Below are 218,730 nucleotides of genomic sequence, written 5' to 3' on the forward strand. Positions count from 1 at the left end.
CCATCTATACATGTTGCAAACTTCAAAGAATTATGTACCTGACCTGCTTGGTCTCTAGGATTAGAGATTCATCTGCAATCTGTTCCTGTTCCTATCTCTTCTGTTCTTATAGACCATGCTATAAAAAAAAATCAAAAAGAGCAATTAACTTTCTGCTGGCCCTCTATTCACAAAATGATAACTTTAGTTGCAGTTTGAAGAGCAATTTATATTTGTGTAATCCTAGTGCACATCACACATGTCCAGCCATATATGTATTAAAATCAGCATGAGTCTTTTATTAAATGAAAATTACAACATGAACTTTCATTTGACTATACTTAGCTGTTGCATTTTCATCTTAATCTAGCTGACAGTCTAAAATAATTTCAATAATGTAACTATCCCCATAATACTAGCACTCATATACATGGAGCCCCGCCTTTACAAATGTGTGACTTACAAATGTTCGTAATTAGGAACACAATTCCATACAGGAGTGTAATTTTAAAGACTCAAACATTTAGGAACATATCCTGTATTTATGACTAACTTTTATATTCTCCTGCATTACTTTCCAACTTGTGCACAAAACAACCTGCGAATAGACTCAAGAATTAAGCCCATTCACAACCTGGGGAATGCCTCTATAAAAATACAGCAATTTGCTGTGTTATCTTTTCCTACAAACCACTGAATATGAGTGAGTCTGCTCCACCTTTATCATGTTGTGCACCAGATGCCAAACAATGTCTATCCTGGAGGCATTGATGGCATTATATTATAATCCCCAATCTTTCCAGCTTTCTTGCAAGATACCTGAAGAATGCTCATTAATGGTCATCTCATTCTGCAGTTGCTTTGTTGTACTTGCTCTTCTTGGTCTCAGTATTAATGAGTCAGGCTGAAGTTGAAATGTTCCCTATGAGCCTTCCTGTTTCTTCAAAATGTAGGGGCACAGAGGACAGCTTTATGAAGGGTAATGACCCCTACCCTGTGAAGTGAGCATTTGTAGCATAATCATGTAATGCTGCTTATTGCCCACTGCACAATGGAAACCTTTATTGTTCATTGAGACCATGACCTTGTTGGGAATAAAAGCTAAATTGGCGCATCAAAATGTCTGCTTTTGGGTACTTTGCGATGTGGAAAATTACAGTGCCCTTTTTTATCCGCTGTCAGTTTTCAAGGGGAAGTGATATGATATGTCCTGCTGAATAGTTGGTCATGGGCCTACTTGATGCATCTCTGCACTAATAAGATGTTGATGGTGTATCCAATGGAAGCTAGATTTTGACCTACTTGGGGAACTTTGTCTGTCAGCCAGCCACCAACTAGCAAATGGTGTAGATGCCATTTTCTCCAAAGGAACGTGGCAATAGGCCATTTAGCCTCACAGGTCTGCCCTGCATTAAATTAGATCATGACAGATCAGAACCTCCAGTTTGACTGCCTCAGCTCCATTGGCATTGATACCTTTAGCTAACAAAAATGTATCACAGCCTTGAATGCTGCAAATGACTCTACATCAATAGCTATTTGGAAAAGATGCTCCCTCCATATCATCATCCAATTCAAACCTTCCCTCAGTGCATCTGCTGCTGAAACACTCATCCATGCATTTCTGATGAAGAGTCTAGGCCCGAAACGTCAGCTTTTGTGCTCCTGAGATGCTGCTTGGCCTGCTGTGTTCATCCAGCTCCACACTTTGTTATCTTGGATTCTCCAGCATCTGCAGTTCCCATTATCTCTCATCCATGCATTTGTTACCTTTAGACTTGATTATTTCAACTCTCTCCTGGTTAACCTCCCAACTCTCAAATTTATAAACTTGAGCTCATCCAAAATTTGCCCCAGGGCCCAGTATTTGGCAATCTACGTTGACTTCTGGTCCAGCAACAAAATTCTCAACATTTTTTTATCCTTCCAGGGTTTTGCTTCTCCTTGTATTTGTAACTTTTGGAATCTGTGCATTGCTTATTTCAATCACTCCACAATTTTTTGCCAAGCTTCTTCAACCCAGGCCCAAGTTCTGAAACTTCCTCTCTAAACCTTGCCACTTCACTTTCATCTTTTAAAAGGCTCTTTGAAACGTTCACCTTTGAAAAATCTTTAGCCCATCTGCCCTAGTATCTTGTATCTCTACCAGGTCAGGACAGAGCTCCCAGGTTGCCCTGACCTTAGCATAGGGAGCGCCAATTCTCAAAAGAGGGTCAGTAATGAAGGCACCTCTGCCTGAGGTCCCAGCAGGATAACCTAGCCGGCTTCCCCTGCACTTGAAACTGCCAGCTTCAATATAGAAGCTGGCACAGGAAGCAGCTCTAAAGCGATCATTGAGCAGCCCTAAATAGTTAGGGAAGAACAGCCTATGACTCACCCACTCCCATTATTGTAGGAAAACAGTGGGAAGGCCTCCCATGGAATTTTATGGGCCATCCTCACCTTCAGATATACCAGAGGGAGTTCAGAAAATTCCACTCAGGTCTTCCTTTAAAAAAAATTGTACACCTACAACATTCTTGGCCTTCAAACGTTTTATACAGGCATATGGCTGAACACATTACATTCCCTAGGAAAATTAAACTGTACTGTTAATATTTAACTTCTGTTGACTTCCTCTGAGGTAACTACTTTATTTTTAATTAATGTTTTCACATTCAAGGCAAGAATACAGTACTTTAGGTTGCCTAAGCAACTCTTACCAACTTCTATTGTTGCACCATGGAAAGCATTTTGTCCAGATGTGTCACAGCTTGGTATTGCAATTGCTCCACCCAGGACCAAAAGAAACTACAGAGATTGGTGAACACAGCCAACTTCATCATGTGAGCCAGCCTTCCATCCATTGACTCCGCCTATACTTCTCACTACCTCGGAAAGACAGCCAACATAGTCAAAAACACCTTCCACCCCAGTAATATTCTCTTACAACCTCTTCCATCAGGTAGAGGATACAAAAGCTTGAACACACAAACCAACAGATTCAAGAACAGCTTCTTCCTGGCTGTTTTTTGACTTCTGAATGTACTTCTCAAATCTTAAATGAAGTGTTGATTTCTCTGTTTGTGCACTTTCTCTGCTGCGATAACATTGTATTCCTTGTTCTGTTCTATTACCTCATGTACTTTGTATGGTATGATCTGCCTGAACTGCACGTAAAACAAAACTTTTCACTGTGCCTAGGTACATGTGACAATAATAAATCAAATCAAAAACTATCTTACAGATTGAACAGGGATTCTACAAACAGGGTTCCCACCCTGGTCTCAGAGCCCAACTCCTGTGTTCTAGTGTCAAACCTGCGATCCATTCAAGATCAAATCCAATCTGGTCTAATCTTCCACAGGAGGTAAAAATATTTCTGAAACCTTTCAAAGGATGCACTCTGAAATTTGTCCTTGATTTTCTGTTTGAACTTGATATTTGCGATATCAAGCAATATTAAAAATTCGCATTAATCAGATCTAACTGTTTCCCATCGATCCATTGGCACTGTATTCATTTTGTTATGATAAGGGACAGAACAACATGCTGTATGCAACCTATTTGCCAAAGCTATCTATAGGCTGAGCCAATAAAGGTCAAGAAAGTTTCAGGTTTGAACCTCAATCTTTTCTGAATTAATCAGGATAGTAGCTGGATCAGTATAATTTATATAAATGGCCATGCATTAGGGAAAGATAAGTCGACTAACATTCCTAGTTCTGAGTGCTACATGATTCTTTATTCATTTTGAGATGCGGTTGTCGCTGGCTAAGCAGCATTTATCGCCCATCCCTAATTGCCCAGAAGGCAGTTCAGTTGCTGTGGGTCTGGAGTTGCATGTAGGCCAGAGTAGGTGAGGATGGCATTTTCCTTCTCTAAAGGACATTAGTGAACCAGATGGGTTTTTCTGACAATCAACAAGGAATTCATGGTCTTCATTAGATTCTTATTTCCAGATGGTTTATTGAGTTCAACTTCCATCATCTGCCATGGCGGGATTCGAATCCGGGTCCCCTGAACATTATCTGAATCTCTGGATTAATTGTCAAATGATTATTCTTGGTAGAAATGCAACAGGAAGAACAACAATCATGGATAAGAAAAGGCTCGGCTGTAACGTTAAGTAGTGTCACAACTTTCATTGCAGAGTGTCATGCACAAATAATGAATTAATATCATTTGGATAATGTAGTTATCCACCACTACAGAACTGCAAGCTATCAAGAAGTTTGCACCAAAGGGAAATTTGAGGGGAAGGGAAAAGAAAACTCGGAAAGGTGGAGAAACATTTGCCCCCTTGGTGGTATAATGAGCAACATGGCTGTCAAAGGTCATGTTGTTATTACATCATTTGCAGAATTCTTCTGAAATCTTTTAATGCTTTAATGCACTCATGCATTACAAATATTTCTGATTGGGATTGAGTTGCTTTTTTAACTTATTTTGAATTAAAACATAAGTAATATGTCATTACTGAAATATTAATAACCCTATATCTCAGATGTTTGTGAGAGTCGGTGCATAGTTACAATATAAAATATACAATATATTAGTGAAAAAAAAGCTAAGGTAGATTTAAGGCAAGGGGAAGAAGGTTCAGAAGAGATGTGAGGAAAATCTTTTTCACCCAGAGAATGGTGGGGATCTGGAACTCTCTGCTTTTAAGGGTGGTAGGGACTTGTAATTTAAGAAATATTTAAATACGCACCTGTGCTATCAAGGCAAACAAGGCTATGGGCCAAGTGCTGGAAAATGAAATTAGAATAGTTAGGTGGTTATTTTTCATTGGTGTAATATGATGGGCAGAAGGACCTTTAGCTGTGCTGTGGACTTTTCTGAATCTATGACGAGTCTGATAAAAGCTGACAATCACAAATAGCTCATAACACAAGAATAAGCTGTGTTTCCTATGTTATATAAGTGACAATGCTTCATTGGCCATAAAGGGCTTTGGGGCATTCTGAGATTGCGAAAGGCTCTATATAAATGGAAGACTATTTTCCTTTAGAGCTAATAGTTACACAAGCTTTATAACTTAAATTATTTAAGCTCAAGATAAGGATAAGATATATGTGTTGTATTGAAAGAAACTAGTTATAAGTACACAAAAGCCTGAGGGGGAAGCCCTTACGCTGAAGGCACAAAATTGTGCCACATTATCTGTTGGAGATTTCAGGTTAAGCTTTCTTGGAAAACATAAATGTTTTAAAATGAAAAATAGGAGATTCTGGAAAATTTAAATTATTGATATACTGCACAACTAAAAGGGAAAATAGAAGAGATGCGAGGAGGTAAACCTTGGCTATCAGGCTAGGAACAGGGAATAGACAATGTATTATGTATCTTGCAATTAATATTCCAATGTAAATAAAAATTATGTCACAAATAATCAATTTGACTTTGTCTCTGTCTTTACAAAAACATCAGTTTTTAAGGTACCAGAGCTCACAACCTTATTTTCTGTATGTAGATTTGTTCACCAAATGGCAATGTACAAACCAACACGGCAGCTCCTAAGATGCTGCTTGGCCTGCTGTGTTCATCCAGCTCAACACTTTGTTATTACCACAGCTTCTTCTGTTCAGGAATCAATTCCTCCACGTGTTTCTCAATTATATGTTCACTGAATTGATATATGAATAATTCAAATTGATACCTAAAATTTCATTGAAACGAGTTGAATTTTGTAAGGTAATTTCTTTTTCATTTGTTCAAGTGGTCTCAGTTTTACTGATATTTATTTCCCATCGCTAAAGGTTGGTGAACAGTCCCCTGGACCTACTGCAGGCTGGCTGGTGCAGGCACAAGTAGTTCCAGATTTTTCACCCAGTGACAAAAGAAGTGGTGAAATGTTTCCATGGCAGGATGGTGTGTGACTTTAACAAGATTAGTGCATGGTAGTTTTACTTCAGAAGGTTGAATTTGGAAGGTGCTGGCAAACGTGCCAAGTGCTGGCTCCTTTATGAACGGTCCCCATTGACAACACCAACTTGGCATTTAGATGTAACAATTGAGGTACCAATAACAGCCATATTCTCAAAACTAAGTAGGTACTGTCATAAAGCTACATAAACCACTTTCATGAGCATGACTAAAAAACAATGCAGGGAGTGATACTGTCCCCAAATAACAATGACCGCTTTGTTTGACAGCTGCAAGTCAGATTATATAGTGAAAGGAAAGAATGTGCTCCACGTTGGACGGAGAGATTTTGGCAAAGAATTGCTAACTACGTGTCAGGTTTTGGAATGTTTTCTAACAACACTGCCAGTTTGATTGGAGGTTGGTAAGGCTGATAAGTGCACCAAAAGCAAGCAACTGGCAACTCAGCTCAGGATTTTAATTTGTGATCTCTGATGAAGGGTCTAGGCCCGAAACGTCAGCTTTTGTGGTCCTGAGATGCTGCTCGGCCTGCTGTGTTCATCCAGCTTCACACTTTGTTATCAAGATTTTAATTTGTTGTTTGACTTGCTGATTCAATTTTGGCCCTTTTATGTCAGGAATTGGTTTTTCCTAAATGGATACCCTCATTTCCAACACATTGCCTTGGGATCACTGATCCTGCTGTGGCTTACATTGCTTTGGGTCACAGAAGGAGTGCCTTTATCCCTGGACCAAGATGCTTGGGTTTGAGTCCCACCTCCACCAGAGGTGTCTCTGAACAGGTTGATAAGAAAATAGCTTTTTCCTTCTACTTTACATCACGGCTATACTACACCTCAAGATGTACTTTTTGACTCAATTTTGTTCAATGTTACCAAGTTAGAAAAAGTTTAATCAATAATAACTGAATTGAAAAATATAACAAAACAGTTTGTTTTTAATTTACTTGCAGGATGTAGTCATCCTTAGTTGCCTTTAAGATTAGAATTTTGAATATTTTTCATATTCCCAACAGTCATCCTCAACTGACAACGAGTGCAGCTCCTCGATTAGCAATTGCTCTCCCCATTGCAATGCTAAATTATGCATAGCACCCCAGGCTGTGATAATCCTGAACACCCTGTGGGGAACATTATACAAAGCTCCATTGGACCAGTCAAGGTGACCAACGTGTATTTTCAGCAAGCCAATGGTCTGCTCTCTTACTGCCCTGGTCCTCCCTATGCTGCTTTGTAACTCTCCTTTGTAAGTCAGTGGATATGGTGCACCAGTATCATCATCCATTCCAAGGATGTAGTTTTTGTCATCGATGAGTGAATCACGTACTTGGGAAAGAACCACAAATAGCTCCAGGCGATGAAAGCTATGAAATGTATTGGAGTCATGAGAGTTTCCAGGGAAATGAGCACTGATCTGCATAGTTAGCTTACTGTGGTCTTTGACTAGTATGATGTTTAGTTAGCCAAACCTCTTGGAATTCATAAATGCAGCTGGCTGTTCCGAGGTAGCTGTAGTGGCCACATGAGTATGATTACCCTGTGTTATTTGGGAACCATGTAATAGCTATAAAACCCATCGATGTTACTGCTTAGGTATCAGCATCGATTGTGAAGTGAGTGAATTCATTGGCCCTCTTTAATTGGATGTGGGTCACCTCCCTTACGGATCTCTGTGTTGTAGCTGGGGACGTGTTACCTATGACCTTTGGATTGATCCACTTTGTTTCAGTGTGGCGCTTATGAGACCTGCACTTGCTGGGTAGCTGAAGATACAAAAATAAACTCTCTGGAATGTTGGGTATTGGTATACATTTCATATTCTTCCTTGAGAAAATCTCTTGCCCTGCACTATAGCACTATAGGTGGCTTTCTTTCTCGGATTTGAAAGAAACTAGAAATGTTCTTTTTTTTGACAAAAGTATACATATTTGTTTTTAGTCCCTACACCTGTGTGTGAAAAAAAATTAAAGCTCAGAAGGAGGCTGTTTAGTAAATCATGTCTGAGTTTTATCTGACGATAGATTGGATAGGGTGGGGCTCTTTCCTTAAGAGTGGAGATTTAATTGAAATTATGATAACCCCAGATAGAAGAGTTAGGAAAACCTTTTGTGCTGAGCAGACAGGTACATAATCAGGTGGCATAGATTTAAAGTGAGTAATTGAAGAGTTAGAGACGTATAAACTCTCTGTCTCTCTCTCTCTCCCCCTCACACATGCACATATAGAGTTTGCGGGGGGTGGGGGCATGGAAGGCCCTGCCTGAAAGGATTACGGAAGCAGAAACTCCCATTGTATTCACCAAAACTAAACATTTTGTCGTCCTGCTGTGTGAATACCAATGCAAATATAAAAACATATGGTGATACGTCCTTTTCAGCCTTTATAAAGGATAGTATAACATTGCTATTACAACCTACATTGAAAGGTTTTCAAGTGACTACATAAAACAGACAGAGATAACAAGGATCAGAGAAAATGGGAACTGCAGATGCTGGAGATTCCAAGATAATAAAATGTGAGGCTGGATGAACACAGCAGGCCAAGCAGCATCTCAGGAGCACAAAAGCTGACGTTTCGGGCCTAGACCCTTCATCAGAGAGGGGGATGGGGTGAGGGAACTGGAATAAATAGGGAGAGAGGGGGAGGCGGACCGAAGATGGAGAGTAAAGAAGATAGGTGGAGAGGAGAGTATAGGTGGGGAGGTAGGGAGGGGATAGGTCAGTCCAGGGAAGACGGACAGGTCAAGGAGGTGGGATGAGGTTAGTAGGTGTGGAGCTGGATGAACGCAGCAGGCCAAGCAGCGTCAGAGGAGCAGGAAGGCTCCGGACCCGACACATCAGCTTTCCTGCTCCTGTGACGCTGCTTGGCCTGCTGCGTCCATCCAGCTCCACACCTTGTTATCTCAGATTCTCCAGCATCCGCAGTTCACACTACCCCTGGATAAAACAGACCGTGTTGCAAATTCCTACCGACGACCAAACATTGGGAGATCGTTAACGCATGCGTAGATGTGTAGTGGCGGCGTGCCGGGCATTGCGCAGGCGCGGATGGGTGTCAGTGCCGTGGGACGATGATCGGGGAGCAGGGGGATGGAGAGTCTGTGGGTACCAGCGCCGGAAATAAACGGTGTAGAAATAAGCAACAGGCTGGGAAGGATGTGGCAGTAAGTAAGAGTTTGTCTTGATTCGGGGTTAGAGTGAGGAAGGCCTTCATTTCACATCAGTACGGAGCTGCAGCGAAGATGGTCCAGGGCCTGGTTCCCCGCCGCCGCTTTTGCCTTAACACATTGCACCAACAGAGTTGTGCATTTATGTAACACCCCTGGACGGTAGCCTGAAATGAGCACCCTGCACTGTTGAAACTTGCTTTTAAGGTCGGCAAACTGATGTGGCTGCCAGAATCAGTGGAGTGAAGGCCAATCCCGAAGCATGGGATATCATAAAAATAAAAAATGCTGGAGGCATTCAGCAGGTCAGGCAGCATTTTGTGGGGAGTTAACATTTTAAATTGTGACCTAAAGCGTTAGAAACATGGCGTTCTTCTGTTTTTTCCTTCTCTACAGTTGCCTGCCAGACCTGAGTATTTCCAACCTTTTCTGATCATAGAATCCCTACAGTGTGGAAACAGACCCTTCATCGCAACATGTCCACACCAATCCTCAGAGCATTCCCACCCAGATCCATCCCCCTATAACACACCTAATCTACACATCCCTGAACACCACAGGCAATTTAGCATGGCCAGTCCACCTAACCTGCATATCTCTGGACTGTGGGAGGAAAGTGGAGCACCCGGAAGAAACCCATGCAGACACAGGGAGAATGTGCAAACTCTACACACAGTCACCCAAGGGTGGAATTGAATCCGGATCCCTGGTGCTCTAAGGCAGCAGTGCTAACCACTGAGTCACCGTGCTTTTAGTTCAGAATTCCAGTATCTGCAATATTTTACTTTAACATGAGATGTAAAACTGAAAGATGTGAGATTAGGGAGTATCCAAGATAACAAAGTGTGGAGCTGGATGAACACAGCAGGCCAAGCAGCATCTCAGTAGCACAAAAGCTGACATTTCGGGCCTAGACCCTTCATCAGAGAGGGGGAAGTGGACCGAAGATGGAGAGAAAAGAAGATAGGTGGAGAGGAGAGTATAGGTGGGGAGGTGGGGAGGTTGGGAGGGGATAGATCAGTCCAGGGAAGACGGACAGATCAAAGAGGTGGGATGAGGTTAGTAGGTAGGAAATCGAGGTGCGGCTTGAGATGGGAGGAAGGTGAGAGGAAGAACAGGTTAGGGAGGCAGAGACAGGCTGGGCTGGTTTTGGGATGCATTGGGGGGAGGGGATGAGCTGGGCTGGTTGTGTGATTCAGTTGGGGGAGGAGACGAACTGGGCTGGTGGTGGGGGAAGGGGAGATTTTGAAGCTGGTGAAGTCCACATTGATACCATTGGGCTGCAGGGTTTAACCAGCCCAGCTCTTCCCCTCCCCCCACTGCATCCCAAAACCAGCCCAGCCTGTCTCTGCCTCCCTAACCTGTTCTTCCTCTCACCCATCCCTTCCTCCCATCTCAAGCCGCACCTCCATTTCCTACCTACTAACCTCATCCCACCTCCTTGACCTGTCCGTCTTCCCTGGACTGACCTATCCCCTCCCTACCTCCCCACCTAAACTCTCCTCTCCACCTATCTTGTTTTCTCTCCATCCTTGGTCTGCCTCCCCCTCTCTCCCTATTTATTCCAGAACCCTCTCTCCATCCCCTTCTCTGATGAAGGGTCTAGGCCTGAAACGTCAGCTTTTGTGCTCCTGAGATGCTGCTTGGCCTGCTGTGTTCATCCAGCTCCACACTTTGTTATCTTGGATTCTCCAGCATCTGCAGTTCCCATTATCTCTGAGATTAGGGAGTACTTGCGGATGATGAGAAGTTTCACTTGTATGGAAGCTCTCGGTTCATGTCCTGTGTGAGGATTTGTTGGCCACTTGTTTCCTGCAGTTTGGGGCACAATACAACATTTCAATTGATAATCAGCTTATTAATCCTTCCAACTCTTCTCAACTGTTCTCTAAATGGAAATGTGGCATGAAGGTACTAAAAATGTCTTGCAGAACATCTTTCATAACCTCAGGACAGCCCCAGGACATTTGTCATTGGAGTACTGTTGAAGTAGAACAGTGGAAATGGAGAAACTTGCCTTTAAAGTAATTATAATGTATTACTTGAATAAAACTGAAATACTCTGGTTGCTAAAAATCTGAAACACAGAGTGTTGGATGAACTCAACAGGTTTATCAACATTCGTGGAGAGACAAACAGCTAACGTTTTGAGTTTGGTATGACTCTTCTTCAGAAAGATGCTGTCAGACCTCCTTAGTTTCTCCAGTGTTCTGGTTGTTCAAGCACAATACTTGTATTTAGTATTTTAAGTGGTGCAATGAAGCATCCGTGTTGAAAATTTTATTGAAATGCAGGAAATTCTCAACACCAATTAGGCGGTTATTGTTACAAATATCTGAAGAGTATTTCTTCAGTATCTTCATTCCAACCTAGTAGATCCAACAGAAAACTGAATCCAGTGTAGTTTGTGTTATTCTCCTGATTCTCCTATTTGTTTTCTTTAAATTAAATCCCATAAATCCCCTTTGAATCTCTGGATGCCATCTGTCGTTCTCCGCTTGAGGGAGCAGCTGTACAGCTATATCTCTGATCTGTGCTTGTAATGGTCTGTAATTGCAGCTAGTGATCAGACTGGCTCTGTTGACTACTAAAAAAAACCCACATTTACTTTTTTTTTACAGTGATCCAGGTGAGTTTAAAAACATCAATTTATGAAAGGTTCCCTACTGAAATTCAACTCATTGCATGCATTCTTCCATGATTACACAGTATTGAATAAAAGATTCATTTAAACAAGAGGGAGATAGGAACATTAGAAGTTATACAGCCAAAGAAAGTTAAAAAAATCCAGTTCAGGAAGTGTGCCTGTTTATGTTTTATTTTGAAAAGAAATAACGATGACTGAAAAAAACTACAGTGGACGCTGCAGTGTGGAACTTCCATTTAGTGAAAAGATTGAAATGCAGCTACATTACTTGGTACAATAGCTACTTAACCAAGATTCTATTTAAATTTAAAATTCAGCATAAGTGACATCAAACTACATAGAAATAATGCTTTACTGCTAATCTATAATTTGAAAGTGATTTAGATAAATTTTAATGTACCATAGGACTCCCAAGTCTGCTAATTCCAGTTTTTAAAACTGCTGGTGCAGCTAGTGATGCCCATATCCCATGAATGAATTAAAAAGAAACTCTTCGTTTTCTCTATCGTTTCCCATTGATTTAATTTGCATCTAATGGGAGTAATAAGCTAATTCTGTCTTGTTATTAACAGTGGCTTTTGATTCCCCTTTGTATTTTCTCAACCTTCTTCAGTTTTGCTGTCCCTGAAATGTAGATGCTCACTTGCTGGGCAGTGCTAATGCCCTATCTTTGAAATCATTAAAGTATAACTTTTTTTTGAAAAAAATCAAACATAAAAAGAACATGAAGTTAAGTGCAAAGTCCCTTTTTTGTAAAGTGTTGTCATCCAATACAGTACAGAAATATTACATATTTACATTTACATTGTTTTCTTTTGAACTTGTTTGCAGGTCCAGGGTACAAATGACAGCAGTATTGTTAGCAAGTGTTCAATGGCCAGTTTAGGCTACTTCAATGATGGCTTTCTGAAGGGATTTGTAAATAAAACCACCAGAAGAGCTCCACTTATCAATCGGTATGTTATGAATGCAGTTATTTGGTTGTGTTCTGAAAATCATTCTTGAATTTGATACATCTTGCATGTTGAAGGGAGATCACTTTGAATTATGTGTTTCAGTATTGTCACCTTACTTAAATCATGGGGAATTTTGTTAATTTCTGTGCTTTTGAAAAGCATTGACTTATGTTGGATGTAGTTCCTTGAGAACCATACCTCATTCAAGTGGCCAGTGCTAAATTGTGAGCTTAGCTGATGAGAGCACTAGTAGGTTATTCTTGCGATAGACAAAGTGATCAGAATTATGCCCTATTCTTCTGCCCCTAATCCCAGGATGAGATCGTGAAAAGGAAACCATAGATGGCCCCCCACCCCACCTTGCCAAATTCCATTGCAGAATTGCTGAAAGCACATGTACATTCCACGTGCAAGATCTAATAAGTCAAATATCAGGGTGATTGCTCAAAGTGTCAGCATATTTACATTGGCACCAGGTTACTGCTGCCATCTTATCAGGACGGTCTTCCTGAAAGTGAAGAGAGTCATCTTGTATGCGAAGGACTGCGGCTGCTGATGATTAGACAGTACGCTTCTTCTCCCTCGTACTAAATTTCCTCCACTAGTGGAATTATTTTATATCTACTCTCTCAATTCCTTTCAAAATCTTAAAAGCTTAAATCAGATCACCTCTAAGCAGGTTATATTCGGAGAATGCCAGCCTAGTTTACGTAATCTCTTCTGTTAATCTAACAATGCAATCCTGGTAGTTTACAGTTAAATTTCACTGTACTCCTTCCAGGGTCAATAGATTGTTTCCAAAGTACAGTGCCTGAAACTAAACATAATATTTCAGGAGTGGTCTGATCAGGGCTTTATATAGTTGTAGCAAAACTTCTTCCTTCTTATGTTTTGGCCTTATACTTTAAAGGTTACTATTTGATCAACCTTTCAAATTATTTTCCAGATCTAACCAGTACATTGTAATGATCTAGGTACATGGACCCCTAAATTTCTTTAATCCCCTCATTTCTCTAATTTTTTACCATTTTAATTACTATAATTTTGTTGCAGTGATATAAAATGTGGGCTATTGACTTTCAAGTTCCATTGCACTATTTAATATTAATGGGACATTCATGGCCTGAATTTATTTTGAAAATGGACCAAAAAAACTGACTTAAAATGACCACATCTGAGCATACAAGTTTCAGGAAACCAGCGTGGATTAGACAACAGACAGCAAAGATGAATTAATGTTTTATCCAAGGGCAATGTAATCAGCCAGCAAACCCCCACTGGGGTGGTATGAAAAGCCTGTATCTCCTACTTGCTTTACACTTCTGAGTGTGTTCATATGTCAGAGATGGACCCTCATCTAAGAGAGACAATGAAACAAACAAATAAGCTGGCATTTCAAGAATCTGATTTTAGCAGTGAGGAAAATAAACTAGCTGAAACTATTTTTTTAAACCTTCCTCGAAACTGGGCTATCTTTTATACATATTTGTGTGGGCTCATGTGATTTTACAGAGGGCACATGTTTGATGTGACATATTATTATTTTCCTCAGGTTAGCCAGTAACAACATTGTTCTTTGTTTCAAGAAAATCTCCTCATTGTTTCCGGTGAAAGCAGTTCATTGTATTTAGGTTGAGTACACATGTTGCCATGTTCTAAAAAGATTTGAATCTTTATTGTGATTTAAGTGTTAAAGTTGAAAAGAAGAGACTTGATTCATACTCTTTATGTGGTTATAGCATTATAGACTGACCTAGTAAAATGTAGACGGCAGAGGGAGAAAGAATGTACACACTGAGATTATGTAAGGTATGCAGTACAGAAACAGGCTATTTAACCCAACCAATCTGTGTTGGTGTTTTTATTCAACTCAAGCGTCCTCCCATCATTCTTTATTTGAATTTACCCTAATAATGGTTTATCGTGTTCTCTCCCTCAATGCTTGTTTAATTTCACCTTAAATACACTTATACTATTTATCTCAATTACTTGTGACGGCTGCACAATTTTTGGAATATAAACTGGGTAAAATGGAAATTTGGACACTATGCTTGCAGAAAATGTAATGAGTGTTTCTTTTTTCCACAACTTGAAGGTCAAGAATGGAACTGTGGTGTTCATTTACTGGTCACACAAAGTCATGTAACTTTTGGAGAAGCTACATTTGGTAGTGTTAAGAAACAAGGTTGCACCAGATGCCTTTGGTTTGAAAAGCAGCCTAGCAACAGCCTTTTGAATTTTTAAGTTGCAGCATGTCTTAGATATGAGAAAATAGTTGCATGCATACCTCCTGAAAGTCTTTAAGAAAAGATACGTCTATCACTTTCTCACCCTCTGAGAGTGGAAAGCATTGGCAATCACTCTGAAAATAAGAACTTCTAACTGAAGCAAAGCCAAAGTACATTTGACCGGCTACTGAATTGAGGATCTTCTGTAGTCATCACCAACTCGTAACATCAATGATCCAAAGGAACTGTGAGAAAACCACCTTTATGGTTTAGACTCTTGATCCATTGTACTTGTTAATTTTTGATTGTTTTTCACCCATAGTATTTTTGCAGAGCTGTCATTCTTTGACTTATTTGTGTGCGTGCACATTTGGTTTAATAAGATATTTTTGCACTTTTGCACACTAGAAATGAATGAATGAATTTAGTCCTTAATAAGTTTTGCCATTTGTTGAAGAGTAAATTTGTTTAAAATAAGGTAAATACATTTACTTTGTTCATTTTATTAACAAAACATAGACGTCAAAGTCAAACAAATGAACTGTTTTAGTGATTCAGTTGGCAATTACTTATTTATGTAGAATATGTGAATTGTGTGGAATAGTGTGGCTTGATTACCGGCATGCTGTTCCTATCAGAATCATGTTGTATTTGGTAATAAGTTCAATATTTTTACCAATCTTTTGGGAAAGTCTTCATGACTGTTGTACATTCATGAGTTTTGGTTATGTTCTTCCTCATAATAGAAAACATTCTATCTATTTTTGTCTAAGCCTCCAATAACTTTGACAATCTTTACTGGTGACTCCCAATTATTTTTGAGAGAAACCCAAGTCGCTCAATCCTTTAGTGGCGTATTGACCTAGGTACTACTGCTGTGATCCTTGTAAATCTTCACTGCATGCTTTCTGGACTCTGTATTCTTTGTATGTCTGCTGATCCAAACTTTAGACGGTACTCTTAAGTGTGGCCTAATCAAAGTTCAGTACAGGTTTGGCATAACATACTTACTTTTCAGTTCAAGCCTAATGCTTGGCTTCTTTGTTAAATAGCCTTACTAACTTGAGCTTGATGTATTTTATGTTCTTGAGATTCCTTTGTTGCTTTATCTAATTTTGCACTTTCGAAGTAGTATCAATTACTATTATTACTAACAAGTTGGAGATTTTTTTCAAATTCTAGCCGGCACTACAGTGAATTGTGGGGAGGGTATTGGTAGATTTTGAAAAGAAATAAAGAGGCCAGTGTAATAACTTCATGTGACTCGATTTAGTGGTAGGTGTGCACTTTGGAGAGAGTGACCATAATTCCATTATGTTTAGTTTAGCGATAGAAAGGGATAGGAACATGCCACAGGGCAAGAGTTATAGATGGGGGAAGGGCAATTCTAATGTGATTAGGCAAGACTTAGGAGGCATAGAATGGGTTAGCAAAACGCAGGGGATGGGGACAATCGAAATGTGGAGCTGGTTTAAGGAACAGATATTGCGTGTCCTTGATAGGTATGTCCCTGTCAGGCAGGGAGGAAGCGATAAGGTAAAGGAACCGTGGTTTACTAAAGAAATTATATCTCTTGTTAAGTGGAAGAGGAAGGCTTATGTGACGATGAGACATGATGGTTCAGATGAGGTGATGGAGAGTACAGATTAGCTAGGAAGGAATTAAAGAGAGAGTTAAGAGCAAGGAGGGGACATGAGCAGACATTAGCAGGTAGAATAAAGGAGAACCCTAAAGCTTTCTATAGGTATGTGAGAAATAAGAGGATGACGAGGGTAGGAATAGGGCCAGTCAAAGACAGAAGTGGGAAGTTGTGTGTGGACCCTGTGGAGATCGGAGAGGTGCTAAATGATTATTTCTCATCTGTTTTCACTGAGGAACAGGAGAATATTGTCGAGGAGACGACTGAGTTACGGGCTCCTAGAATTGAAAGGATTAAGGTTAGTAAGGAGGAGTTGTTATCAATTCTAGAAGGTGTGAAGGTCGATAAATCCCCTAGGATTTATCCGAGGATTCTCTGGGAAGCTAGGGAGGAGGTGGCGGAGCCTTAGGCCTTGATCTTTGAGTCCTCATTGTCTACAGATTTAGTACCAGAGGACTGGAGGATTGCAAATGTTGTGCCCTTGTTCAAGAAGGGCAGTAGGGATGACCCAGGTAATTATAGACCTGTGAGCCTTGTGTCTGTTGTAGGAAATTATTTGGAAAGGATTATAACAGATAGGATTTATAATCATCTAGCAAGCAACAATTTGATTGGAGATAGTCAGCATGGATTCGTCAAGGGCAGGTCGTCTCTCACACACTTCATTGAGTTTTTTGAGAAGGTGACCAAGCATGTGGATGAGGGTAGGGCAGTTGACTTGATTTACATAGACTTCAATAAAGCCTTTGATAAGGTTCCACATGGTAGGCTATTTGAGAAAATACAGAGGCACAGGATTGAGGGAGATATAGCAGTTTGGATTAGAAACTGGCTTTCTGTAAGAAGGCAACGAGTGGTGGTTGATAGAAAATATTCAGCCTGGAGTCAGATCACTAGTGGTGTGCCTCAAGGATCTGTTTTGGGACCACTGCTGTTTTGTCATTTTTATAAATGACTTGGACGCAGGCATTGGTGGATGGGTTAGTAAGTTTGCAGATGACACTAAAGTCGGTGGAGTGGCGGACAGTGTGGAAGAATGTTGCAGGTTGCAGGGAGACTTGGATAAACTGCAGAATTGGGCTGAAAGGTGGCAAACGGAGTTCAGTGCTGAAAAATGTGAGGTGAGTTACTTTGGGAAGAATAATAGGAAGGCAGAATACTGGGTCAATGGAAAGATTCTTGGTAGTGTAGATGTGCAGAGGGATCTTGGTGTCCATGTACATAGATCGCTGAAAGTTGCCACCCAGGTTGATAGTGCTGTTAAGAAGGCTTACAGTGTGTTAGGTTTTATTGGTAGAGGGATTGAGTTCCGGAGCCATGATGTCATGCTGCAGCTGTACAAAACGCTAGTGCAGCCTCATTTGGAATATTGCGTGCAGTTCTGGTCGCCCCATTACAGGAAGGATGTGGAAGCGTTGGAGAAGGTGCAGAGGAGATTTACCAGGATGTTGCCTGGTCTGGTGCGCAGGCCCTGTGAAGAAAGGCTGAGGGACTTGGGTCTGTTCTCATTGGAGACAAGGAGGCTAAGAGGAAATTTAATAGAGACATTCAAGATGATCGGAGGATTAGATAGGGTGGACAGTGAGAGTCTTTTTCCGAGCATGATGACTTCAGCTTGTACAAGGGGCCATAGCTACAAATTGAGGGGTGATAGATTTAAGACAGATGTCAGAGGCAGGTTCTTTACTCAGACAGTGGTAAGGGCGTGGAACGCCCTGGCTGCCAATGTAGTTAACAGCCTCATTAGGGGCATTAAAACAGTCCTTGGATAGGCATATGGATGATGATGGGATAGTGTAGGGGGAGGGGCTTAGATTAGTTCACAGGTCGGCGCAACATAGAGGGCCGAAGGGCCTGTTCTGCACTGTATTGTTCTATGTTCTATGATAGATTAATTTAATGCTGAAAAGGGAGAAATGGTACATTTTAGTAGGAAGAATGAGGAGAGGCAAAATATTATAATTCTAAAGTAAGTGCAGTTACAAAGAGACCTGGTTGGTATGTGTGCACAAATCATTGGAGGTGGCAGGGCAAGTCGAGAAAGTTATTTTTAAAAAGTGCATCAGGACTCTGGGCTTTATGCATAGAAGCCAGAAGCACAAAAACACAGAATTAGCTTGTTTGAAACTAGTTCAGCTTCAGCTGGAGTATTATATTTAATTCTGGGTACCACATTTTAAGAAGGGTGCAGGCTTAAGAGACCATGCATTAAAATGTCAGATGAAGAGTACAGGGATGAGCGACTTAAATGATGTGAATAGACTAGAAAAATTTGACTGTTGTCCTCAGAGAAGATTAGTTTGGGAGGAAATTTGACAGTGTTCAAAATCGTGAGGATCCTAGACAGGAAGCAGGGAGGAACTAGGTCAATTCACAGGAGGGGAGGGGAGCGAACACCAATGTTAGTTGATTATAAAAGAACCAGTAGCAACAAGACAGAAACACTTTTAAACAGCAAATTGTTGGATTCTGGAACATATTACTTGAATAAATGGTGGAGGCCGTTCAATTGTAGGTTTCAAAAGGAAGTAAGACAAGTATCTGAAAAACGTTGAGGACTGTAGGAAAAACATGGGAAAGTGGGTCTAGTTAAATTGGCCTTGCAGTGACTAGTAGATCAAAATTGGCCTATTGGTCTGTTTTTGTGCTATGAGTCCACAAATAATCCGGACGTTATAGAAGTAGCTATAAACTAAGACTCTTAAAAATTTTATCAGAATAATGGAGCCAATTAACAGATACTAAATGGAATTAAGATTACTTGAGTGTCGAAATAACAATGGCTGTGACACTGAATTTATTCAAAGGGTCTGTTTTGTCTGTTAAAACAGTGGAATCCATTGCAAATACTGCAACATCATGTAGATTTCTGAAAGTTGTGACCTAAAAGAGAAATGTTTTGTGCCTTCCAGTCAATGAATTATGATGACATACTTACTAATTTTAGGGAGTTTTATTTTCAGTGTAGACTAAGAATGCTATCCAAAGTCTTTGAAATTGATGAACATGAATGATTTAATCACTGAATTGTAATTTGTTAGAAATGTTGTAGTTTGGAATAGCCTGAGATTTGCACTAAAATCAATAGGCATCTAATTTTATTTTGTTCCTCTCTGAAGTGGTTACTACGTGAGGGCAAAGGCAGTGGATTATAGTCTGCATTGTTTCTTGCAAAAGACAGCCAGTTACTCACAGAGACAGGTGAGAATGTTGGGAATTTTGCCTTGCTCTGCTCCTATCATTTTGTATATGAAAATAATTATTGACTGTATTAAGCTTCCCTGAGTGTGTGTGATTTCCCCTCCCTTCCTATGAAGAATGTTCAGTTGGTCAATCAAATCAGCCAGTCAAGATTGGGAACTTGTGAGGAAGCACCACAAACACAAATTTGTATTTTGTCACTGTGCGTAGTGCTTCATTAGCTTTGAATACAAAGCCTACCTGTGCACTCATGTTTTAACTGTTAAGTCTTGCGCTGAGTCTAAACTGAGTTTCTTCTAAATATTTTGAAATCTGTTGTCTGGGCTGCGAGTACTTAGAACATAGAATATTACAGCACAGTACAGGCCCTTCAGCCCTCGATTGTAAATATATAATCAAGAACATACTTGAATATTTGTGTTCTGGCTGTAAAAGAAAGTACATTAAAGCTTAATACTTTTGCTTAGTATATATTTCTGTTTCCACAGATCCTTTCACTTGGAGCTGGGTTTGATTCCTTATACTTTCGGTTAAAGGCAAGTGGGGAGCTGGAAAATGTCATTGTGTATGAGGTGGATTTTCCAGATGTTGTTCAGCGGAAAGCCACTCTGATTAAAAATAAGCAGGAATTCATGGAGCTCATAGGCTGCATGAATGAAATTAAACCAGCCCAAATGGGTATGTTTTTTATGAAGTACATGCTTCATTGAAAATGCTGCCTGACTTTTGCAAGGCTTTTGACAGTGATATAATGGGCAAATGATTTCAAGCACTCCTGCAAATTAAGATTTTAGTCTGATGTCTGTCTCAATTGTGCATTGCCAAATTTAATGTTGCTGAAAACTATTAACATATTTTAGAAATAATATTAAATATAGGTTTCTGTATGGACCGTGAATGTTCATTTTTATATTCTTTAAATACTGGTTGCTACTTGTAAGTACCACAAACAAACTAACAAGCATATATATAGATTATGAATGCATGATTCTCAAATTACAGAACATTACAAATCTCATTCTGATTGAGTGCCTTTCTAATGATGGTTACATTTCATTTTTGAAATCGCAGATAATTTGTATCTTTGTGGTTTGGATTACAAATTGCTTGGCATTGACATGACTGAAATAGTGGACTTAGATAACCTACTGATGGAGACTGGCCTAAATCCTGCTTGTCCGACCCTGTTGCTATCAGAAGTTGTATTGACGTATATGAGAGATGCAAGGTAACAAGAATCAATTTTCAGGATTGATTGATTGAGCTTGTTAATGTCTGGGTACTGAGAATAGCTGTGGATCTGTTCCAACTTCTTCAGTGACAGCCAAGTAAATCTAGGTTGACAGTACTCCTTACAAGTTTCAAATAAGAAGGAATAATTATTGGTTGCTTCATAGTTGCAATATTTAAGAATTAAAGTTGGGTTTACAGCCTGGAGATTGTCAGCGTTTCTAAGTTTAAAGCCATAGCTGACATTGTTGAAGAATGTTGGTTTGTTCAGGCATTCTGGATAATTTGGGGCACGGAGAAAACCTGCTGTGGGAATAGATCGAACTTACTTTAATTTGCGGTTACTAGTTAGTAATCAAGGCTCTGCTTTGACACTGCACAAGATGTACTCTCAGGCTGCCACTTCTTACTCTTCTGACTGAAAGTAATGATCTGAATGCCATGGAGAAGGAATTTTTCTTAAATAAGTAAAGACCTATTCTTAAGGTGCAAAAGTCTAAAATTTTAAACTATTTAAAAGCACTGCAAGAGTTTAATGTTTAAGTGACTGTTGAAAGGTTAGCTTCAAACTGGTGTACATCGCCAGTTAATCTGATAGATCTTTAAGTATCATAGATGGGGTATAGTAAAGATCATCTGTTATTCTGGAGGAGAGCAGAAGAATTGCTTTCCCGACCATCAAATAATGTCCCTAGTATCCCTCAGCGCAATATAATTAACAGTTCAGAATCCTGGCTTTGGGAAGTTAGCTAATTGTGAACAAAATCCTAAATTTTTTTCTTAGAAATTGAGCTATATTTCGAGTAACCAAGAGATTGATACTTTAAGTAATGAATCCCATGTTTTCTGATTAGTTTGTGACAATGTGAAACTTTTGTCTAGTTCTTCAGCTGTAATCCATTGGGCGGCGAACAGATTTTCATCAGCAATATTTGTTGTCTACGAACAGATACGACCAGATGACCCCTTTGGTCAGGTTATGCAACAGCATTTTACACATTTGAACTCCACTCTGCATGCACTTACTCAATTTCCTGGAAAGGAAGCTCAACGGAAACGTTTTTTAAGTGAGGTCAGTTGAATATCACAGATATTTTGTGTGTTACAATCTTGTGATAAGCTCAAAGACCAGCCCAGCCACAGTGACCTCCTCTGTGCTTCTTCACTCTATGGTTCTAAAATATTATTTTTCTACCATAGCCTGTGGTTAAAATAAATGCTTTTATATCATTTCTTTAAATGATCTCCCAGATGCATTATCCTTGCTTCTTTCATATATGGTGTGAATAGATCCTTTATTGCACAAGCTCCCAATATCCAATGTCTCTTCAAATGGAGGCCACATACTCAGGAGGAACAGATGTTTCAGTCACCATGAGCAAATTTTAAAACATTTAACTGACAAATGTATTTTATCTATAATCCTTACTCTTCCAGGGCTGGGAGGAATGTCATTGTATTGACATGAACGAGTTTTACACTGGATTTATTCCAGAACAGGAGAAGCGAAGGATTGAAATGTTAGAACCCTTTGATGAGTATGAGGTAAATTTAACATACTTCAATTCATGTAACTAAGTAGTGGGACTTTAAAATAATACATGGGAAATTTATTCCAAAGTTAAATTTGACAGAGGCATAAAATCAAAATAGTATGGATGGTTGAAATCAGAAACAAACACAGAATGTTCGAGACACTCAGTAGATCTGGTACCATCTGTGGGAAGACAAAAAAATAATGTTTCAAATCTAATATGACTTCTTCAGAACAGTTCTGAAGAAGAATCATATTGGATTCAAAATTTTAACCCTGTTTCTACAGATGCTACCGTATCTGCTCAGTTCCTCCAGCATGTTTTGTTTGTTTGAGAAAGGCATCAAACAGTTTCAAAGGCAACATTTTTTCTTCAGTTTTATTTTAAAATGCTGGACAAAGTTCTCTTTTACCCATAATGGGAAATTAGGCAGATGACAGAAGATCTGTGCTGTTAGTTGCCCTGGCTTTAAATCATTTACAGTACTTAGTAATTAACTTAAGTAAGTACATTTATTATTAAGAGTGCAATTTAACATTCTGATTGTTAACCCTTAATAATTAAAGAAAATATTCCCTCACTTCATAAAATTGTCTCATTTCATAATATTTCAAATTCATAAATATTTATGTTCAATTGAGAAATGTTTCCTACTTTCTTTCCGTCCTGACCCCTATTTTCATTTTTCACAAAGGAATGGCATTTGAAGTGTTCTCACTATTTAATTCTGAGTGCATCAAAGGGAGACCTGAAAACATGTCTGTCGTTCCATCCTCCTCCAGGTAAGATCAAAACAAAGGAAGCTGAACACGGTTATTGGGCTTTGGGAACCCACATACGTTTTAGTAGTCTGTCAGACAATGTTACCAAAGTGATCTGAAGCCAGGGAGTTACTGAAATTTTGCCTGGTGTCTTCTAACTAAATTGGCCCGTCATAAGCATTTTATTCCCAAACCTTTTTGGTTGTATACCCCTATTCAGATTTACCTACTTGTTGAATGACCCAAAATGCAGCATTTTTTAAAACTATCCCTCAAATGGCCAACATTATAAGTTGTAACTACACAGTATGTTAATAATAATTCCTTAGGTGCCATTAAAGTGATGGGTGAGCTAGGAATAAGCTTTTGAGTGAGAGAGACTAAATCTAAAGACATCGCTTAAGAATAAGAGGCCTCTCTATTAATATTGATGAGAATTCTTTTCTCTCAAAGGGTCTTTTGAATGCGGCATTCCATATGCTAAATGTAGAAGACTTAGTTTTCAAATTAATTCAATGATGATTGAGCTGGAGTTTCGATAGGCAAGGGAGTTAACAGTTTTTTGGTACAGATAGAAAAAAAAAGCTGAAATCATAACCAGTTCAATCAAGATCTTGAGGAGTGGTAAACAGGTTTAAATGGCCAATTGGCCTATTTCTGATTATACAGTTCTTTGAGGGAGAAGTATATTAATAATCAAACAAAACAAAGAATCACAATCAGCAGCCCCCATTTCGATCCCATTTTTGCCATGCTCACACAGCAACCTGTCTTCTTCAACCCCACCAACTCGTTGAAATAGAGTTCTGAAGAAGCGCCACTATACCCAAAATGTTAACCCTGCTTTCTGTGTACAGATTCTTCCAGATTTGCTAAGTTATTTCCGGCAATTTCTGTTCTTGTTTCCCCCAGCTCAGTTACTGGCTCAGAAGCACCTCCACTTAATGCATCCTCCATGGAGTCGCCCAGTCAACAACCCTGCTTCCAGACTCCCTTATCCCCAACGCACCCATTTATCCTTTATAAATCGGTTCCACCAAGAGTGATGATGTTGACCGAGCAGGCCGTGTCCACGAGCAGTTCACCGGTCTGGAGAGCAAGGAGCTTGCTTTCCCACTCCAACAATGATTGGCTAATAGCTGCTGCTCTTGCTCCACTCCCTGACTGTGTTCAAGCTAATCTGTCACCACTGACCTGTTCCTCCAACCAGAAGTGATTAGCATGGAACAGGAAAAGAAATTATCATTGGAGGAGCATGGGGTGGGTGAATAGCAACATGTTCGGTTGTGCTCATGAGCCTTTGAGACGGTTTGAGAGCCTCAAACATCCAAAGGGGAAGGTGGGGTCAGAAAAACAATCACACCTCCGTAAATTGCTATTACATAATTAAGAGAAAAATGTCCTTAGAGACATCTGCCGTATCCCCAGAATTACAGGTACCCTGCTTAAAACCATTGCCTGAAGCTATTGTGTGCCACCACCGGAAAGGAAAGCTGGGAATATTTGCAACTAAATTGGTTACAAACTAGAAAAAGCTTGACATATCATAAAAATTCTTCTTAACCATTTTAACTACATGTAACTAGCAGACATACAAAACTAGCTGGGTTATAAATAGCAGTCAGGAAATTAGTGTTTTTGGCTCTTGATATAAGTGATGAACTTCCTTCCTCAAAACTTTTAACTTAGAACATTTTGTTAACAGCACCAGCATCTGTACCAGCTATAATAAGGTCCAACAGAACCTGTGCTAAAGTGCTTATGTAAAGTTATCATCATTGAAATTGTTGTAAAGTCATGCAGAAGCTATAATTTCTTGTCAATGGATTTGGGAAGGTTGTTTATTATAAATTTTGTCTCACTTGATTACCAGCCACACGCTTTCCGCTCCGTTACGACTGTGGTTTGTTTGTTGTGGACTGGCTGATTAGCTTCATTTGTGTTCTAGAATGGATAATCAAATACTTGTATCTCTTCTCAAGTTATGTTTTTGTTTGCAATATTGTCTTTAGTTCCTCTTGAGCACTTTATCCATTTTCTTTTATTACCACATGGAATCAGTCATCCATATGTTGCCTTTTTTTAATATTGTCTGAATTCTGGCAACTTAGCATTTTTTTTAAATTTGTTAAGCTTGCGCTACCTTTACTTTTGAATTGAACTTAATTGGCTTTTAGCTTTTCTGAATTATTGCTTCTCCTATACGTTACTTTACCAGTTCTATTTTCAGAAATTGATTTGCTGCAGGGAGGAAATAAGTTTGTCTTTCTTGGTCTCTTTCACTCCCAACACCTCCTCCCCCCCCCCCCCCCCCAACATCCCACCCACTGACTTTACACCATTTATACAATTATATAACATTAATTTGTACCAGCAACCATACTTTAATCACTGCCAGCTCCGGTAGAAATTTGGTGTTGCAAGTTACAAATCTGCCAGCGTTGACAATGGTAACAAATAATGGGTTGGATTTTTATATTGCAAGAAATAAGCACCACACATGTAGCAATGCCAGTAACATCAATTGCCATGTTTTAGTTCGAAATTCTACAGGGAAAACATCCATGTCAGGTCGTTGATCCTCCATTTGTCTTATAATAAGAATGCCTCAGTCTTTTGTTTCCTGCCAGCTTTCTTTAAATTTCACTCAAGCCACATCTCAGTCTGATTTTTCTTTCCTTTCCGTTTCTTGTGCTCAATTCCTCATCCAGTTGTTTAAAACGAGGCCTGTGTTTCCAGTGTCCATCTGTGGCTGTCTTTCTCTAACTGTGGTGAACAGCCCCAAGCAGATCTGTTTTCCTTCGGTTTTCGCATTAAATTGATGTGTTTGCTTTGCTGCATGCATGTGCAAAAAAACTGTGTCATTAGGTTTACTTATGAACACAGTCAAGAATAGGAAATCAATTTCAAATTGTTGAGAAATGTAGAGCTTGGAGATGTGTTTATCCTAGACCACTGCGTGCAGTGGAAGTGCTGTCTCTTATAAATACTGCTGTTTTTAAAAACTAATTGTATACTTTCTCTTTACAGATTTCCATGCCATTAAACTAGATACTTTTGATCCACTGTGGATCTGTGTATCTCCATGTGAGATTGAATCAGAGAATCCTCTTTTAAGGAGATTTGCCCATTGTTCATCACTTATTGCCCCAAATATAGTCCTTATTAGTGGAGGATTTGGCAGCAGAGCTGGCCATCATGGACGCCTCAGGGGTGCAACACTAATGACTAAAAGTGGACCAGTTTGGAAATGTAGCTTTGTTGGCAATGAGGGATCAATCCATCTATTGAGTAAGTTTAAAAATAGCTCTAGAAATATTCAGTACCTTGAAAACAAACTTTGAATTTCTGCTTTGGATGCTGTGGCACATTTGGGATTGTCACAATAAAAGATTAAGCTGCTTGAAGCAATAATAATTCCTTTTACCCTGCTTTCAATCTGCTAAATGTTGCAATAGCATTGCTGTTCTATGTTTTGTATATCTGTTCCTTTTTTCTTCTGAAAGTGGTAGGTAATGTTGGAGATAACAAGGTGTGGAGCTGGATGAACACAGCAGGCCGAGCAGGAAAGCTGACGTCTCGGGCCTAGACCCTTCATCAGAAAAAATGTTGGAGTACAGCTTCACAGATACTGACAAACTATTGTGCTTTGTCTTAGTGCCTTCGCTTGTGAAGTTAGACAATGTGTGTCAACAGCTATTAAATTAAGCGATGCGTTTACAACTCGAGTCAATCATATTCTAGTTGGATGCCTGCATGCATGTCCACCCAGCTGCCAATATTGGACAGTGATCTGGAGAACATGTTATTTTATATATATTCTATTTTTAGCATCTCAAGAACCAATTCAGTACTACTATGAATGTTAATTTAGAACAATCAATATATTTCATAATTATAATATGAATTTGGAAGACACCAGTCTGTCAAACATTCAGCATGAGATAGAGTGTGAAAGCAGCTTGTCTATTCCATTTTTTCAGTCATAGATATTGTATAGACTAGATAGGATAGATACAGAAAAGATGTTTCCCCTTGGAATATCAGCTTAACATTTAAAAGCAGAGACTCATATTTAGAATAAGAGGCAGCTATTTAGTGACTGAAATACATCAGTTATGCATCACCCAGAGAGTGATGAGCCTTTGCAGTTCTTTACCCCAAAGGGCTATCACCCTCATTTGAGTATGTTCAAGACAGATGGATAGATTTCCAGATAGTAATGACATCGAGACACATGGAGATAATTTTCCCATTCTGTGTTGAGGTCGACGATTGGCCATGATTTAGAATAGCAGAACAGGCTTCTGCGTGTCTGAAAGGCCTACACTTGCTCCTGTGCTTCCTATGTGACAGGGTATTGGATGATGAGGTTTGGGGAGGGGATGTGGATCCAGAGGAAATGTCCAATTTCTTGGGGCACATGTTGGTTTTGTTTTTAAATAACTACTACTTTTATGCTAAGTGTTCTGATATTCTTATGTGTGCCTAAATGTTTACTTTTGAATATGTTATTTGACCATGCTATAATTTGGTAAGTTTATCCAGTTAATAAATGAGCATGATAATGCACTTAGGCCCTGGTTTCAGTACCCAGTCTATGCCCAGTTACTTGTTCAGTGAATAGTTGGCATCAGATGTCAATCCTGATAGCTATCCATTGCTCCTTACTAGAATTGTGTGTGTGTATGTCAATTGAGAACTTGATTGGGATTAACTGTGATGCTCCTTGCTGTTGAGAGATTGACAACAATGTCAAAACTAAACCATTTAAGCCATAAACCGTGTCAACTAAGCAGTCAATTAAATTAGAATGGAGTAGAAGACAAAGTAAAAGAAAGAATCCTTATTCCTGTGCATTAAATCTGTTTTATTACAAATATCTCATTGAAACAGCATGTCGGGGCAGAGTCCTTGTGTATGTTTAAGGCTGAGATAGCTAGATCCATGGTCAGTAGTGGAACCAAGGGTTATGGGGAAAGAGCAGGAAAACAGGCGTGAAGAATTTCAGATCAGTCATTGTCCTATTGAATGGCAGAACAGGCTCGAGGGGCAAATGGCCTTCTCCTGCTCCTGTTTCTTGTGGTCTCAGCCAGAGGAGAACAGCTTTTAGTAATGTTTTAATTAAAAGCAAACAACGTTGGACACTGGAATTTGGCATCTCTCCACAGATGCTGTCAGACCTGGTGAGTTTTTCCAGCACTTTGTTTTTATTTCTGTAATATTTTGTCGTCCTGCATTTTACAAATTGCTGACAAAAATCAGAAGAGATGGGAATAAAATAACAGAAACAAGTTTAGTTCTTGTATGTGAATTTATTAGCTTGCACTGAAATCTATTTAAGACTTGGAGCTCTGAGAAAACCTCTTTGGGAATGTTAACTGTATGCTCATTAGATCTGTAATCTATTGTACTTGATTAATTAAGCGTAAAATTTTTTGTTCATGTTTTAGCTGAACGAATGTTTCACAGCATGACATCTTTTTGTGACAGTTGCTGTGTAATCTTTGGTGGCCGCACATCCCCACTAAAGCCAGTCACCAGTGTCCTTTTGTTGAAATGTGAAGTTGGCGATGGTACCATCTCCAGCATCAGCTTGTCAGTAAAAGAGATAGAATGCATTGGCACTGCACCATCACCACGCTGGCGACACACAGCAACAGAAGTGATTTATAAAGGTAAGAGAAAAGACTCCAGAACAAAATTTTGTGCAAACGTTTCCATTTGAGGTTGGTTGGTTCGCCGAGCTGGTTTGTTGTTCCGCAGACGTTTCGTTACCGTGCTTGGTAACATCCTCGGTGCTCAGCTTACCAAGCACAGTAACGACATGTCTGTGGAGCAACAAACCAGTTCGGCGAGCCAACCAACCTCTACACCCTCAACCCGAGCTACAAATCTATTCCAAAACCTTAGAAGCGTTTCCATTAATTGCAAAGCAAGGTGAAATTATAATAAAGGATTAATCAAAATAATTTCCTGCTTTTTATTTAGAATTTCTAGCATTGTAACTACAAACTAGCAAACCGAGAAGCAAAAATGGAACGGAAATGCCAATTTTGACTGTAGGAATTTAATTACAACTTTGTTTTGGTTATTTGATATCTGCATGGACAGAATCATGACATTATGTAAAATTTATCTGTGTCAGATGGTGTGGAAGAGGTGTAAATTTAATGGGAGTTATTCAGCTATAAAACTAATGTTAATCAATTCTAAGAAACATTGGAGTGGTATCTGGCTCAGTAGTTAGCACTGCTGCCTCCTGGCACTGGGGAGCTGGGTTCGATTCCAGCGTTGGGTGACGGTCTGTGTGGAGTTTGTACATCCTCCCTGTGTCTCCATGGGTCTTTTCCCCACAGTCTAAAAATGTGCATTTTAGGTCATTTGACCATGGTGAACTGCCTATAGTATCCAGGAAGGTGTAGGCTAGGTGAATTAGCCACAGGTGATGCAGTGTTACAGGGGTAGGGTAGGGTGGTGGGTCTGGCTGGGATGTTGTTCAGAGGGTTGGGGTGGACTTGATGGCCCAATTGGCCTGCTTTCACATTGTAGGGATTCGGTGATTTCAACATCAAATTAAATTCAGATTTGTTTTCTGTTTTCCAACGAAATGCAATGAATTGACGTGTGATTTGTATTTTGTCGCTGTTTCACTTTTGTTAAACCATATGTGCCAGAGCACAAACAGTGCAATTGCTTGATCTGTTAATGGCTGTGGTTCCTTTCCATAAACTATGTTAATCCTCTTCAATCCATCCAAAATATGGACCAAAATGTTAATTTTTTCAGAACTTGCCATAAATTCACCACCTGTCGTATATACTGTGTCAATGGATTTTGGGCTCACTCTCCTGAAGGTTTACTAGTTTGCTACTGGTGTTACCATATGGCCTGTAAATTCTGCTTTGACTTTTAGTTTGTGACAGCATTTTGAAAATAATGTAACAGTAAAGCAGGTGTGGAGTTAGGCACTTCACTGTCATGCTGTCCTTGGCCTACTGGACTTTCCAGAGAGGCTCAACATAAGCTTCAAGAACAGCACCTCCTGGATGTGAGTTTGCTCACTGAGCTGGAAGCTTAGTTTTCAGACGTTTCCTCACCATTCTAGGTAACGTCATCAGTGAGCCTCCAACGAAGCGCTGGTGTTATGTCCCGCTTTCTATTTATCTGGTTAGCTTCGTCGGAGGCTCACTGATGATGTTACCTAGAATGGTGACGCAGCGTCTGAAAACTAACCTTCCAGCTCAGCGAGCAAACTCACATCCAGAACCTCAACCTGAGCTAAAAATCTTCTCAAAACCCGCTAACAGCACCTCCTTTTTAACCAGATATTCTACAGCCTTCCAACTCTGCATTAAGTTCAGTAGTTACATGTGGTAAACCCTTCCCCTTTTGTTTCCTTGTCTTTGCTTCGTTCACTGTTTTTCACTTAGCACACCTGGATTCAGCACGTCATTTATTTCATTCTTGCATCATCTCCATTGCATTTGGCCCTGGACAGCTAACTTTTCAATCATTCCATCCCTTCTGTCTTCCACCCTATCACACACCTTCCCCTTGTCCTTGTTCCACACTCTGTTGTTCAGACCCTGTTATATTCCTAACTTCTCTCAGTTCTGATACGAGACCACAGACCTGAAACATAACTTCATTTCTCCCTCAACACAGATACTGCCTAACCTGCTGAGGTTTTATTTTTCATTCTTTGTTGTTATTTCAGATTTCCAGCATTCGTACTGTTCTGTTGTTAGATATGTACATTATTTAGAACCACTATGTTTTATAACTAACTGGAGATCATTACTCTCTCTTATGAAAGGTCAGAGATATCTGTTCATTTATGGTGGTCGCTCTCCCAAAGAAATGGTGCTAAATGATTGGCATTTCCTGAACCTGGAAGACTACAGCTGGGCAGATGTAAGTGAAATTATAGTTGTTTAAAACTTTCTTAGTGTGGTGCACCTTATTTGCCTGTTTTGTGATACCTGCTTTCAGGAAAGAGTGTCCATCTTTCAAACATTTTTTCATGTTCCCTTAATTGATCGTGTTGTGTGTACCAAACACTAGCCGTGATTAAGCTTTCCCTGCTTCTAATAACCCTCTGTGTCAAGACCTTTCAGCTAACGCCTCATTCTGATTTTGAGAATTATTAAGTTGATGATACTCTTTACTGACTTGGTAGTTAGAGAAATTCTATTTTTCCTGCTGTTTCGGTCAATGTTTTTCATTGTATTAAGAGGTTCCCCTCCACCTTCTGTGCTCCAGTGGAAATAATCCCAGTATCTCAAATCTCTCCTGACCGTCATTTCCTATGCTTTTGCTCATTGTAGTAATTCTTAATTTTTGTCGTCAATATCACCAAGAATATAAGCAGGCAAAGAAATAATGACAATATCAAGGAGACAATTAAAATTAGGTTTATTGTCACGTGCATTCAAGTACAAAAGTACAGGGGTACATTGAAAAGCTTACGATGTCGCCCTGCACGGTGCCATCTTAGGTACATTGTACCTAGGTACAAATCTTAGATATGATACAGAGGAATACAGAAAACTAATTACAATACCTTACCGTTATTCATAGAAGAAGTCCGAAAAATAAAATGCTTCAAATAAGTGAATGCTTCAAAGTTCTTTGTGAAAATGTTCGCAGTCTTAAGATGAAATTGGGAAACTTGTTAAGATCTTTGCGGAACAGGCAAACCAAATTAATGAGAATCAAAGGTTCAATATTCAACAGAGATGCATGTTATTTTGCTGATAAAGGAAAAAATGCAATGGAATATGAAACCCTACACATGAAGGAGAAATTGATTATAGTTGAGTTAGGTATATCTATTACAAGGAAGGAGATGGTGGAAACCGTGTGCATATGGTTGAAGGGCAAGAAATTAGCCATGATACATTACACAAGAATGCATTGTTACATGAACATTAGCATTGAGGAATTTATATGAGGGAAGCTGCTATTGGATATTAATTGATATTAACTAATAGTGAGTAGATATTAGAGCAAGTCAGATTGAGAAAATATTTAGGCATGGGTGACATAATATAGTGACATATCATTAAATGAATGTGTAAGGACACCCAGCCACAACAGGCCAGTAGGGTAAGTATCTACTGGGGGTACAATATAAGACATTTTGAAAGAAGAGATAATAAAACGTCGATGGTATGCTGAATGTTCCACAAACGTCCATTTAAAACATTAAAATTAACTGAGAAAAGTTGCTGTTCAAAATCCTAAAATTATGTCTTGCAGCCCCAATCTTAATTAAATGGCGTACGTCCTTTTCTTCCCTTTGCAGATTCCAGTTATTGGGCCTACTCCAGAAAGTCGCCATTCCCACAGTGCCTGTTCATGGAAAGGTGGTGTACTGATTGCTGGAGGATTAGGGGCAACACAGATCCCTTTAGCATCGGTCTTCCATCTTAGACCAACCCAGTCTGGATTTTTTTGGAACAGGATAGAAGTAACAGGTTCTTTCATTCCACGGTACACATCAAAACTGATATGTAATTTTCTCTGTAATTTTTTTCTCTGTACCCAGCACAATCCTGCATTGATGCAACCCAACATGATGAATATTAATCTTTGGGTCACTTACGTTACTTACACTTAAGTGATCCAGGAAGGTACTATGGCTCGCCTGCTCACTGCCAACCACATTAGTTGTCCCAAAGTTTTTAAATTTTGACAGACAATTTAGTCAAGAATACCGTAAAATTTTGGTGCTGATTATACTTTATTCATTAGCTGTTTAGATCCTGGAGAAATTTCAGGTTTATTTGGTTATGTGCATTAAAATGATGATTAATATTTTGCTTTTTTTTTAACTTAAGCACAATTTACTATCTTCAAATTGTGGAATAGATACAAGCTTGTTAAATAACAGTACGGTTAAATCCAGAGTGAACAGTCTCTACTGCAAAGTTGTAAAGGTTCTTATACTTGTAAAAACATTCATCATTAATCAGCTATATTCTGTACAAAAAAAAAGGTTGTGCAGTAACCCTTCACGTTAAATGCTGTATTGTAGCCAGGGAAATCTTTTAAAAATTGTATGAGTACACAAAGGCCTGGTTTTAATTCAAAGGTTTTGATAGATAGGTGGGTGAGAGGTAGATTGGGCTATTTTCATTTCCAGGCTTCATTAATGCACTCTCTGTACGGAATTAAGAAATTAGTCAAGAGAAGCAGCTGTATTCTGGATAATAGGAAGGACTGTGCCAGTTTTGGAAGGAACTCGTCCATATTTGATCATTTGCAATTACTTTACAGATACTCTCACACAGCCCATATTCTTGATGATAAACTTTTTTTACTGGGAGGAGTGACAATCTACTCTGATTCAATCCCTGAAGTGACTCTTATTGACCTAAAGACAGGACAAAGTCTTGATTACCACATTAACACAGTAAGTAATAACTTTCAAGAATGTATCAGAAAACAAAATACATTTGGTTTACAAGTTTACTTTTACAGCCCTTTTGCACATTTTGGTAGCAATGGTTTGTAAGCAAATTTCACTTGACAGCTGACCAGTTGCGTTCCAACTACAAATAAGCTTGTTCCGTAAGTCTGAAGACAGGTCATTGATCCCACATAAATGGAAACAGAGTCATAATGGCACAGAAGGAGATGATTTGGCCCGAGAAGTCCATTCTGGCTATCTGTAGAGCACCCTAGTCCTTCACTTTTTCTCTGCTTTTCTCTATCACAAATACCAGGCAATGACCACCTCCAATAAGAGACAATCTAACCATCATCTCCTGACATTCAATGGCATTACCATCACCAAATTCCCCACCATCAGTATCCTGGGGGTTACCATTGACCAAAAGCTCAACTGAACTTGCCATATAGATACAATGGCTACAAGCGCAGGTCAGAGGCTAGGAAAAGCTCCCCTGGGCCTGTCCACCATCTAAAAGGCACGATTCAGGAGTTCAATGGAATACTCCACACTTTGCTTAATAGGCACAGCTCTAACAACACTCAACAAGCCTGACACCATCCAGCTCAAAGTAGCCCACTCGTTTGGCAGCACATCCACTCCCTCCCCGCTGATGCTCAGTGGCAGCAGTAACGTTCTGTCTACAACATGCACTGCAGAAATTCAGCAAAGATCCTTGGACAGCACTTTCCAAACTTATGACCACTTGCAACATTGGCAGCAGATACATGGGAACGCCACCACCTGCAAGTTTATTCTAAGCCATTCAAGGTCCTGACTTGGAAATATATTACTGTTCCTTCCCTGACGCTGGGTCAAAATTCTGGTTTCTCTTCTGAACGGCATTGTGGGTGTGCCTACAGCACGTGGACTATAGCAGTTCAAGAAGGCACCTCAACACCAGCTTATCAAGGGCAACTAGGGACAGGCAATTAATGTTATCGTAACCTGCGACACACATGTCCCACAAGTGAATATAAACAATTTCCTATGCTTCTGCAAGATTATCTCCCTCTAGTGCCTATCCAGTTTTCTTTTGGAATAATTATTTGCCTTTGTTTCTGCCACTCTTGTGAGCAACAAGCCTTAGATCATAGACACTCACTGCTTAGTTCTTCCTTACATTCCTTGTATTGGCAGTTTTTACAAGAGAAGTTGCATTTCAATCAAAAAAACATTACTATTGCTCAATGGAAAAGCTTTAAAAGTTTGTGCAAAGTCACTCCAAGATGATTTCCATCTGCAAGGATGACTTCATCCATTGAGGTTGGGTGGGACTGAGTGAATATGACTGAAACATTTTGGATTTCTGCACCTAATTGTTTATGTGCAGATGCCCAGAATCTCAATCAGATTCAGAAAGTACTGACATTGAATTTGCCATCATTACAACAGCTAAATCCAAGGTCATTGTGGGCTTTTAATTTGGTGCTTAATTTAGAAGCTTTTATTGTTTAAAGCTCAAAAATGAAGTTTCTTATCCTGAGATTTAAGAGTATTGACAACATAAGGTGAGAGGACAACTTTATAAAGAGAACTCTGTTTTCTAGAATGTATCATTTTTGAATGTACAAGCTGTCTCTATATTGTGAACGGGTTCCCTGGAGCCCATTCTCAAATCAGTTTGTCTGCAAGTCAGAAAACAATGCAGGACAATATAAAGGAGTCATTCGTAAGTACAGGAAATGTTTTTATGTTGGGTCATTAAAATTACACCCCATATAAGAAAGTGTTTGTAAGTAAGCATTTGTTATTTGGACATTCGTAAATCAGGGACCCCTGTAAAATCACATCAGAATTAATTATCAGCTGGATAAATAGAAAAACTGTGTATTCAGGTGTGTCTGAAAGTTTTTTAAAAATTCTTTAACACTTTTTTTCTAATCAACCTGTTAAACGATGTTACTAAACACATCTGGAGCAGATGGAGGTTGAACCTCTCCCCCACCCTGCCACTCGCTGGTCCAAGGTGTGGACACTCCCACTGTGCCACAGGAGGGTCCTTTTGTTCTAGTTTTCCGTAAGCACAATAATGTGGATCGGCTGATTTTTTTTTAAAATTGAGATACAGTTGTGATTAAGTTGCTTTTTAGAAATATGAATAGTCTATACAAAATGTTAGTTTTTTGAGTTAACAGATAAATGCTAGCAAATCTTCCATGTTATTTCTTATGGTGTGTTAGATGGTACACTGTTTTGGCATTCCCATGACTTTATAAACATCTTTCTCATAAAAAGTGTCACCATGTACTTGACTTGGAATGAAAGGCAAGTGCAGTAATTTTCACTTATAGTTCCCATAGGAACCAGTGTTAAAACTGTTAGGTTCAGTGAGGCGTTCCTTATCAAAAAAAATTGAAACATTATGCCCTTGAATTTAAGATGTTTTGTATCATTAAATTCTGACATTAGTAAATGAAATGCCGTGCCACCTCCTCATGAACAGTCTTGCTTCCCAAGCTATCTATGCTCTGATCCTGCTGTTTACTACAGACCCTTCCTTCTCGTCAACACTCTGAATTGTGGCCTCTCCTCACTAATTGCCTCTTAAGTTCTGAATGTTTACCTCTTCTCAACCCACCTTTTCACTACTGCTTTCACTTGAACATGTGGTTCCATTCAGGATTAAGGTTCAATTTGATCCTCTTCAAGCTTGAGCTCCGGTGCGATGGAGGTGCAAGTTCTGATGGTTCAGAATCACTAGGGCTTTTACAGTCCTTTCATTTTCTAATGCTCCTGCTGATTTCTCTCCTAACCTGAATCCTTGCTGTGAGCAAAGACTAGGGGGGAAAAGCAACTTTGAAAGCCATTTAAATCATACAGTGATTCTAAATGCTGCAGCACTTCCTAACTATCAGAACATGCGCTTTGACAATATACGAGTTCCAGCTCTGGATCAGATCTGAATCTTGAACAGGAACATATATCCAGGAGAGGGAAGCAGTAAGAGGTGGGTAATGGACTGGAGAAGAGTTCGCAGCTTGAACATTGGGGAGTAGAGGAGTTACAGGTTAGGTTGACAGGGTACAACTTTAAAAATAATTTTGTGGCACTCAATGGGAATATAGGCCTCATTAAAATACTGACGTTAAAGTGAAACTTCACTAAACAGGACAACTTTAAATGAGACTTACTGTAAATTTAAAAACATACTCTCACATTGTAGAGGTTTAAAAGGACCACTTATTTATTGAGATTATTATTTAGATAATGTATAGTATAATCAGAAGGATTCTAAAATCTGTGTTGGTTTGTACAGCATAAGTGCTGAAAGCCCCAAACAGAAAGGAAAGAGAGGTATGTATAATAGATGTAGGGAATTGTTCAGGGAATTAGGAATTAGAGGAGATACTGGTGTTCAAAGGCAACGGGGAGCACAAAACCAATTCAATAGGTTCAATCCCTAGGGGTGGGCAGTGGGTAGATCCAAATCCAACATAGATGAGAGCTGGATCAGAGAGCCTCACTCTGACAGCCAGAAGTTTATATTAGACTTTCCATTATAAATGTTGAGTACAAATCTGGGCAAAGGTATTACTCAAGACGTAGAGGTAATATGAGGTGAAACTATGTAGATTCTTAGAATCCCTACAGTGTGGAAACAGGCCCTTTGGCCCAACAAATCCACACAGACCCACAGAGCATCCCACCCAAACCGATTCCCCTATAAAGCACCTAATCTGCATGGCCAGTCCACCTAACCTGCATATCTCTGGACTGTGGGTGAGAACTAGACCACCCGGAGGAAACCCACGCAGACATGGGGAGAATGTGCAAACTCTGCACAGACAGTCACCCAAGGGTGGGATTGAACCTGAGTGCCATCCGCTGTGTGGCAGCAGTGCTAACCAATGAGCCACCATGCCACCCAAGGGGAAAAAGTCCCAGCCTTTCTGTGCAAAGTTTTCATTATGATGTAGATTCTGAGACAGATTGTTAATTATTTCCTCCTTGTTTGCAGAACCTTGTGAAGTGGCCTGTAATGTTGCACAATCACAGTAGTGTGCTGTTGGTGAAGGAACGCCAAGTGTTGGTTGTAGGAGGAGGAGGGAATTGTTTCTCGTTTGGAACTCACCTGAATCACCAACCAGTTCTACTGCAGCTTCCCGAGATCAAATGAACCTATGCATTTAGCGATACAAAACACAGAGTACGATCAGAGAAGCTTCATTTGTGAAATATGATCTCACTCAGTGATTTCTGATGCTGAGAACCCATCAGCTGCTCTGTTGAATTTGTTGAAAGTTTCATGTAAAATATTGTGAGCTTAAACGCCTGTGATCTTGGTCATTATCTGCAAAATGTATATTGTTTCAATTTTGGCATTGTTTTTGTATATTTTTTTCCATTTTAAATGATCAATGCAAATTTTAAATATAAAAAATAGTTTTTGGTTAGCACTGAAAATGGTGTAAATTATGATTAGCAAGTGAATTTCCCATAATTTGATTAATTACTCCCAGGAGAACTAACTGTGATGTGAGCACTTACTCTGCTGCTCTCAGGATGATGAAAGAATGCATCAATAGTTGCCTCAGTTTGCAGGTAATTTAAAAGTAACTTTTGCCTAGTAACCTCAGCAGGCAAAAAGGCAAGAGGATTCAGGATTGTGGGAATCAAGTTTGTTTGAAAACTATGCAAAAAATAATTCCCTATCTGTTTTGTAGTCATTTCCCTATTCTAAGAAATGTTTCTGAACAAAATTGAACCTTTCCGGTTTTATCTGTGTGTAACAAATGAATGAGCTCAGTACGCCTATCAAGGGCATAGGTGCACATTGCAAGCCGAGGTATTTAGTAGATCGAATGTCTTTTTGAATCTCATTGCACAATTAGACTCAGTAAATCAAGATAACTCTTTCTTTTATACATGAAATAAATCAGTATTATTTAAGAAAGCATTAGTCTTGGAGACTATACAGCACATTCGGGGTTACTGTTCCTTTGCTGTTCATCACAGTGCAAGTAAAAATTTACCTTCGGGAAATCATCTTACTGTATGAATTTTATCTTTCTGACCTCTACCTCAAAGTCAGGTGGAAATCCTGATTAGTCTGTAGATTCACTAACATTAAAAATAAGTAGTTATATTTAAAATATTTTCATAGCTGAAGTGAACGTTTTACATCCTTATATGGTGGTCTCAAGGGTTGGTCACTGGCACAAGTATAGTGGTACCTTAAGTTCATGAAAATGTTTGAAAGAATGTACTATACGAATTACAGTGCTTCTCAAGTTAACTGTAGTGGATCTATTTCCGGAAAGTGTACCTTTTAAAATCCAAATATTTTTCTAGGATTTATTATTTTGTACTCCTCCATAATGCTTGTACTTACCCATCATTGTTGATTCCTAGTTTGTTCTAAAATGTTGGCCAATTTGTAAATATTATGTGCACTCTACTGGGGGCAGTTTCACATCAAAGCCAGATATTAAATTCATTTTCTTAGACATTTTTGTGGACATCTAATCAATAATTGCATGTTTTCTGATGATGTTAGAGATAAATTGACATTTTTAAGGACAGGCTTTGACACCAGCAGCTAGTGATAAGATTCACAGAGCAATCTTCTGTGCTCCAAGGGAACACGTTGACTTGTAAAGATCTGTGTAATTGGGGATATGTTGAAAAAGCCTCATGGCAACACCCTCACTGCAAACATAGGCACTGTTTGACTACATCACCTTTCAAGGAAGGGGTCAGAAGGATGTTTGCATGATTGGAGTTGAGAACTGCTGCACCGACCATCACCTAATCCAGTCTGCTGTCTCCATCAGCATTGTCTAAAAATGGCAACAAAAGGCCCACCTCAGGAAATTCAACATCAGTGGACTGAAGGAAGTTTCTGAAGACTCACACAATCAGTGACTCTCAGAATCCTGATGACACTCAATGAATAGTAACCATAAAATACTCAGAGAACCTGGCTTGACTGTAAGTTCATCATAATACAGCAACTTACCAACAGTTATGACTGACATGGATTCTTCAACACAGTTGAGACAATCTACTGTTCCAGAACTCACTGACCTACCCAGTGAGAGCTAAGAATGGAGTAACACTCATCACAGACAAAAAGGTAGTGTGCACTCAGTGGAAGGAGCACTTCAAGAATCTCCTCAACCAAGGCTTGGTCTTCATTATTAGTGCCATCAACCACATCCCGCAGCAAGCTACCTGTCACCATCACGGTACAGCCCAACACACTTTAAGGTTAAAAAGATGATCTGACAGCTAGGAACCAAGGCCACCAGCACAGAAGGATTTCCTGCTGAATTGCAACTTGTACATGACATCATTTTCCTAATCTGTAGATTGAGAGTATGCCGAAGATCTCAAGTATCATAACCATCTTTACGAAAGGAGATGAGACTGATTGCAGTATCGACAGAGAAGTATTGTTGCTATCCATTGCAAATGATGTCTATGCATTAATCCTTCTCAATTGCCTTCTCCGACTGACTGAAGAGCTCCTACCAGAGTGTCAATGCAAATTCCACTCCATCCCACCAATGGGCATAGTGGACATGATTGTCACTGCAAGACTTTTTGTTTAAGAAAAGTGCACCTCCTTTGACCTCTCAAGCTTTTGACTCTCATCTGAAATTGACTATGGAGTATCCTGTTCAAATTTAGCTGCCTGCAGAAACTCATCACAATCCTTTGCCTCCAGACTGTAAAAAGATGATATCCTGTCTCTCATTGCAGAAAAATAGCAAATAATTGGAAGATAGGCAAGCAGAGAGTGAGAACAGCTAGCTATGAGCTGCTGCTTCTGACTGGTGACTGAAAGGCTGAACGATTAATATGCTAACTACCATGTGCCGGCAGCGTAGAATTGAAAGGACTTGAAAAGTAGATGATGACTGGAGAGCAGAAGCATTCTTAAGAGGCAAAGGAACACCTGATTGCATCCAGTGAACCAGTGCTATTTGACTGTTTCGTTAAAAAATGTTCTGCACCCATGACATCTTTTTTTGTTTGTGTCTGTCTGCATGTACGTTTAAGGGTTTACAAAGGGGTAAAGTTTAAGTTGAGCAATAGTTAATAACTTGTTTTTGTTTACTTGTGGTTAGAAATGATTTATTTGTAATATGTAGTTTCTTGTTAAGTACAGAAACCTAGCTGTGTTTTCAAGACCTGAGGTAATCAGGCAGGAAAGTTTGGGACTCAAAGTAATTTGATTAAATCTTTAACTTTTGTGACAACCCCTGGAGCAGTGGGGCTCGAGTATCAGTAAGTTTGTCAAAATGAATTGAGAGCTTCTAGTTACAAGTTGCTTAGTTCCAGGTAATAAATTCCATTGGCAGAGAAACATGCAATGAAGCTTTTTCCAGATTGTTAGAATGATTCAAATCAGACTACCTAGTAAGCATGTAATTTATTCTTAACAAAACAAAAAGGCACGGAACCTAATTCAGGGAAAACACTTTTTAATTTGAGTCAATGTATTAGTTCCATACTTTGTTTTTTGATTTTAGTAAACTCCATCATCGCTATTGCAGGTTGTGATCCGAGTGCTGCTTCAATAGGCACTTATCTAATAGCTGGAATTACATGCATTTTTAAGAGTCACAATATCAGTATATTGGTTTAGTTGTGCTCCAAAGAATGAACACTTATGGACAGAGTTTCCATTTGTTTATACAAGCTATTTCAGTATAATTATGAAATTTTTAACATCTGTTGCATCACAAAGCACTAACCCCTGGTTTTCTATATCGTTCATGCTGTCTCAAAGTTCAGTTTGCCTGCATTAGGACCTTGCCTCAATCAAGCCTCCTTCTAAATTAAAAGTGAGCGATCCTGCCAGATGCATTGGGTCAGGAAGGATCTTCGCATAGCACTTATTTTCTCAGGCACAGCAATATTGCTTAGCATTTAAATTTTTTTTTCATACCAATCCAATACAACATTTACTAAGAAAGTAAGTAGGTACACATGAATAAAAAATAATTTGATCTGGCATTTAAAAGCCATTTCCAGTCATTTTTAATTATGTTTACTCTGATAGAGAAGAGAACTTTTTAGTATATTCATTGAAATGTGATCATCAGAGGCAATGCTAGAACTGAGTTGATGCTAGTGAGCTTATTTTGTGCGTTTGGCTAAACTGGGTTCAATTTATAAAGGAATGCCAGCAAATAGAAAAGAAAATCTTATGCTGGTTTGCAGAAAATTTTGCATTTGTGATAATACAAATAATTTCTAACGGAAATTTGAGTTGTAACTGAACCAGTGCAATTCCAAGCACATTTTGAGCAGAATTTCCCAGTTATACCCACACTGAAAACTTGACTTTTTATGTTCAGCAAATTTTCCTCTAAGATTGACATCTAATGTATTATTTTACTGCTAATTAAAAATTCTTTACAGTCAAATCAATAAATTGAAACTTGCAAAAAAAAATCAGTATGCTGCTTCTTTAGTTACGCAATGATTCGATGGAAGGACTGCACTGTTGAGGTGGTTGCTCCCCAGTCCGCAGCTTTCTGATACACACCCTTCTCAAGAAGATATTGCCTTCCACGATAATTTGGAAGTTCATAGAAAACCCAGGCACCCTCCAAGACACTGCAGGAGTCAACATCTCGAATGTGGAATTGTTCAAAGACAGATGGACAGTCGTCTGTATATTCTATAGTCTGTGTTTCATAATCGCCCTTATTGCAGATTCTGATCTTGTAATTGCCTGTGTCTGTCTGTAAAACACAAAGCAAGTATCATGTATACAATAACTCAGTTTATTCTCATTATACTAAGTTTCCCCTTTCTCTCTTTAAGGCTTGGTTATAACCCTCTCGCCCCTGCCCAAGTTCAGTTTTTATATAACTGTAGGTTATGTCAATTGGTTATCGAGCATGAAGGGCATTATAGCACAACTGATCTTATTCTTACCTATCATCCACATGTTCCCAGCATATCAGGGCAGCATGCAGTTAGCACTGCTGCCTCACAGCGCCAGGCATTCAGGTTCAATTCCACCCTTGGGTGACTGTCTGTGTAGACTTTGCAAATTCTCCTTATGCCTGCGTAGGTTTCATCTGGGTGCACTGGTTTCCTCCCCCAAGCCAAAGATGTGCAGGTTAGGTGAGTTGTCTGTGCTAAATTGCCTATAGTGTCCAGGTGGAAATGCAGCAATAGGGTAGGGGGTGGGTGCTGTTGGGAGGATCAGTGTGGATTCAATGGGTCGAATGGCCTGCTTGCACACTGTAGGGATTCTATGATCCATGTGATTCTATAGGAATCAACAGCAAAAATCAGTTGACTTCATCCTTATCCAAAACACTGAGGTGTGCTGTAGTACCTCCCCTGTTGCTCTGGCTCATTTAGAGGTCAATACAAACTGAAATTGTACCAGAATCTTATTGGTCTGTATTGTGCATTAGTGCATCACCTGGTGTAGCAAAGCTGCATTTCCAAAATCATTGGTCCATATTTCCTAGTCTCTATTGTAAGGTACAAATCTCCCAAGGTATATGTTGGGATTTCATGGAAGTTTGAACTGTTGCACAGTTCCCCTGCTTTGCAGGCTCCTCAAAAAAGTCTCTAACTTAGTTGGAGTAAGAGACTTTTGACTATTCGATCATGCATATCTGGCTAGTTACCCAGAAAGTGGTAGAAAAATCTTAGCCCATCTCCTGGATTACTATATTGCTAACTCCTTCAAAACACCAGCATCCCCTCATCTCACCCCTTGGCCTGCTTACTACCCCAATCCGTATCACTTGCCTACCACTTACACACCAGTACATTCATTTGCCTGCTTTCTTACCCATTTAATCAACACACAGAAGTTTTGGGACCTTTAGAACCTGGCCAGAAAACAGCAGCTAGTGCCATAAAAGTGACTGAGCTTCTATACAAATTCCCTTGGGTACTCTGAGGATTCCCATGCTGAGGTAGCGCTCAGAAATTTGCCCAGAAGAATCGTTAAGTGTTTTCTTTCTGGGATTCCAACACTGATCAGAAGAATTGGGCAATTATCTACTAAATAAAAAATTATAGAAAGAGTGAACATCTTGGGTCAATTTCCATAGATGATGCCAGCCCAATTGATTGTCTCAAGCAACATCAGTTTGTATTTCAGATTTTCAGCGTTCACCGCATTTTATTCATCTACTACCTGTAATTTTAGGTAAAATTTGCTGCACCACAAACAGCATGAATCCAAATCAATTTTCCTTTTGCTTTGATCAGCTGTTAAACCTTATCTCAATGTACAAGTTGGTTGAGCCTGGAAACATTTTCTGTTGAATTATATATTAAATACATCCCCCATTAAGTACGTTAAAAATATTTGAGTTAATGTTCTTTGAAATGGCATGATCTTGTCTATTTGTAGATAAACATTATTTGTGTTTTTAAAGATTAAAAATTAATGGGCATAATATTCAATTCTTGTACATGAGAAAAAGCAAATGTAACCAATATCGCAGTATTCCAGAGCCCAGTTTAGTTACATAATTGTTCAGTTAATGTGCAGTGAATGCAGTATTTGAGTTTATGACATACATTTATGGCAGTGGGCTAATTGAAATATAATTCAAATATTTAGCAGTTGTACAGAAATAAACAGACTTACTAGTTGGATTTTGTGGCATGAGGCTATACGATCATTGAAACCCATCCAGCTTTTGTAGTCAGGATATTCTCTCTTGGTAAGAACATACAAGTATCCTGTGAAATTTGGTTTCTCATACACTGCCCAGGCCCCATCCTCAATTTTGATCGAGTTACAACGGGCTATGGAGGTGTGAAAATCTGAGCAATCACTGTCATGTTCATGATGATGACCCTGAAAGTTCTTCTCTTCAAAGAAAGTGATCTATACGTATGGATTAAAAAAAAATTGAACTTGTTATTTAAGATGATTATTTTTTCACTTGCAGTTCCATGTTTAGCAACAGTAATTCAAAAAAAGAATCTTTTATAATTTCTATTAACATATCATGCCTAACTAAAAGATAGGCAAGTGTCTGAAAGTCACAATATTTTATCTTTATTGTACATAATTATTAAAATTCTAAGATTTTACAGAATTTGATTTAGAAAGTTACTACTTTTATATTTATTCTTAATGAAAATGACCTGGAAACAAGAGTTCAGAAATACCATTTCTTTTTCATCAGCCTGCCCAGACTTGCTCTAACACACCTCTGGAGCAGAAGGGCCTTGAACCTGGCACTCCAGGCTCATGGGTAGGGATGCTACAACTGAAGATGGAGCACTCTGAGATCAACAAGGATGATTTATTATAGAATCATATAATGCAGAAGACTCTTCAGTCTCCTCCTCTGGTTCCAAATATCACAGGAGATAATCTTGAGCCAACTTATTCACTCCATGTGATGTAAAGAAGTGGATGAAGACTTTGGATAGGGCGCAAGCTGTGGTCCCTGATGGCATCCCAGAAATAGTACTGAAGCCTTGTGCAAACTAGCTACATCTGGCATAAATTTCTGGTATTGCTACAAAATAAATTTTGACCCAAAAATGTGGAAAATTGCCCAGGTATGTCCAATGCACACAAAACAACTAATTACTGCCCAATTAATTTACTATAGATCATCAGCAAAGTGATGAAAGAGATCATTGACCATTCTATTAAGGTGCACTTATTCAAGAATAACCTGCTCATTGATAGCCAGCTTGGGCTCCATCAGTGCTACTTAGCGTCTGACATTATTACACTCTTGGTCCAAGCATGGACAAAATAACTGAACCAAAGGGAAGTGAGGTTGACTGCCCTTCACATTAATGCAGCATTTGAGTGTGGCATCAAGAAGTTCTAGTGAACTGGAAGGTTAGTTTTGAGACGTTTCGTCACCATTCTAGGTAACATCATCAGTGAGCCTCCGACGAAGCGCTGGTGTTATGTCCTGCTTTCTATTTATCTGGTTAGGTTTCCTTGGGTTGGTGTTGTCATTTCCTGTTCTTTTTCTCAGGGGCTGGTAGATTGGCTCCAAATCAATGTGTTTGTTGATGGAGTTCCGGTTGGAATGCCATGCTTCTAGGAATTCTCATGCGTGTCTCTGTTTGGCTTGTCCTAGGATGGATGTGTTGTCCCAATCAAAGTGGTGTCCTTCCTCATCTGTGTGTAAGGATACGAGTGATAGTGGGTCATGTCGCTTTGTGGCTATTTGATGTTCATGTATTCTGGTGGTTAGCTTTCTGCCAGTTTGTCCAATGTAGCGTTTGTCACAGTTCTTGCAAGGTATTTTGTAGATGACGTTTGTTTTGGTTGTTGTCTGTATAGGGTCTTTTAAGTTCATTAGCTGCTGTTTTGGTGTGTTGGTGGGTTTGTGGGCTACCCTGATGCCAAGAGGTCCGAGTAGTCTGGCAGTCATTTCGGAAATGTCTTTGATGTAGGGGAGAGTGGTTATGGTTTCTGAGCCCGTTTTGTCTGTTTGATTGGGTTTATTGCTGAGGAATTGGCAGACTGTGTACATAGGGTACCCATTCTTTTTGAATACACTGTTTAGGTGATTTTCTTCTGCTCGTAGTTCCTCTGTGCTGCATTATTCCAACGAGCCACCACACACTGCAGCACAGAGGAATTACGAAGAGCAGAAGAAAATCACCTATACAGTGTATTCAAAAAGAATGGGTACCCTATGAACACAGTTTGCCGATTCCTCAGCAACAAACCCAAACAAACAGACAAAACGGGCTCAGAAACCATAACCACTCTCCCCTACATCAAAGACATTTCCGAAATGACTGCCAGACTACTCGGACCTCTTGGCATCAGGGTAGCCCACAAACCCACCAACACACTAAAACAGCAGCTAATGAACTTAAAAGACCCTATACAGACAACAAACAAAACAAACGTCGTCTACAAAATATCTTGCAAGAACTGTGACAAACACTACATTGGACAAACTGGCAGAAAGCTAGCCACCAGGATACATGAACATCAACTAGCCACAAAACGACATGACCCACTATCACTAGTATCCTTACATACAGATGAGGAAGGACACCACTTTGATTGGGACAACACATCCATCCTAGGACAAGCCAAACAGAGACACGCACGAGAATTCCTAGAAGCATGGCATTCCAACCGGAACTCCATCAACAAACACATTGATTTGGAGCCCATCTACCATCCTCTGAGAAAAAGAACAGGAAATGACATCACCAATGCAGGAAATGACATCATCAACCCAAGGAAACCTAACCAGATAAATAGAAAGTGGGACATAACACCAGTGCTTCACCGGAGGCTCACTGATGATGTTACCTAGAATGGTGACGAAACGTCTGAAAACTAACCTTCCAGCTCAGCGAGCAAACTTACATCCAGACCCTCAACCTGAGCTACAAATCTTCTCAAAACTCGCTAGTTCTAGTGAAATTGGTGTAAATGAGAATCAAGGAGACAACTCTCCACTGATTTGGAGTCATACGTAGCTCAAAGGAAGATGACTATGGTTATCAGAGATCAATCATCTCAGCCACAGGACACTTCAGCAGGATTTCCTCAGGGTGGCATCCTGGGCTCAACTATCACTAGTTGCTTCATCCTTGACCTTCTTCATCATTGACTTTTTCTCCATTTTAATTACGCAGTAGTCATCTTTCATGTCTCCTCAAATACAGAAATGGTCAATGGCCAATTGCAGCAAGATCTGAACAACATCCAAGTTTGGACTAAGAAGTGGCACATAAGTTTCAAACTATGTCTGTCTCCAACAAGAGTAAATCAAACCAGCAATTCTTGATATTTAAGAACATCCTTGAGGATTACCATTGACCAGAAATGGAGCTAGACTGGCAACATAAGCACTCTGGCTACAGGAGCGGGTCAGAAGCTTGGAATTCTGCAGTGCTTCATTTACCTCCTGCCTCCTCAAAGCCTGTTCACCATCCACAAGGCACAAGTCAGGAGTGTGATAGACTAGTTTCCACTTGCCTGCATGAGTGAAGTTGAAACACTCAAGATCAACACGGTTCAGAACAAAACAGCCCACTTGGTTTGGTACTCCATCTGACACCTTCAACATTCATTGATGCACAATGGCAGCCGTGTATACCAGCTACACAATTCACTAAAAGTGATTACCTCTACCACCTAGAAGGACAACAGATACAACGGGAACACCACCACCACCAAGGCACACACCATTCTGACCGACATTCCCTCTAAGCTGTTTGACTATACAGCCGCTGGGAAGCTCCAAATAAATCATTGATGAATGGCTTCTACTTCCAGAAACCATTGCCATGCATGGAGCTCAGGTCTGCAACAGCTACAAAAAAGCTACAGGGACCATTGATCTAACATTTGGAACTATATTGTCATTTCTTCACTGCCACTGCGTCAATATCCTGGAGTTCCATCCCTAACAGCATTGTGGGTGTCTCTATTCCATCATATGGACTGCAGCTGTTCAAGAAGGCAGCTCACCACCCCTTTCTCCAGGGCAATTGGGAAAAAGCAAACAAAAACTGGCTCAGCCAACTATACCAACATCCCATGACTGAATTCAAATACACGATACACGGTTCATCCTGCCTGAAATAATTATTCAATCAGTACCACTGCCCTCCTCTATCCCTGTAGCCCTAAAGAATTTTTTTTTCAAATGTTGATCCACGGCACTTTTGAAGTTTATCGTTGAATCAACTTCTACCAGCTTTAGAGGCACAGAGTTCTAGATCATAGGTTCAGAGTGATATCCATGACTAGTGTTTTTCCCAGGTCTTTCCCGGTTCAGCATAATCATTTGAAGTTTGTGATGAACCTGCTTTCACCCTTTCAGGAATGCTTTCTAGATCATCACTTGAGGTTTATAAGTATCTTTCCTTATGTTGCCTCTCATTCCTTTGCTAATTTGTAGAGCGGCACGGTGGCTCAGTGGTTAGCACTGCTGCCTCACAGCGCTAGGGACCCGGGTTTGATACCACCCTCGGGTAACAGTCTGTGTGGAGTTTGCACATTCTCCCCATGTTTCTGCCGGGTGCCCCAGTTTCCTCCCACAGTCCAAAGATGTGCAGGCCAGGTGGATTGGCCGTGCTAAATTGCCCATAGTGTTCAGGGATGTGTAGATTAGGGGAATGGGTCTGGGTGGGATGCTTTCAGTGTCAGTGTGGACTTGTTGGCCCAAAGGGTTTGTTTCCACACTGTAGGGATTCTATGATGATTTCTATGATTTTATTGCATCCATGACCTCTGGACACTGATTTTACTGACACTGGAAACAATTTCTCCTGAGTTATTGTTTCTCAAACCTTGAAGGCTTTGGAAACAGATCTTCTCTAAACCTTTTCTGCTTTTAGGAAAACAACATCATTGAAGTCTCTATTAGTCCTTAGTATCATTCTAGTAAATGACTTCTGAGCATTTCCAAGGCCTTGACATTCTTCCGAAAGTGCATGGTCCAGAATTGGCCACGTTTCTGGAGTTACGGCAAATCTAATGTTTTGTAAGTGTTTAATGTAATATCTTTCAAATTCTAGATCCTTGTTTATAAAGTTTTGGATCTTGTGTAACAGCCTTTCAATTTATCCTGTCACTTTCGCAGACCTGTGTATTCACATCCCAGGGTCACTCCTTTCTGAATCTACTTTAAAATACAATCATTTAGATTAAATTACCCCACCTCATTCTTGTTTCCCAAAGGAATCACTTCTTTATGTTAAATTCTATTAGACAGGTGAAATATGTAGGCACATGGCAATGACTTTCTGAATTCTGTTCCTGCATCACTGCCTGCTGTAGTTCTGAGTTACATGCAATCTGAGAAATTTTAGTAGATGCCTGTACATCCAGTTCTAGCCCCTGGAGGATATGACTGCATATGCTTCCTTCCAGCTTGAAAAACATCCATCCTTTCACTGCTGCTCTCTGAGACAAGTGTGTGTCCATGCAGGCATTCTACTCACATCAGCTTCAATACTGCTAACAAGCCTAGTATGTGGTACCTTACCATTTCATTACAACTTGGCATGTGAAAAAAAAACATGAAAAAGAATAGTTTCAGATAATCTAGCATCTCCATAGAACCAAATTCACCATTCCTGATGCAATTCTGATAAATCTCTGCAATTCAAGACCTTAACATCATTTCTGACATGTGGTAGATACGAGACTCTCACTGAGGTCTATCCGGTGACTAATGCCAACAGTCCCTTGGTTTTGTATTCTATATTTCTAACTGTAGCCAAGAGTCCTTATTATCTCATCCAGTCACCTTAACTATTTTGTTTGCATGTTTGTATTAAATGAAAATGAAGACTTGGATTCATCATCAGGGAATCCAGACGTGCTTTTCAGCCAGATTAAATACTTTTAACATAGAGCGCTGTTAATGCTAATATAAGAAACACAGCAGAAAGGTTACACACAAGCTCCCACAAACAGCAATGTAATGATGAATAGATTTATTCCAAAGGAGAATATTATTGGATTCAAAACATTAATTTTGCCCTCCTTTCCACAGAGATTGACAGAGATGCCGAGTTCCTCCAGCACTTTTCATTTCAGATCTCGGGGTATCCAACATACTTTTGTTATCAGGACTCAAATGCCTGTTTTATTGATCATAATTGAGTGGTAAATTTTAGCCAGCAAGCTGAAAATGTGACATGGGACCTTTTATAGATACCCAATGAAAGGGAAGAGTTGTCATTTTAAAATAAAATTCTATCTTGAAAGATAAAGTAAAATGTAAAATCCAATACTGATTCCCAAAGGTTCAACAGAGGAAAGTGTAGATTTGGGGTTATTAAAGAGCTGCTTCTCTGCTTTCCCCCTTCAATTTTATTTCTCCATCTCCTCTGCAGGCATTCACTCTTGCTTGGCTGCACAGGAGTGAACTGCAGCAAGATAAAGCTTTCAACCTTTGTCGGCCTGATTCACACTGCAGAGTGCAAGAAAGAAATTAAAGAAAAAGATATTTTTGGAACAGAGACAGTAGGAACTATTTTTGAAGATTTCTGAAGAAGGGTCGAGGCCCAAATTGTCAGCTTTCCTGCTCCTCTGATGCTGTTTACCCTGCTGTGTTCATCCAGCTCTACACCTTGTTATCTCTGATATTTTTGGAACAACTGGTTTAGTCACTTGGGAGCTAGTCCTGGCTCAATATTGTACAGCAATCTTACCAAGTAGTTTAGAAATCACAAAGAATAAGACCACAAGAGACATAGGCTGTAAAATTAGAGAGGAATCAGAACTACCAATACCAATCCTTATTTAACTTTTTGGATCCTGAGATCAAAGCAAAGGTTGCTACTCCTACTTACCATTTCTCATGCGAATGGCAGCAAGCTGACCTGAATTTGAGGGACATCCCACTGAACCCAATCCTTTTCTCCCCAGCAAGCATTCTTTCTGACAAGTTAGTAGACTCAATACAGTCATAACTGCCCCACTTGTCTGTGCATTTGGGGATGAAACCTGAATGGTTGTCTTTTTTTAGTGCCAATCAAATACTGGATAACGTGTGTACCAATAGGTTTCATTCTTACTCAAATCCCATTGAAAAATCTTAGTTCGCTATCGTAGGGAACATTCCAACAAACCTGTCAGCATGTTTCGAACACTGCTTTAACTGTCAGCAAGCTCAATTTGTCTTGGGACAAAGAAAAGTAAAGTAATTAGTGCTGCTCATCTCATGCTGTGCTTGGGGATTCCACAGCTTTTAGGACTCAGTATTGAGTTCAATCATTTTAGAATCTGAACACCTTCCTCTATGTCCTTTATCCACACCAACATGGGTGGGCCTGTTATGACATGGGCTGTATTCAGTAAAACCAACCCATCTGTACCTACTTATTGCCCCCATTATCAGCTTTCCTTTCTCCCTCACTTATCCTTTCCCACTACTTTTCCTGTCTTTATCTCTCTCTCTCTCTGGATTTCATCCCCACCTATTGGCTCACTCCTTTTCCCACTCCATGTTTGCAGCATATATACCACCTTTTCCTAGCTACTAATTATTCTGAAGAAGGGTCACTGAACCCAAAACTTTAACTGTTTTCTCTCCAATGATACTGCCAGACCTGCTGAGTTTCTCCAGCAATTTCTGGGTTTTTTTGTTTCAGTTTTCCAGCATCCGTAGTCTTTTGTTTTCTTCAGTTTTGTTACCTGATTATGCTTTGGCTGAGGGGTGACAGCTTTGAAAACAGTTTGTCAGAATCACAGCATTATTACAGTTCAGGAGGCCATTCAGCCCACGATCTCAGTCAGCCCTCTGCGTAAGCAGACTGTTTAATGCCATTCTCCTGCCTTCTCACCATTATCTTTTGCATTATTCTTTTTCAAATAACCATAAAATTCCTCTTTATGTCTATCGATCGAACCTGCCTGCTCCACAGTCTAGGCAGTGCATTGCACACACTCACCATTTCTTGTATAGAAAAAGATTTTCCTCCATATTTGTTTTATTCATTTACTAAAATGCTTTAAATATCCACCCCTTTGTGTTCACCAGGGGGATCATTCTGTCCCTATTTACTCTGTTCAGCCCCCTCTTGATTTGAATAAATCATATCAGATGTTTCTATCGGTACCTGATAGCACTGATATATCAAAAAGGCATTTAAACACTGAGTAATTTATGATTAATAACCTAAGCAAAAATAAACAGGCAAAAACATTGTTCAGTATTACTTACTTTCCCCATTTTGGATGTCCCTGTCTAATCGCTGTGGCTATGGAAATCATGGACACTGCTTTTATACACTGCTGCATTTACAGGATATCACCCTTTTGTCATGGAAATGAGATCAAAATATTGAGTCAGTCATTTCAAATCCAGCAAACTTTCTAGAAAATCTGATGGGATAATAAAATAACTAGAGCGTGAATTTCCCTTAACACTTTATTCTGAACATTGGACTATTGTTGTGGACAAATTTACCAGCTTTGCTGAATCAGTCAAATAAAAGCATGTGGACAATCAGGGATGAAAAAAATTAGAGTAATTTGTTTCAATCAAGCTGCTGATCAAAAACAAAGCTCTGAACAGATGCCTTGGTAACTCATCAGTAAAAATTCCATCAATGAAACTCTCAGTTTCAACTTGTTGATCTGTGGGGAGTTACTTGTCTTCAGCAGACAAAAGAATTGGCCTTGGAGACCAGGGCAGTGAGGGTAGGGTTCAGTTTCTTTAACTGCATTCTATTGTTTGTTTTATTTACCACTGGGACATTGTAAAGACAATCTATTGATCACTGAAGTATCCTGATAAATAACCTTAACAAGTTCTATCTATTCTTCCCCCAAATGGGACAGGGTCAAGCTTAGCAGTGCCAGAACAAGAACCTTGTGAAATGCTGAAAGACAGTGGAATTTTATTTTGTAAGAAAGTCAACATCTTCAAGAAAGGGTGAAAAAACAGAACACAGTGCAGAACAAATAACAACTTTTGTCAGGTTAGTTCTTACATTACGCTGCAGCTAATGATCAAAAATAGATTCGTGCCTATTTTTATTTTACAGATCCTTATTTAGTTTTCAAATTTTATGACAGTGCTCCGTTGACAAAGGCTTGAAGTAACTGTGTTACATCTGTCTGTTTTAAAAAGATTCTTAAGAATTAACTTGCCTTAACCAAATTCTTGTGACTGATGTGTTTTAGGTGGGGTATTATTAAACATTAAATATGTTCACCAAGAAACAAGAGGTTCCTAGTCATGAAATATACCCAATTTGGTGGTCAAAGAGCATTCTCCTCTAAATGTTAACTTGAGTTCATTCTTTCAATGTTTCGAGGTATGCCTTTCTCTTTAACGCCCTTTATTCATCTGCCCATTTGGGAGAATGTATGTACCTGCTAATGTTCCATTCTCCTGCCTATTCCTAATACAACCAATTTAGGCAATGGATAAACGATAACATTTCAGTATTGCTCGATCAAATGGAAGAACTTAGATTTTACTTAATGTAGGCAGTGAACTGGGGATCGGGTGGAAGAGGAAAGCAGTTGTATTTCAAATGAAGGTGGACTGATTGGATATACACCATTTTATCACTCCAGCCTGTTACTACATTGCACAACATTTCTCTGCCTTCAAAACTCATTGTGAATTCCCTCTGTCACATATTTCTATTGGCCAAAGTCCATGTGTGTTGATTGCTGCAACAATATTTCATGGGTGTCTGCCAGGAAACTATATATAAAAAAAAGCTCTGTAACCTCTCTACAGAGTAACTGGCATTGATTCCACCTTTTGCAATTCAGAATCTAAACACATCTCCCAGGATTTTGTGTACACTACATGAGAGCATGTCCACACTCATAACCCATCAGCAGTCAATTTACAGTAAGTGTGACGTTATCCACTTTGGTAGCAAAAACAGGAAGGTAGATTACTACCTGAATAGTGATAGATTGGGAAAGGGGGGAAGGTGCAATGAGATCCGAGTGTCGTAGTATATCAATTGCTGAAAGTAAGCATGCAGTCGCAGCAGGTGGTGAAGGCAGCAAATGGTGTGCTGGCCTTCACAGCAAATGATTCAAGTACAGGAGCAGTAAAACCTTGTTGCATTTGCACAGGGCCTTGGTGAGAGTACATCTGGAGTATACTGTGCAGTTTTAATCCATTTATTTGAGGTAGGATGCACTGCTTGGGAGACAGCGCAATGAAGGTTTACCAGACTTATTCCTGGCATGGCAGGAGTGATATCTGGATTTATATATCTGCAGGGAGATGCCAATTGAAGGCAAACACTTCCCTCTAGTGAAACATTTAGTAGACAGAACTCTTTGGACTGTGGCTTTACTTAGCTAACCAATACCACTTGCAGAAATATGAGAAAATTTTAAGTTCTCAGGAAGATGGAGATAGCTTAAAATCAAAAAAACAAAATTACAAAGTATTAACTCCACAATTTAAAAAAAAATTCCACCTTTCCTAAAGTAGAAGTTTTAAAAAAATGAACAAAAATATTATTAATCCTAAAACCATGTTTAATTTAATGCACAAGGGGGCAGCACAGTTGCTCAGCGGTTAGCACTGCAGGCTCACAGCACCAGGGACCCGGGTTCAATTCCCACCTCGGACAACTGTGCGGAGTTTGCACATTTTCCCCACGTCTGCGTGGGTTTCCTCCAGGTGCTCTAGTTTCCTCCCACAGTCCAAAGAGTGCAGATTAGGTGGATTGACCATGCTAAATTGCCTGTAGCGTTCAGGGGTGTGTGGGTTACAGGGGGATGGGTCTGGGTGGGATGCTTCAAAAAGGGGGGTGTGACTTGTTGGGCCAAAGGGCCTGTTTCCACACTGTAGGGAATCTAATCTAATCTAACAAACCAGAGGAACACAATGCAGTTGGGATTCAACATTTTAGTTGTTAATTGGTTGAAAAGATAAATTTATTATCCAATTAGTATTAAAGGATATATTATTTTTCATTTTTGTATTTGAGTATTTACAGAATGTTACTCATCAAGGGCAATACAAATATTCCCAAAAGTAGTAAAATTACTGCAACAAATCAACTGTATTAGTTTAAGACTTACACAAAATGGATGTAATGTCTAATTCAAGATAACTGAACAAATTTGATTTTCAAAACCCTTAATTTCAAAGATGCTCCCCTGTTGGACCAGCAACTTCAAATCACTCCGTGTAGTAACAGAGGCTGGAGTGATAAATCATCTGGGATCTTAAATCACTTGGACTTAAAAAAAAAACAGAAAGCAGAACTGAACGTTTTTATTTGGCCACAAAAACACTTTTTTTAAGAAGCGATTCACTTGTGGGATGTGGGCATTGCTGGTTCAGCCAACATTTATTGCCCATTCTTCGTTGCCCTTGAGAATGTTAAAAAAATTAAGGAAATACATCTCAAAATTTATTAAAGATCCCAATTGTGTTAGGAACACAGTTAAAGCTTTTGAAACTGCCAGCAGAAGTGAGGAAGAGATGGTTTTGGTGGGGAAAGGGGTTGGTGATGGTGGAAGATAGGGGAAGAAGAGACACACAGAGATTTCTAATGAACAGGGATTATTTCTCTATCTCTTTGGCTTTAAAGCTACATCCACAGTGAGAGGTCAAGCACCTTGTATGGAAAATGAATTTTCATTAGAGCCAACGGTAAAACCATACTGTATGAATGATTTTGTTTTAAAAGACTGTATAAATTGCCATTACATTGGTGCGAAGAACAGAAGTGAAATGTATCCTGAACAAAATCTAATTATAAGACAATCCTAGTTGGCCTTGTTACAAAGTTTAATGTAAAGCTATTTGAAATACAGTAATGGCACTAATATCTCAAATGTGTGCCATAAATTTCTTGTAAAACATCTTTGTGAAAAGTGTAGTTTAACCACAATTGAATGACAAAGACTCACAAAAAAGTACATCTGAAAGACATGCAATAACAGGAGATCGCATTTGGTTCAACTATAGTAATAAGTATAATTCCCAAAACAACTTAAGCATCAACAGGTAGTCTGTTTTGAGAGAGGAGGAGCTGGGATGAGACTGTCGAGTTGCTGACGATGTCCGGTTTGATCAAGCCATTCACAGAACTCTTGCTCCACTATGTTTTGAAACAGCTTGCGTTGTTCCCTGGAAGATAGCAGTCAAAACGTCAGCAAAATTCTGAAAACATTTTAAACCTTCAATCAGAATAAATCCTTTAGCCAGAAAAGAAGAACCTGTTCAGTTTCTGCAAGTTCAGCAACTGATCAACAAGAAAATCCCTTGTTCTATCGCTTTTGCCCACCTTAAAATTTGAAATTTTATGTGAATCAAAACTAAAGTTGTGCTGTGAGTGATAATGGGAACTGCAGATGCTGGAGAATCCAAGATAATAAAATGTGAGGCTGGATGAACACAGCAGGCCCAGCAGCATCTCAGGAGCACAAAAGCTGACGTTTCGGGCCTAGACCCTTCATCAGAGAGGGGGATGGGGTGAGGGTTCTGGAATAAATAGGGAGAGGGGGAGGCGGACCGAAGATGGAGAGAAAAGAAGATAGGTGGAGAGAAGAGTATAGGTGGGGAGGTAGGGAGGGAATAGGTCAGTCCAGGGAAGACGGACAGGTCAAGGAGGTGGGATGAGGTTAGTAGGTAGGAGATGGAGGTGCGGCTTGGGCTGGGAGGAAGGGATGGGTGAGAGGAAGAACAGGTTAGGGAGGCAGAGACAGGTTGGACTGGTTTTGGGATGCAGTGGGGGGAGGGGACGAACTGGGCTGGTTTTGGGATGCGGTGGGGAAGGGGAGATTTTGAAGCTGGTGAGGTCCACATTGATACCATTGGGCTGCAGGGTTCCCAAGCGGAATATGAGTTGCTGTTCCTGCAACCTTCGGGTGGCATCATTGTGGCACTGCAGGAGGCCCATGATGGACATGTACTACTGTGTGGCACCATCTTCAGAGATTATGTACTTTATAGCTGCCTTCCACCATGAAAAAAATAAAAAGTTAGAATGCATTTTCCAATCACTTAAAACAAATTCATGCTATTTTCTTGTAGGAATATAATTTGTTTACACTCTCGAATTTAATTTATTTTTTATTGTTGACGCAGGTGGATGTATACTTAACATCCTCCAAAACATAACATTCCAGAAACTCAATAATTTGCCACCTTCCCTATCATGTTGTGCAATGCAGTAGACATACAAAGCTCCATTGTCAGCATCCAAGTCCAAATGGTCCAAATACCTCCCATTACAAATTTTATTGTGCAGTTCCTTGCCCTGTTAACACAGCGCTTCTTTGGAAGGAATACAAGAATAGAAGAATTTGATGCTTCATACAACTAGACAGATAAACTACAGAATGGTTACCCGAGAATGATTACTAGGCAGAAAAACTTTTTGAAGGGCTTGGAGGCTAGAACAATGACAATAGCATTTGAAGTTCTGATGTTCTATATTTATCTCAAAACATCCATTATTCACATAAAAATTGTTGAGAGGTGATGTAATTACTTTATAGGTGTTCCAGTGTGGAAAACAATTCTGACCATTTTTGAGGTGGATATTTATACAAAAAGATTAGACAACTGACTCTACAAGTTGAGAAGCTACAATTTACAGGACTGTCTGTAATTAGTATATAGATTCTAGTGGACAACCTACCTAACTTGGTAATATATATGTATAGTTTAAATTTTAAAATGAATCTTTACTACAGGAGATTTACCATAAATGACACTAGTGAATCTGGGACCATTCCAGGGAGACGGGCTTGCCAGTCAACAGGTGATATTTTACTATAAGGCCCATGATCATTTATCAATTTCAGGTAAAATAGAAGTGGGAAAGCATACGAACATTCTCTCTTCTTTTGTTCATGACAATAAGGCAACAATAACATCTTTCCTCATCCCAAATGAAACTGGGTTATTCCCTCCAGGTCAAGGGAGACTCTGAAATAGATTTCAGTGTGACATTGCCACTATGGATATTCTGATCCTTGTCAGAACTGAAAGGGATAAGAGTATCATAAGGTGAAGTGAACAAATAACCCCCTGTGTCTTTTACCAAGCTACACTGATTTGTAGGTTTTAGTTCAATAGCATTTCGCAGTGAAATAGCTGATCTCAGCTGGAATGACAGGTTAGGTATTACAAACAGCCTCATTGTCCCTAGGTGACCAGGGAGGACAAAAAACAAACATCAGTGAGGATCAACTCTTGACTGCAAGTATGAACACCAAGCCAGAATATGGGTTCGTTCAGGTGACTCCACAGACAAAATATTTGCAAAGATTACTGTCATTGATTCACATATGCAAAACAGTTGTCTAAACAACAATAAGGAGCACTCAGCATATATAATATCATACCCCACAAGGTAAATGCCTTCAAGGGAGATGGTAGAAAGCAGTAACCTCAGCATTTTCAGTGTAAATTTACTAACTTGCTAAGTCCAGCCTCCTTAATAGTCTTCTGCCAATTCTGAATCTTCTGCTCTCTCTGTCTTACAGCCTTTTCATATTGTGGTGGTAGTCCTCCCGGGATTTCCATTGTATCACCCTCGATTTCAAACGGGATCACAAACAGATGAAATTCTCTGGGGGATAGCAACTGATAGACAGGCATTTCATTGTTGTCCACACCAATACATAATGGTTTATTCCAGTAATTGGGGATCGTGGCTATCCCTGTTTTTGCCATGTGATCCTCCAACAATGGATAGTAAGTATGGTACGGAGCAAATGTTAAGCTCATGTTTCCAGACATGATTAGAGGATTGGTGGGTGTGAGACAGTGAAAAGTACATGAAGATGATGATGAGACTGAAAGTCTGTGGCAGATAGCTATTACTTTCACGTCATCGCAGCTATGGATGTGGATGGTTGTTTGAACAGGACCGAGAACAAAGGTTGTATTTCGGCACTTCTCAATACTGACAGACCTGCAATGAGAAAGCAAATTACATAAAGAAAATAGAGATGTACAAAAATTCTTTATATGTATTTACTTATTCAAACTAGATTTTCTTCTTCCCTTACTAAAGATCTGAAACCCTGCTTTAATGCACCACTTTTTGTCTTGAGTTTGAGCAATCCAAGACCCTTACCAATGATCAGTCAGTTAAAATGTATGCATTCCTGAGAGAAAATGTTTGGACTCCACTATGTGTCTCCACCAGTCAAACCAGGTATCAGTGAGTCAGAATGAGGGGAATCACAAGGACAGGCACAAACCTAAAATGTGCGATTTCAAGCCACAACATGTTCGTACTTCAATTCAGTGTACCGTGCAGCTTATTCACCTTAGATACCTGGAGAGTCTTCCCTGACTATCGCAGAGGGAAACCATATATCCTTGTCCTTCTCAAGCTGTCTCTAGTATTTACCTAAACGCACAACCCTCTTTTCTGCTATTATCTACCTGGGTTCAAGTGCTCTTGTCTGATTCTATTTTTATCCATCTCGTGGCAGCCAGAGTATCAGTTACAATAGTTTCACTTCCTGCTCTATCATTTGCCCTCTCCTATAATTTATATATGTGCTGCCCCTCCGCTTCAAAGCTGTAGCAATAGTTTGACATACAAACTGTCAAAATCAGCTCTATGTACTATCAGTTTTCCCGATGACTGAAATGTTGCTAAATTAGTGGACTGTTACGATGAAACTACAAGCAGAAATGTCCTTCAATTATATGTCAGATAAACTGTCTCCATGACCACTCCAAATTCTATTCTTTATTTATCAACACCATTCTTCTCTCTAACAACTGTCCAAGACCGAGTCACACTGTTTGCAAACTTGATGTCAAAGGTGACCCCGAATCGAGCTTCTGATCACATTCGTGCCATCGCTCGGACTGCTTATTACCACATCCATAACAGTAGCTGACTTTGTTTCTGCCATAACTCGCCGGCTACAAAAGTCCTCACTCATGCCTTAGTTACACCTAGGCTTGAATATTCCACTACAATCTTGACTGATCCTTCATTCTTTTGCATTGTGAGCATGTTAACCAAGATTGTACTACTCATTTTAACTTGCAAAAGTCTTATTTATCTATCAAACCTGATCTCAATGTCACACAATGTCTTGATTTTAAGATTCTCAACCTCTTTTCTCAATCCCTCTGTGGCCTTGCCCTTCCTATCTCTGTAATCTCCTCCAAGACCACAACCCTCTGGGATGTGTGCTTACCAAACTCTGACCTCTTGAGCAGTTCCAAACTTAACTACTGGGGGAAGTATGTTCAGTTCCTAACATTTGAAGCTCAGGAATTTCCCATCTACCTTATTTCCACCTATACAACACTCATTGTCATCTGCCCAGCAATGCCATGTGACTCAGTGCCACAGTCTTTTATGTTTTATGCTGCTCTATTGAACGTGTCAGAGCATTTTAATACATTAAGGGTGCTACAGAAATAGAAACTATTGCTTTTTAAGAGACAGTCTACTTAAAGTCAATACTTTTTGGGAACACAAAGTTCTCCCTACTGTGAAGGAGTGACATAATTGCCTGAAGACAAGCACATAGCATAGTGATTTCATTTTGCACAATCTAGATCATTCAAACCTTACTGAAAAACCTGAAGAAAATCTAGATTTTCCACACAGAAATAAACATATATTGATATTATAAATAAAACTATTAATTGTCAGCTTTATTTTTCAGTTTAAAACTAATATCAAGTCCTCATTTTTTCCTCCGTAAATGTAAATCTCACCTGAAAGGAGATAAGAGATATATATAGCAGTCATTGCAGCGATGAATTTTAATGTGAGCTCCAACTAGATGATCCGAGCTCTTAGCCAGGGTTTGCTTGTACACTTGTGTCATTACCACCACCTTGTGGCCTTTAGGTGCTGTATAAATATTGCATGCAATCTTTGCCCTTTTTGTCGTACCTTCAACTAAGAAACAGAGAAAATAGTTCAGTAATATTGTCTACATTGTTACAAGTCTGAATATCAAATATAGGTGGCTGGCTGGAGCAAACCCATGAGAGCAGAGTCATCAGCACAATCTAAATTACAGATCTAAGAATTAAGTCTACCCTAAATGAGTTGAAATGTAACAGAAAAAAACTTATAAATTTAAACTTGTTTCAGAAATTGTGTAGTTATAAGTTACTCCAGTTAGTTTGAGCATCAGATCTTCACTAAAAGTTGTACAATTTTGAGTTATCAAAGTCAACAATATGTTGATTCCAGGTTAATTTAGTTATCACCACTGAAGTAAGAAAGATTATGAATGATTATGATGACAATGATTATGAACCTGGCAACCCAAATACAGAGACACTTCTTTGAAATAGAAATTCATTCTCAGGATATGGACTTCACTCACTAAGCTTGCATTTGTTGCTAATCTACAATCTCCCTTTAGGAGGTGCCGGTGAACAATGGTAGTTGAAGGTACTCCCACAGTCCTGTCAAGTAGGCAACTGACTCAGCAACAATGAAAGAGAGGCTAATTTTATCTAAGTTAAAATGGTGTGCGACTTGAAACTGATGGTGTTAAATACTTGCTACCTTTGTCCATCTAAAAAGTAGGTCACAGGTTTGGGATGTGCAACTTGTTGGCCTTTCATTAAATGTAGAAGTTCCGTCTGCTGTGTCTAGAGTGGGCGCATAAACCAGAGGAGGGCAAGGATACAAAGAGAACACAACTGCAGGATGGTTTGAAGAGGATGGATCAAACTTTGGAGATGTGAGGGAAACTGCCAGAGGAGTGCAGGGCTGCAAGAAGGGAGGAGAAGTCTAATAAATGAGTTAGTGAAAACGTACCCCAAAAACCAAATAGTAAACCTTGAAAAAAAAGTCTCTTTCTAAAGAATCCCTTTAAAAACCGGGGATGGACAAAGTCACACGACACCAGGTTATAGTCCAACAAGTTTATTTAAGATCTCAAGCTTTCAGATCATAGCCCCTTCGTCAGCTGAAGTGAGAGAGAAGCACACAGAATTTATGGGCAGAGAGATCAAAAGATCTTACAAATGATGTGACTGCAGTGTCGAATAATAAGTCCTGCAGGTGATCCAAAGTGTCAGACGGTGTGAGTAAAGTGTCAACAGCTGAATAACCAGCGAAGGGTAATCTGATTAAATGAGGCAGAGGGATAATTACAAAAAATTAAAACTAAAGTGGTGCTGGAGACAAACCAAACAACTAAATAATAATGCTAAGTGATACCTTTATTCAGAGTGGCAGCTTTTCCTTCAGAGTTGAAAAAAAAACTACTACCATGTTAATACGTAAGGCATCTTAACATTTGCGAAAACAATTATGACTATATTTTCTTCCGAATCTAAAATATTATTGTTTTCAAACCTGCTGGATACCCAAGTAAGTTCTAGTGATATGCATTTTGGCAGCTTTTGGCATTGTTCAAATTATGTTTCATAGGTCAACGACTCAAAAGGACCCAATCTTAAGTGAATTAATTTGGATTAAGTTAAGAGTAACACAGGTAAAATTGGACTTTAACAATTCAAAAAGGTAAATTATATATCATTAGCTTAAATTGTTGAAATGTATTAATTGAGTCAATTTGCTCAACAGAAGACCTATCACCGTGAACTAAAGTCAGAGGGGTGGGAAAAGAAATGCAGTGCTTAATTGATCTACTTTAGACATCCCTCATAATAATGTCTTTTCTCCACCCCACAGATTGTACAGCTGGTCTGTTTTTGAAAGACCAGGAAGCCTGTCATTATATACTATATTGGACAATGGAACGACTGGGAATCACAGATGTTAATTATCACCTTAAATGTTACTTCCAATTTTCAGAGATGTTAAAGAGTGCTTTTGGGGAGAGGACAGAGAGTGTACCCATTAAGCCAAAGTAGTTAAAAAAAAAATCACTTTGGACAGCTTCCCACAAACTTGTTTAAACCATCAGCAAATTCTTGAGAATGATTTATTGTTTTCACTTCCTTAGTATGATGGTGTATATTAATGAGAGGGGGACAGGGAATAAAAAGAGTAGAAAAATGGAAAAACAAATCCTGCCAGCCTTGACAATATGGGAAGTGTTTTCAGGAAAATGTAGCAAAAGTCTTGTGGTAATATTTGAATGGAATGACTATTTTTATGAGCCAGTGAGAAAGTGTATGAAATGCTACCTGAACTTCAGGAAAAAGAACAGAATCAACACATCGTATTCAGGTCCTACATGCCAACACCCACGACAAGTTGTTTTGCAGAGAGTTCCTTGTCATAAATATTTGTGCTGACTTGAAGTAATTGAAACTCAGATTTCAATGAGTTCTACAGCTTTTGCTTTCAAGTCTAATCCAGTTAAATTACCTTGCTGCGCCCATGCCAGTTTCTTCCCTTTTCGAAAGCAGACTGCAGTGCCAAATGGATTTGGTCCCAGCACGCTTCTCAACCAGCTCTGTAGTTTATGGAAACAGAACATCTTGGAAAGTCTGGAGTAGCCAGATGTGGCTAGAATTGGTTGCCAGAGAGCCAGTTCGTGTACAGGATAAATTACTTCATTCTGACCAACACTTCCTTCAATGAGAAAGTTCAATGCTTTAACTGCTTCTATAGATATCATACTGTCATGGGTTGTGTGGTATGAAGCAGTGAGTTGTTCAGGGTCTAGGAGAAGCTCCAACAACTCTGACAAGTGGTTCAGAACAAATGCCAGATGGTTGTGGTCATCCATATTCTGGAACGTACAAAGACAAAATGTCAATTTTCAACAATTTATTATGAAACATTCAGTACTGGATTATTTATATCCCATAAAATATTTGAGTAAAATAGTAACAATGGAAATTATCCCTGGCTGCAACTGAGAAAACATTTCAAGGCATAATCAAGTAACTTGGTACAGATCAATTTATGTTTGAACTTAAAAATTGGGTGTAAAGGTTGATGGAACAAACAAAAACATTTTTTCAAGAAGATTAATTTTTTTCAGAACAATTACCATACAGAATAGAACAAAGTGACTAACAGGCCAGTGGCACCTGACCTGAAAGAATCTGTCTGACTTTAGGAAACGTTGAAAAATGACAGCATTTCCAAACACAGATATTCTCCACCTCAATGACTGGAAAAACAACTCAAATCTATTGTTTCTATGTACACCAATGAATGTTTGACAAATCATGATATCATGCGCCAAAATTAGGCTTCACTTTGTGACGGCAGATTAGGAACTAAAACTGGCCATAAGACAGAAGACAAAGGGTACTTTTAAATACCCAGGGTTTCTAATCAAATTTTATCATAAGCAGGGTGTACAAAGTGTCTTGCTACATCGTCCTTTTGCTTCGTTTAAGTACTCATCAGAAATCTGAAGGAGTACACTGTGTTTATAATTATTGTATTACCAAACAGAAATTGCTGAAAAACTCAAGCAGGTCTAGCAGCATGTGTGAAGAGAAAGCAAAGTTAATGTTTCAGCTCCAGTGAGCCTTCATCAGAATGCCATAATTGCCAAATGTAGTGACACCAAGTTGTACAGAAAAATCTAGAAAAAGGATAAGAAAAAACTTGTATAGACTGGCATATATTTTTGTAAACAGTTTTCAATATAAGCTAATAACTTCACGTTTGGTTAAGTGCACTTAATTGGGAGCACAGAATAGAACATGGGTGGGTGTGAGTTAAAATGGGGGAAAAGGTGTGACAGTGGGTACTCATTGCTCCATCAAATCTTCTCAGGCAAACAGTCTTGGTTTGGCTTGGGTGAGCCACTTGTAGATAAATAGAATAGGAAATCAATAGTGTAGTGGCATTGTTGATGGTCTCGTAATCCGGATACCGAGGTAATGTTCTGGGGACCCAGGTTCAAATCCCACTATGACAGATGGTGCAATAATAAAACGGAATTAAAAGTCTAATGATGACAACTGTCGATACTGTAAAAACCCATCTAGCAATGATTTACAGGTCTGGCCTACATGTGACTCCAGACCCACAACAATGTGGGTGGCTCTTAACTGGCCTCTGAAATCATCCAGTAAACCACTTAAAAGAAATCACACTGAAGCCACTAAAATATATCAAAAAGGAATTAAACCAGACAAACTACCTGGAAACGACAGCAAACTCAGCCCTATTAAATCTACGTAGTCTTCCCTACAAACATTTGGGGTTAGTCGCAGACTAGTCAAACAATAGTTTGACACTGAACTACTCATGGAATCATACGATACAGATAATGTCCCAAATAACACCATTGCCATCCCTGTCCCACCAGGAATACAGACTGAACAGAGGTGGTGGCACAATGGCAAACACACAAAGGGGAGAGTTGCTCTGGGAATCTTCAACATTGACTCCAAGCCTCATGATATATCAAAGCATCAGGCTGAATATCATGTATGACCCCCTGCAGCTGATGAATCACTGTTTCTCCATGTTGAATGCCACTCGGAGGAAACACCAAGGGACAGGGGTGGCAAAATGAACTCTGGGTGGGGAACTTCAATGTCCACTAACAGGAGTGGGTCAGCAACAGCACTGCTAACAGAGCTTGTCAAGTCCTAAAGCACAGTTGCTTGACTTGGTCCATGGTCAGTGGCAAAGGAGCAAATAAGACAGAAAAAACATATCTGACGTTCATCCTATCCTCACCAATCTGCCTGTTGCAAGTGCATCGGCCCATGGCATATTAGTAAGAAACGAACTATGAGTAACCACCACACGGTCCTTGTGGAGACAAAATCCCATCTTTACAATGAGGATTCCATCCATTTGGTGTAAAGCACTGTCAATGTGCAAAAATAGGAGAAACTTTCAACTGATCTAGGAACTCAAGATAGGGTATCTGAGGCACTGTAGGCCATTAGCAGCAGCAAAATTGTTGTCAAACACAATCTGCTACCTCATGGCTCAATAGACCCCCATTCTACCATTACCATTAAGCCAGGCAATCAACCCTGATTTAGTAAAGTTGAAAGAAGCAACACTAAGCATTCCCAAAAATGAGGCACCAACCTGTCAAAGCTACAACACAGGACGGCTGGCATGTCAGACAGCAAGAAACAGTGAGGGCTAAATGATTCCAGAACCAACTGATCAGATTCAAGCTCTGGAGCCCTGAAACATTCAGTTGTGAATGATGGTGGAAACTTAAGCAACTCACTGGAGGAGAAAGGTCCATATATATCCCCATCTTCAAGATGGGAAGTCAACCAATTAGTGCAAAAGATAATACTTAAGTATCTACAACAAACTTCAACAAGAAGTGCCAAGCAGATAATCAATTACAGCTCCTCTGGAGATTGCCTGTCTTCAGCCAATTTCAAGACACCACGAAACTGCTGAAGACACTGAGAACTATAGAGGCTATGGGCCCCATCAGCCTATTGCAACAATAGTACTGAAGACATGCCCCTCGTCAATCTGTTTCAGTACAGCAACAAACTTGTCAACTACTAGACAAATGTGGATAATTGGGCAGCCCATGAGTTCTACACAAAAAAAAAGGTCACTTGGCCAATGGTCACCCCATTTGTCCGTTCCACCATTCATAAAAAGTGATGGATGGGATCATCAACCGTGCTATCAAGCAGTATTCCTCGGCAATAACTTCTCATTCATGTTCAGACTGGGTTCAGCCAGGTGCATTCTTCTCGTGGCCTCATTAAAGCTTTGGATCAAAGACAGGCAAAAGAGCTTAAATCCAGAGGTGAGGATAGTGTGATTGCTCTCAACATCAAGACTGCATTTACCTACGTGGAATCAGCCAGCCCTAGCAAAACCAAGAATCAATGGGAACCAGGATGAAAACTGTCAACTGACTGGAATCATACCTAGCATCAAAGGAAGAAGGTTCTGGTTGCTGGAGGTTAGCCTTCTCAGCTCTAGGACATTTCTGCAGGAGTTCCTCAGAGTGAGATCATAAGCCCAGCCATCTTCAACTGCTTCATCGATGACCTTCCTTCCATCATAAGGTCAGAACTGGAGACGTTTGCTAACGATTGCATATCGTTCAGCACTGTTCACGACTCCTCAAATATTGTAACATTCTATCTCCGATTACAAGACTTGGATAACATCCAGGTTTGGGCAAATAAGTGCCAAGTAACATTTGTGCCAAACAATGCCAGAGCATGAGCATCTCTAAGAACAGAGAATCTAACCATCGCCCTTTGACATTTAATGATATTCTCATAACTGAATCCCCCACTATCAAGGTTCTACATTAACCAGAAACTGATTAGCCATATAAATGCATTGGCTACAAGAGTATGCCAGAGACTAGGCTTCCTGCAGCAGTTAACTGCTCTCCACAAAGCGTACCTATCAAGTGCAAAACACAAGTCTGGAGTGGATGCCTGGATGCCAATTTGTCTGGATGAGTGAAGCTCCAACGACACTTGGGAAGCTTTACACCATTCAGGACAAAGCAGCCCAGACAATTAGCTGACATCCACAAAACATTCACTCCATCCACTACCAGCACACAGGAGCAGCAGTGTGTACTACCTCCAAGATGCCCCACAGGATTTCAGCAAGGTATCTTGGACAGGACCTATGACTACTACCATCTAGAAGGACAAGGGCATGTTGACTTGGAAATATTCTATTTTCCATTCTTTCAGTGACTCCAGGTCAAAATCCTGGAACTTCCTCCCTGATAGCATTGTGGGTGTCCAATAAATGGACTGCAGCAGTTCAAAAAGGCCTTACACCATCTTTTCATGGTCAACTAGGGAAGGCAATAAATGCTGGCTTTCAGCCAGCAACACCCACATCTCATGAATGAATAAAAGTAAAATTAGGACTATCATTATGGGTTTTACAAGAATTTTCCTTCATTTAGGGTGTGTGTCCAGATTTTGTAAGATTGAGTAATATTTCCAACAATTAAAAATATTTACTTGATTTATCAAGCAGGGAACTAAATTACATTTTGTTGAGCACGTTAGTTGTAAACACTTTGTGTAAGGAAGAAAGTAATTTGTCCCAAATAAAAACTAAGGTCACTGGTTTATGGTTTTGTGGTTACTTTTATGGCTTAGGTTAACAAATATGAAAGAAATTTTGAAGTTTATGTAACTTTTACTCAAAGACACAACTGTGTTTTAAAATGTTTACTGAAAACAAAAGTGCTGGAAATCACAACAGGCAAGCAGCATTCATGCAGAGAAAGCAGGCTAACATTTTGAGTCTAAAATGATGACTAAAATGTTTAATTTTGTAACTTAGGAAGTATGCAACAGGTCTATGTACGTTACACTGGTATGGTTATTTGAAGCTTCAATTTGTTTTAGGTATCTATGATTGTTGTGGAGTCACATGCAGTTCTTCTAGTTAAAGGATATTGATAGGTTTTGAAGAATATTCTGAGATATGCGTTGGGATATCTAGTACGACAGTAAATCACTGGGAGTTGGCACTACATGCTCTAGGCTGGGTCAAAATCCTGGAATTCACTCCCTAATGGCATTGTGGATCAAACCAAAGCAAGTAGACTGCAGCCGTTCAAGAAGTCAGCTTACCACCACCTTCTCAAGGGCAACTAGGATGAACAATAAATGCTGGCCAGCCATCGACGTTCTCATCCCATGAACAAATAAAAAAGGCAAATATATACATTGTTCTACTGGTGTGACCTTATCCTGCTGAAATTTTATGGAGTTAGTAAGCTAGGAGAAGGAAAATCATCTTACAAAGTGATCAGCATGTCAAAGAATGAATCAGATGATAGTAAGAAGTAATGTCACCAAAATTAACATTACTTTTAAAGAAACTAACGAGGAATTGGGCAGATTTATTTGCCAAATCAAAAGTGACAGTGCTACACTAATAAGTTAATGAAAATTTGGGGTATCTCTGATCATAAACAAGAGAAGAGGCCGACCAGGATTAACAGACTGTGCTTCTGATGTGTACAACATACAAGGAAACACTGAAGACAGGAGAGAAACTTCAATCAATAGAACAGAACCTGTGTTTAGTCAACCAGTACAACCAACTGGATCAACTGAAAACCACTGCTTTTATCAAGTATTATTTCTTTTGTACGCATTACAATAAACTTAATAAAATTATTTAAAAATTTGGAAATCTGCACCTGAAATGGGAATTAGAACTAATCAGGGCAAGCAAATGTTAATATTGAGCTTGAGAGAACCAATCTATAATCGTAACTGACATAGTTCTTAAAGTTTAAAATGAACCTCAATATCTTTCATTCTGGCTCACCCACTCCACGAAGAATATTCTGACCCTTAAGAACCATAGATACTTATAGCAGAGGGAGGTAATTAGGTCCAGGCAGTGCAACAAGTCCAAACTCCAACCTAAAAACACTGAGTTATAAACAAAGTCTTAATGCAACAGATAGGCATTCATTAGTGAAATGTGGCAATTAAAGCAGTCTGATCCAGGTATTTGGAAGCTTATAAAGATCAATGAGTTGATTGAGATAGTTAGGATAAGGCCCACCACATGAATGGAGGAACCATGGAAGAAACCATGTCTGGAAATTTTTTGTTCTCAGAATAACTAAGTCAATGGAACAGGATTTGAGATTGAATTTTAGAGTTGTTATGGTGGAATGAGGTGAACTTCTAGAAAAACAGGCAGCTGCAGCATGAAGGAAGCAAGAGTAGATTGTTTTGGATAATAATTAACAAGGCTGGGACCCAGAAAATAAAGATTTTTTGATGAGAAAATTTGAATCATCTGGAGGAAGTGATACAGGCAAACATCGTGGGCCTTATGACTATCTTTTATATGCAACAAAAATGGAGGTTAAAGCTCAAAACCACTAATTAAATTGTATTTATGAAGATTTAAAAGAATACATCTTAAACTTGCACAACACAACTCATTCAAATTCATGTTTTAATAAGCAAGAAACTGACTTAATCCTAAATAGAGATTTTACAATACACAAAAATGTTAACTTTTGAATTTAACAATTCATAAAGTTAACAGTGAACTGCAAGAATGTATCTAGACTGGCACTGATAGGAAATATCCCCAATAAACTGGCACGTTCCATTTGTGAAAAATACAGAATTTATATCCATGATCTTAACTTTTTTTCCATGCAATTTTAAAAACTCCACTGTAATTATTTAGAAATTAGTTTTGAGATAGGGGAGTGCAGAACTGGTATACTTATTTTATGCTCATCAACTAAAAGTTCAAGTTAAATAAAGTGAATTATACTGCGTAGAAGCAGCAAAGTACTTCAGATGCTGGAATCTGTAGTGAAAACAACAAATGCTGGAAGATCATAGCAGGTCAGTCAGCATCCATGCAGAGACGGCAAGCTAATGTTTCAAGTCTGGATGACTCGTCATCAGAATGAAGTGTGGAGAGGGCAGCATTCATGCAATGGGGTGGTGGTATACTGCGCTGGGAGGGAAAAGATTTTGGTAGTAAATCATTCATGACCTCATCACCTCAGGGGACCTCCCACCCACAGCCTCCAACCTCACTGTTCCCCAAACCCGCACGGCCCGTTTCTATCTCCTTCCCAAAATCCACAAACCTGCCTGCCCTGGTCGACCCATTGTCTCAGCCTGTTCCTGCCCCACCAAACTCATCTCCACCTATCTGGACTCCATTTTCTCCCCTTTGGTCCAGGAACTCCCTACCTACATCCGTGACACCACCCATGCCCTCCACCTCCTCCAGGACTTCCAATTCCCTGGCCCCCAACACCTCATTTTCACCATGGACGTCCAGTCCCTATACACCTGTATTCCACATGCAGAGGGCCTCAAGGCCCTCCGCTTCTTCCTGTCCTGCAGGCCCGACCAGTCCTCCTCCACCGACACCCTCATCCGCCTAGCCGAACTCGTCCTCACCCTCAACAACTTCTCTTTCGATTCCTCCCACTTCCTACAGACTAAGGGGTTGGCCATGGGCACCCACATGGGTCCCAGCTATGCCTGCCTCTTTGTAGGTTACGTGGAACAGTCCCTCTTCCACACCTACACAGGCCCCAAACCCCACCTCTTCCTCCGTTACATTGATGACTGTATCGACGCCACCTCTTGCTCCCCAGAGGAGCTCGAACAGTTCATCCAATTCAACACCTTCCACCCCAACCTTCAGTTCACCTGGGCCATCTCCAACACATCCCTCACCTTCCTGGACCTCTCAGTCTCCACCTCAGGCAACCAGCTTGTAACTGATGTCCATTTCAAGCCCACCAACTCCCACAGCTACCTAGAATACACCTCCTCCCACCCACCCTCCTGCAAAAATTACATACCCTATTCCCAATTCCTCCGCCTCCGCCGCATCTGCTCCCACGATGACGGATTCCACTCCCGCACATCCCAGATGTCCAAGTTCTTCAAGGACCGCAACTTTCCCCCCCCACAGTGCTCGAGAATGCCCTTGACTGCATCTCCCGCAACACATCCCTCACACTCCGCCCCCGCCACAACCGCCCCAAGAGGATCCCCCTCGTTCTCACACACCACCCCGCCAACCTCCAGATACAACGCATCATCCTCCGACACTTCCGCCATCTACAATCCGACCCCACCACCCAAGACATTTTTCCATCCCCACCCTTGTCTGCTTTCCGGAGAGACCGCTCTCTCCGTGACTCCCTTGTTTGCTCCACACTGCCCTCCAACTCCACCACACCCGGCACCTTTCCCTGCAACTGCAGGAAATGCTACATTTGCCCCCACGCCTCCTCCCTCACCCCTATCCCAGGCCCCAAGATGACTTTCCATATTAAGCAGAGGTTCACCTGCACATCTGCCAATGTGGTATACTGCATCCACTGTACCCGGTGTGGCTTCCTCTACATTGGGGAAACCAAGCGGAGGCTTGGGGACTGCTTTGCAGAACACCTCCGCTCGGTTCGCAATAAACAACTGCACCTCCCAGTCGCAAACCATTTCCACACCCCCTCCCATTCTTTAGATGGCATGTCCATCATGGGCCTCCTGCAGTGCCACAATGATGCCACCCCAAGGTTGCAAGAACAGCAACTCATATTCCGCTTGGGAACCCTGCAGCCCAAAGGTATCGATGTGGACTTCACCAGCTTCAAAATCTCCCCTTCCTCCACCGCATCCCAAAACCAGCCCAGTTCGCCCCTCCCCCCACTGCACCACACAACCAGCCCAGCTCTTCCCCTCCACCCACTGCATCCCAAACCCAGTCCAACCTGTCTCTGCCTCCCTAACCTGTTCTTCCTCTCACCCATCCCTTCCTCCCACCCCAAGCCGCACCTCCATCTCCTACCTACTACCCTCATCCCACCTCCTTGACCTGTCCGTCTTCCCTGGACTGACCTACCCCCTCCCAACCTCCCCACCTATACTCTCCTCTCCACCTATATAATAAAATGTGAGGCTGGATGAACACAGCAGGCCAAGCAGCATCTCAGGAGCACAAAAGCTGACGTTTCGGGCCTAGACCCTTCATCTGATGAAGGGTCTAGGCCCGAAACGTCAGCTTTTGTGCTCCTGAGATGCTGCTTGGCCTGCTGTGTTCATCCAGCCTCACATTTTATTATCTTGGAATCTCCAGCATCTGCAGTTCCCATTATCTCTCTCCTCTCCACCTATCTTCTTTTCTCTCCATCTTCGGTCCGCCTCCCCCTCTCTCCCTATTTATTCCAGAACCCTCACCCCATCCCCCTCTCTGATGAAGGGTCTAGGCCCGAAACGTCAGCTTTTGTGCTCCTGGGATGCTGCTGGGCCTGCTGTGTTCATCCAGCCTCACATTTTATTATCTTGGATTCTCCAGCATCGGCAGTTCCCATTATCAAAGATTTTCAGATTAAGTGATCAGAATGTGAGAACAGCATAACAATGGTGTGTCTAACTGCTAGACTTGAAAGAAGACAGTCCCACTGGGGTGGGAGCAGGGGAGAGAGGACATGGTGACAGAGAACGTAACAAGTAAAGATAAAAGACAAGGAAGAAATAGGAATTTGCTTGCAATTTGATGGTGTTGAACTTAATCTTAAGTCTGGAAGGCTGTAAAGTGCTTAGTCTGAGGGTGAGTTGTTGTTCTTCCAACTTGCATTGTGGCTCGCTGGAGCACAGGAGCACGTCAAAGACAGAAAAGTGGGCATGCGATCAGGACGCTGTGTTGAAATGACTGACTACAGGGAATGTCGGGGTCATGCTTGTGCACAGACCAGAGCACTGAATAGCTAATTAAAAATTAGTACAATTAATTAAAGCAGTTTCCTTGTTTGTGTACTTTCTTTTCATTAGTCAGGCAGCATTTTATTCATCATACAAAAACCTACCTTGTTCTGAGAATTAGATTTTCCATCCAGATCAGGTGATGGACACCTGGGACTTGGCCATTCCTCTCCAATCAAGGATGTTCGAAGAGAAACTTTGTTCAGCTGCTGTACGTACAGAAACAGCAGGAATTGCAGCGTGTCTACTGACAGCTGGGAGGTTAAAAAAAGGCTAAATTTAAATTAGCGTTTGTTTAAAAATTGCAGAATATATAAATGCCCCCATGAAGTATCTCACCGAAATACAATACATAAAATTTAAGGCGATCTTTTTAATAACTTCACAATAAAACCTATTTAATTGTTATTAATAATTCTAATGAATTAACATTGAGGCCTTGTCAAAAACATATTGCTGATTTCATTTCTTTTTCATTTTAAAGCTACCATCATTAAAAGATCCATTGTAAAAGCCTTCTCTTCAATCAAGATACATGTCTGGATAGCCTCAAGAAGATATATCCTTAATTTTTCCTGAATTTCCTCAAACCTAGTGAAAAGGATATCATCTGACTTCCCAGATTTCTTTATTACCCCTATTTAGTCTTGTGCCTAAAATACTTATCCAGTTCTATGCAGACCAGGCGTTTCTCATACACCAACTTTAATCTGTGTTAAGTACAAAAATCCGGTTACTGTGGAAGGAGGAAGCAGTTATATGCAAAGGTTAGCTAGGGATATTGTATTTCAATATAGCAGATTTATTGTAAATTACAGTTTTTTTAAAAAATGCTGGTAGAATGATTACAGTTAATCTTTGATCACTAGCTTTGTACTTTATTTAAGAATTCAGTTAGAAGGGAATTAAAAGAGATGAAAGAAGATTATATTTTACAAACCCATCTGTATATCTACAATGGAAAAACTACTTGAAATTTACAGTGCTAATTAAACTGAACAATTTTCAAGTGCAATTTTTCAATAAGACCTGGAGGGACTCTCACTTATCAAGTGAAACTTGTGTGAACTTGACTGTCACTGTGCCATCCTTTCATTATAGTTCTTTAGCTAACATGGCAGCAGACTTAATCATAAATATGTCTAGCATCAGAATCTTTGGTCCTCCTCCAATGGACACCAAATACAGTTTGGCTTTTTTTCCGCATTGGGATACATGTTTCCATAGCTAACTTCTCAGATTCACTATTCCATTTTCTGCCCAAGACTGAATGAAGGCAACTTAAATTTGACAAAAAGTCATGGCAGATATTGAATTTGAATTCCTTGCCACAGCTTGGAGTCAAAATTCTTAAATTAGGGGTGTTTAGTCATTGCTATTTCATTTAAATATTTTGTTTTGTTTCATAAAAGGTAACGTCAACTGCATACAGAATAAATGACGAAGAATTAATAAGGCTGCTTCCTAAATAAATATACCTGATGATTTCAGAGATCATGAAGGATCTATAATAGATTTGCACTAATAACTGTCAATCTAATATAGAAGTGAAGTCACTCACTCGGTTCCTTTTTAACAAGGCACATCCACAATTTAGGGTCTACATGGAGATAGTTATGTGTCAGCATACCTCAGCAGTGCTCTTAGTTGTTTATAATCACTACTCAAATTTCATAAAGCCAGCCAGTAGTATATTGCAGGAAATTTTTAAGTGATACTTACATTTTTCTATTGCATAGTAAAATGATGTATTCACCAAAATTAAAGTCAATACCTTATTTTTCAGTTTGTCAATTTCCTCTTCCGACCTGCAATGAGATACTGCCTCAGCCCACTCCAGCCTCTCCTCTGAACTTCTCTCTAAAAGGCTGTCAAATGTTTCAAAATACAGCCAAGCCAAATATTCAGCCAGTTGCAACTTTCCACAAGCAATGTGCCTCCACATAGGCCAAGAAAGTCTGGGATAACCACCATCTCCTCCCTTTGTTCGAACATATGTTGCCATTTTTCGAAGATAGTGCATACTGAATTTTGAAGGAGGTGGGATCTGCAATACCCCAACAATGAAGGTTTCATATTTGACCCAAAGACAAACACTTGACTGCTCCATTTCTGCAGAAAAGAAAATACTTTACTTCAGAGTTGGTTTAGTTACAGCAATAGAAGCCAGAAATGATTTTCATCCCAAGAGTCACTCTAGTGTATTGCTAATGCTGATTTCAATCAGTTGCATCGGATTGAATTGGCTGAAGTAAATTCCTGTTTTAGTGTTCCTCCTCCATGTTGGTCAGCGACTGGCACCCCAATTTGCCTTCACCAACAAGATTTCATTTTAAGGTTGTTTTGAATCGGGTGACTTGACTGGCAATATGTATCTGTCTCTTCTACTCCTTTACCCCTCTTCTCAATGTTAACGCTCCAGTTCCCGGATAGTGATGCTCCCTGACTCTTTCTCTTGATGTCAACACTCTGACTTGGTTAATTCCCACAAGTTAAAGCTGCTCATTTTGCCTTGCACTGTTTATGTCCAGAGCCCTCACACTAAATTTTCAGGAGAAGGAAGTCATGAGTGGTAGAGGCGGGGAATTAGGTTCATGAAGAGGAAGGTTCCACAGCAGCTGGAAGGATTGGAGAAAGAGAGGAATTAAGATAAAGGAGAAAAGCGTTGGCAAAAGGGAGTATCATGGAGCAGGACATTTGGAAAGCAGAGGTTGGGCAAGAAGAATGGATGATGAACAGAAGAAGCAACAAAGGGGAGGTAATTAATAAGTTAGGATATTTCTTGTATTTTTTACATTTTCAAGTTACGTTACGTTGCTAAATTGTTATTGGTATTTCAACAGGATTTGTTAAAAATTACTTTTCCTGATGCAAAAGGTCCTGTAGAAACTAACTGCAGCTTTTACACCAGTTTTAATGGGCAAGACCAACTTGATTAAAGTTGTTTGAATAAAGTTGAACTTTTTCAGGAACATGATAACATCATCAAGTGAGGACTTACTGTCTGCAATTTTAATTTTCACCACCTTTTCTATTACCAAATTTATTCTATTTTTCTGTTTCAATGAAGAATAATCCCACAAGAACAGTCAAAAATAGTTTACTTTGAAGAATCTTTTCAGCTATGTGGAGATTATTTATCTGAAAGAAAACATAAATATTAATTAAAATGAAACTACCATCTCAAATGTGATTCCAATAAATAGTTTGACGATACTCAAAAGTTTGCTCATTGAAAACATATTCACACTCTCCTAGTGAAGAAAAATTATGTTTGTGAATCAAATATGAAGTCATATGAACACTGCACAGAGGGAAAAAAAAAGAGTTGGAGGAAATGTACTGTAGAAACTAAAATGATCCCCAACAACCACCAAAAGAAAAAAATTAAAGTAATTCACTAGTTTTCTTATTATTGTGTCTTGCACCTCTGTAATGCAAAACCCTTCAGGTATACTGAATCTCTACAGTGTTCATATCAGTAACATTGAGCCCAGATTTTAATCATTATTAGAATGATAAATAACATTGAAATTGCAGTGCTTGGATCAGCCTTTGTGCCTCCCTGGTCTCCTACTGGAGTTGCACTCAGACAGCTAAACTAACGAAATTGCGACATTGATATAAAAGGTACAAACTAAAGTTTAGAAGGAGATTGCATACAGATTTTGTTTCCTTGGAGGTGCTAAATTTTAAACTGTAGTCAGGATTAATCCAATAAATTTGTTAAAGGTGTTCCACTATGACTCCAGGTTATATTAACTTCTCTGTACTTCGGTACCTAGGTATTGGAGAGATTCAGAGACAACCTGTAAATATTAAATCAGCATGCTTTTTAAGCAGAGAATCTCAAAACCAAGATTAACGTAAAATTTGATTCCAGCCTCAGGCGACTGTCTGAGTGGAGTTTGCACATTCTCCCCGTGTCTGCGTGGGTTTCTTCCGGGTGCTCTTGTTTCCTCCCATAGTCCAAAGATGTGCAGGTTAGGTAGATTGGCCGTGCTAAATTGCCCATAGTGTTCGGGGGGGTGTGGGTTATAGGGGAATAGGTCTGGGTGGGATGCTTCAAAACAAAGCTACATAGATTAGGTGACAGCTTACTTCAGTCTTAAAAAGGTTGGAGATTGTAGGAAGGAGGAAAAAAAAGTGAAAAAGGGCTTCAACAGATTAGAGGATCAAAAGAGTTAAATAAGAAATAATTTGCAGGGATTATGGAAGCATTGTAGATAGTTAAGTGGGTTTACATTATTTAAGGCTAGAGTACCATTTCATAAATGAAAGTTCAAATCCATCCACAGCAACTGGGGAATTTAAATTATTTGACATTTGCCATCTTGAGTTCAAATGCAGGTAGCTTTGCATAGTGCTTTGGCCCAGTTTCTCTGGCTAAACATACAATTCTTCTAGCATAATACAACCTTCTTACTGTAGTTCACTGTTTATTGAAGTGGCAGCTGTCATAAGGGAGGTGCTGCTCAGGAACAGGCTCTCTGTTATCAAAGTTTAAGGTACAGTTGGTGGCTAGGGTGTCAATGTGGCCAGGCTCTATGTACTGGACAGCAGAGGAGTGGGCTGAACAGCACCAGTGCAATTGGATGTTACAGCATCAACTAACAACCACTACGCATCCAAAGCCTGTGATACTTGAGGAACTCATGGGGGTGGGGCGTCAAAGTGGCTGGAGTGTCTGGTGAGCTTCCAGGTGCACTGATTCCTTTTTGTTTGGAATTTGACATTGGCACCTGAAACCAAAACCTCCCTTGGGATCCTGCATCACACAATTTACCTTTTTATCTTTCAAAACAACAGTGTTTTCCTGTATGGGCTGCTGCACAATTTCCACTTCCTTTTTAGAGATAACAAAGTGTCGAGCTGGATGAACACAGCAGGCCAAGCAGCATCTTAGGAGCAGGAAGGCTGATGTTTTGGGCCTAGATCCTTCAGTAGATAAAATGATGAAAGGTCTAGGCCCGAAACGTCAGCCTTCCTGCTCCTATAATGCTGCTTGGCCTGCTGTGTTCATCCAGCTCTACACCTTGTTATCTTGGATTCTCCAGCATCTGCAGTTCCTATTATGTCCTGGAATAAGTTTTTACCTTCTGGCAACAGAAATACCCAGTGGACAGCTTTTTTATAAGGAAATCCTCTTCTTTCCATCAGGGATATGGGATGGAGAGTGTTACCTGCAGTAGTATCAAGCAATTTAAATTTAAAGTAGATTTACAGGCCACATTTAGCTTTTGTGACTTGGGGGAATAAATTTTTTATGTTTTTGTTTGGAATAACTTTTGTTTTTTTTAAAAAAGGGGTTGCTTTTAATTTTCTGGTTGCACTTCTGCCCAATGCTCCTGATTTATGGGCACCCTGAGAGGAGGAGGGGTGGACAGATCAAAGCACCTCCTTGTGGGATAGCTGCTCGGCATGGCCAAAGTGGACATCAACAGACTTAGCCAGCAGGCTTTGGACGGGGTGGCGGCTCTTTGCTGGTATCTGCCCCTTTTCTGAGGTCCACCAGCTCAATGAGGCCTTTAGGGGCCAGCAACCACGTTTTGATTTCGCTCTTACAAGTTTCCCTTAACCTTTTGTATTTCAGAGGCTATCTGTTATAAATCAACGTTTGTTTATTTAAAAGTGGAGATGGGGTAAGAGAAAAACAAGTCGTTTTCAAATATGCAGATTTAGCGAGAAGAAAGGGATGAACGTGACTATATACACATGCAGTTCAGATGCAAAAGGGAAAGATAATTATTAAGAAAGCAAATACAAAACAACAGTTGGACACCGTGTTTCCTGCTAGCAGCGAAGCAGTTTCCTTCCTCTCAGCACAGCCCTCCTGGGTCAGGGAAGAGGAATCTATCCGGCCCCTCAGTCACTGCAATCCCTACATGAGTCAGACCATTAACACGGCGCTCCTTACCAGGCCCGCGGAGTGTCCGGAGCTGGAGCTGGAGCTGGGCCCAGCCAGGCGGCGCCTGTCCCTGCAGTCTCCGCCGCCGCTCGCAGTGTGCAGCTCCTAGCCCGAGACACGACGGTGGGCGGCGGAACGGAGGGCTTCGGCCCACCAGAGGCAGGCGTGGCGGTAGCAGCAGCATCCTGAGGCCGTACTGCTACTTGCAACAAGCCTGTTGCATATCATCGCAGTTACAAACGGATAGGACTAACAGAGACTTTATCTCATACACAGACCGAACTACGCACATTTACAATAAGTACACCCCGGAATATCTACAAGGCGATGCAATTCTGTCCACACCTGGCCATTTCGCTATTTGGGGACTTTAAACAAATATGTTTTTGTTTGAGCTTTGGTCTTGGTTTCAACGCAACCAAGTTTCAGTTGTCTTACTCTAGCTTGTCTCGGTCACATTCCTGTAGTCGATCCGCCCGAGTCTTAACCAAGTCTTACTGGACGACAATAAGCAGGACTTTGCATTTTCAGTGTGTACACAACCTCTAGGTACTTGAAATAAGCACTTGAAAATGCTTTTAAACGGAGCAGTTTAGGCGGCATCTGCGAAGATGGAGAGACAGTGAACGTTTTCTGATACAGGACCATTCGTCGGAGCTGAAAAAAGTTAAAAATGTTCTACCTTATATTGATCCTTCTAGCTCGTAGGCTGTTCCACAAAACCTGAACCGTTAATTCTATTTCCCAGCATTTTTCTTCTTTTCTGTCTCTATATATCCACATTGCAGTATTCTGCTTCTTTTCGATTGCTTGGTACTAACATTAGATCCAAAAGGTTGTAGTGACCCTTCGTCCAGCGCTCAAACCACTCACGTGGGGCACAAAAATCTGGAACCTTATACCGGCTCCCAAAATAAAATGTTTTATCAGTAAACAGAAAATGCTAGAAATACTGAACCTCTCTGGTTGCATCAGGTGGAAAGAAAACAAAGTTAATATTTTAGATCAGCTATCCTTAAATTTCTGACAAATGCTGCCTAATCTGCAGAGTATTTTCAGCTGTTTTTTCAGTTTCCAGCAACAATATTTTACTTCTGTTTCATGAATTAACCTATGGCAATTTTACCTTCCCATGTTTCAGTATGCCTGCTTCACTAACTCTTGTTGAGAGAGTGGTCGAGGAAATTAGATATGAAAATGTAAATTATAAACATCTCCAGCATAAAAATTTCTTCCTTTCCTGACTTAGTCGATTATTTGAAGGGATGCACAAGAGATATCTCCATAGTGATACACACAACTTAGATAAAAAGGAGAGCCTGCAAAATACTGAAAATTTGATACAGAACCTGGAATTCTGCTGATAGGTTTATAAATCAAGAGTCAATTCTGATGAAGACACATAATTGAAATGTCATAACTTGTTTTCCTAATATATTTGTAGTGCTGTTTCCTCTAAATGCCTAGGTTCTGAGTTCAAGTTACACTCCAGGGCTTGAGCACAAAAATCAAGACTGAAATTTCCCGTACAAAACTGCAGAAGCATTGTACTGTTCGAAACAGTATGTCTTGTGGATATGGTGGTAAACCGAGGTCCCATCTGCCTGTTTTGTTGAATGTAAAATATCCCTTGAAACTAATTCAATGAAGAACAGGTGTATTATCCCTGGAGGCCTGGCTAACATATATCCCTCATAGACATTTTAAAAAATAAGCATAATTTGGTCACTATCCCACTGCTGTTTTTAAATTTAGATTTTATTGTCACATATACTCAGGTACAGTAGTACAATGAAAAATGTAAAAAGTCACCATTCTCTAGTGCCATCTTAGTATAAAGAGAGGAGGAAAAACACAAACAGAAATAAAAGAAACAGGCAAAACAAAAGGAAATGTCTAGATCACTCCCCCACCTCCACCATCAGTTCTTGCTCCCAGAAAAACAGTCACAAAGTCCATCCCTCAGTCTGCAAGTACTTAGATGCTCCAAGTCCCCACACATCACTGCAGCCAGAATGCCACCGCCTCTACTGTCAGATACCTGGGCCCAGCCACGTCCTGGAGCCCCACCACCGCCACTAGAACCGTGTCAGCACTGTTCGGCACCATCTTACTTCCACTAACATCGCCACCACGAGTCCGAGCTGGGTCAATCTTGGCAGTGCTGCCACTGCTGAAGCTCCCAGGTTTCCAAACGGGGCTCAAACTCCAAGTTGGGCACAGCACACTAAAGTGGCCAGTGCCTCATTCTAGCTTATGTTGCTGCCGCTTGTGGGAGTTTTCTGAGTGCAAATTGATTGCAATGTTTCCTAAATTACAGAAGTGACAGTACTTCATAGGTACTTAATGGGCTTCAAATTGCTTTGTGATATCAGGAAGTCTCAAAAATTGCCTTATAAATACAAGTCTTTTATTTCACAATAGTCAGATTTTTTCTCCTTATGAGTCTTAATTGATCCAAATCACAATCCTACAGGCAAAATGGATTGTGGATTATTTTGAAGTTTCATAATTTATTTTATGAATCCAAGATCTTTGAATACATTTATGTAAAAGCAAAATCCATCTGGTAAGGAACAAAAACTTACATTAATATTATAGCTTAGTAAAATTTCCTAAGATATTTCACCAGGTTGTACTAAGAAAACTAAATGGAGGTGACCAAGAGGAGATGCTTTTGAAGATGGAGAAAAGGTAGCAAGGCAGTTTAGAGATGCTATATATAATTGCAGACATCAAACAATAAGTTTATTTAGAATCACAGAACATGTCCACCAAAGATGACCATCTGTATCATCTTATTATTGCCAACGCACACAATTTTACTCAAAATTAGAATCTTACTCGTCCTCAAATAATTATTCAATCTTCTCTCAAAACACTTATCCACTAACGGTATTTTCCATTTTCCGGGAAGAATCCTAAACACTTCTTGGACAGCACTGTGATGCAACTAAGCTTTTGAAATAAAAAAAACTGACACAGGACTGTACATTTTCTAACGCAATAACACTTCATCATTTAACTTTAACTCAGTCTTACATGTTTCAACTTTAAAAACCTAACACGAAGCAATTTTTTAAAAAAGGCGAAAATATAAATGAGATTTTCCACCTTGTTTATTTTTAGTTCCGTTTTTGACTTATTAGAATTCTGTGCATAATTTCCTGCACGAACACACACACACAACTATACCCCCGTGCCCTCCTCTTCCTCTGCCCAACCCCTTTCCCGGTACGATAGCAAACGAATGAGAAGGTCTAGCAGTTGGAGTACGAGCTTGGACTCCGCCCCTCCTGAAAGCGTCAGGCATGAGGAAGCGGCGATGCTGTTAGGTTGCCTCTGCCGGTAGTTGCCGCTAACCAGCTCGTAGAGAGTAACGTGGGCAGCGGAGCCAAAACAACAAAAAAAAGAACAAGGAAGGGAAGGAGGAAAAGTGTGCAGCATGGCGGCGGGTGTGCGCTCTGTGTGTATTGTGCTGCTGTGTCTGAGCGGGGAGGTTCTGACAGGGTAAGTGAGAGGGAGAGATCTCCAGCTCAGGTTCCTGCAGCTCTTCCTATCTACCTTCACTTCACTGAATGAATATCATGGGTATTAACGCGTTAGAGTGACCCCCCGGTGTGATCATCGGGTGGGAACTTGTTCAGTTTTTTAACAAACAAAATTTTGCCAAGTGCGTTGTTCATCAGTCACTGAAAGGGCTGTAAGGTCTTATTTCAGTTGTGTGTATTTTCTTCATATCTCGTGTTTTTTTTTTGTTTGTGTCTGAGGACAGCCGGGATTTCTACAAGATTCTGGGGGTATCTAAAAGCGCCTCGGTGAAGGATATCAAGAAGGCTTATCGCAAACTGGCACTGCAGTTGCACCCCGACAGAAACCCCGACGATCCGGCAGCGCAGGCTAAGTTCCAGGATTTGGGGGCTGCTTATGAGGTACTGAGTAGGGGCAATGTAGGCTGAGTGTGTGTGCAATACCAGTGTAATGGTATGAGGGAGGGTTACCCGTCAGGTACATTTCGGCCTTTCCTTGTGAAGTCTCAGTCACTTCTTTTTACTTCTGAGTTATAGTGATGACAAATCTGGGAGACTGTGTGGCTTCAGCTCATTGGCTATTGGTGAAGGGGTGAGAGGTCACACTATAATCCAAGCCTGCTGGAGCAGCTGCTGTAAGATTCTCAATTTACATATTGTTTCAGTTACACATTTGCAGATCTCGTACACTTTTTAGTTTAACGTCTTTAAAACTGCATGTCCTGAAACAATACGACTATCAGTGTTTCTCCTAATAATACTTATTGTCTATTTTATACGCATGTCGTGTTTATGAATGGTAGGACACTTGTAGTGCATTTAATAGTTGAGGGCCTCCAAGTATGTTTAACTGACTAAAGCTATTTATGAAGCTTAAGCTTTTGTGCAAAGATTGTTCACTGACCTTCTGCCTAAATCTTAACACCCTCGGAGCAACAATTTATGTGAACTTCTTCCAAATTTCAGGAAGAAAGGCCTACCGTGATCACAGAATATCCCAATATTCTTTAAACAAATGAAGTTCTGTATTCCTTGATCTTGTTGGGGCCTCTTCTATAGTCTGGAAACTGAACATCACTTAGGTAACTTCTGCTAACAGTCCTCTGCTTTTGTCTGAAGATGTAATCTTGAACTCCCAATTTCTTGCTACTTCAGTTCTTTCTCCAAGTTTAACATCTATCTTTAGCTTTCTGTTTTTTTAATTAAGCTCATGAACTGTCTTTCTAAAATAATGGAATGGTTATAGCATAGAAAGAGGTCATTTGGTCTGTCATGTCAGCTGGCCTTCCAAAGGAGCACTTCATCTAGAGCCACTACTGTCTTTTTCGTGTAGTGCTGTAACATTTTCTTTTCTGGATAATGATCTAATTCCCTCCTGACAGTCAAAATTCACCCTACTTTTGCCACTCTCGGGCAGTGCATACCAGATCCTAACCTGTGTGAATGTTTCTCCTTGTGTTGCTATTGTTTCTTTTGCCAAATATCTTAAATCTGTTTTGTCTGGTTCTTGATCATTGCATTGTTGTTTTGTCCCTATCTGAACTCTGAAATTTTGGATAACTGTATTAATCTCCTCTTCAAGGAGGAAGACCTTCAGTCTGCCTTGTGTAACGGAAGTTTCTCATCCCTGGAGGCATTTTTTCTGCATCCCCTCTAATCTCTTCACTGGAAAATATGGTGCCCAGAAATAGATGTAATAGTCCAGATGAGGCTGAGCCAGTATTTGTAGAGGTTTAATAAAATTTATTGCTTGTTGACTTTACGACCATTAATGAAACCTAGGATGTCCCATCCTTTATTCGTTGTTCACTTGATGTGCCTTGCCATGTTAGGAATTTTCTTACATATTGACTTGGTCCCTCTGCTCCTGGTCTCTTTTTCAAAATTTGCATCTTTTACTTTGTATTGTTTCTCTGCTGCCTTCATGCTAAATTAATCATTTCACCCACTTCTGCATTATATTTCTCCTTTCTGACCATTTCACTATGCATATGACTTTGCTATCCTACACCATCTGCTTCATTGTTCACAATGGTTCCAAGCTTTGTCACTTGCAAATTTGGAAGTTTTACCCTATACAGGTTAGTAATTTGTCAGGTACTGTCGGTGTCCTAACAAATTCTTGGGGAAGTCATTCTTAAGTGGTCATCCTGTCTGAAAACAAACATTCAGCTGTTGTTTCCTGTCACAGTCAATTCTGGACCCATGTAGCTACTGTCCCTTTCATTCCATGAGTTCTAACTTTGATCATGGGTTAATGTGTGGCACTTTAACAAATATATTTTGGAAGTTGATAGACGCTATAAAAACAGCATTATCTTCACCACTATGATACCACTCAAACTCCTATCAAGTTGGTTAAACATGATTTACCTTTAACAAATCCACATTGGATTTCCTTAATTAACCTGTATTTACTTAAGTGACTAATAATTTTATCCAGCATTATCACCTCAGTTTTACCAGCACAGATTAAATTGACTGGCATGGAGTTGCTGGACTAGGCAATTTTCAACCCTCTGGCTATTACATTGAATTAATGTTTCACAACTTTGTACAGATGCCATTTGGCAGCCACAGTTAATGAGTGTGCTGACATTTTCAGGACTGGGGGAAGGAGCAAGTTAATATTTGGGGTAGGATTTAACCACCCTTGGTGTCCATTATCTTTTTCCCCCCTTAGTAGAGTCACAGGAACCTGCGTGATCTTGCTTTTTATTCATGGCTCCTTTTAATTTTTAGTTATTTGCACATTCTTTGTTTCTTGTATGTGTCTTTTTGATTTTGCTAATGCCTGCTTTGCGTCACAATCATCTCACCTGCCATTGATTATAATCTGCTATTCTGCAACCAAGTATTTCAACGACTCACTTTTTAAAAATTCTTTCTTCCTTTCCCTCATGAATAAATTACAGAAAATAATTTTTACAGTTCTGATGAAGTACTGATTTTTGCCTGCAGATACGTCAACTGCTGAGTGTGTTCAGTTTATCTTTGTTTTGTTGTAAGCTTCCTGCAGCCTGTTCAACTGGGATCACCCTACCCATTGTGGCATTAATTTGTAGGATTATCTGGAGTTGTGGTAAGGAGTCAGAACCAGTGACAAGGTGGTCTTCCAGGTTTTGTTAGTGACTCAGTCTGAAACTAACCTGATCACATTGAACGTTTCTGATTTTTAAATACTGGGCTACTAATTCTGGATCAATTTTGTTCCAAATTACTCTGTCTCAACCCAGAGAAACCTTTTTGTCCATGCAACATATAATTAATCATCCCTAGAGGACTACTTTGAAGGATGTATGTGAAGCAGGCTTGTATTGTAAAAACCAATTCTGATTGCATTGTACCTTTCTAATTTTATGTATCTTAACATCTACAAATTGGATCACGTCATGTCCTTAAATAGGGAACAACTTTTTATTGAATTCAGGCCAACATTTTTTTAAAAGTTATTATTTTCCTCTTTTTGCTACAGTTTAATTTGTATTAGTCTCATAGTTAGGGGAGTATTTTTAAAACTAGCACCTTTCTGTTTTCTTGAGGTAGAAACTTAAAACAAAAACCTTGCATTTTTGCTTTCAGAGAAAATCTTGCACAATCTTGTTGTCAATCACCTTGCCTGAATTTGGCATACCTCCTGTAAAGATTGAAACTGGAGAGAATGAAAGAGAATTCAAATTTCTTCGTAGCTCACTCAGATATCTAACTTGAATATGTATCACCTGAGTCTTTGCTAAGTAATACCTGGGACATGTTTTAAAGCTGGCAAACCAGAATGTCCATTGCCCACATTTTCTGTGTTTATTAGGAGCACGATTAAGATAAGAGTATTAACTTGAAAGTACCAGCTTCAATTTCAAATTCCCAATTGAAATGGCAAGAATAATTCTAAATCCTGTTATTTGATTTGATGTGCTATTTCATCCCGTAAAAAAAAAAGTGTTCTCCCCCCCCCCCCCTTGCCACACCCAATCATGAATAACTTTATTTTAGTACAGTTGAGGTTTTGTGATTATCATGTTCTCCATCAAAGCCTTTCAGAGTTGACATCAAAAGTTCAGCTTTTAATCAGTATTTGGGGTATAATAAATGAGAAACATGGCACAGATTGGAAGACAGAACTCTCCCTTTTCCACAGATGTGTTAACACAATTTGAACTTGCATGTGAACAAAGAAGTTGGAATTGTCTCTTCCTGTGCGCGCCCCAAGAAGTTTTCACACTTGAAAACAGATTCCAATAGAGTCAAACAGCACAGAAACAGTCCCTTTGGTCCAACTCATCTGCGCCACTGGACATTCCATATTAACCGAATCTGAATGGCCAACATTCGGCCCATACCCCTTGAAACACTTCCTATTTGTGTACCCATCCAGATGCCTTTTAAATGTTGTAATTGTACCAGCCTCTGTCACTTCCTCTGGCATCTCATTCCATACACACTTCATGCTCTGCCTGAAAAAAGTTAGCCCTCAGGGCCTTTTAAAATCTTTCCCCTCTCACCTTAAATCTATGCCCTCTAGCTTTGGATTCCCTAACCCTGGGGGGGTCGGGGGGGGGGGGGGGGGGGGGGGGAAACACACTTTCGCTATTCACCCCATCCATGCCCTGCGTGGTTTTATAGACCTCTATAAGGTCACCCCTCAGCCTGTGACACTCCAGGGGGAACTAAAGCCCCAGTCTATTCAGCCTGTCACTATAGCTCAAACTTTCCAGTCCCAGCAACATCTTGTAAATCTTTTCTGCACACTTGCTCAAGTTTAACAACATCCTTCCTATAGAATGGTGACCAGAATTATACACGCCCCCCCCCACGCCCGTATTCTAAAAGTGACCTTACCATTGTCCTATGCAGCCTCAATGTTCTGACCAATGAAGGCAAGTGTGCCAAATGCTGCCTTCGCCACTCTGTCTACCTGTGGTGAACTTTGAAAGAACTATGCACCTGCATGCCCTATGTCTCTTTGTTCGGCAACATTCCCAGGGCCCTACCATTAATTGCTATGCCCTGCCCTGGTGTGCCTTACCAAAGTGCAACACCCTTACAGTTATCTAAATTATCTCCATGTGCTGCTGCTTGGCCCATCTGATCAAGGTCCTGTTGTCCCCTGAAATAATATTCACTGTCCATTACACCACCAATTTTGGTGTTCCCTGCAAACTTTGTAACCATGTGCCCTATATTCACATCCAAATCATTTGTATAAATGACAAAAAAAAATGGACCCAGCGCCGATCCTTGTGGCACACTGCTGGTCACAGGCCTCCAGTCGGAAAAGCAACCCTCTACCATGATGCTCTGTTTCCTGCCTTCGAGCCAATTTAGTATTCAATTGGCTAGCTCCCCTGGATCCTATGTGATCTGAACTTACTAACAATCTACGATGTGGAACTTCTGGGAAATTTCTTGATGACATACGATATAGGGAAAGTTAAGTTCACTTCACAGGTCCATCTGTCCCTTTTTGGGCAGAGGAGTTTGGATACTGTGGAGAGGTGTCAGTAATTGCACAATGGAATGCCTCATATTTGACTAAAATCTACACTAGGTTGGGCTTGTAGAGTGTAGATTGCACTGAGTTAGCTATGGCTCAGTTGGTGATGCTCTCAACTCTGAATCACAAGGTTCCATGTTAAAGTTCCATTCCAGTGTCTGAGCAGAAAAAAAAATCTATGCTCACTCCAGGACTGTATGGAGACAATGCTGCACTGATCAGAGATGCTGTCCATCAGGTGAGACAGTAAACTGACCTCCTTTCTCTGGCTGATCTCGCAACACTTACTTTTAAAATAAGAGTAGGGAAGGTCATCTAGTGTCTTTGGCAATATTTATCTGTCAATCAATAGACAGATTAGAGTTTTCATTTTTATCATGGTGCTGTTTGTGGGAGTTTCGCTGTGTTCAAGTTGGCTGCCACATTTCCTACAACAGTGACTACACTTCCAAAGTATTACATCAGTTGTAAAGTGCTTGCAGAGACTTAATGATTTTGAAAGATACTATATAAAGCAAGACTTCCTTTATTATCGTGGACTTCTGCAACTGCAGAACAAAATTTTGAAAAGGTATTTTCTGTAATGTGTTCTGCCATAAAAGTGGGATGTTGAAAATCTATCTGCCTTGATTTGAAGCCTTTTTAAACTTCATCTTGAATTTTTCAGAATTTGGTTCTATGGCTTTGGATAGTGCTAAATGGATTGTTCATTTTGGAAGAAAGTGTCTTGTGTGATTGTAGCTGGAACTAAAGTACCATAAGGTCTACTTGGACGAAATGATTACTCTAATGACCACTCTGAATTCTATTTTGTTAGGTTTTGTCTGATGAAGAGAAGAGGAAACAATACGACATGTATGGGGAAGAGGGCTTAAAAGAAGGTCGTCAAGGTTCCCATGATGACATATTTTCACAGTAAGTAGATGACTGATCATCTAAATTAGCAACTTTTTAGATGTATCTTAAATATATTTATCACAATTGTTTGTGACCAGTTTTACACTCTACTCTGGAATCCAGGGAAGATTACATTTATCAAAGAAATACCGAATTTATTTTCACTTGCCAGAGAAATGTGTTTTAAATTGTCTCTGGTTTTGATTGAAGGTTGAAGCACAGGGCTAATTTTAAACTAGAGGTAATTGTGTAACCATCAGAAATGAGAATAATGAGCAGTATATTTGTTCCCCCCCCACCCCTTCACTGTCTTTACCCAACAGCACAACAGCTGTTTGTGCAGCCTCCCTACTCCTAGTCGACATCAGTTAATTTAGCAAGGTTAAAGCATTGAACTTGGAAACTCCTTGGTCTTAATGGGTCAGAAATGATAACTTAGCTACAGTCTAAGAACCGAGAGAAGTATGGATGCTGTACATCAGGAACAAAAACAAAGTTCCTGGAAAAGCTCAGCAGGTCTGGCAGCATCTGTGGAGGAGAAAACAGAGTTAATGTTACTCAGAAGGATCACCAGACCCGAAACATTAACTCTTGTTTTCTCCTCCACAGATGCTGCCAGACCTGCTGAGCTTTTCCAGCAACTTTGTTTTTGTTCCTTAGCTACAGTCTATCTGGAGAGACTGCCATATCTGTAAATGTGATGCCAAATTTGACTGTTTATATATTATTTCACACATTGTTGCTTGTTCATATCAAATTATCTTGTTTTCGTACAGTTTCTTTGGGGATTTTGGTTTTATGTTTGGAGGAGGCCCACGGCATCAAGACCGGAACATTCCGCGAGGAAGTGACATTATCGTGGACCTTGAAGTTACGCTTGAAGAAGTATATTCGGGAAACTTTGTGGAAGTAAGTATTAAAACAAAACAAAAACGTTGTGTCTTGTAATTACACTGTTATCTATTAATTTGTACCTGTCTAAATATTTTGATCTCTTGTTTGCTGATTACCTCAGGACACATTGTTCTTATCCATTTATCAACATGGTCAGGTCACTCTTAGCAGCATGTATATTCTGGTGAAAAAGGATAACAGTTAATTTCGAAAAGGAAACTTTATGAATTGTTCTCCTTAAAGTTTGAAAAACAAAGATCAGAGATCGTTGATCTCCATTTGACTGTTAGTGTAAGGAATGGGTTATGAGTACTGACCATCTAAGATAACAATAGCAAAATAAAAGAAACATCAAGGTATTCTGTTGAGAGGACTGCAAAATTAGCATACATTAACTCGAAGTAGTTGTGAAAATTGAGCCGCCTTTGTTTTAATGTTAGGTGTGTAGTTATGCAATTTCCGTCTTATGAAGTGCTGTTGTTTCAGAGACTTTCTGCTACAATGCTTATTTGCAGGTAAAGGGACCCAGAGTGCAGGAATATTGACCTCTGCAATTGTCCAACAAATTTTGAGGCTCTGTCAGCTTGTTTGGATGAGGTTGGGGGCTGAAGGATGGATGAGCAAAATGCCCATAGTACCGGAAGCAATTCGAGTCGAGGTGCCAAAAGGAATATAGTGGTCATAGAGGACAGAATAGTCATGGGAATTGACAATGGTCTCCTGAAGCAAAGGAAGTGAGTCCAGACAGCTGTACTGTCTGCCTGGTGCCAGGATTCAAGACATCTGTTCTGGGCTAGAGAAGAACTTGCAGTGGGATGGGAACGGTTCAGTTGTCATCTCTGTGTAGGCACCAGTGACATAGGCAGAATTAGGAAGGAGGCACCAAATCAAGAAGCACAACTCAAAGGTGGTAATCTCTCATTAGGGTAAACAAGGTTAAAGGGAATGAATGCATGGCTGAAAAACTGGTGGGGCAATGTGTTCTGGTTTGTGGGGTAATGGCACCAATACTGGGCAAAATGGGATCTGTACTAGTGCCATGGTCTACACCTGAATTGTACTGGGACTGGTGGTCTTACAAATCACATAACTAGGGATGTAGAGCAGGTTTTAAACTGAATAGTGGGGTCAAGTGTCTAAACTTAGAAAGTTGTGGTGAATCAGTGGGGCAAAATGCAACAGAGGAAGGAATTAATGTGGGAAATGGCAAACAGACGACAGGAAGGGACAGAGAATGCAGATTCGAGACCTAATCAGATACAACTCAGTTATAAAAATAAGAGGACAAAATTGAAGGCACTGTATTTTGAATGCACATAGTAATTAAAACAAAATAGATGAACTAGTAGTTCAAATTGAGATAAATAAGTATGACCTAGTGGCCATAACTGAGATTTAGCTGCAGGGTGACCTAGATTGCGACCTGAGTATTAAGGAGTATGTTACGTTTAGAAAAGACAGGAAGCAAGGAAAGGGTGGTGGAGGGCTCTCTTAATTAAAGATAACATTTGCATGAGAGAGGGATGAGTCAAATTCGGGAAATCAGGTTACAGGAACAGTCAGGGTAGACATGGGAATGATCAAGGCAAGAGGTTGCTTGTGGGAGTTCTTTACAGGCCCCCAAGCAGTAACCATATGGTTACCAAAAGTTATCAAGAAAGAAATAATGGGAGCTTTTCAAAAGACAAAGGGGATTTTAACCTACGTATAGACTGGGGAAAAGAAACAGATTGGGGGGTGGGGGGTGGTTGGGCAGCGAAGTAGTCTAGAAGAGGAACTTGTTGAATGTGTTATAGTGATAATGGGAACTGCAGATGCTGGAGAATCCAAGATAATGAAATGTGAGGCTGGATGAACACAGCAGGCCCAGCAGCATCTTAAGAGCACAAAAGCGGACATTTCGGGCCTAGACCCTTCGTCAGAAAAAGGGCATGGGGAGAGGGTTCTGAAATAAATAGGGAGAGAGGGGAAGGTGGACCGAAGATGGATAGAGGAGAAGATACGTGGAGAGGAGAGTATAGGTGGGGAGGTAGGGAGAGGATAGGTCAGTCTGGGGTGGGGGGGGGGGGGTGCGGGATGAGGTTAGTAGGTAGGAAATGGAGGTGTGGCTTGAGGTTGGAGGAAGGGCTAGCTGAGACGAAGGACAAGTTAGGAAGGGCTATAATAGATCTGGTTTTGACCAGTGAGAGAGAATTAATCACTGACCTCATAGTGAAAGCAGCTCTGAGTAGCAGTGACTGTAATATGACTGAATTTTACATACAGTTTAATGGAGAAAAGTGTGGGTCCAGGACTACTATTTTGAATTTTAACAAGGGCGACAATGAGGGCTAAAAGCAGAGTTAGTGAAAGTGAACTGACAATTTAGATTAAGGGATAGGTCAATAGAGATACAGGGGCAAAACAATTATGGGGACATTCCAGACAGTGCAGAGTAGAAACATTCCAAGGGATTGACCCATCATTCCTGGTTAATTAAAGTCAAAGATATTATTGATCTCAAATAAAAGATGTTAATTGCACGAGAATAAGTAGCAGGTCAGAGGACTAGACAGAATATTAAAAAAAGCGAATGCAAAATATTACTAAAAGGTTAAGGCAAGAAAAATTAGAGTATAAGAAAAAGTTAGCCAAAGTTATAAAACAGTTAGGAAAGTTATCAATATTTAAAGAAGTTAACAAAGTAAGTATTGGTCCTTTTAGAAAATGAATCGCTGAGGAATTAATAATACATAACAGAGCAGACAAGTTGAACCAATATTTTGCACTGGTCTTCACTCAATAAAAGTAGCATCCTGCAAATAGCATTACATCAGGATTTGGAAAGAATGAAGGAATTCCAGAAAATTACAATTAACAAGGAAGGAGTACTTAGTAAAACGTTTAAATTCCAAGTTAACAAGTTCCCAGGTCCTGATGGATTTCAACCTGGAGTGTTAAAAGAAGTAACCACTTAAATAGTTGATGCATTTGTTTTAATTCTCCAAAACTTGTTAGATCTAATGAAAGGCATGGAAGTTAGCTAACATAACTCATTTTATTTCAAAAGGGAGGGATGTAGAAACCAGGAAAGTACAGCTTAATGTCTGTCATAGAAAATGTTGGAAGCTATTATTAAAGATGTTAAAATGGAGCACTTGAATAAGTTCAAGGGTTGAGTCAGCATGGTTTTGTGATAGGGAAATTATATTTAACTAACTTATTGGACTTCTTTGAAGAAGTAACCTGGGGGCTTATGACACAGTGGTAGTGTTCTACTGCTAAACAGGAGGCCCAGGTTCCAAGACCCATCAGCTCCAGAGGTGTGAAATATTATCTCTGAACAGGTTGATTAGAAAATATAAAAATGAAGGCGTAACGTATGCTGTAGATAAAGGGGTACCAGTGGATGTATTGCTTTTATAGTTCTAGAATGCATTTAATAAGGTGCCACACCAAAGATCATTGTGGAAAATAAAAGTTTGTAGTGTTGGTAGTAACTTTGGCATGGATAGAAGATCACCTTGCTAATGGGAAGCAGGGAATAGGAACAAATGGGTCTTTTTCAGACTGGTAGGATGTCACAAGTGGAATGCCACAGGGTCGGTGCTGGAATCCCAACTTATTTATATAAATTATTTCAATGAAAGGATCGAAGGTAAGGTAGCTACATTGTCTGTTGACACAGGTAGCCATTGAGTTGTGAGGAGATTGTAAGGGGTAAGTAGGGAATACAGATGGGTTCAGCGAGTAGGCAAAGATCTAGCAAATAAAAGTACACGGTGGAAAAAGTATGAAATTGTCCATTTTGGCAGAAAGAATAAAAAAAGCATTATCTAAATGGTGAGATTGGAGACCTGAGATGCAGAGGGTTTCTTGGTGCATGAATCCCACAAGGTTAGTATGCAAGTACAGGAAATATCTCTGCCTCCTCCAGTGGTCCCCAGCATTACAGATACCAGTCTTCAACCAAGTCGAATCATGTGGAGTGAAATCAAGAAATGGTTGGGGACACTGGATACTGCAAAGGCTATGGCCCGTAACAATATTTAAACAATAGGACTCAAGATTGGTGCTCCAGAACTTGCTGCTCGTCTAGTGTGGCATCAAGGAGCCCAGCAAAACTGGAATCAACGGGTATTGGAGGCAAACTCTCTGGTAGTTAGAGTTATACCTGACACACATAAGATGATGATCGTGGTTGTTGGAGGTCAGTCATCTCAGTCCCAGGACATCTCTGCAGGAGTTCCTCAGGGTAGTCTCCTAAGCCTAACCATCTTTAGATGCTTCATCAATGACCTTCCCTCCATCATAAGGTCAGATGTGGGGATGTTCGCCAATGATTACACAATATTCAGCACCATTCATGATTTCTCAGATATTGAAGCAGTCCATGTTCACATGCAACATATTATGGACAATATCCAGGCTTGGGCTGACAAATGGCAAATAACATTTGTGCCTCACAATGCCAGGCTATGACCATCAACCGTAAGAAACTAACTACCACCCCTTGGCATTCAACAGTGTTACCATCACTGACCCCAACCAACATACTGGGGGTTATTAGTGACCAGGAACTCAAACGGACTCACCACGTAAATACAGTGGCTACAAAGAGCAGTTCAGAAGCTAGGAATACTGTGGCGGTAACTCACCCGCTGACTACCCAAAGCCTGTCCACCATCCACAAGGCACAACTCAGGTGTGTGATGGGATACTCCCCACTTGCCTGAATGAGTGCAGCCCCAACAACACTCAAGAAGGTTGACGCCAAGCAGGACAAAGCAGCTCACTTGATTGGCACTACATCCACAAGCAGCACCTCTCTCCATCACCGAAGCTTAGTATCAGCAGTGTGTACCATCTGCAAGATGCACAGTAGAAAATCAACAAGGATCCTCAGACAGCACCTTTCAAACCCGTGACCACTTCCATCTAGAAGGAACAGGACAGCAGATATATGGAAACACCACCACCTTCAAGTTCCCCTTCAAGCCACTCACCATTCTGACTTGCAAATATATCGCCGTTCTGTCACTGTCGCTGGGTCAAAATCCTGGCATTCCCTCCCTAATGGCATTGTGGGTCAATTCACATCAGGTGGACTGCAGCGGTTCAAGAAGGCAGCTCACCACCACCTTCTCAAGGGCAACTAGGGATGGGCAATAAATGCCAGCCAACAGCAGCGTCCACATCCCTCAAATGAATTTTAAAAACAAAGTAATCAGGAAAGCTAATACAATGTTATATTACAAGGGGAATTGACTGCAAGATTAGGGAGGTTATACTTGGATTAAAAGTAGGATTCATCAGACTATGTACTGATTAGCATACTTGTGGAAGGATGTTAGAGTAGGAACAAGTTTCGAGAGTGTTTGTTCAACTAATACCTGGAATGAGTGGATTGCCTTATGAGGAAAGGCTGGACAGGCTAAACCTCTATCCTCTTGGAATTTAGAGAAATCAGAGGTGACCTACTTGAAACACAAGATCCTGAGGGGTGGGACCTGACCAGGTGGATGCTAAAAGAATGTTTCCCCTTGTTTCAGAATCTAAAACTAGGGGTTATAGTTTAGAAGTGAGGGGATGCTGATTTTAAAAAAGAGGAGGAAACTTTTTCTCCGAACGTTGAGAGTCTTTGGAATTCCCTTCTTCCAAAAGCATCGGATGAAGAATCTTTAAATATTTTCAAAGCAGAGGTAAATTCTTGATTTCCAAGGGGTGAAAGTTTTTGAGGATTTGCAGGAATGTAGAGTTGAGGTTAAAACCTGTTCAAATTTCCTTTTCCTTAATTCATGGGATCAGGGCGTCGCTGGCTAGGCAGCATTTATTGCCCATCCCTATAGTCCAGAGTTAACCACTCTGCTGTGGGTCTGGAGTCACATGTCAGCCAGACTAGGTAAGAATGGCAGTTTCCGTCCCTAAAGGACATTAGTGAACCAGATGGGTTTTTCCCCAACAATCGACAATGGATTCATGGTTATCATTAAATTCTTAATTCCAAATACTTATTGAATTCAAGTTTCACTACCTGCCATGGTGGTATTTGAACCCAGGTCCCCAGAACATTATCTGGGTCTCTGGATTAACAATCCAGTGGCCTCCCCCTTAATGACCTTTGAATGGTGGAGCTCGATTTGAAGGGCCAACTGACCAACTCTAGTTACTTGTTCGTATGTATTAATAAATTAATCTTGCTGTTGTCTAGAGAGAATTCAAAATGTACAAACCAAAACAAAGTGGAACATTTGCCTCAATTTAAATATTGAATTGAGAATAATGGTGCTATTTCAATGTGTTCATGTCAGGGGTATTTAATCTTGAGATATTCACAGTCTCCTTTTGAGAGAGCCCGATTTGTTGTCTTCATTTAAAACTGGCATTGTTGACGCAGCAGATGACTGATCCAGACATTGAGTAAAACCTAATAGAACTGCCAGGGCTAATTACTTTCTATTGAAAAATGACTAAAATAGGTGTTTAGGTTATTGCTACCTCTCTGAGTGATAGTTAATCTTTAATACATGATTTTTTAAAAAATCCTAAAATTCTATAGATGAATGTTTCAAGAAATATACAGCTAAAACTGTTTAAAATAAAAACAACTTATCATTTATTTATTTCTTCATTAGAATGTAGAAAAGCATGAACATAGTTTTGCCGAGGTTACTCGATGAATAAAAGTTTGCCTTTTTGTTGAAATGTTAGCTTGGTTTCTCTCTCCACCGATACTGCCGGAGCTGTTGAGTGTTTTCAGCATTTTCTGCCTCTACTTCCTAGGGAAATACTTAATTGAAAGACCAAAATGTCACCTAATATATTCTTAAAGTATTGCTGTGAGAAACTGAGTTGAGTGGAAATTATTTTGTTGCATCTGTGTACTGTTAGATTGCAAAATTTATATCTTGACATTAATGTAACTATAATACTTCAGGTTTCAAGGTATAATTATTTGATCAACAAATTAATTTGAGCAATTAATGATTTGGACTTGGAACAAAATTGTACACTATTATTCTACATTTTGTGTTGTGATGCTCAGCCTGATTTTTATTGTAACTTGATAGACCTTTTTTGCAATATAATTTAGAAACACACAAGGCAAAAATTGAGCTTTTTGAAGAAGTGACAAGGAGGGTTTATGAGGGCAGAGCGGTGGACATGATCTATATGAACTTCAGTAAGGTGTTTGACAAAATTCATCATGGTAGGCTGATTAGCAAGGCTGGGTCACACATATTACAGGGACAACTAGCTATTTGGACACAGAACTGGCTCAAAGGTAGAAGAGAGTGTGTTGGTGGAAGGTTGCTTTTCAGACTAGAGGCCTGTGACCAGTGGTGTGCCATAAGGATTGGTGCTGGGTCCACTGCTTTTCATCATTTTATATAAATGATTTGGATGTGAACAAAGGCGGTATGTCAGTAAGTTTGCAGATGACACCAAAATTTGGGGTGTAGTTGACAGTGAAGGTTACTTCAGTACATTAGGATCTTGATCAAATGGGCTCAGGAGTGGCAGGTGGAGTTTAATTTAGATAAATGTCAGATGCTGCATTTTGGAAAGGCAAATCAGGGCACTACTTATACACTTAATGGTAAGGGCCTGGGGAGTATTGCTGAACAAAGAGCCCTGGGATGCAGGTTTATAGTTCCTTGGAAGTTGAGCCACAGTTAGACAAGATAGTGAAGAAAGTATTTGGTATGCGGTATGTGTGCCTTTATTGGTCAGTTCATTGAGTTTAGGAGTTGGGAGGTCATTTTGCAGCTGTACAGGACACTGCTTAGGCCACTATTGGAATACTGTCAGGTCTCCCTTGCTGTGGGAAGGATGTTGTGAAACTTGAAAGGATTCAGAAAAGATTTATAGGGATGTTTCCAGGCTTTGAGCTAGAGGGAGAGGCTGTATACACTGGGGCTATTTTCCATGGAGTGTCAGAAGCTGAGGGGTGACTTTACAGAAGTTTATAAAATCATGAGGGGCATGGATAGGGTAAATAGACAAGGTCTTTTCCCTGGGGTGGGGGAGTCCAAAATTAGAGGGCACAGGTTTAAGGGTGAGAAGGGGAAGATTTCAAAGGGACCTAAGGGGTAAGTTTATAATGCAGAGGGTGTGCATGTGTGGGGAGTGAACTGCCAGAGGAAGTGGTGGTGACTGATAAAATTACAATGTTTAAAAGGCATCTGGATGGGGATATGATTAGGAAGGGTTTAGAGCAATATAGGCAAAATGCCGCCAAATGGAATTAGATTTATTTAGGATATCTGGTCGGCATGGATGAGATGGACCGAAGGGTTTGTTTCCGTGCTGTATATCTCTAGGACTGTACATAATTAGGGTTGTCCCAACTGGAACATATTCTAGATATCATACCACTATTGTGAATTTATCACTTGTCACATCACTTACGAATTTCAGCTAAAATTGAACAAATGCTTTCTTGGATATGAGGAATTATGTATTTATAGTTAGTAAATTTTTTAAAAATGTAGTTCCTAATTAATGTAAGCCTTAAAAATCTGTTTTTATCACACTTTTTCTCTGTCTTCCTCCAAAAGGTTTTTAAAGTCTTGAAGAACATAGATAAAATGAATAGCAAAGGTCTTTTCCCTAAAGTTGGGGAGTTCAAAACCACGGGGCATATTTTTAAATTGAGGGAAAATATTTAAAAGACATGAGGGATAATTTTTTTTTAATAGAGGTTAGTGTGATGAATGAATTGCCAGAGGAAAAGGTGGATGCAGGTACAGTTATAATATTAAAAGACAGTGGATAAGTACGTGAATAGGAAAGGTTTGGAGAGATATGGGCCAAAGGCAGGCAGGTAGGTAGGACTAGCTTAGTTTGATGTGGACTTGCCGGTGTCTACCCCAGTCCAACAAAGTCAGAAGTCAGTCCAACAGGTTTATTTGAAATCACAAGCTTTCATAGCGCTGCTCCTTTGTCAGGCCTTCAGGACTTTAGCTGATGAAGAAGCAGTGTTTTGAAAGCTTGTGATTAAATAAGCCTGTTGGACTATTATCTGGAGTCATGCAACTTCTGATTTTAGTTTGAAAACATTGTGGACCAGTTGGACAGTAGGGTCAGTTTCCATGCTGTATGACTCAGTGATTCCTGGGGAAGAATTCAACTGGTACTTCATTTTAAGGGGTTATTTTGTACATGTCATATTTATAAACATTGTTTTGTAGCCCAGTCTTGTCGTACACTAGCAATGTCCCTACCTCCCTGAAGCAGGAGGCATGGGTTTAGGTCCCGACTGCTTCAGAGGACTGCTGTAACATTTCTGTTCAGAAAATATTTTAAAGACTGAAGCTTGGTACTTGTACTTGAAGGCAGTAGTTTAGCTTCTCGCTATAGTTTCCGCTAACCGCTCCTGTGCTACCCATTCCAAAAGAAAATCATAAGGGTCCTGAGGTAAATTATACTCCTGCTCTATTTTAACTATTCTGACTGAATGTAGCTACATTGCCAGATACGTGTAATGTTCCTGGTCGATCATCTAAATTTATAGTTAATTTGTCCATTGAGTCAATGAGAGAAGGAGAGAGGCTCTGTGTCTGAATGCCTGCAGGTGACGTAAATGTAATAAAATATGTTGTACAGATGATGTGGGAAGAATACAGTTGGATATAGGTTGTGGACAAAAATCTAGCAGATAGAATATAGTGTGGGAAAGTGTGAAGTTCTTCATTTAAGAAGGAACCATAAAAAGCAGAATATTATTGAACTGGAGAATAGTTGTACAATTCAAGTGTAGAGAGATTTGTTTCATTGCACGACTATCAAAGAGTTGGTATGCAGGCCATGGCCCCTCTAATTTTGCTGCTGTGTGGATCTCCGTGATCCATACGTGGCAGTAACTTCTGTAACTGGAAGTCATCACATCTGTACACTGGCATGCATGGACCCTCCAAGCAGTTGCACGACTTAGAGGGAACATTGTATGCAGGTACAGAAAATGATTAGGAAGGCTCATCGGATGCTATCCTTTTACTGTGACAGGAACTGAATGTAAAAGGATGGAGGCTGTGCTTCAGTTGCATTAGAGGCAGTTCACAGGAGATTTACTAGATTGATATCTAGAATGAGTGGCTTGTCTTATGAGTAAAGATTAGATAGCCTGGACTTGTTTTTATCAGACTTCAGAAAAGTAAGGTGAGATTTGATTGAAGTTTATTAGGTCCTGAACTGTCTTGATAAGATGGATATGGAAAAGATGTTTCCTTGTTTGGGTGAGTCCAGACCAGGGGACGTTGTTTGTTTGTTTTTAAATTAACGTTGCCCTTTTAGGACAGATGTGGGAAATGTTTCTTCTCAGGGGCTAAATGACTTTGGAGCCCTCTATTTAGGAGTTTGGGGGGCATTGAATGTTTTTAAGGCAAAGGTAGATTAGGTTCAATACCCAACAGGAATGTAAAGTTAAAAATTGTGGAGCTAGAAAAGGTCGGAAAGCATTTAAGCAGGTAAGTCAACATTTCGGGATGGAATCCCTTCTTCAAACTGCTTATGATGGTCTGAACATTACCTGGAGTCTGTGGGGGATAAGCTGGCTGTATCGACAAGCATTGAAGAAGGAGTCATGGCTGTAGTATTGAGATTGCTTCAGAATGTAGTTAGGAGTTTCAAGACAGAGGGGTTGGAGTGGGAGAGAGACTCACTGAGCTCTCTTGAGGGAGGAGGAAATACCCTTCAAGGTGGGCATCCTTAGAGGCTTCGCAGTATGGTTTTCAGTGATTTGGAGACAGCAAGGATACTGGAAGCTAGAGCCAAAAAAAGGAGCTGGAAAAGCACAGGAGGTCAGACAGCATCTGAGGAGCAGGAAAGTCAACGTTTCAGATCAGAAGCCTTCTTTTGACTCTAGTTTCCAGAACTTTCCATCTCCAAGACTAAAAGGTTATCAGAGGTAGATTAGAATGTGGAATTCACAACACGGCAGATCCGCCATGATCACATTGAATGTTTAAGCAGGCTTGAATGGCCTACTTTTGCTTCTAATTCGTGTTTGTAAAACAAGACAAATCACTACATCAAACAATGCCTTTTAAACTCATGACTAGTATTTCAAGGACTAATTTTAAATATAACTGGAAAGCAATTTTGTGAACTTGACAGGTTGTAAGAAACAAGCCAGTGGCAAAGCAAGCTCCTGGAAAGAGGAAATGTAACTGCAGACAGGAAATGAGAACCACACAATTAGGCCCTGGAAGATTCCAGATGACTCAGGAAATGGTTTGCGATGAGTGTCCCAATGTTAAGTGAGTATCGGTTTTAACATCTTCAATTTGCTGGAGAAGAAATGCATTTGTCAAAGCTTTTTGTCTTGCACTCGTTTGGATAATTCACAAAGGAAAAGTAAAGGTGTTTTTGTAAATTACCACGAGTTACCTTTAATCTAGGTACTTTATTAAGAAATCTCACACAAACTAGTATTAAAATAATGATTTAGACTTTATTGCATGTAGCAACCAAAATAAGACCACTCAAGTAAACAAGTTTAAGCCTTGCAACTCAGCTTGACTATTACTGATTAATGGTGTCTATCTCTCGAAGAGTTCAGGTTTAGTCCTTGTGAGTATTGATCTTCAGAGTTCTACTACTGAATTATTCTGGTGTTGGATTCTTATAGAATGTTCTCTTTCAAATTTGGTGGTGTGACATTATTGATGATTAAATAGATTCTTTCATCCACAACATTGACTACTGTCCTGGAGACAACATGTTTGTAGCTTGACTTCTTATTAGAAGTAGCTCCCTGCTCCTTGTTACAATTGGGGTTAGCTGCCTGTTTTAAAACCAGTTTTTTTTCCTGTAATTAACCCTTTTACTTCAGAATCTTCCTTCTGCAGGCAGACTTGATTACCCATTTGTCATGAGGCAGCAAGTTGTCAAGCAGTGTTGTCTCCTCTTTCCCAGGAAACAAATTCTCCTTATCAGGGATGGTTAATGAGCAAGTTGCTTCTAATTCCTTTATAACAGCTTCTCCTTGTCCCTTCTATCTCAAGTTTATTGCAGAAAGAGCTTTTGCTGATTCTTTCAATCCATGAAGGAACTAAAATTCTGAAGTTCACATTGTTAAAGGTAAAACAACAATTATACAAGGAGGAGGGTGCTTATTAATTGGCAAGTGTACTTGGAGTGGTAGAGATGTTGCCATGGAGCATGTACCAGTTAATGCTAACTGACAGCAGCCAATGCATGCTGACGGGTCACTTGCAATGAACTGAAAAACAGTACTAAATCTTTCTTTGGGAATTGAAATGGGCTTGTACATGTTCTGCTTCCATAGAACAAAGCCCTGTGTATTAATATATGTAGCTTCCAGTACATGTAAGTACGTCATACTTCAATCTGACTGTCCCAAGTTGGTTGTCAACATAATTCTTTGCAGTGATTGAGCAGATGTCATTCTAACCTCCATTCTCCTCTTATGTGGTATGAATGGTGTTTCCCTTTACATTTACTATTTCTCACTCCCAACTGCAAAACAAAAAGCTTCAATAAATCTGGTTAAACACAGCAGGCCGAGCAGGAAAGCTTGATGTTTTGGGTTGGGACCCTTCTTCTGAAGAAGGGTCCCAACCTGAAACATCAAGCTTTCCTGCTCCTCTGATGTTGCTTGGCCTGCTGTGTTCATCCAGCTTCACAACATGTTATCTCAGATTCTCCAGCATCAGCAGGTCCTAGTATCTCTGCTTCAATAAATCTGTCTTGTTTGGTAGTTCTGGGGTTCTGTACTACTGACAGATTTTAACTTAATATTATTTGACAGCTGTATCAATAACATTTGTCACATTTTGTCCAAAAGATGTCATCACAAGCTGAAGTACAGGTAAAAGTTAAAAGGAGTTCTGTCTCTTTTTTTTCTTAAACGTATTCCTTTTCATTTCAATATTTAGGCTTGTAAATGAGGAGAGGACACTTGAAGTGGAGATAGAACCTGGTGTTCGGGATGGAATGGAATATCCTTTCATTGGAGAAGGTACGGTTGTGAGATAGTATATTTTTGTTGGACGTCGGACTGCACAGGAGTTCCCTGGCTATTGTAATTTAGGCATGCTTTTAAACAAAATAAGATCTCATGCTGACAAGTGGATTTCCTATGTTTGGAAGTAAATGACAGCCTATTACAAGTTGATTCTTTAGGCCAACCAAATCTTATCTGTCTATTTTCCTGTCACTTCATCTCTAAAGGAGGGGAACAGGAGCTGCATGGAAGGCTGGTCAAATGGGTAAACAGCTTTTCTTTCCACTTCTACACATCCTGTATTATCCCATGATTGTGCAACATGAATGTATCCTCTTTCCCCAGCCAATGTAACAAGGTGCATTAACTAAATAGTTAGTTCAGTTGTCACCTGCATGATGATAACACCTGGATCTATCTCTGTCCCACTAATCTGTCCCTATTTGAGAGATTGCTTGCCTGACATGAAAAGCAGAAGTTGATGTAGGAGTAGGCCATTTGGTCCTTCAAACCCACTCCTCCATTCAGTTGGGTCATAGCTGGTACTCCCTAATCTATTGCAGCACTTACCTTCTCAAAATTTCTAATCGATTTGTAAAGCATGATTTGTCATAATCCATGCTGACTTTGATTAACTGTAAATGCTTTCCAAGTGTTCTGTACCATGTCTTTTATAGTAGACTGTAGTAATTTTCCTACTACTGGTCTGTACTCTTTTAGCTCTTCTTCCCTCCCATTTTAAATTGTGCAATATCATTTGATCCCCTCCAATCTGTAGGAACTACAGTGTCAATAGCACTTTGCATGGCCATTTTAAATGCATCCAGTATTTTCAGGGCTAATTCCTTTAGTACCCTGCAAAGTAGATTTGTCAACCTTTAACCCCATTAATTTCCCCAGCACCATTTTTGTTGTAGTACTGATTTCCGTCAATTCTATTCTGTTACTGATCTATGGTTCCCTTCCATTTCTGGAAGATTATTTGTGCTCTCTTGTGAACGCAGAAGTAAAGTATCTATTCAATTCTGTCATTTCATTGTTCCCCAACTTCTGACTGTGAGGAACCTACATTTTGGTTTTGCTAATCTTTTTTGCCTTCGCTACACAGGTTTCAGTCTGTTTCTATGTTGCTAGCAATTTTATTCTTTTTTTTTGTTTTTCCTTCCCCCTTTTCATTGAAACTTTTTCAGCTCTTCTGAATTCTGAAATGCTCCCAATCCTTGGGTTTGTTGTTTGTTTTTTCTGGAAATTTGGTATGTCTCCTTTTTGAATACAATACTATACAGAACTTTTTTAGTAAGTCATTGTTGAGCCACTTTCCTTTTTCATTTTTGCAGTAGGCAGAAATAACTAATTCATGAACGCATTCTTTAAATGTGAACCATTGCCTATCTACCTATCAAAACACAGAACTGCACATTCTGGAACTCTGAAACAAAAACAGAAATTACTGGAGGAAACTCAACAGGTCTGGCAGCTTCTGAGGACAAAAAGCGAGAGACAACATTTAGAGTCTAGTCACCTTTCTGAAGTGTCAGTGTACTCAAAATATTAATTCTGTTCTCTCTGTACAGATGTTGCCACACTTGCTGAGTTTCCTCCAACAATTTGTGTTTATGTTCTTACAGTCTAATATTGGAGACCTGTCATTTGACTTTCACAAAACAGACTTTGTTCTCTCCAGCTGCTTGCTAAAATAAAACCTGATAGTTTTATAACCCAGGTGAGCTGAGTTTCCAACCCCCATAGCCTGTCTGTCACTAAAACAATTTGCTTCCATCTCTCAACACTAACCACTTGAACTTGAACCAACTCTGTTTTGGAAATCTTTATCTCTCATGAATTCTCTCTATTTCACTCCCAAATGATGTTCTGGTTGTTTGTTTCTCTGCCCTTGCTGACCTCCTTTGCTTCCTCCATGTACTGGATTAACAAATCAACTGTAGTTTGTCCTTGCTGTGATCCTCCAGATCCTTCAATCTGGTCACATGCCAGCAGTTGTTGATCTTGCCTTGACTACTGTCTGGTGTTCCCTGCCTTAATGTTTTGCTATACTACTTTTCCATGCTTCCAAAACTCCTTACTTTTCAACTATCCTCCTCGGTCTCCTCTTGCTATACTCATACTCTGTGGTATGCTTTTACATATTCTAGTTGTTTAAAGGCAATGCATGACTAAATGCTATTATAAATATGAACTGGTATAAAACTGACACCAAATGTTGCTGTTATCCAAGCAAAAGACGACGTTCTGTTCTCTAGCTGAGCTAACAACATTTTGAAGTGCTCAATGGCTTTCATGGTTGAGCAGATTGGCCTGCCCACAGCTTTGGCACGAATTCAAGGGTTCAATGCGGTCAGGCAGCTAATGTAGCAGAAGAAATATAATTGTTTCGTTTTTTTTCTGAAAAAGTTACAACCAGCTAAAGCAGTTTGGGGTTTTTTCATCCCAGCTTGGTTTAATTTTTACAGGTCTTTAAGTGAATCCTACCATTTCTGCTTCAAACAACTGGATGACTGTGTAAAGATGCAGATTGATTCCAATGCTCATTGTGAAGTCCCAGTTATAATTTTCAAAAGAGGAAGTAGTGGAACAGGGACAGTGTATGCTGGTCCTAGGTCTAACCAAGTAAGATTAAAGTAACTACTCATGCCACAGATAAAAGTCAGGCTTTTGTTTTTGTTAAAACTCAGGACAAGTGTTCATGTTCTTGGCAGAACAAAAATCTTATGTGATGACTAGCCCATTCTTAATTTCCTTCTCCACTTGTCCTCCATTTAGGGATATTTTCCCCTTTCACTCCCCTTGCCAATCAAAGTCAATGATAAATCAAAATTACAAATTACGTTTACTGGCTCCAAGGAGGATGGCACCATAGAAAGGAATCATCACCTGATGAACAATGGATTAATGGAAACTACTTTGTCTATGAGGTTGATATCAGATGCAGTTTTACAAAGAAAAGTCAAATGTTTGCACTTCCAGTTGCAACTTCCAAAATTTTCTGTTTTGATCATTTTTGCTGTTTGTTTATGTGATGTATGGTGTGTGATTTGTATATATTTTAATGTTTCTTTTTGTGATTTTGGACTTGAATTAATATCATATGGGTTTGTGTGACTGAAAAGGCTTAGTTAACTTGTATTTCTGTAAACAGTGTTAGAGAGAATCTGGAGAGTAATATGATGTTACATTGGAAAAGTTTATGAGCAAACAAAGTCAACTGTTGTGCATGGGTTCAGTTTGAAAGGTTGCAGTTTGATTTTTTTTTTCTTGATTATGGAAATACCTATAGCTTGAGGGTGGGTAAATAAACTTTAGTTTCAGTTTGCTTAAGTATTGAGGTTGCTTCTAAGAAAGGGAGGTAATTTTGGGACTGCTAAGAAAGTGGTTACCTCAGTGTACTAAACTTAGTTTAAAGACTCCACATCAGATGCCTTTAGTTAAAACCCTGAAGAGGTTATCTGAAGCTGAGAGTCTTAGCTCAGTTATGAGGGTTCTGGGAAAAACTAATTCTCAAGACCCAGAATTGAAGCCAAAGTTAAATTTAAATTTTAGATTTAAAAGAGAATGAAATTCTCTCTGGTCCAAGTACTATAAAGGAGTATTGTTGGGATTAATGAGATGGTGTTTTACTGCGTTCAAAATCTTCATTTTGCTACACTTTGGATCATTGCATTTATCTTCATTTCTAGAACTTCTGTTTTATTGTTAAACCTGAATCCACAGCATTGTGTACTACTCTTTACCTGAAAGACTATCACGTTAAAACAACAAACAAAATCTGAGCTATCAAACCAGATTTCAGTCTGGGAGTGATAATAGGAACTGCAGATGCTGGAGAATCGGCAATAACAAGGTGTAGAGCTGGATCAGCATAGCTGCCCGAACAGCATCAGAGGAGCAGGAAAGCTGACATTTCGGGACTAGACCCTTCTTCAGAAATGAGGGAGGCGAAGGGGATTCTGAAATAAATAGGGAGGGGGCGGGAGATGGATAGAAGATGGATAAAGGAGAAGATAGGTGGAGAGGAGACACAGGTCAAAGAGGCGGGGGTGGAGCCAGTCAACGTGTGTGTAGGTGCGGAGTTAGGGAGGGAATAGGTCAGTCCAGGGAGGATGGACAGGTCAAGTGGCAGGATGAGGCTAGTGGGTAGAAGGTGGGGGTAGGGCTTGAGGTAGGAGGAGGGGGGGATAGGTGGGAGGAAGGACAGGTCAGGGAGGTGGGGACAATCTGGGCTGGTCTTGGGATGAGGTATGGGGAGGGGAGATTTTGAAGCTTACGAAGTTGACATTGATACAATTGGACTGCAGGGTTCCCAAGTGAAATATGAGGTGCTGTTCCTGCAAACTTTGGGTGGCATCGTTGTGGCACTGCAGGAGGCCCAGGATGGACATGTCATCTAAGGAGTGGGAGGGGGAGTTAAAATGGTTCATGACTGGGAGGTGAAGTTGTTTGTTGCGAACCAAGTGTAGGTGTTCCAGGTGGAAACTGATATCCATTTCAAGCCTACCACCTCCCACAGTTACCTAGAATACACTTCCTCCCACCCTTCCTGCAAGAATGCCATCCCCTATTCCTAATTCTTTCGCTTCCGCTGCGTCTGCTCCCAGGATGAGGCATTCTGCTCCTGAACATCTCGGATCTCCTCATTTTTCAAGGACCCCCCCCCCCCCAGTAAAGAACACCCTCAACTGTGTGTCCCACATTTCCTGCAACTCATCCCTTACACCCCCTCTCTGCAATAACAACCAAAACAGAATCACCCCTCATTCTCATGTACTACCCCACCAACCTCTGGATCCAACGCATCATCCTCTGACACTTCCGCACATCTGCTAATGTGGTATACTGTATCCACTGTTCCAGATGAGATGGTCTCTACATCGGGGAAACCAAGCGGAGGCTTGGGAACAGCTTTGCAGAACCCCTACGCTCAGTTCACAACCAACAAATGCACCTCCCAGTCGCGAACCAGTTCAACTCTCCCCGTCCCCACCCCCACTCCTTAGATGACATGTCCATCCTGCGCCTCCTGCAGTGCCACAACGATGCCACCCAAAGGTTGCAGGAACAGCACCTCATAGTTCGCTTGGGAACACTGCAGCCCAATGGTATCAATGTGGACTTCACAAGCTTCAAAATCCCCCTCCCCCACCACCCCCCCCCCCCCCCAACCGTAACCCAAAACCAGCCCAGTTTGTCCCCCACCTCCCTGACCTGTCCTTCCTCCCACCTATCCCCACCCCCATCTCCTACCCACTAGCATCATCCTGCCCCCTTGACCTGTTCATCCTCCCTGGACTGACCTATACCCTCCCTAAGTCCCCACCTACACTCACCTTTACTGGCTCCACCCCCGCCTCTTTGATCTGTCTCCTCTCCACCTATCTTCTCCTTTTATCCTTGTATCTGCCTCCCCCTCTCTCCCTATTTATTTCAGAATCCCCTTCCCCGTTTCTGAAGAAGGGTCTAGGCCCGAAATGTCTGCTTTCCTGTTCATCTGATGCTGTTTGGTCTGCTGCATTCATCCAGCTCACACCTTTTTATCTTCAGTCTGGGAGTTATAACTTAAGCAGTTATAACCTCATCTTAAGTCAAAACAATAGGAAGTGTTTTTGTACACCAGCTTATCATTACATTAAAATATCAATTTGAAATTGTCCAGTTGTTACAAAATATGTACTTTAACTCCTGGTCCCCTCATTTAAAAAAAAACATCCAAACTCAATTGTCTGCTTGCGTTACAAGAATTCTGAACCACAAACTTTTCCCGTAGTGTTTGTAATGGTACTAATTATAGTCTGGAGGATAGACTGTTCCTGTTGTCTTCTGCATGTCATATTCCACCTTTTTGAGACAGAATGCTTCATTACCTTGTTGTATTGACCTATTGAGATATAGCAAAAATAAGGGAAGAAGGTTGAATGTCCACTGAAGCACAAATTCATCATGTGCTGGTAGAGAATTCTACGCTGCATTGCTTCCATTTCTGGGCTTCTCATACTCTTCAACTATAATGAGGTTCAAGTTCTGATTCTTTTTGTAGGTGGTTATGTAATTTCATTATGTTGCAGTAACAAATTTAATAGCATCTATTTCACCTTTCACATGCTTTAAGTATTAAAGTCCTTCACAGTGAATTTGACACTTTAAATGCTCACTGATTTTGTTGGTTACCTGGCAACCAGTCTGCATCTTGTAGGTTTCTGTAAGCTTTAATGAATTAGGTTATGAAATAATTTGGTCTTGTGCATTCACGTATGGGCTAGGATGTAGCAGAGCTTACCTGCTCATATTTGAATGGTGATACAAGATCTTTAGCAGCAACCTGAAGACGCAGGTGTAGCATTTGTCTAATGTCTCATTGAAAGGTAAACCTTCTGACAGTCCCTGAAGTGTTGTCATAGTCTACCAATTGAAATGGGATTTGCAGTGTGACCTGCCTTGGCTGAATGTAGTATTGTTGAACCAGGCCAGGACTTTAAATGTATGAATACTTGCGCAGGGAGAATGATGTATGTGCAAGTGTTAAAATGAGGATTTGGCAGCTTGCCTGGTTTTATATAACGCTGCCAGAAACAGTATTGGTTTCAGCAAATGGGTTTTCTATTTATATAACAGGTACCTTTTTCACATGTGTGAAGATTAAGTTGTACATTGTGCTTTATCACAGGTGAACCTCACATAGATGGAGAACCTGGAGATCTGAAATTCAGAATAAAAGTTTTAAAGTAAGAAATTATTTGATTTACTTCTTTACCTAAGACTAATGGCTCAAGTGGGGAATTTCAATTTTCTTTTTGTCAAAGATATCCAATTCTCTTTTCACAAAGCACCAGTGGTCATTTGCTGAAATTTTATGACTCAGGTCTGGGACTTGGAATACAATATTTAAAGCCTCTTCAAACTTGCATACCGGAAATAACCGGTTAGGAGGTTGGGAAGGAGAATGGCTGATGAAATGGTCAAAGAGACTTTATAAAGTAGGCAGTATGGGGGGAAATGTAAAGACTTTTCAGTGATATGCTGAGATCCTTGAGTTCAACCATCAAAGTCAGTCTGGAAAAATGTAACGCACTGGGCTGAAGCAAGTTTATAAGGATAGGTATAATAAAAGTTGAATGACACTGATGGAGTTTTGCATGTGTTGATGTTTGGAGTAAAATTCCAGGAGCTGAAAAACCTATTCACCAAATGTTACCCAAAAGTGATGCAGGTTTTTTCCACGGACATGTAGCAAAAGGTGAGGAAGGTGATACAACAGAGCTGTTGGTGGATGCTCTTCATGATGGCTACGAACCTCTGTTTTAAATTATTTGGAATTCATGCTCTTTGTACAAGCAAAATTACTAGCTTTTATTTGGGGATGAACAGAAATGTGTTAGTTTTTACTAATTTTTACTTGTAGAAGTTCTTACTCCATGTTATCTTAACAGCCTGAACTTGGCTAAAGGAGGTAAGACATCAAAGTTTCAACAGGGCAGAAAGATTGGAAATATAGTAAACTGTCTAGAATATAATAGCAAAAGGTAATGATTGTGAGCACATTACTACAGATTTTTGAAATTAGCAACCAGATAATTGTCCAAATCGGGGTATCACGCTTTAGCAAGAACATCAAGGTTTTGGAGGAGATTTTCCAGAATGTTACTGGAGACTTGACTAAATAATTTAAATGCAATGAGAGAAAAGAACTTAGGATACCTTTCTTCCAAACAAGAGATGGCTATGGGTTAGTAATCAGATGTTTAATATAATATTGTTTAGCAGAAAAATTAAAATATATTCAATGAATTTGCCAGCTCTATCTGGTGTAGCTGTTCAACAGCTAAGATCAAAAAGGAATTGAATGTATATTTCTAAAAGTGAAAATGTAGGGATATGGACGTGGACCAGAGGAGTAGGACTAAGGACTAATTGAGTAGCAGTTTCAAAGAGCCAGACAGACATGATTAGTAATATTTCTTCAGCTGCTTTGATCCTATGAATGACTTCAGTTATTTGCATGTTTAATAATTTAGTAGGATTTGGATATCACAAGGTTGGTACTTATTGCCCATTGCTAATTATCCTCTGTGCTGGAGGTGAAGCAATTTCTTAAACTCTTAGTGCTGTTAAGTCATGAGTTTCAGGAATTTGACCCAGAGACTTTGATAGAACAATGATAAATCAGGATAGTATGTGACTTGAAGGGAATACGAAAGTGGTGATCTTCCTGCTTGCTTGCTGCCCTTGCTCTGCAAACAGTAAAAATGGATTTCAGAGATACCATCAGAAGTTTTGGCAATTGCTGAAGTGCATCTCAGATGCTGGACACTAGCCGTGGTGATGATAGGAAAGAATGTTTAAGGTGCTATATGAAGTTTTTAAAAATTCATCTTGGAATGTAAATGATGGCCTCTTTAATTTATTCACAAGATGTGGACATTGGTTAAGCCAGCCTTTATGTCCAGAGTGCTGTTAAGCAACAACCATATTGCTATGTGCCTGAAGTCGCATGTAAGCTAGTTCTGGTAAGGAGGCCATTTCCTTCCCTAAAGGACAACATTTACAGCCCAGCCCCAGTTGTTCTTGATGTGGCGGTGGGCTGTTTTCTTGAACTGCTATAGGTCCGTAATGCTTTTGAGGAGAGAATTCAAGGATTTTGTCCCAATGACACTGAAGGAACAGCAATATATTTTCAAGTCAGGATGGCGAGTGGTTTAGAGGGGAACTTGCAGATGATATCGTTCCCATGTATCTACTGACCACCTTCTAGGTGGTAGTGGTTGTAGGTTTGGAATGTGCAGTCTGAAGATCTTTGACATGTGCACTGCAGAAATTCAGTGTTGGAGGGAGTGGATGTTTGTGGGTGTGGCATCAATGCAGCAGGCTGCTTTGTCCTGGACGATGCCATATTTCTTGAATGTTATTGGAGCTGGACTTATCCAGGCAAATGAGGAGTACTCCCTTACACTCCTGACTTGTGCCTTCTAAATAATGGACAGGCTTTGGGGAATGAAGAAGTGAGTTACTCATTACAATGTTCCTAGCCTCTGACCTGCTGTTGTTGGGACTGTATTTTTATGGCTAGTCAAGTTCAGTTTCTTGTCAATTTCATGGCCCCATGATACTGTTAGTGGGAGATTCAATTTTGCTAACACCGATGAATAGCAAGGAACAGAGTTCTCTAATTGGCGATGGTCATTACCTGGCATTTGTGTGGTGCAAATATTACTTGCCACTTGTCAGCCCAAGCCTGATATTGTGCAGGTTTTGCTGCATTTGTACATGCTTCAGTACCTGGGGAGTTGCAAATTGTGCTGAACATCTTGCAATCATCAAAAAAACATGATGGAAGGAAGGTCTTTGATGCAAGTGGGGAAATATGCACCTAAGACACTACCCCAAGGAACTAGAGCTCTTGTGCTGTAGTGGCAACGTCCTTATCTCTAAGTGAGAGAGCTTGAGTTTAAGTGCCACCTTCTATGGATGTGTATAATAACATTCTGAGCAGGTTGATTTTAGAAAATATCTACCTTAGGAGCTCCTGTGGAGATCCTGGAGCTGAAAGACCGATTTCCAGTAAACACAACCATCTTCCTGTGTGCCACATATGACTCCAACCAGTGCAGAGCTTTTACCCTAATTCCCATTGACTTGTTTTGATCAGGCTCTTTGATGCCACACTCGGTCAAATGAAGCCTTGGATGTTAAGAGCAGTCATTCTCATCTCATCTCTCGAATTAAGCTGTCCTGATCATGTTTGAATCATGGTTTTAGTGAGGACAGGAGCTGAGTGGCCCTAGCAGAACCCAAATTGAGTGCTCGTTACTGTTTAAGTGTTGCTTGGGATGATATTTGGCCTCAGAAATAGTAGGAACTGCTGATGCTGGAGAATCTGAGATAACAAGGCCTGCTGTGTTCATCCAGCTCTACACCGTGTTGTCTAATGTTTGGCCTGCTTTTTTTCTGAATCAGACATTCCTGTGCAATTGTCCACATTGTTGGGCAATGCCAGTGCTGTTGCTATACTAAAGTAATTTGACTAGGGGTGTGGCAAGTTCTGGACCACAAGTCTTCAGCAGAGTTGTTGAATATTGTCAGGGCCCATAGCTTTTTTTCAGAATGTCGTGCCTCCAGCAGTCCTTGTTATTCATGAGGAGTGAGTTGAATTGGTTGAAGTTGACTGCTGTGCTGGGGACCACTGGATGATGCCAAGTGGATCATCTGCTTGTCTCTACTGGCTGAAGATTTGGAACGTTTGAGTCTTAACGTTTGCATCCATCTGCTAGGCTGCCCTATCATTGAGGATACTTGTGAAGCCTCCAGTGAATTGTTTAATTGTACACCACTATTCAGGACTGCAGAGCTTCAATCTGATCCATTTATTGTGGGATTGCTTAGGTCTGTTTATCACTTGCTGCTTTTGTTTGCAAAAATCCCACTTTTGTAGCTTCAAGTTGACACCTCAATTTTAGCTACATCTAGTGCTGCTCTTGGCATGCCTTTTTGCACTCTTCTTTGAGCTAGGGTTGATCCCTTGGCTGGATGGTAATGCTAGAGTGGGGGGATACGCTGGGTCATGAGGTTGCAGATTGTGTTGGGCGTACAATTCTGCTGCTGAAGGCCCATAGTGCCTCATGGATCTCGCTTTTCAGTTGCTAAAAATGTTTGAAGTCTGACCCATTTAGTATGGTGAGAGCACCCCACAACATGCTATAAAGTATTATCAGTGTGCAGGAAGGATTTTGTCTTTACAAAGACTATGGTGGTGGTCATTCATCTCTAACGACAAGTGTGTCTGAAGCCAGCAGATTGGTGAGGACGAGATCACTTATGTATTTCCCTCTCGTTGGATCCCTCACCACCAGCCTAGCATCATGTCCTTGCTGCCAAGCCAGACTTGGTGATGAACATTGTACAAATTGCTACCTTAAATCAATGACTACAAAGAAAACATTTAAGATTTAGTTTTCATTTTAGTTAATTTGTTTTATTTTAGGCACCCAATATTTGAGAGACGGGGTGATGACCTCTATACAAATGTCACAATTTCATTAGTGGAAGCACTGATAGGCTTTGAAATGGTTATCTCTCATTTGGATGGTCACAAGGTAAGAGGATTGTAATTTATACATGCCTTTATTTCTTAACATTTAGACAGAATTGCCTTTATTGAGAATGGAGAATGTTCAGCACATGCTGATTTCTAATAAATGTAGTAAAATTGTAGACTGTTCAAACATTCACATGGAATATTGTAATATTGATCATAACATCTATAATGTGGCTAATTTCTGAAAGGTAGTAAATTTTACGTAGCCAACATTTGAATGCTTGATGTTTATCACTTTTAAAAATTTGTTTCTGATTTTATTTTGCCCCTCAGGTCCAAATAGTTAGAGACAAGATTACAAAGCCAGGTGCAAAAGTATGGAAAAAAGGAGAGGGTCTGCCAAACTTCGACAACAACAATATTAGAGGTTCACTCATAATAACATTTGATGTGGAATTCCCCAGGGAACAACTTACTGGTGATCAGAAGGAAGGCAAGTACATTAACGTGCTAAATGGTATCCTTTCAGCTGTGAAACTTTCAACACTGTCCTATCATAGGTGCATTCAGAATGTAGCAGTAATGGGATATTGTTTTGACTCTGCATCCATTATAGAAACAAGTATTCCTGCCACCAAGTTGGGGGGCGGGGGGGGGGAACTTAACAGTCAGTCCTTTGCTGTGTCATTTTTGATCAGTGATATTCTTTTCTTCCCTTTTCTTCCCCCACCCCCGCCACCCCATTCCATTACATGTGTGTTTGTTTTCCACCTGTCTCCCATGCCGATTGATTGTTATGTGCAAATTTGCCCCAAAATCTTTCCCAAAACTCAACAAGTGGTATATTTGGGTTCTATTAGCAAAGGCTCATGATCCACGTTGTTTGACTTCTCAATACTAATTATTGCATTTGATACTTAGTGATCAATATGGCACTCAATTAATATTATGTTAATTGAAGTAGTACCTCCACCCCAGTGACCACACCATAATGACTTGAGGAACCTTTGATTTATTGACTTTTGGATCCTTTATGCTTGTATTTAGTTCATTTTGCTTACAGGAATGATAAATTTTATCTGATTAAAATCTTTGTTGTACTAGCTCCTATGACAAATATAAAAATTGTGAATAGTAGCAGGCCATTCAGCCCCTCAAACCTACTCTACCATTTGATAAGACCATGGCTGATGTGAATGACCTCTCTCCACTTTCCAGCTTACCTTGTTAGTCAACAATATATATGTCTTAAAAATAGTCAATGGCCCTACTTTCTGGGGTGAAGAATTCCACAAACAAATGGTCCTTTTTTTTTTAGAAAAAACAGATCCTCATCACTGTTTTGTAAGGGGTCACCCCTCATTTTAAAAAAAAAAATCCCCTAATTCTAATCTTCCAAGCAAGAGGAAACCTCCTTTCAGCATCCATCCTACCAAGTCCCCTAGGTTCTTGTATACTTCAATAAAACTGCCTCCCAGTCTAAACTCCAGTGTATAGTCTAAATCAATCTACCCTTTCCCCATAAGATAACCACCTCCTCTTGGGAATCAATTGAATGATCTCCTGTGCACTGTTTCTAATATTATGTCCTTTCAGTAGAGATCATTGTGCACAGTCGTCCAAATGTGATCAAAAACTAATATCCCTTACACAGTAGCTTAAAAAATGTTTTTTATTGCAAGGGGGATTCTAAATAAACAGCATTCCAGTTTCCTTCTAGTCAATGGCTGTACCTCCTAGTTAACATTTTGTGATTCATGTGCCAGGACACTCAGATCCCGCTGAGCTATAGAGTTCCAGTCCTTTTTTCCATTTAATTAATATGCTGCTTCTCTCTTCCTGCCAAAAAGAATAATTTCACATTTTCTCACATTATACTCAAGCTACTAAAGTTTTACCCACTCAATAACATCTCTTTACTGCTGTGCAGACTCCTTAGGTCCTCTTCATAATTAAGTTTGCTACCTATCTTTGTGCCATTAGCAAAGTTAGCAACCATGCATTCAGTCTCTTTTGGTACAGACAGTACAGATGTAATTGTCTATGATCACATGACCCGCCATATACTAGGGCCAAAACACAGCCCCCTTCGCCGGTCATCTTTTTACAGTGTTATTTGACTTATTTTTACCCTAATCTGACTACTAAACCATACTTGGTAATCAGCTATATTACTTCGAGTAAACCTTAATCCTATTAAAACCGGTCAGCAGACTGAATTCCTATCTCTTTTGAACTTGCTGGATTGTGTTCTCTTTGCGCTGATTTTTACCATAAGGCCTCCACTGCTCTTCATACTCTCAGCTTACCAGGACATTCCTCTCTGCATTGCTTTTACAGTGAAGCCTCTGCTAATTCTCATGTGTTTTTTTTCTAAACTTGCCAGGTCTTCCTCCATGTTACGTTTACAATACACCTTGATCCTATCCAAATCTGTATAAAAGACCAAAGCTGCTGTGATAGTCTTTGCAAATGTTAACAAAACAAATCTGAATTTCATCACTAATAATTCAGATATAATAGTTGCTGTGTTCAGAATAATTCAAGTTTTAAATTAATTAACGTGCACCTTTTTTAACCCCTTTTAAATATGGGATTTTAGATTTCTTTGCCTATAAAGATCAACAACCTGTGTAGAGAAATGTAGATGCACATTCACTTCACTGTGAAGCTGTGCATGGGTTGACTGATATGTTCTGCAAAAACTCTTTGCTTAGATCAATGTAGACTGTCAACACAATGGCTTTGTAACTACTTGCTTTTTCCACTTTGTAGGTATAAAGCAGCTGCTTAAACAAGGACCAGTGAAAAAAGTGTACAATGGACTTCAGGGATATTGATGAAAACACAAATGAAACAGACTTTCATGTGATACTGAAAACTATTTATTATGAGGTTTCTAATGTTGAATGTATTTTTTGGGTTGGAAAAGAATTGCTAACATTTTGAAAAACTGAAATCTGTTTGATTCTAAGCAGCACAAGATATACATTGAAATTTTTATTTCGACCTTTATTCAATTTTTTGACCCCTGCCCCAAAAAAAAAATTGACTCTGGCCAGAACAGCAAAATATGTTAGCATTTTAAGATGACTGGATATGTTTCAGTTTTTATATTCTAAACAAAAGAGGCAAACTGTAAACTTCTCTTCATCTTTAACTATGTTCTGTTACTTCTAAAATGTTAGGTATTATGGTGGTTCAATTTTTTTCTCAAGAAACAAGTGCATTGATTTCAGTGCAATGTCCAACTTTGTAAAAATTGTTCAGAAGTACTTAAAATTCGAATTCTGTTATTTTTGAGATGAGGGGGCCAAATATTGCTCCAATGGTCAAAGCAATTTGGTCTCTGTATTATCGAAATATGAAGAATACACCATATAGATTTGAGCAAACTTACCATTTGATTTTAATTTGTCACTACAGCTGTAAATTGACTTTGAAATTTTGAAAGGATGGCACAGTTTGAAAGTGACACTGTATTGTACGTTGTCAAATTGAAAGTTAAACAGTAAACAACATTGTTATAAGGTGCAACTCATCAGCTAAAATTGATTGGGGAACAAAATGCATCTTGCTGTAGACAGCAGGATCTATGCATTTCATTTTTTTGTATTTTGTTGTTTCAGTTGAAGACTTGGAATGCTGAAGTCAATTGCTTCAAATTAAATTCAACAAAAATCGTTGAATGTGTGAAACTTGGTGGATTCTAGCATAGTACTTGATCACTACAGATACTGAGGATTTTTTAAAGCGGCAATTAATATAGCTTCCTCAACTGTACCTACTCTTAAAAAAAGAGAAAATGACAATTGTACAGATTGCACATTTCAAAGCTTCAGCTGACTTAGAAACATCTTTCAGTCAAACTTTAGTTTGCATAAAGCATTGCAATAAAGGACCAGGTGCACTGCATACAAGGGTAGATACAGTTTAACTATTTTCATGTAATACTCCACTTATTATGTAAAACTTAAACAAAACAGTGTCTGTACAGTTAATTGAAACATACAAGCAAGCAATTGTTTTTAGCATCCTGTTTTCATAGTCCAGAATTGCAAAATATTGAAAATACTGCTACTAGATCAGCAGAGTGCTCCGTTGCTGTTCAATGTTTTTCAAAAATTGTATTTGAGCACTTCCAAATTGAGTTAATTGTTTTCTTAACTACTTCTATTCAAAGTTTGATTGTTTTTCTCATTACTTCAAAGTATCAAACAAAAATGCAACAAAATTTTAATTTGAAAAGGTTTGATGTGAAAAGCAAACATTCTTCTAAAATTGAACATTTTTTGTATATATAGCTAAATAAAAGATTTAGTTGAGGCATTTTTGAGAAGCTTACATTTTCACAATGAAAAGTAGAACATTTTGCAACTTTTTTTAAATGTCTCTGTAAAAGTTGTACAGAAAATTGGGTGATCTGCAGATATTTGCGTTGCTTTTGATGTCCGTGGTGAATATACCAACACTAAATTAAGAGGCTGTATACACAATACAAATGGTCTTTTACATATACTTATGAACAAACCTGTACATTTTGCTTTGTTTTGTTCTGGGCATTTTCTATTGCACATAAAGTACATGAGTGACCATATTTAATAAGATGATCTAGTCAGATACATTGGCTGCAAATGGAAATGCTAATCATTACCATTTTAGTGTAGCTCAGTTAGTAAAAGTAAATTACAAACTTATTTGTACTAAGCTGTTTTATGAACATATAGATTATACAAGGACTCTTTTGGGATGGAGGGGGGAAACGTGTCTATAACTGAAAGCAAGGGTCAGTTTTTTTTAAACAACAAGATGCTTAATTCATAGCTTTTCGGTATTGCCACTCTCTCACGTTTTAAAGAAGTGGAGTCTAAGGCAAACCGTCTCAAATAATGGGTTCAGTCAACATTTTAGGTGTCTCAAGCTTGACCTGAGTGCTTATAGCTGCATGGTCCCTGTAATTCACTTTTTTTTTTCATACTAAGTGTGGCATAAGTGTTCTTTTTTAGGCCTGATTTACAGCAATGTTTAGCCAGTGAAAAGGGGTCACTGAAAAAAGTTGAGATATACTAATTTAAACTGTACCATATAACTTGTGATCAAGTGAAGAATTGCTTAAACCTGAGAGAAGGAAGGAAAGTACAACTTGCTGCCACTTGTTATGAAAGCCGGTAACCATCTGTCAGCAACAAATAACTATATGGGCAAAAAACAAAGATTGCCTTAAATATCTGCAAATTTAGATTTATACCATTTGGTCCTACTTGGTATGTACGGACTAAAGATGACAGAGTCCCGACTCTATAATCAGTAAATCCTGATCGACCTAGTGTTCTTGTACATGTTGCTGTCATCCAAGTGAATCTGTAATGTTAATGCAACCAGATCTATTGTTGTGGCTTTCAGCTGATGACATTGGTCCTGTCCATGGTGGGGAGTGGGTCTTTAGTTGGACCTACAAGTGCTCACCTGAACTAAAGACCCACTCCCTGCCATGGACAGGACTGCTGTCATCTACAAGATTCCCTGCAGAGACTGTGAGAAACACTACAGCGGAAAAACAGGAAGGAAACTAACAGCAAGAGTACGTGAACACCAACTGGCTACAAAAAGACATGACCAATACTCACTTGTCTCAATCCACATGGACAAGGAGAACCATGATTTCGACTGGGACAACACCAAGATCCTGGGACAGGCTAGGCAGAGACAAGCATGAGAATTCCTGGAAGCATGGCAATCCACCAAGCAGTTTGTTAATAAACACATTGACCTCGACTCCATATACATCCCACTATGGAGGGAAACCGGAAGTGAGGCAATCTATCGCAACGGACCCCAGAGTTTAAAAGCCAGGTGGGGAAAACACAACGATGCTTCATCAGCACGGTAACGAAATGTTTGCGGAACAACAAATCAGCTTGGCACACTCTCAACCCAAACTACAAATCTACTCCAAAACCTTAGAGATTTAGACTGTTTTCATCAAGTTAAACAGATTTATTATGGGGGGGGGAAAGGGCAATTGACAATCAAAATTTGGCACCCCAAATCAAAAGTCTGGATGTGTAAGACGTACGTGTCCTATCAGATGAGACGTAGCTGGCAACTGCCAGTTTCAAGTTACCTCATAAGTGGTAATCTGAAATTGACTACATTACTCTATCCTGGCGAGTTCTGTGTTGCCACCTGCAATTTTTGATTTGTTTTTAATCCTGAATTGGTTTCGAAAAGTGTGATTCTCAATATAAACATATTAGAATACTTTAGTCTTTTTTGTTATTTACCTGCTAATTTCCAATCTTGCACACTTGCAGTGCTGAAAAAAAGGAAGAATAAGAGGATTTTTAAAATGCTGGAATTAGATAAAGATAATGTAGTTGTCCCTATTTGAACAAACTCCTTTGTAGACCATATTAGTTTCACTTTATTTTAAGACAGTCTTGCAAATTAAAAAGAATCTATCTAAGTAGCACCTTTCATGATGCAAATGTAAATAATGAAGTATTTTTAAGTATGGTACTGTTGTATTGTGGGAAATAGTAACAAGTTTGCAGGTATCAACGAGACCACTAGATAATCTGGCTTGAGTAGTGGAGGAATAAATTTAGTATGGGCAGGGGACAATATCCTGATTTAAAGCCAGGGTCTTTTATTTGCGTCCACCTGCTGTTTCATTCTTTTTTGCTACAATCCTGACGATTACTGAATAAGCTAAAGCTTCCTTTCAGCTGAATAGCAGAAAAACTGGAGATATTGTCTCCATTCCCCAGTTATGAACTTCATGCCTTCCCCTGCCAACTGTCTGCAACAAAACCAAACTACAAACGTGTTTGGGATATCACTGAAGTCTGCCTATTTCCATCACCCTAGCACCCACACGCACGCTTGCCTAAACTCATCTGTCGAAACTGTACTTTGTTACCTTTAGGCAGGACTCTTCCAGTGTACTGCTGGTCTCCCATACATCACACCTTTAAACTCTGTTGCCTGTGTTCTCAACGCTATTCATCTGATCACTCACCCAGACTCGAAACGGTAACTTTTATTTTCTTCCAACAGATGCTGCCAGACCTGCTGGGTTTCTGTCTTTGTTTCAGCTCTCCAGCACCCCGCAGTTCCTTGTTTTATTATCCGAATGTGCTCTTGGAGCTTCCGTCGTTCTTTTTTTATTTATTTTTCTAACCAACCGATTCACGTTATTTTCCCATTTCCAGCACTGTAAAAAATTGTTTTTATTTTCTCCAGCACGGAAAAAGGTCAGCACAGGCCACGGCGGTCACCAAACATTCATGTACTCTATGCTCACCTTGCAGCACTTCGCTCGCAGCCTCAAATGCTGATGTTTCGGCTGTTCATCTAAATAGTTCTCAAACGTCTTGAGGGGTCCGATGCGTTCGGACTGTACAAACTCTGTAACTGCCAACAGCGTATGCCCCCCCCCCCCCCCTTTCTACCCCGCCTTTTCCCTTCGCAGTACCTTATCCACTTTCCAAACTTGTGGCATGAAGCCAGATGATGGGACCTTGCGAACTTCAAAGTGATGGGGGACCTGGCTGGTGTCACTACATTGCCGTCACACCGAGCCAATAGCTTGCGCGTTCGGCGGGGAAAGGGCGGGAAAATGCGGAGTGTCTCCGGGCAGATTAGCAGCGCGCGGGAGGGAGAGTGGCCGTTGGGATTCGGATGGGAGGACGCGAGCAGCGCGCGCTGGTCGCTAGTCCTCGCCGTTGTTGACAACAACAGCAGCGGTGGCGGGAGCTTGAGCTCCAGTGGCGGAACCATGGACAACTTCCAGAAAGTGGAGAAGATCGGTGAGGGTACCTATGGAGTGGTCTACAAAGCAATGAATAAAGTCACAGGAGAGATGGTGGCACTGAAAAAAATAAGACTGGACGCGTGAGTTATGATCATTAGCAAATCGAAAACTAATAAAAAACACTCGCTGACAGGTGACTTCTGTGAAGTGTCGACTCCAGTACTTCCTGCTGATGCAAAGCTCCTGTGTCTTATGTGGCTGTAAGATGGCCACACTTAAGTTTTGAAATGTTACGTTATTAATCAGAAAGGCACACATACGCACAATGACAATGCTCTTCTGTGTTTGATGACAGTAATATATGATTGGGATGTTTTACTGCACCTAAATCCAAGGAAAATGTGCCGAAAAAAGTAGATTATTAAATGTCATCTGAAGATGCTTGTATACACACGTTCATGTTACGTTCAACAGGTTCGTAACAGTTACACCATGGCTAGCGGGGTACAGCTATAAATTAGATTTGAAAATGGAAATAATACACATGCTGCATAAACATTGATAACATCATCAGATGAAGACAGAGCAGAATAACAATTCTAATAGCAAACAATAAATACAAACGAAATATTAAGTTGATATCCCAATTTTAATACCATAGATAATTTGAATGAAGTTTTGCTATCAGTGATTTTAATATGATTTGCTTAGTCCAATTGCTGCTTGCTAATTATTTCCGGGCATTCATCATTCTCTTAGCACCTTATTGTTATGAACTGCCATCTAACCATGTAACGGAAAGACTCATTAAAGAACAGCCAATTGTTTATTGCAAATGCCGTAACAATTTGAAAAAAAAAGCTCCAAAAGTAATTTTTAGATGATAATAATTCCATGTATAGCGTGGGAGAAACATTCAGATAGAGTCAATAAAGAGACATTAGGTGCAATTGCTTTTTACTGTTCTGTGAACCATGCTGCTAACCTTTTCAGATATATGTATTAGTATCTCTAAACTGTGTCTACGCAGTCTGGCTGGACCCTTTTATTACATTACCACTTGCCTTGGTCTCTGATATCCCCACTTTATCCTTATTCTGGAATAAGGCTTTCTAACTTTTTACACTCTGTATTTAAATTTATAGATTACAAGTACTGAATACTTTAATGCAGTGTCCTCAACCCCTGTCTTTACATGCTTCACTCTCCCAAACCTGTTCTATTCTGCTCATATCAGTGCTATATTATCTACATCACTACCTAGATATTCAGTTATACTTCATTTCCCTTAAGTTTATCCTTTATTTGATTCCCATTAATGAAGCAATTTGTTTTTAATCATCTACATTCTCATTATAGCATCAACATCATTAGCATCACCTCACCCAAGTCAAAATCTCAGCGATCAAAACAATCCAGGACTCTGTATGACTCAATAGGGTTGGCTTGATTTCCACACGAGGGTTAGGGTTCTGTACCATTTCGAGGAACAGCTGAACTGTTCTGTATGAATTTCAATCTAGTGTAGATATCTCTGTTCCACATCCTGTAATATCATACAGAGTCAACATTTCAGTTCTGGTGACCCTTCCTCAGAACTACCCTTCTGAGGAAGGGACACTGGACACGAAACATTAACTCTGATTTTTTCTTCATAGATGCTGCCAGACCTGCTGAGCTTTTCCAGCATCTTCTGTTTTTGTTTCTGATGTATAGACGTTTCCTACTTCGATTATGTGAATGAGAACTGCACTTAGTCTTGTGGATGATGCATCTGCAGCTGCTATGGTAAATAAGCCTGGATTTAAGTCAACTGATACTTATATGGAGAGTAGCTCCTCCTTAATCTTTTGAAAAGCTGCAGTCTGTTCCTGACTTCAGACCATTGCTGGTCTTTCTTCAAAACTTCTATGGTTCAGTAGGATGAACTTTCCCATTTCATTCACCTTGCATTTATTTCCTCCCCCACTATTGCCCCAAATTATTTAGTATTTTAGGTATGCTTTTAGTGGTTATATACATGCAAGAGTCAATCCCACTTTACTCCAAGGGTCTAACCAGGGTTTTGTATAACTGCAGCATAATATCTGCACTGTTATATTAGAACAATACAGCGTAGAACAGGCCCTTCCGCCCTCGATGTTGCGCTGACCTGTGAACTAACCTAAACCCATCCCCCTACACGTTCCCATCATTATCCATATGTTTATCCAAGGACTGTTTAAATGCCCCTGATGTGGCTAAGTTAACTACATTGGCAGGCAGAAAATCATGAGATAATAAATGGAACCTACATGGCAGTGTTGAAGACACAAGCTAGCAAACATGATTGAGTTGATGAAATTAGTCCTGTTGATGTTATGTATGTGGATTTAATAAGATGTCCCATTGGTTTAACAAGCTGTGGCAGTCACGGTGTTGATACAATATTGGCTATCAGACAGAAAACAGAAAATGGTGGTAAATGGATATTTCATAGATTCAAGGGAAATATATTGTGGTATCGTTTAGGTATCAGTATTCAGATCACTGCTCTTTTAATATGTATTAATAATCTGGGTATAATTTAAATGTTTTCAGATGACACACAGATTGCAAATATAGTAAATAGCGAGGAGGAGGATAGCAAACTTCGGGAGGACAGACTGCAGAAAATAACATACACAGCAAGTTTGAGAAGCATGGAAATCCATTTTGGAAGAAAAATTGAGAATAGGCAATTTAAACTGAATGGTACACCATGATTATTTTAAGTACCATTACCTTAACAAAAACTGTGCAACTTCTGAGAGAATCGAATAATTTTATTCTGTTATCATGTTCATCCCTGGGTAGTGTTGTAGAACAGAGAGACCTAGGGGTTCAGGTACATAATTCTTTGAAATTTGCTTCACAGGTAGACCTGGTGGTTAAGAAGGCATTTAGCACACTTTGAGTGTAGGAGTTGGGATGTCATGTTGAAGTTGGTGAGGCCACTTCTGGAGTACTATGTACAGTTTGCTTGCCCTGGTATAGGAAGGACATTATTAAACGGGAGAGGGTTCAGAAAAGTTTTACCAGGACGCTGCCAGGAATAGAGGGTTGGACTTGTAAAAATAGGCTGGATAGGGTGGGACTTTTTTTCACTGGAGCTTAGGGGGTTGAGGGGTGATGTTGCAGAGGTTTATAAAATCATGAAGGGCGTAGGTAAGGTGAATGGCGAAGGTCTTTTCCCTAAAGTGGGGGAGTTCAAAACTAGGAGGCATCTTTTTGAGGTGAGAGGATAAAGATTTTTAAAGGACACGAAGGGCAACTTTTTTACACAGTGAGTGTTCAGTATGTGGAATGAACTGCCAGAGGAAGTGGTAGATGCAGTTACAGTTACAACTTCTAAAAGACATTTTGATAACTACATGAATAGGAAATGTTTGGAGGGATATGGGCCAAATGTAGGCATGTTGGACGATTTAATATGGGAATATGGCCAGCGTGGATTAATTAAACCAAAGGGTCTGTTGCCGTGCTGTATGACTTTTTGATTTTTCTCACTATTCAGGTTGATCTTTGTAAGTTCCAACCAATATTAATATAATTAAGAAGTTGGAAAATTAATCATTAGATTACACTGAACTGCTTATTGAGTAAATCATAAGAACATTTGAAGTCTGAATTTTTCAAACATAATTGTAATAGCACAGAGAAGGACACTCAGTTATTAAATTCTTGTGGGTTCTCTGTAGATAAATCTAGTCAGTCCCATTGACTGGCTATATCCCTGTTATTCTGCAAGTTTATTTCCCTTCAATACTTATCCATTTTCTTTTTAAATAGAGGGTATACAAGAAGATAAATAAACTGTTTGCTGAAGATCGCAACCATAAACCAGAATCTGAAACTGACAATGCTGTGCTCATATTTTCAATATGTTGTTATATTTTATAGTGAAATGGAAGGCGTGCCAAGTACTGCTATACGGGAGATATCTTTGTTAAAAGAATTAAATCATCCAAATATTGTGAAGTAAGAAAAGTTATTTTTGTTTTTCAATCTGATTAGGCAATGTTCTGTGCAACAAGGAAATACAAATAGCTCAGAATTGGCTTTTGTAAAAGTTTAACAAATTTGTAAGCTTTTTCACTTACTATTTGTTAAATTTTTTTGTATGTTTGACTGCAAGTTATGGGAGTTTATTATTTGCTGAACCATCCATTATTAACACACATTGCTGTTTAGACAACATCAGAAGTCGAAGGCATCTCTTTCAAATTATTAAATCTAGTCGAACTTTGTTGATAACAAACTTATGGGAGCAGCAAAGTATTGTTAGCATGGTTTGAAAATAAGACTCCAGAAATAAAGCAGTTTGTTAGCTTTGCAATCAAAAGATCCCCCATTCTACATTCAAGATCTTTAAGTCAGACAATATGCTTAAATAATGCTGGTGAGCAGATCAGAATATGCAAGACTAGCATTCTGGAGAAATTAACCTAAAATTCCTGATATAAAACCAAGAACTGTGGATGCTAGAAATCTGAAACAAAAACAAATTGCTGGAGAAACTCAGCAATTTTGGCAGCATCCTTGGAGAGAATACTGCCAGACCTGTGAATTTCTCCAGCAATTTCTGTTTTAGTTTCAGAGTTCCTAGATTTTGGTCAATTCTCATTAAACTTATTCAAAACATTAGTTTTTGTGGACACAAGTTAAGGACAGGACAATATTTGGTTCTGATGCACAAGATGACGGACCTTGATGATACACGTTCTGTGGTTTGTATTGACTGGTTACTAATCAGGATGTTGCTGACATATTTGGTTTTATACCATGAGATGAGCTAGTGACTTCAGGAAAGAAAGAAAGATACCTGAGCATGGATGGGGAAAGGTCTATTTTCAGTGAAGTTTCCATATATTCTTTAATTGTCAGAATAAAACAAAATAAAATAAAAATAAATAGCATGAAATAAAGAAAGCATGACAGGATTCAAGAGAAGCTAATTGTTGGATGATACAATTTGTTCCATGCTGCAATTCTAAAATTTGCTAGTGTTTAGACTTTTTGATTGAAAACTGAGATCATGGTAAATTTCTACTTTTCATTTGTCATTTGCAATAACATGAATTTGAATCTACTAAAGCATAGTGTTGTAAAAAGCAGTCATGATTAATATGTGTACTCTTGTCTTAGACTGTTAGATGTTATCCACAGTGAAAAGAAATTGTACCTAGTGTTTGAGTTTCTGAATCAAGATCTGAAGAAGTATATGGACTCTGCTCCTCCTACTGGACTCCCTTTGCAATTAGTTAAGGTAATTAAGAATTAAACTTATCTTGACATAATTTACACAGGTTTGGAACGTCATGCAGATTTTCATCACCCAAATGCCAATTCTCCCCATTTTTGACTAACTTTTCCCCATCAACCCTTCTTCGTGATTCAAACCTGTCACCATTTTCATTCTGGGAAGACATACAGTTAATAATTTCCCAAGCTTTTGCTAATTTGTAGCTTAAGTCAACCACAAACAGAAGTACAAATACAGAGATGTTTTGATTGTTTTTATTCTAACACTGTTGTGCCTCATTATTGGCACAGTCACAAGAATGAATAAAATTGTGGAACAAAAGCACACGTTGCTGGAAAAGCTCAGCAGGTCTGGCAGCATCTGTGAAGAAAAAAATCAGAGTTAATGTTTTGGGACCAGTGACCCTTCCTCAGAACTGATTGTAGCTGGGAAAACGTTTGTTTATATACAGAAAATAGAGACGAGAATGGGGTGGGCAGTAAACAATAGGATAAAGGTTAGAGGCAGAAAAGAGAGAGAAGCGCAGTAGGATAAATGAAGGAGTTGATAACGATCTGGCTAAGAGGGTGAATCATTGTTAATGGGACCTGTTAGTGACTGACAGTAGGTAGTATGTAATGGTAGGCTATGTGATATCAAGACCTGATATGTCAGGTAGGGGCTAGGATATAGGAGAGTTTAGATCCTAAAATTATTGAACGCTACATTGAACCTGGAAGGTTGCAGGGTCCCCAAGTGGAAAATGAAGTGTTGTTCTTCTAGCTTGCATTGAGCTTCTTTGGTACACTGCAGCAAGCTAGAGACAAGAAATGTGGACCAGGGAACAGGGTGGTGTGTTAAAGTGGCAGACAACTGGAAGCTCAGGGTCTTTTTTGCAAGCAGAATGTAGATGTTCTGCGAAGCGGTCACCCAGTCTACGCTTCACTTCCCCAAGGTAGAGGAAACCACATCATGAGCAGCAAATACGGTTGACTAGATTCTGGGAAGTGCAGGTGAAGTATTGCTTTGTCTGGAAGCTATGTTTCGGCCCTTGGATAGTGGGGAGGGAGGATGTAAATGAGCTGGTGTTGCACCTTTGCTGGTTACAGAGGAGGGTGCCATGGAGCTCTGGGGGTTGTTTGGAGTGAAGGAAGACTGGACCTGGGTGTCCCGGAGGGAACAGTCCCTGTAGAAGGCAGAGCAGGGACGGGAGGGGAAAATGTGTCTGGTGGTGACATCTGGCTGGAGGGTCCGGAAAGGGTGTCTGGATCTTCTGGATGTGGATGTTGGTGGGGTGGTAGGTAAGGACAAGGGGAACCCTATCACTGTTGCGGGCAGGAAGAGAGGGGTGAAGGCGGAATTGTGGGAGATGTGTCAGTCCTTTTGAGGGCCCTGTCAAAAACGGTGTTGGGGAATCCTCAATTGAGGAAGAAGGTGAACATTTCATAGGCTCCCTTGTCAAAGTTGGCCTGATCTGAACGTATGTGACAGAGATGGAGGAACTGAGAGAATGGGATGGAGTCTTTATTGGAAGCAGGGTGTGAGGATGTATAATCCAGGTAACTGTGGGAGTCGGTGGGTTTATAGTGATATTAGAGGCAAGTCTATCTCCAAAAATGGAAGCAGATATTTTGAGGAAGGGAAGTGAGGAGTCAGCGATAGACCAGTGAGGGCAGGGTGGAAATTGGAAGCAAAATCATGAACTATTCCAAATCTGGACGAGAGAAGGAAGCAGCACCGATGATATCATCGATATATGGAAGAAAGAGTTGTGGGACAAGGCCAGAATAGGACTGAAACAAGGAATGTTCCATGTCCCCCACAAAGAAACAGGCATAACTGAGGACCATGCGGGTACCCCATGACCACCCCTCTGACCTGAAGAAAATAAGAGGAGTTAGAAAAGAAGTCGTTGAGGGTGAGGATGAGCTCGGCCAAGCAGAGGAAGGTGGTGCTGGGTGGAGATGGTTCAAGTCTTTGCTTCAGGAAGAAGCGGAGAGCCCTAAGACCCTCTGTGGGGAATGGACGTGTAAAGGGATTGCACGTCCATGATAAAGAGGAGATGACAGGAACCTGCAAACTGGAAATTTTGAAACCGGCGTAGGGCATCCGAGGAATCACGGATAAATGTGAGCGGGGATTGGACTGGGGAGAGAAGACTGAGTCAAGTTAGGAAGAGATGAGTTCTGTGGGGCAGGAGCAGCCTGAAACAATGGGTCTGCCCAGACAGTCGTCTTTGTGGATTTTTGGAAGGATGTAGAAACGAGCTGTGTGGGGCCGGGGGACTATCAGCTTGAAGACAGAGCCAGGGGGAGGTCACCAGGTGAAATGAGATCAGTTACTGTAGACACAATGGCCTGATGTGTCATGGTGGGGTCATGGTCCAGGGGAAGATAGGATGAGGTATCTGAGACCTGCCTCTGCAATGTAGAGATCAGTACACCAGACAACATAAACACCACTCTTATTGGCAGGCACATGGGTTAAATCTAAGCACACCGAGTGCAGTCAGTTCGGGGGGAGATGGGTTGAATTTGGTGAGGGAGTGAGCAGAGAAATTGAGGCAACCAATATAATGTCAATATTTCTCAGTGAACAGATCGAGTGCAGGTAAAAGGCTAGAGACAGGAGGCCAGGTGGAAGGACGGTGCTGGAACTGGACAAAGGGGTCTGTGGGATGGGGAGAGGACTCGTGTCCAAAGAAATGGGAATGGAGCGGAAGACGGCGGAAGAAGAGTTTGATGTCATGTCGTGCCCAAAATTCGTGAAGGTTGGGACACAGAGGAATAAAGCTGAGGCCTTTGCTGAGTACAGAACATTTCAGCATCAGAGAGCGGAAGCTTAGGAAGGATGGTGAATACCCAACAGGAGATGGGGTTGGGAGAGGAATTGAAGTCAGAGGGAAGAGGAGGAGAGGAAGGTTCCAGAGGGCCATGAGTACCTCTGAGTTGTTGCATCTTGTGGGCCTTGATACCTCAAAAGAAAAAGTTTCTTGTTAGCACAACAAATGAGTCGGAGGACGAAGTGGAACTGTGGAATGATGCAACTCTGAGCCAGTATTTTGCAATGGTGTTAGAGAAGAAGGTCAAGAGTGTGCATGTGATGTGCATGGTACTGAGTGTGGATGTCAGGATGTGGTGAAAGCAGTTGTCTGTGGAGCTTTGAAAGTCATAGAGAAATCTGTGATCCTGGGAGAATTCAAAACATGAGGGTTGAAACTTCAGTCAGAATCCACGTGGGGTGAGGGTGAGCTGGGGGCAGTCACTGAGGAATGTGACATGGATGTAGAAACGAGTTTTACCAAATACTTGGTCAAACACCTGGACTGACAGTGAAATTAATGTCGATGGACAGGAACAAAGATTGGAATAGAAATCCTGTCGGAGAGAGGAACAGAACTTCTTCAAGGTGGGCATGCCTAGAAGAGATGTGGTATTGAGTTAAATACTAAATAAAAATCGAAAGAACTGTGGATGCTGTAAATCAGGAGTAAAATTATGGAATCTGACGTACAGAATTATGAGAATAAACCCATACCGTTACATTCTGTGGCACCACACTTCAGAATTTTTATTTTATTCTCGTGAATTGGCATCACTGACAAGGGCAATATTTATTACCCAGGCTTAGTAACCCTTGAAAAGGTGATGGTGAGCCATATTGTGAACATGCTGCTTTCCTTGTATGAAGATTGTTAGTTAGGTAGTGCCAGCATTTAGACGCAGTGATGAAGAAGAAATGGCAATATATTTCCAAGTCAAAATGATGAGTGACTTCAAGAGAAATCCACGGAGGTGGGAGTCTCATCTTGTAGTGTTCAGATGAAGAAGCCTTGGTAATTTGGTATAGCACCTCTGGTTTATGGGTTCTTTCTTGTCCAGTGGTCCCTTGAAATGAAGAAGATACTTGGCGTAGAGTATAGCTGATGACAAGAACTTATGCATTGTTCTTTTAACACACGCAGGTTATTGCACTGCAGCTCCAACATGGTTCTGGCTGACCATGAAACTCCCCTGCTCTTATGCCCAGGATTTGTAGGTTGAGAATCAATCTGGTTGCCATGTTACAAACACACTTTCAATAGCCTTCACTATAGACACATATAGAATGAAGAAGATACTGAATGTTTAAAATAGTGGAAAGAGTCAAAAAGCAGATGTCCTGAATGGTGTTGAATTTTTTGGGTGTAGTAAGAGTTGCACTTCATTGAGGTAAGTGAGAGCATTCCCTGGTTTGTCCCTTGAAAATCATAAAAAGACCTTGGAATTCAAGACATGGGTCATTTACTGTGGAGTATTCAGCCTCTGACCTGCTGTTGCAGACACAATCCTTATGAGGATGTTCCAGTTAAGTTTCTGTTCAATGATGATCTGCAGAATATTGGTGGGACATTCCACAATGCTAATGCCATTGAATGTCATGGGGAAGTGGTTAGAAACTCTCTTACAGGAAATGATCATTGCTTGGCAAATGTGTGGCACAAATGTTCTTTGCAGTTTATCAGACCAAGCATGAGTGTTGTCAAAGTTCTGCTGCATCAACTTTAATATTCCATCATTTTAGTCTTTCTACGTTTCAATGACAAATGAACACTTATTGATTTGGCTTTAATGCAAATGTCAAACATGCATGTCAACTGAATTCTATTTTGTAAGGAACTTGCTCAGGATAGACTTGTATTTGATTTAATTGTCACAGTGGTGGGCTAATTCAGTCACTGGAAGCCATTGGCAATACTGTCATTGCAATTCACTAATGCCTGAACACAATTAGAAAGCATTCAGGCATCCACCTGTTCAGCTTCTTGGCTTCTCAGGTCCTGCATGATGGATATTACACCTCTCAGAATTATTAATAAATCATAGACCTAAGCTGAATAGTACCAGCAATTTCACCAGGAGTGGTGGTTTCTTCCAGTACTGCAGCTGTCACTTGGAGGAGGAGCAGTCAGGTTTACCCCAGGTAAACTGGGTAGGCTCATTGGGTCCAGTCAGGTAGTTCAGAGGTTGCAATGGGAATTGGGTGTCCAAAGGAGGGATAATTTAAAAAGGATGCAGTTTTCTTATCAAGGCAGCCCTTGCTACCAGCCAATCACATTGACCACAAAAGCCCAAGGAGGAGAGACTTTGCGCTCAAACCACTCATTAATTTATATTCCGATAATGTGGCTATCTGCCTCTGTTACCACTGGTCAATGCTGCAAAGATTGTAGGAGTGCAAGAGGATTAGGAAAATCATAAACTAGCAAAAGATTATTAAAAGAATACACAGAGGCTGAAGTTAGAATATTGAAGTAGACTTGCTGCAAATATGAAAAAAAACAGTCAGAGAGCTTCTACAAGCATATAAAAAGACAGTAGTCAAACATTATTTCCTTTTAAGAATGAAATTTAGGATTAATAATAGGAAACAAAGAAATTGCAGAGATTTTCATCTCAGGAGATGCAAAAAGCATCCCAGGAATAATTGAAAATCAAGGGGCAAAAGGGAGAAAGGAACTCAGAACAATCACTATCACCAGGAACAAATACAGAAATCTTATTCACCCAAAGACTGACAAAGTACCTGCACCTGATGAACTCCATCCTAGGATCTGGAAAAATGGCTGTGGAGATAGTGGATACGTTTGTTTTTAAGTTTCTCCTGTTCTTTAGATTGTGGAAATGTCCCAAAGGATTGGAACACCACAAATGTCATACCTCTATTCAAAAAGGAGGGAATCAGAAAGCAGGAATCTATAACCCAGTTATCCCAATGTCTAACATCAAAAAATGCTATAATCAGTAAGTTCATGACAGTCAGCCTCAGTATCATTAGGGATGGTTTTTAGAAGTATTATTTTATTGTTAAGACGTTTTCAAGCACTCTTTGTTCTTGCAGAAACCAGAATATCGTACCAACTTCCAAATAATTTACTCACAGCATTCAGACTTAATATTCGATTCAGTCATTCCACCTCCTGGAATGTTTTTTGCTTGTGATGTTTCAGTTAATAAAAAGCTGGTTTTTGCAATTGGCACAAGTATTATTGCCTGAATGAAAATGACTGCGCTGTAGAGAATTTCACACTTCTTTGGAGAAGAGGACTGCCTAATTTATCTAATTAAAACAGGCATCAGATTTTTAAAAAGACATTAAAGTCTGCAGGCATCAGGAATAAAACATCCTCTGTGAACAGATTATGCATTTATCCTGGAGCTATTGGAGAAGTTTTGTTACTTCAATTATAAACTAGCACAGTAGGATTTATTTAGATTTGTGATGGATTGATAGGATAATAAAACTGAAATTTGTCTGTTATGAACGTTTGAATAATCTATTTCTGAATGTTGAGTGTTTACATAACAAAACACCTTTTTTGTCAGAGTTATCTGTTCCAGCTTCTACAAGGTGTCGCGTTCTGTCACTCTCACAGAGTCCTTCATCGAGATCTAAAACCACAAAATTTGCTTATTAATGACGCTGGTGCAATCAAATTAGCAGATTTTGGATTGGCAAGGGCTTTTGGAGTTCCTGTGCGCACTTATACCCATGAGGTAATTAAGATCTGTGTGGTTTTGAAAGTGATTAATAAAGTTAAGACTTGAGACAAAATTTTACTCCCATAACTTTTATGGATTTAGCCCTTGCTCACATGTGGCATTTTTAAAAGGTTACTCAACCAACTAAAGCGCAATTTCCAAAATCAGAATGCTGCAGGAATTTAGTTTGAAAGCTTGAGTGGACAGCAGCTTAGGTGTCAGTCTTTTAATTGGCCTCAATGTGTAATATAGCTGCACAGGGCCAACTATTCAGCAAGATGGTGTGGATGAGGGGGGAAAGCACATTACACTTTTAGGTTCTAGTAGCAAAATTCTGTCAACAGATCAAAAAAGATAAAGAGTGAATTTATATTTATTAATAAAAAATACTGTAAAAGAATAGCATGCTCCTCCTTTTCATTGCCAACAGGCTTTGAATCATGGGATCAGTTAATCAACAACAATTTATCGTAAGTTGAGGCAGGTAATGCCAAATCTGTTATACTCTTGTTTCCCTGCCCTAGGTAGTGCAAAGAGCGACTTCATTACTCTATTTATATATTAATTATTGAGCCACATATAGACCCCAGTAACAATAAACATTTACATTTTTCAGTAATCACTGAAATCTGCTGATCATTTAAGACTCTTGAATACTTTTAGAATTTATAGTGGATAGTGATCAGTTGAATATATTTTTAACACATTTAAGTTGAAATGATTTTGGAATTAAACATTCTAAATTTTTATTTTTCTGCGATTAAATATCGTTGTTGACTTCATTTTTAGGTCGTAACCTTGTGGTACAGAGCACCAGAAATTCTAATGGGATGTAAATTTTACTCGACAGCAGTAGATGTTTGGAGCATAGGATGCATCTTTGCAGAAATGGTATTTATCTTCAGAAATATAACTAATTTATAAAATATGTATGTATTTTTGTTTTTACATGTATTTATATGTATATATAAAATATGTATTTATTTCTTCTTAGTATTTTAAGAATTTTTTTCCTTTTGAAGTCTGAGGAAAATAACACGTATAAAAATGTGTTGAATGATCTTATTGCTGAAATGTCATCTGTGCATCTATTAAAAGTCTCGAATACATTTTGACACCCCAGTACATATCAAATTTACTTCCTATACCTGGTAATAGAAAGACTGGGAATTTTGTTTCGGGTTTGGGACAGTGAGATCAGGGTCCTGACTGCCTACTCATGTCAAAAGTTGTCATCTGACATAATTTTTAAATGAATAACAAATTAATAGCTGAAGTGCATGTTTGCCATCCCATTAAATATGCTGAACAAATTCTTGACACTGAAAGACCAATAGGAGATTCTCCAACACAAAGGAAATGCAAGTTTGCTGGTAAGGGAAAGGGAGGACGCCACAAGATGGAGGCACCCTCTCAGCATTTCCAAAAGTTTTGAAAACAAAAATGGTCACAACCGCAAGAGCGCTATTGTGGAGGGACATGCAGAGAACACTGCAGACTCAGCTGTGGCTACTTTTCTGCATTGTCATCATTGCAGGGATGGGTTGAGCAAATAGCTTAACTTACTATGGAACTCTGGGCCCTAGACCTGCTAATAGGAGACCATCTTCTTGCCCTGAGCATGGTTTGGCCACACGCAGGACCCAGATACCAACTGGAAAATTCCCATTGGTGTAGGAAAGGGGCATTAAATAGACTCCTTAGTTATAGTCATAACAATGTACAGCATGGAAACAGACCCTTCGGTCTGACTCATCCATGCCGACCAAATATCCCAAGGTAATCTAGTCCCATCTGTCAGCATTTGGCCCATATCCCTCTATACCCTTCCTATTCATATACCCATCCAGGTGCCTTTAAATGTGACTGCCTCACTAGCACTGCATCTCCAACTCAGCCTCCTTAAAATGGCCCAGAAGTAGGAAATGCTGATGATTGATGTGCAGCTGTCTCGCAGCAAGTTTTCTGCCCTCTGCTGCCTTTGGGAACAATTGAAAATCTGGTCATATATATACCAACATGTCACAATATATAAATTCCATGCCAGCATTTATAACGGGAATTTTCTGTTCCAAAGCATTAAGGTTTCACTATCATTTTATTGTTAGACAAATTAAGTCACCCTTGAAAAACTTAATATCTGACTGGATATTTCTACAGTTGGAAACCTCTTTCACTGCGTCTGAATTGGTACCAATTACAAAATTTCCCTGTGTGCAATCTATTCAGCATGAGTATGTGTAATTTTCAAAATATCATGCAATGCAATTTGAGTGTGAGCATGAATTGAAAATAGGAGTGACTTTCCTTCTGTGAAGATTTTAGTCACATCTTTTCAAAGACTTTAAAGAAACTGAGGATTGATTTGCATGGGCAACTTTTACATTATCGACAAACTTTAAATTTTGTATTACTCACAAACAGCTTCTATCATTAAAATAGGCGCAGTTAGGTAGAAGACCTAAGGATATCTTTTACATTAACTTGGACACTGTTCATAATACCAAAATCTGTCCTAGTGCTCCCAGACCTATCCTTTCAGTATGTTTCAAGGCTCTGGAAACATATTCAAAATCCTCAGGACGAATGGTGTACATCCTGCTGTTCCAAAATGCAGTAGCTACTCCAAACTTGATATGAGTATTCTTAGTACTACCACATGGCTAAGCATCCTGTTCTCATAAAACTTTGACTGACAGTGAACAGTAATGCAGAAAATGTGTTGAATATAAAAATAGCAGATATACAAATTTCGTAATCATATACTAGCTGGGTTACATACTTTATCAGTTTTTGTGATTTACTTGGATGAGAAAACACCCAAATTTCATTTAATATCCTTTCTGTGTTTGCTGGTTTGAACTGCAGCTTCAATTGGTTTATTACAGTCAGCTTCAGTATTAATATGGATGGAGATTAGGCACCGGGGATGGGGTGGGAAAAGCAAGACTTCTTTTTGATCTTAAAATGCATTCCAAAGAAGATTCGTGTTGAACTTGAAATGTTAAGTTTACTCACAAACATCCCAGATGATGCTAAACTTGCTGAGTTCCCCATCACTTTCTGTTTTTATAATAAGATCCCTCATTTAGATATTAAGTAAGAAAAGTTTGGCCTTGGATTAGTGTCTTTTATAGTTTAATAATGTGTTGACACCCGTGTAATCTCACGGATGAAGTATAATAAATTGGGTGAAGAACTAAGATGCAGTTGGATCCCTTGCCCCAATGTCAGATTTCATTTTCAACAGAAAATGTAAATGAAGGGGATAAAATCAATATAATTCCACAGATCTATGCCCTATACCAATCACCTATAAGACCTATATGAATTCTTTCTTCAATTAAAGGTCACAAGAAAACCTTTGTTTCCTGGAGATTCCGAGATTGATCAACTTTTCAGGATTTTTCGCACACTTGGTACACCAAATGAGGCTATGTGGCTTGGGGTAACACAGTTACCTGATTACAAAGCAAATTTCCCTCGGTGGGTCAGACAAGATTTCAACAAGATACTACCCAATCTGGACATAGATGGCAAAGACCTACTAATGGTTAGTAGTATATCCCAATAAATTACTATTCTAACTTATTTTCAAAAAATATACTTTATTCATATCATATGTAAAAATATATTACATAACAGTTCAATATTAGCATTAAAGTACAATCCAATTACTTTCAATATAATTGAGGTGCCTTACTACGCTTACAATTTCCGACTAAACTTAAAATATCTAATCCATATTAATTATCTAGTTCAAGGTGTTGTACATTTCATTCTAGCCTTCTCAGTGTACCATGGCAGCGGGGCTTAGACCATGATCTTTTCCCATTCAGTCTTTAAGGCTGCTAGCCCAAGCTTCAGAGTGTCCCTCTGTAGTCTTGAAATTGCAATGTCTCAATCTACAACTGTCAGTCATTGACAACTACTTGCAATGGAAGCTTCAGGCTAACCAAAGAGCATCTTTCTCTGAGTTGATGGTCCTCCGTAGTAGTTGATATTTGTCTAGGCCCATGGCTCTGGGAACAGCCTTCAGAGAATAAAGACTTGTATTGTGGGATATAATTCACAGTTGTGTATCCATTTATAAAGTGGCGTAGATACTGCTCATAACTTTAAGGAATGTCTTTATATCAGTACCCTGTTGCTGTCCCACTGAAAACATATATAAATGTCAACATATCAGTTGACCTTTGTCATTTTGAAAAATACCTCCAAAAACAGGGTTAATTTATTTGCTGAATAATAATGCATGGTGTGGATGTTCACTGTGTTTGTTGTTTGCTATCCAGGGTCTGCTCTGTGTGAGCATACTTTAAACTCCTGCACATGGTCATAATACACCCCGTCCTATCTGCTTGATCACTTATACTTAGTTGTAAGATACTGTAAGTAAAGCATCCATTTGTTGGTGAAAAATTGAAGCTGACTAACGCAAATATGACCTGTTGTGGCTGAAACATTGAGCAATTTGACTTCCATGTCAAACATATAATTATGCGCATACATGCTTTTTGGGGCAAACAGCTAGCCGTCTAAAAGGCCAGGCTGACTTCCATGCTGTAGTTTTTTGAGTTAGATTTGACCTGTTGGGTCTCACATGCTAAATTAAGGTTGCAATATCCAAGTACACGAGTTGAATTGTACCATTGTTTCTTCTTGTCATTCTGTGGTACAGATTACAGAATTTTTTGCTTTTAAGAGGACAGTAAAATGGCAAAGGCACACAGGATTTAGATCTGTAATTTTGTTTTAAAATACAACATCAAATTTATAAAGATATTAAAATGGTGGGTGAGACTGTAGGTTTTGTAAATAGGGATAGAATTTGATTTTGTATGATAGCATAAATGGCTGATGGCAATGTGCCTGAACATTTACATCTTCCAAATTTTGCATTACATATTCAACATGCCTTAGACTATAAAAATGATTGACCTTCAACTTGCACAGATGATTTGTCAGGTTGCAGTAAGAATTGTGTGTATGAATAGGTAACCATAAGAAAGTCCAGAACGTGAAAAGGATAGAGAAGAGATTCACTAAGATGATTCAAGGATAAAAGAATTTCAGAATGTTAAGCATTGATCTGAAATATATTCAAAAACAGTTCTGACCAGTGCATAGGAAAAAAAAAATCCCACTTGTGGATGAATCATCAACAGTGAACTTAGAATGAGCAAAAGATCCAAAAAGGTTTGGAATATATTTTTATGAAGACGATTGATACAACAACAGTAAAGCAGAAACTATGTTAAAGGAAAATGTTCTAATATTTGAGAAACCTTTAAAGAGGAAGGAGGAAGGGCAGGGAAACTAGATTGAGTGCATAATTATTTCAGAATATTAGGCTGGTTAGATTCAGTTGGAAGCAATTTGTTACCTTTCTAGACTTATATTTCTTATTGTTAAATGGTTTCCCAGTAGTTTTCTGAAGTTTTTACATGTTATTAATGAGCTCATATGCATTTAACAACATGCTCTGCTGTTCTTAACATGATAAGATTCCTGAATTTTCTTGTTCTTGTTTATCATAGATTTAGGTTGAATGTTACATTCTTTGCTGTTAGTTCTCTATAGGAAATTATATGCTGGTTAATTTTTTAAAAATTAACAGTAGTTATTTTAATCAGAAATGTCCATCTGTGTTCTTGTTACTTTTAGAGACCAATAGGTAAAATAAAAGATTTTGAAACGTTTTCTTTTCATTTGTAGCAAATGCTCCAGTATGATCCAAACAAGCGGATTTCTGCAAAGGTTGCTATAAGTCATCGATATTTCCGTGATGTCACTATTCAACTGCCACATTTACAGCTGTAAATATTTGGTTATTGGAAGAAAAAGGAACCATCTCAATTTTCTTGCTTTTATCACTTTTACATGAAAGTATTACTTTCTTAACTATCCTAAGTTGCAAAGTTGTATTTGTAGAGTGTTTTGGCAAGAGCCTAGACAAGTCTGTCATAAAGTTACTAAAAATTAGTCATAAATGCTTGAGATGACATGTAAATACATGTATGATACTAGGTAGGTAGATTGATAGGTTTAATTTCTGTTATAGATTATTAGACATTCTATGCAGTTGAATCTGTTGTTAGATTTGAAATCTCATGTTTGTAAAAATATTTTGCAATAGTACAAGTGAGAGGTAGATATTTCACAAATATAAATCGATATGCAATGCAGAAATTTACTATAGAGAAGTATTTTTCACAATGATCTCTTGAGATTTTACAGCATGTAATAACTTAAACTTTCTGAGATTTTTCTTGTTCCCTCAATAAAGGTATTTTTATGGCAAGCTGAGAATCATGGTCATAGACCACAACTTCACATTGAAAGATCTGCTCTCAATCTCATTGACGTTCAAATTTGTTTTGCCTTGGGCATGAACTTGCATGTATCTGTATAGCTCTTTTTTCTGATCAAAATCCCTATAAACCTCCACTGACAATGAAACTTTTTTTTGTGTTTTACCTGTCAGTTTGCTTTGCGTGGTATATGCCCAGTGTTCCTCTGGCCAATTCATTTGTGTTGATAATTTTCTGAAAGGTCATTAAGCAGTTCTAACATCCCTTTCCTCAAATTTTGGTAGGTCCTGTACAAACTTAAACATTTCTTTGTGTGACCTTATACTATTACTGGGATTCTCCCCACTGGAGTCCTCATTAACACTGACATCACTTTTCAAACTACACATTTTAGCCTGTATTCAAGTTTCTTGCTATACTTTGCAATTCTAATTCTTGTTTTCTAAATTTCATTATTTTTAATTCAATCTACCCTTCCTTAACTTTTCAGCCCTTTGAAATTCCATCTCCAGCTTTTTCATTTGTTCATAATCTTCAAAATGTTTAAACTGTAACTTATTTTAACTAATTCCATTGCTTCACTGTCCAAATCATCCTGGTCTCCCTTCATTTATAGTAAACAATAGTGCTGTGCTAGCCCTTAAATATGTCTGTAGTCTTAGTTTTAGCAGGCAATTCCACTGCCCAGCTTACTTGACAATTCGAATAATCTGGCTTTTGTAATTTAATAATAAAATGTTGAAGCTGTCTTAGACAAATGGATGGTTAAATGAGTTGAAACATCATCTAATCCCATACTGAGCCTTAGGTTAGAAAAATCCTCAGTTTAATTTGAACTCTATGTTGCATTAAGTGAATTAAACAGAAATTGTCATGGGTACATGCCAGCTGACCTCACAGATTATTAGACTTGGGAAAATAGATATCCACATGGACTTTTTCCTCCCGTTCCCAATCTGTTGTTCCAAAGTACATATGTGGACACTGGTCAAGTACTGGCTTAAATTTTGTATGCTCTTGAAATGATCATATGAAGTCACATGTAAAAATATTTGATGATGTGGCAGAGGACTGTTGGTACCTGCAAAATTGTAGTTGAAATGAGTTGCTATGTTTAGCGAAAAGATAATGGAAAAAGATAAATGGGAAAAATTAAATAACAAGCCTGTGATCTAGGGTAGGCTTTACAATGAAACCAATGTTTAGAAAGTGTATGAATGGAGTAGTTGGGATTGCTTCATCACATTTTTGTTATGGTATCTGAGAGATTGCTATTGAAATCCTGTGTAACATCTCAACATGACATTGCTTTGTTTTTCTTAATTCATAGTTTCCCATTGTGTATTTTGTTTTTTAATTTACAAGTTGAGAAAATTATTTGGAATGGTGTTTTACGTGTTGTTTCCTACAAAACAATTGCTTTTGATACAAGAAAAGTTTTAAAAATGCAAGATAATGATTTCAAAACCTGATTTATTAACAAACTGTTATTCAGGTTATTAAATAATAAAACAAATTGTAATAGTTTGTGTTCCATACTGCACCATGACAGTATTGTACAAGAAGGAAAGCCTCTTAAATGCTGTCCAATTCCTTGATTTTATTTTTACAATAAATATGCTCTGTTGACAGTGTACTAAGTTGACTGATGAGATTACAAAGAATCAATGCCATGCATTGGAATAATAACAAACATTGTATTAAATCATCAAACTGTACCAGGTCGAGCAGTATCTCTGAGGAGTTATCTTTACAATTGTTCACCTGCTTTACTGGTGGGGGCTACGCTTGACCTCATTAAAATATATAAAATCCAAGGAAACATGCAACAGATGATGATGGAGGATCATCCCCAATGGACTACAGTTCACATTCAGGCCTTTCCAATTTGGTCCCAGGTGTGACAATGCCTATATTCAGAACATTGGGACCCTTCAGAAGCGTTTTTCCCTGCGACTCCTGAACAGATCCTCCCCAATGGACTGTGGTCCACATTCAGATCTTCCCAGTTTGGCCCCAACAGTGACAATGTCTACATTTAGAACATTGAGATCCTTCAGAAACTTTTCTTTCTGCGGCTCCTGAAACACACACTTGTAGTAATGCGCTGGCATCTCAAAGGGTCTAGGCCTGAAACATCAGCCTTCCTGTTCCTCTGATGCTGCATGGCCTGCTGTGTTCATCCAGCTCTACACCTTGTTATAACAGATGATGAATGCAGTTTTTGGCAAGACATTAACACTATAATTCCTCTAAATTCACTATAATTACAGAAACTCCAGAATCAATATTTTATGCAGGTCTGACACATCTTTCTTGTGTTTGTACTCTTTGCCCGTGTTGATAAAGCCCAAGAAAATATATGTTTCATTAACTGTTCTCTTAATGCCTCCTGCTACTTTCTGTAATTAATGAACATATACACCCAGGACCCTCTACTCCCCTCTGATGAAGGGTCTAGGCCTGAAATGTCAGGTTTTGTGCTCCTGAGATGCTGCTTGGCCTGCTGTGTTCATCCAGCTTCACACTTTGTTATCCCTCTACTCCCCAACCCTGTTTTGAGATGTACCCTTCATTTATACTGTCTTGCTGTATTATTTTTACCAAAATGAATCACCTCACACTTCTCTGCATTAAATTTCATCTGCCACTTGTCTTCTGATTCCACCAACCTCCCATGTCCTTTTGAAGTTCTCCACTTTTTAAAAAGAATTTGCTCATGGGATGTGGATTTTGCTGCCTGCCCTTGAGAAAATTTTGGTGAGCTACCTTCTTAAACTCTTGTAGTTTATTTGGTATAGATAGAACCACAATGCTATTTGGGATGAAGTTCCAAGGTTTTGATCCAGTGACACTGAAGGAAGTCAGATTTCCAAGTCATCTGATGAAGGGTCTAGGCCCGAAACATTAACTTCTGCGGTCCTAAGATGCTGCTTGGCCTGCTACGTTCATCCACCTCTACACTTTGTTATCTCGGATTCTCTAGCATCTGCAGTTCCCATATTGTCTGTACCCATGCATTTGTTGCCTTTGTCCTTCTCGATAGTATTGGTCTTGGGTCGGAAAGTGCTGTCTGTGTAGAACTGATCTCATTGCTCCAAGAATCTAAAGCTGTCCCTTCAGCAGCATCTCTTTCAACTATGCATTCATTTGTTCCATCCTCCTGTTTCCATATTTGTACATTGTATTGGAAGCGAAACAGTATACTTTTGAAGTGCTGTTTGCTAATTTCTTACCTAGATCCCAAAGTTCGACTGCAGGACTATATCCCTCTTTCTACCTATCATTGGTACCAAGGTGGACCTTGACCACTGGCTGTCCCTCTCTTGTCAGGGTGCTTGGCATATATTTGGTGACAACATTAACATCCCATCTGAATTCATGGCTGCAGCTACAGAAGTATGCTGTCTTCCTACAGCTAATGAATATCATATCACTATTACTCACAATCTCCTTAATGCCCCACTGTACAGCTGAGCCAGCCAGCCATGGAGCAATGAATTTGGCTGTGGCTGCTTACCAGAAGAACCATTGCTTTTGTCAGTATTCACTAGTTGGACAGAGATGCATACGAGAGGTGGCTGAATAGCGATGGTCCATTCCCTGTCTACCTCTTTTAATCTGCAGAGTGGCCACATTTATAAATGTGCTATCTACAAAGCTCTCAAACTCACAACAATGCTTCAAAACCCAGAGTTTGAGCTGCTACAATACATTTTAAGATGATACTTTCTATATATTATCCAAGATGCAGGAAATGTTTGTGGGTTCCCAGGTGGAACGGGATGTGCATTACAAGGGTTGGAGTTGCCCTGCCATTCTATCAGATAATAAAACTTGCTGTTTAATAAAAGATTCAGCAGCTATTCTCTTTATCAGTTCAGGATAGAGAGGTTAATTGTGTTGCTTTCATTAAACCTTTTTACCAACAAATTTGAAATTTTTAATTTCTCAGCTCCATAGATTAAGTTCCTAACTTTGCAGAAAGTGAAAGAAAGCCACAGTATTCACCAACCAATCAACTCATTGCCTTCCTGTCTTATCACAGTTTTTTTCCCCCCTCTCTTCTTTTACTTCAATAATCATTACCTGGTTCATATTCCACTAAGCGTGGTTCACAGTGATCCCAACCTGCTTCACATTTTACTGGTCTGCTTAGCAGTGATCCCAATCTGCTTTGCTCTCCCCCTGGCCCGCTTCATACTTACGCTGGTCTGCTTTGCAGTGATTCTGATCTGCTTCATTGCGATTCTGCTCTGCCTCACAGTGATCCTTACCTGCAGCACATTCTTCTTGGTTATGAGTATCTTTTTTTAGATCCTGCCTGAGTTGCTATTTCCAGCATTTTGTGATTTTTGTGGAACTTTAGTTCAGCACTAGAATGATGTAACACAGAAGAAAGTCATTTGGCTCATTGAGTCTGTGCCAGTTCTTTGAAAGATCAATCCAAATGAGCTTATAACCATAGACTTGGAAAGAAAATTCCTCTTCAAGTATTTGTACAATTCTTTTTGGAAGTTATTATTAAATCTGCCTTCACTACCTTTTCAGATAGATACCCTTTCATGCTAGCTAAATCTGTGTCCTTTGACAACTACCCTTCTAAGATTGGAAACAAGTTATCTTTACTTTTATCAAAAACCATTCCTGATTTTGAATGCCCCTATCAAGTCTGAACTGCCCTGCACCTTCTCTGCTCCATGGAATTTCTCTACTGTTGCTGTGTAACTGTATTTAATTTTCAATACATTTTAAGAATGAATATTAACTGGCCACATTTGGAATAACATGTGAGCCTCAATCTCACATCTATTTGATCATATTTCAATTGCTGTATCGCACTTTCATCCCTGGTGCCAATATAATGAATAAACTGCCTCCTTGCTCAGAACTTGACTATAACTGGTCACAGCACTCCCACTGGACTTTAACCAATATATATGTTAAGTTTTAACTAACTTCCCTTTTTTTCACTTATTGCCACTGTATACTGATTCTGGACATTGGAATCATCTTGCTTCCTTAGTTTCTTCAAAGATGTCTCAGTTCATATCTTGAAGTTATCTGTCATTTTTTTTATTTTTCTTCTGTTTTTACCTTCAATTTTATTGTTGTCAGGGCAACTCATTATAAAGCCAAGGATCTTGTATGGCATCCTTTTTTACTTAGCCTGTTACCTTCAAAGACTTGTATATGCACATTGCTAGGTCACTGTGTTCCTGTACTCTTTAACATTGTAACATTTAATTTACATTGCCACTCAATCACCCTAACAATACTTAAACTGTGTTAAATTGCATCTGTCAAAGGTCTGTCCTCTCTGTCTATGTCTCCATAAAGTCTGTTATTATCTTCTGCGCTATTTACTGCATTTCCAAGTTTCAGGTCATCAGGAAGCTTTGAAATTATGCTATGTGTGGCCAGGTTCCAATCATTAATATAAACACTTTGTAAAAAAGAGCAGCAGTCCCAACACTAATCCCTACAATACAAGCGCACTCTTGGCTTGGGTCTGAAAGACAATCATTTATAGTCCTCTCTTTTATTGTCCTGTAGCCTATTTCCTATTCAAATATTACTTCCCCCATAGCCCTGTGAGCTTCAATTTTCTTAAAAGATCAATTAAGTTACTTTAGCAAATGGTATCATGTATATGAACCATACTACATTCGTTAGTGTGCAGTTTGCAAATGACTGAAAGTAATGTTGATTTGGTAACATAGGTGAGACTAATGTAAATAGATTTCTGTTTGTTAGACACTGGTACAGAATCCAGTCTTGTTTAAAATCCATCAGTGTACTAGCATTCATGAAGATTGTAGTTTCTGGTGTGTTTAGTTTGTGCCTACTTACATGTTTAATCTTCACATTTTGGACATGAGTATTCATAATATTCCATACAAAATAAGTAACTATGAATTAGTTTGTCAAGATGTTAATTTAGATGTTTCTAACATTTTAATGTTGTTTGCCCATCTTGCAAATAGGATTACGTATATGAATGAAAGTAGGACAAAATTGAATGAATTACTAGTAAGGTCTTGATTTGCATCTTTCACAGTGATTGTTAATAGATTAAATAAGTATAATGAAACTGAAATCTGAGGACATATAAATAATAAAAATGAACCTACACAATAAGAAATGAATGAAATAAAAACAATAAAATGCTTAAAAATACTCAGCAATTCAGGTAGTATCTGTAGAGAGAGAAAACAATGTAGTAACATTTCAGATTGATCATCTTACATTAGAACTGGGAATAGTTTGAAATGTAAGGTATTAAACATTTGAAAAGTGGAAGGATGGAAAAAAACAAAAGGGGCAATCTATGATAGTGCAAAAGACAAGATAGATTACTCTGCAAGGGATAGGATAGATTACACTACAAAAGATTTGGCGGCGGAAGGCCAAAGGGTATGACAATGGGACAAGAGACAAAATATGTGTCTAGAGGAAGTGTTAGTGACAAAATGATGAACAACTACCATTGGAAAGCATGGGAAAATGGAGTCTAAAACTGAAATTGATGAAGCAAAATGGTAGAAAATTGCTTCGCAGACAAGAAACAAAGAGTATGAAGGAACAGGTCTTTTTCATAATAGGTACAGTGACAAGTTTGTACCACAGGGATCAGTGCTAGAACCCCAGATATTCACAGTATATACTGATGATTTAGGAAACTAAATGTAATATCTCCAGATTTACAGTTGACACAAAGCTGGGTGGGAAGATAGGCCATAAGGAGGATACAGAGATGTGATTTGGGCAAGTAGGCAAATGAGTAGATAAATGCATAGTAGATGCAGTATAATGTGCATAAATGTGAGGTTTTCCACATTAGGAGCAAAAACAGGAAGGCAGATTACTATCTGAATGGCTACAAATAGAGAGAGGGGAATGTGCAACGAGACTTGTGTGTCCTTGTACACCAGTCCAGCAGCAGGTGGTAAAGGCAAATGTACGTTTGCCTTCATTGTGAGAGGTTATGAGTACAAGAGCCCGGGATGGCTTGCTGCAGTTATATAGAGCTTTAGTGAGACCATACCTGGAATATTGAATGTAGTTTTGATCTCCTTATCTGATGGAGGATGTTCTTGCTTTTGAGGGAGTGCCGTAAAAGTTTAACAGACTGATTCCTGGTATAGCAGGACAGATGTATGAGGAAAGGTTGAACTGTTTAGAATTATATTCACTGGAGTTCAGAAGAATGAGGATGGATGTCATAGAAACCTATGAAGTTCTAACAGGACTAGACAGGGCAGATGCAGGAAGGATGGTCTTGTTGATGGGAGACCATGGGTCAGGGTCTAAGGATACGAGATAAACCATTTAGCAGTGAGAAGAGGAGAAATTTCTTCACCCAGAGAGTGGTGAGCCTGTGGAATTTGCTACTACAGAAAGCAGTCAAGACCAAATCATTGTATGATTTCAACAGAGTTGGATATAGCACTTGGAACTAAAGGGATCAAAGGATATGGGGATAAAGCAGAAACAGACCTGAAGAGGCAAATATCTGACTTCTGCTCCTATTTTCTATGTTTTTAAAAGGAAACTGAAGGGGATAAAGATTATAATTTAAAATTGTTCAACTCAATTTGTGTTTAGAAGGCTGTAGAGTGCCTAATTTAGAGTTGAAGTGCAGTTCTTTATGTTTAAGCTGAGATTCATTGAAACACAGTTGAGATGCTGAGGACAAAGATCAGTATGAGACCACAGTGGAAAATTAAAATGACTTGTGACTAGACCTTCAGAATCATACTTATAAATTGAATGGAAGTGTTCTACAAAGTTGTGACTTAAATCTGTGCTTTGTCTCACCACTGTAGAAACGAATGATGGTGTTATTGCAGTTCCAACATTGCTCCATAATTAAAGTTTTCTTATCACATTTTACCTTTTGCATAGCATTTTTCGTTGAAACCTGTATACAGATGTAAAAGAGAAAATATTAGGAATGTTGGAGAGCATTGAAGCTCAATGACTGACTGTTTAGAACTTTGAGGAAGAATTATCCTCATAGCATACAAACTTTTTGTCAAAGGCCCTGTTTTGAGTATATATAATTAGGAGTTGGTTCTGAGCAGGTCTGGTACACAGCGTTTACTAACAAGATGCCTTCCTGCATGACTTTAATTGGATGAGTTAAGGTATCACTGGCTGGTTACAGACAGAAATCAGAAGTGTAATTTCCCCCATTTAAAATAACTAATAAAGGCCTAAACAAACTAGAAGAAGCTTAGAATGAATTAAATGAATATTGTGTTGTTTGTACCATAAATTGATTATAAAGAGGAAATCTTGTATTTTTGCTATTTGTGAAAGAATTTTTAACTGTAAGACAAATATAATTTACTTGTGAAACAAACAGGCTTGCTGTAACAATGACTGGAAGGCATATCCTGGACATTCACTACTGATATCTAGGATTTGATACCTATCATGATGTTACTAAAGGCATGATTAAACACTTGGGCTCTCAATTGTTTGGAAATATTTTTCAATAAGGGATGATCTATATATGACATAGTCACAAAGAAAGAAAGTGTTTTATGGCCAATAAAGTACTTTCTGAAGTGTATTCAATGTTGTAATGTAGGAAATGGAGAAGGAAATGTCTCTGAATAACAATGTTATAATGACCAGATAGCCACTTATTTGTATTGTTGACTGAGGGATTATTCTTGGCCAGAATGCTGGGGCAAGTCCCATTCTCTCTTTTTGAAATGGTACCATGGGATCTTTTACAGGGACATGAGCTGGAGCCTTGGTTTTATATCTCACATGAAAGAAGGCACCAGATCATGGCTGCTGTCTCAATGAGGCATCAGGGAGTCCAACTACTGTCCTTAATAAGATGACAAGCACAGAGGTGATCAATTGAAAGAATCCACCTTATGTAATTTTGCACTGATGTCAGACCCCTAGTAAGTGCTGACTCCAAAGCCCACAGGAAATTCCAGCCCCCTGTTTCCGGATCCTTCACCTATGTACTTACGTAAGAATGTTAGACATTAGTGTATGAGTAGAGACTACTCACAGATCAAGTAAGTTCAGCTGTTCAGAACAATCATGGTTGATCTTTGGCTTCAAATCCATTTTCCCATCCACTCCCCATATCTGTTGATTCCTTGAGAGACCAAAAATCTATCAATCTCAGCCTTAAATGTGTTTAATGATGAAGCATCCAAAACCCTCTGGGGTAAAGAATTCAAAATATTAATAACCCTTTGTGTGAAAAAAGTTAACCTCATATCACTCCAAGATGATTATCCACCTATTTTAAGACTTTACTCTCATGTCATAGATTCTTCAACCAGGATAAATAAACTATGTCTAGAATCAGGCCTTTTCAGAATCTTGAATATTTCAGTGATATCACCTCATTCTTCTAAACTCTAGAGAATATATCCCCAGTTTAATGAGCCTCTTATCGTTGGTCCTTGGGTTGAACAGATTAACTTATCTGATGAACATTTCCTGTACACCTTCAATGCAAGTTTATACTTCCTTAAAGATGATGACCAAAACTGTGCCAGGTACAGTCTCACCAAAGCCCTGTACAATTGTAGCAAAACTTCTTTATCCTTGAATTCTAACTCCCTTGCAATAAAAGTGGACATGCCACTTGCCTTTCCACTTGCTTGCTGTACTAGCATGACAAATCTTGCGTTCCTTCTAGTAACGTATCCAAGTCCATCTAAATATCAATGTTTAAAACTTCATATTTTTTAAAAAGTAATCAACATTTCTATTCTTGTAAACCAAAATGAATAACTTTACACTTGTCCACATTATGACTTTGTCTGTCATTTTGATGTCCACTAATTTCACTTGTCTACACCTATTTGTAGCCTTTATGTCCTCATCACAGTTTTTATTCCTACCTAGCTTCTTGACACCAGCAAACTTAGTTACTTTATTTTCTTCAACCAAGTCATTAATATCACTTGTAAGTATGAAACGCCCCAGCAGTGATTCTTATGGCTCTGCAGTTATAGCTTGCCAATTCGAAAATACCTCTTTTATCTCTAAACTTTGCTTCCTGTCCATTAACACATCCTTTATCCATGTTAATGTATTACCCCAACTCCATATGCAATTTTACAATCCATAGGCATACTTCTGAATTTAGATGATTTTGGAAGATTATGATACCTGCACCTTTAATTTTCTTAAATGTTTCAATATTCTAGAGTAAAAAAGATCAGATTTTTATCACATTATTAAGATCTTTCTCTTTTGTCCTTTTTTTACTGATATTAAATCAACAAAGGTCCTCACCCATGAATCCATTGCAGTGCTGACATTTTGTCATCTGTGATGTGAAAGTAGATATGAAGCACTTTATCAAATGTATGCCATTTCTCCTAAGCATGGGTTGGAGCATTTATGCACAGTTCTCAGTTGGCTAATCAACTTACTGAAACAAAATTAGGCCTCAACATGAACTCATCCCTTGCTATTTGCTATGTTTGTAACTTTGTCAGCCTAACAACACTCTGAAAATAATTTGTTCCTCCAACCCTGTTTCTTTGTTCATTCCTTACTTCCATGGTCATGTCTCTAACCACATAGGTCCTATACTCTGGACTCCCTTTCTAAATAGTTTTGACTTTTCTCCTGTTTTCTTTTAAGACCAACATTGAAATCAATGGTCAAGCTCTTACTCTTTTTAATCAATTAGTTTAGTGATGTTATGACATGTCTCAAGAGCAGGTTGGACTTGAATCGAGTTCTCTTGGCACAGTCGTAGAGACACTAGCATTGTCCCACAAAGGCTAAAATATTCTGTTTATAAGTGTTACTACACACCTAAACCAGATCTCTTGACTAACAGGTAGGGAGAATTCAAGTTCTCACTCAAACCCTTGGCATTTTTGCTATGTTAAAGCTCTAATATAAATGCAATTTGCTGGGGGCTCGGGTGATGCGGTGGTACTGCCTTGACTGCTCTTGGTGATAAAGTGAGCTAGGATGGTCTCGGTTCAATTCCTACTTCTAAAGGAAAGGTTGTGTCTGCGATATGTTTTATGGGGAGAAGTAAAATCCAGGCCGAAGACACAATTTGGTTTGATCTGAATTATTTTAAGGAACGCACTCTACCCTACTGAGTGAAGTTGTCCAGGAAATGGGAATGAAGTCCGTGTGCTACTGTCAGTAACAGACAGGTGGCGCAGTGTGTAGCTCGGCGGAGAGTGGTAACCGGCGGCGGCGGTAATATCCGAAGGAGCGGGACTGGGCCTTGAGCCGATCCGGAGACAATGGCGTTCGTCACCGCCAACTGGAACCCCTTCGGGAAGGTGTTTTACAGGTTAGTGTCAGCGGGAGCGGAGGTTCTGCCCAGCGACTGAGGATAAATCCCCGCACTGGTAATCTTACCCAAGCCGGCCCGGGCCTTGTCACGACATGCCCGCCCCGCCCCCCACTCACCCCCCCCCGCCCCGCCCCGCCCCCCACTCACCCCCCCCCGCCCCGCCCCCCACTCACCCCCCCCCGCCCCGCCCCCCACTCACCCCCCCCCGCCCCGTCCCCCACTCACCCCCCCCAACTCCCCCCCCACTCACTCCCCCCGCCCCGTCCCCCACTCCGTCCCCCACTCACTCCCCCCCACACTCTTCCCCCCCCCGCCCCGTCCCCCACTCACCCCCCCCGCCCCGTCCCCCACTCACCCCCCCCCACTCACCCCCCCCGCCCCCCACTCACCCCCCCCCACTCACCCCCCCCCACTCACCCCCCCTGCCCCGTCCCCCACTCACACCCCCCCCACTCACACCCCCCCCACTCACACCCCCCCCACTCACACCCCCCCCACTCACACCCCCCCCACTCACCCCCCCCGCCCCGTCCCCCACCCCCCCCGCCCCGTCCCCCACCCCCCCCGCCCCGTCCCCCACCCCCACTCCCCCGCCCCGTCCCCCACTCCCCCGCCCCGTCCCCCACTCCCCCGCCCCGTCCCCCACTCCCCCGCCCCCGCCCCGTCCCCCACTCCCCGTCCCCCCCACTCCCCGTCCCCCCCACTCCCCGTCCCCCCCACTCTCCGTCCCCCCCACTCCCCCGCCCCGTCCCCCACTCCCCCGCCCCGTCCCCCACTCCCCCCCCCCGCCCCGTCCCCCACTCCCCCGCCCCGTCCCGTCCCCCACTCCCCCCCACTCCCCCCCCCGCCCCGTCCCCCCCACTCCCCCCCCCGCCCCGTCCCCCCCACTCCCCGTCCCCCCCACTCCCCGTCCCCCCCACTCCCCGTCCCCCCCACTCCCCGTCCCCCCCACTCCCCGTCCCCCCCACTCCCCGTCCCGCCCCGTCCCCCCCACTCCCCCCCCGCCCCGTCCCCCACTCCCCCCCCCGCCCCGTCCCCCCCCCCGCCCCGTCCCCCCCCCGCCCCGCCCCCCCCCCACTCCCCCCCCCCACTCCCCCCCCCCGCCCCGTCCCGTACTCCCCCCCGCCCCGTACTCCCCCCCGCCCCGTCCCGTACTCCCCCCCGCCCCGCCCCGTCCCCCACTCCCCCCCCCCCGCCCCGCCCCGTCCCCCACTCCCCCCCCGCCCCGCCCCGTCCCCCACTCCCCCCCCCCCGCCCCGCCCCGCCCCGTCCCCCACTCCCCCCCCCGCCCCGTCCCCCACTTCCCCCCCCCCGCCCCGTCCCCCACTCCCCCCCCCGCCCCGTCCCCCACTTCCCCCCCCCCGCCCCGTCCCCCACTCCCCCCCCCCCGCCCCGTCCCCCCCCCGCCCCGTCCCCCCCCCGCCCCGTCCCGTCCCCCCCCCGCCCCGTCCCGTCCCCCCCCCGCCCCGTCCCGTCCCCCGCTCCGTCCCCCACCCCGTCCCGTCCCCCACCCCGTCCCGTCCCCCACTCCGTCCCGTCCCCCACTCCGTCCCGTCCCCCACTCCGTCCCCCACTCCGTCCCGTCCCCCACTCCGTCCCCCACTCCGTCCCCCACTCACCCCCCCGCCCCGTCCCCCACTCACCCCCCCGCCCCGTCCCCCACTCACCCCCCCCGCCCCGTCCCCCACTCACCCCCCCACTCACCCCCCCCGCCCCATCCCCCACTCACCCCCCCCCACTCACCCCCCCCGCCCCGTCCCCCACTCGCCCCCCCCCACTCACCCCCCCCCCACTCACCCCCCCGCCCCGTCCCCCACTCACCCCCCCGCCCCGTCCCCCACTCACCCCCCCCGCCCTGTCCCCCACTCACCCCCCCCCACTCACCCCCCCCGCCCCGTCCCCCACTCACCCCCCCCCACTCACCCCCCCGCCCCGTCCCCCCCCACTCACCCCCCCCACCCCGTCCCCCACTCACCCCCCCCACTCACCCCCCCCCCACTCACCCCCCCCCCCACTCACCCCCCCCCCCACTCACCCCCCCCCCCACTCACCCCCCCCCACTCACCCCCCCCCCCACTCACCCCCCCCCACTCACCCCCCCCACTCACCCCCCCCCACTCACCCCCCCCCACTCACCCCCCCCCACTCCGTCCCCCACTCAACCCCCCACTCACCCCCCCTGCCCCGTCCCCCACTCACCCGTCCCCCACTCACCCCCCCGCCCCCCACTCACCCCCCCGCCCCGTCCCCCGCTCACCCCCCCCCCGCCCCCCACTCACCCCCCCGCCCCGTCCCCCGCTCACCCCCCCCCCGCTCACCCCCCCCCCGCCCCCCACTCACCCCCCCGCCCCGTCCCCCGCTCACCCCCCCCCGCTCACCCCCCCCCCGCTCACCCCCCCCCCGCTCACCCCCCCCGCTCACCCGTCCCCCGCCCCGTCCCCCACTCCCCCCCACCGTCCCCCACTCCCCCCCACCGTCCCCCACTCCCCCCCACCGTCCCCCACTCACCCCCCCTGCCCCGTCCCCCACTCACCCCCCCCCTCACCCCCCCCACTCACCCCCCCCCCACTCACCCCCCCCCCACTCACCCCCCCCCCACTCACCCCCCCCCCACTCACCCCCCCCCCACTCACCCCCCCCCCCCACTCACCCCCCCCCACTCACCCCCCCCGCCCCGTCCCCCACTCACCCCCCCCCACTCACCCCCCCACTCACCCCCCCACTCACCCCCCCCCTCACCCCCCCCCTCACCCCCCCCCACTCACCCCCCCCCACTCACCCCCCCCCACTCACCCCCCCCCACTCGCCCCCCCCACTCGCCCCCCCCACTCGCCCCCCCCACTCGCCCCCCCCACTCGCCCCCCCCACTCGCCCCCCCCACTCGCCCCCCCGCCCCGTCCCCCACTCCGTCCCCCACTCAACCCCCCACTCACCCCCCCTGCCCCGTCCCCCACTCACCCCCCCCCACTCACCCCCCCGCCCCCCACTCACCCCCCCTGCCCCGTCCCCCACTCACCCCCCCCCACTCACCCCCCCACCCCCCACTCACCCCCCCTGCCCCGTCCCCCACTCACCCCCCCCCACTCACCCCCCCCACTCACCCCCCCCCCACTCACCGTCCCCCCGCCCCGTCCCCCCGCCCCGTCCCCCCGCCCCGTCCCCCCGCCCCGTCCCCCCGCCCCGTCCCCCACTCACCCCCCCCGCCCCGTCCCCCACTCAACCCCCCCGCCCCCCCCCACTCACCCCCCCCACTCACCCCCCCCCACTCACTCCCCCTGCCCTCCCCCCCGCTCACCCCCCCCGCTCACCCCCCCCGCTCACCCCCCCCCCGCCCCGTCCCCCACTCACCCCCCCCGCCCCGTCCCCCACTCACCCCCCCCGCCCCGTCCCCCACTCACCCCCCCCGCTCCGTCCCCCACTCACCCCCCCCACACACCCCCCCCACTCACCCCCCCCATTCACCCCCCCCCCACTCACCCCCCCCACTCACCCCCCCCACTCACCCCCCCCCCTCACCCCCCCCCTCACCCCCCCCCTCACCCCCCCGCTCACCCCCCCGCTCACCCCCCCTGCCCCGTCCCCCACTCACCCCCCCCACCCCGTCCCCCACTCACCCCCCCCACTCACCCCCCCCACTCACCCCCCCCACTCACCCCCCCCACTCACCCCCCCCGCCCCGTCCCCCACTCCGTTCCCCACTCACTCCCCCCCACTCCGTCCCCCACTCAACCCCCCCCACTCCGTCCCCCCCACTCACCCCCCCCCCACTCGCCCCGTCCCCCGCCCCGTCCCCCGCCCACACCCCCCCACTCACCACCCCCCCACTCACCACCCCCCCACTCACCACCCCCCCACTCACCACCCCCCCACTCACCACCCCCCCACTCACCACCCCCCCACTTGCCCCGTCCCCCGCCCCGTCCCCTGCCCCGTCCCCCGCTCACCACCCCCCCCGCTCACCACCCCCCCGCTCACCACCCCCCAGCTCACCACCCCCCCGCTCACCACCCCCCCGCTCACCACCCCCCCGCTCACCACCCCCCCGCTCACCACCCCCCCGCTCACCCCCCCCCGCTCACCCCCCCCGCTCACCCCCCCCGCCCCGTCCCCCACTCCGTTCCCCACTCACCCCCCCCACTCACCCCCCCCACTCACCCCCCCCACTCACCCCCCCCACTCACCCCCCCCACTCCGTCCCCCACTCCGTCCCCCACTCCGTCCCCCACTCCGTCCCCCACTCAACCCCCCCACTCACCCCGTCCCCCACCACGTCCCCCGCCCCCCCCGCCGCTCACCCCCCGCCGCTCACCCCCCGCCGCTCACCCCCCGCCGCTCACCCCCCCCCGCTCACCCCCCCGCTCACCCCCCCCCCGCTCACCCCCCCCCGCTCACCCCCCCCCCGCTCACCCCCCCCCGCTCACCCCCCCCCCGCTCACCCCCCCCCCGCTCACCCCCCCCCGCTCACCCCCCCCCGCTCACCCCCCCCCGCTCAACCCCCCCCCGCTCAACCCCCCCCGCTCACCCCCCCCCGCTCACCCCCCCCCGCTCAACCCCCCGCCCCGTCCCCCACTCACCCCCCCCCCACTCACCCCCCCCCACTCACCCCCCCCCCCACTCACCCCCCCCCACTCACCCCCCCCCACTCACCCCCCCCACTCACCCCCCCCCACTCACCCCCCCTGCCCTGTCCCCCACTCACCCCCCCGCTCACCCACCCCGCCCCGTCCCCCCGCCCCGTCCCCCACTCCGTCCCCCACTCACCCCCCCCCCCACTCGCGCCCCCCCCACTCGCCCCCCCCCACTCGCCCCCCCCCCACTCGCCCCCCCCCCACTCGCCCCCCCCCCCACTCGCCCCCCCCCCACTCGCCCCCCCCCCACACTCGCCCCCCCCCCACACTCGCCCCCCCCCCACACTCGCCCCCCCCCCCACTCGCCCCCCCCCCCACTCGCCCCCCCCCCCACTCGCCCCCCACCCCCACTCGCCCCCCCCCCCCACTCGCCCCCCCCCCCACTCGCCCCCCCCCCCCACTCGCCCCCCCCCCCCACTCGCCCCCCCCCCACTCGCCCCTTCCCCCACTCGCCCCTTCCCCCACTCGCCCCTTCCCCCACTCGCCCCTTCCCCCGCCCCGTCCCCCACTCACTCCCCCCCCGCCCCGTCCCCACTCACCCCCCCCCCCGGCCGTCCCCCACTCACCCCCCCCCGCCCCGTCCCCCACTCACCCCCCCCGCCCCGTCCCCCACTCACCCCCCCCGCCCCGTCCCCCACTCACCCCCCCCCGCCCCGTCCCCCACACCCCCCCCCCGGCCGTCCCCCACTCACCCCCCCCGCCCCGTCCCCCACTCACCCCCCCCGCCCCGTCCCCCACTCACCCCCCCCCGTCCCCCACTCACCCCCCCCGCCCCGTCCCCCACTCACCCCCCCCGTCCCCCACTCACCCCCCCCGCCCCCCCCCCCCCACTCGCCCCCCCCCCCCACTCGCCCCCCCCCCCACTCGCCCCCCCCCCACTCGCCCCCCCCCCACTCGCCCCCCCCCACTCGCCCACCCGCCCCCCCCCCCCCACTCGCCCCCCCCCCCCACTCGCCCCCCCCCCCCCACTCGCCCCCCCCCCACTCCCCTCCACTCGCCCCCCCCCACTCGCCCCCCCCCCCACTCGCCCCCCCCCCCACTCGCCCCCCCCCCACTCGCCCCCCCCCCCACTCGCCCCCCCCCCACTCGCCCCCCCCCCACTCGCCCCCCCCCACTCGCCCCCCCCCCACTCGCCCCCCCCCCACTCGCCCCCCCCCCACTCGCCCCCCCCCCACTCGCCCCCCGCCCACTCGCCCCCCCCCACTCGCCCCCCCCCACTCGCCCCCCCCCCACTCGCCCCCCCCCCCACTCGCCCCCCCCCACTCGCCCCCCCCCCACTCGCCCCCCCCCCCACTCGCCCCCCCCCCCACTCGCCCCCCCCCCACTCGCCCCCCCCCCACTCGCCCCCCCCCACTCGCCCCCCCCCACTCGCCCCCCCCCACTCGCCCCCCCCCACTCACCCCCCCCACTCACCCCCCCCAACTCAACTCACCCCCCCCCACTCACCCCCCCCCCCAACTCACCCCCCCCAGCCCCGTCCCCCACTCACCCCCCCCACTCACCCCCCCCGCCCCGCCCCCCACTCACCCCCCCCGCCCCGCCCCCCACTCACCCCCCCCCACTCACCCCCCCGCCCCGCCCCCCACTCACCCCCCCCGCCCCGTCCCCCCCCGCCCCGTCCCCCCCCGCCCCGTCCCCCCCCGCCCCGTCCCCCCCCCACCCCCAACACTCACCCCCCCACCCCCAACACTCACCCCCCCACCCCAACACTCACCCCCCCACCCCCAACACTCACCCCCCCACCCTCAACACTCACCCCCCCACCCTCAACACTCACCCCCCCACCCTCAACACTCACCCCCCCACCCCCAACACTCACCACTCCCCCCCACCACTCCCCTGCACCCCTCCCCCCAACCCCCACCCCTCCCCCAACCCCCCAACCCTCCCCCAACCCCTCCCCAACCCCCAACCCTCCCCAACCCCCAACCCCACCCCCCCAACCCCCAACCCCACCCCCCCAACCCCCAACACCACCCCCCCAACCCCCAACACCACCCCCCCAACCCCCAACACCACCCCCCCCAACCCCCAACACCACCCCCCCAACCCCACCACTACCCCCCGAACCCTCCCAACACTCCTCCTCCCCTCCCCCCCAACTCCTCCTCCCCTCCCCCCCCAACTCCTCCTCCCCTCCCCCCCCCAACTCCTCCTCCCCTCCCCCCCCCAACTCCTCCTCCCCTCCCCCCCCCCAACTCCTCCTCCCCTCCCCCCAACTCCTCCTCCCTCCCCCCAACTCCTCCTCCCCTCCCCCCCACTCCTCCTCCCCTCCCCCCCAACTCCTCCTCCCCTCCCCCCCCAACTCCTCCTCCCCTCCCCCCAACTCCTCCTCCCCTCCCCCCAACTCCTCCTCCCCTCCCCCCCACTCCTCCTCCCCTCCCCCCCAACTCCTCCTCCCCTCCCCCCCAACTCCTCCTCCCCCCCCCCCGCACTCCCCCCCCCGCACTCCCCCCCCCGCACTCCCCCCCCCCGCACTCCCCCCCCCCCGCACTCCCCCCCCCCCGCACTCCCCCCCCCCGCACTCCCTCCCCCCCCGCACTCCCCCCCCCCGCACTCCCTCCCCCCCCGCACTCCCCCCCCCCGCACTCCCCCCCCCCGCACTCCCCCCCCCCCGCACTCCCCCCCCCCGCACTCCTCCCCCCCCGCACTCCTCCCCCCCCCGCACTCCCCCCCCCCCCGCACTCCCCCCCCCCCCCGCACTCCCCCCCCCCCGCACTCCCCCCCCCCCCCGCACTCCCCCCCCCCCCCGCACCCCCCCCCGCCGCCGCACTCCCCCCCCGCCGCCGCACTCCCCCCCCCGCCGCACTCCCCCCCCCGCCGCACTCCCCCCCCCGCCGCACTCCCCCCCCGCCGCACTCCCCCCCCCCACTCCTCCCCCCCCCACACTCTCCCTCCCCCCCCAACACTCTCTCCCCCCCCCAACACTCTCCCCCCCCAACACTCTCCCCCCCCCCAACACTCTCCCCCCCCCCCAACACTCTCCCCCACCCAACACTCTCCCCCCCCCCCCCAACACTCTCTCCCCCCCCCAACACTCTCTCCCCCCCCAACACTCTCTCCCCCCCCAACACTCTCTCCCCCCCCAACACTCTCTCCCCCACCACACACTCTCCCCCTCCAACACACTCTCCCCCTCTCTCCCCCCCAACACTCTCTCCCCCCCCAACACTCTCTCCCCCCCCAACACTCTCTCCCCCCCCAACACTCTCTCCCCCCCCAACACTCTCTCCCCCTCCAACACTCTCTCCCCCTCTCTCCCCCCAACACTCTCTCCCCCCCCAACACTCTCTCCCCCTCTCTCCCCCCCCAACACTCTCTTCCCCCCCCAACACTCTCTTCCCCCCCCAACACTCTCTTCCCCCCCCAACACTCTCTTCCCCCCCCAACCCTCTCTTCCCCCCCCAACCCTCTCTTCCCCCCCCCACCCTCTCTTCCCCCCCCACCCTCTCTTCCCCCCCCCCACCCTCTCTTCCCCCCCCCACCCTCTCTTCCCCCCCCACCCTCTCTTCCCCCCCACCCCTCTCTTCCCCCCCCACCCTCTCTTTCCCCCCCCACCCTCTCTTCCCCCCCCACCCTCTCTTCCCCCCCACCCTCTCTTCCCCCCCCCACCCTCGCCCCCCCACCCTCGCCCCCCCACCCTCGCCCCCCACCCTCGCCCCCCACCCTCGTCCCCCCCCCACCCTCGTCCCCCCCCACCCTCGTCCCCCCCCCAACGCTCTCCCCCCCCCAACGCTCTCCCCCCCAACGCTCTCCCCCCCCAACGCTCTCCCCCCCCCAACGCTCCCCCCCCCAACGCTCTCCCCCCCCCCAACACTCCCCCCCCCAACACTCTCCCCCCCCCCAAACTCTCCCCCCCCCCCCAAACCTCCCCCCCCCCACACTCCCCCCCCCCCCACACTCTCCCCCCCCAACACCTCCCCCCCCCCACACTCTCCCCCCCCCAACACTCTCTCCCCCTCTCTCCCCCCCAACACACTCACCCCCTCTCTCCCCCCCAACACTCTCTCCCCCCCCAACACTCTCTCCCCCCCCAACACCTCTCCCCCCCCAACACTCTCTCCCCCCCCAACACTCACTCCCCCTCTCTCCCCCCCCAACACTCTCTCCCCCCCCAACACTCTCTCCCCCCCCAACACTCTCTCCCCCTCTCTCCCCCCCCAACACTCTCTTCCCCCCCCCAACACTCTCTTCCCCCCCCCAACACTCTCTTCCCCCCCCAAAACACTCTCTTCCCCCCCAACACTCTCTTCCCCCCCCAACACTCTCTTCCCCCCCCAACACTCTCTTCCCCCCCCAACACACTCCCCCCCCAACACTCTCTCCCCCTCTCTCTCCCCCCCAACACACTCTCCCCCTCTCTCCCCCCCCAACACTCTCTCCCCCCCCCCAACACTCTCTCCCCCCCCAAACACTCTCTCCCCCCCCAACACTCTCTCCCCCTCTCTCCCCCCCCAACACTCTCTCCCCCCCCCAACACTCTCTCCCCCCCCAACACTCTCTCCCCCTCTCTCCCCCCCCAACACTCTCTCCCCCCCCAACACTCTCTCCCCCTCTCTCCCCCCCCAACACTCTCTTCCCCCCCCAACACTCTCTTCCCCCCCAACACTCTCTTCCCCCCCCAACACTCTCTTCCCCCCCCAACACTCTCTTCCCCCCCCAACACTCTCTTCCCCCCCCAACACTCTCTTCCCCCCCCCCCCCTCTTCCCCCCCCCCACCCTCTTCCCCCCCCCACCCTCTTCCCCCCCCCCCACCCTCGTCCCCCCCCCCACCCTCGTCCCCCCCCAACGCTCTCCCCCCCCCAACGCTCTCCCCCCCCCAACGCTCTCCCCCCCCAACACTCTCCCACTCTCCCCCACCCCCCCAACACTCTCCCCCCACCCCCCAACACTCTCCCCCACCCCCCAACACTCTCCCCCACCCCCAACACTCTCCCCCACCCCCCAACACTCCCCCCACCCCCCAACACTCTCCCCACCCCCCAACACTCTCCCCCACTCCCCAACACTCTCCCACTCTCCCCCCCCAACACTCTCCCACTCTCCCCCCCAACACTCCCCACTCTCCCCCACCCCCCAACACTCTCCCCCACCCCCCAACACTCTCCCCCACCCCCCAACACTCTCCCACTCTCCCCCCCCAACACTCTCCCACTCTCCCCCCCCAACACCTCCCCACACCCCCCCCCCCCACACTCTCCCACTCTCCCCCCCCAACAGTCTCCCACTCTCCCCCACTCCCCAACACTCTCCCCCACTCCCCAACACTCTCCCCCACTCCCCAACACTCTCCCCCACCCCCCAACACTCCCCCCACCCCCCAACACTCTCCCACTCTCCCCCCCCAACACTCTCCCACTCTCCCCCCCCAACACTCTCCCACTCTCCCCCCCCCAACACTCTCTCACCTCCCCCCCAAAACACTCTCCCACTCTCCCCCACCCCCCAACACTCTCCCCCACCCCCCAACACTCTCCCCCACTCCCCAACACTCTCCCCCACTCCCCAACACTCTCCCACTCTCCCCCCCAACACTCTCCCACTCTCCCCCCCCCAACACTCTCCCACTCTCCCCCCCCCAACACTCTCCCACTCTCCCCCACTCCCCAACACTCTCCCACTCTCCCCCACTCCCAACACTCTCCCCCACTCCCCCAACACTCTCCCCCACTCCCCAACACTCTCCCCCACTCCCCAACACTCTCCCCCACTCCCCAACACTCTCCCCCACTCCCCAACACTCTCCCACTCTCCCCCTCCAACACTCTCCCACTCTCCCCCTCCAACACTCTCCCACTCTCCCCCCCCCAACACTCTCTCACTCTCCCCCCCCAACACTCTCTCACTCTCCCCCCCCAACACTCTCTCACTCTCCCCCCCCAACACTCTCCCACTCTCCCCCCCCAACACTCTCCCACTCTCCCCCCCCAACACTCTCCCACTCTCCCCCCCCAACACTCTCTCACTCTCCCCCCCCAACAGTCTCCCACTCTCCCCCACTCCCCAACACTCTCCCCCACTCCCCAACACTCTCCCCCACTCCCCAACACTCTCCCCCACTCCCCAACACTCTCCCACTCTCCCCCTCCAACACTCTCCCACTCTCCCCCTCCAACACTCTCCCACTCTCCCCCCCCAACACTCTCTCACTCTCCCCCCCCAACACTCTCCCACTCTCCCCCCCCAACACTCTCTCACTCTCCCCCCCAACAGTCTCCCACTCTCCCCCACTCCCCAACACTCTCCCACTCTCCCCCTCCAACACTCTCCCACTCTCCCCCCTCCAACACTCTCCCACTCTCCCCCCCCAACACTCTCTCACTCTCCCCCCCCCCCAACACTCTCCCACTCTCCCCCCCCCAACACTCTCACTCTCCCCCCCCAACACTCTCTCACTCTCCCCCCCAACAGTCTCCCCACTCTCCCCCACTCCCCAACACTCTCCCCACTCCCCAACACTCTCCCCACTCCCCCAACACTCTCCCCCACTCCCCAACACTCTCCGCCACTCCCAACACTCTCCCCCACTCCCCAACACTCTCCCCACTCCCCAACACTCTCCCCACTCCCCAACACTCTCCCCACTCCCCAACACTCTCCCCCACTCCCCAACACTCTCCCCCCACTCCCCAACACTCTCCCCCACTCCCCACACTCTCCCCCACTCCCCAACACTCTCCCCCACTCCCCAACACTCTCCCCCACTCCCCAACACTCTCCCCACTCCCCAACACTCTCCCCCACTCCCCAACACTCTCCCCCACCCCCCCCCCCCCACTCCCCCAACACTCTCCCCCACTCCCCAACACTCTCCCCCACTCCCCAACACTCTCCCCCACTCCCCAACACACTCCCCCACTCCCCAACACTCTCCCCCACTCCCCAACACTCTCCCCACACCCCAACACTCTCCCCACTCCCCAACACTCTCCCCCCACTCCCCAACACTCTCCCCCACTCCCCAACACTCTCCCCCACTCCCCAACACTCTCCCCACTCCCCAACACTCTCCCCCACTCCCCAACACTCTCCCCCACTCCCCAACACTCTCCCCCACTCCCCAACACTCTCCCCACTCCCCAACACTCTCCCCCACTCCCCAACACTCTCCCCCACTCCCCAACACTCTCCCCCACTCCCCAACACTCTCCCCCACTCCCCAACACTCTCCCCCCACTCCCCAACACTCTCCCCCACTCCCCAACACTCTCCCCCACTCCCCAACACTCTCCCCCACTCCCCAACACTCTCCCCCACTCCCCAACACTCTCCCCCACTCCCCAACACTCTCCCCCACTCCCCAACACTCTCCCCCACTCCCCAACACTCTCCCCACTCCCCAACACTCTCCCCCACTCCCCAACACTCTCCCCCACTCCCCAACACTCTCCCCCACTCCCCAACACTCTCCCCCACTCCCCAACACTCCCCACTCCACCCCCCCACTCCCCAACACTCTCCCCCACTCCCCAACACTCTCCCCCACTCCCCAACACTCTCCCCCACTCCCAACACTCTCCCCCACTCCCCAACACTCTCCCCCACTCCCCAACACTCTCCCCCACTCCCCAACACTCTCCCCCACTCCCCAACACTCTCCCCCACTCCCCAACACTCTCCCCCACTCCCCAACACTCTCCCCCACTCCCCAACACTCTCCCCCACTCCCCAACACTCTCCCCCACTCCCCAACACTCTCCCCCCCACTCCCCAACACTCTCCCCCACTCCCCAACACACTCCCCAACACTCTCCCCCCACTCCCCAACACTCTCCCCCACTCCCCAACACTCTCCCCCACTCCCCAACACTCTCCCCCACTCCCAACACTCTCCCCCACTCCCAACACTCTCCCCCACTTCCCCAACACTCTCCCCCAACTCCCAACACTCTCCCCCACTCCCAACACTCTCCCCCACTCCCCAACACTCTCCCCCACTCCCCAACACTCTCCCCACTCCCCAACACTCTCCCCCACTCCCCAACACTCTCCCCCACTCCCCAACACTCTCCCCCACTCCCCAACACTCTCCCCACTCCCCAACACTCTCCCCCACTCCCCAACACTCTCCCCCACTCCCCAACACTCTCCCCCACTCCCCAACACTCTCCCCACTCCCCAACACTCTCCCCCACTCCCCAACACTCTCCCCCACTCCCCAACACTCTCGCCCCACTCCCCAACACTCTCCCCCACCTCCCCAACAAACACTCTCCCCCACTCCCCAACACTCTCCCCCACTCCCCAACACTCTCCCCCACTCCCCAACACTCTCCCCCACCCCCAACACTCTCCCCCACCCCCCCAACACTCTCCCACTCTCCCCCCCCAACACTCTCCCACTCTTCCCCCACAACACTCCTCCCACTCTCCCCCCCAACACTCTCCCACTCTCCCCCCCCAACACTCTCCCACTCTCCCCCACCCCCCAACACTCTCCCCCACCCCCCAACACTCTCCCCCACCCCCCAACACTCTCCCCCACCCCCCAACACTCTCCCACCTCTTCCCCCCACAACTCTCCCCACTCTTCCCCCACAACACTCTCCCACTCTTCCCCCCCCAACACTCTCCCACTCTCCCCCCCCAACACTCTCCCACTCTCCCCCCCCAACACTCTCCCACTCTCCCCCCCCAACACTCTCCCACTCTCCCCCCCCCAACACTCTCTCACTCTCCCCCCCAACACTCTCCACTCTCCCCCCCCCCCAACACTCTCCCCCACTCCCCCAACACTCTCCCCCACACCCCCAACACTCTCCCCCACCCCCAACACTCTCCCCCACCCCCCAACACTCTCCCCTCTCCCCCCCCAACAACTCTCCCCACCCCCCAACACTCTCCCCCACCCCCCAACACTCTCCCCCACCCCCCAACACTCTCCCCCACCCCCCAACACTCTCCCCCACTCCCCAACACTCTCCCCCACTCCCCAACACCTCTCCCCCACTCCCCAACACTCTCCCCCACTCCCCAACACTCTCCCCCACTCCCCAACACTCTCCCCCACTCCCCAACACTCTCCCCCACTCCCCAACACTCTCCCCCACCCCCAACACTCTCCCCCACTCCCCAACACTCTCCCCCACTCCCCAACACTCTCCCCCACTCCCCAACACTCTCCCCACTCCCAACACTCTCCCCCACTCCCCAACACTCTCCCCCACTCCCCAATCACTCTCCCCACTCCCCAACACTCTCCCCACTCCCCAACACTCTCCCCCACTCCCCAACACTCTCCCCACTCCCCAACACTCTCCCCCACTCCCCAACACTCTCCCCCACTCCCCAACACTCTCCCCCACTCTCACCAACACTCTCCCCCACTCCCAACACTCTCCCCCACTCCCCAACACTCTCCCCCACTCCCCAACACTCTCCCCCACTCCCCAACACTCTCCCCCACTCCCCAACACTCTCCCCCACTCCCCAACACTCTCCCCACTCCCCAACACTCTCCCCCCTCCCAACACTCTCCCCCACTCCCCAACACTCTCCCCCACTCCCCAACACTCTCCCCCACTCCCCAACACTCTCCCCCACTCCCCAACACTCTCCCCCACTCCCCAACACTCTCCCCCACTCCCCAACACTCTCCCCCACTCCCCAACACTCTCCCCCACTCCCCAACACTCTCCCCCACTCCCCAACACTCTCCCCCACTCCCCAACACTCTCCCCCACTCCCCAACACTCTCCCCCACTCCCAACACTCTCCCCCACTCCCCAACACTCTCCCCCACTCCCCAACACTCTCCCCCACTCCCAACACTCTCCCCCACTCCCCAACACTCTCCCCCACTCCCCAACACTCTCCCCCACTCCCCAACACTCTCCCCCACTCCCCAACACTCTCCCCCACTCCCCAACACTCTCCCCCACTCCCCCAACACTCTCCCCCACTCCCCAACACTCTCCCCCACTCCCCAACACTCTCCCCACTCCCCAACACTCTCCCCCACTCCCCAACACTCTCCCCCACTCCCCAACACTCTCCCCACTCCCCAACACTCTCCCCCACTCCCCAACACTCTCCCCCACTCCCCAACACTCTCCCCCACTCCCCAACACTCTCCCCCACTCCCAACACTCTCCCCCACTCCCCAACACTCTCCCCCACTCCCCAACACTCTCCCCCACTCCCCAACACTCTCCCCCACTCCCCAACACTCTCCCCCACTCCCCAACACTCTCCCCCACTCCCCAACACTCTCCCCCACTCCCCAACACTCTCCCCCACCCCCAACACTCTCCCCTCCCCACCCCCAACACTCTCCACTCTCCCCCACCCCCAACACTCTCCCCCACTCTCCCCCACCCCCCAACACTCTCCCACTCTCCCCCACCCCCCAACACTCTCCCACTTCTCCCCACCCCCAACACTCTCCCACTCTCCCCCACCCCCCAACACTCTCCCACTCTCCCCCACCCCCAACACTCTCCCCCACCCCCAACACTCTCCCCCACCCCCCAACACTCTCCCCCACCCCCCAACACTCTCCCCCCACCCCCCAACACTCTCCCCCACCCCCCAACACTCTCCCCCACCCCCCAACACTCTCCCCCACACCCCCTACACTCTCCCCCACCCCCCAACACTCTCCCCCACCCCCAACACTCTCCCCCACCCCCCAACACTCTCCCCCACCCCCCAACACTCTCCCCACACCCCACCCCCCAACACTCTCCCCCACCCCCCAACACTCTCCCCCCACCCCCAACACTCTCCCCCACCCCCCAACACTCTCCCCCACCCCCCAACACTCTCCCCCACCCCCCAACACTCTCCCCCACCCCCCAACACTCTCCCCACCCCCCAACACTCTCCCCCACCCCCCAACACTCTCCCCCACCCCCCCAAACACTCTCCCCCACCCCCCAACACTCTCCCCCACCCCCCAACACTCTCCCCCACCCCCCAACACTCTCCCCCACCCCCCAACACTCTCCCCCACCCCCCAACACTCTCCCCACCCCCCAACACTCTCCCCCACCCCCCAACACTCTCCCCCACCCCCCAACACTCTCCCCCACCCCCCCAACACTCTCCCCCACCCCCCAACACTCTCCCCCACCCCCCAACACTCTCCCCCACCCCCCAACACTCTCCCCCACCCCCCAACACTCTCCCCCCCACCCCCCCAACACTCTCCCCCCACTCTCCCCCACCCCCCAACACTCTCCCCCACCCCCCAACACTCTCCCCCACTCCCCAACACTCTCCCACTCTCCCCCCCAACACTCTCCCACTCTTCCCCCCACAACACTCTCCCACTCTCCCCCCCCAACACTCTCCCACTCTCCCCCCCCAACACTCTCCCACTCTCCCCCCCCCAACACTCTCCCACTCTCCCCCACCCCCCAACACTCTCCCCCACCCCCCAACACTCTCCCCCACTCCCCAACACTCTCCCACTCTCCCCCCCCAACACTCTCCCACTCTTCCCCCCACAACACTCTCCCACTCTTCCCCCCCCAACACTCTCCCACTCTTCCCCCCCCAACACTCTCCCACTCTTCCCCCCCCAACACTCTCCCACTCTCCCCCCCCCAACACTCTCCCACTCTCCCCCCCCCAACACTCTCCCACTCTCCCCCCCCAACACTCTCCCACTCTCCCCCCCCAACACTCTCCCACTCTCCCCCCCCAACACTCTCCCACTCTCCCCCCCCCAACACTCTCCCACTCTCCCCCCCCAACACTCTCTCACTCTCCCCCCCCAACACTCTCCCACTCTCCCCCCCCAACACTCTCCCACTCTCCCCCCCCAACACTCTCTCACTCTCCCCCCCCAACACTCTCCACTCTCCCCCCCCAACACTCTCCCACTCTCCCCCACCCCCCAACACTCTCCCCCACTCCCCAACACTCTCCCCCACTCCCCAACACTCTCCCCCACTCCCCAACACTCTCCCACTCTCCCCCCCCCAACACTCTCCCCCTCTCCCCCCCCCAACACTCTCCCACTCTCCCCCCCCCAACACTCTCCCACTCTCCCCCCCCCAACACTCTCCCACTCTCCCCCCCCCCAACACTCTCCCACTCTCCCCCCCCCAACACTCTCCCACTCTCCCCCCCCAACACTCTCCCACTCTCCCCCCCCAACACTCTCCCACTCTCCCCCCCCAACACTCTCCCACTCTCCCCCCCCAACACTCTCCCACTGTCCCCCCCCAACACTCTCCCACTCTCCCCCCCCAACACTCTCCCACTCTCCCCCACTCCCCAACACTCTCCCCCACTCCCCAACACTCTCCCACTCTCCCCCCCCCAACACTCTCCCACTCTTCCCCCCACAACACTCTCCCACTCTCCCCCCCCAACACTCTCCCACTCTCCCCCCCCAACACTCTCCCACTCTCCCCCCCCCAACACTCTCCCACCTCCCCCCCCAACACTCTCACTCTCCCCCCCCAACACTCTCTCACTCTCCCCCCCCCAACACTCTCTCACTCTCCCCCCCCAACACTCTCCCACTCTCCCCCCCCAACACTCTCTCACTCTCCCCCCCCAACACTCTCCCACTCTCCCCCACCCCCCAACACTCTCCCCCACTCCCCAACACTCTCCCACTCTCCCCCCCCAACACTCTCCCACTCTCCCCCCCCAACACTCTCCCACTCTCCCCCCCCAACACTCTCCCACTCTCCCCCCCAACACTCTCCCACTCTCCCCCCCCAACACTCTCCCACTCTCCCCCACCCCCCAACACTCTCCCCCACTCCCAACACTCTCCCACTCTCCCCCCCCAACACTCTCCCACTCTCCCCCCCCAACACTCTCCCACTCTCCCCCCCCAACACTCTCTCACTCTCCCCCACCCCCCAACACTCTCCCCCACCCCCAACACTCTCCCCCACCCCCCAACACTCTCCCCCACCCCCCAACACTCTCCCCCCACCCCCCAACACTCTCCCCCACCCCCCAACACTCTCCCCCACCCCCCAACACTCTCCCCCACTCTCCCCCCCAACACTCCCCCCACTCTCCCCCCCCCAACACTCTCCCACTCTCCCCCCAACACTCTCCCACTCTCCCCCCCAACACTCTCCCACTCTCCCCCCCCAACACTCTCTCACTCTCCCCCCCAAACACTCCCCACTCTCCCCCCCCCAACACTCTTCCCCCCCCCCAACACTCTCCCCCCCCCCAACACTCTCCCCCCCCCAACACTCCCCCCCCCCCAACACTCTCCCCCCCCCCAACACTCTCCCCCCCCAACACTCTCCCCCCCCCCAACACTCTCCCCCCCCCAACACTCTCCCCCCCCCAACACTCTCCCCCCCCCAACACTCTTCCCCCCCCCCAACACTCTTCCCCCCCCCCAACACTCTTCCCCCCCCCCAACACTCTTCCCCCCCCCCCAACACTCTTCCCCCCCCCCCAACACTCTTCCCCCCCCCCAACACTCTTCCCCCCCCCAACACTCTCCCCCCCCCCAACACTCTTCCCCCCCCCAACACTCTTCCCCCCCCCAACACTCTTCCCCCCCCCCCAACACTCTTCCCCCCCCCCCAACACTCTTCCCCCCCCCCAACACTCTTCCCCCCCCCCAACACTCTTCCCCCCCCCCAACACTCTTCCCCCCCCCCAACACTCTTCCCCCCCCCAACACTCTTCCCCCCCCCAACACTCTTCCCCCCCCCCAACACTCTTCCCCCCCCCCAACACTCTTCCCCCCCCCAACACTCTTCCCCCCCCAACACTCTCTCCCCCTCTCTCTCCCCCCCCAACACACTCTCCCCCTCTCTCCCCCCCCAACACTCTCTCCCCCCCAACACTCTCTCCCCCCCCAACACTCTCTCCCCCCCCAAAACTCTCTCCCCCCCCAACACTCTCTCCCCCCAACACTCTCTCCCCCCCCAACACACTCTCCCCCCCAACACACTCTCCCCCCCCAACACACTCTCCCCCTCTCTCCCCCCCCAACACTCTCTCCCCCCCCAACACTCTCTTCCCCCCCCAACACTCTCTTCCCCCCCAACACTCTCTCCCCTCTCTCTCCCCCCCAACACACTCTCCCCCTCTCTCCCCCCCCAACACTCTCTCCCCCCCAACACTCTCTCCCCCCCCAACACCTCTCCCCCCCCAACACTCTCTCCCCCCCCCCCCCAACACTCTCTCCCCCCCCAACACTCTCTCCCCCCCCAACACTCTCTCCCCCCCCAACACACTCTCCCCCCCCAACACACTCTCCCCCCCCCAACACACTCTCCCCCTCTCTCCCCCCCCCAACACTCTCTCCCCCCCCCAACACTCTCTTCCCCCCCCAACACTCTCTTCCCCCCCAACACTCTCTCCCCCCCCCCAAAACACTCTCTTCCCCCCCCCAAAACACTCTCTTCCCCCCCCCAAAAACACTCTCTTCCCCCCCCCAAAACACTCTCTTCCCCCCCCCAAAACACTCTCTTCCCCCCCCCCAAAACACTCTCTTCCCCCCCCCCACTCTCTTCCCCCCCCCCACTCTCTTCCCCCCCCCACTCTCTTCCCCCCCCCACTCTCTTCCCCCCCCCACTCTCTTCCCCCCCCCACTCTCTTCCCCCCCCCACTCTCTTCCCCGCCCCACTCTCTTCCCCGCCCCACTCTCTTCCCGCCCCACTCTCTTCCCCGCCCCACTCTCTTCCCCGCCCCACTCTCTTCCCCGCCCCACTCTCTTTCCCCCCCCCACTCTCTTCCCCCCCCCACTCTCTTCCCCCCCCCACTCTTCCCCCCCCCCACTCTCTTCCCCCCCCCACTCTCTTCCCCCCCCCACTCTCTTCCCCCCCCCACTCTCTTCCCCCCCCCACTCTCTTCCCCCCCCCACTCTCTTCCCCCCCCCACCCTCTTCCCCCCCCCACCCTCGTCCCCCCCCCCCAACGCTCTCCCCCCCCCAACGCTCTCCCCCCCCCAACGCTCTCCCCCCCCCAACGCTCTCCCCCCCCCAACGCTCTCCCCCCCCCAACGCTCTCCCCCCCCCCAACGCTCTCCCCCCCCCAACGCTCTCCCCCCCCCAACGCTCTCCCCCCCCCAACGCTCTCCCCCCCCCAACGCTCTCCCCCCCCCCAACGCTCTCTCCCCCCCAACGCTCTCTCCCCCCCAACGCTCTCTCCCCCCCAACGCTCTCTCCCCCCCAACGCTCTCTCCCCCCCAACGCTCTCTCCCCCCCAACGCTCTCTCCCCCCCCAACGCTCTCTCCCCCCCCAACGCTCTCTCCCCCCAACGCTCTCTCCCCCCCAACGCTCTCTCCCCCCCAACGCTCTCTCCCCCCCAACGCTCTCTCCCCCCCAACGCTCTCTCCCCCCCAACGCTCTCTCCCCCCCAACGCTCTCTCCCCCCCAACGCTCTCTCCCCCCCAACGCTCTCTCCCCCCCAACGCTCTCTCCCCCCCAACGCTCTCTCCCCCCCAACGCTCTCTCCCCCCCAACGCTCTCTCCCCCCCAACGCTCTCTCCCCCCCAACGCTCTCCCACTCTCCCCCACCCCCCAACGCTCTCCCACTCTCCCCCACCCCCCAACGCTCTCCCACTCTCCCCCACCCCCCAACGCTCTCCCACTCTCCCCCTCCAACACTCTCTCACTCTCCCCCTCCAACACTCTCTCACTCTCCCCCCCCAACACTCTCCCACTCTCCCCCCCCAACACTCTCCCACTCTCCCCCTCCAACACTCTCTCACTCTCCCCCCCCAACACTCTCCCACTCTCCCCCCCCCAACACTCTCCCACTCTCCCCCCCCCAACACTCTCTCACTCTCCCCCCCCAACAGTCTCCCACTCTCCCCCACTCCCCAACACTCTCCCCCACTCCCCAACACTCTCCCCCACTCCCCAACACTCTCCCCCACACCCCAACACTCTCCCACTCTCCCCCCCCCAACACTCTCTCACTCTCCCCCCCCAACACTCTCCCACTCTCCCCCCCCAACACTCTCTCACTCTCCCCCCCCAACACTCTCTCACTCTCCCCCCCCAACACTCTCTCACTCTCCCCCCCCAACACTCTCCCACTCTCCCCCACCCCCCAACACTCTCCCCCACTCCCCAACACTCTCCCACTCTCCCCCCCCAACACTCTCCCACTCTCCCCCCCCAACACTCTCTCACTCTCCCCCCCCAACACTCTCCCACTCTCCCCACCCCCAACATTCTCCCCCACCCCCCAACATTCTCCCCACTCCCCAACACTCTCCCACTCTCCCCCTCCAACACTCTCCACTCTCCCCCCCCAACCACTCCCACTCTCCCCCCCAACACTCTCTCACTCTCCCCCCCCAACACTCTCTCACTCTCCCCCCCAACACTCTCCCAACTCTCCCCCCCCCAACACTCTCCCACTCTCCCCCCCCAACAGTCTCACACTCCCCCACCCCCAACATCTCCCCACCCCCCAACACTCTCCCCCACCCCCAACACTCTCCCCCCACCCCCCAACACTCACCCCCCCACCCCCCAACACTCTCCCCCACCCCCCAACACTCTCCCCCACCCCCCAACACTCTCCCCCACCCCCAACACTCTCCCCCACCCCCCAACACTCTCCCCCACCCCCCAACACCCCCCCAACACTCTCCCCCACCCCCCAACACTCTCCCCCCCACCCCCCAACACTCTCCCCCACCCCCCAACACTCTCCCCCACCCCCCAACACTCTCCCCCACCCCCCAACACTCTCCCCCACCCCCCAACACTCTCCCCCACCCCCCAACACTCTCCCCCACCCCCCAACACTCTCCCCCACCCCCCAACACTCTCCCCCACCCCCCAACACTCTCCCCCACCCCCCAACACTCTCCCCCACCCCCCAACACTCTCCCCCACCCCCCAACACTCTCCCCCACCCCCCAACACTCTCCCCCACCCCCCAACACTCTCCCCCACCCCCCAACACTCTCCCCCACCCCCCAACACTCTCCCCCACCCCCCCAACACTCTCCCCCACCCTCCCCCCCCAACACTCTCCCCCACCCTCCCCCCCCAACACTCTCTCCCACCCTCCCCCCCCAACACTCTCTCCCACCCTCCCCCCCCAACACTCTCTCCCACCCTCCCCCCCCAACACTCTCTCACTCTCCCCCCCCAACACTCTCTCACTCTCCCCCCCCCAACACTCTCCCACTCTCCCACTCTCCCCCCCCAACACTCTGCCCCACCCCCCAACACTCTCCCCCCCCCCAACACTCTCCCCCCCAACACTCTCCCCCCCCAACACTCTCCCCCCCCCAACACTCTCCCCCCCCAACACTCTCCCCCCCCCAACACTCTCCCCCCCCCAACACTCTCCCCCCCCCAACACTCTCCCCCCCCCAACACTCTCCCCCCCCCAACACTCTCCCCCCCCCAACACTCTCCCCCACCCCCCAACACTCTCCCCCCCCCAACACTCTCCCCACCCCCCAACACTCTCCCCCCCCAACACTCTCCCCCACCCCCCAACACTCTCCCCCCCCAACACTCTCCCCCCCCCAACACTCTCCCCCCCCCAACACTCTCCCCCCCCCAACACTCTCCCCCCCCAACACTCTCCCCCCCCAACACTCTCCCCCCCCAACACTCTCCCCCCCAACACTCTCCCCCCCCCACACTCTCCCCCCCCAACACTCTCCCCCCCCCAACACTCTCCCCCCCCAACACTCTCCCCCCCCCAACACTCTCCCCCCCCCAACACTCTCCCCCCCCCCAACACACTCCCCCCCCAACACACTCCCCCCCCCCAACACACTCCCCCCCCCAACACACTCCCCCCCCCAACACACTCCCCCCCCCAACACACTCCCCCCCCCAACACACTCCCCCCCCCCAACACACTCCCCCCCCCAACACTCTCCCCCCCCCAACACTCTCCCCCCCCCAACACTCTCCCCCCCCCAACACTCTCCCCCCCCCAACACTCTCCCACTCTCCCCCCCCCCAACACTCTCCCCCACCCCCCAACACTCTCCCCGCCAACACTCTCCCACTCTCCCCCCCCAACACTCTCCCACTCTCCCCCCCCCCAACACTCTCCCACTCTCCCCCCCCCCAACACTCTCCCACTCTCCCCCCCCAACACTCTCCCACTCTCCCCCCCCAACACTCTCCCACTCTCCCCCCCCAACACTCTCCCCCACCCCCCCCAACACTCTCCCCCACCCCCCAACACTCTCCCCCACCCCCCAACACTCTCTCCCCCCAACACTCTCCCCCCCTCCCCAACACTCTCCCCCACTCCCCAACACTCTCCCACTCTCCCCCCCCAACACTCTCCCACTCTCCCCCCCCAACACTCTCCCACTCTCCCCCCCCAACACTCTCCCACTCTCCCCCCCCAACACTCTCCCACTCTCCCCCCCCAACACTCTCCCACTCTCCCCCCCCCCAACACTCTCCCCCACCCCCCAACACTCTCCCCCCCAACACTCTCCCACTCTCCCCCCCCAACACTCTCCCACTCTCCCCCCCCCCAACACTCTCCCACTCTCCCCCCCCCCAACACTCTCCCACTCTCCCCCCCCAACACTCTCCCACTCTCCCCCCCCAACACTCTCCCCCACCCCCCAACACTCTCCCCCACCCCCCAACACTCTCCCCCCACCCCCAACACTCTCCCCCCCCAACACTCTCCCCCCCTCCCCCAACACTCTCCCCCACTCCCCAACACTCTCCCACTCTCCCCCCCCAACACTCTCCCACTCTCCCCCCCCAACACTCTCCCACTCTCCCCCCCCAACACTCTCCCACTCTCCCCACCCCCCAACACTCTCCCCCACCCCCAACACTCTCCCCCACCCCCCAACACTCTCCCCCACCCCCCAACACTCTCCCCCACCCCCCCAACACTCTCCCCCACCCCCCCAACACCCCCCCCCCAACACTCCCCCCCCCAACACTCTCCCCCACCCCCCCAACACCCCCCCCAACACTCCCCCCCCCCCAACACTCCCCCCCCCCCCCAACACTCCCCCCCCCCCAACACTCCCCCCCCCCCCAACACTCCCCCCCCCCCCAACACTCCCCCCCCCCCAACACTCCCCCCCCCCCCAACACTCCCCCCCCCAACACTCCCCCCCCCCCCCAACTCCCCCCCCCCCAACACTCCCCCCCCCCAACACTCCCCCCCCCCAACACTCCCCCCCCCCCCAACACTCCCCCCCCTAACACTCCCCCCCCAACACTCCCCCCCCCAACACTCCCCCCCCCAACACTCCCCCCCCCCCCAACACTCCCCCCCCCAACACTCCCCCCCCCCCCAACACTCCCCCCCACTCCCCCCAACACTCCCCCCCCCCCAACACTCCCCCCCCAACACTCCCCCCCCAACACTCCCCCCCCCAACACTCCCCCCCCCCAACACTCCCCCCCCCAACACTCCCCCCCCCAACACTCCCCCCCCCAACACTCCCCCCCCAACACTCCCCCCCCAACACTCCCCCCCCAACACTCCCCCCCCCAACACTCCCCCCCCCCCAACACTCCCCCCCAACACTCCCCCCCAACACTCCCCCCCAACACTCCCCCCCCCCCCAACACTCCCCCCCCCAACACTCCCCCCCCCCCAACACTCTCTCCCCCCCAACACACTCTCCCCCCTCCCCAACACTCTCCCCCCCCCCAACACTCTCCCACTCTTCCCCCCCCAACACACTCTCCCCCCCCAACACTCTCCCACTCTCTCCCCCCCCAACACTCTCCCACTCTCTCCCCCCCCAACACTCTCCCACTCTCTCCCCCCCCAACACTCTCCCACTCTCTCCCCCCCCAACACTCTCCCACTCTCCCCCCCAACACTCTCCCACTCTCCCCTCCCCAACACTCTCCCCCACTCCCCAACACTCTCCCTCCCCAACACTCTCCCCCCCCCAACACTCTCCCACTCTCCCCCCCCCAACACTCTCCCCCCCCCAACACTCTCCCCCCCCCAACACTCCCCCCCCCCCCAACACTCTCCCCCCCCCAACACTCTCCCCCCCCCCAACGCTCTCCCCCCCCAACGCTCTCCCCCCCCCAAACACTCTCCCACTCTTCCCCCCCCCAACACTCTCTCCCCCCCCAACACTCTCCCACTCTCTCCCCCCCCAACACTCTCCCACTCTCCCCCCCCCCCAACACTCTCCCACTCTCCCCCCCCAACACTCTCCCACTCTCCCCCCCCAACACTCTCCCACTCTCCCCTCCCCAACACTCTCCCCCACTCCCCAACACTCTCCCTCCCCAACACTCTCCCCCCCCCAACACTCTCCCACTCTCCCCTCCCCAACACTCTCCCCCCCCCCCAACACTCTCCCCTCCCCAACACTCTCCCACTCTCCCCCCCCCAACACTCTCCCACTCTCCCCCCCCCAACACTCTCCCACTCTCCCCCCCCCCAACACTCTCCCACTCTCCCCCCCCCAACACTCTCCCACTCTCCCCCCCCCCAACACTCTCCCACTCTCCCCCCCCGACACTCTCCCACTCTCCCCCCCCCCGACACTCTCCCACTCTCCCCCCCCCGACACTCTCCCACTCTCTCCCCACCCGACACTCTCCCCCCCCCCGACACTCTCCCACTCTTCCCCCCCCCAACACTCTCTCCCCCCCAACACTCTCCCACTCTCCCCCCCCCCAACACTCTCCCACTCTCCCCCCCCAACACTCTCCCACTCTCCCCCCCCAACACTCTCCCACTCTCCCCTCCCCAACACTCTCCCCCACTCCCCAACACTCTCCCTCCCCAACACTCTCCCCCCCCCAACACTCTCCCACTCTCCCCTCCCCAACACTCTCCCCCCCCCAACACTCTCCCCTCCCCAACACTCTCCCACTCTCCCCCCCCCCCAACACTCTCCCACTCTCCCCCCCCCAACACTCTCCCACTCTCCCCCCCCGACACTCTCCCACTCTCTCCCCACCCGACACTCTCCCACTCTCTCCCCACCCGACACTCTCCCCCCCCCCCGACACTCTCCCACTCTCTCCCCCCCCCGACACTCTCTCCCCCCCCGACACTCTCTCCCCCCCCAACACTCTCCCACTCTTCCCCCCCCCCAACACTCTCTCCCCCCCCAACACTCTCCCACTCTCCCCCCCCCCAACACTCTCCCACTCTCCCCCCCCCCAACACTCTCCCACTCTCCCCCCCCAACACTCTCCCACTCTCCCCCCCAACACTCTCCCACTCTCCCCCCCCAACACTCTCCCACTCTCCCCTCCCCAACACTCTCCCCCACTCCCCAACACTCTCCCTCCCCAACACTCTCCCCCCCCCAACACTCTCCCACTCTCCCCTCCCCAACACTCTCCCCCCCCCAACACTCTTCCCCCCCCCAACACTCTCCCACTCTCCCCCCCCCAACACTCTCCCACTCTCCCCCCCCCCAACACTCTCCCACTCTCCCCCCCCCAACACTCTCCCACTCTCCCCCCCCCCAACACTCTCCCACTCTCCCCCCCCCCAACACTCTCCCACTCTCCCCCCCCCAACACTCTCCCACTCTCCCCCCCCCGACACTCTCCCACTCTCTCCCCACCCGACACTCTCCCACTCTCTCCCCACCCGACACTCTCCCCCCCCCCGACACTCTCCCACTCTCTCCCCACCCGACACTCTCCCACTCTCTTCCCCCCCCCGACACTCTCTCCCCCCCCGACACTCTCTCCCCCCCCCCGACACTCTCTCCCCCCCCCCGACACTCTCTCCCCCCCCCCGACACACTCTCCCCCCCCCGACACTCTCTCCCCCCCCCCGACACACTCTCCCCCCCCCGACACACTCTCCCCCCCCCGACACACTCTCCCCCCCCCCGACACACTCTCCCCCCCCCGACACTCTCCCCCCCCCCCGACACTCTCCCCCCCCCCCGACACTCTCTCCCCCCCCCCCGACACTCTCTCCCCCCCCCGACACTCTCTCCCCCCCCCGACACTCTCTCCCCCCCCCGACACTCTTTCCCCCCCCCCCGACACTCTTTCCCCCCCCCCCGACACTCTTTCCCCCCCCACCCCCCGACACTCCCCCCCCCCCCCCCCTCCCCCCCCTCCCACCCATCCAGAGGATGTAGGTGTGGCTGGTTTGGCCAGCATTATTGCCCAGAGGACAATTGCTGTGGGGCAGGCAATGCTACACTTGTCCCCACACCTCCTCCCTCACCCCCATCCCAGGCCCCAAGATGACATTCCACATCAAGCAGAGGTTCACCTGCACATCCGCCAATGTGGTATACTGCATCCACTGTACCCGGTGCGACTTCCTCTACATTGGGGAAACCAAGCGGAGGCTTGGGGACCGCTTTGCAGAACACCTCCGCTCAGTTCGCAAAAAACAACTGCACCTCCCAGTCGCAAACCATTTCCACTCCCCCTCCCATTCTCTTGATGACATGTCCATCATGGGCCTCCTGCACTGCCACAATGATGCCACCCGAAGGTTGCAGGAACAGCAACTCATATTCCGCCTGGGAACCCTGCAGCCATATGGTATCAATGTGGACTTCACCAGTTTCAAAATCTCCCCTTCCCCTACTGCATCCCTCAACCAGCCCAGTTCGTCCCCTCCCCCCACTGCACCACACAACCAGCCCAGCTCTTCCCCCCCACCCACTGCATCCCAAAACCAGTCCAACCTGTCTCTGCCTCCCTAACCGGTTCTTCCGCTCACCCATCCCTTCCTCCCACCCCAAGCCGCACCCCCCGCTACCTACTAACCTCATCCCACCTCCTTGACCTGTCCGTCTTCCCTGGACTGACCTATCCCCTCCCTACCTCCCCACCTACACTCTCTCCACCTATCTTCTTTACTCTCCATCTTCGGTCCGCCTCCCCCTCTCTCCCTATTTATTCCAGTTCCCTCCCCCCATCCCCCTCTCTGATGAAGGGTCTAGGCCCGAAACGTCAGCTTTTGTGCTCCTGAGATGCTGCTTGGCCTGCTGTGTTCGTCCAGCCTCACATTTTATTAGCTGACAATTGCTGTGGGACTGGAGTCATTTGTAGCCAGATGAGATAAGGATGGCAGTTTCCTTCCTTGAAGGATGTTAGTGAACTAGATTGTCAGAGAAAAAAAACAATCAACGGTTTCGTAGTTTTTAATTAGACTTTTAATTCCAGGTGTTAATTGAATTAAAATTTCAGCATCTGCCATCAGCTGGATTTCTGAATTAAAGGTCCAGTGATGATACCAATATTTCACCTAATTGAGCCATTACCATGCATAAAGAAAAATAGTCCATCAGAGGGAATTGGCCAGAACACACACACATTTGCTATTTCAGTACTTAATAGTTCATTTAATTTTTTTTATTTTTGTAATTTTACATGTTTTCTCTCTCTGTAAAGGAAATTTAATCTGTATTCTGATTGGAAGATAAAAGAAGACCTCAGTAACTGTTTAATTGCAGCTGCACCATATGCCGGTCCAATAGGTAAGATATTCCATCCTTATTAATATATGTTTTACTACTTTTCCAGTATGAGGAGTGCCATGTTGCTGAAAGAAAAGTTAGATGTGATTGGTGGTAATATGAAGTGGTGATTAATGTCTGTTGCAGCTTTGATCAACGGATCACACAGAGAAAGATCTCCAAGTTTACGGCCTGTAATGGAAATCTACTCTTCATCAGGCAATCGGATTGTTTCTTTACCGGTCAGCTTTATTTTTCTATTATTTCTTGTTATACCAGTCTGAAGCGCAACAGGCAAAGAATTGGCAGTAGCAAATATTGCGCTAGAAATCGGTCTGGCAGTATATGAAGAGGAGGGTAACAGGTAGCATTTCAAGGCAAGGCCCTTGTCTTCAGAATGACAATAGTAGCTCTCATGAATAATCTAAACTTTGCTGAAATAATCTTTTAAAACAGTGTGAAAATTTAAGTTGCAGCTTAATACAAATCCAGAGTGAATTAGGTATTGTTGTATACCTGACTTACAAGTTACTAATTAGTTCAGCCTTGCAGCAAATTTGGGGAAACACTTGATCTCTTAACTGGCCATGAGTGTCCATCTTCTTTCTACAATTTTGTATAGGTTAAAGTTGAGTAGTTGTATAAAAACAAATAACCAGTGAATGTTGATAGGTAGGTACAGCAAAACTTTTATGCTAGCTGAGGTAGCTTTGTTTCACAATTCATGTTCCTTTGCTTGTGTATTAAAGCTGGCATATAAATCTGAAATGAATAATGCTCTCACTTTCTGTATTATTTATCCCTGCAGTGGAAGAGTGGTCATGTTGTTCACATTGGCTGGACTACCAATGAGGATCTACTCTGTATACAGGACGATGGAACTGTTCTCATCCATGATATTTTTGGCTCTTTTAAGAGGCACTTCAGCATGGGAAATGTAAGTTCACTTCAAACATTATACTGTACAAATAAGACATCCTGTAGAAGAATTTACAATTTGGCTGGCTTACCTATGTCATAGAGCATGCTTAATATTCATGAAGCTCTACTTCATGATGATGCAACAACACCTTCAAAAGATGAAAAACAAGGTTGACATAGTGTGGAGCTGAAGGAACACAGCAGGCCAGGTTCAGAAATTTGTGAAGAAGGGTCCGACCCGAAACATCAGCTTTCCTGCTCCTCTGATGCTGCCTCGCCTGCTGTGTTCCTCCAGCTCCACACTGTGTTAAAACCAAAAGAACTGCAGATGGTGTAAATCAGGAACAAAGTTGCTGGAAAAGTTCAGCAGGTCTGGCGGGATCTGTGAAGGAAAAAACAGAGTTAACATTTCAGATCCAGTGATCCTTCCTCACAACAGGACCCTTCTGAGGTGTAATCTCTGACTCCAGCATCGACAGTTCTTACGATTTCTGAAAAAACAAAGTTGATTGGGAGATTGATTATCCTTTCTGAAAATGGCATCCTGTCAGTTATTAGATTTTATATAAAACCTAGATAAGAAATTTTATTCCAATAACTGGACAGATCTCATCACTCTCTTCAAGAAAAAGCAGACCACCCTCTCAATATTGGCACTAAATTTTAACCCTCAGTTGAAAACATGAGAGAGAGATCACATATTCTTTTAATTAACTGTAGAATGTTGCAGTGGTGTCATGTATATCCAGATAGCTGCATTCACAGCAATTGAAAGTTCATAACATTTGTGTAGCATGAGCATAATTTTATTTCCCCACCATCACCTAGCTTGGTTAAAGGTAGTGAAAACTTTAAATCAGTTGAAAATAACTTCTGTTCTCTATTTGCGTAGATGTATTATTTTAAATATTTTTCTCTATTGCATAGCTTGTCTCCCTGCAGCTAACGGTCATTGCTGCCTTTGTCAAGGAGCTTAGTGCAGTGCTTCCGGTATGAGCTCCAAAATGGGTTTCATTGTTGAGTTGACTTTCATGTCACAGATCTTCTAGCTTAGTAATGGAATTAATCTTTTGCTTCCCTGTTGAAGGAGGTGTTGCAGAATCGAGTTGTGGATGCCAAGGTTTTCCCCACTGCTTATGGCTCAGGAGTTGTTATATTAACTGGTGCTTTTAGATTCACACTTGCCACAAATATAGACGACCTCAAACTCCGAAGATTTCCTGAAGTTCCAGGTAAATATTCTACATTCAGTTATGGAATCAAATTTTTTCTGTGTAACTCATCTAAACCAGGCTGTTAGGTTTGTGTACTCATCAGAATTAAGTTGAAATTATGACATTTGTTGTTGAAGTATGTCTACTTCTCCCATAATTTGTATGATATCTGCTAAGATTATGACTGTATATGTAGAAAATTCAGCCTTTTGGTGGACTGACAATTAAGATGTATAATAGAATTTATTGGTTTGTACTGACAACTTGTGATATCACCACTAGCTCAATAATCCCATTTTACCCACTTCTTTTACCATCATAAATTTTGTCACTGTAAATTTGCCTAGTTATGTACATTGTGAAATTCACGCCAAAGCATCCCGTGGCCAATGATGCAGTCATGCTTCTACTTTTAGACAGTAACTTAAAAGGAGGCACATGAGATTTGAACTAATGGATTGTTACTACTTTAGGAAAAAATAAATTGTGCAGAAAACTGAATATATTTATAACTGGACAGTAGAGCTCAAAGGACTGAATAACTTTCTCCTGCTTCTCTGTCTTATGATCTTTCTTCATTGTGCAACAGTGTTCAGTTACAGAGTCAGTGCTGGTCCAAAAACTGATGATTCACATTCTTTCCTATGTAGCAGAAAGGGGTAACTTTCCTGCAGTATTAATAGAAATTGATAGTAGTATAAAATTAGTATTGTCAGATTATATAGATTCAGAAAGATTGCAAATAAATGTTAAAAGGATTTGGTTTTTGGAACACCTATCAAGGGAGGAGATCCAAAGCAAAATTATAGTGACATATTATAATATACGACTGAAAAGTTAGATGTGACTACTGTCTTTACCAGCTTTGGTTTTCTTTTAAAGTGTTTCTGATGTAATACCATTTGGCTAGCAATATTGGCATGTAATACTTAACCATTATCCTCAGAGGATATGAAAGAGAACAAAATACTACGAGGTAATGGAATTTCAAAAGAAAATGTACCAACAAATACAGTATTATGCTTTTTTCATCCCTAACAGGATTGCTGCGACCACCAACATGCTGGGCTGTATTGATGCAAGATCGACAACCCAAAATTGTTCTTGCTAATGGGAAGGATTTATATATCTTAGATAATGCTTCCTGCACATCGGTGGTGAGCAAGAAATCTGCCTGACTGTAATAACAAGTTCTGAACAATTGGTTCATTTTCATACAAGAAATAAAGTACAGTGTGAAGTCTATTCAGAAGTTGGCATATTAAAACTAAGTACCAAGCAGTAAGCATCTGCCACTTGTCAGCTGAGTCACTATTTATGAATATGTGTTTGATCTGAAGAGGTGAGATGCTGTCAGGTGGTCCAGCACCCAATACCTAGTAAATGAATGCAGCATTACTTGGAGTGAGGTATGACAGATCTTTAGGGTAAACTCTCAATTCTTTAAGACTGTAGAATGTGCAGTGACTACTGTGAAGAAGAAAAAGGTAGATGTACACGTAAGAAACTGCTCAGTGGTAACTCTGATTCCTGATTTGTAAGCCAAATAAAATTCTATTTTAAATATTACAGTTTTAAAACAATTACTTAGAAAACAGCAGTGACAACAGTTAGAAACAATAATTGGCAATTGGAACATTCTAAAAGTATAAGTACTATAAATGGGAGTTCATTAATTCCCTCACCTTTAGATGCGCAGAAGAAATGTATTTTTACACAGCATCTTTCGTGATTTTAAGACCTATCAAAGTACATTCTAACCAGTGAGGTAATTTTGAAGGTGTTTGCACACAGCCAGGTTCCATCAACTGGAATGTGATGATTGGATAATCTGGTTAATGTTGGTTGAAAGATAAATGTTAACGGAGACACTGGGCAGATTACGTACTTTTCAGATAATAACCTGGGACTAATTTTTTTTTACCATCACCTGAGACAGCAGTGGGCATCTTGGTTTAACAACTTAACTGAAAGGCAGCAATTCAGACCTTGCAGCACTTACTCAGCATGGGGCTTCAACTTAAAGTTTTTGTTTGAACATGTGACCTTCAGACTTCAAGGCAAGAGTGCTACCACTGGATCATCGCTAAATCTAATGGTTGTTAATGCAAGTAGGAATAATAAGTACTTGTTTCCATGATTCTTCTAAATCAACCTAAACTGATTGATGTGCTATAGTTCAATCTACTGAACTTCTGATAACAATTTAGTTTCATTACTTTTCTAAAGATTACTGCTTCTGAGCAGTCCTCGTGGCACAGACAATTATATATTTAGCCGTGAATTCATCTAAAATTGACCATCCCACGATGAGGTATGCAGTAACTTTCTGATCTTAATCGTGACTGTACTGATGAGACAGACACACTTTTTAATGTTGGGGATAAAGCTCTTTCACTTCTGCAGATCACACCATTTAAGAGGAGCAGAGATATGAGGTCTCTATGCATTCTTGGGGAATAGAAAAAAAGCTAATGATTGGTATTTGGCTAATCTTAAAACATCACTTTTTTGTAGATTCCACCTGGCCTTGGACCGCAAGTCTGTGGATTTACCCAAATTGCTGTTTCGTTCAATTATAAAAGGCTTGCTCTGTATACAGACACTGGTGACATTTGGATGGGTTCTTCATCATTCAAGGTAATGTGAAAAGTCTAACTGTGATTGTAATGAAGTTTTATTTACAGTAACCTGTTCAAATGATTTATTTGGTTAACATAATTTTAGCATTTTGCAACAACTTATTTATTTAGAGCTTTTAAAAATAACACACTTCACAAGAGCATTTCATAATGAATTTGGAGGTCGAGCCATGAGAGAAGTTAAAACGGATAAGTGATGAAAAATTTGGTTAAACGGGGCTGAGAGAATCTGAGTTTCAGGCTTAAGCAATTGAAGGGTACTGGTGCAGTGATTAGAATATGGAATGCTTATGTGATTGAAATTGGAGGTTTGCCAGGTTGGAGGAAGGTACAGAGATTGAGTGGGCAAAGTCATGGAGAGATCTGAAAATCAAACTGACTATATTTTGGATGAGGATTGATTTTTGGATTTGAATTTTGGATGAACTCAAATGTTGTGAGGTGAAAGATGGGAAGCTTCTAGGGATTAGAAAGGGTAATGTTTATATAATTTTTAATGAAGCTGCTTTTTAATCTAAGTATACAAACTGTGAAAACTAGATTTATTTTCTGTATTAGTTAGTACACAATTAAAAGTTTGTGCTGCTTTGTTCTAGGACAAATTGTGCGTAGTTGAGACAAACTTCAAAACAGCGCCTAAGCAGTTTGTCTGGTAAGTGGTTGTTGTAGCTTTGATTCAAATGTATTTAAGTTTCATTTTTGTTTTTGTGCCAACATGAGACAGTTGTGGACAGTGGAGAACATGTAAGTTTGCCAATATCAGAATAAGTAACTCAGGGTTACTTCCTGAAAAGGGAGAAGTTGTTTTCTAAAAGGATACTTGCCAAAAAAAGGAGATGCTGAAAGGGTACTCCTTGTCTGGGCTGGGGGTGTGCAGGTTAGTTGGGGGGAGTTGATGGAATTAGGGGTGAGTAGTTTAAAAATAGAGTCTCCCATTTAAAGGGTCACAAATATTCTGAATCCTGTTCCTGAGAAAGCAAGGCAGGCTGGGTCATTGAATATATCGAAGGCGAAGCGAGAGTTTTTTGTTCTGTACGGAAGTCGTGGATTATGGGGTCAAAAAGAAAAGTAGAGTTAAAGCCACTGGATTATTAGCCATGATATTATGATATTATTGAATGGCAGAACAGACTTAAGGCTTGACAGCCTCCTCTTCCTCCTGTTATGTTTTTATGCTTAGAGGGAAGGGTGATGGCTTTCAGAAATTTGTTAGTCAAATAATCTTGCTAAATGTTCCCTCTCAATAGCTGATTTTCAGTTACACTCAAAATGCATTAAAATACTTTTCAAAAACCTTTTATATTTCTTTCTGACATCATAACACTTTACAAGTAAAATGTAGGTACATATAATTATGCAAGAAAAGGCTAGCCATTTGGCTGCATCAGTGTTCAAAAAGCATAGATTTCTTTCAGATGCAAAATGACTGTTTATTCCTGAATATCCTAAATGTTGTAATTTATTTGTATCTGCTTCTTAATAATTTTGCTGGTGTGATGTGTAGTGTTTTGTAATAAATCCTCACATTTAACAGTAAACTAATGATTAAGTCCTAAAAGACCCCATATTTAATAATGTTTGTTCATGTGAAAAAACTGAAGATGGATGTTGACTTTGGTAACCTTTCCCTTTCTGTTTTTAGGTGTGATAGATCAAAAAGCAACAATCCAACTGTAGTTGGCATTTGGGATAAAGTACTTTTTATAACAGGGGAATCAAACGAGACCATTAAGTATCCTTACAATGTCACTAGCATTGGTTCCTGTAATCACTAAATGCCTTCTGTGTTAGATGTAGTATCAAAAGGACCATGATAGGCCATCAGGTCAGTTCGAGAGTCCAAAATATGTACGGCAGTAAGCCATTCCACACTCTCAACTTTATCGGCACAACTTCCCAGAAATTTCACGTGCTTTCAATACCAGAGTTATGTTAGTTCTTGATTTTGAGATCAAACAGATTTAGGATTGGTGTGAAAGAGCAAGAAAATAATCTGCAGAAATGTTTTTTTCTTGTGGAACAGCATTGATTTCTCCATGACTCAAATCAATGTTGAAATCTTGTTATGGTTCTCAGTGCGTAAAAGTGTGAACAGTGTCTTTTGGTCTAGGGCAGGAGAAAATAAACAAAACATAATTGCTATTGCACAACAGTTTTTATCTCGAGAGCAGGAAAATGAGACAAACACAAAATCGAAGCGTTAAGAAAAATGAAGTTGCAACAAAAAATGTTCTGGATTATCTTGAGTATCTATTATTGGGTATATTCAAGGATGAAATGTACAGATTGTAGCCTGTTCAGGAATCAAGACAAATAGAAAGCAGGTGAAAGGTCAACCATTACCATATTGAAAGGTAGGGCTACCTTGAGGCCTTGTCTAGTTCTTGTCTTTTGACATTTTAATAAAAATCATTAACGACAATCTGTGTTGGCTCCACTTTGCTGTCAAGTGAAGTAGTCTGCAGCCATCTAACTGAGAAGTGAGTAGTTGTTTTCAGTCCCTTTGGTTATGCCCTTCTGCCCATTGTACAATCCATAAATGTTTTTTAAACATTTAAATTTAAATCTTTAACTGAAGTTCAGATTTTATCAAGATGAAGATATTCACTTGGTGCCTGAGGTCGATGGTGTTCGAATTATTAGTCCTTCTAATCATGAATTTCTACATGAAGTCCCACGTAAGTTCTGTGCTTATTCAGTGAGGAGAGATGGTATTTGATATTTGTAGTCTGATTTTATGAGTGTACTATCTGCAATCCTGGGCATTTCTGATAGAAACAAAGTACTGGAAAAATGCAACTTCAGAAAGTGAGAAGATGTAAAACAAAATGTTTTGAGTGATGTATGTTCTTTGTTCAATTTTTACCTCTCTTAGATTTTTCTAAACCTGATTTGTAGTTCTAGTATTTTCTATTGCTACAAAACACAAGTTTATATCTCTGTGTTAAGCTTCTAAATCATCCTTGGTACCCCATGCATAAATCAATATATATTGTAATTGGTGTTAAGATTGCCAGACAAGACTCTGGCAATGTCTCTTTCTGGAAGATCACTTCTTGACTAAGCACAGTATTCATTATGGCTCTTATCCATTGCCTTTGTTACCTCCAAAACTTAAATTACTCCAATGTAGTCTTGGCTTCTCTCCCACTTTAATGCTCAGTAAATTTGAGGTGTTCAAAAGCTCGCTGCCTGTGTCTTCCACAAGTTCCATATCATCTCTGTCCATGCTGACCTACATTATTGTACGGTCATACAAGGTCTCAATTTCAAAATTCTCATCCTAGATATCCTTTTCTTTTGTGTAATATCTTTCAATATGAGTTATGTGTTCCTCCCAGAGACCAACTTTGGTCTCTTGGCCATTCCCGGTTTTTCCACCGTTAGCGGGTGTGTCATCTATTGTCCAGCTCTCAAGCCTTGAAACACTCTTCCTACACCTCCTTGCCTCTTGCTTTAAAACCAATCTTAAACCCTAGTTTGACCAAGCTTTTGGTCATCTGATCTGATGTCTCCTTAGTGGCTCGATGTCATATGTTGTTTGAGAAGACCCTTCTGAAGCAAAGAAGGACATTATCATAAACACGCTTAGGTGTGCTACATTACATTGGACAAAGTAGGCAATGTATTTCATAAGCAATTGATATCAGAAATGCCTTTTCTTCAAAAAAAACACTTGATTTGAAACATTTCAGATATTCATGTTGTACAATGCTTCTAAAATTAGAAAACCATATTAACTTGGGCTGCTGGCATCTCTTTAAATATAGTTTGGTGACAGGTTCATGAATTCTGCTAACTCCTTGTGTCATTGAACTTTGGCTTTGCTTTCAGCTGCTTGTCAAGATATTTTCAAAATTGCCTCAATGGCACCTGGTGCACTTCTGCTGGAAGCTCATAAAGAATATGAGGTACGTTGTCCTGTTGCCTTTCCTGTAATTTTACATATAGAGTAATTGCATGAATGTTTTAAGCTTCCCTCTAAACTTCAAGAAATCCCGAACTCCTCTGCCATATCCCATCTTACACAAACCCTTTTTTATCCCTATCACCCTAATCTTGATTGCTTTCAGTCCTATGAAACCATGCTTTTAACATGTTCACTATCGGTTAAACCCTCCATTGCCTCATCTCTGCTTTCTCTAAAATTCTCTCTCTCACCCTCCCCTCCACCATTTGCCTCTAACTGTCCAGGCCGCAAGCTCAGGAATTCCATTTCTAGTTGGTCGTTGGGCAGGTCTGTCAAATCTTTGTTTACAGCTCTGCCAGAATTGCCCATGGAACTCCTGAGCCTGTTGCTCTTTAAGTTAATATGGGTGATCCAAATCTCAACTCAACAATAATATTTCTAAAACACTGCCTAGATTTGGTCTCCACAACAAAGGTAAGTGCATGGTCTGTATCTAGGCCAAGACTGGCGCTTTCTGCTATAATTGTATTTTTCAATTCCTTTCAATACTCTTCTTGTTCAGAATGCAGACCCGAGGGGGTGGTTTATAAACCTTATTGCTGAACTGACATGAATGATAAATATCCTTTTGAGAAGTGCCCCAAACACTGAACATATGCTGTTTGTGCAATTTCTCTATTTAGTTCAGGTCAATCTCTGCCAGATAGTTTTTACATGTGAAATGAAATAAAGATCAGCTGTGATTGAAGCTCGGTGTTGAAAGTTGGCACCAAACCTGAATCCGTGGAGCTGGGTAGAGAGATCAGGACTGTGACAAATGTCCTTGCATTAATGGGGTTTGACTTTTGGAGGAAAGAAAGTACATTTTTATTTATGTCCTGCTGGACTTTACTTGTGAAATAATTTTTGGAATGTCATTTTTATGTCTGTTAGATTAAATGTAATCCTAATTTGTATTCGTAGAAAGAGAGTCAGAAGGCAGATGAGTATTTACGAGAGATCAAAGAGCAAAACCTCTTGTTTGAAGCTGTGCAGCAGTGCATTGAGGCAGCAGGCAATGAATATGAACCTGAGATGCAGAAATCCCTGCTGAGGGTAAGAATAGCATAATATACATTTTGTAGATCTAGTACGAGGAAATGTAAGAGCGCATTCTTATCCTGTTGTAGAATTTGTTGTTTAACCCCTGGGGTGGGTCTAATTGACATCTTGTGATGTTTAAGAGTTTATGATTTATTTTCTGTTTGTGCAACCATTCCGTAATTAATTTTTATGCAAGGCTTTCATATGAATGGTTAAAATACACAATTGGTGGCAATTGGCCCAAGGTGTGTGGGCTGGCTGCGAGAGCACCTAAGTCATTGCCATTCTTGTGTATTTCAGCAATGTATAATAACCAAGAAGAATTGAAAGGCTATGACCAATAATGCATAATTTTCTCCCTTGTTTTCCGTATTATCCTAGGATGAACCTCATCCATCCTGGTAACTTATCAACTTTTTAAAAAATATAGCCTTTCTAATACAACCTTTTCGTCACGTTTTAGTACGCGGGTTTTGCAAGTAATCCTGTATGAAAACCGAAAGAACTGCGGACGCTGTAAATCAGGAACAAAAACAAAGTTGCTGGTAAAGCTCAGTAGATCTGGCAGTATCTGTGGAGGAGAAAACAGAGTTAACGTTTTGGATCCGGTGACCCTTCTTTAGAACAGGAAAGGTCACCGGACCCAAAACGTTAACTCTGTTTTCTCCTTCACAGATGCTGTCAGACGTGCTGAGCTTTTCCAGCAACTTTGTTTTTAATCCTGTAAGTGATTTAGGTTGAAATGTGTGACTGAGTAAGGGGAAATTGTCATTCTTGTTTATAAAGCTCAAATCATCCAGCCTTAGACTTTCTAAGTTGGCATTTGGAACATTTTAAGTTAGGAAAATGTGAACTTTTGGTTCCTCTACATTAAGATTTATAGTATTCTTGAAGGAGCGCATCTTTTGTTCTTTTAAGAAAGTTCTGAATGAAACATGTAATTTTAATTTCTGATGTACAAATAAATAACTTTATTTATTATCAACATTATCAAGCTGAGAATGGCAGTGGAAAGCGGGTTGAATTGTTCTCAGATCCTAAGGGTTCCGCATGGATTTTAGGTTTCTGTGAACCTGTCATCTGACTTCTGTATTTTATGAATATGATCTTTTATATATTGCGTAAGAAATTTCATCAGTAATTGTAGTCCTTATTTTGCTTTGGGAAGCTGACATTCTTTCTTAAGTTAACTCAGGGGATGTTTCATTTCATTATTTATAAAGGCTGCAAAGGAGTATATAAATTTGCAAAAAGTCACTCAAATGGAAACTATTGAAATAAAACATTTCTCTGATCAATGAATTAACTCATGAGGCTCATAAACCATCAAACCAGAAAGGTTCCTGGCAATCTACATTCCAAAATTCTTAAAAATTATGGAGGTGATTTATTTAAGCATGCAGTCACTCAATTTTTTTTATGCTATTGTATATGCATGCCAATTTAGAGAGCTACTTGTGTGGGAACTTTCAGGTTGCTTCGCTGGTGCAGAGTTTAACAGGGACCTTGGTTCCATTCCTGTTTCATGTCTAGTTGCTTTTACATGAATCTTAAGTAAGATACTCTGGTGAATTTCAATATCCATAAATTGCACAGCTATAGTGGTGATGATCACATGAGTCAAATGCTGCCAAAATTCATCATTTGCATTCATGAATTAAGATAGTCATTTGAGTAAAGGGTGGTTATGATTTGGTACCTCAACAAGACATCATCACTTGAATGGCAGAACATTGAAGAGGGTGTAATAAAGTTAATGGCTTATTGTCATGTTGTAGAAGGTAATGTGATCATGTTATGGTAGCTGGTGGCATTAATTTAGGATAAGATGTTGTGTCAGAATATTTATCTTCTGTGTGACCATTAGGTGGTTGAAACTTCAGAAACTGTTCATATTTATTTCCTCAATCTCAAAATGAGAGGAGTTAAATTTAAATTCAGCTGTGCAGTATATACTGACCTTGGTGCTATTTACTTTATTCACAGGCAGCCTCCTTTGGTAAGTGCTTCATCAGCAATTACCCACCAGATACTTTTGTGAAGATGGCCCGAGATCTGCGTGTATTGAACGCAATGCGAGACTATACTATCGGCATTCCTCTTACTTATCCTCAGTATCCTTGTATGTGATCTATGACTAGAGTGATTTTGCAGCAATGATTTTAATGCTTTTTTGGATCTGCATATGTTATATCAAAAGATTGTTATTTTATTTCCAGTTATTTATTGAGTCAGATACATTATAGTCCTGAAAATTCACAAGCAAAAATTAAAGAAATAGTCAACAAAGAGGACCCATCATTTGTGGTTATCCAAAGTAATTATAAAAGGTATCAGACTTTAGGAAAACACATTTAACTGCATAAAGTTGAATGGTACGTCAGATGAAAGGGCAGATATGAAGAACAGTGGAGATTAACTAAAAGCTGCTGGATAAAGAAATTGAAGTATGAGAGAAAGTTAGTTGCAAACATTAAAAACTCTAGCAAGAGTTTCTGCAGATAGTTAAGCAAATGAGTAAGTAAAGTGAGTGTTTAAAAAATGAAAATGGGGAGATATTTATGGATAATAAGGAAATAGAGGATGAAATGAACAAATATTTTGCTTCCTTCACTGTAGAGGATATGATAGAGATGAAGGGGACAAGGAGAAACTGAGTGAATTTGCAATCACCAGAGAAGTGGTGCCAAACAAATGTATGGACTTGCAGGTTCACCAATCTCTGCTTTCAGATGGACCTCACCCTAGGGAGATGGCTAATAAGGTGGAATACTAAATTTTCATTATCCACGGGCTATAGGGCATGACTTTCCTGAAAATAACAGAAAAGCAGATACCACTACCAAGTAACTGTCCTGTCTACTGTGATGGACGACATGATTAGCCAAGATGAGTCTGAGTAAAACAAAAGATGGGGTCTGGAGCTGCCGTTGTGAGTACATAGATCCACTGGTAGCGTATCTGCAGATAACAAAGGCTGAGTGTAGATGCATTGGTGTTAATTTTCTAAAATTCCCCAAATTCAGGAAAGGTTCCATCAGATTGGAAAGTGGGAAATATAGCTCCTCTATTCAAGAAGGGAGGGAGGCAGAAAATATGAAGTAGGTTTATTCTCATGTGTACTCACATGAGTACAGTGAAAAGTTTACAAAGTCGCCACTTACGGCACCATCTTAAGTACAACGTTACCTAGATACAGATTCTTAGAAATAAAGTAGAAAAGTGAAGAAATAAAAAAAAAAGTTCAGAATTACAGTGCTACCAAGCAGAGAAATTGGAGCAGACAAGTCCTCCAGTCTGAGCTGGGGCCTCTCCTCCAGTCTGGCTAGCACACTGTCAGCTCTGATACCATCTGTCTGAGGACAAGATGTAAATTGAAAGAGAAAAAAATGGAAGGAAATGGACAAACTCGGGAGCCCTACTCTGATGCCATCTTGGATCAATCATCTTGGATAACATCAAGATATTTACAATATTTCAAAGAGGACGAGCTTACGGAAGAACATATATAGGTTGAATGAATAAACAACAATCTAGCATTTGGAATTAATGTGGGACAACGTGAAGTTGTTCACATTGACACAGAAAAAGCAAAGTATTACATATATGGAGAATAACTGCAGAGGAATTTAGGTGTGCCAATTCATGAGTCACAAAAAGTTACTTTGCAGGAACATCACATAATCAAAAAGACTAATGGGATGCTATCCTTTATTACAAGAAGAATTGAACATAAAAGTAAGGTCAGAAACAAAAACAGAAATTGCTGGAAAAACTCAGGTCTGGCAGTGTTTGTGGGCAAAATATAGACTAAGCACTTCAGGTCTGGGTCACCAGCCCAAAATACTAACTCTGCTTTCTCTCCACAGATGTTGCCGCAAATACTGTCAGATCTGCTAAGTTTTTCCAGCAGTTTGTTTTTGTTTCTGATTTCCAGCATCTGTAGTACTTCTCTTTTTTTAAAAATTGAGCTGAATTAGCTTCATTAGTTTCATGTCCTCAAATAAGTACAGTGAAAAGTATACAGGACCTTGATGACACCATATCTTGCAAGTTGTGTGTACTTTCGGCTTCCTTATGTGAGGAAGAATGTAAATACATTGGAACTGCAGAGGAGGTTTGCTGGAATGAAAGTTACAATTTTGAAAAAATTATGACACAAATGCATGAATCTTGAATAATCTTAAAGTCAATGTAGAAAGGATGATTCCTTGTGTGTCAATGCAGAACCAGGGTCCCTATTTTAACATTAGGTCTTTTAGGGAGAGATGAGAAAACCATTTTCTGTGAGAATTATGCAGTTTTGGAATTCCCAGAAGGTGGTGAAGGCAGGACCATTCAGCATCTTTTAGGCAGAAGTTGATTCTTGTTGGGAAAGGATGTTTAAGGTTGTCGGGGGTGGGTGGGAATGTGGAACACAAATAATCTTATTGACTCAGGCTGAAGAGGATGAATGTCTATTTTTGCTTCTATTTGGTAAGTTTGTAATGATACATATTATCCTTCAATTTTCATTAGTCGTCATTCTTACTAGAATTTTTCTCCCTAATGTAGAATAGAACAGTTTTTTTTACAAGATGCAATCAAAAATTCAAAATTAAATCCTCAATTATAAGAGGTTATAGTGCAGTCTTAGCTTCTCATGCCAGTCTTGATTGTCATTTGATCTTGATTCCTTTTGGTGGGTGATGTGTGCTAGCTGCTGAGCTTATAGATTATATGATGAGTTTGTTTTAGGGTGAAGACCTGATCATTCTCGGCTTCTGGTGCCCAGGCTTCATGGTGCTGGCAACCCAGGAGAATGTAAAGTTCCAAAACATTAAGTCTCACCATTAGAAGTGTTACTATAAGTGATGTCAGCAAGGATTATAAAAAGACAAAACATTCAGTTGAATAAAATTTGAGAAATCTATTTTTCGATGAGCTCACTATCCTATAGTTATTACAAAGTAAGATTTACATTTGATGGATTTCTGATACTTGTGTATGTGTTTGGGAGGCTTTGTGATTGCTTTAATTGACCTATTAGGTGCAAAATTGATTAAAGCCATCATCTAATCCTGCAAATTAGATCATGGCATTGAAATTTACCTGTGTTTTCTTCATTCTAACAATTGTACTGAGACATCAAAGTCGTTGATGTAGACTGTCAGCATTAATATCACTGAACAAACTCATAAAATATTTTGTCATTCATTATGCAGAATAATGGTAAGAGAATATTGTATTATGCTAATTTAATAACTAAACACAGATTGTGTTGCCACAGTCTGTTGTTGGCATGATTGTATAGTTGGGAAGCACTTGCTGAATTTTCATGAGTTCACTAATGACTCCACCAACAGAATTTAAACTAATCAGTTGAGTTGGTAATGTGGCTCTCATTTACGTTTTCCTAGAAGTGACATATATTCGTATGCATATCTGAAAACCATGGGTCCGAGTTCTTGTTCTTCATGACAACATCTCAACCAGTCAGTGTTGACTTGCCAACTATTCCTCATCCTTCACTCTTGTACAATGAATTGTTGTGATCATTTTAAAATTTGCTTTCTTGTATTTGCCTTGAGTGCAAGTTGAAAAGCTTTAGCACATGTTTCACTTTTCAACAAGATGTAACAGTGGAATATCTCTGATTCTGGAATTTTGTGAAGGGGTGTTACCTTTACGTTTGATTCTGTTTTGTTTCAGTTGTAAATCTTTAATTTGTACTTATCTTGTGGTATTTGATATAATTTTTCGGAGCCTCTTCTATTGGGATAATTTTATAAATTTAAAGCTAGTAAGGATAATTAATTTATTTTCAAGTTTTCCTCAACGTATAATTTCAGATATAAACAGCTCACTATTGAAATTCTAATAGACAGGTATCTTATGAAGTACTGAACATGCCTATATTTAGAATGATTTTGCTTCAAAAGTACAGTGAATGTTTCTACTCTCCTGAAATAGGGCTGACTAATTTAATCACAGCTTTCTTCAGATTTGCTGCTGAGCTGGCTCTTCAGCGTTTAACGGTACATTGGGATAAAATTATTACATTTTACAAATGTTTTGGCAGGGATAGGGCTAACCAAAATCATGCCACATAATTGTTAACTGTGGTTCTATATTTGACCAATCTATAGATTGATATTCCTGTGATTATCAAAATGTTAATAGGGAATAGGATGGTTTCAATCCTGCTTATATGTTCCTTTCCTCAGATTAATTTTGCGTAGACTGTACCCTCTTGCAATAAGGATTTGTAAGTACATGAAAATATCAGAATTGCAGGGAGCAAGTCGGATCTTGGCTCACTGGGCCTGTTATAAGGTAAATGGTACAACCTTGTTTCCTTCTTCAGATACTCAGAAATCCAACTGTCTTTGCACTTCATTGAAGTTATAAGTATCTACTGTTTCTGATCATGCAGCTTTTAATAGCTTGGGAGACATTGTGATTGCTTTAATTGACCTATTATGTGAGCAATTGATTAAAGCCTGCACTGGTCATTTTTAAAAAATGGTATACTTGAGTATACCTGAAAAACACAAATTTTGTTGAGGCTTGTTGTCTTGCACTCATCAGGATAATTCACGAGTATATCAATTCAAGGGGAAACTAATGTTTGCATTGCAAGAGGATAATGTTGATTGGTTATCAAGTGGAGGCATTCCCATGGAGAATGTGCCTGTTCGTGCTGATTGACAGTTAAATGCCAGGCTTTGGTAAAATTTTAATCCAGTCTGGTTGACTAATTGATATTACCCTGAGAAGTGAACCAGCAAAAGACTGTCATCTATTCTGTTGAATTGAGTCACTCATGTTCTTTCTGTCTGCATTGAAGAGTGCCCTGTCTATTCAATGCACAGTGTGGTATATGAATTTCACTGGTGTGATGCCAGATATGTAGGCTATTAGACCAACTGGCAGATCATATCAAACAGCATATCCTTTGGCTGTTCACAACAAACTAGGTACTGACAATACCCAAACAACTCTGCTTCTAAAACCTTCAACACAGTGTCCGACAGTGAATACAATTCTACAATTGGACAGTATTTGCTGGATAATCCTGAGCAGGTGAAGAATTATGCTCACAAACAATTTAGGATTGTTAGGCGGGCCTGCAATGTAGTACGCTGTGTATAACAGAAGCTGCATGTATTAATACTCGGGGCCCTGTACTTTGCAAACAGGAAGACCATGCACAAAGCATACTGCATCTGATTCACCTCATCAAAATAATGGCTGGTTCATTTCTTAGGGCAATACTGTGACCAATCGAAGTCAATCAACCTGGCACTTTCTTGGTCCTGTCAGCGTTAAAGGGTGAATGACAACACCTCCATTAATCAGAGAAAGCTTACCAAAGCCAACAAAATATTGTTCAGCTATGGTATTTTATATTTATAACCCAAACTTTAAGCATCAGAACATTTTTGACAGCTGAGAGCCAGAATTGCAGTTGCATTTTGCTTGTGCAACCTGGTGAATAGCTACCAAAAAGAACAAGTGATGGCCTAGTGGTGTTATCACTGGCCTAACAATCCAGATACCAAGGATGTTCAAGGGACTTGGGTTCAGGCGTCACCACAGCAGATGGTGGAATTCGAATTCCACCATGTGTCCGTAGTAAAGAGATCCCTGTTTGACAAAGAGGCTGTGTTAAAGCCCACCTGCCCATACCTGCTGTATATTTCAGCTGATGGTGCATTTCACTAATTGAAAGCTTAGCTGCATCATTGCACATGTCCCGCAGGCACGCTGCCTGTACATCTGCATTTTGGTGGTTCCCACAAGGTTTCAATTTAAAATTTTAGAGAGCAGAAGTGGCATCCATTTCCTGTTCTGCCATTGGGAAGGAGGAAAATTCCACTCAGTCTTTAAGGTTTGAAATGGCCCTGATAAAGTCACAATGAAACATTAGCTTTGTTTTTCTCCACAAATGTTTGACTTGCTTAGATGGTACAGGCTTTTTCAAATTCGTTTCTAATTAATAGAATGTAAATGTTCAGACTCATTGTTGTAATTCTTTCGTGAATGTCTTGACAGTCCTGAATATACACAGTATTTATAAACAACTTGGTTATTAGTCTCTTTGCCACGTGCTACATTGGACACACAACTTGGAAGGGACTTGTATAAACATTACCCTTCCATGAACAATTACCATCTTCAATCCGTAGGTCCAGCAGAAGGAAGAGCCTGATGACAGCATTGCTCGTGCAATCAACCACAAACTTGGGGACACTCCTGGCATTTCCTATTCTGAAATTGCTGCTAAGGCTTATGAATGTGGCAGAATAGAGCTGGCGATAAAGGTGAATAAAATTCAATTTTTCCTCAAGTTAATGTTATAATCTCCCATTTTAAAACTGTTCACTATTCAGGGCATATCTTGTAAAGCACCTTGTAATAGGGAATTCTGTGAAATTCTGACAGGCAGACTGACTACTGAGTTCTGCACTTTATCGACAGATGGAGCACACTTATAGGTAGTAATCAGGTGGGTGCAGGAAGAACATTGAGACAATCAACTGAGCAAGGATTCTGCATCAGCTGAAAACAGAGCGATGAAATTGGTAAAAATGCTTAAAATGATCATCAAAGTTAAACCTACATAACAAAGAGAGACTATTCAGCTCATCAAGTCTTTGGTTGCCATTCATTGAGATTGTGGCTGATCTGATAACTCAACTTCACTTTCCTGCCTTTTCCCTATGAACCTTGCTTTTCTTATTCATTAAAAAGTGTCTATTTCAGCCTTGAATGTATTTAATGACACAATCTCTACAGTCTTCTCGGTGTAAATAATTTTACAAATTCACTGCCCACTGAGAGAAATTCTGTCTTATCCCTAAATGGGCTTAAACCTGTTCTAAGATTATGCCGTCTGGACCTATTCAGTCTCAAGGGAAAACAATCTCTACCTGATAAGCCCACAAAGAATCTTATGTTTCAATAGATTTTCTGAACTCTAGTGGATGCAAGCCCAATGTAGTCAACTTTTCTTCATAAGAAATTCCCTCCATTTCTAGGATCAACCTTGTGAACTTTCTCTGTACTGCTTCCAATACCAGTATATGAACCCTTGAATAGAAAGACCAAAACTCTTCTTAGTATTCTAGTTGATGTCTAACTAGTGTCTTGTGTAAGTTTAGCAAGACTTCCTATTTTTATACTCACTCCCTTTGAAATAAAGGCCCACATTCCATTTGCCTTCCCTATACCTGTTGAACGTATGTTAGTTTGTGATTTATACACACATACCCCAATATCCCACTATTTCTGTTTTCACTCACAAACTTGATGAGAGTGCACATTCACTTCCTTCAACTGGTTAATGTATTGTACATTATTGTGGCTCCAGGACTGATCCCTGTGGCCTTCCATTAATTAGTTATGGGCTTCCATGCTGAAAAGCCCCCCACCCCATTCCAGCTCTGACTTCTATTAGCCAATCCTCTATCCATGATGTACAACTTCCAACACCATGGGGTCATATTGTGTTGCCTTGTTAGTGACACCTTATGGCCTTTTTGAAACTCATGTATTTTGCGTCTAGTAGTTTTTTTAAATTATCTATCCTGTCTGTTCCATCCTAATACATTTGTCAGAATGATTTGCCAGTTATTGAAGACACGTTGACTCTGATTTTTTTAAATGCACTGCAGTTACTTCCTTTATAATAGACTCTCATATCCTCCTAATGACAGGTCAAGTTAACTGGCTTATTGTTATTTGCTTTTTCTTGTCTCCTTCTGTTTTTGAATTAAAGTTTTCCAGCCCTCTGGGACTTTTTCAGAGTCTAAAGATTCTTCACTGTTTGCTGCCAGTGCGTCCACTATCTCTGTAGCACCTTCCTTTACTATCCTAGAATGCACCCTATCATGTCCAGGGAGCCCCATTTTGTTTCCCTAATACTTTTCTGTAGTTATTGTATTTGATTCCTCTCATCATTCTGCCTTTTGATTATTTAATGTTTTTGGAATGTTATTATTTCCTTCTACCTTGATGATTGATACAAAATATTTATATAACTCCTGTTTTATTTGAGTTTCGATCGTTATTCCCCTAATCTCATTTTCTAAGGGGCCTGTGTTCACTTTGTCCTCTCTTCCTTTTTATTATTCAAAGAAACTCTTACTATTTGTTTTGTTATTACTTGCTAGTTTACCAAAGTTTATTTTCTTCATTTTGTTCGGCATCTTTTGGTGGCTTTTAAAATGTAACCAATTCTCTGACGAACTGCTCATCTTTGCTATGTTATATGTTTATTCTTTGAATTTGACTCTGCCCATAACTTGGTTAGTCATAGATGGTTTATCTTCTTCCTAGAAATACTTTTTTCTTCACTGACATGTATCTTCACTGAGAGTCATGAACTATTTTCTTAAACGTCTGCCATTATTCATCAACCATCTTTTCCGCTAAGCTCCTTTCCCAGTTCACTCCACTTAACTGAAAGCATATTGAGAACTGTGTTTTTAAAAACATATTAAGTTAGCAAAGTGGTTACAGTTAGTTTGATGTCTACTCACTGAGATGGTACAGTCAACAGAAAGCAGCTCTGGACTACTTGTGAAATAGAAACAACTTGTTAAATTTATCTGAGAAAATAAATTATACAATGTGATGTAAGAATTCATACCGAAGTGAAGTTTGACAATAAATTTACATATATGATAACAAAAGGTCAGTGCCACAAACAGATAATTGAAGTAACACTAATATTTTTAGGAGGCCAGAATTTTCTGTGGCTGGTGAATGAACATCCACTATTTGATGTATTTACCCTCAGCGGTTTTGATGTACTTGAGCCTTTGAATGGCATATTGCTGTCATTGGAAAGTCTGAATAATCCAGTGTCTTCTGCAGGGTGTTCTGAACCTGTGTGAGCAGAGTAAACAGCTGTGTAATGATTGAAGAATCATTAATGAGCAGTGTCTAGTCTGACTGAGAAAATGTAAGTTTAGAGTAGGGAATTCAAAGTCAAATCGAGTTCAGTGTTAAGATCCCAACTGATGTTAGTACTGAACAAGTCAGACCCCAGAGCCTAAGTTGACTTGATAGATCATAAGTTTGTTTTTTTCAGTTCAGTTAACATGGTCACTCGCTGAACATATTCACATGAGGCTTCCAATGTCCTTTTAGCAAAGAACATGTTTATTACACTAGAGAGGGGGAAAAAAACAAAGCTATTGTATGCACTTGTAAGACAATTTCGAAATATCTTTTCATAACAATTAAAAAAAGAAAAATTCATCGCTTTTACCAGCAGTATTCCTTCCAGAATCTCAACCCTACAAAGTATAATCTTCACTTTTTTTTTAAACTTAACTCACAAGGTCTCAAATATTTTCTTTTGTCAATTCTCTATTCTTCCTCTCGACACTGGTGACTTCACTGACCTTTCCTAACTGAACTTTAAGTATAGTCCCATCAATTCGAATTGCTAAAACAGTTCTCTGACATCTTTCCAGCTCTGAAAGTCAGACTACAATGCTGTGCTTCTGCTGGAATGAAACTTTTAACTGAGATTTAGATTGAAACTGCTAGTAGCTCCTGGCCATATGTTTTTCTCATTTTGTAAAAGTGCAACTTTGTGTACATTTCATAAAATAGCTCCCAAATTAGTTTGCTAATCATTTAACTCCTTCATGTTCTTACTTGGAAAGTTGCCTTTGTTTACTGTTCAGAAGAACTTTCTGACCTTGACTTTATTTTTAAAAGAAATCTGCTTTGATTCCAAGTTCTAAACTAATATATTAAAATGTTCATCACATCAGGAGGTGAAATAATTGGAAAAATTGAATTAAAGGTAAAGCCAAAAAAGAACCATCCTAAATAAATACGAGGAGGAATAAGAATCCATATACGTAAAGTGAATATTTGGTGCCAAGGTGATTGTTTGGCAGTAATTTAACCTTAACATGTTGTTAAAAAGAGTACTTAAACTGAGACATGTGGAGTTTACTTTGCATCTGCTAAACAAATACGGGAATGTTATGTTGTTTAATGAATTTGAAAGGTAAGTCAGGCGACTAGTACTGGAGCAGTGTAGATCAGGTGGCAATTCTAGATTTTCCTGTCTAACTATGTAGCTATTCTCACTAAAATTGTGTGATTTTTGCACAAGAGAAAAATAAGGCTGATATTTCTAGAAGATATGTAACTTCTGTTTTGTTCTAGCTTTTAGAGTACGAGCCAAAGTCTGGTGAGCAGGTACCCTTGCTGTTGAAGATGAAAAGGAGTCAGTTAGCACTACTTAAAGCGATTGAAAGTGGAGACAGTGATTTAGGTAACTGAAATATTATGATAAAAGTAAAACCTAACAACCACCACATTTGACTGATGAGTGATTTATATTGGTCATTTTTTTTTATTTGTCCTTCATAACAATTGAATTTTCATGCCTGAGGCCATTCCTAAAAACTTGCAACATGTTGGAAGTGATTGGCTGTCCTCCTTTTGGGAAAAGACTTTATCCATAAATTCTGCGCTTTCAATGTTATTTTGAATCGGAGGGGAATACAAGGGAATAATAGCAAAGGTTTTGTTTGACTAATGTTGCAAACAGGTTGCGGAGGCCTGGTTAATTAATTTTTATTTGAAAGTACAACGCATACTATTCTGTAATCAGTAGGATCCTGGGAGGAGCATTTTTAGCACTTACTAATCGTCATAGCTGGGTACCTCCATTTTCAGCCAAAACAGGACCACTTGGATAGGCTACATGGGGCAGGTCAGTAAACCAGATTAATGCTTTATTCAGCATTCGTGCCAACACAGTTTTCAGGAAATTGTAAGTTCTGAGCTTACCTAACTAACAATGTGTTGTTAGCTAAGAGGTTTTGCAGGGTAAAATGAAGTGACATGCAAATTGCCATTGTTTAGGAGTGATTATCAGTTTCTTGATAGTTTCAAATCTTTCATTAATGCATGTATTCATAGAATCTCTACAGTGTGGAAACAGACTATTCAGCCCATCAAGTCCACACCTACCCTCTAAAGAGCATCCCACTCAGACCCACCCCCCCACCTTATCCCTGTAGCACTGCATTTCCCATAGCTAATGCATCTAACCTACACATCCCTGAACACTATGGTAACTCGCCATTGGCCATGCACATCTTTGGCCTGTGGGAGGAAACCAGAGCACCTGGTGGAAATCCATGCAGACACGGGGAGATCATGCAAACTGCACACAGACAGTTGCCCAAGGTTGGAATCGAACCTGGTACAATACTTGCAAAAGGAGATATAGTCAACTCTAAATTTACTTTTGGTTTCTGAAGATGCTTTTGAATGTTATTAGTGGTTGGGTTGAGATTCAAATGTACCCACTGCAGTAGAAATTCCTACATCTGGTATTTATGAAGTTTATGAAAATTAAATTATTTGATTGTTCTAGATCTGTTTTATACAGCTGTATTAAATGCTTCATGGCACAGGAGGAATGTTGTTAAGGAGTGTCAATGTGTTTAAAACTATGCATTGTGAATTTGATAACTTTACTGATGACTTGTACTTCGTTGCATTGCAGTGTATACTGTTGTGACATACCTAAAGAATGAAATGAACAGAGGGGATTTCTTTATGACACTTCAGAATCAACCCGTTGCACTAAGTCTTTATCGTCAGGTAACAGCTTTTTGCCGTATTATGCATTTTGTCATTTCTGGAAGTTGAGTACATTTTTATATGGGTTAACTATTTCCTGCCGGTTCTAAATGTTGTAATCTTGCTGGGATTTTTTTATTGCCGTTTTCTTTGAAGTGAAGGTGAAAGGAAATAGCTACTCCACTTTTGATCATGTTGCAGTAATTGACTAAGATATAGAATAAAATAGCTATTTATTATTCTTTTGTGGGATGTAAGCATGGATGGTTGGGCCAGCATTTATTGCCCATGCCAGAATTCCCCTGTCAAAGCGGTGGTGAGCTGCTCTTTGGAAATATTGAAATCCCTGTGCTATAGGTAGTCCCACAATGCCATTAGGGAGGAACTTCCAGGATTTTGACACAGCATCACTGAAGAAACGGCAGTTTATTTCCAAGTCAGAACGGTGAGTGACTTGGAGGGAATCTTACACATGGTGGTGTTCCCATGTATCTTTGTCCTTGTCCTTCTAGATGAAATTGATTGTGGGTTTGGAAGATGCTGTCTAAGGAGGTTTAATGAATTTCTGCAGTGCATCTCGTAGATGGTACACACTGTGGCCTACTGAACATCAGAGGGGGAGGGAGTGAATGCTTGGATGTGGTGCCAGTCAGCAGGCTGGTTTGTCCTGGATGATTTAAGCTTCTTGAGTGTTGTTGGAGCTGTATTCATTAAGGCAAGTGCGAAGCATTCCATCTGCCCAGTAATGTGGCTTAGTCCCGATGTTTGGTGTGCCTTCCCTACTTGCACCAGCAATAGCATTTTTATCTCCCGTACACTGCTCATAAGAATTTTGGTGAGAATGTATATGTATATTTCGAAGAATAAGTGGGCTGAGTCTTCCAGTTCAATTTCACATCATAGCCTTCTGGCAGTTAATAGTGTGCCTCCTAACACTTGGGCTAGTTTTGAATGCCAAATGATATCCATAGGATGGTGATTGTAACTTTATGGGCAAATCTTACTTTGTCAAAGAAACCATAGCCAAAAATCTGTCATTTGCATGTTTTAGGATAAAGTTTAATTTTACCCATCTCTCTCTTTTTTTCCCTGCCTCCTACACTTGTATCCGCCTGTTACTTGCCTCACGCCCCCAACCCCCTATTACTTGCTGCCTTCACCATTGAGACAGGCACCAAGTCTTTTGAATTGTAATTAACAGTGATAGTTACACAATTGCTAGTGAGCAAATTGCATCAACTGAGTTATTTTCTTATTAATGCTAAAGAAAAATGGTCAAGAATGCACAACAACATCTCTACTTCCTCAAGAGGCTCATGAAATTTGGCATGTCCACAAGGACTCATACCAATTTTTACAGATGCACCATAGAAAGCATTCTATATGGGATGCATCACAGTGTGGTTTGGCAACTGCTCTTACCAAGATTGCAAGAAACTACGGAATTGTGAACACAGCCCAACGTGCAAACCAGCCTTCGATCTATTGACCCCATCTATACTTCCTACTGCCTTGGGAAAGCAACTAATATAATCAAAGACCCCTCCTACCGTGGTTATACTCTCTTCCACCCTCTGCTGTCAGGTAGAAGATATAAAAGTTTGCATACGTGTATGAATATATTCAAGAACCACTTCTTAGTTATTAGACTTATGAATAAATCTCTCAGATTTTAAATTTAATGTTGATCTTGCTCTTTGTGCACCTTCTTTACTGTCATAACATCATATTCTACTCCCCTAATGCACTTTGTATGGAATTATCTGCCTGTACTTCACCCAAAACGAAACTTTTCACTGTACCGAGATAAATGTGACAATAATAAATCACATGAAATCAAATCAATGCACTGAGATGTGCTATTAATTAAAAGTATTATCATTGTTGTAGGATTACACACTGTAGAGTAACCATAAAAGTGTGTAAAATTGTTTGGTGAAATCCCTCTTTAGTGTTCCCGGTTAGAATTGTTTAGCTTTTCATTTTACAGTTTGTTACCCTTATCCTGTCGATCTTTTTGGCCATTTAATTATCTACTTTTTAACGAAATGTTGTAGTCTTCACAAAGATCAAATGTGGTTTCCATTTTGTTTTGTCTGTCCAATGATGTGATTTTTTTCTCTAATTCACGTAATGTAAATATTGAATATTTTTTGTATTTAATACAAAGTAAATCTTTTTACTTGTGAAGGCCTTTGACCAGTGAATGCTTGCCCACAAACAAATACACAAGTAAACTCAGCAGGTCTGGTGGCATCCATGTGGAGAGAAACAGTTAACATTTCAAGGCTGAAGAAGAAGAATCATATCAGACTTGAAACATCAGCTCTTTCTCTTTCCACAGATGTTTCCAGACCTGCTGAGTTTCTCAAGCATGCTATGTATTTGTTTCAGATTTCCAGCATCTGCAGTATTATGCTATTATTCTAATGCTTGCCCACAGTTTTGTAAGCACCAAGAGCCAGAGACACTCAAAGATCTGTTCAACCAGGATGACAATCACCAAGAGCTTGGGAATTTCTATGTGCGTGCCAGTTATTCTAACGAAACGGTAAGGACAAAATACTCCATCAGCTGGGATCCGTTATGGCCTTTCCAAACTGAAGTTTGTTTTCCTAATGACCAAAGAGGCTGTGGTAAAGATCATTAACTGTACTTAAGCAACAACATCATTATGTGCGAAGAATAATGGTTCTGCCAAGTTTGCACGAAATCTCTAGAACACATCCGTCCATCAGGGCTGCCCACACCTTTGGGAATAATGTGTCAGATTATTTTGATGCAGCTGGTGAATGCCCTGCATTATAGTATAAGCCATTGTTTATTCAACATTAATTTACTCACAAATTATTGAGTAATTCCAGTGAAAACAAGTAAATTATTGAATTGAAGCGAACAATTCTCTTTCAACTGAGTGTTTCAAAGTCACTCCTTTGTGTCTTACTTTGCATTAATTTCTATTGGTTTCCCTTTTCTGCCTCATTCTTAGTCTCTGTTGTAAGTTTCTTTTCCTGCCTCTCTGAAGTTTCTCTCTCTCTTTCTCTCTTAGTCACTAGAATCATAGGCTTTGAGAAATAATAGCATTCAGATTCAAATGATCGGGTTAGAGGCTTTAACAAGAATAATTTGGGCACACAGTCGAAACGTCAAGACTCTGATGTTATGACCTGTCTCTCTCTAGTGGCTGACTACAGCCTTGAACTTTTATTGAGATAATTGGCCTCTAACAACCACAACCGGCTTCTGAAGTGCAAAATATTATTCCAAGCAGTAAAAAGATTTTCCACCAGAGTGACTTCAGGTTTGCTGGGATTCCTTGCTCTCCACCATAGTCAGGACCTATCGATTTCTCAGCTAGCATGGATTAAAACTCAAGATAGAGCTACATGTCGGTGGGTTACTGTTGAAATGGCCCTAGCACAGTTTGTGATTTCTTTTTTGACATCTAAAACTCCACTGAAAGTTGGTGTTAAAACCAAACTGTTGTAATCAATAGGCTGAGTCATGTTTTTATTAACATTTCAGAAAAAAGTCTTTTCAGTAGCATCAATCACTGTCAGTAAAGTTGAATCTTAACCAAAGAGACTTTGAATTAAGTAGGCTGGATTTCACCTAGGTCTTATTTAAATAACCCTCTATTTCAATGCCAAATTGATTTAAATCAATGATTGCTTAGTTCAATGACGCATATGCATTTAATCAGCAACCATGTACTAAATACTAACGTGATTTTTTTCAAATCTGTGGAGCGTAGGTTGTGACTTGAAATTAGAGTTGCATGACAGTCTGGCAATGATAATTTAGAAAGTTGTTAGTTTGAGTACAGCAAGGATAGTAAACTCTAATTGAAAGCAGACATTAAGCAGGTTAATTTCATATTCACTTGTCTGATGTGGGGCAAAGGATTACTTAACATAGCATTTTGGTTATTTGTTAATCCCATCAACTGTCAGGCTCCCAACTGACAGTGCTATTGAACAAGTCAGATCCCACATTGAAACAATAGTAGATCATATGCTTATTTTGTTTAGTTAGTTAACATGATGGTTAGCCACTTAAACATATTCACACAAGGCTGCAGATTTTCTTTAATAACATAAGAGAATGTATAGTACAAAAAGTGAAAAACAAACAAGCTATCTAAATACAGAATGTGGTTAGATCTCAAACACATGGCAAAATAAGGTTTCAACCTTTTCTCCCCAACAATATCCAATTACAGAAACTCAAATGTACAGAAATTATACCACTAACTCAACTCAATTTTCTACTCAGCTGACTTCTTACAGTTTTTTTTTGCCAAATACTTTGGAGATAATTCCATGAGTTCTTTTCAGGTCTGTTCAAATGAACTTTTCATAGATCTTTAGCCTATACTTTAAAATTCTAGTAACCTGCAAATTCCTAAACAAGCTCTCCTAGTTTGGAAAATTCACAATTAAATATTCAGTTGAGGTTAGTGGTTCCTTGGACTACTACCTGCTTCTGCACTGTTCTCTGAATGGAAACCACAGCGCATATATTCACACAGCGTGCCTTAAATCCAGCAATATAAACACCTTGCCACGGGTTTGCAATTATAAATGTTGTCACAAATGCTGGAGTTAGTCACTGTTCCAGAAGGACACTCAACTGTAAACCAACATTCATCAACCTCTGTTTTAAATCAAATTACACAGGATTATACTTTTATATATAAATTAGACACCTTTCATCGCACAACCTAAAATTGTATAGCAACGCATTCTACGATGTTTATATTTGCCACATTGTTTGTATTAATGCTTATATTATTCTCCAGTGCTAGAATTGATAATAGCTCAGCAATTGTGCTTACAACAAACAGGTTATAGTAGCACCCTTGTGCAAGAGAAATTATCGTACCGCTCAAAAATCTGTTTTAACAGGCAGCTGAGTTCTGTGCGAATTACATGTCACTATATCAAGTTGCTGACCATTTGATTAGTATGAATGTGATTAATGTAATTCATTCTCTAACATTTGCACTAGACTATTTTTCTTATTATGAATGCACTAGTTTTTGAAATGGTCTCTTGTCATTGATTTATTTTTACATTTTAAATTGAGCTTCCTTTTTCAGGTTTTAAGTTGTCTCTTCTTTGTTTATCAGACAATTGAGGGACGAGTAGCTGCTTTGCAGAGTGCTGTAGATGAATACAATAAAGCCAAGAATGAATTTGCTGCCAAGGTATGTATAGAAATGGTAAATATCATGATACTGTGACACTTTGCCAGGCTTTGCCCAATTGCTATGAAGTTTAAAAAGTCACCACTGCTTCAGTTGTGACAACAAAATTCAAGCCAAAACCTGCCTTGCAATCTGCACTGTAGTTACCATGTAACTTTTTGGATGTTCCTTCTTATTTCCCTTCAACCGACAGCTCCAAAAAACGCACCAGATAAGACAGCTGAAGTCAGGAGTCCACTATGACAAAAATCATTGCTTCAGTGTTCTGTTATTGCATTGTACAATGTGCCACTGAGCAATTTTCTAAGGCCCTTTGACCATCAATATCATTAACAAAGTAGCACCTAAATATTCACTGAAATTGATTTTATCGTTATCTTCCAAGTTGCATTGCCTCCTGTTTCGCCAACACTTCAGATGAAATGTTTTCAATCCTATATTAAAATTGCTTCATGGCCTTGTTCCTCCCTGTTTGTGGAACGGATTTGCAGAGGAGGCTTTTCTATATTGACAGGTACAAATGAAAATACGGTTGTTTACGTAAACTGACTTCTCTGTCAAACTGTAGATCACAGAAGAACAGATAAAATTGGTGCGATACCAGTTTCGCTTGCAAAAAGAATCTGGTAAAACATATCTAGACTTATCATTACATGATACTGTTCAAGCACTGTTACTGGAAAGCAAGCACAAACAAGCTGAGCAACTTTACAAAGACTTCAAAATTCCTGACAAAAGGTATGATCAAATCATTTGTAGTTGTCATTGAAATTGTTCATTAAAATATTTGCAGCAACTAAAACAGTGAATTCTTTTTCGAAATCTTAAGTTTGAAAAGATAAAATATACCAGCAGTTTAGACTAACAAGTGTAAAATAATAACATATTGTGGGATGCTGGAAATCCGATATATGAACAGAAAATGCTGGAACTAATGGGTTCAGCAACAAAAACCTAGTAGCTTATACTTTAGTGATTTAATGGAATTATAGCATGCTCACCTAACCTCAAAGCAAAGAGCTCACAGCTGTAATGATTTCTGTAGCAAGAGATTTTGTCTTTTCTGACAATAATTTGATTCTCGCCCAAACAGTAATGAGTTTCCAGTATCCTACAGTGGTCATCAAGTCAGTGTGTCAGTGAAAATTTCTCAAACACTGTAAACTAGGAAGAATCCTGATTATCCTTCACTTTTTAGTGATTCTACAGAGAATGAGATAAAGATTGGCATATACTAATGGGATTGAATAGAAACTGAATTTTTTGAAAGAAAAATCTGTTTAGACTTTGATAGTATAATGGAGAAATTCAAAATCCTGCAGAGATAAAATTAGGCTTTTTTTGGTGCCTGAAAGATTGTCCAGGAGTGTGGCATGTGCTGTTAAAGACCCAGATAAGTGTAACTTTTTACATTGGGTTTTTACGGCAAGATTAGAGCCAAAGAAGTTCATGTCAGGTCAGGTTATTCCTACACATCTCCACTCCAGGAGCTTCACCAATACACTTTGCAGTGGAGCAGAGAATTACTGAAAACATCTTTGGATTTTTGTTTACTTGCACTGGTGTGGGTGCGAGAAGTTGCCACCTGTATCTTAGTTGTAATGATGGTGATTGTTGAAAATCCCACTTCCATTATAGCTGCAAAAATTTAGATCCATATAATGTTTTGATCAGCTGCCTTCTGCCAGAATGCATGTGAGAAATGAGGATTAGGGGGTGGATACGCCACTCACCCCAGGGAAGCTTAAGTATCTACCTTAATGTTGAATATTAGAAATTAGAGCTGTAATAACTGCTGACTAAGGCACACACCAGCATGTTTTTCTTTATTTCCCCTTCCAATATGAAGAGAAGCCTGACTGGTGCATTTGCAATATACCTGAAATCCAGAACACTGCAGTATATGCAGTAGGAAAAATCATATGTATCTTCACTAATGTTGCATAATTCTGTAAAAACTACGTAGATCTTTCATTATTTGCAGCAAGCTAGACTTACACTATTTCACAGCTGAAATATTACTACAGGTATTGGATTGTTCAAAAGGCAGCACCTACAAATTTTTGAGAGATAAAGAGTGGCAAATATTTTACTTCAGTTCCAGAAATTGAAAGAATAGGCCTTTAACTAGTTTTGATAAATGATACTGTTGCAATTTTAAGAATAGGTGCAATCTAAGAGGCCTCTTGGGGTCTACCTATTTAAACAGGAGACTGATTTTTAAAAAATCATTGCTGCTCCCCTGTTAATGTGTGCATTATGAAAATCTGTGGCCCAGAACTAAATGCATCCCTAAACAAACTGTTCCAGAACAGCTACAAACTCGGGCTTCATTGGTGAATTGATGACAATCTTTACTCGACAGCAACTTCTCCAACACACATTTTGTGTTCTGCAAGGGCCACTCAGCTCCTGACTTCCTTACAGCCTCTATCCAAATATAAACGAAAAAGCTGAACTCGAGAAGCAAATGTGACTGCTCTTCATATTAATGCAACACAACAAATGCCTCCAACTCGTCAAGAGGCTAAGGAAATTTGGCATGTCCACAAAGACTTTTTATTTTTTATAGATTCACCATAGAAAGCATCGTATCTGGATGCATCACAGGATGGTATGCCAAGATTACAAATCATGATCACAACCCAGTTCATCACGTAAACCAACCTTCCATCCATTGACTCCATCTATACTTCACACTGCCTCAGGAAAGCAACCTATGTAATCAAAAACCCCTCCCGTCATGGTTATACTCTCTTCCACCCTGTTTCATCAGGCAGAAGATATAACAGTTTGAATACATGTATGAACAGATTCAAGAACAGCTTTTTCCTGGCTGTTATTAATCTTTTGAACCAATCTCAAATGTTAATGTTGATTTCTCTGCCTGTAGCGGTAAGTCTGTATTCTGCACTGTGTTCTGCTCCCTGATGCATCTGCCTTTAGAGCACCCAAAACAACACTCTTCACTGTATCTTAGTACATGTCACAATAATAAATTGCATCAATCATTTGACCAAATTGGGGCAAACTGTTAGCTGGTTGGGGCACAAAGCAGGATTATAATAGTTGTTGGAGGTCAGTCATCTTGGCCTAAGGATATCTCTGCAGTAGTCCCAACAGGTAGCGTGTAAGGCTCAACCAGCTTCAGCTGCTTAATGATGATCTTCCCTTCAATGTAAGGTCAAAAGTGAAAACTTTCACATAATTGCACAATGTTTATCATTTGTGACTCCTCAGATACTGAAGAAGTGTATGCCAGAAAGCAGCAGGAATTGGGCAATATCCAGTCTTGATCTTGTTAGTGGCAGATAACACTTGCACCACACAGGTGCCAGGCATAACTGTCTCCAGTAAGGCAGAATCTAACCATCCTCCCTTGAGATCCAGTGCCAATAACATCACTGAATCCACCACTATTGACATACTAGCAGAAATCATTGACCAAAAACTTAATTTCAGCCAAACAAAAAATGTGACAACAATAGCAGATCAAAGCCTGGGAGTGCTGTGGCAAGTAACTTCCTCTCTAACTCCCAACCCCTATTAATCATATATAAGGCACACTTGCGTGAATGACTACAACTTGACGTCATCTGGACAAAAGCAGACTACTTAGAATCATAGAATCCCCACAGTATGGAAACAGGCCCTTCTCCCCAAGTCCACACTGCCCTCCGAAGAGGATCCCACCCTGACTCATTTCACCTACTCCTACATTTCCCATGTGTAACCCACCTAACCTAAACATTCCTGGACACTACAAGTAGTTTACCATGGCCAGTTCACTGCCCTGTACATCTTTGGACCGGGAGAAGAAACTAGAACACTCGGAGGAACCCACGCAGACACTGGGAGAATGTGCAAACTCCACACAGACAGTTGCCCGAGGGTGGAATCGAACCTGGGTCCCTGGCACAGTGAGGCAGTAGCGGTAGCCTTAATTGACATCCCAATCCATCTTCCCAACTTAGACTTCCACTTTCTGCACCAATGTGCGGTATGTACCATCTATAAGATGCCCTGCAGCAACGTGCTAATACTCCTTTGACAGCGCCCTCCAAACCCATGGCTTGTCCCACCAACAGGGACAAGCAGATGCATCGATGCACCCACCACCTGCGAGTTCCCCTCCAGTTTGCGCAGCATCCTGCCCTAGAATGCTATGACTGTTTGTTCATTGTCATTGGGTTGAAATTGTGGAGCTACCTTCCTAAAAGCATGTGTTGTCATTCCTAAATGTGACCTGCACTTGTTCAAGAAAGCAGCTTTTCAAGGGCAACAAAGGGTCGGCAATAAGTGCTGGCTTGGCCCACGCGGTGTACACTTTATCAACGAATAAATTTTGAAAATCGGCAGACTTGTTTCTCACTTCTGAAAACAGACAACAAACTTTAAAGTGATAGTTTTATTCTGGGTGTTCTCAGTAAAAACTCGAATGACTTGTAAGGTTAACAGTTGTGTTTTGTGGTGCTCAGGTTTTGGTGGTTGAAGATTTCTGCACTGGCAGAAAAAGAAGACTGGGAGGAACTTGAGAAATTTTCTAAAAGCAAGAAGTCCCCGATAGGATATATGGTATGTGTTCTATGATCCTGAACACTAAATAGTGTTTGCATATTTAATTGCTACCAAAATTGTTTTTTTAACATTTTCTACATTTTCTTAATTTGCCAGCCTTTTGTTGAAATCTGTGTAAAACACCGTAACAAATATGAAGCTAAGAAATATGTAGCAAAGGTCAGTCCAGAGCAGAAAGTGAAAGGATATATAATGGTTGGGTAAGTAGAAAGAGTTTTTTTGCAACTTTTATGATTCTAAACTTACTGGTGGTATTCCCTGATCCCCTCTGCTATAACTTTCTGTCTCACCTTCAAAACCTTACGTTAATTGCCTTTTGTGAAAAACTTAGGTATACTTTGCAACATTAGTGGACCTAGGATTGGTCATTTTGAGCAATAAAGATATTCCTTCCTTCTTGCTATGTTGTTTTAATTCTCTTTTCCTTCTAAACACTGAGGTTTTTGTGTAGAATTGGAATCCTTTTGTCTGTGTTCCTTTCAGTCTCTTGGTACGTGTCTGTTTTACTTATCCCCATTCTTCTGCTTGCTGCACTTTATGAACATAAAGCAAACTTTACAAGTATGTAAATAGTAATTCCATTTTTCTTTTGTCCGCTTTGAGTGGTTATTTGACCATGGCTGATCTTCAGCTTCAGAAATATAAATAAATAAACATGAAAACAAGGGATTTGCAGTGGAGCAAATTTAATTTCTTTTTTCATGTGATTCCCCTGAAAATGATGCTCTCTCATGCTCTAATCCCGCCACAGTTCTAAAACTTCTTGCAGCTGCCTGCTAGAAATGAAAGAAAAATATGATATCAGTGTAAATAACTGAGCAGTACTTGTGCCTCCTGAAAATTTAGATCGCAGCACTTTTTTTTTAACGTTGTATATGGGATAAACTAGTATTTGTTGCCCATTACTATGAACCCTTGGTGGTGAGTTATCTTGAACCCCTGTATTTTTTTAGGGTGTAGGTTCACGCACTGTGCTGTCAGCGAGGTACTTAGCATTTGGCAGTAGCCAAGGATGTCAAGTAAAAATTTCTCTAATCGTTTAAGTTAACAAATTCATCCAGTGGCATGTCCATAAGGTCCCTCACCAAATTCTACAAATGCAGTATTGAAAGCGTACTGTCAGGGCGCATAATGGCCGAGCATGACAACTGCTCTGCCCAGGATCATAAGAGACTATAGAAAGTAGTGTGCACAGGCCAGGCCATCATGGAAGCCAACCTTCCATCCATGGATTCTATTCACATGGCTGGCTGCCACGTAAAGGCGACCAACATCATCAAAGACCCATTGCACCCTGGTAATGACCTCCTACAACCACTTCTGCTTGGCAGAAGATATAGAAGCTTCAACACACACACAAGCAGGTTCAGGAACAGCTTCTTTCTGGCTGTTATCAGATTGTTGAATGGACTGTAGCCTCAAATAATCTGACCTGTATGCTTCTAAAGTTTTATTTTTTGATCTGTACGTCCTTTGCTTGCTGTGATCTGCCTGTATCATTCGTAAACAAAGCTTTTCACTGTATTTTGGTACAAGTGACAAAAAATCAATCAAATCAAATTTGATCATACTATTGTGAAATGTAATTTTGTTGAAGTTTTATTTTGTTTGGCCCTTTTCTGGTTGGTAGAAAATTACATAAATGAATTAAAACATTTGTGAATTATGTTCAGAAAGTCTCTTCACAAATTTTAGCAGTAAATTCCAAGTTCTGTTTTGTTATTGAGCAAGATGTATTTATTGCTGCCTATTTTCCTGAAGGACATTAAAGATCAACTGCATGAAGATGTAGTTTTTGCCACACTAAATAAGGACAACAGCTATTTATATCCGAGGCTCAATAATAAACCAGCCGTTTAGCAATTTATTTTTTATCCGCTCGTGTGGTTTGGGCCTTGTTGGTTGGCCAGCTGTTTTTGCCTGTACCTAGTTGTCCTTGAGAAGGTGGTGGTGCGTGCCTCAGCCGATGCAATCTATGTGGTGTTGCTTGGCTCTCAGTGCTTTGGGGAGGGAATTCCAGGATTTTGACCCAGCGATGCTGAAGGAATGGCAAGATATTTTGAAGTCAGGATGGTGAGTGACTAGGAGGGGAACTTGCAGTTGGGGTTTTCCCATGTGTCTGCTGCCTTTGTCCTTCTAGCTAAAAGTGGTTTTGGGTTTGGAAAAGGCTATCTAAGGGTCGTTGATGAATTTCTACAGTGCATCTTGCAGATGGTATACACTGCCACTGAGTCTTGGTGGTGGAGTGAGTGAGTGTATGTGCAAGTGATGTCAATCAAGAGGGCTGCTTTGTCCTGGATGGTATCAAGCTTTTTGAGTGTTGTTGGAGTTGCACACGTCCAGGCAAGTGGTGTGTCTTCCATCACACTCCATCAGACTTTTGCCTTGTAGATGGTGGACAGTCTTTGGAGCTGAGTTACTCATTGCAGTATTCCTAGCCTCTGACCTGCTATATGAGTCGCTGTATTTATACAGCTAATCCAGTTGGGTTTCTGGTCATTAGTAACTCTCCAGGATATTAAAAGTGGAGGATTCAGTGATGGTTACACCACTAGATGTCAAGAGATTGTGGTTAGATGGACTGTTATTGGTGATGGTCATTGCCTGGTATTTGTGAAGCACAAATGTTACTTGCCACTTGTCAGCCCAAGCCTGGATATTGCCCAGATCTTGTATTTGAATATGGACTATTTCTGTTGTCATTTTACCTGCTTAAAACATACAAATTAACATAATTTTTGAATTTGTGTCCGAAGCTGCCATCATGGAATTTGAATGCTAAATTTTAAGTTGCTAGACTGAAACTATGGCCTGTGGGTTCCTTTTGCCTAAATTGCCGAAAGATATAATTAAGTATGCAAAATCCATTATAAATAAAGACGTAAGAATTTCTAATAGTTGAATAAAAACTGAAAGAAGTGCAGATGCTGTAAATCAGGACAAAAACAAAGTTGCTGGAAAAGCTCAGCAGGTCTGGCAGCATCTGTGAAGGGAAAAAACATAGTTAACGGTTCAGGTCCAGAGAACCTGAGGAAGGGATACTGGACCTGAAACGGTAACTGTTTTTTTTCCTTCACAGATGCTGCCAGACCTGCTGAGCTTTTCTGGCAACTTTGTTTTTGTTCTAATAGTTGAAGTTGACAGATGTAATATTGGAATTTCAGGCTTTGTAGATAGAAATACACGCAGCTATAATGTTTTAATAAGATGTGACCGTAGATGCTGCACCTACAGTTTCATCATGGATTTTATCCAAAAATGTTTCAAGTGATGACTTCCATCAAAGCTGTATTAAATATGTATTAGCACTTAACCCAACTTTCTTTCTTCCAACAACTGACTGCCCAGCCATACTTATTCAACATTTCAGTTCTTATTTTCAATTATCAAACTGCTATGCTTATTCTTCAAACTGATGGTTATTTTTGCTTGCAATTAGAATATGAATTGTTTTCCTGATGTAATTCTAATCTGTTTTAAATTTTCTCTGTAACTTTGACACAGAGACCTAGATCAAGCTGTGGAAACCGCAACAGAACGCAAGAATGAAAGCGAATTGAACATTATTCTTTCAAAGTGCACGTCAGTCACTGATCAGTCAACTGTGGAAAAAATTAATCGAGCAAAAGCTCAGATTTTAAAGAAATAAGATGCTTTTCAAAGGTAACATGCTTAGTATCTATCATGTTCCCTATTGATAATGGGTTTTTTGTTTTGTATGTTTAAAGATGTTTATTGCTAGCGTGGTGTACAGTTGTTTGATATACAGATGCCCAGGTGGACAGGAGTGCTAAAATAGCAAATTAATGAAACCTGAAAAGATTGAACTAATTTAGCTTAATTATCGTATCACCAAGTGATTTTCCTTGTGATGAAAATTACTTTTAAGCCTGATATTTAATTCAGAGCTGCACTGATATATAAGTTACTGAGTTACTCTATTAACAAAAGAAAATTAGTGAAGTAGGAATGAGATTAAACGTGCATTAATTATGTTTGTATTTATTCTGGTTTAAAACTGTATATTTTTCTGTGGGCTTCTAGTATATCTGTTGATTGAAAGTGTACTTGAAACTGTGACAGTTTCCTGTTACTGCAAAATATTGGAGAATCAAGTGTAGAATTAAAAAGCTTCAAGTATTAAAAAAAAATCACTTAGCTCTGCCCTGTTATAACTGCTTCTCTTTTCTGCGTGGTACATTGCTTTCATTTGGAGAGCACATGGTATATTTGACACATCCCTGAAAAAATTAATCTGATTACATAACAGCATTTACACATTCCATTTGATTCGAGGCTGCTGAACCGAAGATATTTTGCTTGTTAAACATGACTTATAATTGTCACGCTGTACTAAACAGCTTAATCATCAGTGCACTGATAATAAAATGTGAGGCTCGATGAACACAGCAGGCCAAGCAGCATCTCGGGAGCACAAAAGCTGACGTTTCGGGCCTAGACCCTTCATCAGAGAGGGGGATGGGGGGAGGGAACTGGAGTAAATAGGGAGAGAGGGGGAGGCGGACCGAAGATGGAGAGTAAAGAAGATAGGTGGAGAGGGTGTAGGTGGGGAGGTAGGGAGGGGATAGGTCAGTCCAGGGAAGACGGACAGGTCAAGGAGGTGGGATGAGGTTAGTAGGTAGCTGGGAGTGCGGCTTGGGGTGGGAGGAAGGGATGGGTGAGAGGAAGAACCGTTTAGGGAGGCAGAGACAGGTTGGACTGGTTTTGGGATGCAGTGGGTGGGGGGGAAGAGCTGGGCTGGTTGTGTGGTGCAGTGGGGGGAGGGGATGAACTGGGCTGGTTTGGGGATGCAGTGGGGGAAGGGGAGATTTTGAAACTGGTGAAGTCCACATTGATACCATATGGCTGCAGGGTTCCCAGGCGGAATATGAGTTGCTGTTCCTGCAACCTTCGGGTGGCATCATTGTGGCAGTGCAGGAGGCCCATGATGGACATGTCATCAAGAGAATGGGAGGGGGAGTGGAAATGGTTTGCGACTGGGAGGTGCAGTTGTTTGTTGCGAACTGAGCGGAGGTGTTCTGCAAAGCGGTCCCCAAGCCTCCGCTTGGTTTCCCCAATGTAGAGGAAGCCGCACCGGGTACAGTGGATGCAGTATACTGCCACAATGATGCCACCCGAAGGTTGCAGGAACAGCAACTCATATTCCGCCTGGGAACCCTGCAGCCATATGGTATCAATGTGGTCTTCACCAGTTTCAAAATCTCCCCTTCCCCCACTGCATCCCCAAACCAGCCCAGTTCATCCCCTCCCCCCACTGCACCACACAACCAGCCCAGCTCTTCCCCCCCCACCCACTGCATCCCAAAACCAGTCCAACCTGTCTCTGCCTCCCTAACCGGTTCTTCCTCTCACCCATCCCTTCCTCCCACCCCAAGCCGCACCCCCAGCTACCTACTAACCTCATCCCACCTCCTTGACCTGTCCGTCTTCCCTGGACTGACCTATCCCCTCCCTACCTCCCCACCTACACCCTCTCCACCTATCTTCTTTACTCTCCATCTTCGGTCCGCCTCCCCCTCTCTCCCTATTTATTCCAGTTCCCTCCCCCCATCCCCCTCTCTGATGAAGGGTCTAGGCCCGAAACGTCAGCTTTTGTGCTCCTGAGATGCTGCTTGGCCTGCTGTGTTCATCCAGCCTCACATTTTATTATCTTGGAATCTCCAGCATCTGCAGTTCCCATTATCTCTGATATCATCAGTGCACTGATTTGTTAAGATATTACGACAGGAACTGACCATAAAAATAAGGATGTTATACAGGTAAGATCATATCTCGAATATATTGTGCAATTTTAGTCTGATTATTTACCTATATTTTTCAGAATCAACCTGTTCAGATTTTATTACACACCTCTGAAGCAGGTAGGACTCAGACCATCAAATAAAGAGAGGACTACTGCAGTTATAAATGAGACTCTCGTATATTAGTTATTCCTCGATAATTTTGTAGGAACTATTTGAATAAGCATATTTCTGTTGCTATGATGATTGCCACATAGCTCTTCTGTATTAATTTTGTAGCAAAAGAATGTAAAACAATTCAATTTTTTCAGATGATCAAAATAAATGCCTGGGCTCAACAGTGAGCAGAAGGCAGCACCTGCTTGGTGCAAGACCTATGATCGGGCACATGTTTACAGTTGAAATGCATTGTTGACTAGAATATACGATGTGAGCACCTGTAAGTCATTTGTTGCTTCAATCATGCTCTCCTATTCAATCATGGCTGAATTTCCACGTTCCCATCTATCCTCTTACCTTTTGATTCCCCTTGCCTATCAAGAATCTGTCGAATTTTGTCTTAAAAATATTGTGGCTGCAGTGCTTTCTGAGGCAAAGTTCCAAAGCCTCAGAACCCTCAAGGGGAAAAAAATTCCCCTCATTGCTGTCCTAAAAGGGTAACCCCTAATTTTAAGATTGTTTTACGCACAAGAGAAAGCACACTTTCCATGTCACCCCTTTTTAAGACCATTCAGGATTTTATGCTTCAATAAAATCACCTCCCCACTTTTCTAATCTGCAGTGAAAACAAGCTCACCCT

The 218,730-nt window shown here is 43.2% G+C and overlaps 6 protein-coding genes across 15 annotated transcripts; 4 read left to right on the top strand and 2 right to left on the bottom strand.

The window, feature by feature from the left end:
- The first annotated feature begins 8,875 nt into the window (after positions 1-8,875).
- Positions 8,876-40,876, top strand: lcmt2 (leucine carboxyl methyltransferase 2). The gene is made up of 14 exons (XM_048534244.2): positions 8,876-9,009; positions 12,491-12,615; positions 19,602-19,683; positions 20,172-20,361; positions 20,755-20,911; positions 21,796-21,985; positions 22,351-22,458; positions 23,143-23,230; positions 26,240-26,500; positions 28,663-28,887; positions 31,029-31,126; positions 32,520-32,707; positions 33,494-33,629; positions 37,630-40,876. Exons 1-14 carry the CDS (start codon positions 8,917-8,919, stop codon positions 37,786-37,788), a joined length of 2,100 nt encoding a protein of 699 aa, XP_048390201.1. The 5' UTR covers positions 8,876-8,916; the 3' UTR covers positions 37,789-40,876.
- A 481-nt stretch (positions 40,877-41,357) lies between these two features.
- LOC125454009 (gamma-crystallin S-like) lies at positions 41,358-52,316 on the bottom strand. The gene is made up of 3 exons (XM_048534249.2): positions 52,298-52,316; positions 44,254-44,496; positions 41,358-42,370 (listed from the first exon to the last, which is right to left on the bottom strand). The coding sequence occupies exons 1-3, from the start codon at positions 52,304-52,306 to the stop codon at positions 42,098-42,100; spliced, it is 525 nt and encodes a 174-aa protein (XP_048390206.2). The 5' UTR covers positions 52,307-52,316; the 3' UTR covers positions 41,358-42,097.
- A 682-nt stretch (positions 52,317-52,998) lies between these two features.
- tbccd1 (TBCC domain containing 1) lies at positions 52,999-119,529 on the bottom strand. Of its 8 annotated transcripts, XM_048533996.2 has the most exons (8): positions 119,506-119,529; positions 89,969-90,069; positions 74,940-75,277; positions 73,270-73,419; positions 63,366-63,732; positions 60,779-60,965; positions 58,500-58,997; positions 52,999-56,200 (listed from the first exon to the last, which is right to left on the bottom strand). In XM_048533996.2, the coding sequence occupies exons 3-8, from the start codon at positions 75,273-75,275 to the stop codon at positions 56,071-56,073; spliced, it is 1,668 nt and encodes a 555-aa protein (XP_048389953.1). In that variant the 5' UTR covers positions 75,276-75,277; positions 89,969-90,069; positions 119,506-119,529; the 3' UTR covers positions 52,999-56,070. The 8 variants fall into 8 exon arrangements, 7 of the variants coding, with proteins under 7 accessions (XP_048389953.1, XP_059503120.1, XP_048389954.1 ...); XM_059647137.1 differs by lacking the exon at positions 89,969-90,069 and having other exon boundaries at positions 119,506-119,524; XM_048533997.2 differs by lacking the exons at positions 89,969-90,069; positions 119,506-119,529 and adding an exon at positions 79,756-79,954.
- dnajb11 (DnaJ heat shock protein family (Hsp40) member B11) lies at positions 82,341-118,408 on the top strand. The gene is made up of 10 exons (XM_048533998.2): positions 82,341-82,583; positions 82,849-83,005; positions 88,915-89,012; positions 89,771-89,903; positions 100,986-101,128; positions 102,770-102,852; positions 109,514-109,571; positions 113,825-113,936; positions 114,212-114,371; positions 116,654-118,408. Exons 1-10 carry the CDS (start codon positions 82,519-82,521, stop codon positions 116,716-116,718), a joined length of 1,074 nt encoding a protein of 357 aa, XP_048389955.1. The 5' UTR covers positions 82,341-82,518; the 3' UTR covers positions 116,719-118,408.
- A 1,962-nt stretch (positions 119,530-121,491) lies between the features above and the next one.
- Positions 121,492-141,311, top strand: LOC125454479 (cyclin-dependent kinase 2-like). 3 transcript variants are annotated; one of them, XM_048535302.2, is made up of 8 exons: positions 121,694-121,774; positions 123,293-123,422; positions 125,556-125,633; positions 126,801-126,921; positions 133,263-133,433; positions 134,208-134,309; positions 136,768-136,971; positions 139,137-141,311. In XM_048535302.2, the coding sequence occupies exons 2-8, from the start codon at positions 123,400-123,402 to the stop codon at positions 139,239-139,241; spliced, it is 804 nt and encodes a 267-aa protein (XP_048391259.1). In that variant the 5' UTR covers positions 121,694-121,774; positions 123,293-123,399; the 3' UTR covers positions 139,242-141,311. The 3 variants fall into 3 exon arrangements, with proteins under 3 accessions (XP_059503121.1, XP_048391258.2, XP_048391259.1); XM_048535301.2 differs by lacking the exon at positions 123,293-123,422 and having other exon boundaries at positions 121,498-121,774; XM_059647138.1 differs by lacking the exons at positions 123,293-123,422; positions 136,768-136,971 and having other exon boundaries at positions 121,492-121,774.
- A 9,581-nt stretch (positions 141,312-150,892) lies between these two features.
- On the top strand, positions 150,893-216,505 carry vps16 (VPS16 core subunit of CORVET and HOPS complexes). Its single transcript, XM_048535013.2, has 24 exons — positions 150,893-151,046; positions 178,940-179,025; positions 179,152-179,246; positions 179,813-179,941; positions 181,013-181,157; positions 182,181-182,296; positions 183,657-183,779; positions 184,378-184,433; positions 185,424-185,513; positions 186,365-186,459; positions 187,616-187,692; positions 188,655-188,786; positions 190,761-190,888; positions 194,606-194,641; positions 194,981-195,089; positions 196,946-197,080; positions 200,952-201,060; positions 202,306-202,403; positions 204,826-204,933; positions 207,514-207,591; positions 208,160-208,329; positions 212,070-212,166; positions 212,266-212,369; positions 215,674-216,505. Exons 1-24 carry the CDS (start codon positions 150,997-150,999, stop codon positions 215,816-215,818), a joined length of 2,511 nt encoding a protein of 836 aa, XP_048390970.1. The 5' UTR covers positions 150,893-150,996; the 3' UTR covers positions 215,819-216,505.
- Positions 216,506-218,730: the final 2,225 nt, after the last annotated feature.

The sequence above is a fragment of the Stegostoma tigrinum genome, chromosome 7, assembly GCF_030684315.1.
Source record: "Stegostoma tigrinum isolate sSteTig4 chromosome 7, sSteTig4.hap1, whole genome shotgun sequence".
Lineage (NCBI taxonomy): Eukaryota > Metazoa > Chordata > Chondrichthyes > Orectolobiformes > Stegostomatidae > Stegostoma > Stegostoma tigrinum.

Excerpts from the sequence above, each read along its gene's own strand:
- lcmt2 (XM_048534244.2), top strand. The coding sequence starts at position 8,917 with ATGATCGGGGAGCAGGGGGATGGAGAGTCTGTGGGTACCAGCGCCGGA. Across the intron at positions 20,362-20,754 it reads AATTAAACCAGCCCAAATGG|ATAATTTGTATCTTTGTGGT; the intron begins GTATGTTTTTTA and ends TTGAAATCGCAG. Across the intron at positions 31,127-32,519 it reads AAGACTACAGCTGGGCAGAT|ATTCCAGTTATTGGGCCTAC; the intron begins GTAAGTGAAATT and ends TTCCCTTTGCAG.
- LOC125454009 (XM_048534249.2), bottom strand. Across the intron at positions 42,371-44,253 it reads CATGCCACAAAATCCAACTA|ACAGACACAGGCAATTACAA; the intron begins GTAAGTCTGTTT and ends TGTGTTTTACAG.
- tbccd1 (XM_048533992.2), bottom strand. The coding sequence starts at position 79,257 with ATGCTGCTGCTACCGCCACGCCTGCCTCTGGTGGGCCGAAGCCCTCCG. Across the intron at positions 73,420-74,939 it reads TTGACAAACTGAAAAATAAG|CTGTCAGTAGACACGCTGCA; the intron begins GTATTGACTTTA and ends TTAACCTCCCAG. Across the intron at positions 63,733-73,269 it reads AATCTAATTCTCAGAACAAG|AATATGGATGACCACAACCA; the intron begins GTAGGTTTTTGT and ends TGTACGTTCCAG.
- dnajb11 (XM_048533998.2), top strand. The coding sequence starts at position 82,519 with ATGGCGGCGGGTGTGCGCTCTGTGTGTATTGTGCTGCTGTGTCTGAGC. Across the intron at positions 83,006-88,914 it reads ATTTGGGGGCTGCTTATGAG|GTTTTGTCTGATGAAGAGAA; the intron begins GTACTGAGTAGG and ends CTATTTTGTTAG. Across the intron at positions 89,904-100,985 it reads ATTCGGGAAACTTTGTGGAA|GTTGTAAGAAACAAGCCAGT; the intron begins GTAAGTATTAAA and ends TGAACTTGACAG.
- LOC125454479 (XM_048535301.2), top strand. The coding sequence starts at position 121,500 with ATGCGGAGTGTCTCCGGGCAGATTAGCAGCGCGCGGGAGGGAGAGTGG. Across the intron at positions 121,775-125,555 it reads AAAAAAATAAGACTGGACGC|TGAAATGGAAGGCGTGCCAA; the intron begins GTGAGTTATGAT and ends TATATTTTATAG. Across the intron at positions 125,634-126,800 it reads AATCATCCAAATATTGTGAA|ACTGTTAGATGTTATCCACA; the intron begins GTAAGAAAAGTT and ends CTCTTGTCTTAG.
- vps16 (XM_048535013.2), top strand. The coding sequence starts at position 150,997 with ATGGCGTTCGTCACCGCCAACTGGAACCCCTTCGGGAAGGTGTTTTAC. Across the intron at positions 179,942-181,012 it reads GGCACTTCAGCATGGGAAAT|GAGGTGTTGCAGAATCGAGT; the intron begins GTAAGTTCACTT and ends TCCCTGTTGAAG. Across the intron at positions 194,642-194,980 it reads ATTGAAATTCTAATAGACAG|ATTAATTTTGCGTAGACTGT; the intron begins GTATCTTATGAA and ends TCCTTTCCTCAG.